This window comes from Thunnus maccoyii, chromosome 3 (genome assembly GCF_910596095.1).
Source record: "Thunnus maccoyii chromosome 3, fThuMac1.1, whole genome shotgun sequence".
NCBI classification, from domain to species: Eukaryota; Metazoa; Chordata; class Actinopteri; order Scombriformes; family Scombridae; genus Thunnus; species Thunnus maccoyii.
In genome coordinates, this window is record NC_056535.1 from 28,572,953 (window position 1) to 28,827,004 (window position 254,052).

Here is a 254,052-nt window from a genome sequence, read left to right on the forward strand (position 1 = left end):
TAAACAAAACATTTGCATTTCCTCTTTCAGACTGAGGACGTGGACGAAGTCTGACGGCTGATTTTTATTTCACTCATCTCACATTTATGAGTCAAACTGTGTTTATTCACAAGTTAATTTAATTATCTCATTATGAACACAAAAAATAATGTTTTCTGTGAATCAGGACAGCGTGAGCTCCACTTCCTGTGTGGTGTTTTATATTTTCTGCCTCATTTACAGTCTAGCCACAATGATATATTTCATCATCGACTTGACTGTAATCATGATATTTTCTGATGACATTCCTGCTCTCCAGATGATCGTCCCCCCAGATATTAAGGCCATTATCTTTCCTCCAGCTCCACACTCAGGACAAACTTTACATTTTTAGTAAATCATCAGGATGCTGTTTGTTCATATTGTGGCTGTAATGAACACTGAAGCCTCTAGAGGGAACTGATGTAGCAGCACTTTAGATGAACATCTTCAATGTAAACATCTTGGAAGGCAACGAATGAAATCTTAAGAAAACATCTTTGTGTTCCCTTTTCAAATTTAAAATCAAACATCATGAGCTTTTATATAGTCAAGCTTTAGTGTTATTAGTGTTAATGTAGACATGTTCAATGTGTTGTATGTTTTTTATGATATGTATGGATTGAATTTTATTTTTACTACTATTTTTGTAGCTTTTTATTATCTTACAAAGTATGCTGGTGTGAATTTGTCACGTGATGAATTGACAGACAGACACGTGTTGTTTTTGGATATTTCACATGTGAAAATATAATTTTCACACATTTAGGTGAGTTAAGTTATTTATGTATTACTTTTTTAAAGTCTGGATTATTCGGTTGTAATTATTATCAAAACAAGTCACAAAAGATAATTTCATCCCAAATGTTACAAATGAATAAGATATTGATACATTAAAGCACCTATAATTGATATTTCTTATATTAATAATGTATCAAATTACAATGTGTAATGTCAGAGGCATCGCTTGCAGTGATGAACCTACAGAGAATTATCAGCAACTCTGCAGCTCCCCTCGGCTTTACGGAGCTTTATAGCAACTTTCAACTCATTGTTTAGCTGTCCGGCTGCAACTTTACTGTTTTGGTTCACTCTCAGCACTCTCATAGTGTCGTTTTCAGCCGTAGCAGGCAGCTGTTTTCAAAGAAAAAGCTCTAAAAACCCTCTGTACACTACCTGCTCAGCACCAAAGGGCAAACAGACACAGTTAGCAACTAGCTGGTGAACATAGTGGAGCATTTAGCAGCTAAAGAGCCAGATATTTCCCTCAGGAGTTGGTGGAGACCAAAAACAGAGCTAAAAGAGAGTAACTATTGGACTTAAATTCACCAGGTGGACAGAAACACGACTCCAAATGATAATATTGCTCCATAACTGCTGGATGTGTAAATAAGCAACTGTTTGCTAATACGTCCAACAAATCAACTTAAAAGGTGATGATATATCATATTGTGTTCAAAACTTGTTTCTGCTGCCCAAAGGTGGCTGAAAAATCAGTTAATGCAGGTACAAGTAAGTATAACTGGACAGTGATTAGTGATGGAAAATGATCCAATTAAGTTAAAACAATAATTTCACTAAATGTTTTTTACAGTCTGTTTACTGCCTCCAAACTGACTGTCAGAATCACTGTCTCTTATTCATATTAACATTTATTCATTTATTTTCTCAGAAACAGCAGCTAACATTCAGATTGATCATTAAGTTGAAAAAAAAAAGAAAGAATGAAACTGGTACAAATAATACAAAGAGAATATATATTATAGTACAAATAGAATATCAACTTCAGTTCGGAGTCAGTGCAAAATTAAACAAAAATATACATTTACTTATTTATTTTACTTACTTATTTACTTAAAAATAAAAATTTGCCACTACAACTATATTCAATCAACAAAATTAGACTTGTATACAATGTTTATGTTTAGGAAACGTTTTTTATATTGCACTATATTAATATGTGACATAAATATGCAGTGATAGGCGTCCAATATTTTCCTCTGTGGATGATCCCTGATTATTCCTCTCATCAGCCAGCTCGTGTTGGAGTAAATATGACCTCAGCTAGTCGTAAGCTCAAGTTCAGGATCAGAAACCTGAGACAGTCTGAGACATCCAGCAGGAGGTGATGACGACACCCCGCACCCGCAGGTTTCTTCATCCTTTGACGATGAGGGAGGAGATTTGCTGCGGTAGCGTGTAAATGATGAGGGCGAGGAAGAGCGTGAGGATGGCGAGGATGACCAGAGCGATGATGTACTTCTTGTACTTCTTCCAGATGAGGTAGATGAAGGTCTTCAAGGGGTTGACGAACCAGTTGAAGCTGGTGGTGGGACGACTGGAAGGACGAAACAAGACAGTTTACACCAGTTTCATTCATTATCCATTCTTTACTTTGTGACAACACTCTCTGGACAGACTCCATGTCCTCTCCCTGCAGGAGCCTGGTGGGCGGATGTGGGTCATCAGGGAGATTCAGCTCACCTGGACTGACTGACTGCTCTACATAAACTGGTGGCAGTCGGCCACTTGCCCTCTCTCCCCTGGCTTGTACCCTGCTTGGTTTTGTTGTGATTAGTTGACCTTTAGTGTAATTTCTCTTCTAGTTATGTAAAATAAACCTATTTTTAGTCACAACCCATGTGTGGTCTGGTCCTTTTTCCAGCCTTGTGCCGGGTTGTGACAAATTAGGGGCTTGTTCAGGATCCACCATTTTCGTATGATATTTAACCTTTTTGGTAATTTGGCCTGCTTTTGTTTTTGCTACCTCCTGTGATGATGGGGGTCTGAAGTTGTGTCCAGTTTTTAGGGCCACCGTATAAAATAAGTGAAAAACACACATGAAGTGTTTTATGATCTAAAATACACTTGTTCCAAATTATGATACTCTTGGACACTTTTGTTGTTATATGAGCTCTGTGGAGTTTTCCAGAAAAGCTTATGGTCTATAATTACACCCCAAAATTGATGTTGTGACTTCTTTATATTTTGTTCGATTCTCAAAGACTATAAATTTGGTTCTGCTCAAATTTAATGATAATGTATTTACATTAAACCACTAAAAGTATCTTTAAATCATCTCCAAAAATGCAATCTGCAGAAAAACAAACTGCAACATTTTTAATGCCTCTCGAATATTGTGAATATATAAAATTAAAAGTTTAGGCCCAAAACTGACCCTTGTAGGTTTGCACATTTAACTGTTATACATTCAGGTTTACTATCAACAAACAACTGCTTATCAATTTGTAGACTATTCCTCTAATGCCAGTATGGCTGTTATATGTCATGATCTATGGCATCAAAACACCTGGACTGAGTCTAACAGTGTATGTGTGTGTGTGTGTGTGTGTGTGTGTGTGAGTGTGTGAGTGTGTGTGTGTGTGTGTGTGAGTGTGTGAGTGTGTCGTACTTTGGTTTGTCCAGAGGCTCCGGCTCCTTCCGGGCCCGTCCCACAGGGTTGGCCTCCGCCTGCTCTAATGTCACCAGCTGAAGCTCCACCTCCACTTTCCCCTTCACACACACACACACACACACACACACACACACGTTCAGTTTCAGTTTCAGATAATTCAATTCTGACTAAATATGTGCAGCATTTACTGCGTTTTGCCTGTGGAAGGCAGATTATATTGCTCTTTTCTTGTACCATTAGCAGGTAAGTGTTGCCACCGCTGTCAGTGAACTGGATGTCCTCCGGCCTCATCTTCGCCCTCCTGTCTTTGGTCTTCTTCTTCTTCTTCTTGCCTTTCTTCTTAGCCTCCTCCTTCTCCTTCTCCTCCTTCTCAAAGTCCTCGGCGGTCTTCAGGCGGGTCAGCGGCCACCAGCCCTTCATCTTCTTGGAGCGAAAGATGGAGATTCGAGGGCCGGCCCGATCCATCGCCATCTGAATTGTAGCCTTACCGGACGACTTTGCCGGTCGCACCATGTCATTGAGACGAAGCTCGATGGAGCCTGGAAGAAGAGGAACAAGTCTTAGTTTGTGCTGCTCTCAGCGTTGAAAAATTACAATAAAAACATTCAAGGCTAACATCTCTTTCAAAAATAATATTTAAATGTTTTCTTCAGTAAAATATAGAAAGTAGTTCAATTAAAATTATTGACAGTGAGGTTTGTGGATTATAACAACAAACATTCTCAAATAAACTAATATCCAAATAATGTCACTCATTAATTATTTCCAGTTGCTTCTACTTTGCTGTTTTTTATCGCTGTTAAGCTACTGTCAATAAAATGCAACACTGCAGATGTTTCACATTAAAACTCCACCAAGAAGAGAAGGTATTATGCTCTCTGAGCTGCTTTTAATGAGAAACATCTGCAGGAAGTGTTGAGGTTCATTGACAGTAGCTTAACAACGATTGAAAAAACAGCAAAGTTGAATCAACTAGAATTATTAGTGAATGAAAGTATTATTTCTCTTAGAAAAGAGGTGTTTCGAGCAGAGAGGTGAGTATCACATGACAGATATAAAAATGATCAGAAAACAGGGAGGCTTCTTTCTAAAATATGACAAATTATAGTCTTTCATATAAGTCTGTTACACTAAAGGTAAATATCTGAAAATATTTAAGAATTTACAGTCCTATATAGTCCTGTCTATCTGTGTCTCACCCAGGAAGTCGTTGGCAGCGATGCGGTCGTAGTCCCAAACCTGCAGCGTCAGAACGCACGGTTGTCGAAACTCTGACTCCTCCAGAGAGAAGATGGACTCCTTCTTCTTATACACTACCTCTTTCTACAGGAGGAAGAGGAGGAGATTTATTTCTTCTAACTCACAACCAGGCTGATACAATTCAAAAAATGTTAAGTTTTTCCTCAAGGTGGTGCTAGATGAAAGATCACTGGATCATCCTCAGGGGACCAGAACATTTACTGGAAATTTGATTAAGTATTGATATTTGTTGTGCACAATGGAAAAGTCCTGATGAAATTGGTCAATTCATTCATTAGTTGAACAAAACATGTATTCAGTTTTTGTATTTTGAGAACTTTGTTAAGTGATTAATCATTAGTCAATCAAACACTCCAACCATTCTCTGGTTTTCAATTTCTCCAGTGTGAGGATTTGCTTCTTTTCCCTAGAGCTGCAACGATTAGTTGTAAAGTATTAGATTAATCGCCAACTATTTTGATAATCAATTAATCCTTTGGAGCCATTTTTTAAGAGAATGTGAGAAAAATGTCACTCTCTGATTCCAGTTTCTTAAATGTGAATATTTTCTGGTTTCTTTAGTCTTATATGATAGTAAACTAAATATCTTTGGGTTTTGGACTGTTAAGGACATTTAAGGTTGCACCTTGGGCTTTGGGAAACAGTGATCATCATGTTTCACCATTTACTGACATGTTATTGACTAAACAACTCATCGATTAACTGATTGTAAACTGAATATCTTTGGGTTTTGGACTGTTGGTTGAACAAAAAAAGACAACTGACGACTATGATGGACATTGACAGACTTAACAATTAATCAGTTAATCATAAAAATAATGGACAGGTTAATCAAGGAGGAAACTAATCATTAGTTGTGCCATCAGCAGGTCCAGGTGTTTCCAAAATGTGTGTATGTGTGTACCTCAGTAGGAAGGTAGTCAAAGCGGAACACAAATCTCCAGTTGAAGTTTCCTTCTCCAGTCAGAGAGTTGAAGTGGACGTCAGTTTCCTGTTTGTCTCCTTCCAGTCCTTTAATCCATCTGCACAGAGAACATAAAATACTTAAGTGACCAATCACTAAGACCTGAACCCCATAGTTACTGTTTCTACACCTGTCAAGCTTTTCGTTCTAACACGGCACTTATGCAGTTTAAAAATGATAATGCTGGCAGATTAATTACCACTTTTGTATTATTTTGTAACAATGGATCCTTCATTTCAGACAAAAGCAGCTTCTCACTTCTAGTCAGCTGTTGATTTTGCTGAAAAGTCAGCTGTCATTGGCAGATTTTATGTGGCTAACTGAGTTGGTTGAAAACAATGTCTTTTCTGACTGTTTTCAGCTGAACCATTTTGAAACAAGAACCTTGTAAAAGGATCCCAAATATGTACTTAATATCATGTTAAGCTAAAGCTAACAGGTTCCAGGTAAAAAGTCAGCGTCCCCACCAGTTGATGATCAGTGTAGAAGACATGGAAATTTAGGATCAGCACTGTTCTTGTATTAAAGTGTAGAGTTATAAGTATGATAAGAAAAATGTAAGATCAGACTGTTATTTCATCCTGACATAACCCTGTTTATTGCTTAGCTTACATACTTGTTCCATCCTAAAACAGTATGTTTTCATCTTTAACATTATAGGGAGAAAAGGGTTTGAGGATGAGGACTAACCAACAGTGTTTGGCAAACATAACACTACCTCAGGTAAAGTTGGCTGGGGTTGCTGGAGTGTTTCCCAAATCAAATAAAGAGCAGGAAAGAGATGCTAACTGTAGCCCAAACTCTGATGTAGTATCATCCAGGACTGGCAACTGACTACATTAGAGCAGATGAACACACTGTTTATCCTTTCCTTATACTTTAGGTCTTGTGTTTTTAGTTTTGGAAAGACAAAAAAAGACTCCTAACTCTTTGCGTACAGAGTTTCTCTCTCACTAGAGCTCCAAGGAAACCAAAATACTGACAGGCCTGCTGTGCCTAATTATGGTTGCTAAGCTATGATTGGACAATCGCTATTCAGGGGAGGGGCTTAGCCAACAGTCACCTGTGACCCCTTCAACTAAAGAGTGATGTTCTCTCCTCAGATTGTTTTATTTTCATAGTTTTTAGAGTCCTGTGGAAGTAGAACTCACATTAATATTGTTCATTTATCTTGTATCTTGTGAATAAAGTATAGAAGAACACAAAGAAGCCTGTAAAGAGATGATACGTCTGTCTGTGTATGAATCTGACCCTTTAACGTAGATGTCAGACGACGGGGTGCCAGTGAAAGGGTTGACATCGTCCAGAAACACATCATCCGTGTTCCAGATGATCACACGCAGCTCATACCTATCGCCATGGAAACAACAGCAAAGGTTACATATTGTCAAGAAAAAAAACTCTTGCTGTGTCTGACATCACGCCCAGTTTACTGTATAGTGCACTTTATTTACCCCCCATTTTATTGAAAATTACACTATACTATGTCAATGGCACGTGCACTATTTTCTGTAACAATCTCACAATATAATGCATCACATTTTATAGATCTGAACGTGATGATGAAAAATTACAATGATCAATAACTGTGAAATCTCAACTTGCTGAATGAAGGAGTGATATTGGACACAGCTTCTTTATTCTATTCTGTTCTGCTGTACTCGACTGTGTGTTGACCTACTGTACTGGCAGGCGGGGCTTGATGTCAACAGGGGGCGGAGCCGGGATATCAGTGGGAAACATGTCCACCCACATATGAAGATGACCCTGCAACATGCACACACACACTGTTGATGACATTCAGTAATACCAGTAGCAGTATGTTGTCGTTACTGATGTTGTGACTGTGTTTACTGTAGTTGTTGTTTGTGTCGTGGTTACCTGTGGCAGTCCAAGTTTGTCCTGGTTCAGCAGGGACCGAATCTCCACATGCTCTGGGACAAGATCAATGGCTCCAGGGAGGAACTCGTTCATCTCCCCCCAACGCCGCAGCACACTCAGGGCTGCATGCTCCTCTATCTGTTCCTCCTCTTCTGGAGAACGCTGGTTCTTCTTCATCAGCTCTGACAACAACAACAACAACAACAACAACAACACTGCTGTTACAGCTGTTAATACTGTTACTGCTGCTAGTCTTGTAGGAGCTGATACAGCTGCGAAGCAGTATTGTGTCAGTAGTAGCAGCAATAGAGTCAAGTAGTGGTTGTGGCATATTATTAGAATAAGTGGTAGTAGCAATACTAGTACTGGCACATGATATTGTCTGTATGTGGCCACAGAGGGACGATTATGGATTGTTCACTTCCAACTTGTACATTATTTTTATACATCAGGACTCCTCATAAGATACAATCTCTTACTTAAAGGGGACGTATCGTACACATTTTCAGGTCTATATTTTCATTCTGGAGCTCTACTGGAATATTTCTGCATGAACTACAGTTCAAAAAACTCCTTATTTATCTTATACAGGCCCACTACCCAATGAGCCCATTCTATTCAATTGGTCAGCTTCTAGAAGCTGCCCCTCAGCATGAGCTAGTAGTAATTCACTTCTTTTTCTCGTCCTTTACTTGAAATGGAAACTTCTCAAATACATCCATATGTGTTTGAGCCCAAATCTGATCCAAAATGTGCAAGTAGATACAAACAACCCATAGAGCAACCTTAACAACAAAGGCTACAAAATGGACAGGCATTTGTGGACATGCGCAAATAATCTGATCACACGAGGAGGATGTAGAGATAATACTGCAAACGGAGCGTTCAGAGCAGACTGAAGCCTCAGCTTTTGACATGCAGGGAGCATTTTGCATACGTTCATCTTTTGAACTTTGACCATGTTTAACATAGAATTTCAACGTTATAACAATGTCAATATAACAGAAAATCACAAAGAGCATGATACATCCCTTTAATGACTAAGGTCTGGCTAGATCTACCTGTCTCTAACTGTCTGTCTCTTTGTCTGTCATACCTTCAGGTACTGCGTCTGGTGGGATCTTAAAGATCTTGTTGAGAACTTTGACCTCAGATGTTCTGTACTCTGGAGATGAGATGCCGTTCTTCTTGCAGAGCTCAGCCAGGATGGCCGACGGCTTCTTCACATCACGCCACATATTGTAGCCGTCACTGGAAAGAAAGAGACAGCAACACAGACAGATAAGCATAGTACATATTACATAGTACATATGGTAGGCCTAGTTCTGGTACTTATATGGTAACCCTAGTACCAATGTGTTGTAGTGGTACTAGTGTGTCTGATAGTGACACTAACACATCATAGTAGTGGTACTAACGTTTTTCAATTTGGTACTCAAGTGTCCTAACATTGGTTCTAACATGTCGTAGTACTTCTACTATCATGTCCAATTTCTGATGCTAATGTGTTTTAGTTTTGGTACTGACATGTCATAGTTCTGGTACTAATATGTCATAGTTCTGGTACTAACATGTTGTAGTTCTCGTACTAAGATGTTATAGTTTTGGTACTGACATGTCATAGTTTTGGTACTAATATGTCATAGTTCTGGTACTAACATGTCATAGTTCTGATACTAACATGTCATAGTTCTGGTACTAACATGTCATAGTTCTGGTACTGATATGTCATAGTTTTGGTACTAACATGTTATAGTTCTGGAACTAACATGTCATAGTTTTGGTACTGACATGTCATAGTTTTGGTACTAATATGTCATAGTTCTGGTACTAACATGTCATAGTTCTGATACTAACATGTCATAGTTCTGGTACTGATATGTCATAGTTCTGGTACTAATATGTCATAGTTCTGGTACTAACATGTTGTAGTTCTCGTACTAAGATGTTATAGTTTTGTTACTGACATGTCATAGTTTTGGTACTAACATGTTATAGTTCTGGTACTAATATGTCATAGTTCTGGAACTAAGATGTCATAGTTTTGGTGCTAACATGTAGTAGTTCTGGTACTAATATGTCATAGTTCTGGCACTAACATGTCATAGTTCTGGCACTAATATGTCATAGTTCTGGTACTGATATGTCATAGTTCTAGAACTAACATGTCATAGTTCTCGTACTAACATGTAGTGGTTCTGGTACTAACATGTCATAGTTCTGGCACTAACATGTCATAGTTCTGGCACTTACATGTCATAGTTCTGGTACTGATATGTCATAGTTCTGGTACTGACATGTCGTAGTTCTGGTACTAACATGTTGTAGTTCTCGTACTAAGATGTTATAGTTCTGGTACTTACATGTCATAGTTCTGGCACTAACATGTCATAGTTCTGGTACTGATATGTCATAGTTCTGGTACTAACATGTTGTAGTTCTCGTACTAACATGTCATAGTTCTGGCATTAACATGTTGTAGTTCTGGCACTAACATGTCATATTTTTGGTACTAACATGTCATAGTTCTGGTACTAACATGTTGTAGTTCTGGTACTAACATGTCATAGTTCTGATACTGACATGTCATAGTTCTGGTACTAACATATCATAGTTGTGGGTCTAATGTGATGTAATTGTGGTACTAACGTGTCGTAGTAAATCGGCAGACCGCAGCAGGCTCTGTGACGGCTATAGAACCGGTTCTCCAGGTCAACCCGTGTCTCACCAATGACATCATCAGACCCCACAAGATCATGGTCCATCACCTTGACAACCAGCTCTGTCTCCAGCGGGAAAGACACTGTGAGTTCAAACACCCTGAAAGACAAAAGTGTCTAATATATCAACTGTCAGAGAGACATACAGAGAGACAGACAGAGACTGTTGGACAGGAACAGGTAGACAGACAGGTACTGACTCTCCAAACGTGGGGTTGAGTTGTTTGGGGATGTATCGCTCTTTGGTGTCCAGAGTCTGCTGTCCGACTCGGACCACCAGGTATGGGTCGGCTTTGCCATTTGGGTCCGTGGGAGCCAGAGTGGTGGCCTGCAGGACACAAACAAAGACACTAGAACAGACAGTAGAACTCAAAGTAGAGACAAATTATAGAATACAAACAAATTTAAACCCAACATAATGCAGCTGTAAGCAGGGAAATTGCGAAAGGGAGAATATGAATTTGGTTGTTTCTTGCATTAAGATGGTTGCTGTTTAGCAGCCAACTCTCATGTCTCAGATGTCTGAGCTTCCTTGAATGCAACAAAAGTGTAAAGTCACTGTAAGATGTTAAGACAGCTCAAGTGAGTAAGACACAAAGACAGGGTGTGGATGGACAGTGAGTCAGGTACCTTGACGATGTAGACTCGCACCAAGACTTTGAGGGGTGAGTTTTTGGGGATCCCATTGGTGATCTGACACTTGATGTCTTCTTCATCATCTCCTGAATCAATCGGATAAACCAGGAAGGAGCCCTGAGACAGAGACAGAGAGGATAGAATAATGAACACTTCTCAGCACAGTAACAGACAGACGGACAGATTGACAGCTCTCCACCCACAGTACCTTGTATTTGCCCATCAGTCTCTCTTCGTCATCCTCCTCGTCATCCTCCCCGCTCGCTCTGCCTTTGTGCAGCGGGAAGATCTGCAGCCAGTCCTGAAACTGACTGAACTCTGACTCCAAATCACCTCCATACAGCTGAACACACACAAACACACACAGAGGCAGAAATTAAAAACAATCTTTAAACAAATGTGGTGTAAAAACGTTACACCACATCTGTTCTACTTGTCTGTCAGCATCATGATTCAGACTCTCAGTAAAATTATGGAAGTTAAAAGTCTTAATGGGTCTTTACGGTTCCTAGTATCCGAGACCAAACCAGCAGAGATGGTGAGAATTCTCTTTCCGTTCATAACTACCAGAGACACACAACATATATAATTCAGTGCTCTTCTGCTGCTTCAGCCTGGACTGACAGACTGAGGTGTAAACTGTCAAGCACGATGACCTCATACCTTTAGTGTGGCGATCTTCTTGCGTTTGGGGGGCTCAATCTCCACCACCACGATTTCCTCCTCCTCCTCTTCGATGTTCGCCATGGTCAGATTCCCCCCATCTGAATAAAAAAGAAAACTTTATCAACACTATAACACAACTTTATTTTTTTGTATCAATATTTCATTTTGTGGTATGTTTATCTTAAATGTGTGGAGAGAAATTGGGGGTTTTCACTTCAATAGAATCATAGTTTGCACAGCAGCATCTAGTAGAAATATATGTATGTGTTTCTATTTACTGTTTAAATAATTTCATATTTGTATTAAATAGACAAATATGACAACATGCACATTTTTATGGCTGAAATAACACAGTAGGAGTTAAACTGTACCTGTCTCTGCTTGTTCCTCCATCTTCTCCTCCTCCTCAGCAGCCTGCAGACAGTCAACACATCACACATGTTGACTAAAAAACTTATTGATTTATTACTGGAGTTATTCTCTTGTTTAAACCTGAAATACAGTATGTAACTTCACACATGTTCATGGTAAAGAATCCATATTGTAATATTCAGTCTGTGTGTTCATTCACTGCATGAAATGACATTTTCTTGATTTTGTTTCAGATGTTCTGTTGTGTTTTGTCTTGTTTCATGTACTCCAGTTCTCCTCCAGTGACACACAAGACAGTATACTGATCTTCATGCATAAAATCTGTGACGTGACCCTTCAATCAACTCTTTAATTTATCCTTGACATATATTGATGCATTTTCTTTGTTCAGTTTTTATTTCGACTAACACATTTATTCAGACAGACTGGTTGACAGACAGACAGACAGACAGGTACATCAGTGTTTCACCTGTCTGTCCATCTCTTCCAGTGAAGCGTAGTATTTGGACCACCAGTCCAGCTCCTCCTTCTCTGGCGCCTCCTCCTCCAGCTCTTCCCCCGTTGTCATCAGCTTCTTCAAAGGATCCTGAGGGGGCGAGTTTATTCATGTCAATCAGGAATTTGAGTTTGTCTGAGAAGTTAATCCAGAGGAGAAAGAGTAGGAGATGAACATACGCACATTAACCAGCTTGATGGGGTTGATAGGAATCTTTGTTTGTGCGATTGACAGGCTGGTGAGTTTGATATTCTTCACTGACGTCAGAGGGTTGATGTTCATCTGACTCTGCTTCGCTGGAGAGACACACAGAGAAACTTAAAGCTCATAGCTTCAAACTGTTGCTGTGCTGCTAACGGCAGGGTGAAGTTGGAGGTTGATTGAGAGATTTTAATCAATTCATCTTTGGATTTAGATCAATTTTGGATCAATTCAGCCCTAGAAAATAACCATTTTAACATAAAACATAACCATTACTGTATCCAAAACCATCATGTATTATATTCTCTTAATGCATCCATGATTATGGAGTGCTTCCTGGCTGCCCTGAATCCGGCCTGGATCAGTAACTGACATTATAGGAGGCACATCTTCATCGCTTTCTTCAAACTTCTGGCTGAATGGCAAAATAGTTAAATCGAGAGCATGAATTATTAATTCACGAATTAATAGTAGTAACTCGGGAGTGGAACAAATGGTCAATTGTAATATATTACATATGGTGTATTATACATTATACATATCTATAGTACCTGTTTGAATGTTACAAAAACGTACTCTAAACAAGTAACTCCAACTATAAATTAGACACTACTACTGTGAATATTACCTCCATTACTTATTTTGTAGTTGTTACCTTTTGGTTTAGGCTCTTCCTCTTCCTCCTCTGGCTCCTCCCCCAGCTCAGGAGGGGCATAGTCCATGAGGCTCTGGACCACATGGGACCCAACCAGAGCGACCCGACCGAATGCCCGACGCTCCACCACAAACAACGTCAGAGGAGGGTGGAGGTAGGCTTGTTCTGGCAGCTCCTGAGCGAAAAGGAAACAGGGAAATGTTAGCGGTGTATCTACATCTATTCTGTATGTATGCGATGGTTAAAGAAGGAAAAAAAGCTGCATTTTTTGAGCTAGACATGTTAGTAACCATTACTAATGACAGCAACTGACCACATCAAGGTAGCGGACAAGCTCTTTGAAGTTAGGGTTAGTCTGGTAGTTCTCGATCTCTTCAGAATCCAGTTGTCGTCCTGCACACTCCACCCTCACCAGGGGGCGCTCCACCTCAAACAGCTGCACCCGCTTCAGGTCCCGCAGACCCCAGAACAGCACCTGAACACACACAGAGAAACACACATTATACTTTACAGATCCAACAACCTGGTGTCCTTAAAAAATATCTGCAATACGCCAACAGACAGCTTGTTTGAGTGAGTGTGTATGTCACCTCAATCCTGAAGGTCCTCAGAACAGGTCGGACTCCTTCTGGGATGATGTAATATCTCTCCTCCTCCAGGTAGGTCAGCTCCTGAGGTTCCACACTGTTGGGGAGACCGGGCTGTAGGGAGGGAGTGATTGTTTAGATCAAGTCTGGGTTGTTACAACCTTAATCTTATTTTTGTCCATTATTTATATCAATAATAATAACATTGTACTCAACCAAGTTAATAGCTGAGATTCGGGAAAATGGTGACATCACTATAAAAATGTTGCCCAATGGCAGCAAGATTTTGGACTAGCTCCAGAGGTAGAGGGCAGAGGAAGAGGTATCAGCAACAACCTACAAACCTCCCTACAAACTGGCTGTTTTCCAGTGACCTTTCAAAACTTATTTGATCCAGTTTCCTCTGAAGAAAGGTAATCTATGTAGATGCCACGAACAAGAATAAATTCACGCCAATTTCAAACTTGATGATTTTGAGAAATATACTGAAATTGGTTCATCTTCTGTGTTGAACATAGCACAGCTCTCCTCAAAGTGGTGAATGAGAGAGTAAATTTGGATACCAAAAATATCTATATTCTGGTACTCTTCGACCTCAGAGCTGCATTCAATACAATTGATCATGATCTCTTTAGTTTAGGTCCCACTCTGGTTTAGGTCTGACCTAATGAGTTGGGACCACTTTGTCTCACTTGGGAAGTTCTGTTCGGAAAGAGAAAATATTTTGTGTGGTGTGCTTCAAGGTTCAGTCCTTGGTCCTATACTTGTCTGTCTGTACATGCTGCCATTAGGCTCTATCATCAGTTAACAAGGTATTTGTTTCCCAGATGACAACAAGCTCTACGTCTCTGTGTCCCTTCTTACAATGCGTACCTCCACCAGAGTTTCAAATGGGGGAAAGAGAAGGTCATCAACATGGTAAGAGAAGCTATGTAAGTATAAAAGGAAAGGGAGACAGGGCCTATGACTGAGCTGTTACCAGGCTCGATCCTCTCCTGGTAGGATACCCCTGATCTTGATTTGATCTTGACCTGTCAGATTTCCTTTTAGTGATGTCACATGTCCCCATATCTAAACTGCTGACTTGCATTGTGAGTACAATGTTATTATTACTGATATATATGAGGGATAAAACTACTAAAAGAAGTAATGTAATGAACCAGATTTATCCTTTAATTCGGAATTGTGCTTAATTACTGATTTTTCAATAGAGGTACAAACAGAGAGACACAGATTGATTGACTGATTGATTGACTGGTGTCACCTCTCCAAACCCAGAGTAGTCTAGCTCGATAAGTTCAAAGGCAGCCAAAAGCTCGCCAGCAGGCATGCTCCCCATGCTGATGTCATAGAAACGGAGGCGGGGCTTCTGGTATAACTGCTCCACGGTTTTCAACTCCGGCTCGGCAAATGCCCGACCCAGAGGCTTCGGGCTGCCCTGCACACACATAATCACACACATGGGCTGTTATGATATCACTTCCTGAATGTGCAGATACAGCTTCAGAATGTGGAGGATAAGAAGAAGAGCATCAGTGTTACCATGGCGTCGTAGTCATAGAAGTTGATGATGATGAGGGGCGGATCTTGTTGGAGATCCTCCCTTGTTCCCTCCAGCAGAACTCTGTCGAACAACAAAGACTCACACCAGGCCGGAGAGAGAGTGTCAGACAACACCTGAACACACACACACATAGACACACACACACAGAATATGTGTAAGAATGCATGTGTTAAAGGAGCACTCCACCATTTTTACACATAAAGTTCAGTTTACTGGTCATTGTTAGTACTACTCAGCCTGTGAAAACATTTATGTCGTTTGTGGCTCCGGAGGAGAAAATAAAGCTGATGATGTGTATGAAGTACTGATTTAAATAAGCTTAAATTTATGCTACGGTCATAGTTAGTCCTTCTTTCTGATTGAGTGGTTGTTTCTTCATCCACAAGATAAAAAACAAGCTAAATTTTACTGTAAAAGAGACACATTCTGCTGTTGTGATATCATACTAAACACTGAAGACTTCAGACTATTTGTCAAAAGTAAATGTACAGTGAGATCTAGAAGAACTATTATCTTTTGTGTTTAATGTCATCCTTAAACCTGCAGTGCAGAACTTTCACATATAAATGAACGTCTATTACATTCAAGCCTTTGCCAAACGAGTTCACATAATGCTGATTAAGCCTATCACCGTCGGATAAATCTTTTTAAGTTTTTAAATCTGGTGTCGGTGGTGACAAAATAATTTCTCCGTGTGGCTCCTCTAAACTTTCCAAATGTTATCTGACCGACTGGATCAAATTCTGATGCTGACGCTGAAAACAATTTATCCTTTTACAGCCACAACAGTAGCAAAAGAGTAGGCTAAGGTGGAGTCTGTGATGTAAGCAAGTGTCGACAGTGTTTTTGTAATTACACTGACTGCCAGAAGGAGGAGACAAAAGTCCTTCACCCCAGCTGTAACACTCATTACCTCATATCTCAGCAGCAATCACAATTGTCTTATTTTGAAAAAGTGATTTGTACTATTGATTGTCAGAATTTGAAATCAATATGCTGATTCACTGAATGGACAGTTATAACCTTTCAACCATGTGGGACAGTTGTACCTACCCTGGTGACTTGGCACTGTGTAGAGAACAAGACCTTGGCGAAGGGATCTGATAGGCCGTCGTCATCAGCAGCTATCAAGCCACGCCCCTGGTACAGGTGACATCGTAGCTGGAAGTACCTGCTGTCTGCAGAGACAGAGAGAGACGTCTACCTTCATCTGACCAGGACAGGTTCGTTGCTGAGTTCAGCTAAAGCTTCATGTTTGACAAGTCAAAATAAAATGAATCACTGGGCTGTTATTTCGAAGCACAAACTTTTCTCCATTTATTCTAAAAAAGGACATGAAGTCCTGAGCAATCATCCTGTGGAGAAGCCCACGCCCCCTGCTGGATGAGGTCAGCTGACTCACCCTGGCAGGACAGACTGACAGGAAGCTTCCTCATCCCCACAGCGACTGGCCTCCTCTGCCCTTCCTCCTCCTCATAGACGGGTATGAACTCCTCTGGAAGGGAAGTGATGGCCTCTTTACTGTACTTGGCCAGACCGAGCCACAAGTAGACCTCCAGCTTCGCAAAGATCTCACTTGCTGCACATCCTGGAGACTGGAAGGACAGACAGTCATCAGACATCAACAATTGTAGAGACAGAATGGCAAACAATGAGTGAACAGTGAGCGTCATCGATGATTTTAGACACAGAGGGGAATGGCGAAAAGGCTAATGTCATTGGCCATTTTAGAGACAGAACAGTGAGTGTAATACTGGTGATGACTTTATGATTTTAGAGATGGGATGGCAAACTACAAATGTCATCAATGATCTTAGAGACAGAGTGGCAAACAGCGAGTGCCATTTATAATTGTAGAGACGGAACGGTGAGCATTACCAGTGATTTTAGAAACAGCAAGGTTACCTTCATATAGAGGGTTGTGACTCGGCCACAGTCCCGCCCCCTCTGGTCCTCCACCATTGAGAACAGGATGGAGTAGGCGGGGATCCTCACATAAGCCAATCGCTTGCTTCCACTCAGTAACCATAGAAACGTATCCGGGATGGTATTCTGGGGCTGGAGAGAGGAGGTGTGTGGGAGAGGGTGTCAGACCTCAGACATACATACTGCAACATTTGAGGTGTTTGTGGTGACCTGTCTATGACTTCTGACCTCTTTACCCAGTAGGCGGAGTTTCTTCAGGAGTTTCCTGATATCAATCAGTCGCTGTTTGGCCGTCCGCCTGGTGATCCTCCGCCTGGCCCTCACTGCCTGTCTGGCCACCAGGACCTGGAGACAGACAGATTCTCAGTCAGACAGACAGGCAGGTAGCAGATAGTGACAGGTAGACAGACAGACATTTAAAAGGACAGACAAGTCAGAACAGACTCACCAAATTCTTCTTGATGAACTCTCTCCTGCGGGCGTCCAGGTTGTTGGGACGAGACTGAGACCTTCTGTCTGAGAAAAGACTGAACTGTCTGCAGAGAGACAGATGGGAGGACAGACAGGGGAACAGGGAAAGAAAATTAGAAGGAAAAACAGAGAGACAGGCATGGGGACAAATCAAATCAAAACTGTTTCGATCAAATTTTCTGGAGAATGACACTGACTTGCAGGAGGCCACCAGCTCCAGGAGTAACTCCACCAGACGCGCCTTCACGTTACTCCTTGGCCTCCTCAGGAGACGTTCCACCTCATCAAGACCGATTTCCTAAAAGAGAATTAGAGAGCAGAGGAGAGGACAAAACATGTTTTTACAGTTTATAGGCATAGTGAGCCGAAGTAGAACTGGATCTTGCAGCTTCTGTTCCTTTTAAAAGCCCACTGACATTTGTAGTAACATAAATAACTATCCTGCATTGGAACAGAGCCTTTCTCAACAGTTTGTTGCGATGTTCACTCCAAATGTTCTAATATCGTCATTGATTTAATATTTCTGTTATTTCACAGCCTTTGACAGCATTTCCCATAAGCCCTAGACAATCGCGGGTTAAACAACATGGCCTGACAGATGCACAGAGTCCATGGGAGAGTTGAGGGGTTACAGATAGCTCAATCATGTTTAAAATAACAGCAGGACAGAGAGGACCAAGCAGTGTAGACATTTTTAGACAGAAGAGACGAAATAAAGTTGCAATGCTGCGCTGGTACATTTTTTTTCACCAATGAAATTACCGGTGGAGTTAGACCGGACATGATGTCATGACAATACACAACATGTCATTCTTCTCTATATGTTAATAAATGGAAGTTAAAGATCACTTGACTCTCACCAGCCTGTCAGCCATCTTGGTGAGCCAGTTAGCCTGATAGAGACGAAAGCTGTGATCTTCAAACTGACTCCAGATAAACAAACAAGGCTTGGTTTTCACTGCAGGGGCCTGGAGAGGAATACACTGGAATGACCTGAGAGACAGACAGACAGGTAATGAGACACAGAGAGACAGTCAAGCAGACAAACAAGAAGTAGGCAGTGTTTGTGCAGTAATTGCACCTCTAGGAATCGCAATCTTATCATGATGGAGGAGTGTGCTTGTTCTTGTCACCCTGGGAGCTATGCTGTCAGGGACAATACCTCCTGGTTGAGTCTCTAAAGGCAAATTGGTGTCTTGTGAGAGGCCAGACCAAGACTGATTCAAGAACCTTTATGAATCAGGATTTTCAGGATCCTCCTGGAGCCTGGCCTGGGAGCTTCCCTCCCCTCACCCTTTGTTTGAGGCCGCTGTCCATGAGGTCATCAACTCCCACATCCATAGGACTTTTTCCTGTACTTCATGAGAGGTTGAGGACATGGAAACTGAGAGGGTCATGTTCAAAGCCTCCATTGTGGAGGCTGCTGCTAAGACGCAACATCAACATTGGTAGTTGCAGAAGCAAAAGCTTGAGTTTGGAGGCTATACAGGAGGACTTTCCATTGCCCCAAAGACGTTCTAGCAAACAGTCCAACAACTCAGGAAGGAGAGGCAGGGCGACTACTGACCTTGACTAGGGATATTGTTGGGCTGGAGAAGGAAAACTTTGAGGAACTCCTAAAACTTCCAAAGAGGCCTTATGTGGAGGAGGCAGGTTTTAAGAACTCAGATGCAATCTTATCATCTCCCTTGTAGATGCCACAAAGTTAGTTGAAAAGTTTGGCATGGCAAGGTGCCCCCGAGGTAGACCCATAACACACTCATTTGGCAGTTTACACACTCATCTGGCCTGGGAATGTTTTGAGATCACCCAGGAGTAGTGGGAAGATGTGGCTAGGGAGAAGGATGTCTAGGCTACTATTTTTGTCCTGCTACCACTGCAACCTGCACTGGGAGAAGCTGCAGAAAATGGATGGATGGACTGTGTAGTAGTTACCTGTTTCAGTACAGTAGTTACCTCTGTATGTAGTAGTCACCTGCGTCAGTGCAGCGGTTACCTGTGTATGTAGTATTTACCTGTCATACTCAGTGGGCTGGGGTCTCATGGCGGCAGAAACAGATCTTTTCTCAGGTTCGGGACTCTGCACCTCCTCTCTGTCCAGCTCCTCCTCCGACTCCAGCAGACCTTGCTCCTCCTCGGTAAGATCCTCCCTACTCCTCCTCAGCTCCTCCTTGCTACTCCTCAGATCCTCCCGGCTCTGACTCTTTTTGGATCTCCGAACCTCTACCGCCTTCCCATAATTCCCTGCAGGAAACAGAACAGCTGATGGATCTCTGGAGTTAAATGTTTGAAATAAAATTATACATTAAAACCAGAGGTAGCGAAAATGGCCTGGCTCAGCAGAGGCGTAAAGCATCAGGTGCTGGCCCAAGCCAAAGCAGGTAGGACTGATTTTTACTCAAAATTAATCCTAGTCCCCACCCCAGCAAGTTGTCGGTAAAAAAAGGATTTTTAGGGGGTGTCTAGCTGCGCTTAAAAAAGAAACAAATATAAGATATGTAATACAATGCCACAACACAAATGCTATATTAGCTACAGTAGGCACTACAACAGTACAGCTAGCTTAATACTAATACTACTACTACTGCAGCCTCAGCACAGATGTGTCTGTCAGCCAACAGCTCTCATATCCAGGACACAGAGTAAACTTTTTACCTATGGAGAGTTCAAAGCTTATCGGTTTGGTTCCTACAGATGGATCCATCATGGTAACTTCAAACAGAGATGCAAACAGCAGAAACTCCTGTTTCTCTCCCACAAAACCCTGAGGACAAAAAAAGAAGATTGAAAAACTGTCAAGACCAGAGTTGCAGGAAATCAATCTCACTCTCTCTTTGCTACCTGAAACACCTCCTCATCTGCAACTCTTGTGTCTTGTGGGGCTCCCCAGTGTTCTGTCCTGGGTCTTATTTTGCCTTATATTAAATATTTCTCTGACTTGGGTGGATAATAAGTAGTTTTAAAGGTATTTCTTATCACTGCTATGCAGATGATACTCAATTATACATTTACATTACATACATTTACATTACAATTTCTGTGATTACCTGACAAACCTACATGTTGAAAAGCATTTAAAACAAACATTTAATATTCCTCTGCTCTCCACTGATAGAACTTAGTCAACTTCTGGTTGGTTCTGAGATCTTTTAACATCAGTTCTTCTCTTTGAATACAAACATATTGAAGGGAAAGAAGAGAAGAGATGCAGAATTGGAAAAAAAATGAGTAAAGTCAACAAATCAGCAAAAAAAAAGTACAAAAGGAAGTGAACAATACAGTAAAAAGAAAGAAGGAAGACAAGACAGGAAGAACCCCAAACAGGATAAATCTTCAATAGCAAATACTCAGTTTAAATAGAAATGTTAAAAAATAAACGTTATATATGTTACTTTGAAAGATTAGATATTGCAGACACAACACAGTTTGTTAAAAATGGTGTTGGTGGTGACGACACTGACCTCAGGGAGTGGGTGGATCTCCTCGGTTTCCACAGTAACCGCCTCTGGTACCTCAACTCCTGCCTCCCCTGAGTCGTCGGTCAGTCCAGTGGCAGCTGGAGTCACTACGGCAACAACAAGTAAACAAATCAATGAATAAACTACAAATACAAGCAAAGTTCTCTAAGCAAGAAGTCCCAAGAAAGGTAGTCTAAAGTGTAATTCTATGAACAACACTGGCATTGACTGTTTCTGCACACGGGATTCCTTTATTCTGCACTTAATTTTCTACAACTCCTTTAGACAACAGCCATTGGGAAATCCCCTTGTTTGCTGTCTTATCTTGAGTCAATAAATGAGACACATGTAAATCAGACAGCTTTGGAGTCTGTTGGAAGCAGGATTTCTTGGATGTCTTTGAACTCTTGTGAAACATTAAACTGGTGTGCCCTCCCCCTTAATGTTTAGTTTCTCATTTCTGCTGACCTTCCTTCTTCTCTTTCTTCTTGCTGCCCCTCTTCTTCCTCAGTCCCAGCTTCCCCAGCGCTCCTTTCATCTTTGGGACAAAGACACAAGAATGAGAGTCACATAAGAGTCAGTGAGGTCAGATTTGACCAGGTGATGCAGAGATCAGGTGAGTATCATTAAGGGCAAACAAGATCGTATTTATTTTTCCTGTCTCCAATTAAATGTGCAACAGGAAATAGATGCAGATAAAACTCATGTGTTGCTCTGGAAGTAGGAGGAAAAGTACCTTTCCCAGGGCAACAGAGCCTGTGTCCGCGCTGACGGCAGAGGGAGAAGAGTAAACCTCCACACAGAGAGCGAGAAGTATCCGACCGCGGTAGAAGATCCCTTCACCCAGACCCTGGTTCAAAGCCTGCAAAAGAGAGAGGTAGGTCAGTCTGGATTACTTAGTTTAGTCTGTTCTAATTATGCACAGCCTAAAACAACAGAGAGCTGCAGATATTTAAACATAGGTATATGATTGAAAAGGGAACTAAAGGCTAGAGATACAGTCAGTGCTATGAGTGGAACCTGCCAAAGAAGTACAAATGACATTAGATATGACATATGGCTTATCCAGTTATTGCTGGTGATGTTTCCACAAGAGGTCTGGACATTAAAGGGATTGTTTGACAATTTGGAAAATGCTTTTATTTGCTTTCTTGCCAAGAGTTAGATGAGAGGATCAATACTACTCTCATGTCTGTCCAATAAAAATCCAAAAAAGCTCACTAATTGGCACGTTATATCTCTATCCATACAAAAACCAAAGTTTAAAAATTTGGTTTTATGGGACGTTATGTGCAGGACTATTTCTTGTTCAGGTGCATTAACATCCTGGAGTCTCCATTGGTTGCCTGGCAACGGTGACAACAAGACTTCATGTTGTAACTCTCAGCAAGAAAGCAAACAAATGTATTTCCCAAAATGTTTAAAGATCCCCTCAAGACATGGTTTAAGATGCACAGTACCAGCCTAAACTTTGGACACACTTTCTCATTTAAATTAATGGGAAGGTGTGTCCAAACTTTTGACTGATACTGTATATAAAAGACTCCAGTTTGAATAATAATGTGTGCCTAATATGTTTTTTTCCACAAAAACAGTTCAGTTATCTTGTTAAAATACATAAAATGAATCTACTTTTTCTCCCTCATTAAAAATTTAGGGAACTATGAATATGCAAATATTGTTCACTTCGAAAGTTGAAGTGCTGGACATGAGATGTCTCCTACTTCACTGTAAAGTCTGTTCTCAGTGTATGTACACTGGAGGCTTCATGTTTCCACATCGTATTCGTAAGACCACCCCCTTAAAATCTGGTTTTGAGTGATCACAGAGAAACTTTGAATGTGTGGCCTTCTAGTGTCAAACTCTGCACAAACATCATTCTGCACAGTGAGGCTCAAACATCCAACTGTCGAAACAAGAAGATAAACATATTTTTGAGCTGAGGGGGACTTTAACTACTACTTTAGCTCTCAGGTTTGGTTTGGTTGTGTCTGGTTTACCTGGTGGACGTCTCCAAGGGTGGAGTTCTGAGGAGAACCATACAGATTAACCCAAGATGGACCAAAAGTGGGGTTAAACCCTGCAGAAAGACAGATATTTCGCTGTTACTGTAAATTCCCACATAAAAGTTGGTATTCAAATAATGGAAGAGTCTGGAATAAACAAATAAAGGCTGGTTTCTATTAAAGGCTCAGTAGGAATTAAACACAATGTACACGCATCATACCAGGATCATACTCATCACTCTCAAATATCACTAACATAGCTCTCACTCACTGAATCCAGCTGCTTCTACTTTGCCATTTTTTCGATGGCTGTCAATTACACTCAACATTTCATGCAGATGTTTCATATTAAAAGCCTACAAGAAAAGGGAGGGATCTTTTTTTCCTTTTGAGCCACTAAAAGGCTTTTAATGTGAAATATTTGTGCAGCAAATGTTGCATTTCATTGAGGATATCTTAACACTTATGTTCTTTTTAAACAGCAAAGTAGAAGTGACTGGAATTCATTAGTCATAACAATTTTTGCATTAACAGCAAACAGCATCTACAGCAAATTGAAGTCGAGATGAAATGAAAAATGCCTTTTTAACCCTTTTAGATCATATCCCCAGACATATTGTGGACCTATTTAACAATATATGCAAAAAAATACAAAAAAATCAATTTCTTTGTATTCTGTATTCTATCAAAATCCAATCATGTTTTCTTCCTGTAAATCTAAATATGACGTGTGCTTATATAGGCTTGAACCAACCCATTGGAACCAATGATATCATGACATCCACCAATCAATCAGCTAAAAGTCATTATGATGTGTTCAAATCAAATTCCTCCCAATGTCATGTCCTGCCTGTCTATCCTGTTCGATCCCTCTTGAAATGTCGTTTCATCTGGACTTTAAACGGGAGCAGATCATTAAACATTCTTACTAAAATATGATCAAACTGGGGCATTAGACATAAAGACCTGCCTCTGATATAAGCCTTTTTCAGATACCGATCTGGTTCTGATTTGATTTTCTGGTCATTCATCAACATTCAGTACCATAAAAGTAAGAAAAAAAATACTGTATTGTATCATGTAGCGTGTGTAAACTGCAGGTCGTACCATTCCGGGTGGGATCAGAAATTTGCTGCAGGTCCAAGAAGTGCGTTGCCAGGGCGATGTCTCCCATCTTGGCATCATCAAGGATCTGGACTCTGATTCGCTGGGCCAGAGGAGGAAACTGCTCAATGAAGGAGATCTCTTCGTTCCAAACTGGACAGCTAGTGGCACTGGCGACCGACGTCTCACCCTGCACACACACACACACACACACACACACACACAAACACAGACACACAGTAGGATTGGAAAATTTCAGATTTGGTGACAGGTAGAGGTAGTATCTGTGATGGGAAAGCCCTGTGCTGTCAACTGTGGTAATAACACAATAATGACACATGTAAATACAGTGTCTGTGTACCTGTTGTCCAGCGAAGGTCACCTGTACGTAAGGGTCAATGAAGACTGTTCGGTCAGTGACCTTTGACATTTTGGCCATTAGCCCTGCGTCCATGGTGGGCAGACCCTCGGCCTTGTAGATCCGGATGCGGAATCGAGCCCACGGACGCTCAGAAGGCATACCACGAGGAAGCAGCAGATTCCTGCAAGAAAAACACAACATCAGAACCCGACGCAGGTCACACCAACTGTTAAAATGTACAAACTTTTTATTAAATAGGTTGTAAGGTTTATTAAATAGAGGTTTATGTATCACTAAATATTATATTAATATTATATTAATATTAATATATTAAGAGATAAATTTAAAAGCCATCCAAATGAGTTCTTACATAGAGATTATTGTCAATAAATATTTAAACCCTGATGTGGACTGAACCAACTGAAAAACTTTAGCTTTAAACTGAAGAGTGACATTAGTAATGAGATAAAGTTGACACACCTGACATGTGATGACAATGCTGTTTAATATTGATGTAAACTGAGAACTTTATAAACTTCATTTCACAAAAATACACATCTGTTTTTGTTTTTTGTCCTTTGCTAAGTGCTGTGTCGTGTTTTTGAAAATCTTATGTGATGATAGTAGTGATTAATGTTACGATATTACTGACTTTTCAATGTCTTCACTGGCTCCAGACGAGGACGGCGGTTGTAGACTGGGCATGCTCATAGCATCTCCCTTCATTATCACACTGAGGCTGGCCTTGACGTAACCCTTGATCCCTGACCTGGTGTCTGCTGGGTCGGTGAGAGGAGCCCATTTCTGGTAGAAGCGGTGGTCTGGAGATGCAGAGAGGTTAAAGGTCAGTGAGTACGGCAGTGTTTTGATCAGAGTACTTCAGTGTGTGCAGCACTGGTACCTGGCTGGTTGTACACAGTGGAGATGTCAATCTTAAAGGTTCCGATGTGGGTCATCAGGAAGGCGAGAGTCCGCCTGTGGAACACCTGAGAGGAAGTTACATAACAGGTGTTCACTTTGGCCACGCCCAGGTCTCTCACCATGGAAACAGCAGTAGAAACAGATGTGGAAAAACAAACAAAGAGGAAAACAGTGGAACTGACCTTTATCTCTATGACTTTATCAAAGAGGATCCCTGGAGTCTCCTGAAACTCAAACTGGAAGTTCTGAAAGTGGAGAGGAGACGAGTTAAACAGCTGTTTTGTATTTTACTGTGCTGTATTCTACTGTACTCTACTGTTGTCTCCACTCTGCTGTACCTCATTGTAGAAGGGACAGTTGGTCGATTTCTGCGTCGCTGTGTGTTTTTTCTGATTTCCCACTCTGATGAAAACGGCAGGGTTGATGTTCACTCCAACCAGCTTTTGAGCCTCCAGGATGTTCACATTCACCTGCATGCACACACACACACACACACACACACACACACACACACACACACACACACACACACACACACACATTCCTCAGTGATATAAAAGCTTAATGGTTCGTTTACTGAATAAACTGTAAATGACTGAACTGCTGAGAGGTCTGTCCACTGATTTCATGTCCCCTTGAGGTACATCAAAAAAGATGGAACTTAATGTTATGATGATGAAGAGGTTTGCATGTCCCAGATTAGGGATACCGAGGCCACCTCCTAGAGCCTCCTAGACATGGAAGGGTAGCCAGCCTCATAGTCAGGCCTAGACCTGTGGGGCCCAAAGAAGCAACATGGAGGAATAGAGGTCAGGTGTGCTGGACCCTGGCTGCATAAACAATCTTTAGGTATGTATATTTTTGCCTGTCTTGTTGCTCATGGTGAGAGGTGGCAGGCAGGTGCGGGGATACTAATGAGCTCCAGGCTGAGGGCAGTTGTGTTAAAGTTTTCCCCCGATAACAAGATGGTTGTTATATGTGTGTACAGTGTGTTGCTGGGAGGAAAACTCTGACTTGTTTGTGCCTATATGCCTAAAAGCAGTTCTGAGTATTCAGCCCTCTTGGAGTCTGTGGATAGAGAAGGTGCCTGTTGTTGCAGCAACCAAAGAACCAGCTGGTGTCCAAGAGATCTCTTGAAGCAAAAGACAGGTAGCCTATCAAGAGGCCAGAATGGCTGCAGCTTCGGTAGATGCCGAAGCAAAAACTTGTGGGGAAGGGTCATGGGGAAGGACTTTGATTGATCTCAAAGACATTCAGGCAAACTGTCCGACGACTCGGGAGGGGCAAGCTGGGGATATGCTGAGCAGTGAAAGGGATCATTTGAAGAACTGCTAAGCCTGATGACACATCTGCTGTGGAGGAGGCAGGGTCGAAGGACTTAGGGGAATTTTTACTCATATCCTTAACAGAGATCACTGAGAAAGCTAAAAAGCTCCACAGTCACAAGCCACCAGAATGAGAATGAGATTCACCCTGATGTGCAGAAGGCTCCGGATATTGTCGGGCTGTCCTTACAGACACACCTCTTCTATGTTGTGTGGAGGTCAGGGACAGTGCATGTGGACTGGTAGAGTGGGACCCCTTTCAAAAAGGGGGACCAGAGGGTAAGCTCAAATTATCACAGTGCTCAGACTCCTGGACGCTGATTGTCTAATCTCAGATTCAGGAGAAGCAATGCAGATTCTGTTCCAGTTGTGGGACAGTAGTCCACCTCTTTACTCTTGCAAGGATGCTGGAGGGTTCATGGGAGTTTGCCCATCCAGTCTACATGTTCTGTGGACACAGAGGAGGCTTATGACTGTGTCCCTCGTGTCTTATGAGGGCTGTTACAGGAGTACAGGATCCTTACACTGCTGCTATGAGCGATTTCTTGTATAACCAGAGCGAGAGCTGTATATCAGCAGGAAGTAAAGCTCGTTCTCAGTGGGTGTCGAGCTCCACCACTGCTCTGTCTTGTCACAATTCTGTTTTCATGTTGTGATGCTCTGATCCGGATGCCTAAAAAGGTTTTCCAGACACATTGAACTGGGAGGAGACCCCAGAGCATTCAAAAATGGGTGGATGAAAAAACTCACCTGAAAGCTCTGGACTCTGGGTGTTGCCGCAACAACATGTCTGGACAGCGGCCTGCAACGACTACACACAAACACACACACACACACACACATTAGTGACAGCAGATCAGTTTTATTGCACCCAGATGAGTTGAGAATAAAAATACTCTGCTTGGAACAACAATGTGCGTCTGATATGGTTTTTCAAAAATAAAGAAAAGTTGAATTATCTCGTTAAAATCCTTAAAATTACATCTACTCATGATCTCTCATTAAAAATTCCAAAATCTATGAATATGCAAATATGTTTAATTTAAAAAGCTTAACTGCTGGACACAAGATGTCTCCTATTTCACACTGTAAAGTCCTTTCTCAGTGTTTGTGCACACTGGAGGCATTAAGTTTCCACATCACACTTGTATAAGTTGAATATTGGACCAGGATTGATGTACAAAACAGTTGTGATGTCCCAAATCATGCTTGAAGGCCCACCACAGAGCACAGATAAACTTTCCTCTTTCAGCAGATAAATGTAAAAACAGCCTTCTGGCATCAAACTCTGCACACATACATCATTCTGCACAGTGAAGCTCAAACATCCAACTGAAGGAAAAAGAGGATAAACATTCTCGGGTGAAGGGGGACTTTAAGTAAACAGACCTCAGCAAAGGAGTGAAGATGATGTTAGAAGCCTCCATATCCATCAGGTCATCATCATAATCCTCATCATCATCTTCGTCTTCGTCCTCATCCCCAGTCCGGACCAGGTTCCGCCCCAGACGCCGAGCCTCTCTCTCCACCTGATCTGTGCGAGTGACGGTCGGCTGACTGACAGGGAGGAGAGATGGAGAGTAATCAACAGTTTCCTCAAATATTCAGTGTGCTTTGTTTTATCCTTCTGTCAGTCGCAGTAGGGTGGGGTTTAAAAATTGTTGACATCAATACCAACTGTCTGTGGCAGAGCTGAGGACAATGAATCTGTCAGTATTCACAATTATGATGATTTTCATTTTGCTTCTTTATCACCTTTCTCCAGAAAAAACGCATCTCACCACCCTCTACTTAATGATCCTTTCATACCGAGCAGCTTTGAAGAAAAGACTCAGAAGTCAGAGTAATGAGGCTTCTTGTCAAACAGATTAAAACGAGCATGTGTATCGAACTTGCACATGGAGGCTCATTCTTGATCTTATAGTAACACATAAAGTATCTGTGATGAAATATTTAAACTCAAGGCTGAATTAGTGGTCAGATGATTCCTATGTTCATGATTGGATGTTCACACTACATCCCTTTGCATACTCGGGCATGTCCAAAATTTCAGTATTGGTCTAAAAATCAAGTATCTCTCTAGCTAAGAGAATGAACGTGTGAGTCGTAGACATTCTCACCTCTCAGGGTCGCCAAACGCTTCGTTCCTGATGACCAGAGATGATCTGAAGATGATGGAAAGAAGAGAAACAAAATTATAAAGATGGACTGTTGTTTTTACAGTTTCATGGCAAAGATGTGTCTTCAGATGTTTCCGGTTTATTGTGGACATGTCATCTTACTCATCCTTGTCTTCAACTTGCAGGAAGTCGAGTCCGTCCCAACTTCCTGCTGTTCCCTCAACTGGATGATACCGAATATCCAACTCTATATAGATCTACAGAGAGACAGAGCGACCAAAAGTGATTTCACCAGAGATATCAGAAACTTCTTGTACATAAAATAAATAATGATATAAAGTGTGTGTATGTGTGTCATTACATCAGTCAGGCTGTAGTTGGCATCAGTGAGTGGTTCCCGTAGCAACAGCCTCCCTGCGGTGACAACATGCTGGAGACTGACAACCAGCTTCCCGAGTAGTCTTCACACAAACACACACAAACACAAACACAGTAATTTTAAGTATGATGGATATGAAATCAATATGTGTTGTATATATGTATGTGCATGTGCGTGTGTGTGTGTGTGTGTGTGTGTGTGTGTTTGTGTGTGTGTGTTTGTGGGTGTGTGTGTTTGTGCCTATTACCTGTTAGAGAAGACTTTACTGCAGTTGTAAACACTGATGGACAAAACTTCATCTCGGATCACTTTACCATAGTGAGGCCAACGGAAATGCTGCACACACACACACACACAACACACACACACACAACACACACACACAGACACAGACACACACACACACACACACACACACACACACACACACACACACACAATGTGTGTTAATTTCATTGTAAAATTGTTTAATTTATATTGTCAACTGAAAAGAAAAACAAGCAAAAACTGTACAAATAAGCAGTGAGCATAGACGTTCTTTGGGGACAGTCTGCATAACAAAAGTATCTGAATTCAGAGGTCAATGTTTTAGCTTTTTCTGAGTTTTCAACCACATTTCACAGACTTCTGACTCCTGGTCAAACCACCATCACTATGACTATTGGCCAACACACTCAGATACAGCCACTCTATTAACTTGAATATCAGGCAAACTGCTAAACTTGCAAGAAAAGAAAACTAGAGCGAGAAGGAAGAAAGTGTTTCTGTCTTTACACTGGACACTTTCCGCTACAACCATTAATCATCATGTCATGGTCACACCTGAAGAACAAACACCAGCCTGACTCAGCAGCTGCACAGAGAAACATAACCCAGAAACCGCTGCTGTGTTCACGTCACACAGAAGTTACTGTAATCACATTAACTATTGTCAGCAGTGTTTATGTCAACAAACAGGTGGTTATATAATGAAGCGGGTAGAGGCTCTGGTTCTGTAAAATCAAATATAAAAGTTTGTCTTCAGGAGGATCTCAAACTGAGAACTACGGCGTCTCCTGATCATTAAATGGTTTTGTTCTGGTCATCAGGAGGAAACGTCTCATGTTTTTCCTTCAGTTTAGAAAGGCTCTAAACACTACAGTACCCATGAGCCAACAAGTTCTGCAAAGCTCAACTTGTAATGTCACTGCACCATATCAAACTAAAGTGAAACCAGGATTTCTAGTTTCTCATTCAGAATCATGGTAATAAAACAAATGATCAAAAATCGGTTTGTTGTGTGGTTCACTCAATATATCTAGACAGGGATGGTACATTTTTAGCAGCTTTAATGATGAGAACATCAGTTCAGTCCTCCACTTTGTTCCAGAGTTAAATATCTCAACAACTATATGATGGATTGTCATGAAATGTTGTTCAGACATTCATGTTCCCCTCAGGATGATTTGTAATGACTTGAATGTGTTGATTCCTTCACTCTTCATCTACTGTAGTCTTGTTAAACTAACATCAGCACGATCACATGCTCACAATGATAATGCTAACATGTTGATGTTTAGCATGTAGTATGTTTATCATGGACATGGAACGTCCATCCAATAGTTGTTGAGATATTCAAGTCTGGACCAAAGCTTGGATGGCTCAAAATGATCTGACATAATTTTTAATTATTTCTGTTTTAAGCAGACTTTAACAAACATAATTTTAATGGTGAGCAGCTATGAGAAAAGACAGAGAGGACCGAACAGTGTAGAGGTCATCAAATGACATTATAAGTAGGGCTGCAGGAGGGATTTCTAATTGAGGTCTGCCAGCAGCACCGTGGGATGTGGAAAGAAACTGCAACTGGAAAGACAGTTTCCTGCAATCCAAAACTATTCTTAAGTGCATGTAATCAGTCTTAATCTCTTTGTATCATCATCCTCTTTCCCTGAATCTCCTCATCCTTCTCTCTGACATTAGACAGGTCTTTGGACAGACCGTGATGTTTCTGTGGCTGTTCTCAACTGCTTCAATAAATAAGTTGTGTATTGGTGTTAAAATATGTACATACAATACTAAATTAATTTCATCATGTTATTATAATGTTATGATAATTTTCTACAGGTGTGATGCTACACAGGGTGGAATATAACTTTTACTAATGCATTTCAGTTACTTATACTTCACTTGACCATTTCTACTTTATACATCTACTCCACTATAATTAGATATTTCACAGATATAATTACTCACTTTTCAGATTACAATTTTACATACAAAATATGTAATAATCTTAATACTAAAAAAATCCTTGACATTAAACTAACCAACAGTCTATAAACCAGTTTGTTCCACCTGCTTACATGTTAATGCAATAATAACAATAATGATCAGATAATACAATAACACTGAAGATAACACTACTTCTGTTTTGAAAGCAGGACGTTTACTTGTAATGGAGTATTTTTACAGTGTAGTGTTGCTACTTTAACTTCAAGTAAATGCTCTAAATACGTCTTTCACCACTGAAGCTACAGTGGATGTTTCAGTAGCACTGCTCAGCTTCAGCTGCTATCAGTTATCTGAACATCTGCCTCTGTGTAAACTAAAGTAGAGCAGAATCAAAAGTGACAGTTGACAGAACCTGTCAGACTACTGACAATCTGATCTAAATGAGCCACTGACTTAACGCTGTTTGGTTTTGATTTTGGATACAGATATACTTTGGATTTATTTATCTTTGTTGTTAAACAATATAGGGCTGTAACTAACGATTATTTTTATTATCGATTAATCAGTAATTCATCTGGTCCATAAAATGTCAAAAAATGTTGAAAAATGTCGACACTGTTTCCTAAAACCCAAGATGCAATATTTTTTAGTTTTGTCCTGACCGACAGTAAGCGATTAATTTTTTGTCGACCAACTAATCGATTAATCAACTTATTGTTGCAGCTCTAAAACAATATCTTCTTTGACATCCAATAACTGTGTTTAAATGTTTAAAATTATGTTGTGGTTAATTTCTGCTCACAAATTATTAATTTGAAAGCATGAATTTCTCTGTTTTTTTTCTCTCCAGGAAACTTGCAGTAGAATAAAGTAGAATTACGTCAACTGTAGGTGTGTGTGTGTTGAAGGAGTGGCTGTGTGTGTGTGTGTGTGTGTGTGTGTGTGTGTGTGTGTGTGTGTGTGTGTGTGTGTGTGTGTGCATGTGTGTGTACTGTAGGAGTGGTACAGAGTCCTATCAGCTCCATTAAAATAGTTTCAGTCTGAAGCAGACAAAGAACTACAGCTACCTGCTTTAACACACACACAATACAACCGTGATGAAGGTCATGTGATCTGAAATCTCAACACCTCATCGTTCTCACAACTGTTTCTACATGAACTGACCCGTCTGTAAACTTCACACGGACATTAGCAGAAGGTTACTGACCTCCTGAGAGCTCAACTCAGAAGAGACTAAATGCCCCTGTTGGGCATGTTTACCCAGCATGCTCTCTGCGAAGACTCACCCCTACTCTGCCTCTGATTGGCTCTGATCCTGATATTTTTATCCTAACCCTAATCATCTCTCTCCCCATGACTAAACCTAAACTGTATTGACGTCGTAATCGTGGAGAGAATTTGGGAGTTTTCCCATTCACTTCAACACAGTCAGAGTTTTATCACAACAGCATCAAGAGGACATTAGAGGAACTAAATCACGAAATGTGTGACAGTGACGGGCTACACCGACATAAATCGTAGTTAAAATGATGACATCAACACTCTGTTCTGTCGTCTGATTGGTCTGAACGTGTCCGCGGTGGACAGATCAGATCGCTGGTTTACTGACCTCGTTGAAGATGGCCAAGTTCTCACACTGCAGGACTCTGGTTTTGTGGGTGAAACCTGTAGGACAGACAGACAGATGAGGTTACCATAGTAACATTACTGACGCCTCAGGCTCCATCAGCGGTTAACTGACTGGTGAAATAAACCTAACCATGGGTTCAGTTGACTACAAACATACTTTAAAAACATGGAGGAGAATTTAAACACAAGAAGAAGAGAGAGGGCTGAACATTTATAAGATATATCCCAAAGGAACAAAGAACTTTACCTGCATTTCAGCTGTACAATGTAGGGCCTAAATTTAGTTCCTGATGCCAAAAAACGTTCCTCCTACAGGGGTGGTACTTTCTGAACTATCAGAGTGAAGAATTTATTTTCACTGATTGGTCAACACAGACGTCAGCTTGCTACAACAAGGCCTTTTTCACTACAAGAACATAACAACCCGTAATTGTTGGGACATGGCTTCCGCTTTTGTTTCCACTTTATTCCCCTCATTTTGGGGCGAGTTCCTGAACTCACTGCTCAGGAGGTGACGCTAAATCCAAGATCCAGGTACTCACATGGGGGACTGCAACAGCCAGTGTGCAACATTGCAAATAATAACAATATAGAGGTGATTGTGTTTCTGATTCACAATACACCAATATGTGTGTTTTGTTGCCATGTTCTACATTTGTCTGTGAAAACTGTAGATTGTGTTCACAGTGTAGGGGAGTATGTTACGTCTAATTACATTCTCTGTCATGTCATGTATGTATGTCAAGCTATTTTTTGCACTAAGCTAGGCTAATGAGGCAGCATGACCAAACACTACATCACTATATTGTATTTTGGTAAATGGCTGCATTACCAAGTAAAGCCCTTTTATCCAAAGCGATGTCAGCGAGCTACATCGGTGCTGATCTGATCATCAAGAGCAATTTAGGGACATGCAGACAGGAGGATCTGAGGATCAAATTGACAATCCTGTGATTAGTGGAGGAGCTGCTTCCCCTCCTGAGCCACAGCTGCTGCTTTTGAAGAAAAAATTGCCAGGAAATGATTGCGCTGCATCCCGCAGACTGTTCTCCACCAGATTATCCACCATCACCTCCCAGTCTGCTGTTTGAGGAGAGAATCCACCAGCGGGATGCTTTTTTTAACGATATGAAGCAGAGACAGAGCAGGACCCAGCAGTGGAGAGCTGGTCAGCGGGGACGGAGGTTAATTCTGTCAACCTCCTAATACAGGCAGGGCTCTTCTGTTAATTTAACATTTAAAAGTGATCACATGCAAATGTGAAAAAAATCAATACTAGCATCAAATTTTCCATTGTTCTCTGTCCTACAACTGAACTGCTACTACCAACCAAACAGCACACAAAAACATTTATCCTGGTATCTGAAGCTGTGTCGCCTCAATGACGTATATCTAAAATGTTCTGTTTTAAGGCAGAACCTAGAACCAAGACGTCACAGGTTCTTTCAGGTTCCCGGTTGTGGGTATCTCCCTAAGTGGCTCGATAAGTTCCCGTAGCGGGAAAGAGCTGAACTTGTTTTCAGTGTCACAATAGGGAAGCGCTGAGAATCAACAAGGGTTGGACATTTACTGTAATGTTTATTGACTTAAAACCAAAGTAGTTCAACAAGTCTATAATGGAAACATAAAATTGTATTTGCTAATAGTTTCATGGTCAGCTGACCGTCCACTGTGGAGACTGGTGTTCTCTCATTTTCCACCTCTTCACGTCTCCCTTTCATTCATTACATCCAGTCACAAGTAAACACAGGTGTCATTTAAGGTGTCATCAGTCTAATTTGTTATATCACAGTTCTTCAGATGTGGTGGAAACACAAACGGGGATCTGCCACAGAGACTTTTAATTCCTGAGATCAGTTCCTGGAATTTCTTAGTTCCTGGAACTAATAAATCTGTGGACGCAGTTTAACACAGATTGAGGGTTAAAATCTGTGACCAGTTTTGTCAAAACCGGTGTGAACTGGTGCTGAAACGATTTTAGTCGATTAATTAGTTTCATGAACTTTAACTTGAGTATTTCCATTTTATGGAAATACTCAAGTCCACTACATTTATCTGAGAGATTTTTTTTTTTCAAACACTACATATGATTATTTTATATATATATATAACACTCTGAAAGGGTCTGATTAAAGGACATTTTGCCAATAATACTTCTGTACTTTTACTCAAGTATATGTTTGAATGCAGGACTTTTAGCATTTCTACAGCATGGTATTACTACTTTTACTTCGAGGTAAAGGATCTTACAAGTTGGAAGCACACTATTGTCTAAAATATCATCATGTGCTGCAGCATTAACATTTCCCTTCATAGGTATGAGGGGCCGAAAACAAACCCATGAGAAACAGACCCAGACCGTAAGTGCTCTAAAAGGTTCGTGCTTGTTACTGACCTCGGAAGCTGAGTTCGACCTTTCTGTCAGATCGTCCCGGCAGGTTGGAGATCCTCCTCAGATTCACACTGATGGACATGATGATCCTGATACCTGGAACCTGCCTCTTCACCTGTCCGTCCGTCTATACGGTGTCTCTCTGAAGTCGTCTCATCTGTTCTCTTCTGTCTTCGTCTTCTCTCTTCAGCAGTTGGAAACTAACTGCTGTGTGTGTTTTCTGTCCAACATGGTGATGGGAGGTACCTGTGTGTGTGTGTGTACATTACAGTAGAGGAGGGCTTCTGTAAGTGTGTGTGTGTGTGTGTGTGTGTGTATGTGTGTGTCTGTTAGGGCAGGTCCTGTCTAATGTTTGAGAAAGCAAATAGAGTTGCTCAACTAGTTCCCTCCTTAGACTACACTTCAGAGGACATTACATTGACTTACATTCATTTCCTGGAGATTTAAATTAACCTTAAACTAAGTCTTGACCTTATAATTTAATTATTTATGTTATGGGGACTTGCTTTTTGTATCCAAAAAGGAGGCGAGTCCCTAAAATGTGACTGCATAAACATAAAGCAGCTCAGTGGGATCAGTGCTCAGTTTCTTCAGTTCAGTAGAAATATCAATACTACAGTTAAAACCTGAATTTAAGCAAAAATAACAGAAAATAAAATAAAAGTACTGAAAGTCTAAGTTCATCTTTATGTTATCAGGTCAGGTGTTGTGCTCATTGACGACTGTTTCCCCCGGTTGGAAAAGAAAAAACCTCGAGCCAATCAGAGCTTTATAGGCAGGATTCATAATGTTGACGTCATCTTCATGTGACACAGCAAAAAAAAATGTCTTTAAGTGTGGATGAGATGGACACAGCTGTACAGGCTGCTGTTTGTTGATTCACAGAAATATACTGTAAAGAGCTCAGCAGCTGTCATAAAATAATAAAACATGCTGTTAAATTAATAGTTTGTGCGCACTAATGAACAGAACAAGACCTTAATGGACAATATTTAGTCAACATTAAGTGGATATGATACTGATGGTGACACAAACTAGATATTAATAGTTTTAAATCTGATTATGATATATTTGCTGATATATTATTTTTTTTACATAACACATAACTCAGTTTTTTTCCTTTGCTGATTCTGGCTGCCCACATTGGCCCAAAGCTGGTTCATGTGCTGATAACTGGAACTGATTCTCAGCTCGAATCAAGTCCAAACACCAAAACTCAGTAAAACTCAGTTATATCACTGTGAGACTGAGCCAGAACACAACTGAGTGTGCCAAAGCTCAGCAGCAATCAGGTCATCTCTACTGGAAACCCGGGACTGTAGTTCAACATAGTACTTCAGCACATATTAGACACTTCTTTAAAGAATTATTCCAGTTTATTAGAATAATTTTGGTAATTTTGTCCATAACTACCAAAAGAGGTAGTTATGGACAAAACTGTATATTGGTGAGTACAGTAATAATAACACTGTACTTACCAATATAGATTATACTTGAATAAGATACAAAATCATGGTAAAAAATAATTGTAGAAAGAATAATACGACAGTCCGGCAGCGCACAGAAAGCCGTACTGCTTACAGCTGAAGTTAACAGTCAGTGGTGGTTTTGTATTTTTGTGTCGGCTGATGATTGAAACTATGAAAAGTGTTGGAATAAAGCAGCAGCAGCAGCAGCTCTCTGCACCGAAACACAGTAAAGAAACTTATTTTGTTTCCCAATGTTGTTTTTTTTTATTGAATTCTAAGGCAGTGTTCATACAGACATGATGTTACTGGTTATACTGGTTAGTTACATTGGTTAGTTGATAGTGGTTGATTGAGTGAGCAGTGGAGCAGGTGGTCACATGATGCTGTGGATGAACCAGTTTCACAATCATTTACAAGTTGAGTAAAGAACAACAGGTGTGAAAGAGGTTTAACCAGTGCAGATATGGAGCAAAGGATTATGGGAGGTGTAGTTCTTTATCAAGATAAGATTTTATTTTCTTTTTCTTATTTTCAAACAGCAGATTTTCATCCCTGATGGTTCAAGTGACAGCAGTTTTTAGAAATTTGGCCCAAGTCTCTCCCATACTCGATGACATCATAGCACCATGTGACCACACAGCCAGGGTTAAACTGACGTACATGATTTCCAGCATGATTACATTCACTTAACTTCATTAATTGTCTGTTTAAAATGACAAATGGGAAGATTTTTGGCTGAAATCTTAAAAATTGAAGTGCCTTTTAAACACTTTAAACCACATATGTGAAAACAAATTCCCTTCAACTAAAACACAGATGTAAAACAAGTTTTCAGCAACTAAGAAGAAAACAAAGAAAGAAGATGGCGGAGACCACCAACAGAATCTGCTGCAGTTTGGCATCAACAACAACAACAACAAAAACAAAAAATACAAAAAAACCTGAACTCATGGTGCACTTAATTAGCTTTTTCTGGTGCTTTCAAGAGCAAGTCATGGTCTTCATCAGTGGATGGATCTGCCTTTTCTTTCTAAACGGTCAGATTTCTGTATTTCTGAACAAACTTCAGAAAGTAGTTTTTAAGGTTTTAGGAAACAAATTGATAAACAAAATGTTTTCTAACAGTTTAAAATAGGGAAAGTGTTAATTGTTATAGATGTTTTCTGAAAAGACCTGCGACACAGCAGACCTGTGTAGTGTTGGGAGTCATGATATGATGACTAACAGAACAGGAAAGCAAAGAAAACATGTTTGTTTTTCAGACTTTTCTCTAATCTTGTTTTTTCACCCGGTCAATTACGGTATAACTTTACCTCTCTGAGCCTCTAAAATGTATAAAAAAATACATTTTTTGGTTGAAATGGTCACAACTGTTGATATGTATGTTGAGATGTTAATATGTGTGACCAGTTCAACAAGAATGTATTGTTCACCAGTAGATATGGTTTTGTTTAGGAGGCCAAAAGCCTAAAATGTTGAGAAACACTGAAGTAAACAGATGAATCCAGACTCAGCAAACAAACATCTTTAGAAACTTTCTGGGGAACTCATTTGAATGTTTTGTCAATACTTCTCAGAAAACTCTGGATAGACGAGGAGTCAGAAGGTGCTTTTTCATTTCATCTCAAACTGTTCACACTTTATTTCCTGTGACTCCAGTCATCCCTCGTTGGCGACTGTAACAGGTGACAAAGTGATGTTTTCGATTGTTTTCTTACAGAGAAAACTGGAACAAGTTTGACTGAAAAACAACAAATCACACAGTCTTGAAGCAGCAGACACTGTTGGTACCAAAGAGGCAGACTGCTGGAAACATAAAACACTGCTTCAACTAAAAATACAAAACTGGTACGTTTGACAAAAATAATAATCCAAACTAGCTTCTTCCAGAGCTTTCAACCACATCTCACAGTCTTCCAGCAGATGGTGTGTTCAGGTGTTGTTTGGTCAGTTTCTGGTGTTCATTCAGTCTCTTCGGTCAGCTGTCACGTGTGATGTCATGATGATGTCATACACCACAACAGAACAGCAGGGAGATGAAGGTGTTGAAAGGTTATCGGGTGAAGACACCTGAGACGGCTCCATTCGCTGATGAAGACTGTGAGATATGCTTGGACTGCATTTATAGATCTCTAAAATTTGCAGCACTTAACAATTGTGGCTGTAAACTACAAAAATGTTATTATAGAAATTATCTTGTTACACAGACTGTTCCCAAATATGCAGAATGTATTTCTTTGCTAAAGTTAAAACTAACCTCAGCGCTACAAACAATATGCAATACAGATGTTTGACTTTAAAAAAAATGGACCCTGAAAAAAAAAGCCCAAAATGAACTCTTTGACCTCTAACAATTTTACTCATTTATGTCATTTCTGTCAACATCAAGTGATGATTGTAAGTGCTTAAAATGAGATTGAAAATTATTTTCAAGTGCTTTTAATTTAAGGTGCAGATGAATCGTTGGCGGTAACTCTTTAATTAGCAATGATTTATTTGACACAGTTTACCATTGATTGTTTGTTTGTGTGTGTGTGTGTGTGTGTGTGTGTGTGTGTGTGTGTGTGTGTGTGTGTGTGTGTGTGTGTGTGTGTGTATTTGTGTGTGTTTTCAGGTAATTTCAGTATCCCAGTTAAGAGAGAGAAGGCCGTGTCAGTCAGGAGACAGTCTTTGGTACGTACACAGAGCAGACATTCAGACAGACTCTCAGTGTGAAGTTGCTTGGCAATGCGGGACGCCGCGTTCAGGTCATTTGGGAGGGAGGGAGGGTTACCATGGTTACGACTAAGTGCTTACATCACTGGTCAGCTCAAGACTGCAACTGCCAGCACTCTTAACTGCGAGTCTAAAAGTGTGTTCAGGAATAGATATTCACCTGCTGGACTGTCGATGTACCAAACTGAGCTGTCTAGTATCTAGCTAGCAACACACACACTAACTGTGTGTATTTATGTAGCAGCAGTCACTGAGAACTCTGCTTCTTTCTGTTATTTCCCTCCAGTAGCTCCTTTTTTCTCTCATTTCTGTATGCTAATGAAGTAGATTCTGGTAAAAGGACATTTTTTTAGCTCAAATTTGAATATTTCCAACTTGTGTGGATGAATCTTTGACTCAGTTTGTGCAGCTCAAGAGTGAAAAAAGTCTAACTTGGATGCTGACAGGATTAACGGTAACTTCAACATGACCTGAACGCAGCATCATTACTGTGCTGCTGAGACGAAAATGTTGGCTCCCAACAAAGAGTGTTTCTGCCAGACGGACAGTGCGATCAGTAAATCTGTTCACTAAAGCCCAAATTTATACTTTCTGCTTTCTCACGGTGGTGACGTAAATGTTGTCATCTGTATATCATATATTTGATTGAGAAACTTATGAACTTCTGTGTGTTATTTGCGTACGCAGTCAGCATCCATTTTTGGACTTTATCTGACCAATGAACAGAGACGAGTTCAGACACCATATTACAGATTAAGAGATTAAGTCAGTTCAGATCTGCTCTGTCTCAGGTCAACTGACCTGCATGGCCAAACATTCAGAGTCTGTAACTACAGACATGCAGCTCTTTGATACAGGATGAAAAATTAACTGATGCCTCCAACATCTTGTATGAATCATTAATGTCGCAGGTCGTCAGTTTTGGTATTTTAAAAGGTCAAACAGGGGTCCTCCATATTTTAGGAAATTCAGGTTGAACCCAACGTGATGGTAGAAATGAGTTCTGAGCTGGGAGCCAAAATGGCTGCAACAACAAACCACTGAGAGTCATGACAGAGTCTGGAAGCAGCGTGTTGAGGTCACACAGGCTACACTAACAACTACAGTAAGGCTATAGTAAAGTGTATAATAAGGCTATAGTAGTAAAACTATGATAATATTCATAATATATTTTTCCAGCATTTTAGTGAAAAGCAAAGTGCAATATATTGACACCTGATCAATCAAGCAGATTCAAGCCACACACACTCATACAGAGCTGGTCCAGGGGTGCACAGTGTCACCATGGTAACAAGGAAACCATTGGTTTACTGTCAATGTGTAGAAGCTGCTGTGATAGTACTGTGTTGAAGTGAATGAGAAAACCCCAAACTTACTTCTGTCTACAAATACAAAGTCAAACAGTTTCTACACAAGTTCAGCTCTCAGGAGGTCAGTGACCTTCTGTTACTATGGTAATGATAATTGGAGTGTGTGTGTGTGTGTTGCTCTGTGACTGTTAAACACATGTTAGTAAAGACATGTGATTTGCATAGAAAGTGTGGAAACAGCAGGAGGAATCAAATATATATATGAATACATTAGTAAACATGATCTGCATAGTTAGTGTGAAAGCAGCAGGAGGATTCAATAATTCATACTACATTATTGTAATACCACTTACTGAAGAGGAAAATTAGAGAAAACAAAGTGATTATGACACTGGTTTAAAAAAAAAAAAATTGGGGAGGATTGCTCCTGGAATTCTGATTGGCTGACAGCTGATTGCTGCGTTGTGATTGGCTGAAATTCCAGCGACACATCAGGTTGGTCGTTGAAGAGTGGTCGACTTTGTGGGTAGGGCCAGAGCTGAGGGGTGCGGTCTGATCCTGGAATGAGCGGAACGTGGGTGGGGTCTAGGATTTGGGAGCAGCTTGTGGTTTCGGTGGTTCAAGGCCTCTCATTTTGAAATAAGAGACCAGCTGATTGGGAACCTCTGCCAGGACAGACTGAGCCAGAGATGACATGGGAGCCTGAAAAGAGAGAGAGAGAGAGAGAGAGACAGATGAGATGTTAGTGAGAAAGTTGTCAGCTGCTGTGTCTCATCTGCAGTGTTTAAGCACCAGATCTAGCCAGACCTCTACTCTCACAGAACATGAGTGCACACAGCAAACAGGCAATCAATAGGTGGCACATACAAATCCATAAATCACAGATAATTTGACATGGTTCACACAAACAGGCATCATGGTGAGAAAGTCTGTCAGACAGCTTAAGAAATTCAGATCTTTCTGGTGGTTCCCCTCTATTTCTACTCTGGTGCTGTGGAAAGCATCCTAAGGCCCCGTTCAGACCAATATTAGCCCTGCGTGAAAAATGTCGAATCTGCACAACACAACATCATCCACCACATGCAAGCACACATTCCTGGTGGATTACTCGCCACATTTCTACTGTTTACCTCACAGTCATCACCATGAAAGATCAAACAGTTGCTACCAAGACAACTTTCCAGAGTTGTAAAATCCTGTCTGTGAGCATTTAAACACATAAATCTGTTGCTCCAACTGGACTATTTCATATTTTATTGTCTCATTAGTACCTTCAACAACATTCACCCACCAACACAACCCCCCCCCACAATGTTTTAACACTGGTCTGTTCTCTCTGTGAATCTCAGCTAACGGAGGGATCACAGACTGGTCTGAGAGCTTACACAGAGCCAGTAGGATTATGAAGGATCCTCATTACCCCAGCAATAAACTATTCCAGTTTCTGCACTCTGGTAAACGCCTCTGTAACCGCAGAGAGACTCAGAAAAAGCTTCTCTGTTCCCAGCCTGGCACACTGTCCTCTGTGAAAGCTCTGCATTGCCCTGCACACTGCATTTCCAAATGTCTTAGTACAGTTTGACTTTCAACTGTGAACATTTTACATTTTTATTTACTGAAAAATTGCACAGCTGTTATACACACACACACACACACACACACACACACACACACACACACACACACAGAGCCTTACATCTTTGAACTGTCTGAACGGGACAAACTGGACGATGTCTCTGGTGATGGCCTCCCCCGTCGTCGACCTCAGCACGCCGTCGTCTCCATCCAGAAGCTCCATGGCTTTAAAGTCCGCCGGCCCCACACCAACGATGATGATTGACAGCGGCATCCGCGACGCCCGAACGATGGCGTCTCGGGTCTGGTCGAAGTCAGTGATCTCACCGTCCGTGAGGATGAGGAGGACGTAGTATTGCTGCAGAGAGAGAAAGACTTATATTAAAGTCTGAGTGTGTTTTTTTGGTTATTCTTTTTGTGTGTGTTTTTGTGTGTGTCCTCACAGAGGCGCTGTTGGTCTGTGCAGCTGTGGCGGCGATGGAAGCGACATGATTGATGATGGGAGAGAAGTTTGTAGGTCCTGAGAGTCTGATCTGAGGCAAAACCATCCTGTAGGCTTCAACTATCCCCTGAATACCTGAGAGAGACAGAGTGTAACACAGATGAAAATACTTTACAACTGCTGTCAATGCAGGCAAATGTGATATCAGATCAGAGTTGAATGTTGGAAATTTCAATCTCAGTATTACCCTGAAATTCTCACAAAAATCTTCAGTTCACATACTGAAGACTTCTGTATCTACTGAAACAAAAACGCCTTCTTCCAAACCTCATTATCACTACAACACAACTCTCATAAATATAATCCGACTTAAATTTCTGTTATTACGGTAATTTAACTGAATTAATTTTCAGCTGCAGTCATTTCTTCTGTTTCCTCCTCTGGCTAATATGGCACCTAACATTTTTTAGAACAAGTGCAAACACATCAGAGTGCAACATCTGGAAATAAAAACTGCAGGAGGTTCAGCAGGTGGCTTGTTGAAAGAGGCAGACTTCCGTTATCAAAATGATAGGAGCACTGAGAGAAGAAGATCACCTGAATCTTACAACTAAATGTCCAACAATAAAGCTCCTTGTTGCTCAAATCACAGAAACAACACATCAAAATGGTTTTAGTGTCTTTTTGGTGACACAAACATTAACCTGAAGCAGATACAAAGTGGGAAATGACATTCTGCGTAATCTAATGAACACCACATAATCAAATATTAAAGTGAAAACATCAGAAAATTTGAATAAACAACATTTTAATTGATTAATTACCCACAGTTCTGTGTTTATAGCGAGAAGGAAAAAAGAGTGAGATATTCCTGAGAAGTAATCATTTTACAATCACAGGAAATCTTTAAACCACTGAGTGTCCAGGTTGGAACCCACCAAGGGACCGCCAGATAAATCTGAGACCTCACTAGATATTCAACTGGAAGGGAAAGAAGTGTGTGTGTGTGTGTGTGTGTGTACCTTGGCAGTGGGGGTTAGTGGGGTTGAAGTTGAGGGCGAACTCATGGTTTGCAGCCTGTAGGATCAACAACACAACAGTTCAGTAAAGAATAAAGTTAATAATAATAAAGCTGTGTTGTGATTGGTTGGTTTAGAGAGCTGACCTGGTAGTCTGGAGGCAGTTTGGCTCCAAAACCGAACGCTGGGAAGAACTTATCACTGAAACAAGAAACATAAAATAATCACAGGGTTAGAGTCTGGGAAGTTGTTTTAGGTAGGGGGTCTGGTATGAGGTTTTGCAAGTGTTGTTTTTCAGGTGTAGGTTGTGTGTGTGTGTGTGTGTGTACTAACGAGTCGTAGTCCTGGATGACCTGACCCACAGACCACAGAGCAGACAGGTACTGGTTCAGCCCATCTGCACTCATGTAGTGGAGAGAGTTGGGTGAGCGAGGATCACCGTTCGAGCCGGTGAAGTCAATCCCCACCTGAGGAGTTTATACAAGATTCATTCATGCGTTCATTAATCACCACCTACAAACATTCAGTCATTATTCAAATATATCATTTACATGTTAATTTACAGTTTATACATTGTGTTTTTGATGAATAAATTAATTAACAAGTTATGATTAATAACTGAGATCAATCATCTCTTTATCTCAAGAACACAATATTTTGCAGTCTCTGTAAATATTTGAATCCTTTATATTTGAATGTGATTGGTGAATTAAAATAAAGCATTTAAAATGTGTGTGTGTTTGTTGATGTTGACGTACTGTGAAGTTGATTTGGCAGCCGCCCATCACATAGTCCAGGAAGCTGTACTGAGTCACCAGCTGCAACACACACAAACACAGTGACACAGCGTAAATGAAACAATCACTTGTGTGTTTAATGTTTATATTATATTATACACAATCAATGAAGTTACATCTATAAGTCAGTAGAAAATAGACTTTGAGTGTATAAATATGCTTCAGGTTGATGTTACACACAACAGTGCAAGTGAAACCTGAGCTGTTACACATGTTAGTCTATACCAACTAAAATGTAGGCTCATCTGTTCTGTCATATGCATGTGAACAACTAGAAAATGTGGTTGAAACATGTCTGAAGTGTTCACTTCCAATGACGTAGTTGCAGAACATACGGGAGGAGTAAAGATTGCGTATGCGTCTTGCACAGACAGATGCATCTACAACATCTGGCTAAAATGTGTCTCTAATGTATATTTCTGCTTTGTGAAGTCTAATTTCCAAAGCCAGCCATTCTGATCATACAAATCTTTCTGGTGTCTTTCTTTTAGATCTGTATTATGACTCTACTCTGTCATTTTTCTGCCCTGAGCAGTGCCTGCAGGCTGCACAGCTTCCTGCAAATCTGTTCAAAGCTTCCAGCAGGCTCCATCAATCACACAGCTTGGTTCAGGTTACAGATGGTAAAAGTTGGAGTTTGGCTCAAAGGAGGAGAAATCTGTTCACATCCTGACAACAAGTGCTACCTGACAGCTTTAAAGATTACAAAGCAGCAACCACCGGCAGGGAACTCTGGGTAATGTAGTCTCTTACCTTGCAGCTCTTCACACAGACGACTCCAGAGTTCTTGTAGCCCTTCTTCTTCTTCTGTTTCTCGGGGTGGACGCAGTCAAACTCCACCTGGAGGACAAGAGATCCCACAGTTTAATGACCTCTGACCAGCCAATAGAAAGACGTCAAATGTTTTATTATCAATGAGCTCACCGCTGAACTAGCAGCTTTCTGCAGCTCAGAGACTTTAGTGGTGAAAGAACCGATCAGATCATGAGATCCATCGCTGTCATGATCAGAACAATCCACCTGCAGGAGGAGAAGACTTAATGTGAGTGTCGGAGCTTTGGTTGATTGTTATGACTGAAGGTAAATTCTGATTGGTTGTTTTGAACAGAGGTAAAATCAGATTGGTGGAACCTTAATAGTTTTGTCGAGGTCGCTGCTGCAGAACGTCTGCAGAGGAACAGTGAACTTCTTCCAGGAGGGACTCAGATTGTTCTTCACCACCTATACAAACATACACACACACACACCTTCATCACAATGACATCATCCCGTGTGTGAGCTGCACTGATTGGTGCACAGAAGTATGTGACATAATCTTTTCCCAGCTGAGCCCCTCTCACTTAAAAAAGATACAAAAACACAAAATCTCTTCGGTGAAATGACTAAAACGATTCTAACTTGAACAGAAAATGATGTATTTATGCAGGAACCCATCAATCAGAGAAATAAGATGATTAAGACAATTGGTTTTAGGGTCTTTCATTTAGAATTAGGTTTAAATTGAGGTTTGAAGTATGAGAGTGTGTGTACCTCTGTTCTGTGGACCAGCTGCCACTTTCCGTCGTCTCCTTGCTTAAAGAACTCCAGGAAGGGATCAGACTTTCCAAACATATCCTTAACAAACAAAAGACAACAAGCTCAACTCATTCAGTGCATTTATATCTATTTGTTACCGGGTTACAGTCGGCTTTCAAACACAAGAAACCTGGTTTCAGTAACTGGGATAGAGTTTAGAGAAGTCAGATTTTCCAGCTAGAGTTCTCCCAGAGAAAGAACAAAAGAGGCAGGAAGCAGCATCTTCTATTAATAATATAGGTAAAATAAGAAAGAAATGCTTCCAAAATAAGGTCATGGGTGTGAAGGGGAGAAATCTGATTAGTTACACAGACTTACAGTCATCAGGTTACTACAAAGGAAGTGACTATGTTCTCTGATTATCTGCGTAATGTGATTTCTTTGAGTGCTTGGTGCATGTAAACATGCTGATTCTTTGAATACGTAGAGGAGAAAAAAGACGGAAAGAGGAGAAAAGACAAGGATAGCCAGCAGACAATCGCACCAGCTGTCCTTTAACTGGCTGAGACATCCCTGAAAGTTTTAATGGTGCAATGGTGATGTTGTAAATCACTACTTTCAAACTATTCAGTGGCTACAGAGGAACTATGGAAGAACTCTACACAGAAACCTAGTGATGGATTTATGAAGAGCTGGTGCAACACAGTCCTGAGGAGGTGGAGGTGGAGGTGGAAAAGAGGAAGATAAAGAGCAGGATGAGAAGGAAGACAATAAAGTAGGAAGAAGAGTTACCTTCTTGTCGAGCTTTTTAGCCTCCATCTCCAGCTCAATGGCTCTGTTGTCCTTCATCTCTTCTGCTGAGACCTACACACACACACACACACACACACACACACACAGTCTTTACTTGATAGTCACAATAATAAGAATATTGTATCCATGCACACAATTACAACATCTAAAACATATAACACACACACACACACACACAGAGTACATACAGTGATGGTTCCTTTCCCGGCGGGTTTGCCTTTCTTCAGCTGCAGAGGTCTGGTCAAAGTTTTACTGGAAACGATCTGAAACACACACAGAGGAGGTCAGTCTTCAGCTGTATCCTTGACAAAAGCCTCCAATCCTGCATCAGTACTGTAGTGACAGCAGAGGAACCTCAGTGATGGTTGTGTTTGAGGTCAGCTCCTCTGAACTGCTGATCTGTTAAAGCCTAATCACTTCATCAGCTGACAAATATATCAGTATCTGTAAACATGCTGGCAAAATATGAAATAATTCAAAGACAGTATTGTAACTACATATTTTGTCCAGAAGAGGGAGCTGTAGACATTATAATCCTTAGTGAACCTGAGAAGCATTTCTGCCTGTGAGTAAGAACTCTGTCACTAACCAGTTTTGAGGGATCTCTGCCAAAAATGTTCATTATGAGTTTAAAACTGTTAATAAATCACTGTTATGGTATTTCAGTTTGGACAGATTGACACTGTCATCCACAGAGAAACTCCAAGTAAAATAGTTTAATAGAAGTTAAAAATCTTTGGTCAATTCTGATTGTAGCCAGCAGATGGTGCACTAACAACAAATGTTTAACAACACAAAAAAGTATTACTACAGATACTGTGAGGTGTTTACTTGTCTGTTTCCATTAAACCAGATTCAGTGAAAAAAAAATGCTGATTTGCAGTGAGTCTTGTAAGAGTTTTTGAATTAAATCTGGTCTGATTTGGTGTGTACCTGTCCCAGCGTTAGCTCCACCCCTCCCAGGTAGTCATCATCGCCGAGGTCGACACTGGAGTTGTCGATGTCGTAGATCCCCAACTTCAGATTTTGAACCGTCTCAAAGTGATAATCCAGTCTGAGACGCTGACTGAAGGACGGACTGGAGGAGTTCTTAATACGCTCAGTACGACCCAGCTGACAGAGAGACAAACAGAGAAGAGAAGAGTTTTTTTTTTTATCCAACACAAAACCTAAAATAAAATAAATCCTGTATCCTATAGTGTGATTGCAATGTTACCTCAGTCCAGTTGTCTCCTCCCGTGTTTAGCAGCAGCACACACAGAGGATCCGACTTTGATCCGACATCTTTATCCAGCAGGTTGGAACAGGAGACACTCAGCTCCACTTTAGAGACACAGTCCGCCATCTGAGGAGGAGCAGAGAGAGACCTTCAGATCAGGATTCAATACAGAACATAACAAGTTTTTATAGAATAACTTCAGTGTCACAACAAAATGTACAGTTGGTCACATTAAACTTTCTGACATCTGCCAATGAAAAACAAACACTGGTTAGAAAACTGCTCAAAAAGCAGGAACCTATTTCAGTACAGAAACTGAAAGACAACGCCGGTTACTGCTTCTGTTTTATCTCCTCTGTTCTCTGAATTAAAACCAACACAAAACACAATTTGCAAACACATCTATAACAGAGGAGTCCTGATGGAGGACTCATGATGGAGTTAGAGACAAACATATGGATCAGAGGACATTCAAGTGATTAGAGGAACTGAACATAGACACAACACACAGCAAACCACAAAATAATAAAGTGGTTAATGAACTGGACACCATTAACTGTTTGATACATAAAATGTCAGAAATTAGTCAAGCAGTCCAAAAATCAAAAAGTCCAAAAGGATGCTCAGTTTATAGAAAATGACGAAAACCAGCAAATATTCACATTAGAGAATCTAGAACCACTGAAGTTTTAGCATTTTTGCTTTAAAAATAACAATCATTATCAAAATAGTTGCAACAACTTATCAACTAATAATTCATTTCTGCTCTACATCATGTTTGGACCACAAACTGGAAAAATCTTCATCACTTCAACCTGAAAATAAATGAAATGAACTCATATCTCCAGCAGCAGCAGCAGCTTTCTGCTGTGTCTCGTTCTAACCCATCCAGACCCAGAGCTGACCTGCAAACCCTGTACAGACTCAAACCCTCTTCTGCTCGGTCAGAGGTCACTCTCAACACCACATTTTATATGATTCTTCAAACATTTGCTTGCACTAAAACAATAAGTTACAGAGTTCTGCTGACACCTAAATTATGGTACGTCAAAAGCTCTCTGTGACAGTCTGTAGAGATAAACCTGTATGACTTTGCAAATTTATCTTTCCAACATGCAAAGGAGGCTGTTGAACCTCCAACAGACACTGAATGAACTGACTGAACCTCAAAGAATTTTCTTCAACAGCAGCTATGAACTGCGGCTGGGCTCTCTGTATGTTACGTGAATAGACTCTTCTATGAGGATGTGGTGGGTCACTGGTCTCATGTCTAAATGAAAAACAAGTTCAACTGGAACAAAATCTGTCACAGCCTGAAGTGATGGAAAATAATGAGTTTTTTTTTTTGTTTGTAATTGAATAATCATTTTGAATAACTTTTTAAGAAAAAAAAAAGTTCAAATGACCTGACTCCGGCTTCTTAAATGTGAATGACTGAACGAGACATTTCAGGAAGTCACCTTGGGCTGTTAGTTGCAGCCCTAGCACACAACAAAGTTCATCTACCAAACAACCAGTGGTTGAAAGTAACTAATTACATTAACTCAAGTACTATACTTAAAAGTACAATACTGATGTGCCTGAACTTTACTACTAAATTACCATTTTAATGCTACTTAACTTTTTACTTTAACCTCCTACATTTCAGACTGATATTGTACTATTGTACTCTACAATGCTTTGTCATGAAAATGCTTGTCACCTATAAACGCATCAGTATTAATAATCGTAATTAAATAATTGTATAAAAATAATAATTTAACACTGACAGAGCCCCTTTAACCTCAATAAGGACAACTTCTACTTTTACACCTAACGTACATTTTGCTGAGAAATAAATGTTGTCTTTTATTCATCACAATTAAAACTATGAATGTTGGACTTGTAAGATAGTATTTTTAAATTGAATTGAATTGAATTTAAATTGAAAGATCTGAATATTTCTCCCACTACTGCTGAGAACATAGTAAGGGAAAATTATTTCTGTTGATAAATATATACATCAGTTTTTAAAAAAAAACTTTTGTACTTTAACAATGCAGATCACCTTGACTTTTCACATTATAACACCTACCTGTGCATCAAGAGCACTTTGTGATTCATTAGATGCCAGTCATGCCATTGTTTTTACTCATCTGAAAATTATTTTCTCAACTGACTGATTAATCATTTGATCTATAAAATGTAAAAAAAAAAAAAAAGTTCCCCAGCATCCAAGGTGACATCGACAAATAGTCTTGTAAAATGCCCAAAATCCAAAGATATTCATTTTACAATGATATAAAAAAAGAGACAAAAGCATCAAATCTTCACAACTGGGAAACTGCAACCTGAGAGTGAGTGTTTATTGATCAATGACTCAAACAATTAATCGATCACCACACCCACAACACAACCAACGGTGAATGCACCAGACAGATTTAAATTCTGGCCACATTAAAAGCTTTCAGGTTACTTTACCTCACCTGAACCTTTTCACTGTTGTACCAGTGACTGTTTTCCTCTCAGACTGTGAATGAACTGAGCCAGTGGCACCTCATGTAAACACCAGTATGATAACGTAAAAAAACAAGTTAAACTGAAGTTGTTAAACCAGTCTGCCAGTCAAACCAGGATGATTTACCAAACACACATACACATCCTCTCTCTCTCTCTCTCTCTCAAATTCACCAGCCATTCAACAGTAAATAATCAATAATTAATTAATTTCACACCCTGACACACACACACACACACACACACACACACACACAGACACACACACACACACACACACACACACGGAGCATTGTGTCGACACAGACAGTGTAAATCACCTTATCGGGGCCGTTATGCTTTATCTCCTTTAAAACCACAGAAAGCGACCGACAGCCAACTACCTACAGAGAGTCTGCAACAGGGAACGACACCTTTTCAGTCAGAATAAACACACCGTATAGTACACTAACCGACCTAACCACTATGTTAAGACTTTTTACAGAAACTTACCACTGCAAAGAATTCCGATTTTAACAGCAACTAAAGCAGAAGACAAGCTTAGCGCAGCAGCTTAAGCTAACAGGGAGCGGCAGATAGCGATCCTGCGCCCTGATTGGACAGGTAGTTGCATAACCGCGTTCTGATTGGATAGAACGACTGTTAATCACGCCCTCTGGCCTCAGAGAAACTGGGTGTAGCCGCAGAAAAAGAAACACTTCCGACCAGATATAGCAATGCCCTGCTTCCTTTAAAATGTTGCCCACTAGATCACTCAATCAATCATTAATACACAAAATATAAGAAAGTGCTATTCCAAATAAAAATTAGCCACTGAACAAGTTCTTTCTGATGAATGAATTGTATTATATATGGCTATATTATCAAAAAACACCTACTGGCCTGGACTTATGCATCCCTCTACATGCCTTCAGGAATATTCATAACAAAAAACTCAATATAGACAATTACACACACACATACAAAAAAAGAAACAAACACTGGAAGTATGACTGGGAGGTAGGGTAGGAACAAGAACAGTGGCAGAAATAAAGCTCACCGGAGTCTACAAACGTTAAATGTCAGTATGAATACAACTTATTTCACCAGCTTCTGAATTATGTATGCCAAATGTATGCCACAAAGTCTTATGGTCATCAATTGAACAAATTACAGCACCAACAACAATCATACAACCATGGGTCCAGCTTATTATAACAAAAGGAATCAAAGTAAATAGGATCAGACAGACTGATTGCTCAAAAAACATCTTATTGAAGTTCATAGTCTCTCTAGCCCTGTAACACTGACGCTGCTCTCTTCATAGATACATTTAAAAAAAAATTTTAAGCTGTTATTCTTGCCTAAACATGCAGGTTTCTGTGGTTTCCAGTTCAGCACTATGACTCATTTCACAGATAGAAAAGTCAAGTCCAGCAATACAATTTACAATCCAATCCGCTATTGAAAAATTTGGCATATTTGTATTGAACCAGAATCAATGAAAACAAAGATGTAACTTAGATTTAAAATGTTACTGCTGTAAAACATGGATGACTTTGAGCTGACCTATTTTAAAGTTTAGGTGTGTGAAACATACTTTTTATTTTCTGATCAAAACAAGGCTTCATTACATCCTCTACAATGGCCTACTGAATTTCTTTTTTTTAATGACTATAAAAAAGTTACATCTATTGGGTTATGGGTCAAACTTGACCCAGTCGTAATTATGGATTGTTTATGCAGAGAAATACATAGTAAATGTGGCCAAACCATCATGTAAAACAAAAAATACAACAAAAAAAATAACAGTAATGAAATCCTATAAAAATAGTATAATATTGTGTAGGAATATTAAAATTATGTTTCATGCCAAGATAGCATATTGACTTGAATTCAATTGTAGAGTGGCATGCAGGAAATATGATCTCATGCACACACACCCACTCTCTCTTTCATTAACGCCCTACAGACAGACAGACACACACACACACACACACACACACACATTTCCTGTTCCCCAGCTGTATAGCACTATATAGACTGTGGCATTCTTACAATTTATTTCTCACATCTCACCACACATCTGGCACAACACACACACACACTCATTGACCTACATCACTTCTGGGGACATTATGTAGACTTGCATTCATTTCCTGGAGACTTACCCTAGCCGTAACCATAACAACTGACCCAAAAATCAGCTTTTTACCAATTGGGGACACAGCTGTTGTCCCCCATTGGATGAGCCGTCCCCAATTAACTGGTCTTTAGTCTGAAATTTGTCTAGCAGTATATAGGCTGTGGCTTTCTTGCGTTTAATTTTTCACATCTCACCACACACCTTGCACAACACATGCACAAACACAAACGCACACACACAAACACATGCATGTAAACACGCACACACATCATGCCAGAGATGACACTTGTTGTGTGATTGACCAAATCAAATTTTGTTTTTGGAAGTCAAACTGACTTTTCTCCTTTTTTCATAGGGAAGTATATACGGTCAGTTTTTACCCATAACACAAAAGATGTAACTATAATTGCTCATTTTTAACATATAAGAAAATATGAACAAGTTCTTTTGGGAATTAATTTATCAGATCATCTCATGGTCTTATTTGCCTGTTCTGTTCATCATAAGTAATAAAACAGATAAATTGTGCCTATTTGAAACTAAAAATGATTTGTAGATTATACGTTAAATGTGGTATAAGGTACATAAAATATCAAAATAAGTATACATATGCTATGTGGTTATATATGGTTATTGATGAATAATAATTCACTTAGCAGATAAAACATTTTACTGGATGATAATTAGTGTTTTTTTCAGTGCTTGTTAATAAATTCAAACACGGGTCAAGCACTAAAGGTGTAAAAAAACAGCAGTGTTCGGACATTCAGTTTGTGCATTAACAAATAAAAATTAATTGTATAGTGTTAAATTTAGCCTATTAAATTCATTTTGCTAAGATCAATTTTAACCTGTGCTTTAATTTGGTGAGTGTAAAATACCACATTATGCCACTTTGAACTTTGACTAAACAAAAACTTAGCTCAACATCCACTTGCTAGTTTTTGTCCCTCAGGGCTTTCAACCATATCTTAAGGACTTCCTCAGCAGATGCTCATTTGTGACAGAGATAGTATTGAAATTATAGCAGTAAAACTGACCACAATGTCATCCACTGTAGAAGACAGTGTAAGTGGACCTTCAGTTAAGATTTTTTAATGTTTACTTTTGTTTGTTTCCAAGGTGAAGAATAAACTTTCATGCTCACTTTGTGAATGATGAAGTACATTTGTGTGCTTTTATGTTGAGGAGTAGATACTCACACCGGAAGTACTGTTGCTGAATCTCATAAGCCTGATGAACTACTACAAAGATCAAAGAGTATAATTGAGGGCAGATGTAACAGAGTAAGAACAGAATAAACTGATCACAGTATGAGTCAACCTCCTCACAGAGAACAACAGTTTAATTTTATTCATCCTTTTGCTGTGGAACCACAGTGAAGTCAGAAAAAGCTGCAGCGTCATATCGCATGAGAAAAAAGAACATGAAAGACCAAACCAAAGAAAAATACAGTCCTGAGAGAGAAAAGGGGCATAATGTACAAAACCAGTGTTCTTTTAAATCCTGTAGATCTCACACACAAACATAGGTTTACTTAAGTCACTTTTGGGGTATTTTCATTAATTTACTGGAGACTTACCCTAACCCTAACCATAACCACTACTTGCTTGACCCTAACCTTAATCCAAAAATCATCTTTTTACCCATTTGGGACACAACTTTTGTCCCCAATTGCACAAACTGTTCCCAATCAACTGGTCTTGAGTCTGGTGTGTGTCCCTGAAAGTGACATAAGTCATACCCACCCACTCACACACATACACACTGAGCTCCTGCTTCAGCCATCTTTGACATCATCATCATCACATCCTCTAATGATCCATTTCTTAGAAAAAACTGCTCACATTTTTAGTTGAACCTCTTACTTTCAGCTGAACCCTCCACTGTCTCCAACTCAAGCTGTTTGTCTCAACTATTCAAACTCAGAGGTTTTCTTTTAAATTCGGCTGAGTATCCAAAGATCTGCAGGTCCATGCTTAAATTTTGAGAAAACCTGTCAAAAACATGAAGATCATAATCAATAAGCTATAATACTGAGAACAAAATGATCCCATGCTTTGTTCTGCACCAGGTCAGACTGTGGTCTAATAGTTACCATGTGAAAAATAGATGGAATAACAATAGATTAAATAATACTATACCACTTGCATTAGTGTTATTTTGAGTTTCATGTCTCACAAAGACTAACAATGAAATGATTATATTATCCTCAGACAGAACCTGTTTAATTGTAAAGGAGACACTGGTCTAAAATTGAGGGGAAAAGGGGGTCAAGATAAACATGGTTCTGTCCTTCCTTTTTTAACACCCTGTTTTCATTATCTGTTGGTTTTTTGCAAGTCATTGAGAGACAAGATGTCTGATAAGGAGTTGAGGTGCAAGCTTTGACTGTAGCTTAATTAAAGACCAATTTGATTAAATTTCTACAGGTCAGGACTGAACTACTGCATAGGCTGAGACATGCTGTGTTGAGAAGAATTTAGAAAACCGTCACATAAACCTATCGCTTCATCAAACTTTATGCCATCTACTGTCTCAAGGCTAACTTCTACTTTCCACCATTTACTGTCTAAACACTACCATATACAGGCGACCATCTACAGACTACTATCTACTGTCTGAATGCTACCATCTACTATCTAGACCAGTGGCTTTCAAAGTGGGGTCCGGGGACCTTCAGGAGTCCTTGAGGGGGTTGGTGGTCAGTTTAGGGGTCCTTGACGTGAAGAAGTTTGAGAACCACTGGTCTAGACGCTACCATCTACTGTCTAAACTCTATAATCTACAGACTACCATGTACCATACAGCATATCATGTGCCAATTACCATCTACAGGCCCTGTCTCCCTTTGTTACCTGTCCTCTATGGTTCTTCAAGGTGAATCTAAGACTGTTATTGATGATGATCGTCTACAGGCTACAACAGAACATTTATAGGCTATTGTTGATACAGAATCTTTTATTTCTCATGTGTATCTTTGTCTGTCACTCACCTGCAAGTCCCGCTTTCTGTCTGTCTGTCTATTGGTAAGTATGGGGGGGAGGGGGGGCATCGGCAGGTGATTGATTGACAGCTCATTAGTCATTTAGTGATCATTTTACCCCTGTCCCACAACACACTGTTCACCAGACTCACATCCTTTGCAGAAGCCAAGTGTCACATCAGGATTTTTCTTTTATTTCCATTGCATTTTTGTCCTTTTCTCCACACACCAGGTCCGATAACACACACACACACACAATCATTCTTATCAACAATCATTTGTCTAAAAAGTGTTTCACTTCACTTTATTAAGACCTGTTCATCTATCTCACGTACACAAACATACACACTTCAACACTGCATGCAACCAGGCAAACACTCTTATCTGTGTACTTGTTTGGAGATCAGCCATTTCCTGTACGGAGTCGGCTCCTCTTCAGACAAAAATCAAGCATGTGGGTGAATTAACTACCTTCCTCCACTGACGCCTCTTTCATATATCAGACTATATGTGTGGCCTAAACAGTTTTATTGAAGCACCTCACAGAAGCCGATAACAGCTGACTGATAATATGTAGGTTATTTATACTGAAATAAAATCTTAATTGTTTTATCTTTATGGTAATTATGTTTTATAGTTATATGTCATTATCTGGGTATAAATGATGTTGATAACCGTTACATTCTGTACAGGCCTCTTTGTATTTTAGCTTTGTTCTGAGGCTAAGAAAGGGAACAGACTACATGATAAATCCCACTTGCATTGAGCATGAAGGACAGAAACCTATTCTGAGACGTTAGTTTTCTCCTGATCACCATTAAACTGTTTCCATGAATGTGATGATCAAATCTTTGCTTAGAGATAACTGAATTAAAAACCTAAATATGAGCACCATTCATCTATGTGGGCATTTTCTTGACAAAACAAAGATCACAGTGAACATCTTTTACATTCATTTGCAGGACTTAAGTGTTACCTCACAATACTTTTTGTTATTTCCTCTGATCCATATTTCTGGAGGACGTCCAAACTATAACAATAGCTGCAGCCACTGGCTGTGATCATAGCACAAGTAGCTATATGAAGTTATTGCAAAGGTAGTTCCGAAACAAATTCCTACCATGAACACAAGGGATCTAAAAAACTTTATATCGCCTCAGCAGCTCTCAGCTCCTGTAGCATGAAACACCTAGAACATCAGGAACATTGATGAGACCCGGTGGCTGTTTTTGTCTGACGCAAAACACTAAATCATGCCAAATCAATCCAATAAAATGTGCTGCTTGACTCCATGTTGGCCCATCAGCCATTAGCTTCCCTGCTAGTTTAGTTAGCCTGTACACTTGCATAACTGTTAGCATAAATGTGGAGGCGTTCACTAATGCTGGGAGACAGTACAGGGGAAAACTTCTCAACCAGGCAGGTATGGTAAAGTATGCCAGGATTCACAGACTGAACACACACAAACTGTATAGTTTGGTTTAATGTCAGCATGGAAATGCAAACCAGATTCATGATCCTACAGAACAGATTTACCAACTTTAACGGGAAAGGGTGACCTGAACCTGTTTAAACCTCTCATGTGTCTTTGTTTTTATATTTGAGAACTTTGCCAATGATTACATCTGAGTCACAGAAGTTGAACATTGGTCCTTGCTGTTAGCAGAGGCGGTATGGTAGTTTTGTTGTTTTAATTTTGATTTGAAGTCAAATTTCGATTTGATTTGAAGTCTCAAATGTAAAAGTGGTGATTACATGAGGCACAACCTGGAGCCATTTCCTGGATCAAAGTGTAGGTCATGAAGGTTGCCTGTATTCCACACAGAACCAACCTGGTCTTCCATTCAAGTTTTAACAATGAAGAAACAAGTGACTTGGTTATTCAAAAATGGACTAATGAATCAGATAAATTTCCGTCATCAGACAGTGAGGAGGAGACAGTCAGAGAAAGCTGATCTTGGGTGAGGAGATGTGCTTCAGGAACATTTTTTTTATTAGCCAAAGCAAAGGAGACTCCACATCATGTATGGTTATACCATCATACAGGTTTGTTCACACAGACAGTAGAAACAAAAAATATGTTTAAGGTGGAAACATCCATAACATTATCAAACATACATATAATAAAAATCTACCAAACTAAAAATTCTATTGACTTCATCTCAGCGCTCTACAGTCCAAACACCTATTGCGCTTGTGCAGTGGGAAGGAGGAGTTGGGGGGTGGCATTGTCCAAACACAGCAACATCAGAAAAATGTGACAGAGGAAAAGAATTCAGCAGCCCAAAGTCATAATTTACAGAATAAAACATGAGTCAGCAATCTCTCCATCTCACATCATCTTCATAGCAACAGAGCACAGCTGTCAAGAGGTTACCATAGTAAGAGAAATAATTATCATTTTATGATGGCCAATACAGTGTTGACCTTTCACGGTAAACAAAGCTTGATGTCAATATATTTTAACCATAGAAAAGGGGCATGTCAACATTTCACCAAAGCAACAGAGCATAAACATTTGATAATGGCAACATAGCTTTTATCATAATTTTGCCATAGCAACAGAGAATGTGAAGAGGATAGCAACAGAGCACCAACATTTCACTGTGGTAGAAAAGCTTTTCATCTACAGCATGTTTTACCATAGCAACAGAGCATGTAGAGAGTTTACCATAGCAATAGAGCATGTAAAGGTTTTAACATAGCAACAGAACATGTAAAGATTTTACCATAGCAAGATAGAATAAACATTTTATCATGGCAACATACCAGGGGTTTTCATCATCATCATCATCATCATCTTACCATAGCAACAAAGCATGTAAAGATAATGCCATAGCAACAGAGCATGTAAATTTTAAACCCCAGCAGCACAGCATATTTGAGCGCATAGATCAGCTTCACTGTAATCATCATTTTACCATGGCAACAAAACAGGTGAATATGTTCAACATGTCCCAGCTCTGGACATCACTAGACAAAAAGCTAGATTATCATGGAAACACAGTAAGAAAGGACCAACATCATGCCAATGTCATCGTCATCATTATCATCATCATAATTTTGTGCTACCAGAGTCACTGGTGGAGCTGCAGGAAAGAGCAAAGTCTGGATCAGATTCTTCCTACAAGACAGAGTGCAGGGGGCGGAGCTTACCTGCCATTATCTACACACAAAGGAGGAGCTTCAGTAATACTGACATCAAGTGGACAGGGCAAGGTCTAAACCGGGCTGCTAACAGTGGGGTTTGGATCCTGGATCAGGTATAGTTTGCGTTGGTTTTGTTTGACCTGGATGGTTGATCCAGGTAGGATTAATGTCTGTTATCCACAGTCAAAAGTCAGTCTTTTTTGGGTGGGGCTTTAACCCAGGCAAATCTTGACCTTACGCGCTCCAATAGGTCGGTCATTTAGGTCCATGACGGCGGCAGCAGCCTCCTCATGGTTCTGGAAGGCCACCATGGCCTCACCAGTTGGCAGGCCTTTCTCACTGAACTGCAGGCAGACTGAGCCTGGCAGCACCTGGTATCCATAGAAGAAGTCCATGATCTCGTCCACAGTTACAGTGAAGGGCATGTTCTGAAGCTTTACAATTGTCGGGCCAGCGGCACCACGTTGACTGTTGGGATTGTTGGCTCCTCCAGGAGCCGGCTGGTTACGGAGACCATCAGGTCCTGGAGAGAACCCTTGCTGTCCACCAGTAGCCCCAGCCCCTGGACGACCTTGGTTGTTGTTAGCCCCTCCCCCTCGGTTCTGTCCTCCTCCACCTACTTTTCTGTTGGCATTGTCAAAGGGCACCAAGCCTCTCAGCCCATCTTGGCTGAACGGAGCTCCTGCTGCAGCTCCAGGTCGAAAGCCAGGTGGCTCCAGGATCGGAGCCCCAGGAAGACCAGCAACAAGCGGTGGAGCAACGCCCAGATTCACGTCTCCCAGCCCTGCTGCCAGAGGAGGGAGAGGAGGAGGGCCAGCCAGTCCGTTCCCTGGGGCTGAGAATGGAGTCACAAAGGGAGCACTGTTGAGGTTCCCCATGGTGTTTCTGAGAAAGTTAAACTCTTCTCCACTAATTCCAGCAAACGGGTTGATCTGGGGTTGCTGGGGACTAGGCTGAGCTTGCTGGTGCTGGTTTTGATTTTGGTTCTGCTGGTTCTGGTTCTGATTTCGCTGCCCTCTTTTGTTTTGAGGAGGAGGATTCCTCTCAATTTCCTTCATCTGCTCAAAGGTCACCAAGTGAACAAAGGCATCACGACCGTTGAGTTTCTGGCGGTGCAGTCTTTCAGCTTTGCGGGCATCTTCCTCAGTCCGCAGCTGGAAGATAGCTTGCCCTAAACCGTTGCCATGGCTATCTGTCAGAACCTTCAAGGTATCCTCATAAAGCCCCACCCCCTCCAAGAAGGCACGGACATCCTTCTTGGAGACATTGTAAGGGATGTTGGTGATATGAGCACAGTTCCTTGGAGCTTTCAAGCCATCCTGGTTCTTGCCATCACCCTGTGCTGCTTCACGTTTGCGGATCATGTCAATCTTTTCGAGCATTCCCTTGCGGCTGATTGGATGGACCTGGATGAAGCGGGTGCCCATATACTGCATGTGAGCACCCAGAGCAGTCTTGTAGTCCTGTTCTGTTTTGAACTCAAGAAAGCCCTCTCCTGTGGCTCGCCCGTTTGGCCCATAGGCAATATAGATGCTGTCCTCCACAATGGCCAAATTCTTAAAGAACTCCTTAATCTGTTTCTTGTCAGCCTCATAAGGAAGGCCCTTCAGGTAGACGCAGAACTCCTGCCGATGAGGAGATCGTGACCTTCCTCGCTGATCCCGGCCTCCTGCACCAGCATTGCCACGGCGGTGCTGCTGGTCCTGTGACTCATGGCTGTTATTTGATTTACTGATATTGTGGGGAGTATGGCCTATCATGCTGTTATTGAGGCTAGCCCATTGCCTCTCAGAACCCGGGGTAATCTCAATGAACCTTTGACCCATCATGCCACCTCCCCGCTTAACAGCTTCAAAGCTGTCCTGAGGCGAGAAGAATTTTACCATAGCCCTGCCAGTTGGCCGACCCTGCCCATCTCTAAGCAAACGAACCCCGTCCACCCCCAGACCCCTGAAAAACTCCCTGACCTCCACCTCTGAGCAGGAGAATGGGAGGTTCTGCAAGAGGACAAACATCTCATCTGGACTGGCCACTCCAGTGGCTGCAGCAGCAGCAGCCTTCATGTGGGCCTGGAGGCCAAGAGAGGCCAGAGGGGACAGAGGGTTGAACAGCATTGGGTTGGGGGTTCCTAAGGGGAGGCCTGAGCCCAGTCCTGCAGGAGGAGGTAAGGAGGGGTTGAAGGGAGGAAGGGAGGACATGTGGGGGAGGTGGGACATAGGTGGCACTGGGGGTCCTTGGGAAAGAGGGGAGACAGTAGGGACCGGGGGGAGGGAAGATACTGGAGGAGGAACTGGAATGGTGGGCAGTGTGGGCATAGGGGGCATGGAGGGCATGCTGGGAAGAGGAGGCATGGGTGGGGGGCCTGCATTGAGCGATGCCAGAGCTGTGGTGACAGTGGGGGCAGAGCTGTAGCTGTTGGGGAAGCTGGGCACCACGCTGGCCAGGCTAGCCACTGCCTTGTTGCTTGTTGGCTCCTGAGATGAGCTTGGTGCCGTCACTGAGGCCGGGGTGTTACTGAAACCCTGGTTTCCATGGCTACCACTTCTCCCCCCTGCCCCAGGCTGCACTGTGGGTATAGGAGCGGCACCAGTTTGCCGGTTGGCATTTCCTGCTGTAGGTGCAGCTGTCTCCACAGCACCCGCCCCAGCCTCAAACCTGCGGCGGCTCAACTCAATCATGTTCTGCATTTCTGTCTTGCTGCTGAGCAATAATGACACTTTAGAGCCCTTGATGGCCCCGCCTGTACGCATCATCCCCAGCCGAGCATCCTCGTCAGTGGCAAAGACAATGAAGGCCTCGCCATGCTCACCCCCCACGATGTGTACTCCCCCATCAGGGATGGTGAGGCCAGAGAAGAAGTGTCTGATGTCCATGGTGCCGGCCACTATGGGCAGACCTTGCAGCCTGATGACTACCGCCATACTGACTGCTAAACAACAGGCCTACAACCTGGGGAGAGAGCAACACTACTGTCAGATGATGAGCAGAAAGAGGAAGACCAGTGGTTTCCAGATGTTTCCTCAGGAAACTCAGACCTAACTTTACAGGCCAATAAAGACTTGGCCAACATTGTTTACGTTTCTTTATCCAATAAACCAGAGATCACTTTAAAAAAAGTTTGTACACCCATTTTGGGGTCCTGACATTTGGAAACCAGTGGTGTGTTTGGAAGGGGTTTGGGGAATGGGGGTGAAAAGATAGCAACATTTGCAGGAAACTGGAAAAAAAGCTAAATTGAAACAGTCTCCAGCCATCTGCAGCCTTGAATAAGTTTGATAAACTTGTTTGAGCTCTTTGAAAAACATGAGATCATGCTGCACATCAGACTGTTTGTTAGACCGAAATAGAAGCAATATAGGCATCAACATAGCTTCACTGACCATCAGTTTTGCAAGAGCTGTGAAAGAAACAAAGGCAAGGAATAAAGGAATTAAAGAGTGGAATAGATGTCAACAAAAAACCATAATAGCTAAGATCTTACAGGGGATAGAGACAAGACACACAGTGAAGAAAAGAAAATTTACCAGAGGAAAAAAATATACATCTTCTCCTCATTTGTCTGATATAAATTCCGAGCTATGTAAACAGGGAAAATGTGTTGCATAGTGAAAAATGGACTGAAACATTTGTCTGTGATATTAATTTTTTAGTTTGGCCAAGCTTATGTTTTGCTGGCTAGCTAACTGTACCCATTTTCTTGATCCGAAAGCAAGCATGCACCACGCAAGTCACATTCTATTACTTTGTTCCAGTGAAGTCTGATTGGTTTGTTATAAGAAAACAGTTGCTGTTCTATCTGAAGTGTTTTCGCAAACCTTTGACGTACCTTCTGGTTTATTATAGTTAAGAGTTAAATCCATTCCCCTGTGTATTTCAGTAAAACAGCTCAGCCTAACACCAGTGTTAACATTTTTGATGCAACTTATATTAATGGAAATTTAAGTCCTCAGTATGCTTCAAACTAAGTGCTTGTCAGATTGTCTAACAGCATCTGAGACCCAATTTCCAAAGGTGGAACAGAAAATGAGACATCCAACAACATGTCGTACAACCTATTTTGTCTGAAGATTACTGAGGCCATAAATCTCAACAATTTCTCTGCGTATCAGCCCCTGTGACTGAGAAGTTGTGTGTAATTTAAAATTTAAAATAAACCTTACTTTTGTCTACCATGCAGTACAAAGATAATGCTCATAGTTGTGGCTGAATTGGAAACATTTCGTGCAGTAAACCTTTATGAATCTCATGCAACTTTCAACTCACCAAGGCAACTAAGCTGTCTGTATAGTTTCACTGTATAATGGACAGGGGGTTTCTGCAGGACACTGAAACCTGGTGAAAAGGTCAGAAAACAAACATTCCTGTTCAAAACATCTTGATGGAATTTTACAGAGGACGTTTAACATTAGCTTCTGGTGACCGACATGTGCGTTGGTGTTTTCAGCATTTGGCGGGTGGTGCTTAAAACAAAAACCCATCATGACTAACTCTGACAGTGTACACCAAGTAGACAACTGAAGTAAACTGAAGATAGGACACGCTGAGCTACAGAAGTTTCACTGATCTCAACAAGCAACCAATCAATCAGCCAGCAACATCCTGCAAACACCCATCAAACTACCCAGCAACCAGGCTGCCAGCAACAAGGCAGGGGTCCGCCGGACAGATCCAGCTGTTTCCTCAACCCTCCAGCAGCACCAACTCAGCAGACAGTACTTCAGCAACTGGTTGCTGAACAACATGAGAAAAAGGCCAAACAGCAAATCTGCAATACAGTGAACAACACATCAATATCATGTCGACAGGAGCAACAGCAGTAACTCATCAACCGGAGCAAAAAGAGAAACATCATAAACTTTTTAACAAAAGCAATGTCAGGTACATGTCAACCAGAGCAACATCAGCGTCATGTCAACCACAGCAATATTAGCATTTTATCAACCAGAGCAACATTGGCATTATGTAAACCAGAGCAACATCAGCAGCTGATTGCCAGCACGGCACGAAAGAGAGCAGCTGATCAGAAGAGAAAGCAAACAGAAGAGAGATGCAGAGCAACAGCAAGTGGAGCAATGCTCACTGCTTCCACAATCCTTCACAACCATCTCTGGATCCTCAGACACATCCTCAGGTTTCTGTGCTCTATCTAACCCTGATCCAGGGCCGTCAGACTATATATTATGGTCTCTGATATCTGACATGACAATCACTGTGTGTTGCAAATACAAACTTTTTAAAATCCTGGTCTGGATGTGAGGCTGCTACCTACAGCTCACCAGACCTTTCAACACAATTCCTGACATCATCATCATCATCAACATAAACGTCACAGATTTCAGTTCTCAACCTTAAGCATAGACAAATCATTTCCTTCTTCAGAAGTGACTTTATGGATTTTCAACCTGCACATCCAATCATCTGGGTGTCAACCTGCTAACTTGTCTGTGAAGCATCAACAGCAGCAAGAGAATAAAGCACAGCAGGAGAAGAAACTGCAACAGCTAATAAGTGTAAGAGAAACAACCAGAGTATCAAGAGTGAAGTGAAACGGATCAACTGAAGCTGCAGCTTGCATTCACGTAAAATAAGAAACACAATTGAGCTGATAGAAGACAGAAAGGAATCTCCTTCAAACAGCCAGAAAACCAGAAAGACATTTACATTTAAAATACAGCATTAAAGAGCAAAAGACTGCCTTGATTTCTCAGTTTAAAGCTGAAACACATATCTGTCCAATTCTTGTCATCAACCCCAAAAACACAGCGAACAGAGTGGAACTGAACAAGAAGAATGGAGCACCACTGATGCTCTAAAAACCTCAAAAACACGAGAACAGAATCTCTTTTAGAACAAAGTTTAGGGAATCTCCACATATCAGCCAACTTCAAACCTCAACAGATAGGACAATAAGACAGGATCTGGAGTGATGAAGCATGGAGCACACAGCCTTTTGTTTCACCTTATTGCTCCATCAATTTCACAAGTGACCGATACATTTTCTGGTTCTGCTTGTGCAAAGCACCACTGACCCGCACATCCTGCACTGTAATTAACACAGGACAAAAACAGGAACAGGAACTAATGTACAGGAAACTGTCTTAAAGTCAATAGTCTCATTTTCCAGACAGTATGGGATTCATCATATAAGGAATCATTCACTGACTCCACTGTAACCCCTTTCAGACATGCGCCTCAATACATATATGCTCAGGATGTTTTATGTGTCAGTCGCATGTTTAAATATACCTCCAAATTACTTTTAGGAAAAAGTCAGAATAGCAATCTGACCAGGTCAAATCTCTTTTTAATCAATAAGTTAATGAAACAACTAAATAAAAGTAATCACTTTGATAAATCACACTGTGAGGAGATTCTTCTCATGTCTGATCAGCCTCTTCCTCCATTGGTGTGAATGCTAGGAAAGAGGTTAAAACACAATTTATGAAACCACAACATTTATCAAACCATTTGTCTAAATGCATTTTCAGAAGAAAAAAAACTGATTTTTAAGGAGAAAAAAAAAGTCTGTATCTTCTCAAATGTGAACATATCCTGGTTTCTTTAGTCCTCTATGACAGTAAAGTGAATATCTTTAGGTTGTGGACTGTTGGTCAGGACAAAACAACACATTTGAAGATGTCATCTTTGGCTCTAGGAAACAGTGATTCACATTTTCTCACATTTTCTGGACCAAACAACTAATCTATTAATTCGAGAAAATAACAGATAAATCAAAAAATAATGGTTAGTTGCAGCCCTACATTTGAGACTGCATAAAATATGCCACAGAAATTGATGTTCTATCTAATAAAAAGATCAAATCATGTTACTTATTTGGAGATTTAGAGAATTGGTTAGACTAGTGAGAAGTAGGTCGAGCCTTCCTCATGCAAAAGATGATGCTCATAATTAAAACACCACACTGCTCCCTCTTGACAGCATTGCAGCTCTCTCTTAATGTCTGTTATAATTTACATAACAGAGAGTTTGTTTGGATGACAAACAGCCTTTTTTTTATTTATTTTTTACAGATTCCATGTCTGAAAGGGAGCCACAGTCAGTAAACCGGCACCTGTGTCAGAACAGTTTCAGTGTGTGACCACACAATAACAGAGAATGTTTCCCTGACAACCATCAGTTCAGCTTTAACAGGATGTCTCCTTGACAACCACCATTACATCTTTAACAGAATGTCTCCATGACAACCATCATTACATCCTCAACAACCACCTGCCTGTTCATTTCCCCAGCTCAAGTTGTGGTAGATGTGACGTCATAAGGGAGGGGGGCTCTTGCTTGTCGTCTCTGCTGTGCAGCGACTGAAACTGAGCTGAAGACAAAATTGTGCGTAATTCCACGGTTTGGCCACTATGTCAAACTGGCCTCAAAGCCCAGTGCTGTTCCTAGGGGCTTGGCTCAAACACACACACCTCCTTCCTCCTCATCAGTTCACACAGTGAAGAAAATTTTAAAAAATAGCTAACCCGCACTGAAAAACACACAAAAAACAATGTTATATCGGTTAGGTAGCTAACGTTAGATATCAGCTCCCGGACAAAACACCATTTGAAACAAACCTGCCTAAAGATTTTGACCAAGCAGTCATCATATTAACAAATATATGAAGCCTCTGCAGCGAAACCCTAACATCGTAGCTAACTAGCTAGTTCCCAGCAGAAATAATGTTACTGCATGTAGCTACTTTAGCTTAGCTGCCTGGCTAACGCTCCGTTAGCCAACCTAGCTGTGGGTGAACCCTGCTTTGTGTGTGTGTGTCGGTGCGGAGCAGCGGACAGGGCGCGAGCTTTCAGCGGCTCCCGGTGTGAGTGTGTCACTGAGCGGACTGCCGCTGCTGGATTCTTACCGAGGAATCTGTGAACAAACACACTGAGGTTTAATTCATGAACGGAGCTCTTCTCTTCGCTTCTCTTCTCTCTGCAGGCTGCTGCACGAAATGTCGGCGCAAACACCGCGAGAGCTTCGTGATGACGAGACTTCTTCTTCTTCTTTCTGTATATAGATCGCAAACGAATTTTAAAATGCATACCGCCAGGTACTGTGCCAAAATATGTAGATTCATGACATTAGATCATCTGAATACTGATTGGTATATATAAAAAAAATATTTAAAAAAACCACACCCTTTTTCCTGATCCTGCCTCTTATATATCATACCAGCTACCACTGTCCTGTGCTCAGTGGTGATTTTAAACTCCATTCCTGCCCTGTATGATCTACTATATTTCTTAATGTAATGAAATACCTTTACAAATCCTACATAACATAAACCCACTAATGTCTGTTTCACTCCTTATAAAAATGAAAATGAATCACTCACTCTTCTTTTTTCAACTTTGTTGCCAGATTTTGGTCAGATTTTAGTTGTCATTTCTATTATAAACATAATTTTAAACTTTGTTAAAGATGTTATAATGTATTTTGGATGTAAAGACCCTAAAACTGATTTTAGTGTTAATGTGATGATTATAATGGAGTTGGAATGAGTTTTTTTTTTAATTCACAAATGTCCTTTTTTAAAAAGAAGAAGAAGAAGAAGAAATTACCATTATTTTCTCTTTTCTTTCATGATTTCACATATTTTTTCAACTTTTTAAAATCTCTTCAAGACAAAAAGAATATATGTTAAACTGATTAATTACATCTTTGAAAACATAGAATTGCCTTTATTTTAAATACATCTTTTTACTGTACTTTTATTATTGTCCATCTATTTTGTATTTCCTGTTACAAGATACTTGATTATAATTTCCGTTCACAATACTTAACATTTGGACTGTGGTGAAATTGAAATATGTTGTGGTAAAGTTTCAATAAAATAAATATTAAACAGATGTTAGAGCAGTGACGCTCCCTGCTGGCTGAACAGATTCAAACAAATTCTGTCTAATTTTAACAAATATTAGTTATCATATTAACAGTATATTATATACTTACTACACTATTACTAGTAGCAGCTAATATTTATTAATATTACAAATATAAATATTTATATACAAACATTGTTTTTCATTTCATATTACTATAAATCTTAATATGTTGCCTATCATACAGAGTCTTTAGAAGTGGTGGACCAAATCTATTAAGTCTATTAAGTCTAATAAACCTACCAGAAATTAAAAGTTTAATGTGTGAATTCTAACTTTTTGATTCCACAATTTTAGTCTATGAAACCATAACAGATTTATTCTTCACAAACACAAATGGTTGGCAGAGATCAGAGCAGTCCTTAACAGCATTATCAATCTATTTTATTTGTAAATTAATTAAAAGAAATAAACAAAGTCATATAGGACTGCGTTTCCACATTTGGGAAGCTGGAACCAGAGAATTTGGACATTTTTCCTCAAGAAACCACTCAAAACGACTAATAAATTAAGGTGATGGTTAATTTTCTGTTGCTCAATTAATTGACTAGTCATTGCAGCTCTAATATTTTTAATAATATGAATAATTCTTTGAAACTTTTATAAAAAAAAATACATAAGATTTTCATGGTATTTTGTTGTATCAGTTTGTGTTTTGCTTTGTTCTGTATGTTGAGTTGTGTGTATTTGTATAAAGGGATGGAAAGGCATTGCAAACTAGTGCAGGCTATAAATGCTGTGGTATGTAAAATGTCTTTGTCACTATAAAAATAAACATTCAGTAAAAATAAGACAAAAGTTTATTGCATGAACTTGAAGCAGGTGTTTATTGGATAATACTGCATATGATGGGAATAACATAAGGAGACAGTAAATGCTGTAGTCTAATAAATACAGTCAGAGGCTCTGCTGACTTCATACAGGAACACAATACAAGACTTTAGAAAGCTTGTCAACAGACATTTTTCAGTCTTTTGTGTTCTGACTTTCAGGATCACCTTCAGATTTCTGTCAATAACCTCAGACACATGTATGACAGACTGGACCAGAGATGTTTTTACTCTCCACCATCTTGAAAATCAGCTGTTATGGTCAAAATAAGAGCTGCAGTCTTGTAGAGCGTTCCAGACTTTAACAGAATAATGAAACTGCTGCTGCTAATACAGTGTTTGACAGGATGTTTCGATTAATGAGTAGTGAACAGTGACGTGGGAAGAAGAGAAGACAGTGTGTCACTTGTGATCAGAGCAGCAGATGTGAATCTGTGAATCATCAAAGTAAAGTGATAAGTGCTGTCTCGAACGATTAGTAGACGAATCATCAAATCTTAAGATGACTCAGTGAATTTAAGTCTGCTGTCTTCTCCAGCCGAGCTGAAGCAGCGCCGCCCACTGTTCCTTTTTGTCAACGGGGTCATCGTCCATCTCTGTTGCTTAACATATGTTGACGAGGGCTTGCATCACAAAGCAAGATTAGAAGTTTAGCCGGCAATTAGTTTTGGCTTAACACATTTTCTGGGATCAAAAATCTAAACCTGCCAACAACCCAGTACTGGCTCGCTGGAAAAACTGAGTCAACATTCCTACAGGATCCTGACAAGGACAAACTTAATGAGTTTACACTACAAGAGACAATAAAGAGCAACAGAGACATTTTTATAGATCAGCGGGATCACTTTACTTTCCATTATAATTTTGTCAGAAACAGAAGAAACGGTCAGATCGTGCATTCATTTCTTCTCTTCAGGCCTCATTTCTGTAGTTTTTCTCTATGCTTTGGTAGCAGAAACAGCCCGACTTAGAACGTATCACTTAGACGTAACAGTTTGTTCATCATGAGACAAAAAAAGCACAACAGTCTCTCTACTGTACATGTTGAAATGTTGACTGTATTATAAAAAAAAATAAAAGTCAGTCATGCAATAATTTCCACACATATTTAAAACATTATCCTTACTTTCAATATTTGGATATCATTCTTACTGCAGCTTCGTATTTTATTGTTTGGTTTGGTATTTGTTTGGTTATGTGATATATATATCTTATCTCATCACTTTTTACTGCATCAGGTATCATTGTTTCATCTCATGTCATAACAAGTAATGCCCTCATGGTTCTGATGATGTTACATGTGACTGGCTGTAATTGAGGACCATGATACCAGTCATCAGGATCAATCGTGTTAAGACTCAGTGAAACCCACGTAACCCAAAGAGAGTCAGACTAAGACAAGTTTGTGATACAAGACCCAGTCGAGACACGAAGCAACGAGCTGACTGATTTACAACAGAATTCATACAACAAGCGGAGGTCGCCAAGCGCTGGTCAACTCTCCGAGTAACATCTCCCGACACAGCAACTGGAGGAGCTTCAACAGAGACAAAGAGTTACAGCTACAAAGAGACTTCAAGTCGGACAGGAAGTTTGTGCGTGATTGTGTACAGGAAGGAAAAGCTGGTCTAAGCCAAAAAAATCCTGGAAATCACTGTCATCGTTATTGTTGTCATCAGCCAGGAAGTGGACAGGAAGTGGGAGGAGTCTAGTGCTGCGTCCACTTGATGCTCTTCAGATCAATGCCTTCCTGAACCATCTCCCACAGAGGACTGACAGACAACCAGACAGACAGACAGACAGTTATTATCATTTCTAAACTTTAACTATGTGTGCATGTGTGAAGTAACTGATCCATCCGTAACAGCGACAGTCAAGTTAACATCAGTCTGAGTCCATCTGAACTCACCTCATCTCTCTGAGTCTGCGGACCTGCTGGATACATTTCTCTGCGGTGTAGTCCACCTCTTCTTCTGTGGTGAATCTGCCAATACCAAACCTAATGCACACACACACACACACACACACGTTTATATTAATCTACATGTGAAGAGAAAGATTGCAGAGCATCATCTCCAGCTGCTGAATTTCAGACAGATGTTTCAGTCTTCCTGTCTGAGTCTCTGCTGTTGTTCAGTCACAGTGAGACACATAAATGTCAGAAAGTTAATTTTTGTGTTGAAATATTATAATCAGTGACTCATCTTGCAATCAGCAGTGTGCACACAGAACCAGCCGACAGAATGTGTTAGAACGAGGATTACAAAAAGGTTTATTATCCTGATTATAATTCACACTCGTCTTTCATTTTAACAATATATTTTCATAATTTAAATGGAAAATAAACTTGATTATCATCTTGGTTAGAATCAAGACAATTATCAGGATTTTTTACTCTGGTCCTGAAGAGATTGTATTTCACTGAAATGACAAATCAAATCAAATTTGATCATAATCAAGACCGTAATCAGCATTGCTATCAAGATTATAATCTGGATTATTAGTAGAATTATTAATAAAGGTTATGACATGGATTGCAGTGAGGATGATGACTGTTCATACCTGATGGAAGAGTGAGCCAGGTCTTCATCTGCTCCGATTGCTCTCAGGACGTATGACGGCTCCAGAGACGCCGATGTGCATGCGCTGCACACACACACACACACACACACACACACACACACACACACACACACACACACACACACACACACACAAATATATCTTTAAAGGTCGATCATTTTTGGCCCACATCAGATAAAGCTCTCTTACTTGTAAACAAACCAAATTCATGTTTAGATTTGGTGTTTCTCACCATTCTTGAGATCTAACAAACATGTTGAATGGATTTCCTTCCTCATAAAACACTTAAAAAGCAGATTTTTAAAATATGTTTACATCTATGTTTGCTATATGCAGTCTTCTTCTTCCATTGCTACACTTCTTATCAGTGGAATAATGTGCAACTGACAACATGCCTGCATGCATGCATCAACATCACAACAAACAAAAAGGGAACCTGCTTGCAAAATGCAACTAGTGGTCAAAAACTCCACAGGGTCCTGTTAAAAATTACATATTTAAAAATTGCTTTACTAAATAGCTTAATCATCGAGGGAACCTGCTCTAAGTAGAGCTTCAATGCTGTTTCTAGATTTCATATTTTAAAACGTGTGTCTGACCTCCCCGATGACAGAGCAACATCCTTCAGTGCCATCAACAGACTCTCTCCCTCCACATAGGCAAAGGACAGGTTGACACAGCCTGAAAACACACACACACACACACACACACACACACACACACACACACACACACAAACACAGAGTCAGGTAAGTCCATCTGCCTCATCCACTGTAGTAAGGTTTTTTTGTCAAAATAAATTCAAGCATTTAACAATGCTGTGTTTTTACTTGTTTCACTTCTGTGTGTGTGTGTGTGTGTGTGTGCGTGTGTGTGTGTGTGTGTGTGTGTGTGTGTGTGTGTGTGTGTGTGTGTGTGTGTGTGTGTGTCTACCAGCGTAGCGTTGCTCTGCATCTCCGTTCATGATGACATCAGGAATCTCAGACATGATCTTCTGGACCAGACGATTAGCCAGCATGGACACTCTGTGATGATCATACTGCACACACATATACACACACATTTAGTGTCAGGATGTTACGGTGCATTTGTTGAGTTTCTTGATGTTTGGGTGAATCTGTCGAGTCTCATGATATGTGGGTGCACTTGTTTTTACCTCCATCTCATGCTGAGCGATGCTGCAGGCGGCTCCCAGCCCAACAGCCAGTGGGGTGGGGACGGTGCCGGAGCGCAGCCCTCTCTCCTGCCCGCCCCCGTTCTGTAGTGGCTCCAAACGCACACGGGGCCGACGGCGCACGTACAGAGCACCCACACCTGTGTACACACACACACACACACACACACAGCCAGTTACTGGTCATTTCATCACACACTCAGCAGTTCTCAGACACTCAGGCTTACAGCTAGATCCATCTGTGCTAAAGACAGACCCGTATCAAATTTACCCTTCAAAGGAAAATTCAACTAATTGAACTGAGCAATTTTAACTGTTTTGACGTTGTCATCTCATTGAGCTGTCAGATCTTATTAAGGTCCTCAATGTAATTTCAATTAACTCATCAACACTCAAATTTCTGTTGTGGTATTATCAGATTTCATTGCTGTTTTTGACACAGTTGATCATATCCTACTGTTGGAAAACTGACTTGGGTTCTTGGGTACTGTTCTGACCTGGATCAGGTGCAATTCGCAGGCAATCTAACTCTCAAGCAGGTCAGCATGATCTGTGGAGTGCCACAAGGATCAAAACTTGACTCTGTTCTGTTCAATCAGTACACGCTGCTGTTAGACTAGATTCTTCAAAATAAAATTAATTACCATATTTATTTTGACAATAACTCAAATCTACATTTATCTTTCACCAGGTGACTATGGTCCCATTTATTGACTCACGATGTCAGTGCACTGACAAATTAATAATGTGCCAAAATCGTCTCACCCTGAATAAAAAGAAAACTGAGGTGATTGAGGGTTTTGCACCCATAATCGAAAACAGAAAATCACTGCACACCTTAACTCTTCATCTGTAAAAACTGTGAGTCAAGTCAGAAATCTGGGTGTTATCTTAAGACTCTGATCTAAATTTTAGCAGTCACGTTACATCAGTGACAGCATCAGACTTTTATCATCTCAAAAATATCACTAGAGTAAGAGGACTCATGTCCAAACATGATCCACAAAAAGATAATCAACATTCATCTCCAACTGGCCAGACAGTTGTAACAACCTTTTCTCTGCCAAAGGAAGCTCTGAAGTTACTACAACTTGTTCAAAATGCAGCCATCAGAGCTTTCACTAAAAAAGAAATATGAACATGCCTGTTGTAAAGTCTTTGCATTGGTTACCAGTGTGAGTGGAGTTTAAAATTCTGCTACTGGTCTACAAATCCCTCACTATGCTGGGACCAAATTACATTTCTGCCGTGATTCTCTCTCAGTATGAACCTTCTAGATGACTGAGATCCTGTGACTTGGGTCTGCTGACTGTTCCTGTTGTCAACACAAAAGACAAGGAAGCTACATTGTTTAACTAAGATAAACACACTTACTACAACCTAAACTAAACTCTTCTCTGCTGTTTCAGTCACTCGACAATTAATTGATCATTTTAAAGTTTTCTATGTTTTTTTTGTTCTTCCTCTCTTATTAATTTTTTTAAATTTGTAAAGCATTTTAATAGTGAATAAAATGCCCTGTATATAATAAATTGCCTCACCTTGCCTGGCAAGCTAACAGTTTAGGCTACACCTACTATAACGCTAGTGCTAACCTTTGGGTCCGTAGATCTTATGACCGCTGATGGACATCAGGTCGACCTTCCAGTCAGTGACGTTGATGGGAATCTTTCCGACGGCCTGGGCGGCGTCGGTGTGGAGGAAGACTCCTTTGGAACGACAAATCTGACCTGTGGACAAGAACAGCAGAAAGATCAACGACACAATAGTTTTGATCAGAACACCGAATCAGATCGGAGGCTCTACACGGTCGCGGTGATTGGATTTAATCTGAATCACTTAAACTCAGATTTCGGGCCTAATGAAAGGAGTGAATAACATATGTTTGCGTTGCCGTGGTTACCGATCTCTTTGATGGGCTGCTTGACTCCGATCTCGTTGTTGACGGTCATCACTGACACCAGAGAGGTTTCAGGACGAATGGAGGCCTCCAACAGCTGAAAACACACACACACACACACACACACACACACACACACACACACACACACACACACACAGTTATGTTGATACATTTTGAGGATATACATGACGTTACATACATTCTCTATACATGGAGTACATGTTCTCTCTCTTTCTTTTTAAGTTCTCTATACTCTCTTTGAATGCTCTCTGTTTACTCTTTGTATGCTTTATATATCTTCTCTCCATATCTGTATGTTTTCTCTTTGCAGTCTTTATACAACAACTTTGTTGTTTGTATGTTCTCTGTACGTTCTGATCTCTGTTTTATGTTTAATGTGTTCTGTGTATGTTCTGCGTGTTTACCTCCAGATCCAGCAGTCCGTTCGTCTGGACAGGCAGGTACGTAATGTCGAATCCTTCGGCCTCCAGAACTCGACACGAGTCCAGAACACACTTATGCTCCGTCTGCGTGGTGATCACATGACGCTTCTTGGCCTGGTAGAACCTGCTCACGCCCTGCGGGTAGGAGGAAGGAGAGGGGTCACTGCCGGCGGAGGAGATGGTGGTAAGAGAAGGTGATGATGAGGAGGAAGTAAGGATAAAGAGGATGTGATGAAGAGGAGGAGCAGAGTGTGACCTTGATTGCCATGTTGTTGGACTCGGTGGCTCCGCTGGTGAAGATGATCTCTCGGGGATCTGCTCCAATCAGATCAGCCACCTGCTGCTCAGAGCGATAGAGAGAGAGAGAGAGAGAGAGAGAGAGAGAGAGAGAGACAGACAGACAGACAACACACAGTCAGTGACTCTCTGTCAAATATTTGCTTAGTTATCAGATTTGCTTCACTGGAATGTCGACCACAGCTAAATAAACGGCAAAACAGCAGGTTGTACAGTTTAAAAACTCTTATTTTAAAGAAAAAAATACAACAAATGGTTTACAATACAGAAAAGGTAAAAAAAAAGAAAGAAAACAGTATATATGATCAGTTGAGATGTATTTAATGATGTTTTTTTAAACTATCCCTCTACATCAATCTCTCTTTCTCTCTACAGATTAAGTGTCTCTCTACCTTCCTGGCGGTCTCCATGGCGCTCTCACTCTCCCAGCCATAGGCGTGTGTTCTGGAGTGAGGGTTACCGTAGTAATTCACCTGGTAGGGCAACATGGCGTCCAGCACTCTGGGGTCCTACACACACACACACACACACACACACACACACACACACACACACAGACACACACACACACACACATTGAAGTGTAAGTGCAAGTAAGTGTAAAGGTGCTGCATCTGCCACCCAGCAACTTCTGTATTCTGCATTTTGTAACAGCGTCAGCAGGGCACAACTCCCCTGCCAGCAGCTACCAGCTAACTCTGACACTCTGTACTCTACATCACAGGCTGCTACTATCCTCCTACTCTAATCTCATCACGCAGCTAAATAGAGCGAGTTGTAGCTTAAAACGGAGGAAATGATTTGCAATATCACGCAATTAATACGCTAACTAATATAAACATTGTTTATTGTTTTGGGCAAGATTATGAAACTTTGAAGCTGATGTTGCCCCAAGACTTCTGTTTGTTTTTTGAAGAGGTGTATAGTGTAATTCTGCTATGGTTTCTGTGGTTGCCATGGTCACGGCAGGGTGAAAACGATGATGCGTCCTCAATTCTGATGGAAGCGGAAAATATACTTTATGAGTGAGGCGAGGGGTGGCTGCCATCATATTTACAATAAAAACAAAAAGGCTAAGTAACTTTCTTTTAGACTCGGACATCGACTGGTAAAACCTGTAACCCTGACAACAGGTTAGTAACCGTTACCATGGGCGTGGTGGCCTGGAAGTCCATGTAGAGGGGCCGGAACTCGTCTCTCTCCAGTTCATGTTTCTTTATCAGCTCTGCAGCACAAAAAAACATCACAAAAAGACAGACAGTCAGCTGGTTTTACTGAGAAAGAGTTTAATCAGATCTGTATGATGCTGGACTAAAATACTGGGTCAGATATCTGTGACAGGCAGGTCATGTGTCTGTAGAACTTGAACCAGAGACCATTTTCATTGTCACTTAATCTAATCTTGTCACTTAATCTGATCTGACAATTATTCGATTAATTGTTATAAAATGTCAGAATGTCGATGAAAAATGCCAATCACAATTTCCTAAAGCCCAAGATGATATCTTTAAATGTTTATTTTGTCTGACTAACAGTCCAAAATCAAAAGATACAGAGTTTACTGTCACAAAAGACAAAGAAAAGCAGCATGTAATGTTTAGTAAATGCTTAAACAATACTTTAAAGGATAGGTTCACAATTTTTCAAGTCTGTCTTAAAACAACAGTCAGGTGACTAAAGGAACATTGAAACTGGTTTTTCTTGCCATAATCATTCCTCCTGTTCATACTGACCATTAGAAGATCTCTTCCTAAAGTACTTACAATGTAAGTGATCGGGGACAAAATCCACAAGCCTCCCATGAAAAAATGCATTTAAAGGATTAGCTGAAGTTAATATGAAACTTCAGCTGTTCAAATTAGTCAAATCAAGTATATATCTTTCAACGCTCTTTTTTTAGTGCCAAAGCTCCTCTTTTTGTTACTATACTTCCACCGCAGCTCAACAGGGAAACACTGTCCGGGGAAATATAAAGAGGGAATTTGATGCTAAATAGACTGTAAATGTGTCAGATATCCCTTTAATGTGACTCACTCAGACTGCTGAAGCCTCATATAAGTTTCAGATAAACTTTTAAAATGCATTTTTGTACAAAATGACTGTGTGGACACACTGTGGATTTTGGCCCCCATCACTTACACTGAAAGCACATTTGAAGGGGATCTTATAACAGCCAGTCTGAACAGGAGGAATGATTACAGCAAGGAAAACCTCTTCCACTGTTCACATGGACACATGACTGTTGTTTTAAGACAAACTTGAAAAACTGTGAACATATCCGTTAAGAGAAGTATGAATCTATTTTTACAATAGTTACAATTATAATTCTGTCGATCAGCTATCGATTAATCGTTTCAGCTTCATTAGTTCAACTGATGAAACTGAAACGATTGTTTCAATTGTTTCAAAACAATTGTTTTTAAGTTATTTACAGTTTTAATGTCTCCGTCTAATGTGTCAGACACTACACACCTCGTTGTGAAACGTTGCATCACTCAGTTTACAGGTGTTTTGAAGTTTTCTGTCTCTGTGATAAACTGCGTCACTCTGGGATTAGCTTCATGCTAGCAGCTCTGAGACTCAAACCAACAGGCTAACTTGATCCGAGCTGCCGTTACCTTTCTGCAGAGAGCTGGCAGCTCTCCCGTCGGAGCCCATCCGGAGAGGGAGCCAAGACCCCGGCCTGAGCAGCCGGGAGGTGACGGTCCTGCCTGGGGAAAGCATCTGCACGGCGGACAAGTTTCAACTGTGGACCCGCTGACCTCCAACAACAGCACGCTGACAGCAACTAAAACACCACTTTACACCGGTTTGAACCAGTTTAATCTGCTGGCTCCTGAGGAAGAGTGAAGAAGAAGACTCACGATTTGAATATAAAACGTAAAAACGTGAGTGGATTGTTGTTGTGAGAAGCGTTGCCGCCTGTCAGGTTCTTACCTCCAAGTTACATCAGTGAAGGTGTCAAGATGGAGTCAAGGTACACGCGACAACAGAGACTTCCGCTTACGACTTTCAAAGTAAAACATGTTCTATGATGACCGTGAAAGTTTTTATTTTTTAAAGATTATTTCAGGAAAAGCCTCAAAATAAATCAAGTGTTGTACTCAAAATACAAGTGAATAATGTTATATTTTAAAAACTTATTTTAGTTATTTTTACATTGTCACAGGAATGCATGCATTCAACAAAATAATTGAGGCCTTATCTCATAATTATGATTTAATGTCTCATAATTATGACTTAATATCTCATAATCGTAACTTAATATCTCATAATTATAACTTAATATGTAATAATTATGACTTAATATCTCAGAATTATAACTTACTTTTGCATAATTATAACTTGATATCTTATTATAACTTACTATCTCATAATTATAACTTAATATCTCATAATTCTAACTTACTATCTCATAATTATGCCTTAATATCTCAGAACTATAACTTACTATCTCATAATTATAACTTAATATCTCATAATTATAACTTAGTATATCACTATCACGAGTTAGTATCTCATAATTAAGAGATCGTTTTCTTATAATTATGAGATAGTTATAGATGAGGCATCAATTTCTTTTCTTTGGTGAATGAAATGCGCTTCTGTACCTTGCACCTACAAATTATATATATTTATTTTAGTTTAAAATACAAAATGTGCAATAACATGTATATCATTCATTACTGTATATTTGAGCAGGCTGTATATACTGTACATAACCAACTACCGTATGTATATAAAGTAACTTATCACTTCAATATTTATTCCAGCACTCTTCAAACCTCTGTAATATTTGTATCCTGTTTACAGTTTACAGAAACGGTTTCACCTGTATATAAACATCGTATGTTGTTGTTTCCATTTATGTATCTACTTTTTTAACCCACTTGCTTGTACATAATAATATATTTATGTTTAATTATCTTTGTTGTCTTTGTTTATATTTCTGAAGATTGTTACGTGTAAGCACACTGAGTCAAGTTCCTTGTGTGCATAAACAAACTTGGCCCATAAATTGATTCTGACTCTAGTTTTACTTGTTTATTCCTCAGTATGTTCCGGTCTCTCTGCAGGTTTTCTCTGTGACTCTCTGCAGCTTGACGCAGCTCGGTGTCCTGCTATTTCATGCTTGCAAAAGAAACGGAAATAGGGGGCGAGACTTCCGCTGGACAGTCTGCGCTCTCATTGGTCGGTCTGCGTTGTTTTGGTCCTGCTAGAGGCGGGGCTAGGGTCTATCTCTGTCCTCTGATTGGTTACAGCGGGAGTTTATGGAACGTGGGTTCAACCTCCGATAAAGTTTTTCATAACAGATCAGTTTCTTTCAACTGCTGAAGCGCTCACTTGAAACCCATCACAGTTCTCAAAACATTAAAAAACAACCACATCATTTTACACTCCATTCGTCCTACAAAAGGCTGCGACTCACTGAAAATATTTAAAGTGGTTCAGGATATTTCAATGTCAGAAGGATGATATGTAATTTTAAGGATTTTAAAGAGGTAAGTTGGCTTTTTTTTCTGAAAAACCTTATTATATACACATTATTATTCCATGCAGAGTTTTAAATATATTTTACAACATGTCTGGAAGGGATCGCTATTCACTGGGAGTTCCTTTTATGTAACAGAAATGCAAAACAGACAGTAAAAAGGGAAGTGAAGAAAACGCTTCAATATAATAAATGCTTGTAAATAAGGAACTATTTAGAAATAAAAAACAAAATGTAAATCCCTTCCAACACCTCAAATTCAATTCATTTCTATCTGGTAACACCATTTCATTAGATATTTGCCTTTATAATACATAGAACTCTTTATCTATGGTAAAGCCCCCGCCTTCATGGCTCTGCTATGTTGTTGGAGACAGCAACATGTTATCTCTGTCTCTCTAATCCCTCATGTATGAACAGGCTTCTTTGATGTCTGCCTTGTTCATCAGTAACTGTGATTTAAATGTGTTTTGAGAAATGACAGCTGAGGAGATATGACTACATATTGCACTGAAATTTGAGGATGAATATGTTACTTATTTAAAGGTTCGTTCGTTATCATTTCGTTTTTACCAGATTACTGAAACCTACGAAATGTTAATGTTTGAAAGGTTGTGACAGTTTGCAAATATCCGAATATTTGCATGTGCGGATTCACACAATGAGCATACTGATAAACATGTGTGAGAGTAGAACAAAACGGTAACATACACATAAACACACAAGGTTTGTCCCTTCAGTATTCTTTTAATAATTTCCATGTAAATTCCATTTCAAATTTCTCGTCAATAATTTACTGAACAGCTATAAACATTCAATACCAGTTGGTGGCGATAATGTGCCATTTTGTTAACTGCGAGCAGAGGAAGAAGAAGAAGCCCAAGAAGAATAAAAGGAAGAAGAAGAAGAAGTAGAAGAAGAAGACTGTCTTAGCTGTTTGTTGCACCCATGCTCTGTAGCTAGCAAGCTAGTTTATTAAAAAAACAAAACATACATTTTCGTAAGTAACTTGAGAAAGAAGAGGCTCTCTACTACTGCGGTCTGTCTCACTTTAAGGTGAGGGGTTTCAGTTTTCTGGAGTTTGTTTAAGCGGCGTAAATGTTAACCAAGGCTAGCAAACACAAGCTAACCTGTCAGTGTAACGTTACTGCTCTTAGTTGAGCACGATTAAGTTTTGTTTGCCTTCGCTAAATCAACGTAAGTCTCATCGTGTCATGTCATTGTTTTGGCACCGAGTTTGTAGTGACATTACACGTGGCTGACTGTTTTAAACGCGGTGTTGTAATATCTTGAAATGCCACCAGTCCTGCAACAGTTGCACTGATGGTATTTGTTATGTTTGTCACTAGACGAACGTTTAACGAGATGACTTTCTGTGCCAAGAAAGAGCTGAATAACCTGTCTGGAGCTGCAGGAGGAGGAGGAGGAGGAGGAATATGGGTCGTTGTCATTGATGTCTGTCAATGTTTTTCTTCACTGTTGTTTGCTTGAAACCTTTTTTGAGCTGTGAGTGAAGTCCAACGGTTGTGGGGCAGACTTTAATGGAAGAAGGCGAGCTGATATTGTTACAGATTTTATATCAGATTTACTGTGAAACCAGAGGTGTGTCTAATAAAGCAACATCACCAGTTAAACCAGCCTTATTTTTTCAGGAAGATCTATTTCTTAAAGCAGGTTTAAAGATATCTGGTCCAGGTTTCTGTATAATGAATCATGTTCAACTTTGTCTGTGCTGCAAAAATAAAGAAGGAATGACGTGAATTTAGACACTAAAAAACATTTTTTCTAAAGTAAAGCGCTCCATGACTTAGATGGGAGACAATCAAGGGGACATGGAGATGGACGAGAGAACATTAAACAGTAAAGACGTTACACTTTCAGGTGTAATGTTGGATGGTGACCTGCAGAAAGACCCTGAAGCAGCTGTCAGAGCGAACTGCTGAACTGAAGGAGTTTCTGTGACAAAATATGCCCATAAAATCTAAAAAAACCTCTCAGTAAATTGGCAGCCATGATGATGACAGTATAGTGAGCAGAATACTAAATTTGCAGCAAGTTTATATTTTATATTAGTTGACTTCAGTAACATGTTTTAACTCCAAATTCTTTCCGATAAATAATTCTGAGACTATCTGTTCATCATGACTAGTACAACTGATTTGAACCACTGGTGAATTTTATTGGTACCTCAGAGAAATTTTAACCACAGCTGCAACAATTATTCAATGAATCGATTAGTTGACAATTGTTAAATTAATTGCCAACTCTTTTGATAAATGTCCAAATTCTCTGATTCCAGCTTCTCAAATGAGAATATTTTCTGGTGTCTTCAGTCCTCTATAACAGTAAACTTAATATCTTTGAGTTGTGGACTGGATAAAAGTGGCAGTTAACTTCTCTGATGATTCACAGGTGACATCATGCTCCTGGAGCCCGCAGTAGCTGAAGATCGACGCGTTTGACCGAGAAGCCGCCGTCACCGCTGCCATCATGGGGACGACGATGAGCGAGCCGTGTATCTACGACAAACTGTCCGAGAGCATCGACATCCTCCGCCAGTCGGGCTACCGCTATGGGATGTCGGAGAGGGAGATCGAGAGGTTCATCAAGCGGGTCCTGGAGACCAATGAGCCCAGGAGAGAGCCTCCTCAGTTCCCCATCCTGAGAGCCACCATCAAGGTCAGACCTGCTACTGCAAATATTACACTGCTGAAACCTCCAGTGGACAGAAAATATCATTGATGAATCGCTGAAAGCCTTTATCACATAAAAGCACTAAACATACAGCCTCATAAATGTGAGGATTTGATTGCTTTTCCCAGTTTGTTAAAGTAGTTAATAAAATCATTTTGGGGGGGGGGGGGGGGGGGGGGGGTTAGTGCTGCAGGACCCTTGTGAGGCTTTGATACAAACTTCTTCCTTGTGTTTCCACAGTGGAAATTCTCTCTTTGTGTTAACAACAAGAAAACACTGTCTGTGGAAATACAAAACAGACATTTCATACTAAAAAGACTGTAAATTAAGAAGATATCTACTTGATTTGTCTAACTGAGACAGCTGAAGCCTCATATTAGTGTCATCTGAACTTAAGAATGCATTTTAGCATGGAAAACGGTCTGGATTTTGTCTGTCATCTTTAAAATTAAATTAAAGTTAGGAAGCGATCATGTCATGGTGAATATGGACAGGAGGAACTGTTATTGTCTAAAAAACTGTCTCAATGTGAATATGTGAGTGTTGTTTTAAGATAGACTTGAAAAAATGTGAACATATCCTGTCATCCTAACTCTTAAATGTAATTTCTTGAAAATATTATATATATTATTTTATTGCTGTAAAATGAATTACTTGGCTGTTTTTAGAATATACAGTGCATAAGTTTAATTCATGCTTTGTGTGTCCCGAGGAAGGAGACAGTTCTCTGTGTTATGTAATGTCTCTGTCTGTCTGTCCCTGCAGTTCGTGGTGGCAGTGGGCTTCCTGCTGGTGGTGGTGCTGGCCTTTACCTATCCCCAGAGCGCCCCACAGCTGGGTCTGGTCAATCTGGGCTGTTACAATTGGTCGTCCCCCCTCAGCCACGTCCGACTGCTGTCACTACCCATCGCCAAGAAGTACAACCTGCAAGGTCTGAAGCATGATCGCTCTGTCTGAATTCCTGACTTCCTTTCTGTTTTTATTCTTTCTCACAAACACCAATTAGAAAGTACAGCCTGATGTAAAATCAAATATGTCTGTTTACCGCCACAGGTGAGCAGGATTCTTCCATCTGCTGACAGATGAGACTGTAGTTAGTTAATAGTAAATGTTTGTGTGTGTGTGTGCTGCAGGTTTCCATGAATGGTGGAGTGCCGGCTCTCTCAGGCAGAGTCTGGTCAATTGTTCGGGCTGTGCAGAGATCTCCTCAGTGCTGGAAGTCCCAGAGAGCCTAAGAGGCACCGTGGCTCTGCGACGGGGGCCACAGCTCGTCCTGCTGAAGGTCAGATGTCCACACGGACGAGGTGTCGATGTGACACCCATGTGTGCAAACTTTGTAAAAGGCAGCTTTTTAAAAGAAACACTTTTACACTCTTTTCAAATGTCTTTTGTTTTTTATCGTTCATAGAGTTGTTAAGTGGGAAGAGTCGCTGTTTTTCACCACTGTAACTCCCATTTCAAAGTTTTATTTTAATCTCCTCAATGTTCCTCGACATAGAAACGCAGGAGTCTCCTGAATAATTTAACATACAATCGTTTAATGCTGTGGACATCAATCTGAATTATTTCAACTTTGTATTTGACAAATCAGGTTTTTTTTTCTGTACATTTGGTTAATGGCTCTAAATACTTCAATAACTATGAGCTCCATTTGTCATCGCTATTGAGAGGAAGCCAGAGCTGTAGTGATTTCAAAAAGCTTAAACCTCTTATGGAAATGCATCTTGGGAGTTGTAGTTGATTTCACTCTTTCAGTTTTTACATCCACAGGCTTTTACATTTGACTTTTTATCAAAGACCCAAATATTTTTTGACGCACAAGAACTAAAAACGTTTGTTCTGATGATTTAACCAGGAGAGATTCATTACCACCCAACCCTTGAAGTTCTCCAACTGTCAGTCACTTAATCACTCACATCATCACGTCTGATTTATTTTGGTCACAATTGAATTATTGTTGCAGTCTTTTTAAATCTGTCTGCACTGTTACCACACAACAACAACAACGACCAACTGTTTGTGTATACTCGTTTTTGCAGGGTGGGGAGTCCCTCAGCGTCCAGCGGCAGCAGCTCGAGGAGCTCTACTTGGCTCATTCAGGCTCCATGTCCATTCTGCTGGAGGAGGAGGACGGCCTACAGAATCACAACCTTGGCCTTCCCCAAGGACCCGCCAACTTCACCCTGCTCTGGTACACATTTCTGTTCAATGCAGCTGTGGTTGAGTTGTGGTTTGACAGCAATTTAATTTCATCATTTATAGACGCTAGTTAGGTTTAGTTTAAATCTACTGGCTGAGAGTGGAGATGAGGTTGCAATGTTATTAAGAGAGCTTAAATTAGCAGGTTATGCTAATGCTGTTTACTGTGGTTAAAATGCATCATGTCTGCACTGGGACTTGGAGGTGGCATCACACACAAACAGGTTTATAAAGACATCATCAGTCATATATCGGCATATAAAATGCACCAAGTGGACACAGTGGTATTGATTATTATATTAAGTTCTTGTGTTGTGTTGTCGCTGTAGGAGATTCAGCTCTGGGACCAGGGAGAAGGTGTTAAGGTGGCTCTTCCCGAAGGCAGAGCTCTGTCCCCTGCTGGACAGCGCTGGGACCATCCTGCAGCGCTGTCTGGTCACCCACAGCACAAACTCCCAGAGCAAGGTGAGTTCAACTGAGTCCACATGTCCAAACATTGAGAGACCAGAGGACTAAACAGGCCTGAGTACAGTGTGTTATAATGGACAAAACTACAAAAGTAAGAACCAAGTTGGAATAAACTGGAAATATTCTTTATACTTTGCAGGATTTTCCTAAAAAACAAAGTAGACTCATACAAAAGTAATCCCTCTCAATCATCACTTATGACCCACTAGAAGTGTGTCAGTGTATTTATCAGCAGAGACTCTGCCCTCTGCCTGTATTTTCTCATTTCCTTATTGTTTTGCTGTGTTCGGGAAGCGTCTGGGTGTCGACCTTTGGGCAGTAGGTGTGTATCCCCCAGCCAATAACAGTACACAGAGTGTGAGGTCAGGACTTGTAGCGTAGCGACCGGGTTATATTGCTGTTTCTCTCCTCTGCTCTTTGTCTCTGTGTCATGGATGTATAAAGAGCTTCAGTTCTGTGTGTCTGCTTGACGGAGGGCGGGGCTGACCTACATACACACAGAGCAGAGAGGCCACAGCAGACAGGATGACGCTGCATTCACAGAAAATCAGCACCTTTACTTTAAGTAGGAGTAAACAGGTGCACACAATCAGGTAAACAAGTGGAGGAAGGGACCTCGGTGTGCTCTGATCAACTAATGAGGAACTAAGAACAGGGAGTGAAAGTAGTGAAGGAGTCAAACAATTAGGGAATGGTTGTTTCTTCAGTACACGGTTTATTTCAGTGCAGTTAAAACAACTAAAAAAAAAAAACCCACAGACCTCACAAAACCAAACCAAATTAAAGCAGGAAATCAAAGTAAAAAGTGTCATTGATTACAGTTAAAGACAGATTTTTTTCTTAAGTTCATGCAGAAGTTTGGTCGAAACTGTGACTGTCAAATAGCCAAATGTCATGTGTTGATGTTGAAAGTCTCATATTGGACTTTAAATGTTTGCTTAAAATTGATGCATATGGAGATAAGCAGGTGTTGTGGAGAAAACTTTAAAAATCACTTGAATTTATTCCAATTTTTTTTATTTTGAATGGAGATTTGTGGATGTAACTTCTACAGATTTTACCTTGAACAAATGTTAAAATGTCAGTAATATTGTGTAGTACTATTCACTGTTAATTGATGCACATGGATTGGTAAATTGTGCACACAAACAGTTTTTTCCTTTCCGTGACAGCTGTTAGGCGTCATAGATCTGCCCACAACTTAAAAGATTAAGTGTTTGTACTTATTATTTTTCAAAAGTCTGTGTGGAAATGCTGGTGAACTGATTTGTGCTGGATCGGTGCGTTCATGTGTTGTTCTGTAGCAGAGTTTAGACCCTCACTGGTGTTGTGTTGTCTGTGTTTCAGGGTGTCGGCGTGTTGGGCTGGCTGGTGGTGGGCGAGGGGCTGCCGACGGTTCGAGTTCTGCCTGTTCAACGCTGTCAGAAACACTGCAGCTCCTTCAACCTGTGGCTGACACCTGGAGACATGGGTAACACCTGCTGCACCTGTTTCTCATCCACAAACACGTTTAACACGGTGACAAGAGACAAACAGACAACTTCAAACAGTATAAACACAGTTTGGTCTTGTGCCCACAAGGTGAAAAGAGATTTAAAAATATCTTTAGGGGCTCCATATAAAACATAAATTACCGGTGGATGAAAACAGCAGACTGATGAGGATTTTTATACAAGTCATTACTATGTTTTGTCCCACCGGCCAGTTAATAAATGAACACATGGATACATTTGGTTATTATCTTGTGAATGCAATATATGTGTGCGCACAATATGCATTTTAAAAGAGCCTTTCTTGTGCACACAAATCATTATCTTTGCATTCAAGTTTTTATTAATGAAATTATTAGTGTTTTATGAAAACAATTCATAAAGACATTTTGCCTCATCACCCAATTAAAAAAAAATCACAAATAAATATTATGTGTGTGTAAATTATGTGTGAACAGGATCTACTATTATGCACACAAGATAAATGAGGATTTAAAATATTTATCTTTATATTGAGATTCTTTTTTTTAATCTAATGGGACAGATTATTTAGGAAGCAGCCTGATAATGATTTATTCATTTTGCCACACTATCCTTTAAATAAATGAATAGATAAATAAATCTCAACAAATCTGTGATTGTCTCTTCAGTTGCTGATAGTTGATTGTCAGCACAGCACTAATGTAAACTGCACAGTAAGATGTAAAATATATAAAACAGTCAAGAATTATGAGAAGATTTAGTCTGTTCTGTTCTCCTGTGATTAAAATACAACAGAAAATGAAACTTTACCGCTGCCGTCTACTGCTGACATACAAAATTTGGAGTTTGTGGGAATCTCCCAACTTTCTGTGGACAGTCTCTCTGTTGTCTCACTTTCCCTCCGTCATAATCCAGCTGATAGAACAATGTGATTCAATCATCTGACTTTTACCATCAGCTGAAACCACCGTCTGTATGTTGGATGTTTTTGACGGTAATTGTTGAAATTGAATTGACTTTTTTTTCACTGAAACACAACAGCTTCCTTTCAGGTGGCAAAAGCTGTAAAAATACAGTTTGATAAAAAAAGGAGAGAGTGTGTCATCATAATAATAATGATAATAAAAACAACCGTAAGTGAACTGAAGTGAGGCAGTAAAGCATGTTGTACTACTCTGAGACACGAATTGACTGTTAAAACTGCTGCCTCACAGTCTCGGTGTATCTATTGAAGCTGTCCGCTCCTGAACACTCAACTGATGTTTGTTCCCTCTGACCTTTGACCTGTGTAGTGTACGCTGACCCTCGGTACTGGCAGATGGAGCTCTTCCCCGGTCGAGGCCAGAACATCATCTGCGACGGATCGGCCTTTTAACGTTCAGGTGGAGCGAAGTGAAAAGAGTTCAGGATCAGGAACTTGCAGATCGGCTGTGAATGTTTGACTTCCTGCTGAGGCGTTTTGGAGCTTGACGGCCTTTTATGTGGCCCCGCCCACTGTTGCCTTATACCCCTCCGGTCTTTTTTTTTTCCCCCCCTGACGCTGCTCCCTTCTGATAATCCTCCCAGAGTCCTCGGACAACTGAAAACAACTGCACACATGACTTCAGTTTGGAAAAAGGAACTTTCTGCTGCGTTCGAGGGTCAGAGGATTTGAGAAATGACTTTGTGACTTTGTCCTCGTGCATGACAGCAGAACATCATCGCGTCTCTAAACTCTCTGCAGACGTTATCAGCTCTCAGATGTCCTTGATGTGCTGTGCTCGTGCCATAGCTTCAAGCAGATCTCTAGAAATTTAAAAAAAAAATCTACAATTTTCATGATTTCATTGGGTGTGTCTCTCTCTCTCAGAAGGTAGTGAATCTCTTATTGTCTCAGATCTCCGAATCAATGACCACATTTGTTCAGTGATTCAAAAAGAGGACTTATCATGTGCTCATTGACGGCGGTTTCCCCAGCTGGAAAAATAAAAGAGGTTCAATCAGAGCTTCGTAGGTGGGATTAAGAATGGCGACATCATCATTTTTGTGCCAGAGCCAATAAAATGTCCTTTTGTTTTAAGGTGACTTACAGAAATATCAGCTCTTAATTTTACATATTTGTCAGATCTACATGACAAACGTTAAAATAACGGGCCGCGTCCACAATCACCACAACTAAGCAGGTCGACTGAAAATGACAAATGCATCAGTCAGAAAACTGCTGACATGAATTCCACGTCAGAGTGATGGATGGCGAGAAACTCCATGGTACCTGCAGCTGATTTACACTAACTGGGAGCCCAAAGTCGCCCAGTTCATTGAGTGTTAATTAGTTTGTGGTAATTTGCTGATTAATATAAACTCAAGTTGGTGAGGACCTTTAAAGCACTTCCTGTATTTATACCTGTCTTGAGGCTCAGTTGATATTACGTGGTGCATATTCTGAAACAAGTTTGCATCAAATCAGTTATTATTCACACTAAGTTCTCGATAAGGACACACAGCTCACTTTTTAATCCGTCCCCCGGCTGACACCTTCATCCCGTCAGTGAGAACTCTCTCACGTTTTTGCAATGCTTTCTGGGAGCTTTCCGAGATTCAAATGACTACCTGCTGAAGTTCGGAGACACACCTGCAGCTTCACCTGCTGCTGCTCATCTGGTTCTTTTCTCAGTGTTAAAGGGTCAGTTCACCTAAATTATGAAAACCACTATTTTCTTAGTTATTTCTACTGGTGTCTTGAACACTCTGCACAATCCTGACAGTTGAGTTGTGATTATTTATTATTTGTGGTCTGTGTTGGTTGTCTATGTTTTATTAGACATAATGGGTTTGTACCAAATGCAATAAAACTTAATGTAATATCAAAAGACAAAGTAAACTCACAAGCGTATCAATCTGGTAACAGATAACTTGCAGTTTTATAGAGAGAAATCTCTAATTAAGCTCATATTTGAGATGTTACATCAGTGCCTGTATTTAACATTGCTACTCAGTAAATTTTAAAAAATATAACATTCAAAATCAGTGTTATACATAATTATTATATTGATTTGACCTGTGAGATTTTAAATACTGTTCACTCTGCGCCAGCTGTCAGTCATTCACTCGACTACTGACTGTCTAAAAATGATGCGACGTGATTAGAGCTGGAACGATTAATCAATTAATCAATTAGTTAGTCGATTGAAAATTTATCAGCAGCTACTGTGTCTTAAAAACGTCAAACATTTTCACCAGTTTTATTGGTAAATACTGTTTCCAGTGTTTTCTGTGGATTATCCAGCGTTAACTGGGACACTGTATCTGAACGAGATGTTGCTGCTGAATTATTAAAACTCATGTTTGTCAAATTTTAAAACTAAATTCCAGTCAGCTTCATTATTTGGACGCAGAAATCTTGGAGACAGATGCCTCAAAACCTGGAAAAATAAAACCAAAACTGTCTAACTGGACGTTTAATACTCGAGGGAAGAGAGAGAATATGTGTTGTTCTTAGTGATTTTTTGGGGGAACTGACCCTTTAACAACCAGTTATGACTCAAACTTAGCACATGGCATCAGAGACAGAAAGGATTTTATTTTTCATTCTTCATGTTGTTCATCAGGACCTGATTCAGATATTCTTTTTAATTTTGATTTTACAGACGAAGCTGCTTCTCTTAATTTCTGTCATTATTTATTGTTATGATTGGATGTATATATGTTCAAGCCATTAATTTTAAATAATAATAATGTGTTGTAATGTTATACTTTTAATTATCTCTTGTGATTGTCAGTCCAGACAAAAAAAATAACGAACTTTGAAGTTAATGTCACATCATCTTCAACAAATTGTTTTTCACACACACAAAGAAAAATCCCAAAATCCATGACGCAGTGGAGATATTTTGTTCATAATCTGGGTTTTTATGGGTCGTTATTAAGTATGAAAAATATTAAATCAGTTTGCCAAAGTTGATGCCTGTCAAATATGATTTTCAGTGTTTTTAAAGACGCACTCCCTTATTTTGTTTTATCAATCACCCAAATCCCCAAATTTCCAAAATAAAATCAGGGAGTGAATCTTTTAAAATGTACGCTTTGCATAGAAATGTCATAGTTTTTTGAGAAAATTAAAACTTGTCATGCATTTGCTTCCATCTGAGTGTGATTTTTGTTTTTATTTTTTTTTAATTTTTGAATTGCAGTAAAATTTAGTGATAGAAAGCGAGGTGAGTTTGATTTGCTTTAGTCAGAACTGGTTGTTTATTGTTACTGAACAATTTCTAAATGACCTCATGAGTGAAGGAACACGGCAGCTATCATAAAGTTAAAAAAACAAAGTCGTGCACATCAGTTAAACTGTACGTTTGATGTCGACGTCTTTACATTGCTTGATTTTTTTCGGCTAAAAGATCAAAACCCAAAAATATTAGGTTAAATTTTCACATTGCAGAAGCAACATCTGGAGAACTTTTGCCTTGAAAGTAACTTAATTATCACATTTTTTTGCCAATTAATTGTCTATCATTCAACTAATTGATTAATTGACTGATGGTTTCATCTCTTTATGTGTCACCTGACGTAGAGCAGAATTAACAGTGTCGGATCATGGACGCTTAAATAATTTAAAAGAGCTGTTTGGATTTGATACACTTTTGTTTTGATTTTTGTGACAGAGATTCGTGAATATACTTTGTGCCTGTTAAACAACATTGTGTCGTCTTTGACAAACCAAACTTCAGCCTAAATTCAGCTGCCACCTTATTAGATCCACCCGGCTAAAACCAAAGCTGTCTAATACAACAGTTCTGCAACAAAACTCACCTTCATGAAGGTTATGTGAAGTTTTTGTTGAAACTATTTTAGAGACAGCTTATTTAAACTTTATGATGATTTTGGAGAATGCAGCTTGTGCTGTTGAATATTTTTTTCCTCTCTTCTGTATTCAGAATTTGATTATTTTATTTTATTTTATGCTTGAGGTCACAAGCTTTTGAATCCCCAAAGAGTTTTTGATTCATTTATTTGTCAGTTATATGATTTAAGCCTCAGTATAAACTCCTGGCTACAGTCGTGGATGAAAGGTGAATAAAATGACCATTGTGGAGGCCGGATGCTTTAGTAAGTGGAGATGTTCTCATTATTTATTATTTATTTTCATTTCATGTCACATACATAAATAAAATGTAAGTTGTTTCCAGGTCAGAATCATCAGAAGTGAACAGCTGATGACCTGCTGGTGAAGAAAACCCTCAAACTGTGAGTAAATCTCAATTTATTGAACAGTAATTGTGACACAATTATATTAAGTTTTTGTTTTTTTACTTAAAGCTGCATTCATTGATGTTTTGGCTTTGAGAGCTGCAGAACTCTCACATATTATCACCTTATAAACTTGTTATGTCAAGTTGGCAAACAGTTATATAGGGCTGCAACAGATTACTGTCTCCATTATCAATTAATCGATTAGTAGTTTGGTCTATAAAATTTCATAAAATGGTTAAATGTCTTGTTTTGTCCAACAGTTCAAAACCTGCATATATTCAGTTTACCATCATAAAGGACTAAAAACACAGAAAATATTCACATTTAAGTGGAACCAGAGAATTTGGGCATTTTGTCATTAAAAAAAGACTCCAAATGATTAATCAATCATCATCTATTATCAAAACAGTGGGCGATTCATTTTCTGTCAATTGACTAATAGATTGATCAATTTATTGTCGCAGTTCTAAACGGTTACACATTCAGCAGACACAGAGCTACATGATCCGCTGATATGGATTTGTGTATCTGTCCACTTGATGAATATAAGTCCAATATTTTCTCTCCTTTTAGCTCCAGTTTAGCCTCCAACTCATAACAATAATATCTGTTCTTCTTACTTCACCAGCTTTGTCTTTCTGACCGTTCCTTGTAGGATCAGTGGTGCACAGTGAGTTTATCAGAGCTTGTTTGCTGGAAACAAACAGTGAATGTGCCATAAAACCAAAGGTAGGAGCTTAAAAAAGAGGCTAAAAAGCTCCGTAGAGATTAGTGCAGCTTTAAATGATATAAATAAGACATTAAATATAAAGTAGACCAAGTATGACCACAGTATCTACAAACAACAAATAAATCTTTATTAGTCTTCACATGAATAATGTACAACAGATACCCGAGACCTGAAACAGTACGATGTACAGCAACCAGTCAGGGTTAGAAGTCAAGTTTGTTTGTTGTTTTTGATTAAATATTAATGTTTATTTGTAAAGATGTTCTCAGTTAGTTGCCAGCAGGTACTGTAGAGATGTTCGCCATCAGAATAATTATACACTGTCCAATCATAATCGAGAAATTGTTCAATTTAACACTGATTGATTTAATTTAGAGATGGTTCTCTTTAATTTTTAAGACGTGTCACACAAATTCAACAGTCTTTAGATTAAAGGTGCCCTGTGGAGTTTTTGACTACTTGTGGCGCTACAGATTAATGTTTTTATGAGCAGCTCCTTGTTTAGTTTGTTTTCATGCACACAATAAGATAAGAAGGCAGAGAAGAAGATGACAACTAGTAAAGGTGGACATGAACAATGCTTTAAAAATAGGGCTGCAACTAACAATTATTAATCTGCTCATGTTATTGATTAATCGCTTTGAAAGGTCATTAATGCTCTTTTAATGCTCTTAATTTCCTGAACTCCAAGGTGACGTCTTCTAACGTCTTGTTTTGTCCCAAAGTCAAAGATATTCAGTTTGTTCTTATATACGACAAATAAGGCATCAAATTCTCACATTTGAGCAGAAACCAGAAAATATTTGCATTTTTACTTAAATTAATGAAATGAAATTATTTATCAAATTAGTTGCCCAATTAATTTTTTGTCGATCAACTATTTGTCGCAGCTCTATTTTAAAAAATTGTCTCTACACATGCTTTGAGGAAAAAAAAACATTCCACATGTTTGTTAGACCTCAAGCACACACACACGGTGTGTTTTGGTGAGAAATAGTGAGTATAAACAGACACTTGGTTCACAAGAAAACTTCACAGGGATCCTTTAAAGCGAGCAGGAAACGGAAGCAGACGAACGAACTGTGAGATAGAATCAGCAGACACATAACGGAAATGGAAAAATTAAGTAAAAAAGCCTTTTAAACTTAATGTTGCAATACCTTTTTAAATTGTGGTGACCAATTAATTGAGTAAGGAAATATAATTAATAACTCACAAATGGAATAGTGTCTTTTTTTTATAATTATTTTACTTTATTGAAATGAAAATTGAATACTTTTCTAATACTTTTTCCAAAAAGGATTATTATATTGATTGATTATAATTAAATACTGTCCAAATGTATAATTATTCCGGTGGCACATCGTTAGCACCGACTCACATTTATCAGGCTGCTGATTCTCCAGCAGGGGGAGCTATGATCAGTGTGACACCTGCCAACCAGAACAAACAAGGGAGGGGGAGTTACAGTATACTGACGAACTAAAACCTGAAAAAAAGGAGTTTGATGCAGCGAAGTTATAGTAGACTGGTGACTGAAGTCAGAAAAAATACTAAATTGTCCTGTGTGCTTATTTCTACCGTATGTTCTGTGTTTCTTCACAAGCATGTCAAGAAGAGCGTGTGTAATTTATAACTTTGTAAAAACATTGAAGAGTTAAAAATCAACAGCAAGTGTAAATGATACAAAGTGCAGCCCTGAAGAGGACAAAGTCAGGCTGATGCAGTTTGAGGGGAAAAAGTGCAAAGCGCCATATTTTGGTTTAAGGGATCAGTTCACAACAATGTTTTATAGAAAAAAAAAACTCTTCCCTCTAATGGTATCTGTGGAGATATCTGTCTTAGCCTCCACCGTACTGGGATGGAGGCAGAATTCTCAGAGACTGATATCTCCAAACCTGGACAAATAAAACCCAAACTGACTGGAGAGACACCACAACAGGGAAGAGAGAGAGAGAGAATATGTTTGGCTGAACTGACCCTTTAAAAGCCACCACACCACCTTTAAGAAACTCTATAAAAAGCCTTTAAAACACGATTAGAAAGTGTAAATTGGTGTAAAAGCACTTCATTTAGGACGCTCTGCTGCCGGTCATGTCCCTCCCGCCAGCAGTGGAGAGGACTCGCAGGCTTCAGGTTTGAGGCGATGTGACGGTGCGACGCCACCGAGTGACCAGTCATACAGGTGGCTGCTGTGCAAATCTGCTTCTGCCCGCAGAGTAATTTTCTTCAAATGAAAAAAAAACCATAAAAAGTTAGGAAATGTTCAGTTAGACGACCCAGATCTTTAATAAGAATGTGTGAAGTACGGAGCTGGAGTCAGGTCATGACCTAGCGTAGCATTAAGACTGGAAGCAGCGGGAAACAGTTAGCTTGGTTCTGTCCAAAGCTAACTAATAAACACGTTGTATCTCGTTTGTTTAAGCTGCACACAAAAAGAAATGTAAAAAATGGCACCTTGTGGTCTTTGGAGTAGCTACGTGCTGGAACTATGTTTTGACGAAAAACGGCTGAACCCAGTGACTTCCTGGAGGCTTATGGTCACCGTGAGGTTGCCAGGCAACCAACACAAAATCCAGGAAGTCACAAGAAACAATCCGGTGCATAACTTCATTGATGTATTATAGGAACTCCATGCTGGAGTTAAAGATGGCGCCCATCCACTCAAATGAAAATTGCTCCTCTGGTGCAAAAGCCAAAAATGCGTTAGTGTTTCTGGCCCCAGTCGGCCCGTAGACTTTACGTTGGGATGACGTCACGCACTTTAGAGATGCTTTTCTACATGCTGGGAAAGTTTCATGAGTATAAAAACTTCATGGATTAAATTTTTCGAGTCAGACTGTAAGTTTCGAGGTGTCCCGTCAACAGTTTTACAGATGTCCTATAAAGAAAATGCTTTTTGGGCTTTTTTTTGGTTGCAGTACTGCGTTCGGCCACTAGGACAAATTGGCAAAAAGGCTGAGTGGTTGCACTGTATCAGTTCTCTTAATAAATCCACACATAACTCCACATGAAAACAACTTGACATTTTGGTTTTTGCTTGGATTAAACAAACCAGATATAATTATTAATTAATGAGCGTTAGAGGTGCTGGCACTGTCGAATTTTTTATCTTTGGACAGAGCGAGGCTAGCTGCTTCCAGACTTTCTGCTGAGCTGAGCAAACCGGCTGCTTACTGTAGCTTCGAAATTTAAGTCAAATTTACAGGCGATACAAGAGGATTTTCTTAATAAATAAACATTTCTTTGTAAGAGTGAATTCGGAACATTTTATATGCAGTGTTCATATCCGAGGGCCTTGTTTCCTTGTCATTTATCTGGTTGTTTACAGTAAATCTGACTAGAATATGAAACAAAATGAACCGGATCTCCAGCAGCAGCTGTGTAGGTGAAAAGATGAGATACCTGAAAATCTCTGATGTAGGTGAGGAAGAAGCTGATGAAGGAGAAGGCCAGAGACCATTCAGACACGGTGCTGATGATGTGAGCAGTGTAGCCCTGAAACAACACAAACATAAAAACCTAAATGTTGACGAACAGTGATGCTGCAGGGTTGTTTATCTGACCTCAGTACTGTTTTTTTGTTACTAACTGAAATGTGTCCAAAACACCAAAGTATCAAAAACTGTCAAGTACTGAAAGCGGACATCAAATGTCAGATTCATAATCTTTTTGTCTTATTCTTAAGTCGTATTTTCCTCTGTTTAGACAACATTTAACATCTGAGAATTTAGAAAAACATGCGCATTAATGCACAAAACAATATTTCTCAAAGTAAGGTATCATTTTAGTATCAGTACTAAGGATTATCAATTAATCTGTAAATTTTTTCAATTCATCGATCATTTAAAAAGCTGAAACCAGAGAATTTAGTATTTTTTTCTTTAAAAAATGACTCAAAACAATTAATCAAAATAGTTAGGTGATTAATTTTCTCTTGATCAACTAATGGCTTAATTAACCAATCGTTGCAGCTCTAATCAGTGATAAAACTCAGGTATCATATCTGAAATAATATCAAAAATATGAAACCCTTCTCTTACACTACAAAGACCTCAGACAAACAAACAAACACACACACACAGGACTACCGACCGTCTCTCCAGGAGTCCAGTGCAGTTTGTGAGGTACATCGACTCCTCGCAGACTGGTGTACATGATGACTGATGATACGAACACTGACAGGACGCCGTTAAGGATCACAGCTTGTTTTCAGAGGCACCGCAGCATTAATAAAGCAGTTTAGATGAGCACTGCGACGACTGTGTTTAAGAATATCCTGCTGCATTTGTCATGTAAACTGTAGATTGTTTAACTACGTTTCCCAGCAGCACTATAGTTATTTTCAAAATCATATGACATTGTGAGCACTACGTAATCGGCCAGTGCCACCAAACTCTACGCGGCGTTTTATTGCTCTGCATCCAGTGGTCAGTTCTCCACCAGGTTCTTAAGCGTCACCGCTCTGTCTTTGGATTCAGGAGAGAACCAAGCAGCACAAGGCAGAACCTCCTAGAACCTTAAAAGTTCAGGTTATTGGAAGCTCCAGGTTAGGGGTCGTTCATTTCCCATAGAGGAAGAGACAAGAGTTTAACAGACTCCAGAAATGACTCTTTACACACAACATAAGAAAGTGACAATAAATGACGAGGACACCTGGGAACAGTCTGCGAACTTGCCTACAGTCACTGAAAATTCACATTTCAACAAGCCTTCAGGACTCGTTTGACTTAGAAAGAGAAATAAATATTTCCTCATTAATAATTATGACCTCACAGCTCCACTGTTATAGCCATTTTTTAGTTTAAAATAAATATGATCGTGTAGGCTTATGAATTATTGTATGTATATGAGTTGGAATGCTATATTAGTTTTGGATATAATTTGATACAGCTATCTTTGATTGCCTGTGGCCGAGAGGCATGCGTTGTTGTTTGGGCAAGTGACTGAACAGCAGTCATATACTCACCTGGTCATGGCAGCGAGAGAGTCAGTCTGGTAGTGTCGGACGGGTTGAGGCTGTGGTTCAATGCCAATTTTGACCACTTTATAGCAATTCAATACAACTTTTAGTTACTTTTTCAATATCTTTTGAGTTTAATAGGAATTATGGAGCTGTTATTATTTACGTTTGTAACCACTTTTTTGCTGAAATAAATTATTCAAAGTTTTGACAAGTTTGGAGCACGTCTTGAAAACCACCACGAGCTCAAACTGTTACCTGTTCAAGGCATCGCTACCCTCAGATGCCGGGACATCCGCTCTTACTGACTGTAGTGTAAATCAATAATTTGCTGTCACTGTAGGATTAAAGGATACTGCTGATGATGCTGCTCAGGGTCCAGACTCCAATGCCGAGGCGGATCAGGTAGATGGTCTTGCTGTGGACTTGAGGCTGCATGTAGAGTGAGAGCAGCGTCTGAGCCAGGATGTAGAGAGCCCCGACCCCGAAGGTCAGTATCGCCCCAACCAGGTGCATGGAGAACAGCGTGGTCTTCTGCGCTGACACACACACACACACACACACAGCTTCACTGCTGAGACGTTCAGACACTATACAGATGTGAACTGATCCAGGACCAGCAGAACTCACTTGGAAGTTGGCGACCACGCACATCCCGAAGGAGCTGATCCAGCCCAGCGCCAGCCCGAAGCGGTTCAGTCTGTGGAGTTTGACCTCGTTCTCACCTACCAGAGCCTCCACCTGTTTGTAACGCACGTACACCGTGGCCATACCTGCAACCACACACACACACACACTAATCTAAGTCCCATAACCAGATATCAGCACCATATATATAAATATATAAATATATATATATATATGGAAAAATAAATCACTCAAATTCAGTTAATAAGACACATTTTAAGACAGAATATTTAACAGCTGTACAATTAACAATTATCAAAGATATTATCTTAAATAACTTGTAAAACTATACATATATAAAACTTGAATTTAGAAAAAAATAAGGTGAAATAAAATAAAAATTAGAGCTTCAATCAACAATTATTGTCCCTATGAATGAATCTCCCATTGTTTCCTTGATGAATTAATTACTCTTTTTGACTATAAATGTCAGAAAATAATGAAAAATGTCGATTTGCTATTCCCTACAGTTCATGGTGATGTCTTCAAATAGTTCAAATAGTTTTTGTCCAATCAACAGTACAAAACTGGTACCACAAAGGTTAAACTGTATGATGTCATTTCATTTTTTAAAAGTATAAATTATCAATAAATAAATAATGTTGCTAAAATAATGTAATCATTTAGTTCTAATTTATTGTTATTGATCTAATGATGATGCATTACACTATTTACATTCTACTGTATATCTACTGCTGTATTTACTTTCTGCACAATTTTTATTCAACAAATATATTGTTTTATTTTATTTACCAAAATGTTATAATTATGTCCTTGGGTTTTACTTTTTAATTCTTTTTAACTGTTGGGAAATATTGAAGTCCAAGCATTTAAATACCAGCAATGACTGTCATGCTTGTAATTGTTGAACATTTGACAAATTAAGACCTTGAACATAAAATTAAAATAAAAGAAGCAATGAAAGTGTTTCACTGTGTGTGTGTGTGTGTGTGTGTGTGTGTGTGTGTGTGTGTGTGTGTGTGTGTGTGTGTGTGTGTGTGTGTTTTACCCAAAAATGCCGACACATCCAGCATGATGCCAAACACACACCTCTCTGGCGCCATCGTTCCTGTGTCGCTGCAACACACAATAAAGTTAATTAAATAGAAGTTTGGCTTATTCTGCTTAAAAGGGAAAAAAAACTGTTTAAAATAAAGATTAAAAAGCGTCATTCTGGTGTGAATACTTGTGACACTTGTGAACCACAATCCAGCACCAGTGGCCAAGATTTCGAATGACACCCAACTCTGGTCAGAGGCAGGGTCTACCACTCCTGTGCAAAATTGTAAGAGGCCACCAGTTTTACAGAGACACATACAAACTGGTGGCTCTGGAGATAACCCTGATGATGTCATAGTGATGTCATCAGGTCAGGGTTATCTCCATTTGGGCTCGGAGACTACACATTTATAACAGAAAGCCTGTGTTACAAACTGGAGGTGTGGAGTTTAAAGAAATGGGAGGGTCTAATAAAAGATACTATCCTGTTGCATTATGGGAAATGTAGGATCCAGTGTTTTGGGAGTTTGATCAGCACTAGGGAATAAAAATCAGACTGTTTTAATCACCAACAGCTTTATGGAAGTGACATACTATGCCACCATTTTAATTAAGTGTGAGTTTTCCTATGCAGAACCCTAGAAAAATCATTTTTTAAATTAATTTTTAATTCAATTTATAGGTGCGCAGACCAAACACATTGTACATTGTGAGAAGGAAGGAGTGTAACAGAGGTGACAGACGCTCAGACCTCAGAGGAAACTGTGTGTGTGTGTGTGTGTTCAGACTCAGACCTGATGTAAGGCACAAGAGGATCCACATGTTTCAGTATCACCGCTGTGACGTAGGCGAAGATGAAGGATGCTGCAGTCCAGATGACCAGAGCGGCGGGCAAGAAGCTCATACCCTGCTGGAACCACCACATGGTCTCCTTACTGTGTGTGTGTGTGTGCTGCTGGTGGTTAACGCTGTCCTGTAAACGACACAATGAGTCATACACACAATTGCTGTTTCATCATCTTCTCCATCACATGACATAAAGACCACAAAATGAACAATGACATGACAAAAGTTGCCATTTTTGATTGCTGACGCAGAGAACGTCAGTTATTGAGTATCAGTTCATCGCCGTAAATAATTTAACCGATTAAAAATATATTAACCGAAACCGAGAAGATGAGGAAGTGAGATGTTAAAGGGTCAGAAACAGAACTGTGGTTTTGCTGTAGCAGCAGGTGGTGTCATGAGGTGGAGCTTGATGCTCTGTTTTATAAGATGGAGTCACAACTAACACACACAAAATACACAAACACCTCTAAGAGCTAATCAACAATTATTTCGATAATTAAATAATTTTTTTAATCATTACTGAAGCAAAAATGCCAAAACATCCTCTTGATTCCAGCTTCTCAAACGTGACAAATTGCTGTTTTTCTTTGTCATATATGACGATGAATTGAATATCTGAACATTAGCATCAAATAATCAGTCAATCATTCCATTAAAATAAATCCATTAACATAAAAATATAGTTTCATTTCCAAAGTGCCTATTGAGGTAGATTATGTCCATCTTTTGCTGCCTTTAAAACCAGGAACAACACTTATGCCATGTCATGATATTACAATATCTAAAATCCAAGATGACATCTAGTCTCATATAACAATAACAATATACAGATATCGATATAATATCGGTATATTGCCCGGCCCTATCTAACTGTTGTATTTGTTTGATTTATTAGTGTTTATTGCTGTTTATGCTGCTCTCTTGACCAGGTCACTCTCAGTAAAAAGAGATTTTATTGTCAATGAGACTTTGGTCTTGTTAAACAAAGGATTAAAGGTGTCATTGTGTATAAAGTGTCTTTTTGGGGAAGTGAAACAGAAAGTCAGTCTAACATTAACTTCCTGGTTATCCTCCAATAGACAACCCACCAAACTCCATCAGCAAAATCTGACACTTTAACACCTTTTCATGAAGAAACATGTCGAGCAAGACCCTGTTTCACTAATCAGGAGAATATCAGACATAAAACTGTGCCTTTAACGGCTAATATATAAATACAGACGTATACTCATAGACCAAATATACAGTAACACTAAGCCAATTAGTTTACAAAATCGGATCAATATATTTATTTTAAAATTCACTAATCTTATAGCTAATAGATAACTATATTTTATAACTTCTATTTCAACAGTTGGATCTGTTGGATCAAACAGCTGCAGACGGAGGAAGGAGTCTGTTTTTAACCAAACATAATGACACTCACGTTATTCGAGTCCTCAAGCGACCATAATCTTCCTGCGGTTTCAAAAGTCCTCGAAGCACTTCTTTCACAACCACGACCTGGTGTCCAGACCTCCGTTAAAAGTTAGTAATCCTCTGTTTACAGCAGAGTTCATGAGCCACACTTCCATCTAAAAAAATGAGGTTTAAAAGCTGCTGCAGCGTCGATGGACTTCAGTATCGGATGAAGTACGCATGCGCCGGTCATGTGAGTATAATGGCACGGGAGTAGTTGCCCTGATTTTTGCCTCGCAGGCGAAGCTGCAGGAACAGCGCCGCCTTAGCGATAGTGGCCTCAGTCGAAACTGCAAGTGATACTGTATATTGATCACTGCACAATCCCTCCAGAATTTCACGTTAGGTTTTTTTTTTGTTTGTTTTTTTGGGTGATTATTGCAGAAAAAAATGCTAGATTTTGCAGTCTTTTTTTTTTTTTTTTTTTTTTAAAGTAATTGCAATACAATTTGCAATGTTTTATGTGCTCTTTTTGTGGTAAAATTGCAAGAATTTGGAAAAATTGCAAGCAAAGGAAAATAATGCAATTTGCTTTTTGAACTATTACCAATGACCAAGTCAAATGTAATCACTTTCTTTGATAAAAAGTATTCTGCATATCACATGACTACATTTCAGTGTAATTTATTTTCTGAACATGAAAACCATGGGCTCAGAGTTATGTAAAACAGAAAATACTGTAGTTCCATTTATAAGCCGTTATTGAATAATCTTTCCCCTCAACACTAACACCACATAATCAATGATCAGTCAATCATGCCATTAAAACAAATGCAATAACATAAAAATATAGTTTAATTTTTAAAGTGCCCATTTTTATGTTTGAGGTAGATTATGTCCATCTTTGCTGTCTGACATATCAACTTGTATTCTTCTGACTAATTCTGACATTTCACGTGGAAAGGTTGCAGTAATTTTGCCAAATTGCAAGCTCTTGCAAATATTGTGGAGATTTCCAGTATCTACGTTAATTATTGCAATCACAAAATCGCAATTTCCTGGAAGGACTGATTGCAGAGTATACAGCAGAGGCCACATTTAAGATACAACTTCTCATAATTAAACTGACTCAGACAGGCTTTCATAATAATCAATATTTTGCAAAAAACTATAAAGTGTGTGATTATGAATAATAAAGTAGAAACTATCACACAACAGTGTTCTCTAATTAATTATACGGCTGTAATGAGGTATTATCAATTCTCAGAACACAAAGGACAAAACAATCATTAACCTTGTTTTATTCAAATCATGCTTTCTTAGTGTAACCTCCTTCACTGACCAAAATTTTCACTAAACCTCTCTGCAATTTTTATCAATTTTTCTGACTTAATTTGTCTTTTACACTCATGTTTGTTGATGTCTGCCCTCAATTGTCTTGCTTTGTTTTTTTTTTTTTATTTATACCATGTTTGAAGCCAGATAATTTTCCTATATGAGCTGCCTCTTCTGTATCTTTAGTTGTTCTGTTTTTTAATTGTTGAAATTGGAGAAACTGAAGAAAACAGTTGCATCAGCTGTTGCAGCTTTATGGGAAACTTTATGAAAACTTCTTATATTTTGTGTATTGGGATTATGTATTATGGAGTTGGGACATGTGCTTCAATCTCATCTTGTTCACACCAGACGAAAACATACCATCCTTTGGAACTTGAGGAGTTCGGTCATAAAAGTTGTTTTCAGTGGCATCATCAGTAGTTTTCCATAGACGACACTAAGCCGCAGGACTTGGATCTGTCTGATGGTTTCCAGTAAAAGACAAGTAGAAACCTGGTTCCAGGTGGGAGTATGAAATTTATTTGCATTGGTAAGTGAAGGAGAGATTGTCAGGTGATCTTGTTTACCATAGTCGTCTAAGAACACACTGTCCTGCACACTGGTGATATACCTGAGCTTGGCAGTCTGGCCAACAGAAGACAAACTTTTACACAAGCCTTCGACAGTAGAGACGCACACAGTGACAATATGGTCATTGTGAAAGGCTTCATCTCTGTACAAAACAATAGAAAACAAACGCGTTTAAGGCAAACTTTTACTAGTAACAATGAGAGAGTGGACCTGACATCAGTAACTATATGCACACGACGATGCTGAGCTGCGGCTGTTGATACTGTATCTCACAGGGTCATTATGAAAAGTTGTTTAGTTGTGGATTTCACGAAGTGGGTTATACAAAGAATCTTCAGCTATAGTACAAACTGTACAGCAGTATAGTACACATGCAGATTAGGGCATCAGTCCATCGACCATTCCTCCTGAAACACCCAGTGTGAACAGACATGACTACAGAGACATCAACAGTAGAAAATAAAGGATAAAAAAAATCAACACTGTTCTTTAATGCATAATACACGTAATCATTTACACCCATGTAATCTGTCCAATTAAAACACTTTGAGAGAAATGGACCTTTAGCTATGTTAACATTGAGCTGTGTTCCTCGTAGGGTTAATTCACACGAATCACAAAAAATCCAAGTTGTTATCCAGCCATTCAGATGATTTTCTTTTTATGTGTCAATATTTTAAAAATTTCCGCTGCTGAGATTTTTGATTTCATCCCAAATACAATAAACAGAAGTTAGTTTGTGGTGTTCAAAGGATTCAAAAAGTACATTAAAAAACAAAACAACAGTGTCTATTGTTGAACTACAGCTTGAAATATCACAATTCTTCCCCTCAATATTACATTTATAATTTTTTTCATAAACTATTAAAACTTTTTTCTTTAAATATTGCAACTTTATAGTAGAATTACTACTTCATTCACATATTATGTCTCAAGGTTACACCTTTATCTCAATGACTTCTCAAAATATTGCAACTTTTCTCTTAAAACAACCACTTTTCTTCATATTTCGATTTTCTCAATAGTTAGAACTTACTTTTAAATTATGACTTTTTTCTCAAAATTACATCTGTAGTCTCATGACTTTTCTCTTCAAACTATTGTCTTTATTCTCAAACTAGTGCAACATTTTTTTTTTAAATTATGACTCACTGTCAAAACATTAAATTTCTTTCTCCCCATAGTAGTTTTTTTCTTCTTATGGCTCAATGCATTACATTATTCTCAAAACATCACAACATTTTTCTTTATAAATTACGACTGTACTCATGACTTTTTTTACAACTTTATTTTGTTATAACTTTTTACTCAAAATTAACACTTTATTTTCATTATTTACAATTTTTTTTCTCAATTTTTAAAAAAATTCTAATGATTCTCTAATATCCCATCATAAAGACATCACAAGGCATTAAAGGACCGATGTTTTTGTGATTTGGGTGAAGTGACCCTTTAACACTTGTATGTGGAAGGCTTTGTTTCTACGAATCAATGACCAACAAGCTTTTTTTTTTTTCCCTCAACAGTGTTCAGATAACTGTGGCTTACGACTACACCACCGTGAACTCAAACAAACACTGTTCTGAGGTTATTGTACACGAAGGACTCCCACTACAGTCAACACTTTGCATTATAGATCTTCTTGAACATTTGTAACAAACTGCAGAGGCTTGATACAGTATCTGCAGATAGAACAGTTCAACGAAATATAAATAAAACAGGCACAATATGCAAAAGCAAGAAACTAATCTCTGCTGTTAAAGACAGACATGTTCTCCACATTAATACAGGCCATCACTACAGGTTTTCTTCAGAAGCAGCAACATTAAACACCCACTCAGCATGAGGTGCTGTAACAGTATTGGATGATGTTGGTAGATGTGGAGGCAGAGCGAGCAGCAGCCACTTCAAATAAACAGGTTTTTATTAACTGTCAGAGACAAAGTTTGATCCGATTCTCGTCATTTACCACCTCAAAAACTGTGATGTCATCGTGTGACCTCATTTCCTACACATTCAGTGCATGTGCAACTGTTCTGCTTCAGCAGGTATGTTTTGGGGAAACATAATGCCGACTAGATTATTATATTAATGGATGAATTTTCAAAACAGTGATTGAGTGAAGTAGCAGCATCCACCGGCAACGTAGGAAGGAGTGTGATGTTTACATAAATAACCAACATGGCATCAGTCTGGTGATATTCAATGTTTTTTCTGGTCAACAAATTCCATGAAAAGACCAAAACCAACAACAAACCAATCGTATTAACAAGAAAACTATTGCCTGTGTATCCACAGCCTGATATACAGTATCTTATTCTTCTGTGCAGTGAAGCTACTTTGTTATTCCACATCCTACAAACATCATAATGTTGCCAAAAATACTCACTAGAGCACTAAATATGGATTAATCCACCGCTGAATATAGTCCCCAACAATTGCACAATTTTCTCTTCTTTGAGTAATGTTTGTTAAAAACTAAAGTGCCCGGCCATTTTGGGGAATAACTGAGTCTTTTTTAAATTAAACAGTATATTTCTGAGGGGTTTTTAAAGATATACGTCTTCAGTAGCAACCAGTGGGCTCGGGGCTGAGTGGAACAGACAGAGGATGGAAGTATTGAGAGACAAACTAACACTTGGTTTTGGTCCTTTCATGGGATTTGTTGACAAGAAAAAAATAAAAACACCAGCAGATTTATCCTCATGTCCACCTGTTATTAACATGTGATCTGTATTTGGATACGTTATCCTGATCTGACCACAGGTTTTTACATTTAAACCTGGTATTAAAAGGTGTCCTCATTATCTCCACTGCCCACATTGTGATTATATCTCTAAATCTGCAAATTAGGTAATCAGAGCTGGCAGACTTGTCAACAGACATGGTTTGTCTCAGGTCAGAAACGATGTTAAGAGGGTGTTCAAACTGTACAGATGTCATTTACACCTGCTCAGATCGGATTAAAATGTTTGGGGGGGTTTTTCCCCCTGATCCAGATAAGGTATCCAAATACAAATCACACGTTAATAGCATGTGGAGAAGAGGGATGAGGAGTGACAGAAAGCAAACTGACAACGTGACGTGCAAGGTGCGTTTCCTTTTCTATTTACAATAAAAAGAATAAAGTGTAGAGAAAGCCTAACACCGCGAACCATTAACCAAACTATCAACTTCATAATGAATATAGCAAATAACGTTACATGTGACAATAAACACAAAAACCCTCCCATGACTTGAACAGCACCCAAAAAACCCAACGTGTACCTTTACCAAAGTGGTTTTAGTTGACAAACTACATGAAAAAACGTTGGCAGTGAATATTTTGCAGGTTTGTTCAATAAGTACATTCTGATATGCAAAAAAAGAAAAAATGTGACAAAGTCGGCATTTAGTTTCCTCCAAAACCGTAACTTTTGCTGATGTGAAATAGTTGCACAGTTTTGTGTAACATGCAGGAAATAAAGTTGCTTAAAAATCATAAACATAAAGGAAGAGTTTATAAATGTGTCAAAGCAGGATTTTTTAACTTAAAAGAGAAGCACAGACACCGTACAGTTTGGTATTTACAATAGCAAAAAGGTAAAGTTATGCAAATATTACAAAAATTATAATCATGAAAAGCAGAGTGATTCATTTCCTATACATTTTTCTTGCACATGAACTGTTAAAACACACTTAAGTTTAAGTTTCTCTCCTTGAACATACTGAGTAGCACCTGTACTCTCCTGAAATATTTGCTCTGAGTTTGTCATAAGGAGAATTCCTATTACTGGGGCAGAGGATGAAACTGGTACAAATTCATTTCTGCACTGGTGAAAAAGAAACAATGACAGTAATACTCCAGTATCTTAATATATATTATTTGTCCTCACATTCAGTTGGCAGAAGCACATACTTTACACCACGTCATCCCCTGCATCTCTACGTGGAAAACAGAGTGAAGAAAAGATGAGTGCAACTAACAGGAAGGGACAGAGTCAGTAATGGCCGGCGTGTCCTCAGTGAGGAGCTGAACTGAGCACTGAACAAGGCTTGATTTTGAAAACAAAAATGTGAAGATGGCAGGCAATCTGGTTGCAAACACTGACACAGTAACGCACCAAGTCAAACAAGGAAATGACCTGCATGAGAGAAAGAAACACAGTCACTCTTTTCAAGCAGAAACAACTCGCTATGGAAGACCATTACTGCCAAGAAAAGAAAGAAAAAAAAAAAAAAAAGATACATCTAAAAATTTTACCGACTCTTTTCATAGGTTTTGTCAATCTATCTCATTATTTTAACTAGATAGATAGATATATTATTATTTTTTAATATCTAACAATATATAACAATTTACTATCTCAAAGTTTATAAAACACACTTTTTACAACTTGGTCTGAGATACTTTTGACTTTGTATTTCAGTCTCATAAATAGACTATCTCATAGTTTTGACTCATGAAATGATACTTTTGACTTAATGTCATAATTACAAGTAATTTTGACTTAGTTTATGTCAGTATTGTCTCATAATTTTTACTTCGTATCTCATGATTTAGACTTAATTTCTCAGCTACATTATTTTGTATTATTATGTCATACATACACAGCATGTTATACATGTTTGTCATAGTTTCATAATCCCATACGCACATATAAAAATTCTAACTCACCATCTCGTAATTGTAACTTTGTAAGTTAAGATACTATCTCATAATTTGAGATAGCATCTCATAATTATGACTCTGTGTCGGATACTTTTTAAATTTGTCATTCCAACCATTTCAAGCATTTTTTTCTTCCACGGCAGAAATGTTCTTCCATACCACACAGACAAGCAACAATCACTGACAATATGAGTCGTCCTTCGTTCTTAAATATCAGTCAATAAATAAACATTTAAAAAGAAAAGAGAACAAGAAGTACAACTGAGTGAATCAGTGTTGGTCATGTGTGTACTTACCAATGCAATCCACAGTACCAGGTACTCATCAATAAAACTATTGAAATACTGATTCAGGAACAGTAGTCCTGGTCCAAGGAAGGCTAAATCGTGGAGATGCATCTCACTTTTTGTCATATGTGCTACCTGTGAACAGATATACAAACCACACAGTCAGCATCACACTCTACTCAGTTTACATTTCTCAATATAATCTCTGCTAACCTGAAATGGGAAAACAATGTTTGCAAAATCTTTAACTTGGCTCATCGGAGATTAGATTTTTTTTTTTACTGAATCTCAAAAAATGTGGCGTTTGAAGTGAAGTATTGTTGTAGTTCTATACAGCAGTTGTACAAAATGTGCAAACTTCCTCCGTCTACAACCACAGCATTATGTTTAACCTCTCTCTTATAAAAGTATATTCAACTTACAACTAATTTATTGGTGATTTTGGCTGAGACGAAGCCAAACGCCAGGATATAAAGACATGGGTGTTTCTCAAAGAGCTGGACAGCAGACTTTTTGTATATCATCATCGCCAAAATTATGACTGAACCAATATGTAAGACTGGAGAAAGGACGCTAGTTCCCTGAGGATAGAAACAACAAAGACACACAGTTAATGTCAGTAAAAAGCATACAGTAGAGCTGCTCGAACAGAATCTATAGTATGAACTGAAGTTGATGTAACAACAGTCTACTTATTTTGATGAGAAATCAAACTTGCTCTCCTGGAGGAAAGGGCAGCACTAACAAATCAGGGGAATTGTTTAATTTTCCAGACTTACTGCTATTGTGGATCCGTTTTTGCCCACACCTCCTGTAAAAATAACTCTGAAGTAATTGGTGCAGGAGAAGATGGCTCCTAAAAAAGTGCAGATGGCAGGGACCATTTTCATCTGGATATTTAGGATCGGAATCTGGCAATCAGACATTAAAACACTAAAATTAAGAAATAATAAGAGCAACAGACATTTTCATGAAAAGATGTAGTGATCATACTGCAACTTTCCAGCTACTTCTGTCATTTGTGAGTAAATTCATCAGTATCATGAGCAATGTTAATGTGAATTATAATAGCATTCAGAGTGACATCCTTTATACCTCTGACATAATAAAAACAGTCAAAACAAGAATGTTAGAGCAGCATCATAATTATATTAGCAATACTAACATAAACATGATTACATAATTATGGAATCAGTCTCATTAATCTCAATCTGTAGGAATTAGAACCAATCAGAATTACCAGTGACTGCCAAAAAGCAGATCCTCCCACGGCGGCCAGCAAATACATGATTATTATGAAGATTTGTACCTCAGTCACATCAATGCTGAGTGGGAGGAGAGAAGCAGAGTTTACAGTGAAGATTAGTGATGTCTACCAACACAACAAACACACAGTCATCCTACAGCCTTCCTCCACAACACACACTGCTGGACATGGAGACAAAGGGTTGATTTTCCTCTGCGCTGCACAGGCAAGAAGCCGCATTAAAGACGCAATCAGTAATATTACACTGGCTCTTTCAACAAAAGAACAATCAGCAAAGGGGTGGTGATTATTATGTCTCCTTTGTTCCCACAATGACTGCCGGTCAGAAAAATTAGTTCCAGCATGCATCGCCTTATAAAACCTTAAGTTGTCCCTTTTATATTTCTATACAGATTAAACAAATATTAATCAATGAGCTTTAGAGGTGTTGGTAGGTGTATTTTTGAACTTTGGATAGGGTGAGGCTAGCTGTTTCTCCCCGTTTCCAGTCTTAATGCTAAGCTAGGCTAACCACTTCCTGTCTCCAGCTCCGAACATACTACAGAGACATGCGGCTGCTATTCATCTGACTCTGAACACGTCACTCTCAGAAAAAGTAAATAAGTATTTCCCAAAATGTTGACCTATTTCTTTTGCTGGCAAATTTCTGCATTTCTTGGTGCGTTAAAGCCACCTGTAGATCAATGGAATAGTGTGAAAATGTTGGCAGGACTGTAACACGTCACCTACATGCACACTCATTAAAAAAAATAAAATAAACTGCTCCATAGCGCTACTAGAGATCAGAATCTCCACAGGGCTTGTCTGGATGTGTGTATTTACTACATCTGCAACTGGCAAATATGTTCATTATTAATTCATATATTGATTATTTCTTAAAGAAGTGAGTGTTTAATCTATAAAACATCAGAAAATAGTGAAAAATGCCTGCCAAAATTTCCCAGAGCCTAAATCCTCCTGGCATCTACTGTAGCTTGGTGATGTAACATAAGCCTCTTTCACACATAGTTCCCGGTAAATTACTGGGAGAACCTTTCAGGCATAGTGAGTAGTGATTTTCACTATTCACCCCTGATGTTTTCACACATGCCATGGCAATGCCGGAATAGATGGGGCAAGGGACAGTCCAGCAGATGGCAATAGTGCAACACTTACGTAATATGAGAAAGTTCATAACGCAACCGCCATGTTGAAAACAAACAAGCCAAAACCAAGCAACTCGCAGTACGTCACCCACACGTCAAGTCTTGGTGATTGGTTTGCTCGCTCCATGTGAAAGTGTCTTTCCCTTTACATGCTTGTCCCTGAAATGTTACTGCTTTCATTCACAACACAGTCATACCGGCATTTTCCCTGAAACATTACTAGGTCTTGAGGTGGGAAACTGGTGGTACAGATCTCCATCCCTGCTCCCATTCACACATGACCCCATGCAGGAAATGTTCCTGAACATCTCAGGGACAGACTGCATGTGTGAAAGGGGCTATACTGTATGTCAGATCTCCACAGCATCTTATTCACTTTCATTCATTCATTCTTTACAACATCCAGCAGGTCTCTCATCGTGCCTCGTCTTGGTGGAGTCTTTCAGGAATTAAATGTAAAAATTTGAATAATAGCGTTAGCATCTAAGGTCACCTGTGTCTGATGTGTATTTTTGCCAGATTCTAATTTAGAAAAGTCAAGTAAAGTCGAAACCCAGTTTAGGAGGAGATCATGCAGTTTGCAGATGGTTCATTTCCTTCATCTGATGTTATTGAAGAGCCATATTTTACTGACTGCACCTTTGAGCAGAACAGACTGAGGGGCGAGCCAATGTGACTCCATAGGAGGTCAGAGGTCATTGTGGAAGGAGACAGTAGGGAGCCATGCAGGCAGCAGCCAGGAGGTTTACCATCATATTCCACAAGCAGGGACCCACAGAGGCTGTGAGTGTCTGTAATCCTGCGAGACAGATCTGCACCTCTGTTATGTCAAATCTACACACAGAATACATCCACATTGATACACTTTTTAAATAACTTACTTAGAGCTGTGAATTCATAAAGTTAAAATGTGTTTTGCCTTGATAAAAGCAGAACTTTTGTTGTTAATCAACTTTCCAGGCATTCGAAAACACGTATAACCTTTTCATGTCTACCGAAAATATGTTTTAGATTTTATCCTGCATCATCCAGACAACAATAAGATGTTCTGGAGAAGCTCTCTCAATTTGATTAACTATCGCTGTCATGGCTCCACTGTGTTTGGCACAGCTGTTTCAGAGCTATCGACCCGGTGATGTGACAGGCTGAGAGTCTATTTATTCATCACCTCACCCTTTGATCTACAGTAGGGCTGCACGATTACTGCAAAATACAATCTCAATTCAGGCTTCAATGCAATCTGATTCAATCAACAATCCTGCCGTGTTTGGATTAGCAGTGGGAAAAATCTGTTGCACTAAACCAAACTCGCCTAATTTCTCCCTAAGCTGCATCGACAAATGACAAGTGTGCATTTCTTCTATGTGACAAACTGTGCACAGGAAGAGGCTAACGTGTGTGTGAAAAACACAGGAGTCAAATGATGATGGTGAGGAAAAACAAATACATCTATTCACACTCAGCTCTGAGTTCTTTGTCTTGTTTACATATCATTTGATCAGATATTTCCTCAACACCGATGCATTCGTCAAACAAGTTTATACTCTGCAGAGTGAGATCTCATAAAGTATTGTTTTGGAATCAGTACTGAAACTCTGGTATGATATTGGTGCCAGTATTCAAACATGACTCCCAGTAGACCTGCTACAGAACACACAGTAACTGAGATGACTGAAGCTCATAGATTAATAATAGAAATTATCTTGTTACTTCGACAAACAACAAAACAAGCAGCTTTAAATAACTTACATGCCAAAGCGCAGGGTTCCTGACACGTAGGTCTGCCAATGGGCACAGTAGAACATAAACATCCCAGCAAAGCAGCAGAAGAACATCCAGTCCGGGTTTGTGCCCATCTGCACTGCTATACTGGTTCCCAACACGACAAACACTGCACAGAGACAAACAACAACACAGACGGTGTTAAAAAGGGGCTTCAGATGTGCTGAGACTAAGTGAAATGGAGGCGAACAGGAAAACAAACTAACCGGTGGAGAGGGAGTCACAGCCGTGGTCAAACAGCTCGCCCAGAGGAGAGCTGCTATTGGTTCTTCTGGCCTGCTTCCCGTCGATGGCATCCAATGACTGGTAGACAAACAGACCCACCGCACACAGCAGGTACGCCCAGAGAGGAGCCTGAAACATCACACACACACACATATTCATATTCAGCAGAAACCCACAAACATCCAGCTGAATAGAGCGATCGATCAGCTCCAGGTTCAGAGCTGCTTTAGACCTCATAAAGTCATGTGACCCAGGAAGTGACCTGATACATCAATACATATGATCAAAACGCTGACTAGTTAATAAAAAGACCCACAACCGTCCCCAAATATGTCCAGAACTTGTTGGTAGAGGATCAGACTCGGATGTCTCCAAAAATCCTGCTTATTAAATACACAGCTGGATACTTTCATTCATTAATATCCTTTTATGTACTAGTGAGCTGTTCAAAAGATTTCATTTAGAGCGCAGCAGCCAAATCTCCAAACTCCCTTTTGTATTTTTTTGTGTGATACAAGGACATTTTAAGGACTTCTATTTTTCCTATTGGATAAATAAAGACTCATATTTTACATATGGACTATATATTTACTAGAATTACAACAATTCATTGCCTAATTGATTAGTCAATCAACAGAAAATGAATCAGCAACTATTTTTCTAATCTATTCATCATTAACTGTCATTTTGTCAAGCAAAAATTGAAAATATTTGCTTCTTAATGGTGAATATTTACAGCTTTTCTTCGTCTGTCTCTTTCAACATCTTTGGGTTTTAAACGGTTGGTTGAACAAAATGATCTATTTGATAACAACTTGGGGTTTAGGATATTATGACAGGCCTTAGTCACCATTTCTTAACATTTTATAGATTTTAGACTTCATAGATTTTAAACTATTAAACTGATGAATTGTGAAGATAATCTGCAGATTCACTGATGATGAATCATTTAGTAGCAGACCTAATATTTATTGCACTTTAATGACTTAAATTAGGCTTTTCAAACACAGTTTAAATTTATTAATTAATGAGTCTATATTTATAGTTTGCATAACTATAACTGGTGATGCGGGTATCCATGCCAGCAGCTCAGTCACATTTTTCTGTGCTGCTCTTCACCTTTCAGTATTCAAACAGAAAGTCCACATATGATCACATGAGACCTTTCTGTCATCAGTCTTCGAGATCGAGACCATTTCTCAGGTAGACGGTAGTTCCAACAGAAAAACTGTTGACAGGGAGGTATGTGGATGATCCAGAGTAACCAGGATGTTGTTTCTAATTTTTCTAACGCCGTTGTCTCCAGCTGGCTGCAGCACAGCCGTCAAATGACGAAACCAAAACTCTCTGCTTGGATAGATACCAGTAGAGTGATTTGGGTAAACTTAATATTGTAGATGGTCCCTTACAAATGAATCACATAAAGACTCAACTGCAGAAGGAAACCAGGAAACCATATTTTGGACTTAAGTGAAATATAACTTAATAATGTAACTTATATAAATGTACTTTAATGTTTATAACTTAATAATAAAAGCTACCTAAGTCTTATGACTTTAAATGCTCTTAAATTTAAGAGAGGCCTCTGATGTTTGTTTATTTCTGTTTCTGTTCTGAGGTCACCCAGTATCGACTCTGTTTGGAGTGATTGTATAAAACATAACTGGTAGCAATAGCAGAGTTTATGTTTACATGAATTTGAGCCCGTTTAATACGTTTTAAAGACCATCCAGAATAACACTGTTTCAGGATGAACTGAACTAACCTGTTCAGTGGCAGTTGGGCAGTAGTAGACGAGCACAAGGGTGGTGAAGACGTTGGTAGCCAGGCCTATGATGGTGATTAGATTGGGGGCAATCCAGGAGGGGACTCGTCCCACCAACCATTCCCAGTAACGCTGCATTAGAGGCTCCAGCAAGGAGCGTCCAGCACTGCTGTACCTGTAGCAACAAACAACAGGCAGGTGAGGACCTGAAAACTTAACCCTTGAGATTTGGGCCATGATTAATATAACTGTTAACTGGCTTTCATTACAGCAAAACAATTATTGGTTGAGTGAGGGCAATTTATACATCGCAAGAGCTGCAATTTTAAATCATAACTTACATAATTAACAGTGCCATAAGAGGCTGGAGAAAGTGACAGTTTAAGCCGGCAACTATTGATTTCATCAGCTAAAATGAAAACTGTTGCTGTCAAATGAACTCAGTGGTGGATAATTGAAGTCAACTGTGTAAGTCGGAGTAAGGAAAAAATAAATCTTAGCTGTTGCTTGATTGATACGTTCTCAGTGAGCCACTGTCTGTAACAAAGACGGCCTTGTTACAGAAAAATAGTGCTCTGTATAATTTTGATGTTTGAGAAAATAAGGCATGGACTGTGTCTTTTTGCTGCTCAAGAAAAAAAAAAGACCAAAGTGGCAAATTTTTTTCGCCTACACAAATAAGTTAAGTGATCACGTCACATCAGTTTCAGACAGGTAGCAGGAGATAGCTCGGCAGTTGTTAAGTGTCAATTAAGACAGCTAACAGGGACAGAGAGGTCAGAATCTCCTGATAAACTTTTAAGCATGTCGTCATATCATCTTTTTAAGCTTATAAACTTAAGAGTTCTGAGACCTCCAGGATTCAGAGCTATGAATCAATCTGTCCTGTCAGCCTGTGAAGCTAACGTTAGCTCAAGAAGCTACATAGCAGAGCTGTCAACAGTATATAAGTTTTTGATTTTTATCATAATATGCCAGTTTTAAATGTCATATTGGATTATTAAATAGCTGAGCTGAAGTGGTCAATTTTTTTTATACAGAAAAACAAGTTTACGTAGGAGTTGAATTTTCTGACTGAATGATTGGAACTCGAGTCAAGTTTGTCAAAATCTTGGTACAATCATCTCCACAAAAACAGACCTGGAGTTTAATTTATAGAAAATAATCACAATTAAAACTTGGTCAGAACAAAATTAATAAAAAATTGATATTTTCCTCAGATTGCTCAGCCCCAGCAGCTACTACATAAAAAGTGTCCACTCTGATAAAGCTTGATGATGTCACCAACACGACTTCCATAAAAGGTGAGCCACCACACACTAAACCCATCCATATCAGACTGGTTAATCTCTGTATATTTCTATACATACTTCTGCTAAAAAACACAGAACTACACAGAATTACATGAAGTTAAATATAACTACCGCACAATATAAAGTTTTACTTCAGTTTGTTTCAGTCAGTAGAGCAGGAGTCAGTGGTACCTGTGCTCCTCCAGCCTCTTGAGCTGGTGTCGGGACAGGGGGGGTGAAGGCAGCTCGATCAGCCTGCGCAGCACTCCGGGGGCCAGCCAGCAGGCTGCCTCCATGCCCATGGCCTGCCCAGGGTCCTTGTCCCGGCCAAGACCTCGGCGAGAACGCAGGGCCCCCCCTTGCTGCTGCCCCGTCGTGCTCATGGAGCCCTGCTGCCTGCTGGTCTGGTCCCCGATGGCTCTGGCTCTGGTTCTGCCACTGTCCTGCCTGAGGGGCTAAAGATCCACAGAGGGGCTTGATGAGGCTGGACAGTACCTAAAAAAAGAGAAACAAATATCAATAGAGCTTCAACGATTGCCAACTATTAAATTAATCACCAACTATTTTCATTTGGAGTCATTCTTTAAGTAAAAATTGTCCAAATTCTCTGGTTTCAGCTTCTCAAATATGAATATTTTCTAGTTTCTTTTTCTAGTAAAACTGAATATCTTTGAGTTGTGGACTGTTGGTCAGGACAAAAGACATTTGAGGACGTCATCTTGGGCTTTGGGAAATAGTAGTGATCAACATTTTTCACCATTTTATGTCATTTTATAGACCAAAGAACTAATCGATTAAACGAAAAATATTTGACAGATAAATCGATAATGGGAATAAACCATTTATTGCAGCCCTAAATATCACAATACTGTCCTCTTAAAATATCACAATATATTAATACAGCCTCACAAAACCCACTGCCTCTGTTTTTTTCTGGATGAAGCATTTTACTACGCTGCAACTCATGATTATTTTCATCATCGATTAATCTGACAATTAGTTTCTCAATTTATGAATTCATCATTTGATCTATAAAATGTCAGAAAAATGACATCACAGTTTCTCTGAGTCTAAGGTGACCTTCAGATATCTTATTTTGTGCTGACCAACCGTCCAAAACCCAAAGATATTCAGTTTACAATGATATAAAAACAGAGCAAAGCAGCAAATCCACACACTGGAGAGGCTCACAATTAATCAATTATCAAAAATATCATATCCTGAGATTATAAAAGATACATAACAGGGACACTAGCATGCACGTAAACATACACTCACAGAGCACTTTATTAGGAGCACCTGTGCAATCTGAACCAATCCGATATAACAGCTCTGTCAGAATTTCTACATTTACGAAACTTATAAATTTTCAGTTTTTGTTGACATAATTCTACTTTATGTTTATTATGGCTGCAACTAACGATTATTTTCATTATCGATTAATCTGTTGATTATTTTCTTATTAATAGATTAATTGTTTGATCCATAAGATGTCAGAAAATGGTGAAAAATGGTCCTAAAAGGTCTTGTGTTGTCCACAAACCAAAGACATTCAGTTTACTGTAATAGAGGACTAACGAAACCAAAAAATATTCACATTTAAGAAGCTGGAATCAGAGAATTTGGAAATTTTCTTCTTAAAACAAATGACTCAAAATAATCAAATGATTATCAGAAAAATTTGCAACTAATCGACTAATTGTTGCAGCTCAAATGTTTATTATTATTCCTAATATTACTGCCCCCGGGGTGGAAAAAATATTAAGAACACTTCTTAATATGACACATTCCAGTATACCACCACCCACTACGACTTCAATCATGAACAGAAAGTAGAATTATCACCTTTCTGAAAATGTGTCAACAGAAAATGAAAATGTCTAAGCTTCGTAAAAATACCGGACTGCATCAGATTGCAATGGGGGTGGGGGGTTTAGTAGCACTAAAATGGTTACAAAATGAACTGTCACACGTGTTATTGTCAATACGATTGATTCCATCAGGAGTGTATAATTTCCAAATGACTGATCAAAGTGCTTGACATGTATGACACGTTACAGTCGGACTATGATAGTGAACATATTATCTGCAAATAATCAGAAAACTTTTAACTATGTAAAAATCAAAGACAGTGTGAAGGATCCACGTGATGGACCGTATCTGTGTTACTGAAGTATTTCCTGTGACTGTCAGCAACACATGAAGCACTGACAAGCCTCTAACGATAGAAAACAACCCGCTTCGGCGGTTTGTTCCTGCTGCCGAGCACACAAGCTAAGTTACCGTTAATGCTGCTGTTGATTATTAGCATTAGCCGAGCTGGTCGTCACGTTAGCTCAGCAAGTAGCTACTTAAGACACTTCGATCAATTTAAGTCACGCACATGCAGTAGACTTATAATCACTTCTTTATACTCCCGCTGCTGAAAACGTCACTGCCCTTTTCAGATATGGATTAAAATCAGACCTCCCGTGATGACTGCGGCGAGCTGGAGCTAGCCTGACAAGCTAACCCGCAGACAGCTAGCAGCTGCTGAACTCTCGGGTGTAACACCGACTGACCTGGCCGATTAAAGGACGACAGCCGCGGGCAGTCCGAGGGACGGTGAGGGCGCTTGCAAGCCGACAGACAGGACCTCTCTGTGGGTGGCTGCTTTTAGATTTCCCCCCCTTTATGATTTCAAATATCAGAGGGACGTCTGCAGCTGTAGGTGGATCTCCTCGACCGGTGTCACTGTGGTTGACACAGCGAGCTAGTTGACGTTAGCCATGACGGAAATCTCGCGTAGCGTCGTTGAGAAACAGCGACTTTATACCCCGAGTTACGTCTCACAGGCAAACCTCCTCTTCCTCTTCCTCCTTTGATTTACTCTTCTCTGAGTATTTCTGCTCTCCACAAGACAAAGAATAGATTATTTCAATCACCAATCATTATCTCAGATATCGACCTTTAGCATGTTGGAACCAGGTTTCTCTCTGTTTGGGGGCCTTATGCAAAATTTTGTTTTTTTTTATTATATCTTTTTTCAGCCACACCAAATCTGCATCATATTCCATATGCATATAAATGAGCCCAAATGCTACTTTTTACACATAAAAAACTTATTTTGATTTAGGAAACTTAGCTGCATTGTTAACATCAAAATTAAAGCAAACATTATAAATAATGAACCAATAAAATGACTTAAAAAACAAAATGTTTCAAATAAATTATAAATTTATCAACAAGAATAAACATAAGATTAACTATTATAAAGTGACACCAGCAAGATGAAGATAAAAGTGCAAAACAATTTTGCAACAACTAAAGTATTATTTATATTTATAATTTATAGGGCTTAATGAAACTGGCATAAAGATAAAGGTGCAAATGAACTATGAATAAATTACACAAAAATATCACTATGAAGATTAACCCAAAACTTTCACTTCCTAGATATTTTAGAAGCAAAGTCATCAATGATATCATCATAGGACAGTGCTGGTCAATCTCATCAGTGATTGATACTGATTATGACAAGACTGCTGAGGCGATATCGAGGCATTGATGACTTCAGGTCTTAGTGGCTTCAGTAGTGAGGAGCTTTTCCAAGCTGAAGCTCATCGTCACCGGGAGAGTACAAGCAATTCTCAGGGCATCCACAGATTGGGGAACAGTTATGTTAGCACAACGTACGCACACGTGTAGTCCAAGTATTTCCGTAGCAAGAAATGGCTTTGGTTGGAACAATTCTGCTTTTGCTTACTGGTCTTAAAGATTGGGTTCACAATTTTTCTTAAAAGAACAGTCAGGAGCCCAAATGAACATTGAAAATTGTAATAATTCCTCCTGTTCATATTGACCATTAGAAGATTCCTTCATAATGCATTTACAATGTAAGTGATGGGGGACAAAATCCACAGTCTCCTTCTGTGCAAAAATGTATTAAAAAGTTTATCTGAAGCTAATATGAAGCTTCAGCTGTCAAAATGAGTCAAATCAAGTAGATATCTTTCAACGTTACAGTCTTTTTAGTGCCAAAGTCCCTCTTTTTGTTACTATACTTCCACCGAAGTCTAAATGATTGACTAATCGATAAAATAATTGGCAGATTAATTGATAATGAAAATTATCTTTAACAGGCTTCAAAACTTTTTTATTCAACACTTTTTCATCTTAACTCTTGTTATTTTCTTTTATGTTGTATGTTTTTAACACTGTAGCACTTTGAGATTCACTGCAAATAAAGAGTGCAGTTTTGCATTATTAGTAGTAGTATTAGTTATAAAATGACATGTTAAATCTTGGCTGTGGAAGTATTGTTACTACTGTAGATAGCTAGTAAGCCAGTTGGCATTTTAGCAGAGTGTTGAATCCATTCGTCACACTTTTGCTCTTGTGTTTTTGGTTTTGGAGATGTGATGAAAAAATACACTATATTCCAAACTCTTTATATACAGAATATCTTTTTTACTGCAGCTCCATATACATCATGTCAACCACTTCGCCTTAAACAAATCCAATACTTGATGGTTGCAAAGCTACGACTGAACAATTGACGGGGCTTTAGCAAATGGTCAGTTAGCTAAACAAAACTGTTACCAAGTTTAAGCTGAACATTAACACAGACCACAACCATGCATCCGTAAAGTTTACCAGATAAAATTACAGGCAGTCAAATCATTATTATAGAACCACATATCTTTTTATGCATGCATTAAGAGAATTACTCAGAAACAAGGAATTCATAAATGTCACTCTATACATTGAGTTATTGGATACTCTGAATAGTGAAAACAATTCAATCACTGCTGAGTAAAAGTCATCAGTACAGCACTCTGGATTTTTTTTATTTGAGGTCACAGATGAAAACAAAGTATCTGTATTGAAAAAATTCCAACATGTATACAGACTCTACTACACATGGATGTTATTATACACTGTAAGCATGTTATAACTGCAGCCGAGAAAAGATCAAGGAACAACATGCACATTTCAGACATGCTGACAGCTGAATAAAGCTGCAAAAAAATCCATAATGATGATATACTGATATACTTAATATACTTAAGTATTTCCCACTATACTAAACTTTTATCTAAATAAAAAGATCTTAAAAGATTACTGTATATCATTCCCTCCTCTCATCTGCCTCATTCACACAACTGCATCAGTCTGCCAGCTGTGGCAGATGCAGCTTTAAAGCAGAACATTTTTATTCTATCATAAGTCTATCTTTAAACAATACTCACATGGCCATATAAAGTATAAAGAGTTGTTGGTGTCTGTAATCATTCCTCCTGTCCATACAGGCTTCCTTACACGAGTACACTGTAAGAAATGGAGGACAAAATCTACAGTTCTCGTTCTGTGTAAAAAGGACTGAAGATAATACAGATAATATGAGGCTTCAGCAGTCTGAGTTAAACCACACTTTGCTGCTGTGGTGTTCTACACCTCCACCTGGTATATTATTTTCTTGTATCTTTGTATGTTTTTGTTTATGTATTGTACAATGCAACAACATTTTTTTTGCATGTAAGCTCCAATATTCATCTTTTGTCTGTCAGTTGCATGGAATCAGTGATTATAAGTGTTTTTTTGAAGTTTTTTAGATAGCACAGCTCGAGTTCTCATGAGTTTAGATGACACAACGAAGCAACTCTGCATCCTAGAAATTATGTTTATATGCTACTAATTTGCTTTGAGGGATCATAATTCCTGCCTGGATTATGTTCAGGGGAAGTGGAAGTGCTAAAATACAGTACGTAGCCTACTGCGCACAAATTAAATGGGAGGTGGTCTGGATGGATGGTGGACAGACTGAGGTTCTCATTCAGAGTCCGACATGTTGTTAAGTTTAGACAACAGAAATGAAAGTGATGTTGCAGCTTGTAGTCTGGTAGTGTGATGACATAGTGCTAAAACAATGACTTCTGCATTTATTTTCAAACACAATGCATCAGTGTTTCTGTTGGCTCACGGTGTGAATTTGCAGTTGAATGAAGTGAGTTAGCTGGAGAAGACTGCTCTGAAATAGAAAACATGCTTGAATGAGAAGGTATATCTGCATTCTTGCAGACCTACGAGACACACCCACTTCACTACATGACACACACCCCCTCGACCCCTAACCCTAACCATCTCACTGTCCATGCCTAAACCTAACCAAGTGGGTGTGTCATGTAGTAAAGTGGGTGTATTGTGTAGACACTTCGAGTCCGCAGACAGACCTACTTGGCTTGAATTGCCTTTAATTGAACTGAATGAAAGATGGAGCAAATACAGGTGAGTAGAGCTGGGCGATATATCAATTTAATTCAAGCTATTCAAGTTTTAGTTTTGATACAATGTGTAAAATGTCTACATCATGAAAGTCAAATTATTACAAAATACATAAGAAGATCATTTTCAGTCAAAAAGGTCAACTCTATTGGGTCATGAAAGTCCCGTAAACTGTGACATGAATACTTACAGTGTATATGTGCACCTGCCACAGTTTACAGGACTGTCTTCACTCCAGGTGGCTAGTTGGCTCTGGCTACAGTGTAGTAAAGGTAACAATCCCATCGAGTAACAGACAGAAAGAAGACTCAAGACTTTTCTGTCAGTGTTTGTTGATGAGGCATCGTCTCTGGTTATAAGAGATAAAGCTGATTTGTGTACAGATTATACTTTGTTCAGTCTGGTACTGACATGTTAGCTGGTTAGCCCACACGATATCAGGGCAGAAGCATCTGGTACTGACAGGTCATGTGTAGCTGTGTGGGATAACTGGTAATTGCAAGTGGTGCAGGTCTTCTATTATTCTTGCTTGATTGTTTGGTCATGTGGGATTAAAACTGTGAATCGCCCCCAAGCTTGAAAACATTTTTATTTTTTGTTTTGTATATTATAGCCCTAGATGAAAGTGTAAAATGATCGTACATTAAGACAGAAAAACAGTTCCTACAGCTTCAGGCGTCTCAAATGCAAGAAACTTTCATATCTTCAACTTAAATTTGCTCTTAAACTCCTGAGACATTTGAACACGTCTGCAGCTGAATGTGTGTCTTGACACGAGATGAGTTTGTTGTTGTGATTTAGGTGTATTTTTGTTCAAACAATGGACACATTTAATCCTTTTTACATATGTGTAGCTTCATGTGTGCATCAGTGTGATGTTAGGGATCTCTGTCTGGCAGTTGAGTCAGGTACGGATTAAAGAAGTCTCTCAGGAGGCTCTGCAACCGGGCGGGCTGGGGGCTTCCAGCAGAAGGGACCAGCGCCGGATTGAGAACCAGGTTCAGGGCCTTTGTGGGGTTGAAAGCGGCAGAGCGAGTCTGGGCGGTGTGGAGACCCTCGATGGCGCTGGACAGCCAGATGAGTCTCTTGAGACTCTGGATGGTTCGGCCGCGGTCGTGCATCAGCTGGTGTTCAGTCACAGCTCGGCGACTGGAGGGAGACAGAGGTGAGAGAGAGAGAGAGGCCATCTGTTAGTCAGAACTGGTACATCCTCAGTACACGTCCTCACTGTTCAATCTATACTGGCGTGACCGATTTTAATAAAGATGTTTGGCAAAGGTTTTTTATTTTATCCAAATGCAGAGGCAGATTCAAAATGTATGTACAGTACAGGTGATCTACATGAACAGATGAACATTTGTGATGGTTGAACATGTGATTCCAAAAATATGGGTATTAATCTGCTGCTATAACAGCCTCCACTCTTCTGGTTTCAGGCTTTCCACCAGATTTTGGAACCTGGATGCAGGGACATGCTGCCGTTTATCCACAAGAGCGTTAATGAAGTCCAACACTGATGTTGGGTGATAAGGCCAGACTTGCGTTTGTGTTCCAGTCCATCATAAAGGAGTCGGAAGTTCTTCCTCATAAAACTGGGAAAACCCTTTCATATGAACCTGGCTTTGTGCACAAGGGCATTGTCATATTTAAAAACCTAAGTTACAAAGTGCTTCACACAGCAAATTAAAATCAACAAATTATAAAATCCAATGTAAAATCTAAAAAAACATTTAAAAATAACTCAAGTAAAGTCAGGATAGATTTTCCTATAACAGATTTAAGAGGAGATTTATAAGATGATACTGATTCAGTCAGTCTGATTTCTTCTGGCTGGTTTTTACAGAGCCTCTGGGTCCTGATTGAAAACACTCTGACCCCTCCAGTTTTAATTCTGGACTCTGAAACAAAGATCTCAGGCTACGTACAGGCTCGTATGTGGTCAGATATATTGCCAGGAGATGGGAACACGAAGAGCCTTAAAAAACATGACAATCTTTCCATGTTGAAACTGGAAAGCATCTTCCCCAAACCGTTGCCATGAAGTTGAAAGCACATTATTGTCTAAAATATGATTGTATACTGTAGCATGAAGATTGGAACTAAGCAACCGAAACCAAACCAGGAAAAACAGATAGTGATCACATAGTGTGTATCAGTAGGTAAAGAACACCTGCAGACACAAAATCAACCATCCCAAAGTGATATTTCATCATTTTCACATTTCACTTTCTGATTTTGTTTTGACGCTCAGTGGTGACTCACAAATCCTCGAATTTTCCTCCCAGCTCAACTGTGATAATCTGAACGCTTTAATAAAACACATTTTTTCAACCATTTTCACCATTACAGTAATTTTGCAGCACATGTAGCCACACTATGAACGGTAGTGTTATGGTTCTGCTTTGGAGCAGGAAATATATTTTTTGTGGACTTTTTGACATGTTTTGCTGTGAGATTCTGGGTCTCCAAATAAATTCACTGTAACCTTTCAGAGTACAGGTGACAAGAAATACTAGAAATTATCTTTTCAGTGGAGTATTCCTTCAAGCTACAGCAGATGCACATAAAACATTTCCCTACTGCTACATTTATTAAGTTACTACTCTTTTTTTCAATGCATGCAGGAACATCAAACCGCATTCTGATTCATAGCAATAAAAATAATTCCTTGCGCCTTGTAAATAAGTTGAAAACAGGAGGGGCGGTTGTCTCACCTCTCGTTCTGTTGACACTGGCCAGTTGTAAAGACAACAAGAAGCATGACAGCAAGCCACTGCACAGGCCTGTGGGACATCTGCATCTTCTGTGGCAAAACAGCAAGAAACACATCAAAACTCATCATGTAAAAGACAAAAAAAGTTATCTTGACCCATTAAAATGAAGAAATGCCAACTTGTAAGCTCTCATCACTGATTGCATATGTCTACTGGTGTTCAACCAGTTCAACTAAAGATTGAATTCCCTTGCTAGTATATTTTAATGACTTCTGAATAATTTCTGAAGAAGTGAAATCATCCATGAACTCTCAAGAAAAGAGTAAAGATTTGAGAAAAGTCAGGAAATAAATAAATATAAATGAGCAGGAGAAACAAGCTCATGTGACCTCTCAGATTTATCTTGCGACCCCTTCTGGGGGTCCCGACCACAAGTTGGAATTATAACAGTATGCAAAACATTAAATAAATACAAACTCCTATTTAAAGGCAATGTATACAGGCAATTTCAGACACTTTTCTTCCTTTTTACCTGCACAAAATCTCATTGTGGTCTTTTAGTAAATAAGGACGCTCATAATTTGACTATTTAGCATCTAAGGAAGCAGACTTGGAGAGTTGTATTGTAAGTGTTGTATATTTTGTGTTTGATCACTGACTATGACGTCAGCGGGATGTAATCAGCTTTGTGCCTATTTACAGTATCCATATAACGCTGCCTCTCACATCAATGAGGTTTTGGGAGCTTTAATCCAGTGTGCAGGTACTCTACACTTTTTCCATCATGAATGTATCCTGCACCTAAACATGCTGTACGATGGGTTGTGCATTGATATCAAGATCCCATCATTTTTTAACATAATAAATACCAAACTTGTGTTTTTCTTTTCAAAAATTTGCATCAGCCTGCTTTGCCTCCCTTACCTTGTAAAGCAATTTTCCAGCCTAACAGTGATGTACACAACTATAATACGAGACATGTCAGATGTTTACACCTCTCAGTGTTCTGTACTGGACTCTATCAATTCTCTATCCGATATCAGGAGGCTCAGCTATGAAACAGTTATATTTAAATTGCATTTCAGTCTACTTCTCTCAAGAATCTCAAATATAGGCTTCGGACCTATCTGATGAGCCAAACTTAACTGTCTGTACTGATCACATCTGACTATAATTGGACTTTCTCTCACTCTCTCTTTTGTAAAGAGTTGACTGAACACACTCACGTATACGCCAAAGCTCACAAACCCTCATTACATTTGCCTACTTTTCCTACTTTATGTTTGCTTTTTGATCCTATGGTTGCTTGTTTGCTTATTTTTGTGGATTACATGACTTTGGTATTTGCTTATAATGAATACTGAGGTGAGATTCCTTCTATAAGCCTCCAGAGGTTTTCTAAATCCAACCTGCACAATTTGCTTCTTGTTGTGTTTCTGCTATTTTGTTTTATCGTTTTTTTCCCCTCTGACCACAGCTGCTGTTTTCTGTGAAGAAGCAAACTACAAACTCTTTACAGCCTTCTTCTTTCAAGTGTTTGATACTGAAAAGATTTTGTATGAAAAACTACTTAAAAGTGAGTCAAAATTAAAATTTCAGTCTCTTGTTTTCAGTATTCTACCTTTGAAGTGTTGCTGAAAAATGGAAAAACTGATGTTAAAGGCTCCGCTTCATGAAAGTAGGCATGACGACAGGTAAGACACTCAACTTCCTCTTATCTCAAGCTGAATTTATGATTCTCCAAAGCTACATATAACTGTCACAGAAAGGTGTTACTGTAGGTCACATAAGAGTCAACAAGCACAACTCCCAAATCTCAGCAATGAATCACGCAGACATGAGCGTCAAGCAAACTGATCAATAAATCTAACTTCTAAAGTAGTAGACATTGAAACCGCCACGTGAACGACCCCACATGTGTGTCCATCTTTCAGTCAACCTGCTGCATGGATAAAAATGGAAACTACTATTTTCTATTCTATTTCTTAATTTTTCTTTGTTAAAATTTTCATGTTAATTTCACAAATAAAAATGCAATTTTATTTTTTTTAAAAATGATTGAATGAGAGTTTTTAACACGTTAGTAATTTTAAAAATTGAAAATACATCACACAGACCTATGATGCCACACTTTTTAAAAACTTTAACAGGAAAATTTGACTGTTTTGTTGCCTGAAAGAGTCACAAAGCTGTTTAAACAATTTAACATAAATCATCAAAGTTATAGTTTATTCACATTTTTGCAGAAATAACTCAACAGAGAGATGAATAATGACTCAGGTTACAGAAGTGTAACTTAAAAAATGAAGCTAAAAATATCTTGAAATTGAAACAAAATCTGACTTTTTGTATTAAAGTGATGATACTTAAAGGTACTTACATTGTCCCTGTTGGTGACAGCAGCTCCTCTGATGATCAGACACTAAACTGACTTCAGGTTCGACCTCCAGACCTTTTATAAAGCTCCCTGACACACACACACACACACACACACACAAACGTACACACAGACGCACACAGTTTGTTCAGAACCTCACACAACAGATTCATAGTGGGGCGTTTGATTTGCTAATGACACAAACGTCATCACCATCACCTCTCTGACATGTGATTTTGTGTCTGAAGAGGGAAAATATCAAACATTTTCCAGGTTTTTTTGTGTTAATACAATCCCAAATAGCCTCCCGCACCCCATTGTGACAGTTGGAGGAGGTTTACACACTGGCAGATACTCTTTACATAATCAGGTGTTTTGAAAAGGAGGATGAAATTCAATCGAGGGATTATCATTTTTCTATTTTCTGGTCTAATCCTCCCCATTCCTCTCGGAGAGATTCAGAAGTCTGACAAAGAGGAATTCAGAGAAGTGGAGGTGAATGGTTTTATTGATGTTGACAGTGCAGACACACAGGAATGAGTCAGCGTGGATGAAGTGGATGTCAGCAAACTGTCTGTCAGTTCAGGTCGAAACTTTTCTTAACACACTCCTGTCTGTAGTTAAGATGCTTGTCGCCTGGAGCTCTTCTCCAGCTCCTTGACATTACAACCACCTCCACCCCCCCCCCCCCCAACTCTAATGAACCCGACTAAACTGGAGTCTCTGGTTGCCGCGGTGCTGCCACAGTCACTGTTAGAAACGCAGTCGTCTTGACAACACCTTCCAGGACGAGTTTCCCTCAGTGAGAAATGTAGGCCGCCGTCAGAGGCTCGTGGGCGGAGGGATGTAGAGAAGAGAAGTGACTTAGTCCATTAGGGAGTAAATGAAGGTGGTGTGAAGAAATTCAGAGAAAGACAGAAGTGATGAAACTGAAAAGAAAAGGAAAAAAAGAGAAGAAACTAATCAGCAGATGAAGGTGAACGTTTTCTCACAGCAGGAAGCACAGGAGCCAATCAGAGTTGTGGTTTGGTTCAGTAACCATTCAGTAATCAAGTTGTGTTTTACAGTTAATTAATCAAACCTCTAAAAGTGAGATTTGGAATGAAAGATAAAAGAAATGACTTTTTCACTTTGACTCTTTCTCACAAACTTAAGAATAAAAACTATTTATCAAATTTCTTATGATTTAAACCACCACAGAGGTGAAAACACCAACTTTGTTCTGAGTGATTGTTTAAGAATATCATTTGTCATGTGAAGCAATATGTAATATAATATAATATATAATATAATACACATAAAAGGTTTACTATTTGAATTTCATTTGAATGTTTGAGTTTGATGTTGCACCACTTCTTTGCGTTTATCACAAATAAAGCTAATGTGATGGTATTATTTATTATTACTGTGACGCTGTTGGCTACAATAATCGTATCATGAAAACTGGATAGAGTTGGAATGAGTCGGGACACAAGTCTTACAACCTTTCAGACCACAGATTAAGGTTAAATGACATTTAATTGTCTGTATCACTGAATTAATTTCCAGTTTGCCAAAGCCTGATAGCGTCTGACCTGTGTCAAACCCTGATGGAGATGAGGGTCATGATAGAGGGTCAGCTGACGCTCATGTGAGTCACTGAACTGGGTATTAGGCCACGGTACTCTGTTGGCAAACGGTGGAACTGCTCTCCCTTTGGGTTGGAAAGAATTCAAGTGATCTCAGATCAGAAGGTGGACCGGTGCGGCGCTATACTGGACTGCCTGAGCCTGAAGCTCCTGATTTGTAAAAGTCATCTATATTTATTTTAACAGTCACAGACACAGAAGTAGTGAAGAGCAGTAGTGAAGGTAACGGAAGGAGCTGGGATGTCCTGATCCGGGGGGCGAATGAGATAAAATTGTTGCTTTTCTGACGTATATCAACAGACGTTTTTCATGGGAGTCATTTTGATATGTTGAAGTAGGAGAAGCACAGGTGTAAACAATAAAATGAACAATGTCTGACTTCCATTTAGCTGGTTTTGTGCATGCTGGCTCGCACTAACACACTGTTACAGTTTAATGGGGCACTTTAATAGAACAGAGCCATCGTTAATGGTATTAATAACACCCGTGCTCTCCTGACTATGACAAGTCAAAATGTGAAATGTGGAAAAGGCTGACGCTGGGAAACATGACAGGACATCTCGAGGCGTTGACATGTGTCGACATGTGCGGGTGTGTGTGTGTGTGTGTGTGGACTTGAATAGAAAACGATGGGTGTTGGTATTTTGATGTGCATCATACAGTGTTCTGCCAGTGTGTGTTGACCTTTAGCCCTCAGTGTCTTGTTTGATGCAGATGTATGAAACAGCAGAGAGCATGAGTCAGCGGTTTGCAGCAGAGACTGATAGAGGAAACAACTGAGAGTCAGGTGCAAATATGACAGCGACGAAGATTCACGTCATACTAGACTGTCCTGGATTATCAAACACAAGTCTAAAGTCGATGAATTGTAGAGGAATAACAGGATTATATTTTACCAAATGGTGGCAATTAGCAGAAAATGTATCAGTAGTGTGAAATCTGTGAGATCATTTCTGATTCACAGATCACAAGCATCCAAGTGATTTTTAATTTTAATTTTATATTTCCTGCACAGACTCAATTTTGGGTGATCAAAAATCCATGTATCAATATGTATCAAAGTCAATATTTATTGTTAAGGTGACATCGATTTGTTAATAATCAGGTCCCCAAATGAACACTGATTGATCTTTTTCTTGCCATAATTATTCCTCCTGTTCACATTAGAAGATTCCTTCATAATACATTTATAATGTAAGTGATGGGGGACAAAATCCACAGTCCTCCTTCTGTGCAAAAATGTATTCAGAAGTTTATGTGAAGCTAATATGAAACTTCAATCATACAAATGAGTCAAATCAAGTTGATATCTTTCAACATTACAGTCTTTTTACTGCCGAAGTTCCTCTTTTTGTTACTATACTTCCACTGCAGCTCAACAGGGAAACACAAAGAGGGAATTTGATGCTAAAAAGACTGTAAATGTGGCAGATATCCACTTGATATGACAGACTGTTAAAAGACTGCTGAAGCTTCATATAAGCTTCAGATAAACTATTAACTATAAACTAAGTTGTTGTTTTTTTCCATCACTTGTATTGTAAATGCATTTGGAGATCTTCTAATGGTCAGTATGAACGGGAGGAATGATTACAGCAAGAAAAACCTCTTTCAGTGTTCATTTGGGCTCCTGACTGTTGTTTTAAGACAGACTTGAAAAATTGTGAACCCATCCTTTAATTTACAGAATAAAATGTTAATACTGCACCACATTGTCCATACACGACTATGATTTGTGAATCTGGTGTAAAGCAGCCTGTGTCCACACAGTGGCAGTGTTGCACTAAGCAGCTAAGTGCTGCTGAAGAAGAGGAAGTCTTGTTTGATCACAGCTGGAGCTGCAGATTTAAAGGGCGTCCGATGTTTAACATACAATAGGACCAGGACTGTTGGGTGTCAGTGGGCAGATCCACCAAACTGTCAGATGCACTTTCCTGCTGAATCCAATGTTGTTGCTGGTTCTGATTATAGTGTTGTAAAATAATAAGCTCCCAATGACATTTATTTACAATGAATATCAAGTATGATTAGTGCGATCTTTCCCCCGTTGAGCTTTAGCAGTAGTGGAGCTAAAGTGTCGAGTTTGTCCTGAAGATGGTGCTGAAAGAAAAATTTTAGCATCATTTAAATCTAAAGGATTCATCCTCTGAGGAGCAAGAACATCAATTATTATAACTTAATGTAATGTCAATCTGGCCATTATTTTAAACATGCTCATCAACTTACCTGCAATATAGTGACACAGTGAGGATAGCACCAAATAAAGCTGCTCAAAGTAAATAAAATCAGACAAGCTGTTCTAGAGCAACATTATCATTCATTTGGTGTTTCTGTCCACCTGGTGAATGTGAGTCCAATATTCTCTCTCTTTTAGCTGTTTTTGCTCTCTACAAACTCCTGAGGGAAATATCTGGCTCTTTAGCTGCTAAATGCTCCACTATGTTCACCAGCTAGTCTACAGCTAACTGTGTTTGTTTGCTGTTTGGTGCTGAGCAGGTAGTGCACAGTTGGTTTTTAGAGCTTTTTTTCTGAAAACAGCTGCCAGCTGCAGCCGAAAACAACGCTATGAGAGCGCCGATAGTGAACCAAAACAATAAAGTTGCAGTTGGACAGATAAACAATGAGCTGAAACGCACTATAAAGCTCCATAAAAATATCTCTCTCATATTGTACATTGGCATTTGATACATTATTATAAAAAAATATTAATTTTAGATGCTTTAAGTATAATTCTGGTGTTATTCAATTCTTTTTTCTATCATCAACAAATCCCATGAAAAGACCAAAACCAACAATGTGTTAGTCCATCTCTTGATACTTTCTGACTCCCATACCCCGCCTGTGGCTCTTAGTCCCAAGCAAATTAGTTCCTTCTGAAGATGTAAATCTTTAAAAATTGATCACAAATATAAAGTTGTGTTTTTAAAAAAGTCTCAGTGATTTCCTAAAACAGCTGGTTACTGTAGTTTTTTTAGCAAATGTTACTGGAACAGGAGGAAATAGTGTATTTGTTTGGGACTATTTTCAGTGGCGGATTAATACACAATTGGTGCTCTAGTGAGCATTTCCACTAACAGGACGGTGTGTGTGGGACTGAGTCAAAATAAACTACAGTGTGTGTGTGTGTTCATGGTGATGAAGGAACATGTCAAAGTGTAACAGTGTGGCTCATTTAAGTGTTTTTAATAGTTTTTGGGCAACAATGGAGCTCTACAGCACAGAGGAATAAGATATATCAGGCTTTCGATGTACTGACAATATCTATTAGTAAGATTCATAATTAGTTTGGGTCTTTGTTTGGGATTTGTTGACAATAAGGAAAATATAGAATATCAACATCATTTAATGTCCAGTCCTTCATCATAATGTCGTAGAGCTGAGGTTGTTCTCTTTATAGATGAATAGATTCTTGGTTAAAGCATCCAGGTTTCTGTGATTTTCAGTACAATGTTAAATTTCATTAAACATTTTGGATCCCACTTCAAAACCCAGAAGAAAAAAAGTCTTAAGAATACATTAAAATTATAAATAAATAAAAAAGAACTCTGTATGATAATAATCTTTTTTAAAAAAATCACAAATTGACACTGATTTATTTCAAATTCCAATGGCTTTATTTTATGTATATAGATTTGTATATATTTATATATATTTATATATTATATATATATACTTATGTAACAACTTTTACTCAGTTGCTTGATTATCATCTTTTGTTCAGCTTAAGTTCAAACGACATGACACTAAGACCAAGGCATTCCACATGATCATATCTTACAAAAGAGTAAAGAAAACAACATGTGTGCGTGCACCTGTCGTACACACACGTACATACATCAATGTACAGGTATCGTGGTTCTGTTTGTAGAAAGTAACGGGGGGGAGGGGGGAAATAAAAAGCGGTAAAAGACGGGAGACGAGCAGACAGAGTGAGAGTGCGAGGGAGAGAGAGTGAGGAACCAAAGGAACCACCGGAGCCGAACTGGAGGATTCTGTTGCATAGATTGAAGCAAACAGGAGGAGGATGTTTGATAGGAACAGACAGGATGAGAGTGAATGAGGGAGAAGGTGAAACACACACTGAGGAAAACACAAGCCAACAGCCCACCTGACACCAACACACACACACACACACTCACACACACACATATATATATATATATATCTACGGAAGCACAGGAAGTTTTAGTTTGGTTGCCACACAAATCACTGCTGAGGCTCAGAATCCGCAAACAGGGCCGAAGATTATGACTGAAGACACTGAGGTCACGACCTCTGTATGTTAGCAACCTGAGGGCAGTTACACTTCAACAAGACTGACAGCCATGCTAACACCAACATGCTCACAATGACACACCTTACATGCAGATGTTTAGCAGGTATAATGTTCACCATTTCAGTTTAGCCTATTAGCATGCTAACACTTGCTAATTAGCACTAAAAAACAAAGTACAGTACAGCTGAGGCTGATGGGAATGACATTAGTTTTGTAGTATTGGACAAATCAATATTTTAACCAGATGATGGTGCTAAATGGTTCACCAGAGCTATTAAAATTAATCCCTAATGAATGTTTGTAGCAAATTTAATGATAATCTAATAGTTGTTGAGACCACACTAGAGGAAAAGAGATATTTAGTGTGTTTACAAGCACATTTGTATCCTGGTTTTGATCTTACTCAGGTTACGATGTTTTACATCATTCGTATTCCTGTATACATGATTCTAACAGTATCAAGGTTTCTGATCATCTGTGTCCACTTGTAGAATCTCATTTCTCCACCAACAGAGATTTTTCAGAAACCTGAATCAGGTGTTTACATGCCACAGTGTCCTGGTTTCTATTCTAGGTAGCATATCCAAGGTTCTGTGACCAGAATATGATGATTACAAGAGCAAAACATAACTGGTTGCTCCAAAAACCTGATCATAACCAGCATACTGGTGCAAATGTAAACGCACTCAATGAGATATTACAGCCTGGATCAAATTAGTGAACTAACTGACTGACTGACTGACTGACTGACTGACTGACGCCGCCTTCACGTCACGTGGGACGGATGGTAGAGAAGGAAATTGTTTCCCATGTTTATGGCTTGTTGTGCAAATTTAGGTTTTTTAACTATCTCGAACAAAAGTGTTTGGCTAACGTGAGGCGTCCACATGTGTTTGGTTTTTCTGCCACAATTTAGCGCCAAGTTGGATACATCGAAGTTTGGATGTTCACATGAATGCTTTTTACAAGTCCGAAATGGTAATTATGGTCATTCCAGCACTTTTAGACTCAACAGACTATATAAATGTGTCTACTTTTGGGCCAAATCTAAATAAATAAAGGGTTTTCTCATGTCCTCACTAGAACTGTATTCTGGCAACGTGGAGACGGCTTTGAAATAGCATTTAGACCTTCATGTTGGGGAATAAAATATATATATATATATACTGTTTAGTTGACTGAATAATTAAAATGGGATGAATCCAAATAATTAAAGAGTGATTAGGAGCATTTAGGATTCATGACCTCAGTGTTTCTTGAATCCTGCTGCCTGGTTTGCTTAACTACCGTCTCAACATGCTGTGTGTACTTTAACGTGACCACAAAGCTCAACATTGATACAAAACATGAACTCAGATGCCACCAGTCATTTCTTTAGCTGACAACAACCGAATATTCTCAAGAACGTCAACTAAAAGTCAAAGAGGAAGAGAAATGTTCAGTTGTGTTGTGATGATGTTGGAGTCAGCCTACATAGGTGTATGAAACATATAATCTGGTAGATTATCACTCATTCTTCTTTCAGCCCAGTTGTTTGCTAATACAGGTTTAAAGGAACAGTTCAACATTTTATGAAATCCAGAGTCAGATAAGAAGACAGACATCAGTTTCATCTGTTCGTCCAGTACAGAGACGTATTTAGCCTAGCTTAGCACGAAGACTGGAAGCAGAAGGAAACTGCCTATGACATCATGGTCTTCTTTATGGCAGTGAACGGTCAAGGTTTAAACGCCAATCCAAGTAACTATCAAAGCTTTAACAGTTTTTCTTGAATTACAAATCCCGTCATTACATCACAACACAACAACAACACTGTTCTCAACCGTCAGACTGACAGTGATATGACTTAGAGCCTGACTGATGCTGATAACGGTCAATGTTGGTTTATAAAACATATTAAAAAAAAACATTTTTGATAAAGTTCCCTTCAATTTGAAAGAATTGTGACCAATACATGGAAAGAGCAGGAACTTTTTACTTGAGCAGAAACAATTAGTTGTACAATTGATCAACAGAAAAATAATTGGCAAGAATTTTAATGATTAATTATGATGATGAATGATTAATTAGTCATTTTTTAAGTAAAAATGTCAAATATTCTCTGTATTCAGCTTCTTAAAATGTGAGGATTTTATGTTTTTCTGTCATATATGATGGTAAACCTCACGCTATAAGAAATTATAAAGGACATTTCCACTATTTTCTGACATTTTAGAGACAAAATGATAAATAATTTAATCAAAAAATAATCTTCAGATTAATAAAAACTAAAATAATAATCCTTACTTGCAGTCCTACATTTTCCAGTTGTAAAATAAACTCTGGTGGACAAATAAAATTTCTAAATTACAATTTCTGTTCTGACGTTGTGACCATCTAGTAACTCATCAGCTGACATACACGCCGATATCAGTTGAGTCGGGCTCTGACATGAGACACAGACAACTTACAAACTTACAAACTCTCATTATCCTCATTTTTCTCCCCCACCTGGTCTGCAGAGAGAAGCAGGAGGATAATGGATGATGGAGATCAATGGATGTGATTGTTGAGATGACGACACCCGCGGAGCAGAAGCCTACCTGAAGCACATGCTGAATGTTTCAGGCCTGTTATACTGGTTAACTGTCATCGTCTCCCTCCTCCTCTCACTGCACAGGTGAGTGGGATGATGAGTTCAGGAGAATCTGTAAATCTGAGCGTTTGTGTGTGTGTGTGTGTGTGTGTGTGTGTGTGTGGGTGAATGTGATGGGAGGATGGGACAGTGGAGACGTGGATGAGCAGACAGATCTTTTAGTGATTTTGTTTCTGGATAAATGAGATGATGGAAACAAAAGAAGAATCTTCATCTTTCATCAATCCATCCATCAGAAGTCACACAGTTTTTAATTTCCTCAGTGTGTTTCACCTCACAGTGCAAATACAGGTGTGTTTGTGTGTGTGTGTGTATGTGTGTCGGGGGCGTGTATTTGAGATTAATTTTGGAAAACAAGCCAACATTTGGGATGTTTCATTCCATACTAAAACATGCAGAACACAGAACATTGAACACATATACTGAACAGTTAGTTTTATCCAAATGCAGTTTCTCTTTTTTTTTTTTCTCTTTTCGTACAGAGTGGCTTTAGGCTACACAGAACACGACAGAACCAATCGCACCAGGTTGGACATATTGCTTTAAACCACCAAAGTTTGTATATATGTCATGCATGCCACATAGATGATATTATGTTTATACAAAAATAACACCAACGCCTATTACTGTGTATCATAGTAATTACAGAAAACAAATCTTTTTCAGTCTTTTTTGCAATGAAGTTCAACTGAGAAACCATATATATACCTATATATTTATATCTAACATATATATACATACACACACATATTAGATATAAATATATAGATACAATATATAAATATATAGATATATATGTTAAGTGGTTATGACTTTTCCAACTGTGATATTCCAGTTCATTTGAACCTTTTTTTTTTTTATTTGTGAATTTTGAAGTGGATGTGAAGGCTCTCCAAAGAACTCCTTAATATCCGACGCTGTTCTGAGAGAGGCATTGCTCTGAGGAGGAAGCAACGCAGTCAAAATGCAACTATGACTGGATAAGAAGCGAGTTCCTTCTCCATACAGAAGTCCTAATGGGAAAACTGTGGAAAACTGAGAACTTCTGAATTCCAAAAAACCTTCAGAGAACTAAAACCGGGTGAGCAGTCCGCTGCTGAGTCTCAGTGGGACAGTTTGTTTCTCTTTTTTTGTTTTTTTTTTGTTTTGTTTTGTGACGTGGCTGAAACCAGAAGCACAAACATGTCTGCAGCGTCTCTGATGACGGGGGGGGGGGGGGGCTGCACTGTGCACCTGGCATGAAACGTGAGGGCAACCAGTCCAACCAGTCCAACAGACGACCACCACAGCGACACTGAGGCCATGGCGAGAGCGGAGGGACAATCTTATCCAGGCGGGGAAGGGAGGGAGGGAGCGAGGGGTTGGGGGGCGTGGGTGGGTGGGTGGGTGGGTCATGTGACTGCCAACTTTCTAAAACAAACTTGTGCAGAAGAAGAAGAAGAAAAGAAAAGAGAAAACGACTTTGGCAGAACATTCTTAAAGCTATGCTGGGTGATGATTGGCTGATTGCCCTCTCTCCCATTTCCTGTCACCGACACAGACAGCAGGTACACTTCATTCACTTATATAATATTTACATTGTACTGACTGTAGGAGCACAGGCGTTGTGTCAGATTCAGCCGTAGAATAAAACAAAGAGGAAACGCGTCGTCGCTTGGAATGTGTGTCTCATTGATAGCCACATGACACACGGCAGGAAGAGGAAGTGATGTCACGAGCGCTTTAACAGTCCTGCTCTCTTCCCGGGAACAGTTTCTGAAACTGTCAGTTGTATAAAATGGTGATGACATCTACAGCTGAAGCTGTGTCCCGTCACAGGCGCCGCCTCCTTCGACGACCAAATTAAAAAATCAGGAATAAAGCCGAGAAATGTGGCGTCCTTTCTGACTTTGGGTCTGGATTTAGACGCCACTAAATCTGTGAGGAGACCCGAGACTTTTTGGGGCCCTAGTCATGATTAGAAAGCCCCCCCCCCCACAACACCTCAGTATGCAAACATGTACAGCAACAGTTATGAGGATTAAAACAAACAAAATCTGCTCTGTACAAGTCAAATTTTAACCTCAAAAACTTACAGCGTCTGTCCTGGTAACTGTAATTAAATGGAGGGATGCGCCTTTAAATATTTAAATTACAACAAATTAGTAATCTGTTTCTGGGTTCAAATTATAATCGTCTAATCTGATCAGGTTGGTGGGGCCTGCTGTACTTCTCCAGGCCTCAGATCAGGTTTACGGTCCTTGAATCTATTTGGACCATCCCAGCTTTAAGGTGCTTTTGGGAAACAGGGCTCAGGTCTCTATTTAAAAAAAAAAAAGCATCTCATTGGTTTGTTTTATTATTTGGTCCGACTCTGCTTTGGTCCTCAGGTTACTTTCTCAGTTTTTGAGGGAATGTGAGCTTGTAAATAGCGGGGGGGGGGTGGGGGCCGACACGTCTTTATAGGCCACGCCCCGTTCAAAGGAGGCGGAGCCTGAAGGAGGAACACAGCTTTGATCCTCTTTAAAGTCGTCAGCTCTGACACCAGCCGGTTGGAAAACAGCATCAATCCACTCATTGAAAGAAACCAGTCGTAGTAGCTTCAAAGTACAGAAACAAAGAAACCCAGAGGTTGGATAAATAATTATACACTCCCATTTAATGTTTGATACAGTTAGCTGTATTCACGTTGCATTTGCTGAACTCTAATGGAGCTGGATAATTGCGAAATCACATAGCGTGTAGTGTGTCACAACATCTTAGATAAAGTGAATATACTCATGTAAAAGGGGGCTGATGAATCTAGATTGTTGAGATTCCAATTGAACGGCCAACAGGAAGTAAACAAGTCACTGCAGGTTTCTGAGCCCTAACATCAGGTGACCAAGACGACACACGTGGCATAAATATTTAGAGAGCTGTAAAAAGACAGTCCACGGTAGATTCATCTCATTCATGTACTGTACTGTCACCAAACTCTTCAGCCTATACATATATATTCATATATCTCCAAAATATTAAAAAGTACTTAATATAAAAATACAGAAGAATTGTAAAAAATGAGCAAAACATTGAATTTTATATGAAAACCATGCAAGAAAGATTCCCCATTTAGTTAAATAGTAACTCTAAGATTCAGGAAAGCAAGGGAATGAAAGGGAAGTGGTCGGATGAGAGAAGCGCAGGCGAACTGCCACCCACTCGCTTTTCATGTAAACATTGTAGAAGTCCTTTAAACTTGGTTCGGCAGTGACGACTGAAGATTTTCTCCTTGCTTTTTTGGTCGCATTTGGAGTAAAGGGCCAGGGGGAGGAGGGAGGGGGAAAGGAGGAAGGGGGAGGGGGGTCGAGGGGTGAGAAAGTCCAAAGGAAACCTCGATAACAATGAGATAAAAAACAATACAGACAACCTATAAAATATGGCTCTGAGTTACATAGAAAAAGCTCATCAGAGGGGAGAGGAAGAACCTAGTCATGACAAAAAGTTGGAAATATGGCAGTAGTAGCACATTACTTCAATAACGTGTCCTAGTTCAAAGATAGGTCGATGGCTGCTAGTCAGACTAAGAGGGAATTAGAAGCATCGCTGCTTCCGATTGGAGGATGATTCCTTCTTCTTTTAAGACAGTAATCTGAGGACAACGGCGGGCAGGAAGTACTGAGCGGCAGCAGGGACACACAGTTGATTTAACTCTACAGGCTGACTGTTGACATCATCAGTCTCCCATAAACCTCAGCGCGGCCGCCACACAGACGTCTGTTAATCAAACACAGCAGAGCGGAGAGAGAGAGAGAGAGAGGGATGATGATGATGAGAGACACCCTCTCTGCTGCTGGCTGCGTGATGTCGCTGAAAGCTGATTTAGTTTATATTAATCGAGTCTGACGAACAGGGGAACAAAAGCATCAAAAGTGGTACTAAGATTTGTCTTAAAACACAGATAGCCGGTCTAGACCCTGTTCAGAGATCCATCAACTTCCTGTCTGGTGAAATGAACTTCCTGCACTGTGACCAAACACAGACTCATCAATACTGTAGCTATTCCCCCTTTTATTTAAGGTGAGACTGAAGGCGAAGCAAAGTTTAGAGGTGGCATGATTACGTATGAAGTTAATGGAAAGACATTTTTGCTCATCTTGCAGCTGTTTGACTCTTCATGAACGTACAGAGAAGAAACTGCTTTCACTCAGACTCTCAGTTTCAAAATTCAGACTGAAAAATATTCGCTTTGCACCTTTATTCATGATAAAGTTATGTATAATTATAGAAAAACCAGTTGTTCAAGAGGAACTATGATAAAGCGTGAGGTTTAGTGAGGTGTCGGCAGTAATGTGGACGTTGTACCGGACTGTGGTGACGGAGAGGAAAGCGATCTACGTTCAAACCCTCACCTACGGTTCATGAGCTCTGTGTCTGGAGGAATTAAATGGTGGATCCAAGCTGCTGAAATGAGTTTCCTCTGCAGGACTCAGTCTCAGAGACCGGTCGAGGAGCTCGAAGGAGAACCGCTGCTCCTTCGTGTGTCGAAAGGAGTCAGTTGAGACTGTTTACAATCTGATACCTCCTATTCTTAAGACGTCCAACTAGCAGAGCCAGAGCACACTGGAGGGATTATACATCCCATCTGGTCTGCAAACACCTCTGGAGGAGCTGGAGGACGTGGCCGGGGTCATGACAAGGTAGACTCGACCTAGATAAACGGCTGAAAATGGATAGAATATAAATAATGAATGAATGAGGACTCAAAGACTTTGTCTAAAAGCACTTCTACTTTGACGAGACAAAGCGCTGAATAACTCTCCTCTTGTGGCATCCCGGGATTAAAGCAAGAAAAGATTTGTGAGCCTGAAAGCTTGTCTAGGAAGAAATGTGTACAACACATTGAATTAAGGATTTAAAACTGCTCTATGGTGCCAGAGAACTTTAACTCCTGGGCACCTGTGTATTCAGCAGGAGAGTCCAAACCTTCAAGATGTGACCAAAATGTTTAGTCGACTATGACGCTGTATTGAAAAGCAGAGCAAAGCCTAAATGACATTTTCCACGTGGCTGTGAGGGTCTATGCGACATGGATTTTGCCATCTACAGATGTTTGCAAGTGCAGAGAGAGGCTGCGGCCCCTTTCAATCCAGTATATATAGGTGGACCACAACCTTTCGTACAACTACGATTTGTAGAGCACGTCCACATACGTTAACACCCACTGTAGGATGTATATCAAGTATATCGGGGCGTTTCCTGCCCTGCTACGGTTTCCTCTGCGCTAGCCAAGTATTGACGAGTCTGTTTCTTCCCGTCGTATAACAGGATGTTCAGACCTACAGACAGGAAGTTCACGGAGCTCTGAACAGACGCTGCTGCAGACTAACACATAGATGGTCGTCTAAACAGAATCCCAAATATTCATTCCTAAGTTATCATGCGACTCAACACGAATGAAACATAACATGCATCCTTCTAGAGGGGGAAACATGAACTCCTCACACTCCTGTTTCCTACTGACACTGTGGATGTACGAAGGGTGGGGGGGTGGGGGGGTGGGGGTGTGGAAGAGGGGCAGAGAGAACCAGAACCCTGACTGGATGAGATGAGGTCAGACGCGCACTGAGCAGAAAGCGAGCCCTCTCTGGATGCCGCCATGGTAGATATTTTTGGGTAGTAAACATTCTGTCCTTCCACATGCAACACAGCAGCTAAAGGAAAAAGCAACACATAAAGACACAACAAGGGAAGAACAATTTTTTTTTTTTTTAACAGGTGAACCTTGTTGACTGTAGTGTCACACTCACAAGACATTCTCAGGATTTTGAATCAACCATCAATTAACATTCGTTAGAGGTTTTAGGAACAAACAAATGCTCAACATCTAAAAAAAAAAAAAAAAAAAAAAAATTAAAATAAAATAAAATAAAATAAAATAAAATAAAGGTTACATTTTTGCATTTGCCTAAAAATCTTCTGATCACCAAACCTGGCTGTTAGCTGTGTAAAAGAGCGGAAGCGTATGTACATGAGAATCACTGCACTCTTTGAAAAGTTCTGTGCTGTTTTCGAGAGCGTTACGCAGGAATGAAGCGAGTACAGAAACACGACATGCTGCTGCGAGTCCCGCGAAGATCGAACCCAACAAAAGTTTAAAAGCTTTTCAAAAGGATCATCGAGTAAAAAATATACATGAATGGACGAGGACAGACAGGCCTTTCCGCTGTGTGGAGACTCTGGACTCCACACTCTACTGATTCATGCGTGTGGTAGTGGTGGAGGAGGAGGAGGAAGAGGAGGAGGAGGAGGGACGAACTTACAGGCAGAACGACGCCACAGTCAGTATGAAAAACGCAACGTGGCAGGAATGACTGAGGGAGGGGCGGTGGGGGGGGGGGGGTGAAGACGATGTGAAGCATGTGTTTGGTGTGCGTGCAGAACGAGGGGATGAGCAGAGTGGTGACTTCCCTCCTCAGTGTGACAGTTCGGTTGGTGGGATGACAGATGATGCTGATGAAGAGGAAGGAGGAAGGAGGAGGAGGAAGGAGGAGGAGGAGGAAGAGGGGAGAGGAGCTCAGATGGATGACTCGCAGCTGCGGGGGAAGGCGCTGGGTGGCTCTCCTCCTCCCCCCGCCCCAGAGGAGGGGCTGGGGAGGGGGTCGATCTCGTCTCCGGTCTCTTCGATGGGGGGGATGCGGGCCTCCTCCTCGGACAGGGGGACGAACTCGGGATGGGCCATGAAGCTGTGGATGGAGCTACGGGACTCTGGGCTCTCCAGCCCCGCGTACAGAGAGCTACGGAATGCATTCACCACCTTAATCTGAAAGAAAAAACAGAAAATAAACATCAGAGGACGAGCGGAACGACAGCCACACTTCTATTTGTTATGAAAGCGTGATGTCAAACAGGCAGCGGTGGCTGATGGGAAACATGATGGTCGTCTGAATCTGGGCGGGGAGGTGCAAACCGCAAAAACACAACATCAACAGGTGAAACACAGGTGGGCTGGATGGGAACATGGTTGGAAAACTGAAAGAAAAAAAAATATCCACAAAACATCAACACAAAAGGTTAAAAAAAAAAGGTTGACGTGATGTTGGAGGCAGCTGAGTGCAGGAGGGCAAACTCCAACCAAAACTCTGCCAACAGGCGGCTGAATGTGGAGGGATCACAGGTCACAGAAGCTACAACAGATACACACACACACACACACGTGCACCCGCCCACACACACACACAGTATTTGTCTGCAGCAGAAGTCAGATACACCAACCGGCTTAATAATCCCATTTTATAGTCGTATATGTAGATAATAGCTGTAATTTTTATATCTACATTCAACACTGATGCACTGTGTGTCTGTTCTCAGTAATCTGCACCAGATTTTGGAACCTGGCTGTGCAGGGATTTGGTCCCGTTCAGCCACGAGAGCGTCACTGAAGTTCGACGCTGATGCTGGGTGATAAAGCCCGGCTGAGGTCAGGACTCTGTGCAGACCAGTCAAGTTCTTCCACATCAAACTGGGAAAACAGTTTCTTTATGAGGCTGGCTTTGTGCACTGTCATGTTGAAACAGCAAAAGACTTTCCACAAATGTTTGAAGCACACTCTTGTCTAAAATATGAATATACAACCTAAAATAAAAGATTAGCCTTTGAGGATGGATTTTTCAGTCCTCAGAGGGGTCAGATCTGTGTCCCCTAAACCATGAACACCCAGTAAAAACCAGACTGGGTGCTGAACTGCAATGTCTTTTCATACCAAAGAAAGTAGAAAATTGCTTAGTATTTGTTTTGCCAATTTAAGACTGTATTTTCTTGTATGACTTTGTGTATTTAGACAACATTTAACATTTGATAACTTTTGCCTTTTTTTTCCCAAAAAAGGTTTAGTAGAAAAACATGTTTATATTTCTCAGAAGATAGTTTAGATTTCTCAGATTAATCGCTGTTATCGGGGCCCCGTGACAAAAAAAATGCTGTATACACTAAAAAAAAATTGTAATTAATAAAATTTGGATGTATAAATACCAAACCAAATTGCATGCAGCAGAACTGGGACTTATGAGGCCCCTGGGGGTCTGGGGCTCACTTTGCAGACCAGCGATTCAGCTTTGATGGTGTCAGCACAAGTATGGAAACATTTCAAATGACAGCCAGCCCTAGTAAACACACACACGCACACACACACACACACGGGAAAAACAACAAACACATGCGCACTGTTAAGTATTTATAATCGCATTCAGAGCCAGAATCATTTTGTCCTCTAGCTGCTCTCTTCTCTCTGCCTAAAGTTGTTTCCTCTGTGATGAATCCACAGAGGCTGCAGCTGATCACACTGATTTATACGCACCAACAGACACTCTTCATTATAATTAATAACCCTGTAGTTCAAAGCTCTCTATTACTGAACCACAGGGGAACTGCAGGCTGAGCACTGCAGCTTAGAGCATACATGCAACCATCACACACACACACACACACACACACACACGCACACACGCACACACGCACACACGCACATGCAAAGCTCACAAGTTAAAAAGCTCTTGGCTGTTAAACCATGAGAGACTTGCTGAGCCTGACAGATTTAACCCTGCTCAGGATTAACCCATAAAATTATCTTGGTGCCCAGGCTGTCGCCTCTGAGAAGAAGAAGAAAAAAAAAAAAAAAAACACAACAAAGAAAATAGGGCAGGGATTTTTTTTTTTTCCACTCTGTCACGAATCAGAAGGATTCACAGCTTCTCGTTGGCCAACAGTTGTGATCTGTCGTCGTCTCGTCAGCCAGCAAGTCACATCAGGGTTAATAGACGGATGTTAAAGAGTTTAAATCTCTACAACATGCAGTAGGAGACGCAGCAGGCTGAGAGGGAAGCGATGAAGGGTATTAAAAAAAAAAAAGAAGAGAAAGAGATTAAGATGGAGAATAAGCTACAGCAGGAGAAGGTGAAGAAGGAAGCGAATGGGGAAGCAGATCAGGTGATCAGGTTGTCTGCAAGTTCATTCTTAAAGATTTTACACGGTTTTCTGTTAAAGGATGAAGCTGGATGTATTATATATAGACCAGAACCAACAATGTGTGACTTCCTGGCCCTATAAACATTTTTCCCCAAACATGGAACTGTTTCTTTAAATATCTCGCTATGTTCGGCTCTACTTTGCATCTTCTGACTGAATCACAGCGGTTTGAAGTTTCCCTCCCGCGTTACTGTCTCATCGCTGTTTACTTATTGATTTCCTACAGATGTTTCAGAGCTGTATTTTCTGTTTTAATTACTAATGCAAATGCAAACTGAATATTTCCTGCTGCTGCTGCATGAAAAGTTTTCCACTGACGAACCTTTAGAAGACTTTTACTGTCAAGCAGCTGAAGAAAAATGGAGACACTTTAATTAAGGGTGCCCCCTTTTTTAAAAATAAAATTAGTGACAATTTTATGCTATTCTGTCAGTGGATCTGTTTTAAATATCGCCGACAATGCTTGAATTATAGAGCTATCCTCTACTGCTAGATGTGTTTTGACCCGCAAATTACCAAACTAAAAGAATAATATGCTCTTCCTGATATTTAATTTATTCTAACAACTTTGACACATCAGTCACATCAGTTCCAGCTCTATGTAAATTACTATCAAGCTTTATGACTCAGTTATCTATTATGATGATTAGGATAATCATTCATATAATTCAGAGTAGTTCAGACGTGCAGACACCCTGCTGGTGACAGAAACAGCGTGATGCATTTAGTGAGAGTCAGTCATGCAGCGTTCAGTGTTTCATGCAGTTCAAAAAGAGAAAAAGAGACAGAGTCCAGCCAGGTGAAGCGTGGTGTTAGCTGGCCTCCGGTCACCGACTCACTGCCTGCAGTGGAGGAGGAAGCAGCAGCAGCAGGGGGCGGAGCCCCGGCCGAGTTGGTGAGAGAAGAGGAGGAGCTAAGTCCTACGTGGGTGGGACTAGAGAGAGTTTTGGCGGCAGTGGCGTCATTGTGCTGGCTGACGACGGATGGCTGGCGGCGCAGGGCGCCGGGCACCGGCCCCTGGCCCGTCTGGAAGGTATAGACCACATCCATCTGAAGGAAGGACAGCCACAACACACCGTTAGACAGCAGAGATAGAGACAGAGCGAGGAGACAGGACAGAGGAGAAGAGACGGGACGGAAGGAAGGAAGGAAGGAAACAAGGAAATACTTCTGGAGAGGTTAGAGAAAGTTTTAAAGAGGCTGGATGTTGAAGTTTGGCTGGTTTGAAGGTCAGTAATTACATTTCATTTCTGAAGTGCAACAGACACCAGACAAACAGCAAAGGTCGTCGAGGCTTTTCTGGAGTGTTGACAAGTGTTAGTAATGAGAAACAGCACAGTGACGTATCCTGATGACTTGTTGTACATTAACCTGTGAGAATGCGTCACGCTGCTGAGTGTTCAGGCTTACATAGAAAATAATGTCTGTGGGTTTTTTGACATGTGCAACATGTTTCTATGTCTCCAAATACTAATTATCAACAAAACTTTAAAAAGAGGTCTCAGCTAACCAAAAACCAGTTTTATTACAGCTTGTTTTTGGTTCAGAATGTAAATGTGTCTTTGCATCGAGAATCAACAACTGTCATGTATTGAAAGTTGGCACTGAGCACTTGGTGGGATTATCAGCCTCTTTGATCAGACAGACTTCATCACAGCCTGATATTAACATGTGATCCATATCTGGATACGTTATCTGAATAATGACACCTGATCAATAAAACACAGATGCATTTGAGACATTAAGCTTATTAAACAGGGTCAACATTCTTCAATGTAAGATATCGAATAAGTATAATTTTGGTATCAGTACCAAAACTCAGGTATGGTGTCGGCGCCAGTATTAAACATTTTCAGATGAGACCCTCAAGGTGTTTTCATATCAGAACCTACACACGACTGATTTGTTCTGCAGGAGAGCAGTAACACTATAAAGCTGATAACAAAGTGGAAACAAGAAAGAGAGGATGAGGGAGAGATCAGGATGGAGGAGAGAGGTTTTAGGGGTGAGGAGGAGTTTGAGAGAAAAGCATAAAGAGAGAGAGAGAGAAAGCGGTCATTTAGTTAGTGAAAGACAAAATGTGAAAAATCCAGAAGAAGAAGCTCTGACAGAACGAAGGGACACGAAGGAAGAAACGGAACAACGAATAAAGAGCTTTTGAATCAGGCTGAAAGCACTTTGAGTGAAGTGGAGACAGAGAGAAAGAGGAGAAAATGTGTCACTCGGAGTGACTGATAAAGTTTCGGCAGCGAGGTGCCGCTTGTACCAATTATTACCCCACTGTGTCTGACTGTCGAGGCGTTGAGCGGCACAACGCTGCCCACCAGGATTAGAGAGGAGGAGGACAGGAAGAGGAGCGTGGAGAGATAAGAACCTAATTAGCTTGCAGCCTTTCGTCGCCTCCCCCTCCATCCCCTCGTCCTCCCATCCTCCCATCCCAGGAGGACGACAGACTGATATTACAGATACAAAGACGTAAAGAGAAAACAGAGCTTCCTTTTTCTTCGCGCCGTGTCTGATGGGGGGGGGAGAGAGAGACCGAAGAGCACGAGAGCTTCGAGGTCTGGTTCCTCCTCGCATCACCTCCTTCTCTCATGACGCTCTGAAGGCCGGGTGAAGGTTATTATAAGACACCGGATTCAAGGTTTCCAACCTCACTTGAAATCAAGCCCCAACCTGTTGTGGAGCTTTTGATCATATCACATGATCTTAATCAGCAGAGTTTACCTAGTTGTCATGGAACTGTTTGTTTTCTTAAGGACGTCTCTGTTTCTGACTTTGTCCGACATGGATGAGAAGTTCCCAAAAAGTGTTTTATGACGATGCTAATTGATGGAGAGAAATGTATAATGTTGATAAGAGAAGATTTGTGGAGAACACCTGACATGTTGAACCTTGAGATGTTACACTGTGTGCTCTGACTTTAATATCCTCCCTTCTTTATCTTGATTGCTGCAGAAGGGAGGCCACCACACAGCTGCACTTTCTTCCAGGGAAACCAACACACTCACGTCTGTCGGCTCCACTTCTTACCTTATATGTACTTATAATCAGTTTTTGCTATATGTAACGTAACTGATCAAATAAATGAAAGAATAAGTATTTGAAATGTTACTGGTGATTCCAAGGCTGTAGACGGACGATTGTTGCAGAAACGTGTTTTGAGTGAAATAAAGAATCAGAAAAGATTGTTCAAGTTGTTTCTGGAAAGGAAACATTTCACGCCTGCAAACTCTGATATTCTGTGAGTTAGCTCGAGACTTCTCAGTCAGTCTGTGTGAAGAAGCAGAGAGCTGCAGGAGAGCTGCAGAGGTCAAACAGAAAAAAAAACTCAAGAGGACAAAGGAGAAAAACATAATAGTTATTATTAATTCAGATGTGTTTACCCTCCGGCAACAATAAGTACAAGTTAGTCCGCTGCTGAGAGGAAAACACCTGACCTCTCTGACACTGAGAGAGAGTGTGTGTGTGTGTGTGTGTGTGTTTCCGTGTTAGTGAGTGTGTGTGGGAGCAGAACGCTGGCTGCTGTTACTGTAGGTGGGTGTTAGCATCCAGTCTAATGAAGCCCAAAGGGACTGAATGGGACTGCCTGTGGATATGCTAATGCTCAGTGAGTGCTGATCAATCCTGTAGGAGGATAACACACACACACACACACACACACACAAACACACACGCATACACAAACACAGCATAACCCCAGACTGAGATGAGTCACTGGAGAAGACAGTGGTGGTGAAGGTGCAGCTAGTTACCCTCCAACACTAACAAACTGACTGATGAATGAAAATATCCAACAAGCTTTTTTGTCCCAAACGGTGCTGAAGCTCTGCAGCAGAGTGTGAAATTAACTTAACAGCTGCAGTGTGTGTGAGTGTGTGTGTGTGTGTGTGTGTATGTGTGTGTGTGTGTGTGTGTGTGTGTGTTAAAATATCTCCAGTTTTACCTCCACACACTCTGCACTCTGAGTTTAATTTCCTTCCAACAGAAACATGTGGTTGAACATGTTTGTGGAGGAGAGTTTGTGTCACAGGAGAGACAACATGAAGCTCCAGTCAGAGACACAAAGCTCGTCTGTCTGCTGCAGCGACGCTAAACTTTTATCTAAAACTCTGATCGTCTGAACTGGATTTTTAATATGATGAAAGGTTTTACCTCTGACTTGAGACAGATGTGAGCAGCGAAGGGAACAAAAAAAAAAAAAAAAAACATTAAATGTCACGCTTATTTTGGTCCAAAAGACTTTCTCATGTTCCAGAGTTTAGCGGTTTCGTCTGGAAATATTCAAAAGTTAAAATTAGCAAAGTTCAACAAAATGATTCCAACACTGAAATCAATAAAGTGAACGTTCAATAACCTCTGATTTAAGACGTGTCACGTTTTTCACTCACTCTCAGCCTCTGGTTTGCAGTTACACAAACTGTATTAAAGACATTTCAGTGGAGGTTTATGTATAAATATTTAAGATAAATGTTAAGATCAGACTGCGGGATATTTTAGAGATGGTCACTGTGTTAGATCAGGTGATCGTAGAGTCATGGCAGAGAGACGTGGCTACATGTGGGATCTCGGGCCAATCAGAGCTCGCTGTCTTATGTGACTTGACCTGACAGCATCAACAACATCATTCCTACAGTCAATGTATGCTCTGTGTTATTACTGATCATCGTCCCAGACGTTGACACACTATGAGGTCACTTTGTCTGTCTGGACGTTGCGAGGCGTCACAGATGCTGCAATGGTCGTCTTCCGCTATGACACACTACGCTGCTATTTTGGCCAGATCTCGCTTGTACGAGAGAGAATTATTATTTATTTATCTATCATCCACGTCTGACCCCACTCAACATTATCAGGCTAAAATCACAGAGTCTGATCCAAACATTATATGTGAACATTTAAATCCGAGCAGAAATGTTTTGTTGTATCTTTGACCTCGTGAGTTTTTCTTGAACATAACTGTTGATAGTTTTTGAGTTTTGTAGTAACCATTATTATTATTGTTATTTTTTTTAATTTGTATTAACAACTAAAAAATCTCATTACTGCCACTTTAATATAATTTTTACCAAGATATTGTGATTATTCATTCTTTAATTTTCATTGTAAAAACACAAACATTTGGATTATTTTATTTTTATGTTTATATGTTTCCATATTAGCCCGAAATGGCACCGCTTCAACCTAATCAGCTAAACTTTCGCAGATGTTTGTAGTGAAGAAAGTCTTTCCTCACTGTCTTGATGAAACACGACGTCTGCTGGGACACACTGGGGCTGCTATCAGATGTTAATCTCACGTTGGTTCATCAGACGTTTGTTTGATTTTGGGAGAATAAAGGCGCAGAGGAGGAGGATAAAAACAACAACAACAATCCACCAGAAAGACAACTAACCAAAAACAAAAAAGTAAAAAAAAAAAAAAGAGAAAGAAGAAGAGTATAATCAAAAGTAAAGCCAGAAAGTCGTTTTTCATCTTCCGTACGTTACCATGACAACCAATGTTTTCTGCAGCTCTGGTGGCAGAACAGACTTCTGCGTCATTTTATTACCTTCAAAAATACCAGTTTGAGAAACTTGTGATATCAGAAACCCTTAAAACAAAAAATAAAGTTAGACGAGGTTGCGTGCTGGGTGTCATGGCGATTCGCGGCGGACGTACCTGCGTCTGGATGCGGTTCAAACCTCTGAACCAGAGGATCTGGCCTCTCCTCAGCTCCATCTCAGCGTGGTCGATCTCATCGGCGTCCTCCGTCAGCTCCTCCTCGGGGATCTCTTCTTTCGTGATGCCGTGACCCGCCTCCTTCAGGAACTTCAGGCGGTGGGTCGGGATGGCCGAGATCAGCTGAGTTTAAAAAATTAATAATAGCGTTCAATTACTTACAGGATCACTCAAAGGTCAGTTTACTGGTCATGAATAGTTCAGCCAGTGGAAACTGTTGTGTAAAGTCTTTTGTGGCTCGGGAGGAGGAAATAACCCTGATGATGTCATAGCGATGTCATCAGGGTTATCTCAGCTTGGACAGAAAACATGAGTAACAAACTGAAGGTGTGGTGTTTGGGTGTTAACTAGCAGGAAGGGTGTAATGAAACTATCTCGAGTGACATTATGGGAAAAGTTTTTGGAGTTCGACTCATACTAGAAACTAAGAGTCAGGATATTTTCCACTGCAGGGATTTTAATCTCTCCACCAGTTTAATGGAGTGTAATTCTACTGTGATTCATTGAAGTACCGTCTTTAAGAGCATCACTGAGTCTCTCCTGGATTTTAGGGGGTTTAATGACTTGTTGCCTAATTAAATAAAATGCATTTATTCATGATATAATGCTATACTACAGAAATGCTATTCATATTTCATAATATTTAATAAATTATTTATTAACAAGCAGGAATGCCTGTTAGCTATACATAAATAAATACATAACTTTATTATGTATTTATTTCTGTATGTAAACCCTGTACAATGTATTTTATTTCATTTCTCTTCTTTTACTATTATTACTTATTTTATTATAAATTAAACAGATCTGTGATGAACTGAATTTATAATATACAGTATTCTATAGTCTTGTTGCATCATTGTTTAATTAAAACGAGAGGAGAGACACACAGAGACTCCTGCTGTAGCTGCACATCAGTTTTTTTATACTTCTGTCACCTCTTCTTCTCTCTCCGTTAAAACAAACAGTGTTTTACCTCTAAAATAAAAGCACAGACCTCAGATCAGTCTGTTCCTCTGTCAGCATCTCTCTGTCTCTCTGTTCTCCGTCTCTGCCCTCCAACTGAACCCACCAGGCTTCTTATCACTGAACTTTTTTTTATATATATATATGTATAAAAACATTTTTTAAGCCTCTGTGTGTGTGTGTGTGTGTTCATGTTAACAGGATCATGTGTGTGATGGTGTGTTTGTGTGTGCGTGTATGTATCCACACAGGGACTGACACGCTGGGTTTGTTTTTCCCTTGTGCTCGTGAACAGGAGTCGCGCTGCTTTCATGTGCTGAGCTCATTACCATGGCGATGGTCGTGATGGCAACGCTGCAGCAGCGCAAGTGTGACAGGCAACAGTTTGCTGCTACAAACCTCATGTATCCACCTCTTCATCATCTCCTCCCGTACATGTTGTTTATTCTCACAACTCTGACTGATTTTTCTCCTGTTTCGCCTTTCGAGGCTGTTTGTTGAGTCTAAAAGCACCTTTGGTTCTGGTTCTGGTCTCACCTGTCCCCACAGAAGCTCTCCCACACCGATGAACACACACCACAGCCACTGGTCGATGGTCAGAGCTGTGCAGGAGAACGGCTTCCCTCCGAACTGAACGATGATGATCTGAGGAGGAAAAGACACATACAAGAGACTGTGTTAGCTGATCGTAAAGTCTTAAAGTATAAATCTGGTAATATTCTACATTTTTTTGTGTAGACCCAAACCAACAATGAACTGATCCTTCTGACAAGTACTGTGTGTGTATCCAAAGCCTGATATCTCATTCCTCTGTGCCATAGAGCTCCATTGTTGTCCAAAAACTATTAAAAACACATCAGTGAGTCACAACTTTGCACTGTGTGACATGTTCCTTCATTATCATGAACACACACTGTCTTTTATTTTGACTGACTCTCACACACACCATCCTGCTGCCTCACTATAATACTCACTAATTGGCGCCAATTGTGTGTTAATCCACCACGGAAAATAGTTCCCAACAAAAGCACTACTTTCCCCTGTTTGAGTAATGTTTGTTAAAAACGAGGATGCCCAGATATTTTAGGAAATTAAACTATATATTTGTGATCTGAGCATATTACCCTGAGGCAAGTCAGACAGTATTGAGAGACTGATAAACACATTATTTGTTTTGTTTTTTCCTGTTGATAGTAACAAAAAAATAGAACAATTCCAGCCTCATCCTTTAGACCCCGATCAGACATTGGCTTTTTAGCAGCCTGGGGCAGCTTTTTGTAATTGTTTTCAATGAGAGTGAAGCTTTGTGTTGCTGAGCCGCGTTGCCTCGTGTTTTTCTGCTCTTGTTTTTGCAGGAGCGCCCTGAACACCTTAAGTTGAAAAAAACTTCAACTCAGAGCTGGTAAGCGCCTGTCATTTGCGTTTCTTCCCATTGTCCGGTCGCATGAATTGAGAGACAGACCTTCTGTGGTGGTGACGACAACAAGCAGAGATAACCAGTCTGGTCTGGTACAAACTAGTGGTCGCTGTTGCTGGATACCTGGAGCTATATGACTTTGACTGCAGGCCTGGACTGAGTTTACTTGGTGACAGGTGATTTGGTGGTTGCTGAGCAACAATAAAAAAGACGTAGTAATTGGCTGTTTTTTAAAAATTGTATGCTTCAACAAAAAAAGGCAGTGCGGTACTCCTCTTGTTTTGCAGATCTGTCTGATCGGGGCCTTAAGGAGTAAGAACAGGTCATAAGATCTGTGGTTCCGAAACAGGGTGAGTTGAAACAGGGAGAGCACAGAGAATAAATGCTTTGGTATTACAGCAAAGCACGGCCAAGTTTATGAAAGGACTGTCATATTAACGTTAAGCAGACAATGAACCAGAAAACATAAGAACATGTAATAAGGTTGATTATCATACCAACTTCAAACTGGTAAAACTTTACAACAACTTACTTATTTAACCATGAAACACATGTACAATGTGATCAATCAATCACCTCAGACAGATCCATACACATCCTGTCTCATGATCAGTTCAGTTGATAGATTGCATCATTAACTATTACCTTATTAAATACCTGCTGGCCTTTGTTGTGTGATAGAGTGCCTCTGCTCTTTCTCCCTGAAGATTAATGTTCAATAAAAATATAAAATAGTATAGAATAACTTTAGAGGTTAGTGGAGGCAGTGTTGCTACGATTCGCTGCAAGAATCCCTGACAGTAAAGTTTTTTTAGAGTCAAAATGTGGAAAATACTTTGCCATGTCATACCAGTCAGATGCAAGCGACCTCCTCCTTCCCTTTATATTAACTATTCAATTTAATCATTTTTATATTCTAATTTTAATCTATGCTTCAGTATATATCTATCTAGAAGAGGGGCATGATAGAAAAGGTTTGAGAATGAAATGCATTACATGATGATGATGATGATGATGGTGGTGTTACCTGAAGGATGAAGGTGCCCAGCACGACGCTGCAGAAGATGGGGTTCCTGTAGATGCCCTCGAACACGTTCCTCTCTCCGTGGATCTTCCTGGCGTTGATTTCGTTGAAGAGCTGCATCATGACGAACACGTTGAACACGATGGTGTAATGCTCCGACGGCGGCGAGTGCAGGGGGGCGTTGCGGCCGCTGTCGATGTCGAAAAAGTTCTCACCTGAGAAATATTGTAAGAAAAGACACAAAACAAATCCATTTTTTGTCAATAAACACACAGATTTTTATAATAATTCCAATAATTAAACATCATGAGGCAGATTCTGGTTTTTCTCGTGAACGCCGTTAGTTGTTTGACTCACCGGCGAAGAGAAGGGTGAAGATGATGACGAGCTGATACACGGCGTGGCCCAGGATGTTCTTCATCATGGTCCTGGAGATGAGGGGCTTGTTGCGGCCGTATGGTTTACGTAACAGCAGAGATTCAGTCGGGGGTTCGGTGGCCAGAGCGAGAGACGCCAGAGTGTCCATGATGAGGTTGACCCAGAGCATCTGGACGGCCTTCAGAGGAGAATCCTGCAGGAGGAGAGGTCAGCGGTTTAAGTAAACATAATTAATAACCAATAACAAGCCGTCGTCTTGTTCTTTCTGTTATTTCCTTCCACTTTCTCATCCTTTTTCTTCTCGTCTCTGCACATACAGCTTCGGGATAACGCATGAACGCCTTTTTAACCTCTTAAATTCACAGTTTAAGCACTGAGTGAAACACTGAGTGACACCTTATGTTGTTGTGATGTCTGCAGGTATTCAGACCACAGCCAGGCGGACACAGAGACATTCAAAGACATGTTTTTTTTTTTTTTTCCTGTAACTTTATTGTATGTTTTTAACTGCTGGATCCAAGAGTGTAATTTCCACTATGGATGGGAGTTACATGTGTTGGTGGAGGTTGTTGGAAGACCTGCAGACAATACTCAGGGCTAAAAAAAAAAAAGATTTCCACCTTCTTTCCTTATTGTTTGGGTAAAAAGTAAATAATTTAATCTATATAATTATTTACTACAGTTAATATTCTCCTACAAAAAAGCTGAATTGAGCTGATTTTTGTAGTATCAGGTAAGGAAACTAAAGGTGATTGTAGAGTTGGTGCATTAATAATGCAAATTTCCATATTATATAATCATTATTATGGAAAGCACTACAACCGATTTAATCATAGTGTCATCATAGTGTTTAGTCATTTGCGACACTGATTTAAGTGAATATCAAAGCAGAAAATAGCATCTACACGTGCCCCTGGGTCCGTCTTCTGTAAATAAAGACTTGAATCAGTTTCCTGTCTCTTAATGATCTGCGCTACGTTTCAGTGGCCGAACACAAACCAAGCGAAGGATGATCAGTGAGTATAAACACGGCGCAGAGACCACAGACCTGCTGAGTCCCTGTTATATTTCAGGATTACGATGGTGACGTGTTGCCATGGTTTCAGGCTGTATCTTAGCCTACTTTGTGTTCTTGGCTCTGTAGACGAGTTAGTTATCTGTCCTGCCAGCTGTGAGGCTTTGAATTAATACACGGCCGCAAGTTACTTTTTTTTTTATTGTGTCAGGAGTTCAGTTTCCTGATTAGAGACACATTATGAATCAAAAAAATGTGACACGGCCGCCTCGCCTCCTCACAGCGCTGAGCTGGACACAGTGAAATCACAAATGACTCGCTCGGTCTGATATCTGGATATCTGATCGATTTAATTTCAGACGGTAGAAACAGTGATTTACTGACAGCTCGGTCTTTGGTCTCCTCGTTTGGTTTGTGCATCCTGATTCAGGTTGAATCATCTGACTGAAAGGAGGGACATGAAACATTTAAACCTGATGATGATAAAGTTACAAGTCTATGGTGGAAATTTTGACTTATTATGTATCTTAACTGAGCTCATAGTTCTTATAATAAAATACAACTTATCCTTTAGATTAAAACCTCAAGAGGCATGAAGGTCAAATAGTGCAAGAAATGTTATAAATTTGCTGTTGTCAAAGAACTGCAGAGTCATTCTTGTCTCTGAATGTGTGACTACTTCACTATTTTAGTTTAGAGTGTTAGCATGCTAACACTTTTTAATTAGCAATCAACACAAAGTGCAGCTGAGGCTGATGGGCTTTAGTTTTTCAGGTATTTGATCGTAAATCGAAGAATTTGACAAATTCTGGTGCTAGATGAAAAGTTAAGGGATCACCAAAGCTATTATAATTCATTCTGAGAGTGACATGAACGTCTAAACCAAATAAACAACTTCAGAATGTACAAGAAAAGCAAACACGGTGCCTTGTAACATCTGCATTTCTGGCAGTAAAACAAAATGAACTGAAAAATACAGAAAAACAACTCTTATAGTTTGGAAGTGACTAAAAGTATATATTGACTTATTAGCAATGGAGCCAGCGGGATACCCCCTCCAACAAAATCACACTGGACAAAATCAACTGTGGACACATGTAAAGACATACAGTATATTATTAGTAGGGAGAAGAATGAGCTGCAAGTGCAAAGTCTGATTTGATTCAGATAAAAAGATATGGACATAATAGTCATACATCAAAACCACCACCATCCCTGTCTGTTTACATCATCGTGTCTGTATTCTACATATTGAGTGTTATGTTAGGTCACGGTTTGTCCTTTGTCTGTGGAAATCAGAAAATGTAAATAAACAATAATATAATGAATAATAAATAAATAAATAATAATTTTCCGTCTGTGTGCACATGATGTATGACGACATTTTAATTTCAAATCATTTCATGTTTGAAAATGCATAATTCCTACAAAGATGAAAAAGACAATGAAAACTCAATGAAAACACTTCCATTATGATAAAGAAATTGATGTGATGTGATTTTTTTCAAACTGGCAAACAACGTTGAGACCTAAACTTAAAAATTTAATTGAAAACTGAAATTTAATTTGAATTCTGTCCTGATCTGGGTTCAGTTCTAATGAAAACGAAGTGGAAACGGCTTTTTCATGGTTATTTTCATAACAACAAGATTTTCCCAGGCCTCCTTTGTGCAAAAAAAAAAAAAAAAAAGTCATACATCAAAACCATCAGACAGGATGTAGCATCCGATTGGCTGGAATGCACCAATCAGAGGACACCATTCACACCGCTCTGATTTCTGACCAGCGTCGTCATGTCTGTCCAGTATCAGTGAATTTAGGCTTGGTTTTTTTGGCCCTAGAAAGTTATATGACATTAAAGTGTAAAATGATGAGCACACAAATGGAGAATGTAATTTCAATTGGATTAAATTATTTCATTTCAATATTGGCAGCTCTGGGCTTCCATAGAAAAACACCACAGACAGCAGATGTAACAGGGACTGATTGTTTAAGCTATAAACAATGTCAGCTAACAGTGAACTCATGAGGTAACGCTGACCTGTTGTAACTGGTGTGTCTAACCAGTTGTAACCAGTATATAGACCAGAGCAGGATCCACCTGTGAGCGACGGCCTACCTGTGTGATGCAAGCGCCGGTGAACGCCACGATAACCGCCACCACGTTGACGGTCAGCTGGAACTGCAAGAACTTAGAGATGCTGTCGTAGACGTTCCTCCCCCACATGACGGCCTTGACGATGCTGGTGAAGTTGTCGTCAGTCAGGATGATATCAGACGCCTCCTTTGCCACATCTGTGCCGGCAATTCCCTAAAAGGAAGCAGAGAGGGGCGATCAGATTCCGGTTTATGATTTTAGATGGAAACTAACCTGCAGCAGCAGGTGCTTAACTTCCTGTAACATCCTGTCTCTGAGTATTATAAACCGCTGTGTTGCATTTTAGTGTCTGATAAGCCTTCAAATTCACAGATCTGTTACACAAAATTCCTGGATCATATTTCCTATCTTGCTGATACCTGAAGCAGGACGCTCCCACACCAATATTTTCTGTGTGTATGCCCGCTTACTCTGCTGAACATGTAAAACAGTTCGACTGGTACGAGGGAGATGAGACTGAAATACAATATAGTTGAAATTTATTGTTGAAAAAGAAGAAAAACATCCAGTGTTCTCGGAGGGAACAACCTGACCGGTGGCCCCCATGTGGTTTGAGTTTGACACCTCTGGTTTAAAAAGGACAATGCAGTTAAAGTGTACGAAGCTTTGAGAATATTTTTGACACAGTGGTAAAAATAAAAACAGGAGGATCATTCTGGTGTTAACAGTAGCAATAAAGAAGCTGTGAAGTGAGTCGATGTGTCTCTTTGCAGAGTCAGACGCTCCCAGACAGACGGAGGTGGATCGCTCTGTCTTCTTGACAGAACAGGTGATAATTGAACGGGGAATATTTGGATGCAAACTGAAAATATTCCATATGAGACACATTAGGACTGAAGGTCATTGGTTTAAATCCCCAGACCGTCTCTGTGATGTGTTTAGGAACAGTAAGTACTGTCACGGTGCAGCTGCTCAGCATCTTGCAGAAGACTCCTCAGATGACTTTTCTTCAGTAAATAAAGGTCACAACAACACACAGAGGAGTAAGCTGACGTAACCGAGCTCATCTCTGTACAGAAGTTTGTAAAGATGGTTTTTAATTTTAATTGATCGTCGGCTATACTATCAGCTGATCAGTGTAATTCGTTGTGCTCTGATGTCTCGCTGTGAGTCTTTTCTGATCTAATGAACAAATAATCAGCAGCAGCTTATTCGTTCGTCAATGACAAACAGAGGTTCAGGTTTGTCTCTGTTTCAGCAGTATTTCTGAGGTGAACCATGTGCTGCTGTTGCTGTTGCTGCTGCATTTAACACTTTGAACCCACAAACCCCAGGGACACATGAACCACGCTGATGAGCCGTAGTTGTGTCACAAAATGTGTGAAACTTTTTTTTTTCCATTGATTGTGTCACTCCTGTTGCAATGTTTTGAGTTTGTGTCACTACAGTTCCCATCATGCTTTGGGTGATGTAAACAGGGCGTATAATGTTTCCACAGAGTCAGTCGGTTAGCTGTGGGCTACACAAGAGCTCATGACAAGTTATTACAGTCACTCCCTAATCTCTCCTGTGCTAGATTTATCCTTGTAGGGAGCGACACCATCACACATCAAATCTCAACTCTATTCTGCATTCATTAACTTCATAAGTCAGCTTAGTGAAATGACACTGTAAGACACTATAAAACATTATGGGCTATATGCAGTATGTTATTAATAAAAATAAAAAATATAAATATCAGCCTACATTCAGTATTAAAGGGCCATACCACAAGTTTTAGCTCCTTAACTACAAATAATGTAAATAATGTTCATATTTTTGTTGACTGTTTTCATGCTGTATAGTTTAAGACGTTCATGTGTATTTGTCTTTGTCTTTTCCATGCAGCCATTGATTGGATATTCATTTCCACATGTCATAATAATCAAACGGCAGACTCTTGAAACTGGAGCTGTCTAATCCATCACTGTGAACTAGGACTTTTCAGATCAATTTGCTCTTAAAGTGCTTTTACAAACTTTTCACAAAAATGAACGCAGACATAATGTGCTGGTACTGTGATGGATTACACGACTCAAACGATTTTCATGAGTCAGTTAATTGATTTTATTATCATACAGAAATGAATAGAAAACTAATGTATGTCAAGAATGGAAGAAAAAATACACCAACAAACCTAAAAAGCACCAGCATGGCTTTCAAAATATTTAGCTGTGGTGTAAATATATATATAAATATACACAAATTGTACTAAACAGGATAAAACATGGGATCAGGATATTGTTGCCAGTGCAGGGTTAACTGTCTGTGACCAGGGTGTAAGACATGATTTACTGTATACAAGACAGGCTAAAATATAAGCAAGGCAGAACCAGTCTGCCTGCTGTCCGTCTCTGTGTTGGTCTCTGGAGAATAAAGGCATTAACATGGTGGTAGAGTGGGAACCCACGACGTGGATGAGTCGAGACATTCACGCTCAACATTTATTGATTTATTCTTCCATTTCACAGCTCTCTTAATGAATCCACTGGCGTCAAATTCGGGAGTTATTGCAGACGACGTTTAGAGAAAATACCGTTTTCATGGCTGCGATAGAAATGTAATTAACTTAAAGGCTTCTTTTTTTTTTCATTTTGGTAATGATGCAGAGCAAACTGCACAGCAGATGAGTGATGCAGCGAGCAGATGGAGAACGGAGAGAACGACAGAAAAAAAAGGTGGAAAAATGTTGTTACCATCGCGAAGCCGACATCGGCTTTCTTAAGGGCGGGCCCGTCGTTGGTACCGTCTCCTGTCACTGCCACCACCTGTCGGGTTTCTCCCACCGTGCTGTCGATGATGCCTGATCAACAGAGTGGAACAAACAAACAAGTCTCCGTTTCAGTGGGTGAATTAACATTTTAGAAAAAGACATTATGAATAAATTAATTCTCTCCTTTAAGAATGCAAACATGAAAGGGGCATTTACTGTGATTTAATCAGAGTTCAACCGACATGAGCTCAGATTTAAAACTACAGTTATGTCACTTTGCGCACAAGGACCAGTTACATCATACAAATGTGAATCCCAGTGAGAATGAACCCACCTTTGACCAGAGTGTGTTTGTCTGTCGGTGAGGAACGAGCCAGAACACGCAGTTTGGGCCAAACTTTGTCCAGACGTTCTTGTTCCACCTAGAAAAAGTAAAAAATAGTTACATTAAAATCTTTTTATACAACACATTATGTACTAAATACTGCCAAAATATAATCCCTTACTTTGTAGCGAAAGCTTGAAAGCATAAAACCTTCATAAATTTAAAGGTAACCTTCCTGTATGTTGATAAATACCTCTTTATTTGTATGTTTTGAAGTATTATTTTCCAGAATAATGGAGAAACTTTCCCTTCTGGACATAAAACAATGACTAATTTCTAGTGGAGGACAGTTTTATCTTCTATGTGCTCAAAACTGACGACTCTCAGCAACCAGAAATAAAACACCAGAGAATACTGGACTGACACAGGACAGGCAGCGAGAAACATCTGAAGGTCAACGATAAAGTCAATACGAACATCCACTAAACTCAACACTTTGTTTAGTTGCACCGTCTCTACTGACACTACATCTTCACAAGGTTGACTATAATTAAGATATTGCTGCAGAAAAGTGATGTTTAATTCTGTGCAGCATTCAGGTACAACAGGACAGAAAGAAACTTCAAACTGGTGACAGAAAGAAAACAGCTGGTTTTAATAAAAATAAAGAAATGTGAGCTTTCACTTCTATGAATATTTTTTTTGTCTAGGATGAGTAATGACTTGATCACACATAAACATGATCATAAATAATAACATCATGAACAAAAGTCTCTGGAAAAGTTAAACCTTGTAACAAAACAAGGCAAGTTTCTGTTACAAACGACCGAGTGGTTGTTCAAGTGAATGCAGCGTAAAATCACAAGGATGGAATTTGTAACAGACAATACACTCCCAGTGTGAAAGAAAATTAAGTTAAATCTAAACTCTATGTTATAATTAACTTGTATATTCCTGTTTTAGCATTTGTTAGCGTAATTCCCACATTACTGTATCATCAAACTAAGCTAATTTATTCTCTGCTGGATATGGAAGTGGGCAGTAAATGTTCTATACAAGGACTCGATAAGTCAAAACTAATCAAGGTTTGATTGTTGTGAGTTTATTTTCAAGTCATCATGTAGTCACGCAGCTTTAGGAAAAAAAAAATTGTACTCACATAGTTGGAGGCTGTGGTAAACTGCAGTAAACTTTTCTTTTTTTTTTTTTTTTCTCACCTCTCCCTTGTCGTTTCGGATCTGCTGGTTGAACTCTTTGCCCTCCAAACACAGAAAGTCCTCCCCAGGCAGCAGGATGCCACACTTTGTTGCGATAGCGCGGGCGGTGTTGATGTTGTCTCCAGTAACCATACGAACAGTGATGCCTGCACGCTGGCACTTAGAAATAGCCTCAGGTACCTAGAGGAGAGTCAGAGAAAAGAAATATTAAGTTTAATATATATATATATATATGTATAATATATAAGCACAGACAGGGCAGAGAAACTCGCCAGCTTCTACTTCCTGATCCATCCATAATTTAAAGATAATTTTAACAACTGGAGCCAAAAAGGAAGTTTCAAACCAAGTGAAACACTGTCTGGTTTAACATGATGTTTGCATAGTTCTGGATGCTACTATGATGCAAAGCTACATCACAGTTGCACAGGTTGTTGGTGGAAAAAAGTGTGCTGTCACCACTAATTGGCAGAGCGAGCAGGATTATTAGACTGGGTTTACTCTCTTTTATTGCAAGGTATTATATAAGCGCTCTTCTCTTTGATGGTGGAAATATACAGTTACAGTATTTGTACAGTGACAGTGCAGACTAGTTGCTGTCAGGTCACGGCTACATACATGTTTGATGTTTCAGAAATATCAACAGAATAATTAGCAAGAATAATTTTACGCCCAAAAGCTAAAATACACTGAAGAGGTCTTATATGCATCTCGGGTCCTGTAGAGATAAACGTCGAGCTGCTGACTGACTCCTGCTGCTCTCCGGTTATTTCCATCCTGTCTGTGATCTTTGTGCTCTGACATTAAAGCAGCAGGAAGCAGCGATGAGACTTTCCGAGCTTCATTACAGGCTCCATTTAACATTTCAGGGCATCTGTACGTGACACGCCTGACCGGGACTCACTCCAGTCTTCATGTTAGGAAGATAACATTTGCCCCTAACATTTTTTTTCCTTATAATACAAATATCAAAATATAAGACAGTCAGATCAGTTCAGTTACACTCTTCATGTGCAGCTGTGTTCTCTCTGCTTCATATATATATATATATATATTTGTATGTTATCCTATATGTTGTTTGATTTTATATGAATGAAAATGTGCAAATCTGCCTGTTGTCCTATTGGAAACAGGTACATTTCAAAATATCACAGTCCTGGTCACAGTGTTATCAAGTAGATCTCCTGACACCAGACTGAAATCTGGTTTTTATGTCGATGATGCTTCAACCACAGTGAGCTGTGGGGCTCTTACCGCAGTTTATCAAAGTAACAAGTAAACACATAACAGCCACTCCTGTCACTTTTCATGTGAGCAGCCGAGTCTTAACACCTGAATCAATTCGAGAGGAGACTGTCTGAAAACGTTCACGGTTGTCCCCATTTGTACGATTCACGGAGGTGAGACTACAAAGGCACAAAAAGAGTCTCGGAGTTGCTGGAGAGAGATCAAGGAGGCGGTGGATGCAGCCAGGAGGAAGCTATGACTTCCTGTGTGGATATTCAGAACAGGTAGAAACACTTTGGCTGCTTCTCTTTTGTCTTAATTGTTTCCTTGTTTTTCTCACTTGTGTGTATTTTTCCTCGCACCTTAGCGCCTGCCACGTGTAAAACAAGAAGAGATGTCTTCTTAGAAAGTTTCGGTGCCTACGTTTTTTCAGGCAAAGTGGAAATTATGTAAATATATCTCACATTAAAACTGGTTTCTACTCGACGCGCTGGGATTTTCAGCTTTACATGACTGAATGGAAATGACACTAATAGATAATTAAAATCTGTTTATGGCGAATAACAACCCACTCTCCTCCTCTTTGCTTTGATGGTGAAAATTATTTTATGATTACTCTGTTTATCAGACCTACAGCGGACCCAGATCCACCACTTTTAACTAGTTGATGAAACGGAAAATCTAAATGCCGGAGTAATACGACACCTTAATTGTATTTGTCTCTGTATAAAACTGGTGTTGAAGCAGACTGATGAGCCACAGTGTCCGGCCGCAAACAATAATAAAAGGGGAGTAAAAGCAAAAAGCTGGTCTTGTGGATCCTCGCTCACGTCTCCCCCAGGAGTCCTCCTCGCTCCTCAAGGCAGAAATAAGCAGACTGAGACATCATTCATGATGGTGGGTCGGATCAATTTGCGGGTCACCCGAGGAGCAATAAAATAAAGCAAATGAGAAGCATCTTTTGACTTGATGTGGTTGAAACCACACGATAAAAACTAGCTTGTTTAAATATACTGAAGCTTTCAGACTCAAATTTTAAGATACATGGCGAATTAGACTGGTATGTTTTTAGCTTGTTTGTTCGGCCTTCATGACTGTAAAACACACCTGACTGCAGGTTTATGTTATCTGTGTTCAACAGGTTCTTGCTGCCTCCCTTATTGGTGGGTTCTGTCTCACTTAATGAACTCTATCATCGACTCAAGTAAAATGTAATTACAATTTAGACTGTTGCAGTCTGTCTGCCGCAGCCTCTGCTCTTCTGCCGGCTGTGTGTGTGTGTGTGTGTGTGTGTGTGTGTGTGTGTGTGTGTTCTGCCCTCATGCAAACACAGCACTCACGACTAAAAATTACACCTAAAATCATTTTTCCGCTCTGTTTGTCTCGCTCCCTGGTGTTTTCAATATCGATAGAGGAACTAACCTTAAAAATACTTCTTATTCAGAAATGGTTTTCATTTAGAATTGAGTTTCGAGACGTATCCTGATGCTGAGGAGACTCAAGAATCAATAAGTGGTACTGGATGATAGATTGTTTTTTGATACTTTGTCGTACCAATAGAGGTAAACAATGTGGATACCCAGTTTTACTCAGATTAAGCAGTTCAACTGGTGAAACTGAACTGATGATGAAATACGATGCATAACGACATTTACCATTGTTGATCAATCAAATACTTAACGGTGGAGATCAATCAATAACAGCCCTACTTTCAAGAAATGAACAGTGTGTGTCATACATAACCCAGCATCAGGTGTTGATTACAGGAAGTGTTTTCAGGCGTCAGGTGTCATATCTGTGTGGGCGGGTTGCTCCGTACCTCAGGTCTGACGGGGTCCTCGATACCGACCACGACGATGCAGGTGAGCTCGTTCAGGATGTCGTTCTCAGAGTCCCAGTTGGGCTCTCCGGCTTCAGCGGGGAAGTCCCTGTAGGCCACGCAGATGGTTCTAAGCCCGTCGCACGCCATCGGCTCGATCACCTTATGCACCATCTCGTCGCGGTCCTTGGGCTTGAAGACGCGAGGCTGGCCCTGGGCGTCCAAGATACGAGAGCATCTGGGAGAGGAGAGAGAGAGACAAAGGGGAAAGGGAGTCACTCCATCCATCCGTCTACCCGTCTACGCTGAAACAGATGATTCATTATTTACAATTTATTTCATCTTCTTTCTTACTTCCTCAGGATGATCTCTGACGCTCCCTTGCTGTACATGCGGAAGCCTCCGTCGGCGTTCTTCAGCACCGTGCTCATGGACTTGCGGGAGGAGTTGAAGGTGTAAACCTTGTACATTTTCTCTTCGGGGACCTCGTCTCTGATTGGTTGGTAGTCCCTCTTCAGGTCCAGCACCAGACCCAGCAGAGCGCACTCAGTCTTGTTTCCCACGTGACGGGGCAGGCCGCCTTCTTTCTCCGGAGGCTGAAAGAGGATAAAAGGATTTGATTATGATATGAAAGCAGATTTTAAAATATGTTTTACGTCATCACAGGCTCTGAGGAACACCAAGACTACCTCTTCATGTACAGTGGTTGAGTTAGTGTTTGATTTTAATGTGTGTTAGTTAACCAATCTCTGTTTTTGTTTGGGATAGACAGCTTCTTATTGTCAGTCTGATGCTTTTATTGGTTGAATAGTTGTTACAGACAGAAGATTATAACACCTGTAGCTATTTCACACTGAACACCTCCACTAAATAGTAATTGTCCAATCAGAGCTTAGCAGCTGTAAACAGACATTGTCAATAGTTGTAAGTGGTGTACAAAGAGCTGAAGTAAGATAGATACTCTACTTTTTTTTTTTGCAGATTTCTCCCACTCTTTATCAGATTTGGGGAAGTTTACACCCCTGCAAATGCAAAAACACATCGGTTGTTCCTCATCCTCAAAGCCTTTTCTCTTGTTAATGTCAAACATGTAGTTTGAAAACACCAACAGTAATGCAAAAATCTAACTTATATGTTTTCAGTAAGCACCAGAGGGTCATTTGGGGCTTACTAAGTGAAAAAAAAACATGTTTTTGTTTTGTTTTTGTTGTCTTGACAGTACATTTCAATATAAATATATAATACACTAATAATACACTCCAAAGCTGAGCTATTCTTCTTTCTTTGCTTTGAGATTATGTTCTGCAGATGAGACAGGAAACAGTCACACTTATTTTCGTCTTCAAAGGCCTCTTTCAAACCGGGGTATTAGGAGTTGAGGTTAGGTTTAGGTTCCTGTTATTGTTGTGGTTAGAAATGCGGCTGTGACAGCGAAGATCTTACCAAGATCTTGGTGGTGTATGCAGAGTTGATAGAGATGCTGTTGACCATAATTTCTAGAGTCTCTGGTTTGATGACTTCGGGTTCGGGGACGGTCTTGTAGTGCGTGTCGCCGACGTATGCCTGCACCACGGTCATCCGGTTCATGGTCAGCGTGCCCGTCTTGTCGGAGCAGATGGCTGTAGCGTTGCCCATGGTCTCGCAGGCGTCCAGGTGACGCACCAGGTTGTTGTCTTTCATCATTTTCTAATAGATGGAAGAAGTTAGACGCCAAGAAAGAGAACATCAACATTACACTTCCCATCAGCCCCTTTGCTCACTGTCCTGCTTACCTTCACAGAGTAGGCCAGAGAGATGGTGACGGCGAGCGGCAGCCCCTCAGGAACGGCCACCACCAACACCGTCACGCCGATGATGAAGAACTTGACAAAGTACTGGATGTAGATAGGGGTGCACGCGGCCACCCAGGACCGACCCTGGATCCCGAAGGTGTGGACCACAAAGTAGAGGATGAGGATGATGACGGTCACAGCCGACATGATCAGACCTGGTTAGAATGAGCAGTTTGTTAGCATCAGCACATCAAGTCAGATCAATTTTATTCATAGAGGCTAATAATCGCAAATTTGTCCTTAAACTGATGTAGTAGTGAATTTCTCTAATATCCCCTCATATGACTCTGTAATATGATGAATACTGTCAGTATTCTATTACAATGAAAAGCTTATGTTTTATTGTCATAGTTATTCTTTGGTAACACTTTTAAAATGTCTTGGTGATGCATTCAAGGACATTGTGATGTTCAGTAACTCATATCAACTTAATGAAAAGCGATGACGTGTCATGTTCAATTCAATTCCACCATTGGCGCCTAATCATAACAAAAGTTATCTCAGTGCACTTTTCACATGGAGCAGGTCAAGACCGTACTCTTTAATTACTCATGTTGGAACGTTTAAATTCAGAGAACACAAATTAAGAACAGTAAGACTGGGATTTTGGTTGTTTTGTGAATCAAAAAAGTTTGCAAACTGGCGTCTTTATGGCCCAGTGATGTAAGATGCAAACCCTGTAATCACAATGTCCCAGGTTTGACTTCAACCTTTGTTGCATGTTATCCCTTTTGTCTGTCTCTACTATCAAATAATGGCAAAAAAATACCACAAAGAAACAAAATAATACATATAAAATAATAAATATATACTGTACATATTTTTAATTGCAGATTTTGAATGCACCTTTCGTTTATTTGTTTACCTATATATAATTATCATTTGACTTGACTGACTGCTGAATGCAACATTTGAATATATCAGACTTATAAGACAAACTGAAGTCACACTTATGGCTAAAAATAGGCCAAAAACATTTTTGTTCATATTTTAGAAAGCCGGTGAGGTTTGGATGCAAAACAAAAAGTTAAAAATATTGGCCTAATAAGAAGCCTCTGCACTTCACAATACAATTAAAAAAAAAGCTGCTATCTTTTGGTACATCTGACAACATCCTGAGTGTAAAATCAGAAACAGGTGAGGGCAGGTGAAACAGAAAAATCCACTGCTTATATAATTCTGCTTCGTCTCTCCTGTCAGTCACCTCCTTTCAAAGCATTTTGGCCCAAATCTATTTCTGTCCAGAAATGAGGGGCTGTTTATCACTGACGCTGGTTAGTGGCTGGAGTCCCCGCCCCCCCCCCCCCACTACCCCCCCACTCTGTCCTGAAAGCCCCTCAGTGTATTAAGGTCAATTGAAATGACACTGAAAATGCCTTCAATTCCGGGATGAATCATGTTCCCAATAAAACATCCATCCAATAAAACTGAGTGCATTCTGACCCTCAGCCTCTCCGACCCCTCACCGCCTGATCACTTTATGTGCTATTAAAGGAACAGTTCCACATTTCTGGAAATCCTCTCGTTGTCTGTTTTTCTCTGAGTCAGATAAGAAGATGGTTATTAGTTTCAGAACAGAGAGAGGTCCAAGATGTTTAGCCTAGCTTAGCACAAAGACTGTAAGCAAGTGGAAACTGTTAGCCTAGCTCCATCAAAAGAGGAGAAAATTCACCTTCCAACGACTCCATAGCTGTCTGATTTACATGTTGAGTCTTGTTAGCTAACAAAACTATGACTGATCCGTCCTGCAGTGAGTTGGGTATAGATGACAGTAGAGTTAACAAAGAGATCAAACCAGGCAATCCCATAATGAGTTGTCAACAGTTAAGCACATATGTGTGGGTAGAAGCATTTCCTCAAAAAGATCTGTCTCAGTGCGTCACATAAAGGATAAATCGAGCATAAGCCGATCATTTTGATATGCTTCTGTGTAAAAAGACGATTGAACTAAGACATCTAGGGTGAAAAAAAGTTATATGCTGAGTATATAAGCAGATTAAAGAAGGCCAGTTTCTGTGCAAGATCATGATCCGCTCACAATTTGAGATTTCATGCTGAGCGGGATGAGATTTTACAAAGGAAAGTCGATTTGATCTGTGAGCTATGGCCTTCAACTGGTATTTCTGATTTATTATTATTCAGTTTTGACGTTTTACGTTACAAGAACTGCTCTGAACTATGGTTGGAGACCTCTGGTTCTAAGCTAGTTTAGCCTACTAGCTAGCTAATGTTAACAAGCTGTTGTTTAAAGACACAGTAAAAACAACACACTCTGGGCGTCGTGGTCCTTTATTCAGAGCTTCACTAGATATTCAGGGATGGTGAACAGTATGTCTTATTACAACTGCTTTTGAGTCTCCTTAGTTATTAATATGGCTAAACAGGTGCTTTATGTTTATCTGTTACATTTATTTACCCATTTATTTTTCATTTTAAATATTCAATTGTATTATACATTTCTCTGTGAAGCACTTTGGTTGTTGGAAGGTGAATTTTTCTCTTTTGATGGAGCTAGGCTAGCAGTTTCCACCTGATTCCAGTCGGTATGCTAAGCTAGGCTAAACATGTCCTGGACCTCTCTATACTGAGAGCACAGAGATGAAACTGATATCCATGTGAAACATCTGACCCAGAGGACTAACACAGATACACAGAAAAAGAGGGTTTCAGAAAATGTCGGACTGTTTCTCTCAGAGAAGTGTAATGAACTGTATGTTCCAACAGCTCAATATTTTCCCCTTGAGACTCAATAAAGCTTTATTATTTATATGAGTACTGTGTGTGTGTGTGTGTGTGTGTGTGTGTGTGCGCGTGTGTGTGTGTGTGTGTGTGTTCCTCACCGGCCTTCCCGATCTGAACAGCCAGTCTGGTCAGTTTGCCCTGCAGCACAGACTTCTCCTTCTTGGTCACATTGACCTTCTTCTTCACAGCTTTGGCCTCCTCTTTCTCCTCCTTCTCCTCCGACTCGGCGGCCTCCTCGCTCTTCAGCGGTTGGATCTCCAGGGCAATGCCGTCCTGGGTCTTGGCTGGAGGAGGAAGGGCGGGGACAAGGTGGTGGTTGGGTGGTAAAAAGAGGAGGAGGAGGAGGAGGAGGAGGAGGACGAGGAGGAGGAGGAGGAGGAGGAGGGGGCAGGTTTTAAGGGGACGATGGGTGAGGATGAGGAAGGTAGGATGTAGTAGAGAGTAAAGAGAGATGAGGAGGTTTAGGAGAAGTCGAGGAAGGAATGAGGAAGAGGATGAAGAAGGATGAGGAGGCAGGTACGGGACGGAGTGATGGATGTGGCGGAGAAAACAGATTGTGAAAGAGAGTCGGATGGTTTGTAGTTTAAGGAATGAAGAGGAAAGTTTTCAACATGGTGAGGGAAGGCGGGACGGGTTGACAAAAGGTGAATTAATTGAATTAATAAATAAATAATAATAAATCACAAAAAACAAAACAACAAAAAAACAAGAAGGTGGGAGAAGGGTTGAGGAGTGGTTTGGGGATGAAGGGTAGAGAAGCAGAGAAAACGTTCAGTCGGAGGGAAAGCTGGAAACAAACGGACGAGTTTTTCTCAGAGATCAGAGAAGCTCTGACTCTTAATCATTAACATGGTGACCCTTTGGCTGAATGTAGAAAGTAACATTTCATCATTTTTATGATCACAGAACATTCATGAAAAAGGTCCAGGTAGCTTTCAGAGAGTGTCACAGACGAATTTGGGAGCAGCAGTTCATAATGAAGAGCAGCAGACAACAGAGAACAGCAGAAACAACAGAGAGGATTTAACAGGACTGTCAATCACACACACACACACACTCTCTCTCACACACACACACACACACACTGTGTTTGTTTCACATCAGAGCTCAGAGTTTGGAACGAGGCTTAGTTCTGAAGTCTGACATGGCGTCTGCTTTCACATCCTGCTCGGCGGCTCTGCTCCTCATTTGCATAAACAAACTGTATATTTGCATTTCACTTCATCAGCAGGGGTCCTGTTTGGACTCTAGTACTAACTTTTTTTGATCTGTTTGATCTATGCCGAAGAGCTTACAATGAATTCACTCCCTGCGTCCATTGCCGTTTGTCATATTTCCATACCAAAGATACGTGAGCAGGTGATGAACGGAAACAGAACGAAGCTACACTACTCTGAGGTTTGATACTCTGTTTGTCCTGGTGAACGACTGACAACGCTGACTGGAACGGGGATGAATTTATCTTCTATCAATTCCTTGTTAGGTTGTTAACATTAATACAAGTCTTAAAAATACTGGGAATATCTTGATTGGGCTGTTAAATTAATACAAAAATATTCAAAGGTTGTACTTCAGTTTACTATATATATTAAACCCTGTTGGAGAGTCACTGTTGGTAACAATATCCATCACTTCTGGAACCGACAATACTAACAGATCATGGACATAAAGCAGGTTTAGATTCCTGGATGACCAAAATCTAACCAGGGAATTTTAATAAAAATCTAACCAGGGAATTTTAATAAAATTCAAAAATGAAGGGGGGGGGGGGGTGTTATTATCCTATTTCTGAGGTGTCAAATAGTTAAACCTACTGGGTCAGCAAATGTGATTGTCGAAGAAACTTTTACTGGAAGCAGTCGAGAGTGAAATAAGTCAACAATAATAATGAGGGTTGGAGTCTGGGCTGTTTGAGAGTGGAAAAACATTCAGTCCTCTTTTGTGCTGTTTCTGCATTGAGTTAAAATTAATATGTGGTAAAATAAATTGACTGATTTGGACCTCATGCAAGAACCGCTTGTACAAACTGAATGTTCTTTAGTGGTACATTCGAGCAATTCACGGGAACTTAAGTCTACCTTTCTCCACGGGGGGAAAATGAATAATCGCTGCCGGGTAGTTTTACAGGAACACAGAGAGTTGCGTCGAATGTTTAGGTACACTGAGGTTGGTGTTGTGGCTGTAGTAAACCAGTACGTGGTAATTTATTTGGGGAAATGTGGAGGAAGCTTAGTGTGTTGTGTTGCAGGTCGGGGTGACTGAGATAGGTATACTGTATGTGTAGAAGTATTTGCCAGGTGTTTTTAATCTTTTGTTGACGTTTTAAGGGGTCGTGGACAAGGTACTAATGGAGACTTGGAAACCTATGTCATTGTTCTTAATAAGACTGATGTAATAAAGCTAGTTAATCATTTATCTTGCTTTATTTATTTATTTATTTTATTGGCAGGAATATTCGGGCATCTTGTCCTCCTTGTACAAGTCAGTAGTTGTTGGAAGAATGTCAAACACCAACAGCTGCTTCAGGGTCTTTATCCAGGTGAACATCCTCTGTTACAACAGCTGGGAGGGTGACATCAGCATCTGTAGTGGAATGACGTCATCCTTTTCTGTGACATCACACCGACGTGACTGCCTCCCATTTTAGACCGCTTTACTTGAGCAAGACATTTTTTAAACATGTAACTTCATGTCAAACTATTCCTCATTAAATTCTGTCACAGTTTGGCTCACAGTATGGATCTGTGATTTCTGACAGAAGCACTTGAAGCTCCGCTGTGTGAAGTTCTTCTTTTCACTCTTGGTGCCATTTTTATGACTGAAACTTGTCTGCAAACGTAGCAGAACAGGTGGCCGGCCTTACACAGCAATTTGGGGGTGTTGATTAGGTTGATGATAAAATCTCACAAATTCAGACCTGTTAAAGAACAGGTGTAGTTCATCAAGTTAGAACAAGCAATTTACAACAAGTTTGTACAGTTAACTGGGTTTGCTGAATCTGATTTGGAACGCTACTGACGGAAAAAACATAGGAGAGATTTAGGATAAGAATATGAAAAAGTTCTTGCATGAGGCCCAACGTCTCTGAAACGAAATGTGCTAAGATGACCAACATTTCCTCTCAGCTTACAGTTGATATTTTATCCACAGTGATCTTTTGGGAATCTTCAAAGATTTGTGAATCCTAGAGCAACACCAGGGCGTGTATCTTTAATGTTTAAAAGACTCAGTCACTACCTCACTCAAGTTGATAATAAAAAGCTTCCCACACAGAAATTTTGCCAAAAGGGAGGTAACTTCAAGACAGCATGACCTAAACATGACATTTAGACATTCTGAATGTAGGGATGAGTCGGTGTCAAACCAGGAAGCTGTGGAGCTTTATGCACATGGTCCACTCTGAAGACAAGCCACAACATGAAACTAACTGACACAGCTTCACATGAACAGGACTGAGACCCACTGACCAACCACAGAACTGTAAACAGGCGCAGCACTGAACCATGAGAGAACGCACGGCGGGCAGAGGGGAGAGGGTGTCTGACAATCAAAAAATAAATAAATAAATAAATAAAAGAAAAGAAAAAAGCAAGTCAACAAACAGAAGACAAAATCAAAAGGATCACCCGCAAAAAACGAGAAAAAAAAAAAAACGACAGCGATGCAAGAACCACGACAGAGAGAGACAGGAGGAGGAGGAAGAGGAGGCTGCAGAGCTGTGGAGGCTGCAGGAGACTTCAGCAAGACAGAAAAATAACAGAGGAGGGAAAGAATCAAACAGTGATTACAAGACAACATGAAGTCCTGAGCAACACCCTGCAAGGAGGCAACAGTGAGAGGAATGAGAGGAGTCAAAGGCCAAAAGAAAGAAACTGAAAATACACAAAAAACAGAACAGACGACAGCCCACAGCCCACTAATACTGCAAGGGTGCAACTCCCACACACACACAGTGACACAGTCTCGCTTCAGCCAAAAAAACATCACAGCGCTGTTTGAATCTGTTTGTTTTTCTCACCAGTGTCATCAGAAAAGTCACATTCATCAGAATATAGTAAATATATTGAAATGTGTGATGGGAAAACTGAACTGTAGCATAAATATAGCATTAAAAATCCTCCATTGATTCTCAAATACAACGAGGCCTCAACTTTCCTGTTTTTTTTTTTAACGTCGTCAACAAAACTCAATGTTTCATCCACAGATGTTTCACTTTTCTTTATGTAGTAGTAGTAGAAGTAAACAAAATACCTTTGGGTTTTAGATTGTCGGTCGGAAAAAACAAGCAATTTTAAGATGTCATCTTGGGCTTTAGGAAAATATGACTATAAGCTGAGAGATACGCAGCCCTGAGAGCCGAAGTGAAAACGAAACTTCAAGGATCTGTTCCAGAAATAATAAAACCTCTTTCAATTGACATTGTAGTAACGTAAATAGAAAATACAGCCTTAGAAAATAACTTTTCTCAACAGTGTATTGTGTTGTTCACTCTCTATTTTTTTGACATGGATCATTTTTGAAAAAAAAAACCCAATATAATATTGTTCTTTATTCAATATTTATATTGAATACATCTAGTGAACAGCATTTCCCATAAACCCTAGACCATCATGAGACGGTGGGTGTTTTTAGACAGCAGAGATTAAAGCTAAAAATTTGGAAGAAATGACATCAGAAGATTGTGTTGAAGATTGTGTTATGAATATAGATATAATTTTCATAGGAGCTTTCATAGTTTTCTGTATGCTCACAAAAATAATCTTTGTTTAACTTCATATTACGTGTGGATGCTGATCTGTCTTGAAATATGCAAAGTAAACAGGCATGAGACTTTTCTCAGACAGACTGATGAAAGAAATGAGAGATTTCCATGATTTACAGGAGCTACAGAGGGTAACCCGGACGTGACGTCATGACTTCTGCTCTCTATGAAGTGCAAACGGCTGCAGTTCTTCCACATAAAAAGCTCTAAAAGCTCCGTAGAGCTGCAGAGTTGAACTCTAAAGCGACAAAGTAGCGGATGTGACCGAAGGTGTTTCTGCATATTTTGTTCTTCGTGCGTTTTTAGTGGAGGTCGTCCGTGTCTGCAGGTCTGTGAATTATTTGTGTGCCAAAGTGTGATGAATGTCCAAGAGCAGAGAGCGTGTGTGTGTGTGTGTGTGTGTGTGTGTGTGTGTGTGTGTGTGTGTGTGTGTGTGTGTGTTTCTATGTACATCAAGAAGCATTCTGTCTGCAGCAGATGCTCAAACCACAGGAGGTCGGGAGGAGGGGAGGTGTGTTTGTGTGTGTGTGTGTGTTTGGGTGTTTGTGTGTATATGCATGTGTGTGTGTTGAGACAGCTTGCAGAGGAAGTCGGACATGTGTCGGATCACACGGGACACAGAGGACGGTTGGCTGGTCGGGTTTGAGGTTGGAGCGATGACGCCATCAACACACACACACACACACAGACACACACACACACAGTTAGTCCATTAAATGAATCAATAAAATAAATATTTAAAAGCACTGAGGGTGCGCTTGATTTCAACACTGTGTCACACATCAAGGACACCTCAGAGGTAGGACGAGTGTGACCCATCACTGGTGGTCGATTGGTGGAATTATATTTGCGCCTCAATTCTGAGAGCATGATGGGACATTTTGAGCACACGGAAAGGGGTTTTTGCAAGCACATAATTTATGTTTTGTAGATAAATTATCAGTGAAAGAATCATTCAGTTTTCAATTTATTTTGCACTCAATAAATGAATTTATATGCTAGATCGTGCACAATGATAAGCTCGGTTTTAGTAATTGTTGTCTCTCAGTTTGCTCTCAAGTTTACCTGAACACTCTCTCAATCTCAGGGGTTTATATAGTTTTGGTTACATATCTAATTTTTTTCTAACTCTTTATGAAATTCCATTCAGATGTATAAGTCCAGATGAAACATATTGTGATGTATTTCCGGGTGAATCGGGATGGATGAGATGTAACGTTGGGAGGAATTTGATTTGAATGTTGAAAAGCGGGCGTGTCGTAATGAATCTCAGCTCTGTGCTGCTAAAAGTTGAAGACTGATTGATGGATGGATGTCATGATGTTATTGGTTGAAATGGGTTGGTATGTAAGCACACCTCATATTTTGTTTTACAGGGAGAAAAAATAATTGGATTTTGATATAAGAATACAAAGAAATTGATTTTTGTTGTTTTTTTTGGCATATATTGTTCAATATGTGCACAATATGACTACAGATGTGATCTAAAAGGGTTAAAAAGATATATTTCACTTCATCTTAATGTGTATTTTATTAGCTTGCAGCGTAGTTATCTTGGTTGGTAGCTACAATCCTAAGTAATGCCAGATAAACTGTTGCTAACTAAGCTGTTGTTCAATTAATAAACTGAACTTTAACTGTGTCTCTAAATGTTTTAATGCAGTACAACAGTGTTGAGCCTGAAGTTGAGTGTAATATTCACATTATCCCACTCACCGCCTGCAACTAGCAATATTCTAAAATTTTCTATTAAACTGCAATTACTCTCTTGATTAATCATTTACTGTAGTCTTTAAAATGTCAGAAAATAGAGACAAATGTCTATAACGATTTCCCAAAGCCCAACTCGACATGTTAAACTTGTGGCCAACAGTTCAAAACCAAAAGCTTCTCATTTACACTCACAGGAGACCAAGAAAACCAGCAAATATCCACATCTTAGAAACTTCAAACAACTTAGAAATCTTTGTTTCATTGACTAATCAGTTAATCAAGAAGTCGTTTCAACTCTAAACCACCTTATGGCGTGTTTTAAAGATGACATGCAGCACAATGAAATCATATTTTAGATTTAGATTTATTTAAACTGAGAGAGAGTTTTTTAATGGAACCATATTAGTGATGATAATGCCTCGGCTGTGCAGCTGGCAATCATCAAAGTAGCCAATTTGGCTTAGTTAAAGAGGTTATTATTGTGCGCTGATGTGGATATTGGCACACACATTCATAACAATTCATAATTTTCTTCATCCACATCCAATTATTCTTTGAATGATAATGGCTTCTCTACAAAATGTAATTCATGTACCTGCAAAACTTTTCTTTTTTTTTTCTTCTGTGCTCAAAACATCCCATTTCACACTCAGGAATGACAAATAAATAATTCCTTAGTCGTCCCTTGACAGTTACCATGACGACTGTGGACTCTGTGATTGGCTGTGCAAAGACTTGAAGGTTGAGAGTTGCACCCTTTGACAGGTAAAGCAAGGCGAGAGAAAACGTCCCCCTTTATACAGCAGAGAAGGAGAGAGAGAGAGAGAGAGAGGGAGAGGGATAGAGAGAGAGAGAGAGAGGGAGAAAGAGATGGACTGGACACTCCCCTCCTGCCGCTGGGTGGAGGGTGAGGAGGGGGATGAGCAACAGGAAGGATGGAGGGACAGAGGGACAGATGGATGAATGGAGGGGTTACCTTTGTTGCGATTTTCGGGGGGTCCTTGTTTTTTACCTGTTCGGACAGAGAGAGAGGGCGGAATGCTGATAAGATGGCTCAAAGGAAAAATAAGATCAAAAATAAACTGAGGGAGAACACAAAGTTCAAACTGATAGAAACCCACAGGTGTGTGTGTGTCGTGTGTGTGTTGTTGTGGGCAGGAATGGACCAATCAGAGGAGAGAGATTCACAACTTCCTGCTGCGGAGAACCAATAGCCACAATGTCTGACAGCAGAGCTAATCAATTATTAGTGTATTAGTAATCAAATAAATAAAAATGTAGTGTGCAATTCAGAAATTCAAAAGAAAAGTTTTCATATTTGTATCATAGTGGGCTTAAATGAAAATTCATCACATACACCAAAGACAGTGTATATATTGATATTCATTTTATTGATCTTTAAATGATTGGGAGAACTGTGCAATGTTCCTAAACTCTCTGATTGTGTGTTTATGTTTCCCATAACTCAATGTTGTATTCTGTATTTCACTCTGTTTTGTAGATTTTCTGATTTGGATTTAACAGCACATAATGTCCTCTGTCACACTGTAAATACTTATTGATTATATATAAACTGCACATACATACCTTACTTACATTCATCCTACTGCTCATACTCCATATGTGTTTTGTTCATCTTGTGCTGATAGCTACATTCACTGGTCTGTTGTTCATACGGTGTATTAGTTATGTAGTTATTGTTTATTTGTTTATTTATCTACAGTACATGTACGTATATGCACTACTGTTTGCATTGTCTGGTTAGTCTTACAGTAACAGACAATCGGAGATCTCGGTAGTTGCTCAAAGGGCTAACAAACCTACGCCCCTTACATTTTGTCAAGGACACGCCTATCCGGAAATGATGCTCTCCCTCTATTCTCCTCTGTCATGAACTGCATGTCACCGCCTCAATATGAAGGGCTGCCCTAAACACTTTGGATTGGTTCTGAAATGCAGGATTTTTCTTTCTAATTCTTTCCACCCTGTTTTAACAATGAAACCTGGGAGATTGTCCTCAGTCTCTAGTTGAGCGATGCGTTTAGGGACTGACCTGTGAATCTACTGTCTGGTTAGATGCTAAACTGCACTTCATTGTTCTGGTTCTTAATTAGCTCAGGTTTATTGTGATTGTCACACACTACAGCTATGACTACAGGGATGGAGATGTTGGTTAGTCAGACCATTATTTTGGTTCAGACTGAAATATCTCAGCAACTATTAGATGGATTGCCATGATATTTTGACGCCCAGAAGATGACTCGTTGGTCATTCTCAGACACTTAGATTTTATCTGAAATTCTTTTTGTCAACAAATTTAGTACAAAGCAACAACATCATTGCCAGGCACCATGACAACCAGCTCTACATAATTATATATGATCATCCATGATTGGCAAAAACCTTTTAGGGTGGATGTGAGAGGGCAAACCATCAACCACCCTCCTTATTCCAACAAATAGATGATCCATTTTGTCCATCTTGCAGTATATAAGTCATTTCTTAATCATAAAAGGAAAGTCAGTCTTTCCATCTCATGCATTTCTTTGATGATTTCAGGCCAATTATCTTCTGTAGGTGGGTCAGCCTGTAACCATTTATGAGTGATTGCTTTTTTTTGCTGCCCTAATGAATATTTTAAAAAGGTCATCTGTTATTTCCTGTTATTCCTTCTGGCAGATCACCCACATTGACTTTTCATTATGTCAAAAATTCTAATGTGTCCAATACTTAGATGACTAAATATCTGCAAATGGTGCTAATTGGCAAATGCTAACACGCTGACACAACTCAACTGCATCCATCCAGCAGTAGTTTGAAGATCTGAAGGTTTAACATTCTTGGTTTTTAGGGCATCATGGCGGCTTAGAGGTTAAAGCGCTCGCCGACCATGAATCATCTCCCCAGTTTGAGTCTGGCAGAGAACTTTTACTGCATGTTGTTCCCTCATTTAATTTCCTGTCATCTCTCTACTGTCGACTTTCTAATAAAGGAGGAGATCAAGGTTTGATTTTATTTGACATGAGTGCCTAACAATTATGCTAAACTCGATTAAGAAATGTGGAAAAGGGGTGTTGATTGATCAACCTTTCAATAATTCTTCCAACTTAAACATTTATTGCGGAAATATTGGTCAAACCTGGAAGTTATTTCAAATAATTTGTATACCGGTTTAGATTTTGTTCATTGTTGGCGTGACTCTGATGGATTCGGCTTCCTTCCTTCACTGCAGACATCTGGAACTTGTTTGAGTATAAACATGCGGTTCATAATAGCATGTTATTGATTCATGTCAGCTGTCTGTAACATCCTGTGATCATGTATTGATCAGATATGTAACAGGTGCAGTTCAGATGTGTTATCCTCTTTAGGAAAAGAGACAATAACTTCCTGTTGTCCTAATATGGCCACACACACACACACACACACACACACACACACACACACACACACACAGAGCTCTTTGTTATTCAGCTAGTGGTTCGTGATTGATGACAGAGACTGAAGTGCTGCAAGTATGTGTGCGTGTTTGAACATACTGAAGGCTCTTGTGCCTGTAAGATAACCGATGGGTGTGACTTGTGTGTATGAATGCATGAATGTGTGCATGTGTGTCAGTGTGTACAGGGGTTTGATGCAGCCATGTGTGACAGTAAAGTCTGCTGTTACTAGAACACAAGAGACACAAGTGTGTGTGCGTGTGTGTGTGTGTGTGTGTATGTGTGTGTGTGTGTGTGTGTGTGTGCGCTCTTGTATTTCTATCTTTGTGAGGACTGATTAGCATTACAGACTTGGTGGGTGTGGACGATTTAAAAAGTGAGGACATTTTTGTAAAGTGAGGACATTTTGTCCAGTCCTCATTTCTTCAAAGGGATTTTTTGGAGATTCAGGTTTGGTTTTAGGATTATGGTTAGATTTGGGTTAAGGTTAAGGTTATGGTTAGGATATATTATGTCAACGAGGGCCCTCACAAATGTCAAAGTACAGACATGTGTGTGAGATGCTAATCTGAATGCTCTGCCGCCTCTTTTTCAGTTTGATTTTAGTTGAATCTGAACTGAAACTTGTCTTGTGGCAGCTTGATCGCATGGTTCTCCTCATTAGGAAATCATTACATGGTTTTGTGTTTTTAAAATCAGTGACTGGAGGCCGAAATATAAACCTGGACGTCTCTCTCCGCTGAGCTGGTACATTCGGCCAATTCACAATGAATGCCTGACGAACTCAAAACTTTAGCCAATAAAACAAATGATCAGACAGAAACAAACCAAATAAGGAGACATGAGTAAAAGGGGGTTAGCATGATCACAAGCAAATCAAAAGCAATAGAGACCGACTGCAGAAGCCTGTAGGTTTACATCAAACTGCTCTGTGATAGTACGAAGACTGGACTTTGGCTTTTGAAGGGTTCCACTTCAAAAAGCAACTGTATGTAAACAGGAAGGTACGTTTCGCATTTTCAACCAACGTTACATCATTGTCAAAACGATACCTCAGTATAGTGACCATAAATTACCACGAATAAATGAGACCATGGTGTAGAGTTTATTCAGGTGACCAAGCTAACAGATTTGTTGTATTTTGGTGGATTAGTTTGTCCTTTTTTAAGTCATAGTTTTGGAAACAAGTAAAGAAAAGCAGCTTCTAATTTTTGATTGTCAATTTTGCTGAAATTAGCTCTACTGTAGCTATCGAGCTAATGTCGAATCCCCTGCGTTTGTTCCAAACTGACCTGTTGGAAAATGAGAACCCTGTAAAAGGGCCCTGAGTGTGAATTTAATGGCTACATACATATTATGATCATGACTGAAGCTAAAGCTAACAGGTCCCAGGGAAAAAAGTGAGCATGCTCACCAGCTAATGATACACGTGGAAGACATGGAACCGCTGATGTTACCCTAAACTCTGATATTGAATCACAAATGACGAGCTCTCACATAGTGGATTTTTCTAATGTAACCTGTAACCTCACAAAAGAATGTAATTAGCTAATGATATGCTAACCATGTCCTATTTACTATCAAGTGCACTACATTTACCATTGTCCTTTTAATTTGAGGGTCCCTATTGTGAGTGTGAAATTTATGCTCTATATACTCTCAAATATTCTTATGACGGAGGGGAAAAGTAGTGTTCATAGGATGTACTTTCTACAAACAAACCCATAATGCAATGTGTACTGTTTTATAGTTGCAAAAAAATATACCTGTAAGTGATGAAGAAAGAAGATGATGATTCATATTAATTCATCTCAGTTTACTGCTCACTCTAGAGTAAACTACTGAGTGTCTATTAGGTAACAGTGAGCAGGTGAATGATTTCAGACAGCCTAGGTTACAGCTTACGTTAGAGCAGACAAACATGCAGTTTAATTCATTCCTTACACTTTTTCTCTTGTGTTTTTGTTTTTGGAAAGGTGATAATGAATGACACTACCCTCAAAACTCAGATTTTCTCTGTTACTACAGCCTCTTATTAACACCTCTTCAACATGTAGAGAAATCCAAAGACCTGCCAGGCGTAGTTTCAGTTGCTAAGCTATGATTGGACAATCACTGTTTGGGGGAGGGGTCAGTTGTGTTTAATTCACAGTCACAGTGTAAAATATCATCATCATTAGAGATGAACTCATTCATGGTCTCATTTATTCATTGATGATGCTTTTGTGCTCAAGATTGAAGCTCATTAATATTAAAATACTACAGTTACACCCTTCAAACAGCTCTGCTGCTATCAGCCCAGACTTGATGAACTCTACCTGCCGACAGAGTCCACAAGTGCGACAGCAGAAACTTCATATCAACGCCAGCTGATAAAAACGTGCAAATAGTTCCAATCAGCACTGTTCAAACACTAGAGTATTCAGAAGCTGACACGGTGATTGTTGTCTCTCTATCTGAACCTTCCTCCCAACACTTCACACACTTACTGTCCTCGTATGACCTTAAACACTTCAACATTGAGTCCTGTGTTTTTTTTTTGTTTTCTGAGACGTGTGTGACGGGGCTTTGTCTCATGTCTTACTTTTCTTGACCTTCTTCTCTTCGTCGTTCTCGCTGGCGCCCAGAAGGGTAAAGATGATGCCGGTTTGAGAGTTGAGGCCGACGGCTGACACCATCATCCTGCCTGATCCCTCCATCACGTGGGTCCCTGAGGAAAGATTAAAAAGACTAACAGTCAAAAGACTTCACAACGGAAACTTAAACCGTCAATGTTGATGTGATTTCTCCATCATTTTGTCAGTCTTCTCTCTTCTGCATCATTAAATACTTTTAAAAGATGCCTGTAAGCATTTTTGTAGTATTTCAGTGTTGTTTGATTGATCTTAGGATCACTACTGTTTAATCTACTTTCTGTGCTATGGAAAATCATATCATTCACAAAGATGGGCTTGCATTGAATTTTGTGCCTGTAATCTTAGTTTTGTAAGCTTGTACTGCATAATCAGTCTGCTGCATATTCAAGTCTGTGCATGCAAAATTCATTTAAGGTCTGAACATTTAAATGTCTGCCTGTGAAACACTGTTTTGCCACTGTTTGTGCATTCATTACCAGGCTTGTAAGCTTACTTTTACAAGCTGGGAGGCGAAAAAAGCACATGGAGGTGCATGTTCATAGACTTTTGAAAGGTTTACAACATGGTCAGGTTTGCACACAGAGGTTTATCTGTCATCAAGAGGCAGTGAGGGAGAGGACGAGATATTCAATAAATAAATATAAATAAATTAACAGAACACAATCATCAGTGTCGGTCCAGTCCATGTGACGGTGAGCAGGCACTCACCGGACAGCAGCATGGGGTCCTTTTCCAAAGATTTGCGGACTTGGTCGGACTCTCCCGTCAGAGAGCTTTCATCAATCTTCAGGTCGTTGCCTTGGATCAGAATCCCGTCAGCAGGCAGCAGGTCGCCTGCAGACACAGAAGTCAAAGGTCAGAGGGTCTTATTCCCATCAGCCCCGCGATGGGAAAAGGATTTTATACTGGACGTGATTTTCATTCATTTATCAAAACAGCTCAAGTGAAAACAAATTTTTGCCTCAAACTCTGATGAAGACAAAAACATTATATTAACCACTGAACAACTGAATGGGAACAAATTCCTGCAGCCAGATGGAGGCTGTTATAACATCAGATCAACGTCATGGTTTTAGAATCACATGCATGTAGCTGTAATGATCAAGTGTCCATATACTTTTGGCCTAGTGTGTATGAAGCTATTTCTATTTAATCTACACAATACAGAGTAAAAAGAGTTTATGTCAGTTTGTTTGAAAGCAGCTCAGACAGAGTCATGTTTGAGTCTGTCGTTAAACTACTGAGGCAGTTACATTAAGGGTTCACTGGTTTGATGTTTCTCTCTGGTATCTGAAGTCTCGTACCGTATTTGATCTGAGCGATATCTCCCACCACGATCTCGGCGACGGGGATCTGGATGACCTGGCCTTTGCGGATGACGGTGAACTTTTGTTCCTGTTCGATGCGACTCTGAAGCCCACGGAACTGTTTCTCCTTTGACCAATCGTTGAAGGCCGTTACCAGAACCACGATGATGACCGAAAACAGGATGGCGGCGCCCTCGATCCAGCCGGCCTGGGCCTCGCCCTCGTCCTCCACGCCGCCCGCAGACTGACCGCATTCTGTGAGAGGAAGACGACACGTTGAAGCCGAATCATTCTCACCAAACAAAAATGACAAGTCAAAAGAGATCAAACAGTACGACTAACTTATAGCTTCAAACAGTAACACTAGTTTTAACAACACTTCCAACACAAATGATTTAACATGGACTTTTTCTATTTTCTTTTTCATATTTAATCTTAGCCGAATTATTGCTATTTGCAGCAGAAAAAGACATTTTTTTAATTCTTTAAAATCATTTCTCTTTTAGTCTTTGCACAGGGTCATAGCCAGGAATTCAGAAATACTGGAGGTTAAATTATATTACTGATAAATAAATAAATGACCGCCACTGGCCATAATCTACTGTTGCAGCTGTAAAACGGTGGATAAATAGTTTTGAGCGTCACACAACCCCCGCAAAGTGACTCATTTCACTATCAGAATTTGATCCATTTGGTCCGATAACATTTGGAAAGTCTAGAAGAACCACATCATTAACAGTCAAACGGCCAGCGCAGGACTGACGCCCACGACATGAGATTTAAAAACTATACTATACTGTGAAATACAAAGAGATTTATCTGACGGTGATAGGCTTAATGAGCTTTGTGTGAACTCGTTTGGCAAGGCCTTGAATGTAAAGGATGTTCTTTAATATGTAAAATAAATAAAGAAATGTAAAATTACAATGTGAAATACTGAGTGCAAAACAAAATGAATTGTTAAAATAAAATAACCCCCAAACAGACACTCACATAAAATAAAAACGAAAATAAAATAGCAAAGAACATGACTTTAGAGTCATCAATGCTATCTACTGTCTTTGCATTCATTTTGAGTTCAGACCAACCTTCAGCGTCTCCTCCTGGTGGATGGTAGAAGGACAAGCCGAGCGAGATGATGGCAGCAATTTCCAGAATTATAAGCGTGACGTCCTGCAGAGCCTCCCACACCAGCTGCAGGAACGTTTTGGCCTTCTTTGGGGGGATGAAGTTCTGTCCAAACGCCGCGTGACGTTTCTCCAGATCAACAGGGTTACCAGACAGACCTGCAACCATGAACACAGGATGTTAATATTCACATCTACACAGTAAACTTCTCTTTACAAAAAAGAGGAAAAATGGACACAAACATTTTATTTATCAAGGAAATATGAGCTGACAGGCTCCGACCTGTTGATGTATAGATGCTGAGAGGCTTTTATAAAACAAAGTAAAATCATTGGATTCATTGAGCACTCTTTGTTTGCTTTTGAAGTTATTTTTAAAGTCAATCTCCTCCTCTTATGAACTCAGAAATCCAGAGACACACTCATTTCTTTCATCTTCTCCCAAGATAAAGAAGTTAAAGATCAACCGGCTTACATCATCATAAACTGTATCACCTGTACAGAAACATGTGCTACCTTTGTCCCTTTGAATACTATGAGTTTAAATCAAATAGATGTTCATGCACAATAGTTATGAAAACTCAGGATTTTACAGACTTCTATACACAGTAGTTTTGCAACATGACCCACTTTTGTTGCCATGAAACACTGCAGTGTTTCCATATATAGTTTTTATTTGGGTGAATCACCAAAAGAGATTTTTCCCACCCAGAAAAAATATTAATTGTTTTTATTCCTTATTTCTAACTTACTGAAATGTTGGAAAATGGTGCATTGAGGTGCAGCTGTACAGATTGGGAAAATCATTTCCCCTGATCAGAAGTGAATTATAAACTGCTGTAATATGTTTGTGCAGTTTAACAGGTTTTACTGGTCCCAGTCTGTTGATTCCAGCTGTGATTCCCAACATTTTTGTGTCAATCATTCTGTGACCCTTGTGTGGGCCCCGACCCCCAGGTTGGGAACCACTGATATGTGTTGTCTCTGTTAGTGATTAGTCTCTGGTAGCCTGAACTGACCAAAAACTTCCCCCCTGCTGCCCACCTCCGACTAAACACACAATCTGCTGCCCCGTCAGAGCCAACTGCTCCACGTAAACACCACCCGATCAGACCGAGCCAGTCTGGATCAGCTGGCTCACACCCAGCTACTGAAGATCTTCATTAAACTCTCATTTGGGAATCAAAATTTAATATTGACAAAGAAACCCAAAACTATGAAACACCAAAAACGAAGAAAGCAGAAGAGGGTGGCACTATATCTTCACTTACAAACTTATCTTATTAGTCACTAGATTTATTCAACTAATCAATTAGATCAGTTAACTAAAAAATCTGATGTTTCTCTTCCTGTTTGTCTGCAGAAAGATCTCTTATTATCATCTGTTTACTGAAGACCAAACAATATCTGTGACTTATTGATTCCAGAGCTCTGACAGTCATTTTCCAGCAGTGACTCATATCTGACTGCTCATTCATTCGCCATATAAAGACAAGAAACACAAAAAGATTTCCCAGTCGACCTGGATGCTAGCAGGGGGCCGGAGCTGCAGGGCTTTGTCTTTGGAGCTCATTTAATTTTCGGTTTTTATTAAAAACTGAGAGGAAATCAGATTTTTAAAAAACACTGTTTGCAGTTTATCTATCATATTAATGAAGGGTAATCAGCAGCTTGTGTTTATCTTCACTTTGTATTACCGGAGGATTTTCTGAGCTGAGCTTGTCTCCACAGGACCTCGTTAACATTAACTGTGGTGAATTATGTTTATTTGCAGCAGCTTCTGGGTGCACAGGGACGAATCTGAATCAAAACTGGTCGAAAAAAACTGATCCCCCTTTTTCTGGGTACTTTTTTAGTAAGACCGGAAAATCTGTTATTTCCTCTGCAAGGCTCTGTGGACGGCAACATGGCTGCTGTGGAGTCTTGGTGGAGTTGAGAGACGTGCAGTGGAACGTGATCTGAATGTGAACAGACCGCACTGCCACAGTTTCTAATGAAGGAGGACTCTCTATGTCAGCATGAACATGAGCTCGGACATGTTTCTGTCTTCATGTGTTTTAATAATGGCCTTTTATTCCTTCTCAGATGATTCTCTCCAGACAGACTGAATGAAGAGCTCTCCTCCTCCTCCTCCTCTTCATGCCTTCTCTCTATCGGTCTCTCTGTTCTTTGAACAGCTAAAGCTACCAGATACTAGTTTCTGCCATTTTGAGATTTTGTCTACCTTAAGAGCACCGCGCAACCTCAAAACACACACAGAGGGACTAGTTTCCTCATCAGTCACATCACTCATGTGATGTAACCTTAACTGAATTGCTTGATGTTACAATTATTTGCCAATCGAAAGCTTGGCTGACTGACTGTGGTTAGGTTAAGTGTGATGAGATGACATGAGATTGAGGAGCAGTCAGGAGAAGAGGTGAGATGATGTGAGGGAATCTTATTGCAGGTAAAATGAGTAAAGATGATGTAATAAAAGGAGGCGAGGTGATAAACTGATGTGAGATGAGATAAGATGAAATAAGATAAGATGGCGTAATGTCATGGGAGATGAGATGAAGATGAGTTGAAATGAGATGATGACAGACGCACAAGGCCAGATGAGGTGAAGAGAGAAGAGATTAGATGACATGAGATGATTTGAGATGAGGTAAGATTAGGTGAGATGAAGCGGAGTGTCCTTAGATGAGATAAGATAAGAGGGGGGGGGGTGAGGTGAGACATTGATGATATAAGGTGACATGAGAAAAGACAAAATGAAATATGGTGAAGTAACCTTAGATGAGATGAGATGAGATGAGATGAGATGAGATGAGATGAGATGAGATGAAAGGACAGGAGATGAAGTAAGATGATGGAAGATGGTAGAGACCAGTTGAGGTAAGGTGAAAAGAGACTGGGTGAGACGAGATGAGATGAGATAAAGTGAGAGGATTTCAGATTAGATTAGGTGAGATGAGATAGTTAAGTGAACTTGGTTGAGATCAAATGAGATGAGGTGAGAGGAGGCCAGGTAAGATGAGATAAGATAAAAACGATGTGAAATGAGATAAAATGAGGTGATGTGAGATGATGGCGTGAGATGAGATTAAACAAGACGTGGTACGAGGTAATAAGGTGATGTGATGTGAAATGGTGACGTGATCTTAGGTAAGGTAAAAGAAGACGAGACGAGGTGAGATACGAGACAAGATGATGTGACATGAGATACAATGAGATGAGGTGATTTGAGATGAGGAAGAATGAGATGGGATAAAAGGAGATGAGGTGCAACGAGATGAGATGTGGTGGGATAATGTGATATGAGATGAGGAGAATTAAAATGAGATGAGATGACGAGGGGGGTGAGAAATGAGATGACGTGATATCGTAAGGTGGGCGGAGATGAGCGGTAAGGTGAGATGAAATATTGTGAGAGGAGGTGACCCAATGAGATGAGATGTTATGAGATTCGATGAGATGAGTTTAGCTGCAGTTAATCAGGCCAACAGTAGAGCTTCATAATATGAGTATCATCATCTTCATGAGCTGGTGCACAAAGAGATTTTAAAAATACACCGGTTGTCAAAGTGTTCATCAGCAGTGTTTCATCACACTGTAGGTTAGTTTAAAGTTTGGTTTGATCATTTTAAGACAGTCATTGATGCTGAAAGCTCCTGTCACACTAAGATAAAGAAAAACAGAATCACAAAGCACCTTTTTTTGTCTGTTTGATCGATACAAGTCTGGTTTTTTTTTGTTTGTTTGGTTTTTTTTTTTTAAATTCAGTGCTGTGATTGTGATGGCAGGTTTCATCTGGTGCCTGACGTTGGCTCTTGTTAGCGAACGTCCCAGCGGAGGCGCAGATTAAAGCTCCGAGAAGATGTTCCAGTAACAGCAGAGTTCCAGAAACTGCACGTTCACTGTCACAGATGTTTATGAATTTCAGCTCCCGGTGGAAATGGACTTCATCGCTCTAAAAAGAGGTCTCTTCAATTTGCAGCATTCTCAGCAAACATACACAGCATGGTTTTCACTTTCATTCACACTCCCACTGGCATATGAAACTACAGCAGCGGGTTTCAATGTCCTGTTTCATTGTTCAGACTTTTTGATGTCCACAACAAATACTGAGGACTGTTTCTTCTTCTCTGTTCCTCCGTGTTGTCAGAGCCGCTTCCTGTTTTCTTTATCATCTCTGCAGTTCATCCAGTAGATCTGTCTTTGCTCCTCAGATGCCTTACGCTGGAGGTGATGTGACTGCATATTGAGCGGAAGACATGTCTTTCCGAGTTGAAATATTTCAACTTGAGTAAGATATCTGCACAATATCCTGAGGCTTTATGAGTCAACCTCATAAATGCAGAGATGAGATAAAAAAAAAAAAAAAGGCGAAAGACTGACCAGAGTTCCCAGATCAGTCAAAGTCTGAACTGACACAAATTTTGACATTGGAATATAAATTTAATTTAAAAATGATATGTGATTTGTATTTAGAAGGTTCAAAATCAGATTCACCCACTTAAATTCAATCTGTAGCGATAATCCCATAATTGGAGTTACCGTACTAGAAGTGAATCGATGCGAGTGCACATTGAGGCTCATGTTTCTCAACTAGACGATTTGAGAGTTAAGATTCGTAATGACTTGTAAAGCTGAAAAAAAGAAACCATGTCAGACGGGTGTAAAGTAACACAAAAAAACATGATTTATTCCAACAGTGAAATGTCTCCGCAGCTAAAGTGCTGCCACTGGTGGCTGGAAGATATATGGCAGCAATATTAACTATTAAAACCCTAAACTTATACTGTATCTACTGCCCACCAGCCATCTTTGATTTGATATGTTTTGCATTGGTCTTGGTTGGAGTTAACACGTTTTTTGTTGGTTTGCAGTTACCTGATTTCAATTTTTTCACTGTTGAAGTCACTTAGATGATGTCAGACCATGAGTTTGTGTTTTGATATTTTTCCTGTAACTTCATGAATTCAGATCAGAATATCCTGGATCAGGGAAGACCTTATACTGACCTAAATTGACAGACACCTAAATTAAAAAAAACCCAAAACAGCCTTGTACATACTGATGAACGCATATCTTACACAACTTGTTGTGGCTGAATTCAAACGGAAAAGGCGATAATTATGATTTAAAATTAGGAACTATCTGATCAACAAATAACTAAACAGGATTATGAATCTGATCAACATTCAGTACAAGACAGTTTATGATAGCAAACACAGTCGGAGTGCAGCAGTGTTTCCCATTAATTACATGGCGTGGCTGCCCGCCACAGTCTAATTTGTGCCTCCACAGTTTCATAATGAATTGAGAATATTTTTACATTTCTCAGAGCAGTCTCCCAGCATCTATCAAATAAAAGAAGCCGATCTGTGGCCTGAGCTGCCTTTTTATAAACTGCGTGTGACATGTGACCATGTGCACAGTTGCCATGGTAATGTCTACAGAAGCTGACCTCTCAGCTGGTGCACCCCCCCTTTACGAACCCAGTGTAAACTTACAGACAGTCATCCTGGTCATTATTACACTTCTGTCTCCTGAAACCTGTTCAGCAGCCGACATCCGACCGAACTGAATTATTCTGGTGACTGTTCTTTTCAAAAACCGTTCTGCGTTGTATGTCAATTTCACAATTTAAAAGATATCCAACAGTGGCTGCTGATCTAAATTCCAACATACTGGAGTCAGAGGATATTTCAGATTTTTCCTTTGGTCTTTCTTGGGGGAAAAAAAAAAATCCTTTCATTCTGCTTAATAATGCATGAAAATATGTGGTGTAATAGCATGCAATGGTATGTGATGGTGACACACAGGTCACACACAGAGAGACATCTGAAGTTTCAAAGCCATGTAAACACCGAACCGCAGTTTGTGCCTCTCATGTATTATCATTACATTCGAGTCACAGAGCTAAAGCATCCGATTTTCCGAAAAAATTGAAAACTCTAACGATCTTTGAAAAACCCTTGAATCGTTTAAAACATTTATAGCTGTTCTGAAGGTATTTCCACTATCTCTCCTTTGACTCTGATGAAGACACAGTAGTGTTGAAACGTCGGTCTGTTTGCACTATTAAAAGCTGCAAATCAATCAGCGCTGCAAATCAATCAGAGGCACCTGACCGAGTTGCAAATTGCTTGAGGATGCACAGAGAATCCGTTTCTACTGGTATTTCTAGAATCCTCAGACATTTCCAACCATCTCTTTGAAAATATATTGCCTCTGCTGCACAACAAAAAAAAAAGATTTTTTAAGAGTATTGAGGTCCATTAAAGATCTTGGGACATTTTTTTCTTTAAGGAAATTAACAAACCTCCTTATCCTCTAGATAATCAAAATCAATTCTTACAGTTTTCCCTGTTTGTGGCCTCATCTGAAATCAGACTTTTGCTCTACTCACACTATTTACTGTACAATAATGGCATAAATGTTCCCAGAATGCAATCTATTTAATTAATTAGATAAAGACAATAGATACAGTCACTGTAACAGACACTAAAATGTAAACATGCTTTTTATATTCCAACTTACTGACCACATTGTCACAAATAACTTTGTGCTCATCATTATCACATGACAAGAGTGTCTGCGTCTCCTAAAATATAAATTGAGCATCAACTTCCCTTGAAGGCAAGCTGATGTGATTGGCCATCATTGAAGCCCCACCTGCTGTTGTCAGAAATAGTAATGGTTACTTTTTTCACTGTGGGAGAATAATATCAGTTATCTTACAGTAATAAACCCGGCAGTATGCAGAATGATGCGATGTATAAGCTTCATTTGTCTAGAGGCAAATACCCGTTACACAACAAAATTACATATATTTTAGATTTGTATTACTATTTTCTGGGTTTTGGAAAGTCAGGAGAGAGAACTTGAGAGGGTGAGATACACTACGACAGGGACAACGGTTAATTATAAGTGATACGACGGGTGGAAAAAAACAGCTACAAAAAGAAAGAAGGATATGAAGAGAGTTGCATGTCTTGGTGTTTGTCTCCCTGTTGCTGATTGCTCAAAGGAGCATTCTGCTTCAACTGGCACGGAGACACGGATGACCTGAGGCTGTATGTGTGAGTGTGTGAGTGTGTGTGTGTGTGTGTGTGTGTATGTGTTAGTTACAGTGAATGAGACTCGGGTCACGCAGCTTGAGCTGAATCTCAGATTGGTTGCTGACTTCTCACACCACACATCTCGGAAAGATCCGACACGCCAGCAGGCCAAGAAACCTCTGAACTTACATGCACTAATAATGTATGTTGCGTGTGTGTGTGTGTATATATGTGTGTGTGTGTGTGTGTGTGTGTATGTGTGTGTGTGTGTATGTTCCCTCAGTTCAGATTTAACCCTGACTGATGATGAGCCACTCCTTCTCTTTGCTCAGTGCAAAGAGAAGGAACCGTTCTAAGGAATCCTTATCAAAAATGGTTATGTTTGGTTTAAATGTTAAAAAGAAACTAAAAGTGATGACTCCCTACTAAAACGTTCTCCAGGGGACATGGATTTTTGGACGGATGGACACTGATGATATGATTGGTGAGAAATATCTGTGTGGGTGGGTGTTTACAACAGTTTGTAATATCACTTTAATTCCAACGGACACACAGCCAGTTAACCAGCTGGCGGCTGACATTGTTAGCCGCTGCTTAGTCTCATCTGTTATTCGAGCACTGCTTACACATCATGATCTGCATCACAGAGTAATATATAACATGCTGAAGTTACAGGACAACCCGTTACTGTGACTTTTAACAGGAGCCTCCCTCCTTTCTGTAATGCAGTACGAACAGAGAACCGAGTGACCGATGACTCAGCCAGTGTTGAAATAACACATGAGCCAAAAAGTAACATCTATCAATGTTAGCACGCTTAGCTAACTGGCTTCCACTTTCCGAGTGGAACAGAAACTTAACAGCATGATTGGTCCTCCCACATACTGAATGTTGTAATCACCAACAATACAGAACCAACACTGTGTGGGCTTGTTGGAAAAAAAAACATCTTATATCAGCATTTGTAGGCTAAACATTTCGATGTTCTCAAGGCAATAGTCACCATGGAAGTTGACAGCATGTCTCCTAGCAACGCCCGCTCTTAAATGCCAGTCAGCTGCCATTATGGGAAACACTCAACCAGAGGCTTGAAGCTTAAGACACTAATTTTCTCTTTTTAAAAATAACAATCTGCCAAACAGCAGTAGTGTCTTTATATTTTTTCCTTTAAAAAAAAAGTTTAAATTTGATTTTAACTAGTTTCCTACATCACAGCTGTTCAGGTGTTACAGATGACTTTGTTACTGCGTAGTCGTTCTGTTGCGACAATAAAAATATTAAAGATCAGCCTCATTGCATTGTTTATTTTCCTCCTCCTAAACAAAAATATTAAGCTATACTGTACAAACCTCTGGTTGGGAATCACAGGACTGAACTATTTATCGATTAATACAAATAATAAAGAGCTAAACAGCTTAGCGTGTTAGCTGCAGACCTGCTGTAGTTACGTCCAGCACAGATACATAAATTTTCCAGTCAGTGACTGTTTTTATCTGCCTGTTTCCGCTCTGGATCCTTGAGGTTTATTTGAAGACACTTTTACATGAAGGAATAAAAGTGACGCTACAGAGACAAAAAGAAATCATCTCCTGTCTTCTTCTCACCTGAGCGGTGACAGAACACGCTGCTGTTCATTAGCATTTTCCTAAAATAGTCAGTTGTTTATTTTTAGGTCTGTATGTGTCTCTTTGTGAAGCTCTTTGTAGCCCAGGTTATAAATAAAGTTTACATCTCATGCTCAGACTCAAGAGGCGGCTGCGTGTCATGAATACACTCAGGTTTTGTAAAATAATGACAAGGACATCAATGACCTCCAGAGAGGCAGCAGACTGATTCATCAATACACATTAACCAGCGGGACGCACGGCTGCAGCTGAGCCGTGTGTGCGTGATTTGGGATGTGTGTGTGTGATCAGGTTGAACTCAGGACAACGACAGTCAGCTACAGGTCCAATCAGAAGCTGATTTCACAGGCTGAAAGTAAAAGCAGCTGAAGACGAAAACATCTCATTATCACACAGTGAGCTGATACAGACACACTTGACACATAGTTAAATATAACTGTGTGAACTGTGTAACTGTTAACTCGACGCTTCTGTTACAGAGCTAATCAGGTTAGCACACTGTCAGCTAGCTATCAGACAGTGGGACAGGTTTTTCTGTTGCGTTTTAAGGACATGAGAAGCATGATTCATCTCAGCTTCAGTTCAGGATGGACGCAAGAAAACAGATTAATGTGAGAAATCAGGTTGAATTAAGGTGAAAAAGAGATAATTCATCCACATGACAGTCTGAAGTGGAAAACTCAGTTTACATGCAGGCTTCCCCCTCTGCCACAAAGACACAACACTGCTCTGAACTGACCTTTTAACATATAAATGAAATATGACATTTCAAGATATAATCCTTCAGAATTTCATTATTTCAATCCCCATTTTTGATTATTTTTCAGCATCAGCATTCAATGTTTTTACATTCTGTAATTACCTCTCTATATATCAGGGGGGTTTTTTGTTAGCGTTGAAGTCTGCCTTTCCTGCCCTGGACCCACTAGACAGACACCACTCACATGTCTGTCAAGTATGAAGCTACTGCTAACTTAGCTTAGCACTGTTGTTTTTACACTTCAGTGTCTGTATGGATTAAAAAACGGAGGTATGTGTTCATAGTTTTAGAGATGCTGATAGGGGGATTTTGTTCTGTATATTTGGACAGAACCAGGCTAGCTGTGGCTGCTTGTTTTCAGTGTTTTTGCTAAAAATAGTTAGCAGGCAGTTGGTGGTAGCTTCACAAACATAACTACAAGATAAACAACTCCTTTTATGGTCCTGTGCGCAACAAGAAATCAGGCCAATTAACGGCCAAAGGCCAATTATTGACTTCCTTCCCCTTTGCTTGGGTGCACTGTAAACAGATACACCAGTTCTTCTTCTTCTGTTGTATTTCTGACACTAGCCGCTCAAGGCTCTCAGCGGTCGATACGTGTGTGATTTCCAGCAGGACTCAGGGGCCCGTAGCAGTAAAAAACACCATATCACACAGTAGCTGTAACTTTTGAGTCAACACAGACCATGCAGTCCTCATAGTGCTATGGATGACACTATGATAACACCTCTGAGATCCATCTTCATGACAAATGAGCAAACTCCATCCACTGATGAGAACCATATAATAAAAAAAACCTAAGCTAGGTCTATAATATCTGCCAAATGTATCAACTGGACCCTAATATCATGATATATATGAATATAACAATCACATTTCTGTGATAGAGGATTTTAAAGATACAGGCCACTTTGTCTTCGCACCTTCTGCTCCCCAAACTTGACACTTCCTGTCACAAAGTGAATAAAAGACAAAGGATTTATTTCGGAGCGCAACGAGATAATCTACGACACATTCAGGCAGCGTAGCAGGGGTGCTATCAAACGGTGAAATCCAGCACTGAACTATAAATCAGCTCCTCCACTAGACTCACGAGTCAGTTCACTGCTCATGTATAATGTCATCTGGAGGACAAAAAACAACCCTGTTGATGTCATAGTGATGTCATTATGGTTATCTCAGCTTGGGTTTGGACACTACAGATTTATGATAGAAAGTCTGCATTACAAACTGGAGGAGTGGAGTTTGAAAGACATGGGTGTTTACCGGACAGGGACAGTCTAATGGGAAAAGAAAAAAAAAAACATGATACAGTTGCATTATGGGAAACGTAGGATCCAGTGGTTTCAGAGCCGGACCCATACTAGGGACAGGGACTAGACTCCCAGATTCATGGAAGGGACAGATGATGTACATTAGAAGATAGACAGACAGAACCTGGATTGAAACTGTATTGACACTTGTCCGTTATCACACTAGTTAACTATCACAGTCCATCATTGTGTGTGTGTGTGTGTGTGTGTGTGTGTCTATGTGTGTGTGTGTGTGTCCTCAATCTTGCATTTAGGCTTCCCCCAATTTTTTCCCCCATCCTCCCTCCCTCTCTGCAGTGAAAATATAATTACACTTTCTTCATTAAGGAGAGTAATTTCTTGCGTGGAGGACGCGACTATAGCTGTCCCCTGATTACTAAATGGAACAGAGCAATGATCTATGGAGCCATTAGGGGAACGGGCTGGAACTAATTTCAATCCTGGAATGGACCGATGGCTGCAAACACACACACACACACACACACACACACACACACACACACACACACACACACACACACACACACACACTCACAGAGGGATCAAAGGATGATAGAGGGAGGAAGAAATAACAAACAGCAGCATGTCGGCCATTTTCTGGCCTCACACGAAGCTTTGACTGAAATCTAAAACTGATCATCTTTCACCACAAAAGAAGAAGTGTTTCTATCTGTTAACAAACATGTCATCTGTTTCCATGAATCATCTTTGTTTCATGGCTCATACGGTCACCTCTTGATCTGTGAGTGTCAGTGTGTTAAGTCAGTGATTCGCCAATTTGTTGTGTTTTTGTTAATTAGATATTTTAATTAGATATTTTAGCAACACTGATACCAATAGAGTACTTCAATAGATACCCATCATGTGAATGGAAGCATTCAGCTGTGTTAAATGCCACCACTCCTCCCCATTGAAAAGATTTTTACACAAATACATTTTAAAAGTGTTCAAATTATTGAAACATCTATTAAATAACTGTACAATGAAGTATTATCCCCACAGACTGTACGGGTTGTAGCTGCTGCGGTAGTGGGCCAATCACACCTTTTTTTTTTTTTCTCCGACATTTCTAGATACAAAAAGGATCAAAGTCGGCTCATGAAAAGTTAAACTCGGGGTGTCATGAAAATTATTTAGTGCAGTAACAAAGAAAACTGGATTCACAGACTCTTTGTCCTGCTGATGAGCATCCAGAGCTCAGGACTATAAACACTGCAGCTCTGAGAGCCAATCAACATCAAGCCGAGGACGATACACCAGTGAGAGAGAGAGAAATCAACTGGGCCAACGTGTGTGTGTGTGTGTATGTGTGTGTGAGACTGTGTGTGACCAAAGTGGGCATTTCAAACCATCACCACAGATTATGTAAGTGCACATCAAAGGCTGCCCTCCATTTTTCACTGTTTAGCGATTTTAACACGAATACATTTGGAAAGTGTTCATATTATTGAAATATTTATTAAATAACTGTACAAAACTGTACAATGAAGTATTATCCCCACAGACTGGAAGTGTTGTAGCTGCTGCAGTAGTGAGAAAAACCATACAAATAGTCTTTTTTTTTTACTAGATGTGGGTATAAAAACGATCAAATGCAGGTATCGTTTGACTGGAGAGGTTTCGATAATAATACTGGGTTATTTCAGTTGATACCTTACAGCTATCGAGTACCAATACTCAGCCCTAGTTTTTTATATAATAAGCATTGATTGATTTTCATCCATACACTTAACGTAGAATCATAAGCTCAATTACACTACAGTCACCTACAGAACAGCCGCCCCACATCTGTACAATACAAACTTACATGTGAAGTCTTTGATCTGTGATGTGAGAACATCAGAAGACACATATGGTATCCTGAGGTCATAGTTTAGTAATAAATCCTAACACGCCGTGGAGGTCTCTCCTGATTGGCTGCTGACAGCGATTTAGTGTTTATCACACTGTACGGTGGGTCAGCAAGTGGAGCAATTAAGCCCCGGAGCTGAGAGTGTCTGTTTCCATGATAGTCAGGGTTGAAGGCCATGCTAGACGAGGCTCTCGTGCTGTTATCTTATGTGCAGTGATGCGGAAAATAATTGCAAATTGCAATGCATTTGTTGATACTGTACGCTAGTAGTGTAAATTGTCATTAAATCAGTCTTGACGATGAGTCGACTGAATGAGATTCGTATCAGCGGCTCCCGGTCTGATGATTAAAAACGTCAACACTGATTACGACACTGTACTTAGCTATTAGCCTATTATGGTTTATGTTTGCAGTAATAACCTTGAACTTGGCACGGTCTTTGTCTGCTGCGTTTCCTCGCTATTCCCTCTCATACACACAACGACAGGATATCGATCTTGAACTTAAGTGGGTAATCAGCAAGTCATCACCCGCTTAGCACAGTCAACATATTAAGATTTTGACGGAGGTTGATCCTTTCTTCAGAGGAGTTAGGGGAAACAGGCCTGATGTGTGACGTATAATATCTGAATGTTTGACTTTTAAGTGTTTCAGTTTTTCCTGCTGATATAATGCTTTTTTTACTAATTAAACCAGGAAACTCAGATCATAGCAACATCTTACTGCAGTGAGTAGCAGATATGACTGACGGGTGTTGGTTTAGTTCTGGTTCGGTGTGTTGGATGTGTCTTACCTTCTATAGGTGATGTTTTCAGGCGGCGGCAGATGCCTTGTACGTCTCCGTACGTGTCCCGTATTTTGTTGACGGCCTCGCCGCTCCGCAGCTCCATCAGGCCCCTCAGTTCCGTCGTGGTCACCCCAAAGTCCCCGTCATGGTTGCCCTCGGCAACCGAATTCCCCGGAGGGTGGTCCGCCGTGTTGTTGGCCATGTTGATCTTCTTCACAGCAGTGTTGTTGTTCTTGTTGTAGTAGTGAGTGTCTTTTTTTTATTTTTTTAACTGATCTATATGTCAGCCTGGGTCGTCAGTTCACTGGGATTGTGGGTAGTGTAGTTTTCACAGGAGGCAGGTGGAGGAGACAAACGCTGAGGTTAACTCCTGTCCTGGACGTGCATGCTCCTCTCGGTTACCATAGAAACGAGGGAGTAAACATGTTCTGCTGGCTTCACGCTGCGGAGGAGACAAACAGGAAACAGGATTTTATAAACCAGATCCAGACAGGAAACAGACAGAGACCACAACAGTTAAACATCATCATCATCATCAGCAGACAGATCGGTGCAACATTTTTACTAATTAATAGCATAGAGACTTATTGGGCCAATTAGAGGAGAGTTTATCATCTCAGATTATTAAAGGAGTCCCCTGAATCACAGAGGTCGTTATGATATAAGCTGATTATCGGTTGGCGTTGCTCCTCTGAGACGCATGATAGGTTGGTAAGTATCTGCCCTCCCTGAACTGTCTGCTCTGACTTTATGACGTATAGCCTACGTGATGTAGAGTATCTTATCATTCACAATCTGAGTGTATGTAAATATGTTTCAGTACATCCATTTCAAGCTTGAAAAATAAAGAAACATTAATTTAAACATTCAGATCAAAGGTCTAAAAGGAGAGAGAAAACCAGCAATTGGATCTTCATGTGGAAATTAAAAAATAAAACATTTACACATCTCTCTTCAACAACTGAGTAAATCTACAAATCGTCACTCGTCCACCCTCGCTGTGTGTTCAGGCACACGGTTATACAGCGAGCTAAACACGCACACACACCGCTGAACGTCGGAGACCGCAGTTGGCCTCCGAAGTCATTATTGAAAACAAGCGTGAAATCTGTGAACAACTGATTCGAAACAAATGAAGAACATATTAAATTACAGTGATTACAAATCAGTCACGAAAAGTTAAGACCCGGGGTGTCGTGAAAATGAATTGTTACAGCGACAAACAAAGACGCCGGGATTCACAGACTCTTTTGTCCTGCTGATGAACATCCAGAGTTCAGGACTGAATACACTGAGAGCCAATCAACATCAAGCAGGAGGACGATACACCAATGAGAGAGAGAGAGAAATCAACTGGGCCAGTGTGTGTGTGTGTGTGTGTGTTGTGTGTGTTTGTGTGTGTGACTATGTGTGACCAAAGTGGGCATTTCAAACCATCACCATCATCACAGATTATGTAAGTGCACATCAAAGGCTGCCCTCCATTTTTCACTGTTTAGTGTTCAGTCATGGACACACACACACACACACACACACACACAGAGCATCAGAGCCCATTAGAGAGGTACTGTTACTGGTGCTGCTGATTCATGCACAGAGCAGAGTGGTGGTTTGTGGTGTGTGTTTGATGCAGGTGCAGTAGGATATGTTATGCTATGTTATGCTCTGGTGCAGCGGAGTCGGAACGCACATAAAGTTTAAAGACTCCGAAGCTCTTTTATTACATCAAATTGCCTCATCGAGCCTCGTTAATGATAGCTCTTTCCTCATTCAGGCGGAGGTGACTTTACCATCATTGTTCCTTTTTACAGCTTTATTCAGACGTGACAGGACATTTATAGAAAGAGCCGAACGCCATTTGCGCAATGTTTGTCATCTGCTCCGCGGAGAGAGCCGAGTCACTGCTGCAGAGCGGCAGCGGCGGCGGCGGCAGTGAGATGAAAAGTCTAATAATGAAACGAAGGGCAAAGAGTCATTTCTGTTCTCTCACACACATCACTGGTAGATTTTAAAAGATTTTCTCGCCATTCAAGTCTTTTTTTAAATAAATGAACGACCGTTATGAGCACAAGTGACACTCGACCTCTTCTCTTCTGATGAATTAAGTTTTTCATTTATTAGATATAGAAAGTGCACAAGCATGGAATGATGAAATGTGAAGCTGTTTTCTATTTGCTCACTTGCTCTAAGTGTTTGCTGGATATTCGTGTATGTAAGAAGGGCAACAGTTGGTCTGATTACTGTACTTTATTATTACTGTGCAGGTTTCTTTTTCTTTGATCTTTTTTGTCATGAACTTAACAGACCGAGAGAGGAACACTAACAATGTGAAATAGGCTCACTCACATTGCTCATTCCTGCTGCTCTCGTTCTTTACTGTATTGGCCTGAATATAAGATGATTATTTTATGTTGGAGATAACATGTGAAATAGTGTGAATGGAGAGCGCACCGCTGTAACACTGGCTCCTACAGAGAGCGTCACATTATGGGTTGTTTTTAGTCTTAATGTTGCTAAGCTAGCGAGTGTATTCAAGTCCCGTTCAGAGTGTTTGTTCAAGTCAGTCAGACACTAAAAAGTGTTTTGTAAGCTCAGTTTAACTCACAGGAGTTTCTGAATGCTTGTGTCTTTTTCTTTCACAGGGGAAATAAATTCATGACGGGTGAAAACGACTCCAGAGCGTTAGTTACTTTACTGCAGAAAGCGAACGGGGTCCAAATAATCTGTCAAGCAGCCAAGAATTCCTACTGTCACTACTGATAATGAGGAGCTCAAACAGACTGTCTGAAAAAAAAACGCTAACTGCCGGAGAAAATCATTTTGACCGTTTCCAAGAGCCTGACGAGAGAGAGAGAGAGAGAGAGAGAGAGAGAGAGAGAGAGAGAGAGAGAGAGAGAGAGAGAGAGAGAGAGAGAGAATGTGACTTATAAACAAGCTACACAAATGTGGGATTTACATTCTGGTGGTATTTGACACGATATGAGAGAAAAAGCTTCAAGGAGACTGGAAATAGTGCTGTGCTGTCGAAATGCAGTTAAAAGTTCCTAAAAAGGCTCCTGGAAATACGTCCTGTCTGTTAACCTCTAGTCTTCTTCAGCTCCTTTTATTTTCCATTTCAAACTTTCTTTTAGATTTTTTTTCTATATTACTCATATCAGGTTTCACAAAGCGCTCTATCTGTGTGAGTGTGTGTGTTTTTATCCTGAACAGAGCAGGACAGATGCCCCCTCTCTGTGTTCAGTAATTATCCGTCTGTTCATTGACCAGAAGTTGAGTCGTTATTACAATGAGACACGTGAGAAATGAAATGAAATGAAATGAAATGGAATGAAATGGACGGCCTACAGACCTCATCCAATTAATGTTTGTTGTATGTTATTCCGCAAATAGTCGGTGATGTCATGGTGATGGAACGTGTTAATTATAGATAATGAGATGACTTAATTATATAGGCATTAACAGGAAGAATTTACAACAATTTCATTAGAACGGATGAAAAAGGAACATAAACCCGCATGAATTATTGAGATTCACGCTAAAGCGACAGAACATGTTCTGACGGTTATCGGAAATGATGAGAAAACATACAGACGTGACGTAAAACAGCCGTTCTGTCTTATTTTATACAAGGTCAAATCAAACTATGTGTTGTGAAGCAAACATCATCTTATTGTGCTTTGATTCTGAATCAGTATATATCTTTCCTCTGGTAAGACACACACACACAAAAAAAGCAAAAATAGTGGAAATATTTGTCCTAAATGACCAGTGCTGTATGTGTGTGTCCATTTGTGTGTGTGTGTGTGTGTGTGTGTGTGTGTGTGTGTGTGTGTGTGTGTGAGAGAGGCAAGAAAGGTACAACAATCTGTAGGATGAATAGTAGAAGAATTGGGACGGTTATGAAAGAAAAAAAACTACAAAAGTGACAGTTTCACAAGCATAACACACACACACAGGCTTCCCACACCTTCTTAAACATCTAAATCAAGGCCTTTTTCAATGACTTTCCAGGCCCCAATTCCCTCAAGTTCAAGGATAAAACACAGCACAGTTTGAAACTTGGATCAAAGTTAATTACTGTTACAACACATCATTTTAATCATGAGAACCAGCAGGTTTTACAGAAGTTGTGGTTTTGTTCCGTCTCTGACTCAACAAAGCAAAACGAGTCTATTCTAGCACAAAATATATTAATCCAAGCACTTTCAATGACTCATGTCTATTTATGTCTGCTTTCAAAACCTTTCCAGGCCTTTTTTTCCCCTCAAATTCACAAACTTTCAAGGATTTAAAGGACCCGTGGGAACCCAGTGCTCACACACACACCTTTATGGATTGTAAACTACACCACCACACCCACCTCTGTCCAAAGGTGAGCATTCCTATCTTTAGCCTAAATGACACACCTGCTGACACACACACACACACACACACACACACACACTGTTCTCCACTGCCATGTGACTAGGTGTGTATGTGGCTGATCTGCTTTAACAAGCAAGTGTTATATACACACACGCTGATAACACAAACACACACACACACTCTGCCACACCGTCACTTAAATGACACTAAGATTTCCATGAAGTCAAACCCTAGTTTTCTAAACGTTTTATTGCCACCATTCATTCCTCCTGTAATAATCATTCAATGTATTTACTCAGCAGTCAGATTGCATAGTTAAGCATGTGGGATTCACAGGAAAACTATGCAGCATGTAATCCGATGTCATTTTATCTCATTGAAATCTGTGACTGTTTATTCTTCGCTCTCTTTAATAACTTAATCATAACTTTATTTGTTTTGCACAGTTGAAAATCACAAGATTAGAAAGTGCTTCGTACCGTGTCAGAGCTGGATTAAGTTACCGAACATTTCCTACCGCCGATGTTTCCAGTGTTTCCCGTACATTGATTTATTTGTGGCAGCCCGCCACAATATCAACATTGACCGCTGCATATTGATTTTCTATTTTTTTTTTTTACTATTTAAAATGGGAAGAATCTTATTTCACTGTAGAGCTGCGTGCAGCGCATTGATTCGCTCGGCTCCTCCTTGCCCTGCTCTCGCTCCCTCTCTCTCTCTCACAAACACGTTGACGTCTGTGAATAGCCCCGCCCCTCCTCGCCTCTCCTCTCCTCTCCGTGCACACACCTGATCATGCACAGGAGGAAGGATTAATGTTGTTTTTTCCCTGCAGAGAAGACTGCTGGACGCATTCCTGAATTGAATCAATCCGGAGTTCACGGATGTTTCATGAACACGTCTGCACAAATCTGTCCCAAACTGATGCATTCAAGTTTAGTCTGTCTATGTTCTTAACACAACGCTGTCAATCTCAGGGACCCAACTCTTCAACTCCCAAGTTATTAGCAAGCATGTAAGGATCTTAACATAGAGGTTATCTGCTTATATACAGCATTATTTAATAAATAATTTCAGAAAGTGTGGATGTGCCTCCTTTAATGCACACATGCCACCGCCTTTATATACGATCAATAGAATCCAATTATGTGGGAAAGACTGGATTCACACTGAAAGCGCTCAACTGGTGAAACAGAGGGTGGTTTGTATTACGAAGCAGTCACAGGAAATGCGATGTCTGTCGCCGTGGTTAGCACTGACTACGACCATTCATCAAAATCTATAACTGTAGATGAATAAAGTTGCATTATATTCAGTTGAATTGTCTGCATTTTTTCGTCAGTAGATATTTTTTCTATTTTTTGCAATGGTTGTGCTGACGGCCGAATACAGCACTGACCTCAACCTCTCAGCAGTGTAACCAACTTTACAACAGCGCCTCGTGGTGTGGAAACCTCCTCGTATAACCACGTGCAGTGAGAAATCAGACTGTGGTTGCAGTTATTGCTGACTGACCTCTTCATTAAAATCAACCTGAGTTTGTTTGGCTGCGCTGGAAACAGATGCAGGTGGAAAAACAGCACCAAAAAACGCATCGTATTAGGTTTCTATAATATAATACAAGACATAACCACAACTACATGTAACCACAACAAAAATATAAGTACATTCAACATGTTCATAAGGGCTCTGACCATTTTCCCTTTTTGAAAAACAAATATTCTTATCTTCAGAATGAGAGAGCGGAGCAGAACACGCCTGCTAATTTTATGGCAGTTTATTTATTCATCGGGCTGTGGGACGATGTGTAATCACAGTCCGCTGTGGTAATCCACTGGTAACTTTCTAAATCTAGAAAGAACTATAGTATAATATAAAGCAGGCAGATCTGATCTCCCTTCAGTCTATTTTCTGCTATGAGGGAAGCTAATTATATTGAACATTTTGCTAAATTCTGATTATAAAAGTATTAAACATCCACTGTAGATAATATCTGGCATGAATGGACGATTATTGATTGTAAACTACAGGAATAAGTTTCACTTTTTCACAAAGACCAAAGACAGAAACCTTCAATGACAGATCGGATTGAGTTAGAGAAGCTAGACAGGAAGTGAGGTCATGATGTAAACTCTCTCTATATATAGTTTCTATTTCATCTATGCAGCTATAAGGCGAGTTTCAGTGTGTGTGTGTGTGTGTGTGTGTGAGAGAGACAGTGTGTCTGTTCTTTGTCCATCTTATCTGTTTGTTATTGACTCCAGATGAAATTATGCCGCAGCCACCATGTTGCCAGCCACTCGGCTTATGTATGTGTGTGTGTGTGTGTGTGTGTGAGAAATGATAAGCCTGTGTGTGTGTGTGTGTGTGTGTGTGTGTGTATAAAATGCCTAAAAAGGCCAAGCAGAACAAACTGATAGATGTGTGATGGGTGAACAGCAGAGAGGACAGCGTGTAGTCCTGGACCTGGTGTGTCTTGAGTCTATTTGTGAACTCTCTCTCTCTCTCTTTCTCTCTCTTCACAGTTTTTTTTTTAAGTGGTTTTCTTTCCTCACAAGGTTTTTTAATTTAAGCTGAAATCATTTGTGTGGTTTACAGAACCTTTAAACATTTCACATTTTGTTCTACACCGAAAACCACAAGCATCCCGTCTCATGCTGCGTTCGCATCATGTGGAATAGATGGTACAGATGGAAAGAATCCCGTGTTTATGTCTTGTGAGATGTTGGGAGTTGTCGTGACTTATGTGTTTTGGTCGTGCATGATTTTTGGATTTTCCATATTCTGATATAAATGTAAACTACACAACAGAACAGAGGCTGGTAGAATATGAAGTTACATCTTTATTATGTAATCAAACAGATTTGCAATCAAAAAAATAGATTTGAGCGTAAAACTATAAACACTGCAATCAAAAAATGTTTTATGTTTTAATTTGTGATTAAAATGCGAATCCAAAAGTTTTGTTTCCTGTTGAGCTAAACTTTGTGGGCGGCGGGACTTACGCTGAAAGATGGAAGACACGTCTCTATTGGCCAGTCTCGAACGGCAGCTTGACAACATTCACAGTATTGGTTAATACTTTAACTATCGGTTAAATAAACTGCTTAAAATTTGTATCCCTAAATGCAACAAACTCATATATATTGACTACGGTTTGTTGCGACTGTCACAGTTAAACAAGAGTTCAAAGGACTGAGTGATAATCATTATATAAGATTTTGCTCCAGTCGGATTTTCAGCTTTGAATTTGATTTTTGGAAGGTGTTTTTGATCATTCCTCTCACAGTCTCAGCTAGCAGTTTGAACAGAGTTAAAAGGGTTTTGAACTCCTTGGATTCAGCCTGTCAGACAGTTATTTTCTCGAACTTTAAAATATTTTTATCACAAACACATTTCTTAACAGTTTGACTCTCTGCGGTCTATTATTTTACATTTCAGCCAAACCAAACAGTCCCAGCTGCTGTCACTGGTATGTTACTGTGTCTACTGGGAGATGATCGCCTACATTAAAAAAAAAAAAAAAGATTTGAGAGATATTTTCGAAATCTCTTTCTTTCACACACACACACACACACACACACACACACACACATACACACACACACACACACACACACGATCAGTTTTTCAGGTCATGAAAAATGTTGAAGTCTTTTCTCCGTTGATTATCTTCCATCAACCGTCCCTCTGTTCCGCTGCCGTTACCCTCCCTCGTCTTTGCTCTTTGCCTCTGCAGACACACCTGCTCTGCATACTAAAGCAGCAGCCTGCACCGCCCTCCTCTTCCTCACACACACACACACACACACACACACACACACACACACACACACACACACACAATCCCACTATGCAAACTCACTGCTGGCCACACCCTCCACACAGAGAGGAACTTATTTTCTTATTGCACCCAGCAACAGATCCCACAACACACACATGGAGCACCTACAGACACACACACACACACACACACACACACACACACACACAGACACACACAAAATCCCATTGAATCACGTCACAGTGGCTTCACACAGACATTTCCACATGCAGGGCACGTCAAACGGCCGACACAGTGCTGGAGTGTGTTCGGTCTAGACGGTGTGTGTGTGTGTGTGTGTGTGTGTGTGTGTGTATGTGTGAAAGAAAGATAGTGTCGCAGAATGCCAAACGGAGGGAACGCGTGAGCAAGAGAGAAAAAAGAGAGAGAGGCCAGGAATGCAGGAGACCACACCCATATCTGCAGTCATGTGACCAGAGTGGAAAAAGGAAATCCCCACACTGCAGAGAGAGACGAAAGCAAGCAGAGGTCTGGAGTCATGCAGCATCACTCACTCGCTCTCTCTCGCTCTCTCTCTCTCAAACATACACACACACACACACACACAGCTGTTAATCTCAGTTCAGTGTGTGTTAATGATGATGACACAGTATGGACAATTACGAGTGATCATCATAAACAACAGTAAAGGTGGGGACTTCCTGCCGGTTTCCTGTTTGTCTCTTTCTTCACTTTAACCTGCCTTCTTAACCTCTTAAACATTACCGGTCAGTGAGTTCAAACTCACACTGTTTGACCAAACTTTGATCAAACACAAAGAACTATATTTAAAATTGCAGTATGAACCCCGAAGCTTCAAAACATACCAAATACATTGTCCTGATTATGTTATGTTAGTCTTAATTTTGGAGGAAATGTGTCAAAAATGATGCACAAGACATGTAGAATAGAACAGATTTAAGGTAAGTAGTTATGTTTACTCAACCAGTGAAACAAGGACGGACCAATGAGAAGAGAGATGGGTTTAAATCTATGATAATAATAATAATGATCTCAACAGAGCCTGCCTCCTGTGTTTGGAGAGAGACTTTATTCCAAAGAAGGGGAGCTCTGAGAGCAGAAGCTCTACCTCGGAATATTTTTTTTAATTAAATTTAGTGAGAAGCCAATGCAAAGACATCAGGACAGGTGTGATATTGTTGAACTTCTTAGATCTTATAAAGACCCTTAGCTGCTGCGTTTTGGACCAAATGAAGACCTTGTTGGTAGATGAGAGAAGAGAAGAAGAGTATGTGGCAATAATCAATTCTGGATGATATAAAATGTTATAAAAGCATGTACAACTATTTTGGTGTCTGTACTGGATAAAATGGGACGTGTCGTAGTTATGTTATATAAATGAAACATGGGTGGGTGTGGGTTCTGGATATGAAGGCATTTTTTTGAATATGAAGGAGGGTGTGTCCGGGTTAAAACAGGGTTTCTAAGTAGTTCTGCTTTGCCCCGGTGAATATCGATCACACACACAAGAGGAAGCATGAAGCTTGAGCTCGTCTTGATGATAAATCCATTATTGACAGCAGCCCCTCGCTTCTTCCTGATTGGCTGAAAGCCCAGGAGTCAGTCTGACTGAACACTGGTGAGCTGCTGTCAGTGTTTGTTCAAGGTTCAACTGGTGTCTCAATACCTAACATTTCATTAAACGCTCGTACTGGAACACAGGTCAGGACTGACTGTATCAGAGGTGATGATCATCAGATGGTATGTTTGACATCTGCACAGATACACGGAGCCTGTAGATACATATTTAGACTTGTCAATGTGCAGTCAGAACAACAAAGACAAGCACAGATTTGTGCATATGGATCAACATGTACAAACACAACATTTGATCTTAAAGAATGATCAGTCATACAGTGTGAAACACAAAAAACCAGAAGAAACTCAAGAGAGTCAAACCTTCTGATTTCAGTAGGTTTACAGTATTTTGGTGTTTTTGTATTCTGAGCACTGCAAGACAGAAAAATCTTAAACTCTAAGCGGATAAACGTTCTATGAACTAACATGAAGGCAATACTTCAGCTTCAGGTATGTTTTCAGATTTGAAAACTAACAGACGAGGTTGCCTCTGACACACTATCAGCTCAAGGAAGATATCAGTATGGGATGAATATCATGTCATTCATTTCAGACCAGAGCTGCAAGACAACGCTGCCAGAAATCACGTGACTCGCCAGCTGGCAACTAACTGTGTGTGTGCAGATCTGTGATGAGTGGGTGTTGTAAACTCAGCTCTGAAAGAACGGTCTGCAACACAAGTGCAAATGTACATCCCCAAAAGTTTCAAAATAAAGATTCGCCCTTTCGAAACTCGAGTTTCAATGTTTCAAAACCTTTTTCCCAACATTTGGTCACCGGTTTTCAGATCACTATTTATAAGGTTTCAAACCTGGAAATCAAACTGATACACCAGGAGAGCAGTGACGGATTAGAAACTCTGAAAATGTGTTTAAGAAAAAAAAAACTGCAGTTGTGAAGAAGGAAAACTCAAATACACGTTTGCAGAGATTTGTTTTTTTTTTTTTGAGCCATTCAAAACATTATGTAATCCTTCAAAACATTATTTCAATCTTGTAAAACCCTTTTTTACTAGATTTCAAGTACTGAGTTTCAACCTTTCAAAGCTTTTTTTTTTTTCAGTTTCAAAATATGACATGATATTCATCCCATTCATCAGCCACTGTTTATTTGTATTGGTTTATTTCATTTGGCTCACGCTGAAGCTTTATCTCGTCATGATATACTCAGAGCCCGGTCGGTTCTGCTCGAGGTTTCTTCCTGTTAAAGGGGAGTTTTTCCTTCCCGATGTCACCAAGCGCTTTAACGGGAGAATGTAGGGTGTCTGTAAAAATAAAGAGTAGGATTTAGACCTGCTCTGTGTGAAAAGTGCCCTGAGATGACTTCTGTTATGATTTGGCGCCATATAAATAAAACTGACTCGACTATATTTGTAGATAAACTGCTCAAATATAGAAAAAGACAAGAGTGGAAAAACAGATATTGATGTTTGACACAAGGGAGGAGACGGTGTCGACTGATGAACCTGTACAAAAACAATCTGATCTGTTCAGTGAGGCTGATGAGCGACATCGTCACCATCGTCATCGCTGTGGGTGTGTGTGTGTGTGTGTGTGTGTGTGTGTGTGTCATAGCTGTAGCAGGCAACACAGTCTAGGTTTGGTGTAGAAAGTTCATTCCTGGGATTCCTGACTGACTGGCTGGATGAGTAGACAGTTTAGACAACCAGACTGAGGCCCCAAAGTCTATTGTGTTGTTGTGTGTGTGTGTGTGTAATATTCAAATGTTTGAGCAGCAGAGCATCAAATTATGGAAAGCCAGGTGACCAAAACCTTATTGATTCTTGTGTGCGTAATAAAAAAAAAATGTTTTATGTCTTTACTTCTTCTTAACGGGTTAAAATTTGGCATCTTAACATGTTATAAGTGCATCAACACGTTGAATTTTGTTATTATGACAATGTTTACATAAATTTCATCTGCCAGTGTCTGTGTGGACCGTCTACATGTTGCCCAGAATTCATGACCGCACAACCTCCAACAACAAACGCAGTATAAAAGAACTAGAGCTGCAACGATTAGTTGATTGACAGAAAATTAATCTGCAATTATGTTGATAATCAAAAAAAATTGTATTAGTCACAAAATTACTGGTTGCAGCTTGTAGAATTTGAGGATTTGAAGCTTTTCCTGTGTCATACGTGATGGAAAAATGAATATCTTTAGAGTTTGGACTGTTGATTAGATAAAACGAGACATTTGAGGACGTCACCGTGAACTCTTAAGAAATGATAACGGGCATTTTCTGACAACATGATAAATTGATAATGGAAACAATGGTTAGTTGCAGCCCTAAACAGAAGTGCATGTGGATCCAGTGTCCATATCCGATTGGGATTATATCTGGTCCTTGATGCTTCCTTGTCACTGGCTGGCACTACCAGTGAGTTTTTATTCACTAGTTGAGAAGCTAATGCTGGATTTTCTTAGTCCACTATGATTGTAACTGGATATTGTTGGGTTTTGGACTGTTGTGAGTGAATTTGGGTTTGGGAGAATTGTGACATTTTTCATTATTTTCAGGTATTTTACAGGCCAAACAGAATAACAGTCAAAATAATCGATTATGTAGCCAGAATGTAAAGATCCTGTGTGATAAATATGCAAAAGAAACAACACAATCTAACTGTCTGATGCTCTGTGTGTGTGTGTGTGTGTGCCTGCTGACAAGGATTCCCTGCAATCTGATGAAACGAATGAACACGGTGACGGCAGAGAGACAAAGAAGTGGAAGAAGGGGACGCCGCTGATAAACTGTGAAGGACACAGGAGACGGCAGCACAGCACTAAACGTCCGTTTTGTCCTTCACGTCTTTTTAAGACCACACGAGGGAAAAGACGGATCCGAATCAAACAAAGCAGCAACATCTGGAAGCCGTCCAGAGGGTTAATAATCCTGTTTACAGCGTGAAGCTCTGAAGCTGCAGAGTTCTGATCTACACTGATCATAACCCAAAACACACTGAATCAAACCTGCAGCAGCCTGTGTGTGTGTGTGTGTTGTTTGTTGAGGGACACTTCAGACGCCGGTGGTGCTGGTCAAGTCCCCAGGTGTGAATGTGTATGAGGATCAGTCAGATAAAAGCCTCCATTGTTAGAGCAGATGAAGGGAAACAGCGAAACACACGGCAGAGCTGAGAGATTTAGAGCACTGTCCCTTTAATGTTTGGGCTTTTCATGAAACGATATTGTCCACATGTGCCAACACTGGTTTACTCTACAAGATGAGCAGGATAAATTATTCACGGTTTTGATTTTCACAAAAAAATATCCAGTAATTGTCAAAAACATTCTTATCATGAGATCCACTAGCTTTTGTCCTACACTTTCAGCTACATCTTGTGGTCTTCATCTTCTAGTTAGAACTAATGGTTGTCATTTTAATTTTAGCTGTCAACCTATCCTACCAAAAAATAGAGATAACTCCTCCGAAACAACATGTCAGACCGAAGGATGGAGAAAAAATAAATAAAAAAAAGGGTACAACAGTGTAAAAATGTGGAATTGGATTGAAGAAACACCATCTCCAGAACAAATAGTCTGTCGTCGTGGGTGTTTGTTTTTAATATCTATGGCTGATGAGCAGCAGAGTCAGCAGGTCTCAGGTATATTCTGGTCTGACCTCACCACCAGAGGACCCTGTTTACTGTAAACGCTCCTCAACTCTGCAGCAACAAACACTAAAACTCGGTGATACGCTGGGAACATTAGATCAAAATCGCTGTTAATCCATCTAAATCTTTTCGAAGGTGAGGGCGGCGTTCGCTGGTAAAATGATGAGTACGTGGGACTCGATACGGACACGATAGACTGTGTGTTAAATCTGCATGTTAACGTGAGTCTGAGTGTTTGTGTTGATGTTTAACAGTAAGCACTGCTGGGATGACAGGCTGAGCAACATGCAGAGTCTAAATATCACCTATGTGGTCAGAAGTATGTGGACACTTTCCTGTAAGTCTTTTTAACAGCAGTGTTTTATTAAATGTGATATGGGGCGACCGGTTAACCCCACCCGGCTTATAAAACCACATGACCACTCGTGGGTCGTGGTAGCGAGCAGAGTGAAGTGTAATTGAGGTCTCATTTCTGCATTTCTGCCTCTTCTTCCTCCTTCAAATCTAACAACAGGGGTCGATGGAAGTGCGGCTGAGAAGCAAACAGCTTTTCATCACTACGTCTTCGCTAAGCCACGTCCACTTTCCAGCCATCTTATCAATTCTGAAGGATGCGACAAAATCCCTCTTGTTATTACACCCGGCCCACATGTTTCATCTCACTCAGAAATATCAGATGTTGTAGCTGTGACTTTAATATTGCAGCATACAAATGATATTTTAGACAACTTTGGGCCAATAACCCTGTGCACAGAGCTCCATAAAGAAAGGGTTTTCCCAGTTTGGTGTGGAAAAACTTCACTTCCCTACACAGAGCTCTGACCTCAACCCATTAAACATCTTTGGGATGAACTGGAACACGGACTGTGATCCAGGCCTTATCGCTCACCATCAGCGCTGGACCTCGCTAATGATCTTGTGGCTGAATGGGAGGAAATCCCTCCGTCCTGATTCCAAAATCTGGCGGAAAGTTTTCAAAGAAGAGTGGAGGCTGTTATAGCAGCAGATTGTTGCCTCATGGTTTGGGAATTACATGTTCTCCAATCAAATGTGGGTTAAACGTTCATCTGTCCGCATACTTTTGGTTACGTAGTATGCGATGCAGACCGATAATTAGACATTTTAAGGAACTAAACTCACTGCAATAACATTTATTTCAATTGTTGATTATTTTCTTGATTAATCGATTAGTTGTTTGTTCTATAAAATGTCAGAAAATGGTGAAAAATGTCAATCACTGTTTCTCAAAGCCCGAGATGACGTCCTCAAATGTCTGCAAACCAAAGACATTCAGTTTACTGTCATAGAAGACTGAAGGAACCAGAAAATATTCACATTTGAGAAGCTGAAATCAGAGAATTTGGACTTTTTCTTTCTTAAAGATCCCCTCCAATGAAAACCAAGTTTTTAACCCTGTTAACGCGTCCATGTGGTGTTTTTCATAAGCTACAAGACAAATCAGGAGATAAATAATCAGTCAACGCCATGGCTGAGCATTTCTGCTTTGAAACTGCAGCGTACCAAGGACAGTCTCTAAAAGACGGATTCATTCAGGCACAAATCTAAGGAACCAGTCATTTATAATTAAAGATTATTATACGCAGAGTCTCCCTCCTCAGGTTTTCCCTCCCAACAGCTGATTCCAATCTGCACAGAAGAGTAACAGCCCATTAGGCATAAAAGTTGAGTCCAGCATCTTGTTGTTTAGCCAAGTTTCTGTCAGGAGAAGAGCAACATTTCTTCATCTCCTAATAAACACTCAGCCATTTTGTTACCCAGTAAGCAAACATTGACCAAAAGGAGCGATGGAATGGCTGGCCTGGTTACGTTAGCTTTTAGCTTGGCTATCAGACCGGCCCGCTAACCCCTCTTCTGCTTGCTTCTCTTGCTTCTGTGCACACCGCTTCCTCTCGCCTCTGAGCCGTTGTAGTCTGCTACGCCGGTCCGCTGCCGCAGGGCATTGCATCTTCAGGAACTGCAGTCTGCTCTAAGATTTAGTGGAAACGAGGCGGGCGAGTTGTTGATCATGTTCAGAAGTTCGGTTGGGCTCTAACTTTTTGGCCTAGTTGCACTGGTTGTTTTATCTGCACACTTATAACACATATTAGGAGGACTTAATCAAGAGCCAGAGAAGCCGCTGCACTGCAGATTCTGGAATATTTAATGAGGGAGAAGGAGTAGATGTCATTTTAAGGATTTTAACTTGGTAATTATACTTTTTTTTGCAGAAAAACTATATCAGACACACATTATTGTTCCGAGTAGATAATCTTTATACATCTATGTCTGGAGAGGATCTTTAAGAAATGACTCAAAACAATTAATTGACCATCAGAATTGTTGGCGATTAATTTAATAGTTGGCAATCAACTAAACGCTGCAGCTCTAAACTCAACTAAAATGATTTCAACTAGTATTAAACAAAAAGGCAGCTGTGAAGGACCACTTCTCTCCAGGTTCAACTGTTCTATAAGAGAGTCAAACAATTTAACATGAATTCATGCATTTATTCATGTTCCTCCACCTATTCCCACTCTAACCTGTCTGCTCTTTGAAGGGGAACTCCTTTGAAGTGCGTCAGCATCTGTGCAGTCAAGACCCTCCCAATTAGCTCAGAAAGCTAACGAGCTCCGCAGGGCTGTGAGGGAGGGGCGTCTTGACTTTGATATGGCCCAGGTGACGGTACCTGCAGCTGGTGTCAGAGCCAGCTGACCTCCTCTGGGCTGAACCAAAAACCCTCTGAGGCTTCAACCAATGACTGCTGCTGCTGCTGCTCTGACAGACAAGACCGGGACGTTTACACTGATCATCAATTCTTATTGAAAACTGACTCATTTACTGTTATAAATTAGCTTAAAGAGAAATAACAAAATGAAGACTGAGCCGTAACTGTTAGTTAAACCATGCTAGTCAGATTAGCCTAGCATCATTAATAGGGAGAAACTATCACATTACATTTCTGCTCTGCTAACAATCACCCCGTCTTACAGTTAAATCGATTCGAGCCCACCTGATGGCCAAATTTGCATGCTTGCATTTCACTCTTTCAGTGCGATCTCCAGCCAGCTGCGGCGGACTCGCACCTTTACTCAACTCAACGTGTGCAAGGTCGAAAACAGAGATTAACCATAAAGTGTTAAAACGCTGCATAACTTTCAACTTTGTGAAAAGCTGCTGTTAGCCTGCAAGACATGTTAGCTCTCGCAGTTTATGCTTACAACCCAACACTTGCTTCTTTCCTGTCACACCTGCTTTTTCCCGTCAGTGTGCAAGTAAATTGAAAAAAGGTGAAAAATCCAGTCTGACCATGTTCTGTTCATTCGCAGTGACTCCACCGTCTCTCTGCAAAAAGACCGACCACTGAATTTTGATTTCGAATGTATTACATTTTCACCCACATTTGAACAGTAGCTCCAAATTTAAATAAAAAGTGACAACCCTATCCGTGTCAAAACTGTGACATCCTCTCGAGGACTGAATTCAGGTCAATTTCATTCAAATCAAAGACTACCATAACTCCCATAATGTAGGAGCTTCATGACTTCCAGTCAGTTTTAACAGTCAACGTTGTCCAACTTGAATCAGGCACCGTCACATCAAAAATCAAATAAATAAGGTGGTGCGAGAACACTTGAGGGCGTCGGGGACATTCTTATTGAAATGTGGATTCCGAATTGCGACACGTACATCTGGCCCGCAACTGTTGACTTCTCACACGAACATAAGGACAGACAAAAACACAGACTGAGAAAGGGCCTGTTGTTTCTGTGAAAAAGTGCCTCAAGTGACTTTCCATCACAATTATTGAGAAATAAACAGTTTCTCCTTAAAAACATCATGAAGTCACCACATCTACAGTAGTGTGTGTGTGTGTCGTGTAAGAGGCAGAAAGCCAAGGAATGCCAACAAGACATGGAGAGTGTCTCGAACATGTTAGATAACAGCAGCTGTTTGCAGCTTGTTGATAAGCGGGGCACACCAAGTGGGACATGCCTGCTTGTTCCTCAAGAGGTAAACGAAAAAAAATGATGCTAAAAATACGACAGTACGGGGCTGCAAACATCCTGACAAGACAACACAAAGAGACAATACATCCTACAAGTCAAACCGCAGGCCGCGCCCCTTCCTGACGGGTTCAGAGAGTTCATTGCTCAACACATTATAGATATGAGAAGAAATCAGGACCCCTGGTCAAGTTTCCATCCGAATGTGGTGCGAATTTGAACTCGATTTCCAGAAAAAATTGGCAAAAAGGAACTGCAAACCTGAGTGGAAACAAATTCCTATTTCATTGAGTTTAAGGAATGCAGAACACAAGTGTGTTCACACATAGTCACTGAAAAAAAAAGTAAAGTCCGCTTTACATTTCACAGGCTCCACCGGCTGTGACAACAGGTATCAGGTGTCCACGGGGATGGGCTTATTTTGCTTATCAGACTGGTTATTTTAGAACCACTCCAAACACTGCAGCTCCTTTATAATGCATCATATATCACTGGTGTGTTGCCATCAACAGTAAATGTGGAATCGAGTGGAGTTTTTATCGTTACAAGGTCTAAATGCTGTTTGAAAGGCTCTGCCCCCTCTGACCTCTGAAGAATAAAATTTTGTAAAGACAAACAACATTTGCAACAGTTTTGGTTAAATTTACATACATTTTAATCCAAATACAGCGAGGATAGGCATAAAATAGAAGCAGCTTGACTCTAAACAAGGACATACGGCGCCCGAATGAAAGAATTAATGAATATGTAAGTGAGCTCCTGGCTGGCTCATGCATGTAAACATGCAGTACTGGTTTTAATACCAGTGTGGGTCAAAATGTAGTGATTCAACAACAAAAGGAAGCGACTTATCTCAATGGTTTAAATCTTTAAAGAATAACTTAGCGCCTCGTTTAGCCTGATCACTTCCCCTAAATCATATTCAAAGACTGGAATAAGTCAGTGCTTTGAACTGCTGCTATGAAGAGGAGAAAAGATTAGCGGTTAGGACTGCAGTCAGTTTCTTTCCTTCCTCCTGTGCTTTGTTTTATGTTCCACTCCCTGCCATGAGTCTCACTTTCAGTTCCTCCCTTCAAATGCATTGTTTATTACACAGCCTACTGTACACACACAGAGAGTCCTGAACTGGCAGTCATCACCACAGTAAACAGCCTGCAGGTTAGACATGTTTCGGTAGAGCCGGCAGACACATTTATAGCTCTTCTGCACTAAACTTTATTGACACAAATGTTCCATCGGCAGCCTGCATCTGTTAAACAAACAGCTGCTTCAGACCACACGATGTCCTCGCTGCTTTCTGTTCACTCGTTGTTGGTCAGAATCTGTTTGTGTCCGCCGGGTCACCGGTTTCAGTCTGAGTTTTTGGACTGTGTCATGATTTTGAAACTTGAGACAAGCTGTTGTGTTGCTTTCCTGCAGCGGAGACGGATAAGGAGCCAGCAAAACCAGGCAGCAACAAATTAAATTAAACATCAACCTTATGAAAGCAGCTACGCATGTACATCTTGTTACACTGTTATGAAACATGTGTTAAGATTCAGGGAGAACGAGCACAGACACAAAAGGCCGTGTATGTGACGGCTGAGTGAATAGATGACACTGCAGTACAGGGAGAAACTGTGTTTTTTACAAGTTGGGAAAAGTCAAGACAACCGGCACAGTCAGTCATAGTCAGGTGTTCCCCATCTCTGCAAACTAATTTCCTGTGGGGAAACACTGAGTCATATTTCATGATATATTGATTTAGATGCCACATCAGGCATATACAGTATATAAATAAATAAATAAACACATTTTTCTCTTCCCTGTCGGCTGAAAGGCACAGCAGCAGTGACTCCGTGTGTATCACACGCAAAAAAAAAAAAAAAAAAAAAAAGGGATTTTCTGGCAGAGATAAAGATGATTGTACACAGAGGTGGGAGTGACCAAACTGGTGAAAACTATCTAATGGAAACAGATCTGAAACTGTGTCCTCCCAGTTCGAGAACTCTTAAATAATGTTTCCGCTGTTTTCTGCTGACTGTCACTTCATTCAGCTTGCGGGTGTGTTTCTGGGTTTTAAAGGGGGTCTGAATTATGCAGATTTTAACAAACGATACAACAAGAACAAGAGAGCTTTGTACGACTGACAATGACGACATGTGATCTTCACTGGATGAATAAAATCTCTTAAGTACGATTACTGTGAATTTCCTGGTTTCCATTGTGGTCATGTAGGTGTTTTGGGAAATCAATGAATCATCGCATAAAACGATGCAGTTTTCTTCCTGTATAATCCTCATACAGAGTCAATTGTGAAACAGTTTTTATCCAGTAAATTTCTGGAGGATACTCGGAGGTCAAAGTCATTGTGGATTGAACATCTGATGTAATCGCATAAGAGAAATTCTTATAGTCTATTTTATTTTATTTTTAATCAAATTTTAAACCTTCAGTGACAGAAATGTAGGTCACATGTTTAATGAGGTAATGGTGTCATCTTGTTACTAAATTCATTACGAGATGAGTCATCGTCAGGTGACTGATTGATCACACTGCGGGTATTAATCAGAGCAGCATGTCACAATGTTGGGTGAGAAAAAAAAGGGACCTTATTAGTATTTTGGGGGGCACTTTATGCTTTTATTAGAAAGTCGAAGGTAGAGAGATGACAGGAAATGAGCGGAGAGAGAAAAATGGGGAGCGGTGTTGCTCATGGTCAGTGCTTTAAACCCCTCGGCCACCGTGTTAACAGAGTCACAATGTCCCAGTTTTTAAAATACATTAAAATAAAAAGGGTGAATCTGGTATGGTGTTGTAGACAGAACAAGTTTATGGGTTGTTAAGTTCATCCAATCGAAAACAACTACAGATATGTTCCTGTATCTGTTGTTTTTTTTTAAATCTAAACATCTTAATCTAGTAATTCCTAACCAGCTCTGATTTGCACAACATTTGTTTGGACATTTTTCTCTCCTATTGTGCATTGAAATTACCCGAACACCCATCAGCGTCCTCCAGTCCTCGGCAGCGAGACGCCTCATTACTCAGCCTCAGATGACTGTTGGTGGAGCATCTTGTGACTTAGAGCAAAGTGGAAAAAAAAAAATGCTTCACAGTCTGCTGTTTGTTGGGCTGAAAACGATTTGGACAATGTGACACCAAACATTCCCGTGTTTTATCAAAAAAAAAGGAAAAAAAAATGTTTCAAGCTGACAGAGAGTGGATTCTGAGCTCTAGAGTGCATGAATGTTGAAAACACAGGCTGCCATTCATGTTAATGAGTGGGAGGAGTGTATCTAACAGTCCAATCGGAGAGCAGCTGACTGTGTAACAGGGTTGTATTCAGAGGAGGAATGTGATGTGAGGTGTTGACAGAGTAAACATGTTTTCTGTATTCGTGTTCAACATGTGGATCCACCCTGAGTACAATATAAAAAGACAAGAACATGTCTCAGAGTCCTGCGTTTAAAGTGCTGGAAACAGGTTGAGGAAGTGTGTTTACAGGTACGAATGATTTAAATATGGGCCACAGGTAACCGGTATCCTGAACCCTTATACCTGCACTGCCTAATCAAATGAGGCCTTTTGTTTATGGGTACATGTCAGGTAGCTGGTCTTACGTTAACGGGTCAGGTCTGGTACGGAGGTTTGCGTGCAGGTCTCTGGTCTCCTCAACGCCAGGGTCGTGTAGGGTCATGGCAGGTATATCTAATTATTTTTTATTAATTAAACACTATATGAAACGATAATAATAATTCCATTATTGATTAAACAATAAAAAAAATACATAAATTAGAAAATATAAATACATTCAACAAAATAAATTTAGTACATAGAAATACAACACTTAAAAAATAAGAAATAGTAATACTTTGATCATTTTGAAAGTAAATAACAAGACTAGCTGCTGCATTTAAGGATTATTTTCATTATCAATTAGTCTGTCTATTAATCAGTTAATTGTTTAGTCCATCAGACGTCTTCTAACGTCTTTTTTTTTTACCAACAGTCTAAAACTCAAAGATATAACGATGATATAAAACAGAAAAGCAGCAAATACACTGGTGAGGCTGCAACCAGAGAAACAAACGGTGATTTTTGTTTGATAAATGATTTAAATGTGTAACCAATTATCCCAAATATTTGCGATTCATTTTCTGTCAGACGCCTAACAAAATAATCAACTTATCATTTGAGCGCTACTTTCAACTTAACTCCTCTCAGCGTTTGTTATTCAAATAACTATTTGATATATTTCATATCAACTGCCGCTTCAGCAGAAACACCTGTTCAAAGCCGATGACACTTTTATGCAAAGCGACGCACGTGTCTGTCACTACGGACACACACATCAGGATCACTTTGGGGTTCAGTGTCTTTCTGAGACTTCAACACAAAGAAATGAGGAACTGATCAACCACCGACCCTGCAGTGTACCTTTACAGTACATCTACATGTTAGTTTAGATGTATGGCCTCATTTCTGCATTTTCAAGCTCTTCCCATGTTATTGAAAACAGAACCACAGTATGACACATTCAAAGTCACGTGAAAACATGACAGCTTTCTAAATGTTGTTGACCACGCTGACCGCGCTGAATGGACACACACACACGCCAACACACTTGCATGCACATACACACACACACACAGCTCTCATGTGCCTCTCCTCCACCCCTCTCCAGCTCAGGAGTCTTTTTTTTTTTCTGGTGAACTTTGAAATGAAAAGCCACTTCAGTTTCATTGAGCACATGATCTCACAGAGCTGAGGCTAAAGGCTAAAGCTGACTGTAGCGAGAGTCAGCCTGTGAAGATCTGATTCTGGTCCTCAGAGTCAGAAGTCCCTGAGTTAGAACGACGTTTAGAGTTCAAGAAACTGAAGTGGAACAGCTGAGAATGAATTTCAGCCTTAGAACAAAAAAAAAAAACATTTTTTTTCCAAACACCAGAGGAGCGAGCAGGTCCCTGTTTGATGTTTTTAAGTTTTAACAGATTTCATCTTGTCCCAGTTTGGAGCGTCTTGGCTTCGACAGAAGAATGTGAGCTCGGGTCTGAACTGTGCGTTTCTGTGTGTGTTGAATGACTGCATGCTGATTATGTTCACGCACACTGGACAAACAGCCACGCCCAGCTCTACAACACAAAACACTGCATTCCACCCACCCTGCTCCTAACACGCAAACACACACACACACACACACACACACTAGAGACCAGAGACCAGGATTGAGGTCTGACCAGGATTCAGACCTGGTACACAGAAGTGTCTGTTGCAGAGTTCCCTGTCAGCTCACTGACAGGAGGACAGAAAACAACCCACAGCGGGGGGACTCTGTGCAGCGTCTGCAGTCTGAACAGGAACCAGGACTGACTGTCAGCAGGGTTTCCTCACAAAACTGTTCAGCCACCCACATCCTGACACATCTAGTCTCGTGATCACATTTGGTGGTGATTTAAAAATAAAAATGAGGCCCCAAAAACATGTGTGTGCAAGAATGTAATCGATATCAGGGCTGTGCATCTCCCACTCTCTTTGCTAGGTATCTAGATACGTGGTCAACAGTTCAATACAAAAACAATACAGATAAATTTACATTTTAATAGATTCTATTAAGCTTCTCCGACGAGTAGAATGTTTTCACTAAAATGTAAACAAAGCAGTCCTTGTAAACAAAGCAGTTTATGGCTTCAGTTACTGACGTCAAACAGGAAGAGGTGGCTAGTTGGAAGTAGCATTAGCTGCTAACGCTGGCATTACTTGCCTTGGGTTGACTGTTCCTGTCTGTAATGTTATTGTTAGTGCATACTTCACTTTCTTAAATAAGCAACAAGGTTTGTGGTGCCACCAGCAGGTTTCATAGTGAACTCTGGTCAGATCTGCGGTTGTGTATCAATGTGGTTGCGTCGGTTTTCAGACATATATCAGTTCATCTTTACAATCCTGCTTTTTTTCCCCTCTGATGTTGCGCCGTATTGCTCTGATTAATAAATGCAAAGTGAATATACAGTGTCAATAAATCAGTCACCTGCTGAGATATAATCAGACAGATCCTCACACATCTCGTCTCATTATCATGTCGTTACTAGATGATGGTTAAAACAATCACCTCACTCATTAAACGCCCGGCCTTTGCTTGTTGATGTAGCGCCACTGCTTGTTTCCCCTGAAGCTTAATGCTCCTGTTAAGCTTCAGGGATTTATATTTTACACATCATATTTCCTAAAAAATGTAACTGTGACTGTGAGTTTCTCCTCTAGAGAGAGAGGAAGCTGTGCTCAGACTGGATTAATGTCAAAATAGATTCTTGGTGACAAGTTTTGACAAACTTTTTCTATGTTCCGCTCATATTTTCACCAGAACGTGAACATATACAGCTTCGAGTGCTATATATATATATATTATATGTACAGCTTAAGAGCTTTGGATAATAGGGTGACAGTCAGATTCAGTGCACACAAATAGGTGGTTTAAAAAAAAATCTTTCATTTGTACTCTGACTCCACCTATGCTGCTTTTAGATATCATATGAAAGAGAGGAAGAGCAGGACTGAAATGTGACAAACACATACACAGCACCTGTAGGCTGTGTGAGTACAGGGAAGTGAAAACCTGACTGTTGCCAACACAACATGAGGAAACCATCGAGCCTCCACTTCCTGTTGGCTCTCCATCCACCCTCCATCTGCTCACTTCCTCCTCTGACCGACGCCTTTCTCTGACTGTCTCCGAGAAGACATACACACACACAATAACACACAGACACGTCTCCCTCTATAGTTTCTGAATCACTGCGTACAGGTCTGACTGGAGCCTGACCCTGCTGTGGGACCCAAGGTTATTGGTGTGTTTTCAATGTGTTTGCGAGACTTTTATGTTTTTCAGTCTCTCTTTGCTGTTATTTTGTTTGTTCATGCTGTCGTTTTCGGGTTGTAAGGAGTAGGGTTACACCTTTAAAAGCTGCGATATATGCTATTTGTGATTCTCTGTTATTTTTATATTGTTATAATGTTGGATATCTATGTTAAATGTGGTCAAAGCTCCAAAACTTGATGTTTAGCCTTGGTTGCTAAGGTTGTTGCTAAGGTTTTTCCATATGTTGTTTGCAAAGTTTACATTTCAAGTAAAGAACAAGAAAAAGTAGTGAAATCCTACTACTACTACGGTTTGTTCCAGTCATCCCTCTCTTTATTCACTCGTCTTCATCAGTTGTTAACATGCTGCAGATGGATGCCAAGTAAGCTGCCAGCATTAAATAAACAAAGACACACACACACAAACACACACACACACACACACACTACAGAATCTGCACAAACACTGATCTAAATGACACAGCTGCTCAGTGTTGGAAATGGGTCAAGTTACTGGTCCTTTTAATACATAATATATAAAGTTGAACATTGAAGAACTTCAGACGGTGAGCGGTCGTTGTCCTTGCCTCCGTTGCCTCTGATGTAAACACGACACTTGCCCTCTCCGCTCTTTATTCTGCCGCTTAAATGATTATGTGGCACACTTGTTGTGTGACCATGGCAACAACAGAAACCACACAGAGGAAAACGATGCAGGAACCGATTTCGCTGGTGTCTGATTTCTCTGAATGACTGGTATACACGCCTTCACCAGCAGTGAGCAAACAGATCGAGAGTTCATTTGAAAAAAAACAATAAACGCCATCCTTTAAAAAAAAAAATGAACTGACTGTCGTGAGTTATTCTTGACACTTGGCATATTCTTGAACCCTGAATACCTTTTGTCACAAAAGTTGTTACTCCATTGTCCATTGTCAATGCGTTGCAAGTTCACATTTTACAGCAGAGAACGTTAAACGCCAGTGCTGTTCTTGAACAGAACCCGATTAACCCGTTCAGTAGATCAGCGCACTCTGACAAGCAGCCACTGACAGTGCGGTCCCCACATCATATCTCCCTCGCCGCCCCTGACATGCAGTTACATTTTTGAGAACGTCAGCCGCGACGTAGCTGCTGTAGGTACAAACTACATTCTATCTTAATTATTACTAAATAATACACACGTACATGTTTTGAAAATATGAAGATCAATCAGACGGATCAATCTGTGGAGACTGACTATCATTTGATAAAACTCAGCAAACTGATTAATTGCTCTGTATCGAAACTATCGACATCGACACTGTAACAACCCACAGAACAGCAAACACAACCACGTGTAACATTCCCACACACACACACACACACACACACACACGTCTGATAGTACACAGCATTACACACACACACACACACACACACACACACGTCTGATAGTACACAGCATTACACACACACACACACACATAGACACAGCTCAGCTCACTACAGCTCATAACATTCACAAGTTTCAACACCTCTCTGCATCAACGGCTTCATCAAGATGATGAAGCCGTTGATGCAGAGACACACAAACACACACACACACACACACCTGAATGTGTCACAGCAGCACCTTCACCTTCAGGAGGTGAGAAAAGTTAAAGTTAGAGCACAGAGAGGAAAATTGGCGCTAAAACAGAGACAAAATCCACAAATCCTCCTTTGGGATTTCAACCCTAAAAACTAATTACTAATGACTACTAATAATAGTGCAAAGCTGCACACATACATTGAGATATTTAGCATTTATATTAAGGATGTCACTTTAGGTTAATTTTGCTTTTTATAGACCGACAGCCATTAACCGCTAACTAACTGGTTAATTTTGCAGAAAAGCTATGATGTCGCTTTCGTTTGAGAGAGCTGTCAAGCAGCTGGTGGTCAGAGATAGCTTGTCTGCCCTGGTTAGCTTGACTTTTATCTCATCCTTCTTCACCTCAAAGTGTTTTCAATGCATTTGGTCACAGTAGCTCTTGCTTGAAGTACCAAACTAGCTCTTTCAGTCTGTCATCCTCTACCACACTGACTGGCAGCATGTCGGTCTCAATCATTCAGTACACCAACTGGGTGATGGCCTAATAACAAAGTAACACCTACATTATTATTACAGATAAACTGAAGGATTAGCATGCTAGGCTAACTGTCAGTTGTGTGACTTTTTATCTGCACTGTCAAGTCTTTCAGAGCACATAAACACCGTAAACGTACCTGTCACCTACTCAGCACAGTGCTGTTAAACTGGAGACACCACAGCTACACCTTATTTTTATACAGTCTATGGGCTACACACAGTATGGCGCGGCCATGCTAACGATGCTAGCCACGCCAACTAGCTGCTAGCCACCATGCAGGATGGTAAAATGGATCAGTCACATCTCTTTGTATCTGCAGGTTGGTGCTCCTTCAGTGTCAGACACTTCACTTGGTAAATGTGTGTTTTTAAAACACTCCTTTTGGTTTTCATGTTTAATTTGTGTTATCAGTTTACTTTATTCTTATGATTTCAGCATGTGCATATATGGCAAAGGGAAGCATGAGGCCAAGAAGCAACATGACTTGTACATCTATAAGAATCAGAGGGCAGCGTCACGGTTAGCAGGGTTAAACATGAACCACCTGTGTTTGAATAATATAACTGACTAATCCCTGTAGCTTGGAGGACAATATGGATTATCCATCACACAGTGTGGGTGATCTCATATTATAACTTGTCATTATGTCATTATGAACTTCTGGTCTTACTGTTGGCTGTACAGGACCGTACAGCTGTTCTTTGTTAATTGGTTTCATATTGGTTTGTTTGTGTTCGTATGAGTCGCTGTCATATTTGATACTGGTTATGTTGATTGATTTATATTTATCAAGGATATTATTATGTCTGGTCATGTGAGGTTTTTACCAGACTGTTTTGTTTTTTTGTGTTTTTTATTCTTCTACTTGGTTAACAAAAAACAGACGAAGTAAGAGTTTGTAAAAAAAAAAAAAAAGAAACTATGTAATGGTTGTGTGTCAGAAATATCAATTTAAAAAAAAGAATTAGAGGGCAGCAACATGTTTTTTTTGTTTTTTTGATTGGTTGGTTATTGAAGAATAGTCGTTGCTTCCTCATCAAATTAAGGGTTTCATATTCATGTTCACACTTCAAAACCTGAACAGTGTGTGTCAGATGGTCACAGTTTCCACTTCATTTGAATTTGGTATACAAAACAGCACATGCTGCTTGTGTCGACCTGCATCGATGTCAAAAAAAAAAAAAAAAAAAAAGATCACATGAAGGATGGTAAACAGCGGCCTAGTTCCAGACCTCTGAATTGTTGCCGCTCTTTGAAGGCTGTTTCTACAGTTGGAAAAACAACCAACCAATCAGAATTTTGCGGGTGGGATCGAGAATGAGGAAGTCGTCTTTCTGTGCCAGAAAAACACAACTTTACATAGTTTACCATCACTGAATCCAGACAGAGGGGAGGACCGGACAATTAACTGAACATATCACATTACAGACACTGCAAATAAAGATTATTTTCATTACTGAGTAATCGTTTAGTTTACGAGTTGTCAGAAAATAAGGAAAAATGTGCACTATTATTTCCTACAGTTCAAGCAGATGTATTCAAATGTCTTGTTTTGTCTAACTAACAGTCCAAAACCCAAATATATTCGGTTTACGGTCATATATGACACATAAAAGCAGCAAATCTTCAAACTTGAGAAGCTGAAACCAGAGAATTTTTGACATTTTTGTTTGAAAAAATGACTAAAATGATTTATCAGTTATCAAAACAGTTGATGATTACCTTTCTTTCAATCAACTAACCGATTAACAGACTTATCGTTTAAGCTCTAGTCAAATTTCTAAATAATTACACTGAAAATGTCTAGAAACCAGTAACCATCTAACCAACCAAACAGGCCACAATCTAGTCCAGAATCATAAATAGGCCTTTACAAATACAGCCAACACAAGAAATACTATGTTAACTGTATTCTTCCTGCAGCCCCTGAATGAAGTTGTAAGTTGATCGCAATTATGGTTGATCCTACTTCATTGTACTTAATGTACATAACAAAATATTTGAGCTCGACTGAGGTGCGTCATTTGTGTGAGTGCTGGCAGTTACCGGTAATACGTCAAACCTAGAGCTGGATTCTGCCATCTTCCATCTGGTTTCCAGTTTGGAAAATATCTGGATTCAGTAAGCCCCGACGCTAATTAATCTCTTCTCAAACCTTTTATCTCTCCTCACTCTTTATTAGCAAAGATCAGTGCAACAAAACATTTAGCAGCTTCTCAGTTTTATCTGCTGTTTCCCCCAATTAAAATGAAAAACACCAGATAATCAGATTAAATATCAGATTACATCAACTGTAAATAATTAATGTTAATTCCATGATAGCTAAAATCAAACTTTTGGCTGTTAGGTTAACGTTCTGTCTGCAGCCGGTGTCTGTACTCGAAAAGAAATGTCACATTGACACATGTCACGTTCCTGTCGATTTCAGTAAACTCTTATGTGTAGTCTGGACTTCTTCATAGTTGTGAATCAGGAACTCCACTATTTGGATCAAGTAGCAGGTGAGAAATAAGGTGTGAAGTCAGCTGTATCTTAATATTTCACATACATATTTAATCAACATCTCATATTTCCTGCAGCTCAGCTCATTTTCAGTTTTTCAGCCACAGGTTGTCAACATTAATTACGCCAACAATGAAAACTTTAGTGTTTCTGGCTTCTCTGCCAACAAATGTGATTACCAATCTAATTCGAATCTTTCAGTTTTAGTTATTTATAATTTTATTTACTTGCAAATAATGAAAGTTAAATGGAATTAGATTTATATAAGCAGATTTGATAAAATGCTATTAACCCCAAACCCAATCACACAAGTACTTGACAACTGACAAATACTGCAAATTTACATAAAGACACAGACGTTTTGATGCACTTCATCCTTTTTAAAATATTCTGAGGAAAATGCTGTTGTTGAATGTTCCTCCTGCTGCTCAAACCTTCCTGTCACACACACACAAACTCCCACATTCCCACCCACTAAACACCTGCTAACAAGCACATGCACGCGCGCTCGCACACACACACACACACACACACGCATGCGCAGGCATTATGCAAGTGTGTGTCAGGACGACAACCTCAGATGGTCCAGTTACAATCATCGATCCTGCTGACGCCTCCATGTCATCTGCATCCATGTGTGGATATTTACAAAAAGCGAGTGCAAAGTGAACCCACAGGAATGAGGTGTCCTCATGTAACACAATCATTGTCCAGTGAGGGGGCAGACGACGCCACGATGCAAATCCATTTTTGTCTCTACATGGACACCTGGGAGTCCATTATTTTGTTATCTACCTTGTCCACTGACAACAGGCAAAAAAGGCTGGCTGTGTTTAAATCCTCCTCCATGTTTTAAAGTGTGTTTGTTGTCTGTTTAATCCACGGTTAGGTTGGTTTCATCCGTCAGTTAAATGCTAACAAAGCATGAAACATCACATTTACTCACATTCCAAAATGGCCACAGCGTGACTGAGCGCAACTTAGGCCTGTCCGCTTGCTTACTCTTGTAGCTCTACAAATCATCCTAATAGTGTGAAGAGAACATGTTTCTTCACTAGAGCAACAGATCAGGGCAAACAAGGACAACATCATGACTGGGACCAAAGAGCTAACTAAAGATAACGCCAACCTGATAGACAAGATTCAGGATCTGGAGAAGCGAAGCAGATCTTCTAATCTTCACTTTGTTAAGATTCCTGAATCCTCTAAGGGCCGTGATATTCTTGGCTTCATGCCCCAGTTAATCCCACAGTGCATTGAGCGAGAAAACTTCCCCATTCCTCCTGCTATCATGAGAGCTCACCGCATTCCCACATTCCTTTACAACGATAGAGCTGGTCCAAGGCCTATCCTGATAAACTTCTCAATTTCTCAGGGTAAGGTGAAAATCCTCTGTCTTGCCAGAGAGAAGAAGGGGCTGGTGTTTAAAGGTACTCACATTTACATATATCCTATATTTCAGTATTGAACTCGCAAAGATGCACCGTTGTTTTGATACAATTAAACAGAGACAGAGACAGACAAAACTGTTCACTTGTCACAAAGTCGCTGAAACTGCCTTCATGTCTCCCATAAACTCTCCATCATAAGAACAGTTAATGCGGTTAGTTGACACATACAAGCCAGGACATTTTAATATCTCCTGCTTTTCGTATCAGTTGCTTAAACTCAATCCGTATTTAATAAGCTGAACCTCTGCTGAGGTTACGTTGACACTGCTTGATATGGTGTTTATCTTTTTTATTAATTAATTAATTTATTTATTTATTTATTGGGTGACTGGTTTATCTCTGCTGGCCCTTTTAGTTATCTGCTGCAAATTGATTTGTTTGTTTACATCCAGTTGGCGTAAAACTTTACTGTTGTATTGCCAGCTGTTCTCAGTTGTCACAAAATTGTGATTTTTGTTGTTGTTTTGTTTTACATTTTGCTGTAGGCCTATTGATTTGAATACTACTGTCCTTCTACCGTTGCCAATGGTTTCATATTGTTGCGCTACCGTCACTGCTTCTATCTCTGATGCAGTCTGACCTTTGTGTGGACTATTAATGGAATATGCTTAAATTGACTTAACTTGGTCTTCTCACAGAGATGCCTTGGCTTAGGATGGCTGGGGCTGCTGGACCAGATGTTGTGTTTTTTGTGTTCTTGTTTGTTTTGTGTGTATGTATTTCGTGCGTCTGTTTTGTTGTTATATTATTACAACCTTCTAAGATTTTTTGATCTGCCTAGCTTCTAACTTATCCTTTAATAGTGTTGGTATCCCTATGAACTCTTAACTTTTAAACTGGATAATATTAAAGGTTTAAAAAATATTTATCTGAACATTATAAGTCTTTTGCCAAAAATTGATTTACTCTGTTAAGTAGTCCAACATAATCCTGATATTATTACCCTGTCTGAAACATAGCTGGGTAGCAAAATCTCTGACAATGAAATCAAACTTGTAAACTATGCACTATATAGAACTGATAGAAGCTCCAGGGGCAGTAGTGTGGCTACATACATTTCTTCTAACTTGGTATCTGAGCTAATTACACCTACAGTTGAAATTATATATTTTTAATGCGTTTTTGTTAAAAAAAAAAAATTAAAAAAAATCACAGTCAACTACTACTGGAAACATATATAGACCTCCCTCTGTCTCTGCTGGGTCAGCTGTCAACTGTTTCATTTCCAACATTGATTTTAACTCATGTGAAAATGAAATGATTATTTTAGGTGATTTAAAAAAGAAATGGTTAGATAAGTCTTCTGTTAAAGATAAAAATAATTTTGAAAGTCTAAACTTAACACAACTAATCAAGGAACCCCTCACTTATGTACTGTGTATGCAAGATTAAAATTCTGAAATCACCACCAAAAGTAATCAAAATTGAATTATTAAATAAGAAAATGAACACAGACCTATTTATTCATGATCTAATCTCTATTAACTGGGATAGGTACCAATTAATACCCAATGTTCAAGACGCCTGGGATTTTTTACATTCAGAGTTCACTCAAGTAGGTAGACAGACATGCTCCCTGGAAAATCTCAAAGGTCAAGGGAAGACACGTACACTGGGTAAGTGCAGAACTTATAAGTTTCTTTAGGCAGAGGGATAAGGCTTGGGCAATAACACATGAGTATGAATGTCACACACTGACAAGATTTTTTTTTTCTTTTTCTGTGCGATGTCTTCCCTTTACTGTTTAACCATGCCAGTGGACTATTTATTTTTTAACTTTAATGTCTTTCGGTTTTTAACTAACCTGGAGTTGTGCTTTCTTACCACCTGGGACAATGATAATCAGTCTTTAAATGACTTTTCCTTGTCCTCAGCTCCATTGCATTTGTTTGTAATTCTCTTTGTTATCATAAAGAACGTCTCTCTAATAATTTTAAGAATCCTAAACAATTCTGGAACAGCTATATGGAAAAGCCATAATAAACACTTCGGATAAAGAGGTGTACCCCAGGGTTCGATGCTGGGTCCACTTCTTTTCTCTATTCTTATTAATGATCTTCCTTTAATCTGTTCTAATTTTTCTGCTCAGTTATATGCAGACGATACTGTCATTTATACTTATAAACTTCATTTACTGCAAATCCAAACTGCCCTTTGATTAGATTTCAATGTCTTACAAAATTGACTCTTATCTAATAAACTACTGCTCGATAACACAAAATCTTACATTACGGTCTTTGGTACAAGACAAAGCCTTAAAACAAAATCTAATAATCTAATAAAAACGTGTAATGATGGTACTTATCTGCATAGAGTTGATCACGCTAATTACTTGAGTTTATGGCTTGACTCTGAACTTACATTCAAATTTCACATTGATCATGTTCTCCACAAAATTAATTCTGGAACTAGTGTTTTATTTTCATCTAGAAACTGTTTTCCACTTTGTTTACTCTTTACGTTTAAGGCTCCTTCAGACTGGAATAAATTACCTTCAAATATACGATTATTTCACATGTTTAAAAATGGCCATTCATTATATTATATTTTTGCTGGGCAAGCATTTGTTCACGGCCTGTTTGTGGCTATCTAGTGTTTGTGTTCACCAATGTACTCATCTTTCTGATGTTTGTGTGTTGATTGTCTTAGTTGTAGTGTGTCTGTTGAATTGTTGATTGTTATTTTGTTTTGTCTTTCCTATTACTTTAATGCCTTTGTTTCGTTTCTTGTTTTTCATTTTTGTTTGTATTAAGCGTTGCTTTACACTTTTCAAAATCAAATTTAATCCTTTTTAAGACCTCAACAGAGAAAATTGAATACCCTTTCCACAGCAAAAGAAATGCACATTAGTGCTGAGTTTCATGTTTGAAATCAATTTGACAATATTAGTAGGTAGATATTTTTCTGGATAATTTTGTATCTCCATATAACAATCATATGTAAACTCACATAAAGTAATCAAATTAATGGAAAACGCAGGGAACTGTGTCCCACTGTTACGCTTTACATTAGATGAAACTATGTGTTTAAAAAAGCATTTTAATTTAAAATTTTAATTTTAATTACAATTTGCTTAGAATTGTTCATTTTGACAATATTATTAAGACACATACATGTTACAGTTTGTCTACTGTTCATCCACTTTAACAGTCCATTATATCTAAAACATTATTATCCAGATTGTAGAAACTGTCAGAAATAACAGAGGGCTTTGTGTCTCCTTTGAACTCCCCTGGCCAGCTGTCTTTAGCTGAGCATCATCTGTACTGTTTTGTTTTCTTCTTTAATCCTGTTACCTCCGTTAGAGCAGGTGGCAGCCTGTGGAGAACCGATCGAAAAAAAAAGAAAAGAAAGCTGGATTGGAGTGAGTCGTGACTGAAGACCAAACCATATTTAAATTAGTGATTCCTGTGGGGAGATATTTCTCAAGCATCATCTCAAAATTTAAGACCTGCCATAACTAAAAATAAAACTTTTTATAACCTTAAATTCTGAAAATCTTATTTAAGACTTTTTAAGGATCCACAGGAACCCTGGTATTGTTTTTTACGGCCCCCTCAAAATGAGATGGTTCATCTCAAGGGGTTTATCCTAATGAATAAACTTGTATCATCATTAGTACTGTTGCTATGGTGACCTGCAGTTTAACATACCTTGTATAGCACTGCACAGGTCTGACAGCTGCATGTGTTGCACATTCTGCTGATCAGTATACGGTATAATGAGTGGATCAATGAAACCTCTGTCCCCATGTAGACTTGAAAAGATACATAAGACACCTATCAGCCAGTCAGAGATGGCCAAGTGTGAAATAATAGCGAACACACACACACACACACACACAAATACTGATTTGTGGCATATTTTGTGTGATCTGTCTTGCTGTTAGTCTGTAACTCACTGTTATTGTTGCCCATGTTGGCAGGACACTCTTGGAAAAGAGATTTTCAATCTCAGCGGAGGCTTTCTTGGTTAATCCACAGTTAAATTTAAGCATAAATGAATAAAAATGTTACACACAGTTATTTTTTTGAACAGTTCTACGTTACTGTGGGGTGAACTCAGGGATATAAAATAATGATAAAGGCCAACAGGTCTATTATAGCCACAAACACTGAGGATCTGCTGTGCAGAGAGCATCCATATCTTAAATATAGGACTGAGCTTCCCACAGCTGCACTGCATCCATTAATAATTGATGTGGACTTACATAAGAGACAAAGTATGTGCTGTTGGATCTAGTTCACAGGCAGGGATTCCGTCTGCAGAGGGGTTTCCACATTTTACTGAATTTTAAAAGCCTATGTCCACACCAGTGTAACGGACGGTGTGTTCGGTTGGTTCGTTGGGTCCCAGTGGTGCGTGATAATGCGCGCTTGCTGCAGGACACAGGTGCATTTGTCTCTGTCAGTATAGGACTGCATGGTGCTGTCACAGTGATGGAGGTTATCAAGTACATCCATCACCTCAACTCTGCTCAGAGGACAGATTCACTGGATTTTTGCATCAATGTGAGGAAGTACATTTATTTGACTGGAATAACAATTCAGTGATTATCAAAATGGCTGCCAGTTAATTTTCTGTGTCTATTCAACTACTTGTTTCAGCTCTAATTGATACCATGATATAAAATTACATAAATGTGTGAGCCATCAACCATCTGTGTAACATCTGTGTAGCCAAAGAGGAAAACCGTTTTTTTTTCTCTCAAAATACTTCTCAAAAAGCAGAAGTCAATCAAAGACAGTGTTTACTCACTTCAAGTTCAAATTCAAAATAAAACTGAAAATGTCAGAAAAAACAGTAGGCATCAAGGCAAAAACAAAAACCCTGAGAGCAATGAAAGATCTGTGTTTGTTCAAATAAAGTGGATATAGTGGAGTAAAAAGACTAATGAAGATAAGTTTCTATTTCATTATTAATGTGAATAGAAAAGTAGCACAGTGCGCTACAAAGCATCTCTTTTCATTATTTTACACTGTTCCTGATGACTAAATGTAACCTGAAAAGAAATATTTTCTGTTTCCCAATTTAACAGACAGCTGACATCAACGAATGTGTGTGTGTGTGTATGTGTTTGTGTGATTGTGAGCCGGGCCCGGTGCCATGAAGGGGCTTAAGGTGGTTTAGCCCCCTCAGTTGTATTTTTTGCCCCCTCTCTCTAAGCTGAGGAAAGGTAAGGAAGAATTTTACTGGTTTATTTTGTAAGAATTCTGTTGGTTTGGTGTGTCGGAGAATGACTTTGCCAGTATAATTTTCGGCTATTTGCATAAATGTATGCTTTGGCTGCACTGTCCATACAGTACTGAAACAGAGGAGAGGACATCGATAGACCGATAGACAGACAGACAGACGGACGACAGACAGAACACGTCACTTAGTTCGGTTTCTTAGCCCTCTTGCTTTTTTGGGGTTGTAAATAAAACTTTTGGCCCCGGTTCCATTTTCCTCCCATCGTAGCAATCCACAGACAGAAGGGAAACGACGGGGAAGTGAAGGGACAGCCAACGAGCGAGAGGGAGAGAGCCGCAAGCCGCAAACAGCTGTTTCTAGGTGCCTCCCCCTGCTGATTTTGACAGAGAATCGTTCATAAATTTTCAAAAGTTATTTAGCGTTCTGCGAGTGCTACATTCTTACGTGAGTGCTCTGATGAATAGTAGGTTATTCTTTGATTTTGAAACAGTAGCCTTATGTGGTTGTTATTTAGCTTTTCTGAGGCTATTGGATATTTACATGACTGAATTTTATTTTATGAAAAGAATTGCCCCCTCACAATTTTTAACAGCCCCCCCCCCCCTTAGTCACTTCACCCTGGTGTTGGGCCTGGGGTAAGATATTTTTAACACAAACAGTGACACGAGTATCATCATTCAATAGTAAAACACTCATAAACTGACAGAAGACTCGAGTCCCACCAGTTACGAGTTCAGAGTTCAGCGGCGAGCTAGGAAACTGCTCTCTCTCATGGTGACTCAGATCTCTTCAGTCTGTAAATCAAGTCCGGTTTGTCTGAATCACCAAGATCAACATAACTCACTTGTTTGCAGCACGTTGGTTTGAGGTGTTGGCACCGGCATCAACTTACACTGGAAACCACACGTGCTGGGAAAAAAAAAACTGTGTTGGTTCCATTTGGTTGCTGAGTAACATTTTTTGACACCCTGACTGTCTACATCAATGTGTTTCAGCCATGTTATTACCTAGATTTACATCTGAGGGTCATCCACAAATCATACAACCCTAGTCACATACGTTAGGGCTGCAACTAACAATCATTTTCATTACCGATTGAGCTATTATTTTCTTGATTGATCGATTAGTTGTTTGGTCAATAAAATGTCAGAAAATTGCGTCCCAAAGCCCGAGATGCAACCTCAAATGTCTTTTTTGTTCCAACCAACAGTCCACAACCCAAAGACATTCAGTTTACTATCACAGAAGACTAAAGAAACAAGAAAATATTCACATTTAAGAAGCTGGAGCCAGAGAATTTGGGGATTCTTTCTTAAAAAAAACGATTAACTGACTATCAAAATAGCTGGCAATTAATTTTCTGACGATTGACTAATCAATCAATCGATGAATTGCAGCAGCCATAATATACATAATCTTCATTTTGAAGTCTACACTATCCAAGGAACAAGTCGCATTACGCCCCGAACATGACATTGCCTCATAGCTCAGCAGCATGGAGTACATCTTTTCATGGAGCTCATCTTTTCAGATGGTGTTTCTAATCTAAAGGACAGAATTAATGGATTCTCCTTGGAATAAGAGCTGCTGTTACAATAAACACTATAAACCGGGACCTGAATCAAGTAATAAATCAATAAAGAGAGACTGTGCATATAACGAAACAACTCAAAACATTGGATTTAGAATCACAGAGCGAGGGCTTTTTTTTAATAATAACAATCACAGAGAGGAAATCCATCAAAGAACAGGAAATACAGAAACACAGGAAAGGTTGTACAACCGCTACACAGTAATGGAACAAACGTCATTAATGCTCAGTGGGGAGAGCGGCTTGTTCAACCGCACAGAACAGACGAATCTGACAGATCCGTTTAAAAATTAAAATATGTTTACCAGAGGACAGGTTCTGAAATTAACACCCGCCAAGCGCCGAATGCGAGTAGATTTTCCGTTAAGCGAGTGAATGTCAGAAGGCTATCCGCCACACTGGCAGGTAACTGTTTGTACCAAAATAGTCATGTAATAAAATATCTGGAATGATGTCTCGGAGGAAATTACTCATATTTGACCCTATACAGTGTAGACGTGCACCATATGTGTTTTTTTTTACACACGTCTCCTTCATTGTATCTGATATATTTTGTTTCTTTCATTGTGTGTCCACTGTTTGGCATTTTTGCACTCTGTACAGCACTTAAATCAACTACAGTTGTTTTTAAAAGTGCTCTACAAATAAATTTGATTTGATTAACCGTTGATAAATATATTAAAGTGGCCTCTTCTTTGGCCAATGGATTTTTTCATCTACCGTTCCCCCTTCGGCAGGTGAGTCAAAACATTAATTTCGGACATCAGGAGTTCACAGGCTGCTACATATTTCTGTCTCAACATGAGACAGAGCTCTTTAACTCAACTCTCAGTCACTGATGCGATCAAAAAAGGAGCCATCGATAGAAGTCCAGCTACTCAATATCTAACCTTAAACCAACTTCAGCTCCATGCAGAAACATCATGTCCAGCTGGTGATTATAAAACTTAACTTCAGCCTCTCATGCAGTGCAGCCATGACTTTTTTTTTCCTCACATACTGTAGAGGATTGAGCTGTTTCCCAGCTTGTAAAAACTCAGGTTTCATTTTTTTTTCCCTGACACTGTAACATTCTGCTTTGATTAATCACCGCAAAGCCGAAGAACAATCCGATCGATCAGTCAGTCAGTCACTTAATGAGCTAAATCAGACAGATCCTGCCACATGTCAGTTTGTGATCAGTTCAGCTACTGGATGGCGGTTTGCTCACTAATTAAATGTGCCTTTACTGTGTGATGTAGCACCTCTAGATGTTTTCCCAGATGCTTCGTATATTTCACAGAAGTGTCCTAACTTCTTCAGACATTTACAGAGGCGCTCTTTGTTCCAGGCAAGGCCTCAACTATGATACGCTGTGGGAATCCCTGAATTGAAAAGATCAGCAAATTATTCAAATAGTCAACTGATGAAAAAATTAATATCAATCTAAATCATTTAAAAACATACCAGGAACTTGCTGTTATAGTGTTAAAACATAAAGATTTGCAGCCTTTGTCTGTTAAACATCATTAAAAACTGATGATCAAGAAATTAGAAGAGATTATTTATTCAGCTACCAGTCAGGTGGGATGGCACTAAATATTTTTAGTGATTCTGTTAATTGATGATTAATAAAAAAAAATGGTAATAATAGTAGATAACAGCATTATACACCTGGTAGTTTCCTCAACACTTCACAGTCCCTTCAGTAAAACCACCCGGAGCATCAGCAACAGGTAACCGAGGTGAGAGTGACACCAGGGATTACACAGATCCCTCTTCAGGAAAGACTCTGACTGCCTGAAATCTGTAAATAAAGCAGTGAAATATTGAATCCGTTCTTCTTGTTGCTGCGTGAAGCTCCTGCAGGACGTTAGCAGGACAGACACACTGAGTCAGCATCTGCCACTTCCTGTGGTCATCAGGACCTTAGCAGCAGCTTCAGACACAAACAGAGCACTCATGTGTCTGCAGGTAAACCTGACTGTATGTCTTCAGCTGGGAGGAGGGTTCACGTTGAGGTTAGAGAGATATTATTCATCAGCCGACCGTCTGCTCACAATAAACAAAATGTCAGGGAGCCACCACATAAATGGATAAATTGTACCGTTTCTTCTTTGCTGGTTTTCTGTGGCTGGCTTGCACCGTCTGTCCTTTGCGCATGCTCAGTAGGAGGTGAATTACTCATTTGGGGTCTGCAGAAACAGACTGAAACACCTGGTGTGGAATGTGGAGGCATTTTGTTTTTGCATGAAAACAGCGTTTTAGAATTTAGCCGACTTAACGTAGACGTAGTCTCGGACTGGCACTGACTTATGAACTATAACTGCAGACATTCATATGCTAATGTCAGTTTGCTGTAGCTAGGACTGCAACAATTAACCTGTTATTTTTTTTAATTAACTGATTACTTGTTTGATCTATGAAATGAGAGAAATTAGTTAAATGTACATTGCAGTTTAAGCAGAGTGCAAGTGATGTCATCAAATCTATGTCATATTTTGTCCAATCAAAAGTCAAAAAACCCAAAGACATTCAGTTTACAGTGATATTAAAAGAAACTCCTCACATTGGAGAAGCTGGAATTGGCTGATGTTTAGCATTTTTGCTTGAAAAATTTTTCTGTTGATAAACTAATCGATTAAACGACGTGTCTCTAGTTATAGTGGATATAGACCACCTCACAACATTAAATTACAACGTCAACCTTCAGGGGAAAAGGGCAGATGTGCTATTTAACACGACAAAAGCCATTAGTGTAGCTATTGTTAAGGCCGTCATCTATTAACTAATTATATCACAAGACAAGACGCATTAGGATCTGGGTGGCAGACCACCTCAGCTGCACCATATCCTGGGGAAAACCCTGAACCTTTATAGGATTGTGCAAAGTTTAACAGAAGAAGAAACCCTAACCTCGTGTACTGACTTTATTAAAATCCGTTTGAATTTTACCTGATCAAGACTGAAACTCTTAACTCGTTCATTAGGTTAAAAGTTTTTGATCTTACGCACTTTTTGATGTGCAGGAAATTGTGTCGCTATGTAGATCTCAGGTCTCAGCACATCAGATCACTGCACCACTAATTATCTGCTTTCTCCCTTAAAAGAATACGACGCAGGATTTTCTTTAAAAAATAATGTATAGACTCATACAAAGTAATCCCTCTAAATCATCACTTATGACCCACTAGAAGTGTGTGCCAGTGTATTTATCTGCAGAGACTCTGCCCTCTGCCTGTATTTTCTTATTATTTTGCTGCGTTCGGGGCGCTTCTGGGCGTCGACCTTTGGGCAGTGAGTGTGTATCCCCCAGCCAATAACAGCGCACAGGGTGTGATGTCTGGACCTGTAGCATAGTGACCAGGTTACATCTCTGTCTCCGTCTCTCTCCTCTGCTCTGCTCTGCTCTGTGTCCCTGTGTCATGGATGTATAAAGAGCTGCAGGTCTGTGTGTCTGCTTGACCGAGGGCGGGGCTGAGCTACACACACACACACACACACACACACAGAGCAGAGAGGCCACAGCAGACAGGATGAAGCTCTGCATTCACACAAAATCCGGCAATGCGGCACCTTCCCGCAGGGGTGTGTGTGGAGGTGCGGGCGTGTTTATTTGTGCTTCAGAACTTAATCGCTGTGAAACAATCAGAAAATAATATTTGATTTCTCTGATTCATGACTTCCTTATGACCAGCACTGCTCCCTCTCTTCATTCATTCTCTGTCTCTCAGCCGGAGAGAAGGTGTCAACTTTGAATGCTGCGTGTTTACAAACACCAACCGACAAATCCTGCATAGTATACCTTTAAATTTAAATGGATAAGAGCAGGTTTGCAAGATTTGGTTAGAAATTGCAGACCTGTGAACTCATCAGTGGAAAAACAAGGACCTTTTATCAAAACTAGCCATTCTCCTTTTAGGATCCAGTAAACAATCGAGTCATTGTGCCATCGCTCTCCGCAGAATCACCCAAAATTAAACCTAGCTCTATAAATAAGCTTTAAAGTTTTTCCTTGCGACTGATTTTCTTTGCAAAAGGTCTTCTCTTTTTTTGGTGAATTAGCAGCAGAGGAAAACAGAAGGAGCAATGCCCTCTTTTGGAGGTCACAAGCTGAGGAGGAGTCACCATGAGCCAAGATGCGGGATCCCCCCTCCTTTCTAACGCAATAAGGCAGGACACACCCAGATAGAGAGGGGAGGAGGTGGAGGAGGAGGAGGAGGAGGAGGGGGTGAGTGAGAAGGATGAAATGACAGGAGAGGAGAAAAAAGAAGCAGAGCTGCTGCTGCTCCTCATCCGCCCATCTCAACAGATGACGTAAGGATGATAATTCGCGATCTGAACGCCTGTTTAATTAAAATAAAACAAGCTCCAGGAGCTCGTTTAAGATTTTTTTTTATCACTACCTCTCGTCATTATGACAGCATGAAAAGCACAAGCACAATGTGTGTGATAAATGTGGGGAAACCACTCCAACAAGCTGAACAAGCTCATCCTGAAGGCGCCGCATTCATGACCAAAGTGTGAGGACACCTGTGATACCAGAATTACAGATTTTTAATGTAAAGACCGGAGCGAATAACTGCAGCAACCAGTGTTTTCGCTGCGGGAGGGGAGAGAGAGGGGGGGGGGGAGAGAAAAAGCCATTTTCTTATCAAGTTAAACGAAACGGCGTAATTTGCTGATGACAAAAAAGGGTTGGATTTGTGTCATTCTTTTAGTTACCAAGGGAAATGTCGGAAAACAAAACATTGTAGGCACAGGCTATGAGCAAACTGTTTCCAGACACTCGGAGACATCTGCATGCGGTCTGATTTGCTGCTTTCGTAGCCACCGCAACAGCCGATATGTGCCGTCCTATCGTCCGGGTAGACCGGTCACAACAGCGCCATTTAAAACCTGCTCATTTAAACTACATTTCCTTGTTAGGTCGTAAACATTAAGAGTTTAGACATCTTTTAACCTCCTTCTATATCATTATAAACCGCTTTTCAATTCGGCATCCATTTACTACACCTCAAACACCCTTATTTTACTAAATATGACAACTTTACCAAGTGAATCACACTCATGCTCTCTTGGGTGGATAATAAACAGCGGAGGGAGGCAGGAAATAGCGAGCACTGCGTACCCCGTCTAAAAGTTAATCTTTTATCGAAAGTGGATGTTATTCGATAAATTACACGTGTTATCAATTATTAACCGTCGTACAGTGTCACGGTGTGTGTTTAACGGGCGGTTGGGTTTGTCGGAAACCGGTGTAAGTTGGCGTTTTCACGTCCACATTTTTTGAATGGAGACTTGACAGCGTTCACTGCAGACGAGAGAGAGAGGCACGTATCGGGGCTGTAACCTAGCTAACTGTCGGGACGTTAGACGAGAAGAGAGACAGAGAGAGAGAGAAAAAAAAAAAGGGGGAAACGTGCCTCGGAGGTTCGTGAGACACAGTAGAGATTAATCTTAGCAGAAAAATCCAATAAAACAAGAGGCCATATTGTCGCTGAACAGGAGAGTTGCGCTTTCACACCTGTGGAAAATCCCAAATTCGCTTGTAGTTGCTAATAAGTGGATGTCAAGGTAAAGAAACGGCAGTTTGTCAAACGTTACCCGGATGCTAAGCAGTGCGGACAACCGGGGACACGACAGACTCCTTAAAAACACGTTTTTTTTTAAAAAAATTCACCTTAACGTCTCCTGACAGACATCGACGTTATGTTTCTTATCTGTTAAGTCACAAGTGAATTGAAAGGAAGCGGACTTGTGGCGAGTAAAGTTTTTTTTTTAAAGAACTGTGAAAATAGACGTTACCTCCAGTCGGGGGTGGTGAGGGAAGGGGGGGGATCCTTGTCCAAACCTCGTCCTGTGGTTGTGTTGGTTGAAGCAGAGCAGCGTCTTCAGTTCAGAGGGGTTTGTCCATTTCCCCGCAGGGCTCCAACTTGACAACTGCAGTGGTGAAAAATGATTGACAGACCGGCTGGGAGAAAAATCTTCCAACGTCCCCTTTTTTTTTTCTTCTTCTTGTTCCGACGTTTATATCAGGTTTTTTTCTTTTGACACTAATTGCATTCGTGCAAGCATCAGCTCTGGTCCTGCAGCGGCAGCCCCGGGGAAAGAAAAACAAACCGGATCCAGATTCAGTCAGAAATCAATCCGTTAAAAAGGGGGGAAAAAAACAATAAACTCCCCCCTCTCTCTCTCCTGGAATAAAAGCAGAGGAGGGAAAGACTGATAACAAAGAGCAGATCCAGTAAATGAGGACTGGTTGGTGTGTTTGTGTTGCAGAGCGGTGGGTGGGACTGGGGAGGGGGTGGTGGTGTGGTGGTGGTGGGGTGGGGGGGGGGGGTCCGGCACATTCAAACCAGCCCAGAGAAAAGACCCAACGTCCGGATCAGCGTCTTCTCCTCCTGGCTCGCTACGCTGGGGAAGTGAGAGAGGGAGGCGAACTGGTGCTGGAGACCGCGAGAGAGGGAGGGACCAGCCCGGGATTACCCTGTTTTTAAGGTGGATCTATGAAATAATTAGCTAATCAGGCAGAAACAGAGCCCTGCTATCGAGAACATCAGCCCCGGGGTTGTGATGCAGGCTGAAGCCCTGGAAACTTGAGAGGAAGTATCATCTGAGAGAGGAAAAAAAAAAAAAATGCACATCTGGATCTATTCTGGAGCAAAGTATGGAGGCTCACTCCTGCCCAATGCAGAGAAATCAAAATGATGATACAGTATCTCATTTATGATTACACAGGCTGATATCTCCTTTTGACCTATTTTATAAGATAAGATATGATATGAAGACAGATGATTGCCACTTTTGGAGAAGAAAATCAGATATTTCAAAAATAAAATCAAACTTAATTGAGAAAAAAAAAGAATTTCAAGAAAAAAAGTTCATTTCAAGAATAAAGTTGTAATATTTTGAGAATAAAGTCATAATATTTCATGAATTATATTTCAAGAAAACTGTCATATTTTGAGAAAAAAAAAAGTCATAGTATCTCCAGACAAAGCTGAGAGACAGATTTAAATGTTTTTGTTTTGTTTTGTTTTTTAGTTATGTTAAGTTATGAGTAATGAGTAATGTTGGGGGGGAAGAAGACATGACAGGACCAGTATGTAGGATTTAGTGGCATCTACCATCACCGACTGATTACCCCTCCCCTCACACTCCCCTTCCAAGCGTGTAGGAGAACCTACGGTGGCCATGAAACTTGCGAAAAACACAAAAAGGCCCTCTCTAGAGCCAGTGTTTGGTTTGTCTGTTCTGGGCTACTGTTGCAACATGCAACAACAATGTGCAACATGGCGGGCTCCATGGAAGAGGACCATGGATGTATTATAAGAGTTGGATACTGGACCAAAAATGGCACCCATTCAGTCCCATAAGAATTGCTCAGCTGGTGCATACACCAAAATAAGTTTCTAGCTTCTGGGTTTGCTTCCGTGTTGTGCAGCCCATTGAATATGCACAGTAGTGTTTTCCCCACTGGCCCCGTCCACGAGTTCCCGCATTTATAATGGTGGTCTATGGGGAAAATGCTTTATGGGCCACAAGGGGATTTTTCACTGCAATACCACGAGTGGCCACTGGGAACAATTGGCTGCAAGGCTGAGCAGCGGAGCCCTATGCAGCTCTTGTTATACGTCTATGAAGAGGACCTGCTCCCCATGTAGATATGAAGAGCTCATTCTAAGCTAATGAAAACACAACAATTCTTAGTTTCAGGTGATTATACACTAATTAAAACACAGCTATAAATATTATATTACATTTCTGCCAAGTCCGTTCCATTAGATGCCACTAAATTCTACACACTGCACCTTTAAGTTGTAATACCTTCATTTTAAGAAAAAAGTTGTAATATTTCAAGAATAATTTTGTTGAGAATAAAGTTAAAGGTTAAAGTTAAATAAAGTTGTAATATTTTGAAATAAAAGTCATAATATTTCAAGATTAAAGTTGTAATATTGTGAGAGAAAAGTTGTATCATTTCAATAATAAAGTCATAATATTTCAAGAAAACAGTCATGATATTTCAAGAATAAGGTCATAAGGTTTTGTTTTTATGTTGCGTGTCATACCGTTCTCTCTACTGCTGTTTTCCTGCCTTCTCTGCACTTTCCACTATTGAACAAAGGCAAACATACATGAAGAGGTAAAACCATCCTGACAAAGTGAATATTATTTTGACGGGTAGAACTTTATTATCTTCTTTCTAATCCTATTAATCATCTCATGACCCCTCAGATTTGTTCTCTGACACCTCAGAGGGCTCACAACCCCCAAGTTGGGTACCACTGCTTTAATTTGTATCCAATAAAAAAAATACCAAATTTAATCTGAGTGAAATTGAATCTCCCCTGAATCAAAACAGCACAGAGTCTGCATTGAATAGCAGTGTATTGAATCATTTTTGTATCATGAACATGTCTCTAGCTATGTTTTTAACCTTCGGAGAGCAACAGACACTTGTCTTTACAAACGTTTTATGGAGGTCGATGGGTATGTTTAACGTTTTCAACTGGGGTGTTTTTTTAAACTGCCTTGGTGAAAATCTACTAAACTGCTCCTATGATATGATTAAAGCTCATGCATTTCAATGTACATTGTTTTAAAATGTGGCTATGAAAAAGCAGACACCATTATCAACAAGAGATCAAGATATACTGTACATTAATAATACTGTTTGAGCTCATGTGTGGTGAATTTTTCTGGTCCAAACACAGAACATGAACAAAGAATCTGAAAAGAAAATTCTCTCTGACTGCCAACTGGCCACTCAATCAGCTCTGCCTCCTACGCTATGCTAATGACAGAGAGGCAGAGAGGTGGTTAAAGCTGCCATTTAACAGCACAGCACACTGCTTCACTTTCAATAAAAAAAAATAAAAAAAAGACTGCAGATGAAGGAGAGCCACTGATTGTGATAACTCTTCCCAAAGTCACCGTCAGTTACCACCATTCACAGCTCATCATCCTTTTTCATAATATAGATAGGAAATATAGATAGAAATGCTGTGCAATTTGCTGTATTATTAATGCCCTAACCTTACATAAACCTTACGTAAAATGGATTAAAGATTAAGGCTGGCAATAGTCTATATTTTTCTTATTGTCAACAAATCTCAATTGTAGAGCCAAACCAACAATGAACTCATCCTACTTACAAGTATTGTGTGTGTATCCAAAACCTGATATATATCTCATTCCTCTGTGCCATAGATCTCCATTGTTATCCAAAAACTGTTAAAACCACTTCAAATTAGTTACACCGCTGCCCTGGGTGACATGTTCCTTTGCCCCCGAAGAGTATGATTACAGTAGTTTGTTTAGAAAAGGATCCAAAGACTAATAATAGCGATTACGTTTTCATCTCTCCTGAAGAGCATTTCCTGTAAGGCAGACACCACTGCACACGTGCGGAGTTGTGGTTCCGTTTACAGCTTTGCTAGCTTGTTGTGCTACATATCGCAACCTCTTGACTGTGTATTGAAGTTCTTTGAGAAATTTACAATGTAGTACAAAGAAACACAAAGAGGTTGTGAGAGTGACAAACTTATTGATGTTATTACTTTTTGAAGCCATTTCTAAACAAACTGATAACCATTGTCTTCAGGGATGAAGGAACATGTCACCCAGTGCAGCGGTGTGACTCGCTGACGTGTTTTTAAGAGTTTTTGTACGACAACAGAGGTCTATGAGGAATAAGATATATCAGGCTTTGGATACACACACAATACTTGTAAGCAGGATGAGTTTATTGTTGGTTTGGCTCTGCACTTGTCATATCCTTTTTATCCTTTTTGTCCACTTCAGGGCAGCAGAAACAAACCTTAAATACAACTTTGATACATAAACACCATATAAATTTGATATGGCAAAACTGCTAGCAAGCAGTTGCTTATTTACGAAGACACAGAACAACAATAATTTCGAGTCATGTTTGTGTCCACCTGATCTATGTTAGTTCAATATTTCCTCTCCTTTTAACTCTGTTTTTGGTCTCCACCAACTCCTGAGGAAATACTTTGGAGCTGCTAAATGCTCCACTATGTTCACCAGCTGGTCTTTAACTTTGTCTGTTTGTAGTTTGGTGCTGAGCAGGAAGAGTAAAGGTGGCGGGAAAATCAAAACACTGACTAAAAGACACTATAAAACTGAGATTAAGTGCAGAGTCTTGTGATAATTCTCTGTGTTGTCATCACTACAAGCAACCCCTTTCACATACAAGTGGTCATGTGATCCATTGATAATATTAAAATATTGATTATAGCCACTTTAAATAATGTTGTATTTGCATCTTTGCTGTCACGTGGTCCTTTCTTCCTTTTACATTTGATTGATGCTAAATTCAAGGATGTTGTTTTAAGAGAATATTATAATTACAGACTGTCAACAGTAAATCATTGTGTAACTTAAGAGATTTTTCCCTGAATACCACACAGACAAGGTCACTGTAGTGCTTTCAGCCCTGAGTAATGTCTGCAGAGCTTCCTCTCAGGCTACCACCAATCATATGGTTTGGACAAAAAAAAAGTCAACAAAGCACTTGTTACTGCTTGTAAAGCGAATTTATGTGAGTGTTCAGTTACAACTCAAGGCACCTACATGAGCTAACAAGCATTTTTATCAACTGTCAGACCTCATCTGGATTTTGGCAACTGCACAGTCTGAGGACACTTTTATGGAGATTTTAGTGAGTAAATCAAAATGAAACTGAAAATATGGGAGGAACAAAAACTGGATTTTGAAAATAATAAACTTTCAAAGTCACCTGATAATATTGGTGAAAAGTTTTTCTTTACATTCATGCAACATTTCAGTGTTCCCGCTGTGAATCAGATGGGAAGAATGTGCCGCATCAGGACTCACCTGCCTGATTCTCTGCAGTCCTTCACCTCCCCTCCTGAACACACTGTTGTCACAACACACCTGTGTATCTAATGTCAATACATCCTGCAGAGTCTGCAAGCAGGATGGGCAGGAGAAACACTGAACATTTCATGTGAAGAGACAATGACCACAAAGTCCATCAAAACTCAAAATAAACTGTGGTAGATAAAGGGGACACCTATAGAATGAGCTGATTTTTGGTGTATTCCTTCTATAGCACCAAGTACACCAGGTAATGGTGTACTTTGTGCACTTGGTGTAATGGTGTACTACAATGAAATTGGCTTTATTTACTGTATCTGGCGATTATTTAATGAAATCTAAATCAACCATCAAACAACATTTCTGTCACTGTTGTGGAGAGCTGTGAAAACTTTCCTCTCAGGTGTTACTTGATTGTTTTAATTTGTTTTTAATTTGAAGTAATCACTATTAACGGCACCACCATCAAAATATCCTCACAAGTGAGCCGATACCTTTCTTAAAAAGCTCTTTATCACTTTTTCTAAAACACTGATGTATTGAAGCTTCAGTGACTCACTTTGAAGAAACTTTGAAGTAAAGGCAGAGGTTCAATAGTGTTGAATCTTCTTATCGAACCTAATTAGGTTTAGCTTTCAACATTTGCAAGTAATGAGAGTATAAATGAAACTCTCTTTAATCACCTTTTGTTAATTGAGAAGGTAGAAACACTGCAGTTTTGAGTGTCAGTCTAATTAATGTTGACAACCTGTAGCTATCACCCGAGAATGAGATAAGCAACAGAGGATATGAAATTTTAATTTATAAACAGTTAAATAACAGCTGGAGCCTACTAACTTTTGCATCTTCTTTTTCACCAGCTACTTAATCTACATACTACAAGTCCTGATTTATGAAGCGGATCGTCTTCAGTTACGGTGTGATGAAGAGTAACCACTCTGTCAGCCTTGTTGAACTACAACAGCAAACAGTCCACTCACAGCCAAAGAGTTGTGAAACAGAGCTATGTTTCTTTTTCTTCACAAAGTATCACATTTTGCAGAGAGCATGTTAACCAGACAAACAAAAGATGGACTTAAAGTTGTTACTGAATTAATGTAAATTAGATACAATCTGCCACCAGTTTATCATTTTCACAGACAAAAGCAGAGATCAGCACTGACTCAAAATGAGAATCTGCTATCGTTACCTGGATGCTTTCCAAATTGTTGCTAAAAAGAGCAAGAAGATATAAAAGTTTTTTAATTAGTTAGTTTTGGAGTGTAACAAACTTGGAACTGAATCCAAAATGAACCCAACCCTACACTGGAGTTGGTCATTGTGCTAAAATGATGTTTGAATTGCTCCTAAAACTAAAAACCTAAGAGTCTTAAAGGAAAATTCTTGTGTTCTCCAGTCTGGATCTTCATAACTCATAACTGAGGCTGTTCTGACTGTGGGTCAATTTGCCATTTCTGATGTAGAGGATAAGCAGCCATTATACCTGTTGTTTTTAATGTTCTTAGAAGATGATGATAAAAGCAAATTTGTCCTGTTTGCTACCGCCTCTCTGACATGAACACACACTACAACCCACAGCCTCACACCTGTAAACAAACCAGCGTGAGCAGATGAACAGGCAGCAGTTTGGTTTGCCAGAAAGTTGTTCTGGAAGTAGATCGTTGTGCAGCCAGTTTAACAGCAGCTAATTTATCAGACTGTTGGAAAAGGTTTATGTAAAATTGAAGTTTATTTAGAAAGCTCAGGAGGCTCGTACTGCTTGATATACAGTGTGACAATAACAAAAAACACTGGAATTTTCCTTTAAAATTGGGACTGACATACCCACTGTTTCTTGTGGTGTTTATTTTTGTATGTTTCTCCTAACTTGGCCAGTTAGACGCTCCTTTTTAGCTTTAAGCTGTTTTGTGAATGGGCCCTTGATCTATAACCTAAACCATCAAAAGCATTTGATTGGTTGCTGGAGGCAATCCAGAACCTGAAGGGGGAGCAACCTGAGAGACTCTGTTCAGGGAAAACAAGTCACCTTTCCATCTGTTCATGGCTGCAAAGACAGCAGGAGCTCTCTCTCTCTCACACACACACACACACACACACACACAGAGGCAATGAAGACTGGTTACTTGAAATTTCAGCAAAGTTCTTTTTTGACAACCACTGTAGTTCCTTTGGATTTGATTTGTTTTGTAGTCACATTTCTGAATTTAATTTCCATTTTCTGAATGCAATAAAAAAAAAAAAAAGCAGCCGGGCATACAGACTGGTTTTCCTGGACCACTTGTTACTTAATGGCTTCCTGTTCAACCAGCGCACATGATCAGTCCCATAAAAGTTCTGTATGAGTCAGTTTGCTTTATCAAATCTATCTTTTAAGTTTTTCTCTTTAAAGGAGTTGCTCTCATTTCCTTCCTTCAGTGGAAAGGAAACTTATGTCTTTAACCCAACCTCCAACACCACCAACTATACACTTGAGTATAATTAGATATGTATGAACAATTTCATTATAGAAATGCGTTAATGGGAGAAATCATTATAAGCTGTATTTAATAAAATAAAAAATAAAAAAAAGCTTGGTGCAGCACAGACGGAAGCAGGCTGCTGACGGATCTTGTTGTCTGCGGTGTAATAGCGTCATACATCACTGTGTGATGTGTTATTGGTGCTTCTGCCCTGCAGTTTCACAGATACGAAAGACTGATTCCACCTGCAGCTCAGAGTTACTGCAGCACCGAGCAGCTGTGGCTGAATTTCATGGAAACATGGTTTTATATATTTTCTGTTTTATTTTTAGCTTCGTGGCTTTGTGACACTTTGGTTGTGAGTTAAATATGTAAATAACTGATGGATGAGTTATCATGAGATTTGGTTCAGAAGTTCAGGGTCTTCAGAGTTTTTCTGGCTTTTCATGTAGCAGCAGCAACCTTGTGTACTGAACCTACATTTACATTTTGTCCAAAGCGATTTACAAGCAAGGTAAAACAAGAGGACAGTGACTCAAAAGAGCTGTGGTACAAATTCTGAAGTAGCTCACTAGGTACAAGTGCAATAAGAAACGCTAGACAGAAGGTTTTGTTTGTATAAGAAATACCATTAACAACCAGAAAGAAGTGCAACAATCAACAAAGTGCTAAAAGGTTAAAGGGGCTCAAATGTTTTCAGGCTTTCAGTTTCTTGAATGCACTAAGGCAGTCAGCAGACCGTATGGAGCTGGGTAGCTCATTCCACCATCGCGAAGCAACAAACAAAAAGAGTCTGGATCATGAATTTATACCAGGCAGACCAGAGGGGTCGGTAAGGAAACATATACGGCCTGATGAGTCACTCAGTGTAGGAAGGTGCAAGTCCATTCATCGCCTTGAAGGAAAGCATCAAACCTTTGAACTTGATGCGAGCTGCCACAGAGAGCCAGCGGAGGAAGATTGAACAGAGGTATCTGTAAATGTCCAGTAGATTTTTCAGAATACTTCTCGGTTCAACTTTGACCCAACATACTGCATAGGTGGATTCAGCGGGGTGGCCAAGGGGGGCACCGCCTCCCCTGGAATTTGACTGGAAACCCAAGATGCCATGTCACATTATTAATTACTTCTGCCTCACTGTGTTTAACCCACAAGTTAGTCTTACTGCTGTCTTTGTTTGGATGTACAAGATGCAAGATGGAATCAAAAAGTGTGTCCCATGTGCAGTGTTGCCACCTAATTTTCACATCACATCCAGCGACTTTTAAGACCTCTTCAGCAGTTTTTTTTGTTGTTGTTTTTTTAAAGCCAAGCCTCAGAGCCTGTTTAGGAAGACATTAGCTCATGTCCCTTGAAAAGATCACCAGTATTTCTCAGTGCACTCATCCTGCTCACTGTGGCTGCAGGACTGGAGGCTGACTGTGCTCAGTGAGTCCACAGAGCAGCAGCAGCTAAGTCCAATGAGCTGTGAATGTGCATCGACCAATCACTAATCCCTATTGTTTGTCTGGGAAATTCTCCTTTGTTTTTGTACTAAATAAAATAATTGATTATTAAACTGTTAACTTTTTTTTTTTTTTTTAACACAATAGCACAAAGTTCACAGGAGTTAGTTTATTCTTGAGCCTCTCTACTCAAGATATTTCAGTTACACAGTCTATTCAACTTCAAAACCTTTGTTTCAACTGTTTCTGTAGCCTCTGCTTTCTAACTTTGTCAGGCTTTGTCTTCCTGTCTAGGAGACTATAATAAATATAAATTATAGTCAAGTGGCTATAATTGATATTTTTTATAATAACAATGTATCAAATGACAGTGTGTAATGTCAGAGGCGTCGCTCGTAGTGATGAACCGACAGAGAATTATCAGCGACTCTGCAGCTGCTCTCAGCTTTGCGGAGCTTTATAGTGAGTTTCAGCTCATTGTTTAGCTGTCCGGCTGCAACTTTACTGTTTTGGTTCACTCTCAGAGTTCTCACAGTGTCATTTTCAGCTGCAGCAGGCGGCTGTTTTCAGAAGAAAAGCTCTAAAAACACACTGTACGCTACCTGCTCAGCACCGAACGGCAAACAGACACAGTTAGCTGTAGACTAGCTGGTGAACATAGTGGAGCATTTAGCAGCTAAAGAGCCAGATATTTCCCTCAGGAGTTGGTAGAGAACAAAAACAGAGCTAAAAGAGAGTGACTATTGGACGTACGTTCACCAGGTGGACAGAAACATGACTCCAAATGAATGATAATGTTGCTCCATAACTGCTGGATGTGGAAATAAGCAACTGTTTGCTAACAACATATGAACTTAAAAGGTGATGATATGTCAGTGTTGTGTTTGCAAGTTGTTTCCGCTGCCCCCAACAAGCCAAAAAAATTAGTTAATGCAGGTAAAACAATTTAAAACAATTTTAATTTCAATTTTACCTCCAAAAAAAGTTGTTGTTGTTGAACGTTGGCTGATAGTGTTGCTGTCTGTTGCCCTGCTGTGACGTCTTTAGTGATTTCAGGCACAGATTTGATAAGTAAAATGTTTTCAGAAAGGATAAGAACGACGGCTCAAACTCTGAAAAGGTTGTAAAAAACAAAATTGTCCTTTAATGTTTCATAGTAATGAGTCCAACTTTTAAAGTCACATGTTAACAGAGAGTTCTTTTACAAGTGATTTTACTGTGAAAATGTGCAAGAAGAGGAACAAATCTAAATTTTAATCTGAATCACGAAATCATCAATCGGCAGTCCTGCTGGAATGCAGAGCAGTTTTCCACAGAAACTTTTCAGTGTTAATGTTAATTATGAAATGGAGGCTGTGATTCAAATCCATCAGGCTTATGTAACGCTGTGACTTCCTGGGGTCAGGATCCACCTACACTGCAGCTATCTGACAACACACAGCATTTAGACAACTACTTGAGGTGGAAACACATAAATCTCTCCATATATGCACTGACAAGGGTGACTGGATGTTGTATCCATGGCTACCTTCTCACGTAATCTGTATTATTTTTATCACAAAGACTTTTCTGTTTTTTCTCCCGAGCCTCCCGCTAACATGATATACACAGATTCAGTTCTATATGTGAAGGAACCAAACAGGCTCGATAAGAGAGAGGGTTTTATCATCAGCGGTATGGACAAACATGGAGTCCATGTGACTTTAACTGATGTACAAGTCAGTGATATGGTTTCTATTTGCTGTATGTTTGCAGGAGATATGGTTGTAAGTAATTAGGATAGACAGATTTTCTCACTTTCTCTGCTTCCTGAAACTAAATCTGGGCGCTGCTCAGGAGGTGATACTAAATGTAAGTTTCAGGTATTAGTCGGCTGCAGTTCTGTCGATTAGCCACTATTTTATCACTGCGTCTGTATGGAGAGGAACAGTGAAAAACGCTTGTAGGACAAACCAACATGTCCAGACCGTCACTGGTGAGAGGAGGACGCTCAGAGGGGGCTGCAGTCAGTGGTTAGAAACCAAAAAGTGAACCAGAAAAATTTCACAGCAATACAACACACAGTCAATCACACAGACAATCAGAGTAGGGGAAATTAAAAAAAGATCAAACGAGATTATAGGAAAATTAATGAACACAGTGGAGCAGAGGAGTAAACTGAAAAAATATAGTTGCCTGGATGACGTTATGTCGTGATGTCTCCTTTAAAGTTTGTGGGGTTTTTTTTTTACTTTTTAAATCTTATTTTCATCAGTTTTTATTATATATGAAAATAAAACTAGAGAGCCTGTCTAGTGGGAGATTTATCATTCATAAATGAAGACCTCAACATCTGTGTGTTTAAGCCAGAACAGTTTTAATCAGTGTGAAGATACAGTCTGTAGAAACCCCAAATCCCCAGACTAATTTCACAGTTTTGATCATATTGTTCTGACTCCGTTATTATTATCAGTGGAATAAACAGCTTCACTGAGCTCACCTTGGACTGACGGAGCTAAATTTAAAATTACTTTAATGTAACCCTGACAAATTCAAATGCGTGCAGTTTAACCACGACCTCATCCGTATCCTCAGTTGACGAAGAAGAAATACAGCCTTCGACAGTCGAGGTGAAAGGTCAGGAGAGAATCCATACGAGGCGACGTTGTTCTAGATCGAACATCGATTCCTGTCGCCTGCTCAGGGAGTCTCCCATCATCCTCATCGTCACAGCTCCTGCAGCCAGCTGTCAGTTGATGGATACCCAGGCAGAGGGGTCCCCGCCCTGGGCAGTAGGATGAGGCTTCCCCCCTGGCCTGGAGCTCTGTTGGTGGTCCCGGACATGGAGTCTAACCCTGTCATTACTGCTGCCCAGGGGGGAGGGGCTGCTCACTGATACTATTAACTTTTCATCAGCACCTCCAGCTTTCAACTCAGAGGATCTCCTTTCATTTCACCAGTCCATCATGCACTTAGAGATATATATATATATACATCTACAGACACGCTGCCAGTCACTCAAACTTACCATCCTCTCATAAAAAGCAGAATATCATCATCGCTGCTACAGCTCAGAAACTTCACCACTGACCAGAGGTGTGAGAAGTAATTTAAGTTGAACATGTCTTGGACTAGTTATGCATACATTTTCACATCAGTATTTTTGTTCGATATTGAAAACACTTCTTTAAAGACTCTCGTAACCTGACACTGATGGTTCAATCAGCTGATGCTTCTGCACTCACACTGACCATCACAGCTGACATTTTACTGTGAGACCACATGTGCATTTTATGAGAAATGAAAGCAGAAGCACAAACTGATGATAAAGATAACATTTCCTCACATTTAGACTTCCTAAGGTCAGGTTCAGAAAGGTTCAAGTCTGTCTTAAAACAACAGTCGGGTGTCCATATGAACAGTGAAACAGGTTTTCCTCGCTGTAATCATTCCTGTTCATACTGACTATTAAAAGATTCCCTTCAAATGTGCTTTCAATGTAAGTGATGGAGGCCAAAATCCACAGTGTGTCCACACAGTCATCTGATGCAAATATGCATTTAAAAGTTGATCTGAAGCTTATATGAGGCTTCAGCAGTCTGAGTTAGTCATATCAAGTGGATATCTGCAACATTTACAGTCTTTTTAGCATCAAATTCCCTCTTTGCGTTTTCTCGGACAGTGTTTCCCTGTTGAGTTGTGGTGGAAGTATAGTAACAAAAAGAGGAACTTTGGCACTAAAAAGACTGTAACATTGAAGGATATCTACTTGATTTGACTCATTTGGACGCTGAAGCTTCATATTAGCTTCAGATAAACTTTTAAATACATTTTTACACAGAAGGAGGCTTGTGGATTTTGTCCTCCATCACTTACATTGTGAGTGCATTATGAAGGGATCTTCTAATGGTCAGTATGAACAGGAGGAATGATTACAACAAGAAAAACCTGTTTCAATGTTCATTTGGGCTCCTGACTGTTGTTTTAAAACAGACTTGAAAAATTGTGAACCCGTCCTTTAAGCCTCATTGCAGAAATCTGTGTCACATTTGGTAATAGGCTTAATTTTGATCGCCATGTGAACTCTCTTTAACTTTATCTTATTTATTTATATTTTGTTATTTTACACATTTCTTGGAGTTATGTCTTTTGTAAAGCGCTTTTTAACTTTGGCTTTGAAAAATACGATAAAATTATTATTATGACACTCTTCCCATCACCTTGCAGACCTGGAGTCTCGAAGAAGAAGATCTGCAGCAGCTGATCTGAGTCGAACAAACCGAACGATCCAGACTCACCTCAAAAACTGCATCTGCTATTCAGACACTCAACGATCCAACAACGGCTGAAGGAGCTTATGGTGTCTTAGTGTGATTTAGTGTTGATGTGTTTGTGGGTTTGATTCTTCTGATCTTCTGCAGTTAAGCAGCAACACATCAACACATCCAGCCTGTTCTCCA

At 39.9% G+C, this 254,052-nt stretch overlaps 10 protein-coding genes and 1 long non-coding RNA gene across 16 annotated transcripts; 2 read left to right on the forward strand and 9 right to left on the reverse strand.

Annotated features, from left to right (window-relative positions):
• Window positions 1-1,693: 1,693 nt before the first annotated feature.
• Window positions 1,694-24,721, reverse strand: fer1l4 (fer-1 like family member 4). The gene is made up of 36 exons (XM_042407621.1): window positions 24,404-24,721; window positions 23,291-23,370; window positions 22,027-22,152; window positions 21,759-21,828; window positions 21,294-21,397; window positions 20,488-20,596; window positions 19,848-20,076; window positions 18,693-18,825; window positions 18,030-18,130; window positions 17,810-17,897; window positions 17,590-17,706; window positions 17,341-17,493; window positions 16,838-17,030; window positions 16,489-16,613; window positions 15,414-15,548; window positions 15,136-15,309; window positions 13,875-13,985; window positions 13,598-13,759; window positions 13,285-13,459; window positions 12,612-12,724; window positions 12,402-12,518; window positions 11,932-11,974; window positions 11,558-11,658; window positions 11,103-11,237; window positions 10,889-11,011; window positions 10,459-10,586; window positions 10,188-10,358; window positions 8,635-8,789; window positions 7,539-7,720; window positions 7,339-7,424; window positions 6,909-7,007; window positions 5,598-5,715; window positions 4,633-4,756; window positions 3,668-3,972; window positions 3,431-3,531; window positions 1,694-2,356 (listed from the first exon to the last, which is right to left on the reverse strand). Exons 1-36 carry the CDS (start codon window positions 24,468-24,470, stop codon window positions 2,176-2,178), a joined length of 4,734 nt encoding a protein of 1,577 aa, XP_042263555.1. The 5' UTR covers window positions 24,471-24,721; the 3' UTR covers window positions 1,694-2,175.
• Window positions 21,829-24,469, forward strand: LOC121894780. Its single transcript, XR_006095605.1, has 3 exons — window positions 21,829-21,906; window positions 22,012-22,167; window positions 24,397-24,469. It is a non-coding gene; the product is annotated as an uncharacterized LOC121894780 (long non-coding RNA).
• Window positions 24,722-25,368: 647 nt separating the features above from the next.
• On the reverse strand, window positions 25,369-35,823 carry LOC121891845 (fer-1-like protein 4). The gene is made up of 11 exons (XM_042404478.1): window positions 35,745-35,823; window positions 33,330-33,385; window positions 29,754-29,842; window positions 29,489-29,588; window positions 29,290-29,384; window positions 29,128-29,172; window positions 28,397-28,564; window positions 27,758-27,818; window positions 26,021-26,152; window positions 25,663-25,927; window positions 25,369-25,582 (listed from the first exon to the last, which is right to left on the reverse strand). Exons 1-11 carry the CDS (start codon window positions 35,821-35,823, stop codon window positions 25,398-25,400), a joined length of 1,275 nt encoding a protein of 424 aa, XP_042260412.1. The 3' UTR covers window positions 25,369-25,397.
• Window positions 35,824-37,449: 1,626 nt separating this feature from the next.
• cpne1 (copine I) lies at window positions 37,450-51,694 on the reverse strand. 2 transcript variants are annotated; one of them, XM_042404209.1, is made up of 17 exons: window positions 51,604-51,694; window positions 51,432-51,505; window positions 48,613-48,741; window positions 48,330-48,509; window positions 47,585-47,659; window positions 47,376-47,447; window positions 46,599-46,682; window positions 46,200-46,289; window positions 45,993-46,088; window positions 45,822-45,908; window positions 45,030-45,089; window positions 44,605-44,738; window positions 44,418-44,472; window positions 44,275-44,329; window positions 43,254-43,387; window positions 42,932-43,168; window positions 37,450-41,937 (listed from the first exon to the last, which is right to left on the reverse strand). In XM_042404209.1, exons 3-17 carry the CDS (start codon window positions 48,739-48,741, stop codon window positions 41,821-41,823), a joined length of 1,605 nt encoding a protein of 534 aa, XP_042260143.1. In that variant the 5' UTR covers window positions 51,432-51,505; window positions 51,604-51,694; the 3' UTR covers window positions 37,450-41,820. The 2 variants fall into 2 exon arrangements, with proteins under 2 accessions (XP_042260143.1, XP_042260133.1); XM_042404199.1 differs by lacking the exon at window positions 51,432-51,505 and having other exon boundaries at window positions 51,604-51,688.
• Window positions 51,695-58,192: 6,498 nt separating this feature from the next.
• Window positions 58,193-67,360, reverse strand: rbm12 (RNA binding motif protein 12). Of its 2 annotated transcripts, XM_042404182.1 has the most exons (3): window positions 67,237-67,360; window positions 63,636-63,704; window positions 58,193-62,321 (listed from the first exon to the last, which is right to left on the reverse strand). In XM_042404182.1, exon 3 carries the CDS (start codon window positions 62,291-62,293, stop codon window positions 59,585-59,587), a length of 2,709 nt encoding a protein of 902 aa, XP_042260116.1. In that variant the 5' UTR covers window positions 62,294-62,321; window positions 63,636-63,704; window positions 67,237-67,360; the 3' UTR covers window positions 58,193-59,584. The 2 variants fall into 2 exon arrangements, with proteins under 2 accessions (XP_042260116.1, XP_042260120.1); XM_042404186.1 differs by lacking the exon at window positions 63,636-63,704.
• Window positions 67,361-70,268: 2,908 nt separating this feature from the next.
• nfs1 (NFS1 cysteine desulfurase) lies at window positions 70,269-78,518 on the reverse strand. Its single transcript, XM_042407426.1, has 14 exons — window positions 78,425-78,518; window positions 78,106-78,323; window positions 76,636-76,712; window positions 75,880-75,996; window positions 75,447-75,530; window positions 75,173-75,325; window positions 74,748-74,841; window positions 74,440-74,574; window positions 72,827-72,984; window positions 72,604-72,709; window positions 72,270-72,351; window positions 71,650-71,733; window positions 70,997-71,086; window positions 70,269-70,859 (listed from the first exon to the last, which is right to left on the reverse strand). The coding sequence occupies exons 2-14, from the start codon at window positions 78,209-78,211 to the stop codon at window positions 70,796-70,798; spliced, it is 1,350 nt and encodes a 449-aa protein (XP_042263360.1). The 5' UTR covers window positions 78,212-78,323; window positions 78,425-78,518; the 3' UTR covers window positions 70,269-70,795.
• Window positions 78,519-80,867: 2,349 nt separating this feature from the next.
• On the forward strand, window positions 80,868-90,933 carry c3h6orf89 (chromosome 3 C6orf89 homolog). 2 transcript variants are annotated; one of them, XM_042407306.1, is made up of 9 exons: window positions 80,868-81,035; window positions 81,329-81,485; window positions 82,392-82,658; window positions 83,439-83,604; window positions 83,807-83,955; window positions 84,713-84,864; window positions 85,202-85,337; window positions 86,688-86,811; window positions 88,105-90,933. In XM_042407306.1, exons 3-9 carry the CDS (start codon window positions 82,470-82,472, stop codon window positions 88,185-88,187), a joined length of 999 nt encoding a protein of 332 aa, XP_042263240.1. In that variant the 5' UTR covers window positions 80,868-81,035; window positions 81,329-81,485; window positions 82,392-82,469; the 3' UTR covers window positions 88,188-90,933. The 2 variants fall into 2 exon arrangements, with proteins under 2 accessions (XP_042263240.1, XP_042263239.1); XM_042407305.1 differs by lacking the exon at window positions 81,329-81,485.
• A 1,942-nt stretch (window positions 90,934-92,875) lies between these two features.
• On the reverse strand, window positions 92,876-101,909 carry dram2b (DNA-damage regulated autophagy modulator 2b). 2 transcript variants are annotated; one of them, XM_042407734.1, is made up of 9 exons: window positions 101,696-101,909; window positions 100,215-100,393; window positions 99,431-99,498; window positions 98,365-98,507; window positions 98,091-98,268; window positions 96,867-96,949; window positions 96,177-96,269; window positions 94,839-94,998; window positions 92,876-94,204 (listed from the first exon to the last, which is right to left on the reverse strand). In XM_042407734.1, exons 2-8 carry the CDS (start codon window positions 100,343-100,345, stop codon window positions 94,864-94,866), a joined length of 831 nt encoding a protein of 276 aa, XP_042263668.1. In that variant the 5' UTR covers window positions 100,346-100,393; window positions 101,696-101,909; the 3' UTR covers window positions 92,876-94,204; window positions 94,839-94,863. The 2 variants fall into 2 exon arrangements, with proteins under 2 accessions (XP_042263668.1, XP_042263667.1); XM_042407733.1 differs by having other exon boundaries at window positions 92,876-94,998.
• Window positions 101,910-105,481: 3,572 nt separating this feature from the next.
• On the reverse strand, window positions 105,482-118,784 carry cept1b (choline/ethanolamine phosphotransferase 1b). Its single transcript, XM_042406568.1, has 10 exons — window positions 118,551-118,784; window positions 116,182-116,484; window positions 114,698-114,872; window positions 112,914-113,061; window positions 112,675-112,816; window positions 109,754-109,838; window positions 109,293-109,424; window positions 108,936-109,094; window positions 108,523-108,648; window positions 105,482-107,699 (listed from the first exon to the last, which is right to left on the reverse strand). Exons 2-10 carry the CDS (start codon window positions 116,370-116,372, stop codon window positions 107,577-107,579), a joined length of 1,281 nt encoding a protein of 426 aa, XP_042262502.1. The 5' UTR covers window positions 116,373-116,484; window positions 118,551-118,784; the 3' UTR covers window positions 105,482-107,576.
• A 3,822-nt stretch (window positions 118,785-122,606) lies between these two features.
• pth4 (parathyroid hormone 4) lies at window positions 122,607-131,230 on the reverse strand. The gene is made up of 4 exons (XM_042407213.1): window positions 131,199-131,230; window positions 127,348-127,434; window positions 124,968-125,056; window positions 122,607-123,402 (listed from the first exon to the last, which is right to left on the reverse strand). The coding sequence occupies exons 3-4, from the start codon at window positions 125,051-125,053 to the stop codon at window positions 123,132-123,134; spliced, it is 357 nt and encodes a 118-aa protein (XP_042263147.1). The 5' UTR covers window positions 125,054-125,056; window positions 127,348-127,434; window positions 131,199-131,230; the 3' UTR covers window positions 122,607-123,131.
• Window positions 131,231-138,494: 7,264 nt separating this feature from the next.
• On the reverse strand, window positions 138,495-241,123 carry LOC121891066 (plasma membrane calcium-transporting ATPase 1-like). Of its 2 annotated transcripts, XM_042403801.1 has the most exons (22): window positions 240,649-241,123; window positions 197,779-198,214; window positions 184,345-184,542; window positions 183,254-183,511; window positions 182,658-182,783; window positions 181,898-182,023; window positions 176,850-176,885; window positions 169,497-169,682; window positions 166,597-166,811; window positions 166,268-166,510; window positions 165,179-165,420; window positions 164,825-165,062; window positions 161,779-161,958; window positions 160,571-160,658; window positions 160,220-160,326; window positions 157,506-157,697; window positions 154,351-154,564; window positions 153,997-154,208; window positions 152,090-152,197; window positions 150,527-150,709; window positions 145,826-145,915; window positions 138,495-142,664 (listed from the first exon to the last, which is right to left on the reverse strand). In XM_042403801.1, exons 2-22 carry the CDS (start codon window positions 197,972-197,974, stop codon window positions 142,419-142,421), a joined length of 3,684 nt encoding a protein of 1,227 aa, XP_042259735.1. In that variant the 5' UTR covers window positions 197,975-198,214; window positions 240,649-241,123; the 3' UTR covers window positions 138,495-142,418. The 2 variants fall into 2 exon arrangements, with proteins under 2 accessions (XP_042259735.1, XP_042259733.1); XM_042403799.1 differs by lacking the exon at window positions 145,826-145,915.
• Window positions 241,124-254,052: the final 12,929 nt, after the last annotated feature.

What these genes read in the sequence shown, in the direction of transcription:
- LOC121891845 (XM_042404478.1), bottom strand. Translation starts at nt 35,823, where the DNA reads ATGTCCATCAGTGTGAATCTGAGGAGGATCTCCAACCTGCCGGGACGA. An exon ending in GGTCGAACTCAGCTTCCGAG is followed by an intron (nt 33,386 to 35,744) that starts GTCAGTAACAAG and finishes TCTGTCCTACAG; the next exon opens with GTTTCACCCACAAAACCAGA. An exon ending in CCAACTACAGCCTGACTGAT is followed by an intron (nt 29,385 to 29,488) that starts GTAATGACACAC and finishes GTCTCTCTGTAG; the next exon opens with ATCTATATAGAGTTGGATAT.
- cpne1 (XM_042404209.1), bottom strand. Translation starts at nt 48,741, where the DNA reads ATGGCGGACTGTGTCTCTAAAGTGGAGCTGAGTGTCTCCTGTTCCAAC. An exon ending in CACTAACCCCCACTGCCAAG is followed by an intron (nt 43,388 to 44,274) that starts GTACACACACAC and finishes TGTCTCTCTCAG; the next exon opens with GTATTCAGGGGATAGTTGAA. An exon ending in CACAGACCAACAGCGCCTCT is followed by an intron (nt 43,169 to 43,253) that starts GTGAGGACACAC and finishes CTCTCTCTGCAG; the next exon opens with CAATACTACGTCCTCCTCAT.
- LOC121891066 (XM_042403801.1), bottom strand. Translation starts at nt 197,974, where the DNA reads ATGGCCAACAACACGGCGGACCACCCTCCGGGGAATTCGGTTGCCGAG. An exon ending in TATCGCTCAGATCAAATACG is followed by an intron (nt 182,784 to 183,253) that starts GTACGAGACTTC and finishes CTGTGTCTGCAG; the next exon opens with GCGACCTGCTGCCTGCTGAC. An exon ending in CATACACCACCAAGATCTTG is followed by an intron (nt 165,421 to 166,267) that starts GTAAGATCTTCG and finishes ATCCTCTTTCAG; the next exon opens with CCTCCGGAGAAAGAAGGCGG.
- pth4 (XM_042407213.1), bottom strand. Translation starts at nt 125,053, where the DNA reads ATGCAGATGTCCCACAGGCCTGTGCAGTGGCTTGCTGTCATGCTTCTT. An exon ending in CAGTGTCAACAGAACGAGAG is followed by an intron (nt 123,403 to 124,967) that starts GTGAGACAACCG and finishes GTCTCCCTCCAG; the next exon opens with TCGCCGAGCTGTGACTGAAC.
- cept1b (XM_042406568.1), bottom strand. Translation starts at nt 116,372, where the DNA reads ATGAGCACGACGGGGCAGCAGCAAGGGGGGGCCCTGCGTTCTCGCCGA. An exon ending in GGAACCCTGCGCTTTGGCAT is followed by an intron (nt 109,839 to 112,674) that starts GTAAGTTATTTA and finishes CCTCCCACTCAG; the next exon opens with CATTGATGTGACTGAGGTAC. An exon ending in CTGCTTTTTGGCAGTCACTG is followed by an intron (nt 109,425 to 109,753) that starts GTAATTCTGATT and finishes TCTGATTGCCAG; the next exon opens with ATTCCGATCCTAAATATCCA.
- fer1l4 (XM_042407621.1), bottom strand. Translation starts at nt 24,470, where the DNA reads ATGGGAGACATCGCCCTGGCAACGCACTTCTTGGACCTGCAGCAAATT. An exon ending in TTGACTACCTTCCTACTGAG is followed by an intron (nt 4,757 to 5,597) that starts GTACACACATAC and finishes TTCCTCCTGTAG; the next exon opens with AAAGAGGTAGTGTATAAGAA. An exon ending in GCAACACTTACCTGCTAATG is followed by an intron (nt 3,532 to 3,667) that starts GTACAAGAAAAG and finishes GTGTGTGTGAAG; the next exon opens with GGGAAAGTGGAGGTGGAGCT.
- rbm12 (XM_042404186.1), bottom strand. Translation starts at nt 62,293, where the DNA reads ATGGCGGTAGTCATCAGGCTGCAAGGTCTGCCCATAGTGGCCGGCACC.
- dram2b (XM_042407734.1), bottom strand. Translation starts at nt 100,345, where the DNA reads ATGTGGTGGTTCCAGCAGGGTATGAGCTTCTTGCCCGCCGCTCTGGTC. An exon ending in CCTCTTGTGCCTTACATCAG is followed by an intron (nt 99,499 to 100,214) that starts GTCTGAGTCTGA and finishes TGTGTGTTGCAG; the next exon opens with CGACACAGGAACGATGGCGC. An exon ending in CCTACATCAGAGATTTTCAG is followed by an intron (nt 94,999 to 96,176) that starts GTATCTCATCTT and finishes TTTCATTTGAAG; the next exon opens with AAAATTACTCTGCGGGCAGA.
- c3h6orf89 (XM_042407306.1), top strand. Translation starts at nt 82,470, where the DNA reads ATGGGGACGACGATGAGCGAGCCGTGTATCTACGACAAACTGTCCGAG. An exon ending in CAAGAAGTACAACCTGCAAG is followed by an intron (nt 83,605 to 83,806) that starts GTCTGAAGCATG and finishes TGTGTGCTGCAG; the next exon opens with GTTTCCATGAATGGTGGAGT. An exon ending in GCACAAACTCCCAGAGCAAG is followed by an intron (nt 85,338 to 86,687) that starts GTGAGTTCAACT and finishes TCTGTGTTTCAG; the next exon opens with GGTGTCGGCGTGTTGGGCTG.
- nfs1 (XM_042407426.1), bottom strand. Translation starts at nt 78,211, where the DNA reads ATGCTTTCCCCAGGCAGGACCGTCACCTCCCGGCTGCTCAGGCCGGGG. An exon ending in CCAACAACATGGCAATCAAG is followed by an intron (nt 75,326 to 75,446) that starts GTCACACTCTGC and finishes TCCTACCCGCAG; the next exon opens with GGCGTGAGCAGGTTCTACCA. An exon ending in CTGGCTCACTCTTCCATCAG is followed by an intron (nt 71,087 to 71,649) that starts GTATGAACAGTC and finishes TGTGTGCATTAG; the next exon opens with GTTTGGTATTGGCAGATTCA.